Source organism: Phacochoerus africanus, chromosome 1, assembly GCF_016906955.1.
Source record: "Phacochoerus africanus isolate WHEZ1 chromosome 1, ROS_Pafr_v1, whole genome shotgun sequence".
In the NCBI taxonomy this organism is placed as follows: Eukaryota; Metazoa; Chordata; class Mammalia; order Artiodactyla; family Suidae; genus Phacochoerus; species Phacochoerus africanus.
Window position 1 is genome coordinate 234,062,760 of NC_062544.1, and position 288,237 is coordinate 234,350,996.

At 36.5% G+C, this 288,237-nt stretch overlaps 1 protein-coding gene and 1 pseudogene across 9 annotated transcripts; both read left to right on the forward strand.

The window, feature by feature from the left end:
- The first annotated feature begins 23,892 nt into the window (after window positions 1-23,892).
- On the forward strand, window positions 23,893-243,373 carry CBLB (Cbl proto-oncogene B). Of its 9 annotated transcripts, none has more exons than XM_047793123.1 (19): window positions 23,893-23,913; window positions 25,694-25,875; window positions 41,834-42,084; window positions 122,388-122,534; window positions 138,847-139,003; window positions 144,542-144,663; window positions 148,130-148,267; window positions 152,830-152,917; window positions 155,465-155,596; window positions 170,865-171,068; window positions 187,095-187,280; window positions 191,554-191,919; window positions 200,504-200,598; window positions 214,557-214,700; window positions 218,173-218,270; window positions 218,387-218,518; window positions 221,199-221,339; window positions 230,019-230,138; window positions 240,038-243,373. In XM_047793123.1, exons 2-19 carry the CDS (start codon window positions 25,708-25,710, stop codon window positions 240,286-240,288), a joined length of 2,940 nt encoding a protein of 979 aa, XP_047649079.1. In that variant the 5' UTR covers window positions 23,893-23,913; window positions 25,694-25,707; the 3' UTR covers window positions 240,289-243,373. The 9 variants fall into 9 exon arrangements, with proteins under 9 accessions (XP_047649079.1, XP_047649087.1, XP_047649053.1 ...); XM_047793131.1 differs by lacking the exon at window positions 23,893-23,913 and adding an exon at window positions 24,208-24,341; XM_047793097.1 differs by lacking the exon at window positions 23,893-23,913 and adding an exon at window positions 24,524-24,662.
- Window positions 243,374-259,518: 16,145 nt separating this feature from the next.
- On the forward strand, window positions 259,519-260,507 carry LOC125113231 (IST1 homolog; annotated as a pseudogene).
- Window positions 260,508-288,237: the final 27,730 nt, after the last annotated feature.

The window sequence follows — 288,237 nt, forward strand, 5'->3', positions numbered from 1 at the left end:
AATAAGCTCATTATAGGTACAGAACAGATTGTTAGTTGCCAGAGGCAGTGTGTAGGGGCTGGGGACAGTGGGAGAAATTGATGTTGGGAGTCCAAAAAATAAATCCTCATGAACATTAGCCAGCTTTTACGTGTTCACCAACCATACGTGGCTAGTGGCTGTCTTATTGGACAACCAAAGGAGACCATTTCCTTCCTTACTGAAAGTCCAGTTGCACTGGTATAGTGAAAACAGCATAGGTTCCAGATTTAGATCAACCTTGGTTTATATCTTCAGTTATGACACTTACTTGGAAGTTGATTTATTTATCTGAGACACAATTTCAATTTTTTTTTTTTTTTTTTGCTTTTTAGGGCCTATCTGCATCATATGGAAGTTCCTGGAGCTGCAGCTGCCAGCCTACACCACAGCCACAGCAATGGGGAAGGAGCAGTGTCTGCAACTGATACCACAGCTCACAGAAATGCCAGTTCCTTAACCTGCTGAGCAAGACCAGGGATTGAACCTGCATCCTCATGGATGCTAGTCAGGTTTGTTACCACTAAGCTATGATGGGAACTCCCCCTCAATTTTTAACATGGAAATAATACTTTCTGCTTCTTGCCACTGTTTTTAAGATTAAGTGTTGTGTCTTAGTCAAGAAAGCCCAGTTTAGGGAGGCAATATTTAAAAGAGACTTCAAAGCATGGGCTCTGGAATCAGAAGAGCCTGGGTATGAATTCAAATTCTGCTGCTTACTAGCTGTGTGATAATGACAAACTACTAAATTTTCTAAACATCACTTTCTTTAAATCAGGCTAATAGAGGTGTTGTAAGAATTAGAGGATTATCTGAGAAAGTACAAGTACCATACTTTGTGTAGTATATGGTAAATATTTAAAAATGCAAGCTAATAAGTATCAAAATGTTAGTTACCTATCATACCCAAAGCAAATTCATATGCTATAAAAATTCCATAAATTCCATAAACCAAAATATAAAAACTATAAAATGCTGCTGTGTGCATAAGTAACAATAAGAGTTGTCACCTCTGTTATTGAGTGAACTACTCTGTTAATTCAATTCAGCGTTACTAAAATAAGATCTTTTTCTCAATATTTTCCTCATCATCAGTGTTTTAAATACTGCTTTTCATTTCATAAATTGCTTTTACCTAAATGAGGAGAAATTGATAAGTAACCATTAAATTGATGTTAATAAAGTAGGATTTCTTTGCTGTAATTTCACTTTTAAGTAAATACGCTTTCCTTTTGCCATATATTAAGGCATCTTAACAGATAGTGGACAGTTTCCATACCACATCTACATTTTGAAAGAGGACTTGACTATAGGTTTCATGACCACAAGAGTCAAATTTTGAAATGATGTAAGAGTGGGATGATTTTATTTTTAGACACTTCCTCGCACTCACATTAAATTTACTCTACAGAAAGACCTTCAGTGGCCTTAAATTCTGTTTGGGGCTTGAAACTTTAAAAGAAAGATTTCCAGGCATTAGTTGGTTTGTGGTTTTACCACCAAGATTTATATGTAATGATTCTTTAAAGATAGAGATTAAACTTTATACTGTGTGCTTTGATATCTCCTTTTAATCTATAAACTTTTTATACCATATAAACTTTATTAACCATACGTTTGTGTGCACACATGCATGGGTGCATGCAAACACACCCATAGCTTGGAGAAATAAACTAAGAAATTTAAGGTAAAGAAATAAGTGAATATCTGTTTAGTAAAAATTATATGGTTTATGTAGAAAGAATATTTCAAATGGAAGACAAAAGCTACTTTAAATAGTGTTACTAGAAAATATGTGCAAAGCATTTGGTAATGTATAATTATTTAAAGTACTATTTTTAAAACTTTAGTGTTTTTTCAGAAAAGGAAAAAAATCTGTGGTGTTAGCAATTCACAATCATAGTTTCTAGCTTGACTGTGAGAGAAATAACTACGACCAATATAATAATAAGTTGTCTTAGCTTAAAATGTCTAGAACACCCATGTTAAACCTCCTCAAGAAAATGTTGAGATATTTCCTGAAATAAAAGATTACTGCTGCAGTAAAAACCAACTTAAAGGTTTCCAGGACTACTATTTTAGTACTGAAAGTATATATTATTAAGTTAGATAAACTTCATCTTTATCCAGTCTTTGGCCATTTTATGTATTGCATGTCATCTTTGAGTAGGGAAAAGCACACATTTTTAACAAGTGCTTGTGCTCATCGTTCCTAGATCATATTTTTAAAATCCTGTTCTTATCACTTTGTCAGGAAATGAAGCATTCTTAAAAGGCAAAGGAGGAAAACATCATAAAATTTCATTTGGGGGCTGCCTTTAAAAAAAAAAGACATAAAAAACTCCAAAAGAAAAACATGAAATACTTAAGAAAATATTTACACTTTATATACTAAAGCTACATAGAAAAAAGAGAAAGGAATGAAATAATTCATTAAATATATCTATTGAACATCATTTTTACCAAAGCCCTGATGTTAATCACTGTTGTCTGTACAATGATAAATAAGCGTCTCTGGTTGTAAAAAGGTAATCTGGGAAAGGAAAGCAGAATCTGTGCTTGAAGGACAAGAAGCAATAAGGGGAGAGTATTATGGATAATGTCCTGGAAGTGTTAACGTAGGCATGTACTGGGTACACAAACTATTTCAGCTTGATTGGAATAAAAGATGTTAAAAAGAGAATTTCAAGTTAATTGAAAAAAATGTTCATTGATTCAAGACCATAGAGAACCTACATGCTGAATACTACACTGAATAGAGAGTTAAGGAGTTCCTGTTGTGGCTCAGAGGTTAACGAACCTGACTAGTATCCATGAAGACGTGGGTTCGATCCCTGGCCTTGCTCAGCAGGTTAAGACGGGCGTTACTGTGGCTGTGCTGTAGGCCAGCAGATACATTTCCAATTTGACCTCTAGCCTGGGAACCTCCAGAGTCTGAGAGTGTGGCCCTAAAAATACAAATAAATAAATAAAAATTGTAAAAGAACAGTATTAAAAAAAAATGGGAATCCTAACATCATTTCAATCACAGGAGCAACAAGAACAAACAGTGATTTGGGAAGACTGGAAGAGAAATTGAGGAAAGAAGAGATTCGATGGGAACCCAGTTGGGTGATTTTGCAATAGCTCAGAGACAGGGTGGCATAAAACTTCATCAGGAAATGGCAGTAATGGCATCAAGGGGGGTTATGGGAAATGTGCTCTGGAGGAAGAATCAGTGTTACCTGGCAGACAATTTGATGTAGAGAGCAAAAGAGAGGGAAACCAACAAAGTCTGAACATCTGGGCCTGGAGAGGATATAGTGGTGATACCAATAAATTTAGAAATGTGTTTTGAGGTGAATTGAGGTGTTGAAATGATGAGTGTAATTTTTATTAATATTTTTAGCAAATATTTATTTATTGATATCCTCTAAAGTGCCAGAAACCAAGCTAAGTGCTGGGGATAAAATACTGAACACAAACAGATTATATTCTATTGAGGAAGACAGCAGGGCTGTTTGATAATACAAACAAATATAAACTTAAAAGCGTAACAAATGTGACAAGTACTGTGAAGGGGAGCTACCTAGTGACACTGAAGGCCATAGTTAAAGGAGTGCTTCTTGCTTCAAGGGAGAGGGTGCTTCTCTCACTAGAATGACTCTTAACCTGAAATCTATAGATAGATGATGGGAGCCAAATAGAAAAAGAAGGCAACAAAGGGCCTTCTACAGTTTAGCGTGTGTGTGTACGTGTACGTGTGTGTGTGTGTGTGCATGTGTGGGCACGCGCGCTTTAAAAACAACCACTATCATCTCATTGTTATAACACCTTTGGAGAGAAGGAGGATGGCATGTGTGAGAAATGGGAAGATGGCCATGCTGCTGAAGAAGAGACAGTAAGCAAGTGGGAGGCGTGATCTTGGACAAGACATGCAAGAAAAATCTCATCCACACAGATCCTTGGAGTTTGTGTTAAAGGGTCTCTTACCCTCAGAGCAGTAGGGTGACACTGAAAATGTTTAAGCATGGAAGTACCATAATCAAGGGATAAGGTGTAACATAGACTAGTGCGGGGGTAAGAGACAGAGAGAAGTGAAATGTCTAAGAAATATTTCTGAGGTAAAGGGGATAGAATTTTATGATGGATCTTCACTAGGGAGAAGGAAGGTTTGCAGTGAGTTCTCTGTATTTGTATTACCCAAAGGGAGAGATGAGACGGGCCTCAGTGGAAAAGGCCACATAAGAGGAAGAAAGTATGGGCTGAATTTTGTACATACACAATCTAAGGCACCAAGAGGATTTCCAAATAGATATATTTGCAGCTAATAAAATTGAAGAATAAATGTTCCTGAAATAGGTGAAAAATGCAGGTAGAGACTGGAAGATCACTATCAGGGAAGCAATAGTTTAAGCCATCAGAATAAACAAAATCCTAAAATAGGTTACAGAATGAGATGAGGGAGACCAAAGACAGAACTTTAACAAATATTCATATGAGGAAGAAAAACGAAGCTGTCTCTGAGAAGGTGTCAGGGAAGGAATAATCATAGGAGCAGAATCTAAATAATGAAACACCACAAAGTTTCATGAGGACATAATTACCCACACTGTTGATGTATAATCCCTGTTATTTATTTAATGATATGAACATCATCAAAATGTGTAAACATTGCCTTTGCTTGTCTTTCAGACACCCTTTCCTCACCACTCCAATACACACACCGCCCCCCCACACACACCCCCCCCACACACACACACACTCACACACACCCCCTACTCCCCTGATGTGTTAGGTAACTATGAATAAATGGTTGTGAAATATGGCTTATATTCCTCAATAACACATCTGTTTTCAGACCAACAGATTATTACCATACTGAGATCTAAAAAATATTAGAAGATAGGGAAAAATTATCTCTAGCCTTACATATCAAGAGACTATAGTAGCTATTGTTTGAGCTTAACTTAATGAGATATTGTGGCATGGGGCCAATTTCATTCAACAATGGACAGTATCAGCGTGTAACAACAAAGTCACAGGCTTACATGAAACCTATAAAAGGATATTTGCTGTATTGTTTGTGCCCTTGGAATGCTCCTTCCTTTCCTGTTTTGTTGCTGCCATAGGATGTAAGCTCAAATTTACTGTCATTGTTGTCATTTGGCCAATGAATATCATGAAATGTAGTAGGCACTTAACCTTGTGAGAGTCCATGAGAGCAGGCAGTCTGAAATCTGACTCCTCTAAGGAGGTCAGCAGGTTGGATGAATGTTCTTGGAATACAAATGGGACAGTGAGGTTTGTCTTTTTTCCCTCCCAGTGAAATGTACCCTTCAGAACTGCTTTCCATTTCATACCAAAATTATGGCTTTAAAGAAATCAAACCTGCCTTACCACAAATTTTTAAAATTTATCTACAGATTTAGGTAGCATCCCTAAATTCCATAAAAATTTCCCTAAAAACAAAATATCTGTTTTCATTGGAAATAAACCCGAGGCTGGTTTTCTAAACCTTAGCACTATTGCATTTTGAACCAGATCATTCTCTGCTGTGGGGCCTTGTCCTGTGCTTTGTAGGATATCTAGCAAAATCCCTGGTTTCTGTCACCTAGATGTTAATGATACCCCTTCCCTAAGTTGTGATAATTAAAAATAGCTGCAGACATTGCCATAGTTTCACTCCATCCCCAACCCCCAGCAGGTCACTTCAGGTTGAAAACCACTGGCCTAAGAGAAGTGCCTTAATGTAAAGTAAAAATAAATAGAACTTGAAATATATATGCTGCAGAAACAATTTAAATTTCCCTTTGTCTTTCTGTCATTACAAGGTATAATTGTCCCTAAAAGGATAATATAAACTTTTAAATAGTAAAATTGTCTATTGATAGTATTAATTTCCTAATCTTTCCTAGCCTAATGAAAAATTAGGTAAACACTCTGAGGCAATATTTTGGTTTTTCCATAGTGTTTTAAATGTTACATACAAGTTTCATTCATTCATTTAATATTTGCCAGGCTCGCTTTCTGCTCTAGCGGTTAGGTGTTACGAAAGAAACAATGAGATAAGAAAGTGTGCTGCTATTCTCAGAGTTTAAATTCAAGTGAGGGGAAACACAGTGCACAAACAAAAAGCAGGGAGTCCAAACAGTTTGATGTAATTGAACAGGCACTGGTAAACTATGTTAACCTGTTTTTTCAAATAAAGTTGTGTGGGAACCTAGCCTCACTTATTTATTTACATATTGTCTGTGGCTGCTTTCTTGCTGCAACACCAACCAGTCAATTAGTTGTAACAGAGAACATATGGCTGGCAAAGTCTAAAACATTTACTATCTGGTCCTTTACAGAAAAAAATTTGCAGACTCCTGTAATAGTGTGAGATAGTGTGGCCATTTTTGATGAAATACTTGGAGAACAGTCGTGATATTGAAATTAATAAGGAAAACATATTTGGTCTTTGCCCTATCTTGGCAAATAGCTCCCAAAGCTCTTGGAATTCCCTAAAAGATAAGAAAAATAAAGGTGTCGTTTATTATTCAGAACAAGCCCCTTTCAACCACACCATATTTATGTTTTTGGAAAGTCCCAGAAGATGGGGGCTGATTGCCAAGGGAACCAACCATGTGATTAGAGGTGATTAGGAGTGATTAGATCAGCTTCACCCCATACCCTCTCTCACCTCTTAAGTGGGGAGAGGAGATACAGAGTAACTTAATCACCAGTAGCCAATGGTTTAGTCAGCCATGCCTATATAAGGACACCTCCATTTAAAACCCCAAAAGGATGAAGTTCTGAGAGCTCTGGGTTGGTAAAAAAGTTTAGCGTCCCCTCCAACCCACCCCCAGACTCCACAAGACAGAAGCTTCTATGCTCTGAACCTAACCTTATATATTTCTTCGTCTGAATGTTCACTCATATCCTATAATATCCTCTGTAATAATAAATGGGTAATCTAATCAGGAAACAGTTTTCTCGAGTTGTATGAGCTGCTCAAGGAAATTAATTAAACCTGAGGAGGGGGGTCATGGGAACCACTGATATATATACAGTCAGAAACACAGATATCAACCTAGACTTGTGATTGGTGTCTGAGGTGGGGGCGGTCTAATGAGACTGGGCCTCTAACCTGTGGGATGTGATGCTAACTCCAGGTATATGGTATCCGAACTGAATGCAATTTTAGAACAACCAGTTGGTGTCCATCACAGTTGAAGAATTGCTTGATGTAGGGGAAGACTCCTACACACTTAGAGTACAGAAGTACTGAGTGAACAGTAGAGAAATAAGAGAAGAGTTTTTCCTAGACAACATTCTGCACAGGTGACATTTAAGCTGGTAGCTGACTAGATGGAATCTGTTCTGAGAAGATGAAGGGAAAGAAGAAGCAAAAGGAGAAAATGGAACAAAGTCCCTAAGGCAAGAATGAGTATGGGTGAGGGATGGGAATGGTCTAAGTTGAAATCTGAAATACTGAGAGCCCAATTAAGTAGACCTTGTAGGTGATACTAGAGAGAAAGCCTTTTACTCCAAGTGAGAAGGGAACTTGAATGAGATAAGAGAGTTTTGTGTGATATGAACTAAGTTATATTTTAACAGGATGTTCTGGCTGTTCTGCTGAAGACAGGACATAGGAAATAAGTGAGATCAATTATGATTCTCATACTCAAGCCAAGTGACGAGAGTTTCTTGGGCTGGGTTGGTAATAGCAGAGATTGAGAGAGAGGATAAATGTGGAATGAGTTTTGAAAGTAGAATTTACATGATTTGCCAATAATGTGGATTCTAAAGATAAAGAATGTCAAGAATAGGAAGTTTCCATTGTGGCTCAGCAATAAAGAATATGACTAGTATCCATGAGGATGTGGGTTCAATCCCTGGCCTTGCTCAGTGGGTTAAGGACCCGGCGTTGCCATGAGCTGTAGTGTAGGTGGCAGACGTAGCTCTGATCCGGGGTTGCTGTGGCTGTGGTATAGGCCGGCAGCTATAGCTCCAATTCCGAGCCTGAGAACTTCCAAATGCCACAAAGTGCAGCCCTAAAAAGCAAAAAAAAAAAAAAAAAAAAGAAGAATGTCAAGAATAATATCTAGATTTTTGTCCTAAGTATTTGCATGAATTGTAATTCTGTTTATTAATAGAGTAGGGGACTCAGGGGTGGAAGTGTAACCCAGGACCAGGAGGACACTATAGGGCCTTCCCTGGACAGACCACTCCCCCACATCCTATGCTCTAGCTCCTCTCTGAAGTACTTAGATAATAGTATCTGATGCATATTTCCTGGGTTTTTCAGAGCTAAACCCACTACCAAACGAAAGAAGCAAGTAGCCCCTTAGACCTTCTGGCATCTGAGGATTAATCACTATCAACCAATTAGAGAATTGTGCATGAGCTGATCACACACCCTATGATTACTAGAAGTTCATTTTGGAGTTTATTAAATATTCACGTGGAAATATCAAATACATATTTGGATATACAAGTCTGATGTTGCAGGGAGAGGTCAGAGTTGGAGGTAGATATTTAGGAAGGACTTATTGATGGTCCATGAAATTAGGCTAGGTCATTTAAAGAGGTGTTGTAGATAGAAAAGAGCAGGAGGTAAATATAGGGTAGGACCCTAGTCGGTCCACATTAGAACTCAACTGCAAGAGAATGATGCAGCAATAGACAAGGAGTAGCTGGTCAAGTAGAAGAAAAACTAAGAAAGTTGTTGTCTTGGAATTGTCACTCAGTGAACAAAATACTCCATCATCTTGTAAGACCAACTATTTAGGTTTCTACTTTATAAAAAATTGAAATGTTAATGTGACTGGGTGACTGACTAATAAAAAGGCAGAGTGAGGGCTAAACTCAGATCTTATTAATATTAACCTATAGTGTTCTTATAACCACAGCATATCTGAGGAAACGCTTGGTTTTTACCTATTTAACATCTAGACCACCCCATGCCATTCTCACTCCATGCAACTGAGAAGACTCCCATTCAGTTCTTCTATCTTCTGGCTCCAGGAACTGTTTTGGGATAGATTCTTGTTACAGGCCAAGCTAATCAGAGCCTTGTCTGGAAGCTTCCTCAAACTAATTGGGTAAGAGAAACTCTTTTCACAGCGATACTAAGCTGTGAGAATGAGGAAAGGTTAGAATTGCCAGTGGCTAACTTGGTCCCACACAGGGAGAACTTTCTTATAAATAGGGCCAACTCAGGGAGGCAACACAATAGATGTTTGAGCCACTGGAAACTAGTTGGGCCTGAGCCCAAAGTACCACCTGCATTACTCCCTTCCCTCCTAATTTTAAACTGGTTTGAATTTGTTTTTACTACTTGAAACCAAAGAACTTTTGAATACAGTACTTTTCCTTGTTTCCTTTGTGTACCAGCATACCTCCATTTGTACATAAAAGATGCTCAATAAATATTCATTAAATAAAATTAAAATGTCAATGTTATTATCATCTTGATTTAAAATTAAGCAATCAGTTTAGTTACTGAACATAGAGAAATTGAATTTAAAAGCTTTTGTTTCCATTATTACTCAAAATCATTCAATTATGTGAGAGAAATAGCTTCAATCAAAATTGCTGGTCTATTTAAAATATCACTTTGAGAAAGGAAGAATTTAGCTTTTTAAAAAAATGTAAGATTGAAGCATAGGTGTCTGGGTTTCTTTCTGGGTTCTCCATTCTGTTCCATTGGTCTGTCCGTTTTGGTACCCATACCACACTGTCTTGATGACTGTGGTTTTGTAATATTGCCTGAAGTCTGGGAGAGTTATGCCTCCTGCTTGGTTTTTGTTTCTCAGAATTGCTTTGGCAATTCTGGGTTTTTTATGGTTCCATATAAAGTTTTGGATGGTTTGTTCTAGTTCTGTGAAAAATGTCATGGGTAATTTGATAGGGATTACATTCAATCTGTAGATTGCTTTGGGTAGTATAGCCATTTTTACAATATTAATTTTTCCAATCCAGGAACATATATATTTTCATTTCTTTACATCTTCTTTAATTTTCTTGAATAATGTTTTATAGTTCTCAGCATAGAAGTCTTTTACATCCTTGGTCAGGTATATTCCCAGGTATATGATTTTTGGGGGGTAATTTTAAAAGGTATTGTATTTCTGACTCTCATACTGAGTGAAGTAAGTCAGAAAGAGCAAGACAAATACCATATGATATCACATATCTGGAGTCTAGTGTGTGGCACAGATGAACCTTTCCACAGAAAAGAAAAATCATGGACTTGGAGAATAGACTTGTGGTTGCCAGGGAGGAGGGGGAGGGAATGGGATGGATTGGGAGCTTGGCTTTGATAGATGCAGATTTTTGCCTTTGTAATGGATTGGCAATGAGATCCTGCTGTGTAGCACTGGGAGATATATCTAGTCACTTATGATGGAGCATGATAATGTGAGGGAAAGGAATGTATGCATGTATGTGTAACTGGGTCACCATGCTGTACCACAGAATTAAAAAATAATGTATTGGGGAAATAAAAAAATAAAAATTTAAAATTTAAAGTTAAAAAATTTAAGACCACTCACTTTTTTTTCTACTCCCCTTATATATTATAGTTCGATGGATAGACAAATATTTGGGAGCAATATTTTCTGATGATTTCATTTGCCTATCTACCTAGTCTTTAAACATGCACTATCAAATTAACCTTCTTTCTTATCCTTTTTGCCCCTTGATGTCCAACTTGATAAATTGGTCCTTACCATAAGTGTTTAGTATAGTGCCTTTTGTATCCCTAAATTGCAAATAAACATATAAACTTTTTAATTTCATGTTCTACGACTAATAATAACATTATTGACATAATCAGTGCTACCAATATTATTGTACCCAGTTGTTTACCTGAAAATTCTGCTTCTGTAAGCCTGTATTGATATATTTTGTAAATGAAAGTAGAACATAGTCCTCCATTGTTTGGAGAATGGAATAGGATTTTCAGCCATTCATTTCATTTAATCATAAAGAAAAATCTAACTTCTGTATCCAAGGGTAATTATGGTGTCCATTGTCTTGGTATTATATTTTTTCCCTTTTTTCCCTTCTGAAATTATAGACACTGCTTCTTTTTTTTATTAACAAAGGGAAAGAAATCGACTTTATGAGTAGGTGCCCATCTCCAGGGCCTATTAATATTCTGATTTTACCTACCACTGTCTCTATATTTGTAATGTGTTTATATCAGAAATTATAAATTAATCTGATTTCTGGCTATGAAGAGTGTGTGTTTTTTTGGGGAGGGAGTTCCATTGATGTCCAAGAACCTCTAACCGCTTCAGTTAACTGCAGTCATGTGTAGTGCAGTCCCTCCATAGCTATCTTTTTTGTTCCATCAAAAGTTATTCATTCAAGCTCTATTCACACTTTCTGGCCTAATCTGATCCAGCTTTGTTTTTAACATGTCAGGTTATTAATTAAAGTTACCCTCATATATCAACATTTCCTCCAACCTCAGCACCCCTCCCTAGGTTTTTCACTATTTGGAAAAGCTAGCATTTATTAAATACTTATTTTCATGCATTGTGCTTTAATGACTATGCTTAACTCTTTTTCTATTTTTAATGTGGATTTTATGATACAAACATCACTAAGTCTTCTTTGGAATTCATCCCACTCATTCCATTTCAGACTTCAAGTAAACATTTTTGCTTCCACAGTGATAGGCTTCCCTAACTAGTTAAGCATTGCATATTACCAGCTGCTATGTATGAAAAAACACAAACCTAAAGTACATATACAGAATAAGAATATGCTCCTCAAATCCTGATTCAGCACACATTTTTTTTGTGTTATGTATGGAGTTATTGTAAACTTTATTCTTCTCTTGAATTTCTATTCTTTATTAAAGCTTAAGCTTTGAAGAGACCTCAAAGAAAATGTTAAGGCATTCCTAATAGACTTACTCATTTCAGGCCTTAGCTAAATGTCATCTGATGTATTGTGTCACATAAATGTTAGATATCATCAGAAAAATTATCTATAGAGTGGATTTGAAGCCTTTTCCTTCAATCCTGGTAGAGAGATCCTTTAAGGTATACTTGAAAAACTTTCTGAAAGACAGTCTCTTCAGCAAATGGTACTGGGAAAGCTGGACAGCCAATGTAAATCAGTAAAGTTAGAATATTCCCTCATACTACACACAAAAATAAACTCAACATGGCTTAAAGACTTAAATATAAGACATGACACCATAAAACTCCTAGAAGAGAACATAGGCAAAACATTCTCTGAGATAATTTGTACCAGTGTTTTCTTAGGTCAGTCTCCCAAGGCAATAGAAATAAAAGCAAAATAAACAAATGGACTAATAAAACTTATAAGCTTTTGCAAAGAAAAGGAAACTATAAACAAAATGAAAAGACAACCTACATAGTGAGAAAAAATATTTGCAAATGATGTGACCAACAAGGGATTAATTTCCAAAATATACAGTTCATACAACTCAATGACAAAAAACCAAATAACTCAATCAAAAAACGAGGAGGAGAAGGCCTAAACAGACATTTCTCCAAAGAAGATATACAGATGCCCAATAGGCACATGAAAAATGCTCAACATCACTAATTATTAGAGAAATGCAAATTAAAACCACAATGAGGTAATACCTTCTACTGGTCAGAATGGCCATCATTAAAAGTCTACAAATTAAAAAGTCTAGAAATAGCAAATGCTGGAGAGGGTGTAGAGAAAAGGGAACCCTTCTACACTGTTTGTAAGAATGTAAATTGTTGCAGCCAGTATGGAAAACTGTATGGAGTTTCCTTAAAAACTAAAAATAGAGTTGCCATATAATCTAGCAAGTAAGAGATATTTTACCTGCTTACGTATATTTATTATCCTAAGAGATAATAAAATGAAGTATGGCAAGAGAATAAATACTGAAAACTGAAAGGATTAAAAAAAGAACTTGAAGACCAATTTAAGAAACTTGAGGATCAGTTTAAGGTCTTTTATCCTAAAGAACAGAAGGTTCCAGGGATTCTATATTATCAAATTAATATACTGTGAAGAACTTTCAACCAAAAGGAAACTTGCATTTTTCTCTATGGTCCCAAGTGGCAGAACTGAGGTCACTGAAGTATCACAGGGTACATCAATGTTGTCCCTGTGTAAGGACAAGCTTTGTTCTCTCATTTAGAAGTGTCTGTGGGAATGGAATCCCCCTTTAGTATGTTAAACCGAAGGCTATTCTATCACTAAATAGGGTTGTGGATTTGGAGTTGAAGCCCTGAATCTTCTTAATCCAGGTATTCTATCATAAGATGTTTCTCCATCTATCAAAACTTGTGATTACTTAGCCAGATATTGTTAGATATTGCAGAAGAAGACAGTGAACCTATATGAAAAGAGGTTCCTTATGACTTAATATAACCTCAAGCTCAGGTGTATAAAAGTGAACTCATTTTAATCCCAAGTCTGTTCCCCTTCCTGATTTCTCTATTTTTATCAAACACGTATATGAGCAGGTATTTTATTTTTACTTCTCCTTAAAATCATATTCAATTACAGCCAAAGGTCATGATCCTTCTAACCTTCTTTTAATTTCTTCCTTTTGCTAGAGCTACCACACTATACCAGACTCCATACTGGTCACATCCAAATCAGGTCAACAGCCTCCTAACAAGAGCCTTGCTAGGAGTCTCATTTCACAGTCATGTCAAATACTGGTTTTATTTTATCTTTACCCTCTTCAGTAACCTTTAAGATTCCCTTTGACTACAGAATTAGTTCAAACTTCCAATTATATCATTTAAAATTTCCATAATGTAGTTTTTGCTATCTGTTGAATTTTGTCACTTTCACTGTGAAATTTCTGGCACAGGAGTTGATGCTTTTCTTTCTCTTGAGCACAGAGATTTGATTATTTGTTTTGCCTCCTATGTGCACTCCATTCCCCAGCCTTTAATTCTCATTTTCCAACTTGTTATGTTCTTCCTTCAGTATCCTGGAAGTTCTGGCTTACTTTCCCTATAAGGCATTCCCTTACTTCTCTTGCCCAAGTTAAAATCCATTTTTTCTTATTTATTTATTTATTTTATTTATTTCTTTATTTTTTTGCCACACTGTGGTATGTGGAAATTCCTGGGCCAAACCTGTGCCAGAGCAGCAACCCGAGATACAGCAGTGACAAGACTGGATCCTTAACCCACTGTGCTACCAGGGAACTCTTTTTCTTTTATAGTAGCACTGTAAAAAATATATTTATATATATATTTATATAAAATACTTGTTGAATTACCTGGTTGCAACCAATTTACAGTGTGTATGAGAAAAACTCCATGATGTAGCCTTGTTCATTTTCTACCAATAAAATGGCTTATTTGTGCATACTGTAATCTGAATTCCATAACATTTATTTCCTGCAACACTAGACTCTAAAAATACATGTAACAATTCTCTGTCAATATCCACAGGTAGGAGAAAATGCTTCCATCAGGTGCATGATGGCTAAGAGGCACAGAATTTAGAAAAGAAACTTGCTTGAAAGTTGAATGAGACATCTCAATGTGTTATTTTTAGCTCTGCCAAGGAATAGCTAATTTCATGCAAGAATTACCTTATACCTGACCCAGAGCAAAGACTCACTGGGTACTTTTTATATACGTTGATGCAGCAGTAGAATTGTTTAATGTTTTAAAAACCAGTAAGTAAAGAAGAACATGAGAAAAAGAAAAGAGACTTAAAGACTGAAAAATTTTGCTTTCCTTCCTTTTCTCTCTTCCTTACTCCCTCCCTCCCTTCCTTCCTTCTAGACTTATTTGTATCTGGAAAAAAGACTGTTGAGATATAGCGAGAGAGAAGTGGTTATTTTTCCATAAGAATTTTAACGAACACTTTTTTCTGATGTTCTTTAGGAATTGATGAACTTTAGTGGGTAGTAGGTCTCTCTCTCTGCTGTTGACATTCAGTTCAAACAATTCTATCACTTACTCTTTTATGTACATTTAAAAAAATCAGTATTCACAGTTTTGGTTGCCCTCTCAGGAATCTTCTGGTAACCTGTGCAAGTCAGATGGAAAATTGGAAAGAGGTCATTTGGAGAGCAGAGATAGGGAGAAGAAGAGTAGGAAATCCATTGTAGTCATCATCTCAGTTCCCTTCCCAGAAGACACTTTCCGAAATGCCACCTTTTATTTTTGAATTCACTTATCTTCATATTTAGATGCAACTGTAACTGGTAAGAGAGCCTTTGATCTATATTTCATAGGTAAGTATTCTTGATGCTAATATTCCTTTTCACTGCTATAGAAAAAATAATCTGCCTATATCTCCTGGCTGAAGTTTCTGCCTCTCATCTTTGCTTGCTGGTAGTGAAATCATTGAAAAAAAAATACATCTTGTTTTTCATTAACACCAAAGATTAAAGAGCCACCTGAAGCTTTCTTGATCTTCCCTTTTAACACTGGAAATAGATGCTTTCTTTTAGACAACAGGCAAACAAAAATAAGATGTGACAGGAATGTTCGTAAGTGGTCTAGGTGATTTCCTGCTGGGGAGGTGTTTGATGTGGTAGTGGTAGTGGTGGTGATAGGTTGCATATAAATCATCAACCCAACTCAAGCCTGACACTTAATAAAATACCCCCCGCCCCTGGGGAAGACAGCTTATTATCCTGGAATAAATGTGACTATCTGGAAAAAGATAACACATTAAGGTCATACACCTTGCCATGTGAGATAACTTGTCATAATTTTTCAACCAGTCAATTTAGGGCATAGGGGAAGGGGGAAGAGAGACAACTTCTCTGAAAAACTGAACACAATCTAAACACAATGTGTTCAATGGAAGTAAACTCAGACATTTAAGAGAGAGCTGAGTGCTAGAAGCTTGAGATTGGATAAGTAAAGCAGGCTTGGAGAGATGGGCTACACAAAGGGGTGTGTGTGTGTGTGTGTGTGTGTGACAGAGAGAGAGAAGGAGAGAGAGAGGGAGAGAGAGAGAGGGAGATGCAGGCAAATGTGAAGGAGGCAACACTATGAAGTGAGGATGGACTTCTCAAACCATTGAAAATGATTGGGTTTTTTTAAAAAGAAAATGATCAGATGACTCTTATCGTACTGAACCCAAGTCTGATGGAAAAGACTGGAAATCTAGTTCCTAAGTAGTGTGGTCTGGTAAAATGTCTATTGAGAAATGCAGACAGCTGATGGAAACAAGTGTTTTGGTGATGGATTTAATACTGTTGATATTTTTAGATGAAGTTTTGAGAGACCTGGGGCTTGATTAGTACCCCTTCTGACTCTTCCATGTCCAGCATCCAGTCAAATGAATCCTAGAATGAACATATGCCCTTTACTCATAGGTAAGGAAATTAAAATGGCATGTAGTAGGGTATGCAGTAGTCTAAGTTGTCCTTCGTGTGTCCTCTATTTCTGTATGTCATCTTCTAAAGCCATATTACTTTTTAGATGATGACTGTTTCCGCACAGTGTGAAAGGGCACATTCTAAGTCAGTTAGTAGTTAGAGCAGACAAATAAATGGATAAAAAGTGAATGAAGCCCTTGGGTTTTTAAATTTTCTTTTGTAATCTGGGGCAACCCATACATTTACAAATAGTAAAGTGAATTTACTCCTTTTGTTTTTTAAATGTTTCATTATTTTGTGAAAATACCACAAATATTTTAAATCAATATTTTGTTAATATGAAAAATTATTTCCTATTTCATTCTGCTTACTGGAAAATAAAATTTTCCATAAAAGTGTAGTGTTTAAACACATCTAATATAAAATTATACTGAATGATATAAAATGCCATGCAGAACTATGGAAAATTTTATACAAGCGCATGCACACATGCATGACCAAGTGGAGTGATTTCTTCGGGGGTTGGATTATTACGGCAGGGCTTTCCTGGTAGGCTTAGGTATGCTAACATTCCATCTTAAAAAGACAACTCTCTTTTCTATGAACTGTTGCTTCCTTTCCAACCCACCTGTCCCATAGTTGATCATCTGAACTACTCTTTCACCAAAAGCCTTGATTTTTTTCATTCTTGTATTTCTGCAACACCAGCTCAGTCAAAACACAAACCTATCTGGAAGCTACACTCTTACTCCCCCAGTGCCCTGCTAGAGAAGCTTACAAATCCTGCCAGGTTGGAGCCACTGCCCCTCCCACATTTCCAAACCCCACTGTATCCTCAGAATAGATTCTCAGTCTTCCTCTTACCTGTCCTTTTTCTTTTTTTCAGCTCAAAATTTCCATCTGTCTCCTAAAGTTCCCTTGATTCAAGACACTTTTGTCTACACTTCATCCATTAGAGTTGGAAGCCATCAAACATGATTGACATCACCTTTTAAACTTCTCAGATGTCTCTTTCTATTCATTCTCATAGGTAAGTTATCCTTTAATCGCTGTCTTTCTGATTTCTCTCTCAACATATACACTCATGCTGAGAATTCTCTCATTCTCTTCTCCATCCTTATACAGTTTCTTTTTTCTTTTGGTCTTTTTAGGGCCATACCCGCAGCATATGGAGGTTCCCAGGTTAGGGGTCTAATCGGAGCTGTTGTTGCCAGCCTATGCCAGAGTCACAGCAATGCCAGATCTGAGCTGTATCTGCGACCTACACCGCAGCTCATGGCAATGCCGGATCCTTAACCCACTGAACTAGGCCAGGGATCTAACCTGCAACCTCATGGTTCCTAGTCGGATTTTTTCCACTGCGCTACGATGGGAATTCTCTTTATGCAGTTTTCTTAATAGACTAATCTCTCCTTTTCAGTTCCTCATCCTCCATTCTTGTCAATCCATTCTTCAACTGACATTGTCCACACTAAGATCACAAATGATCTCTCAACTGCCAACTCCAATAGATGTTCTGCAATCTTTTTTTTTTTTTTTTTTTTTTTAATTGGACCTCTCTCTTGCATTTGAAACTGTTCTTTGCTCCATGGAAATTCTGAACTCCCTGGGTTTCCAGCATACAACACTCAACTGGTTTCTTTTGCAATTCTCTATCTTTTTGTGATTTTTTTTTTCCTCTGCTTTTCTCTGAATGTTGACTTTCAGTGTTTAAGTCTCAACTCACTGCTCTTCTTATTCCGTATAATCTCTCTTTATGACTTCATAACTTTCAGGTATTACTTGTCAAATGTTGCCAAACCTATGATAATATATATCCAATCAGCTAACTAAAATATCCTTCTGTTTACTCAATAGATGTCTTCAGTTTTTGATTTTTAAAACCCAGATTAATTCTCCCTTTTCCTGAAATAGACTGCCCTTTGATATTCTCCATGCTAGTTGTTGAGGTTATATATTGCCAAGTCGTTAAAGTTAGAATATTGACCATCAGTTCTGACTCCTCCATTTTCTTCACTTTTTGTATTTCTGTAAGTGACAGTGACTCCAAAAATAACTTATCTGCCTCCATTGCTAATTAGGATCATCTGGGAAGCTTTAATGCTATCCTCATTCAATCAAAGCAGAATCTCTGAGAGTGAGGCCTAGGAATTTGTTTTTCTAATGGACAAAAGGAAATGAAAACCACTTTTCTCAATGTTGCTCAAATATGTCACTTGTTTTTTGGAGGGGTATGTTTGTTTTTTATTGCAGTACCACTGCCTCATTTTAGGTCCTCATTATTACTTATTGCATATGTCCTAACTGGGCCACCTACTTTTAGTCTCATCCCTTTCCAGTCTGTTTTCATTCTGACCATTGGTGTGAACATTTGGAAATATAAGTGTTTCAGGACACAACATCTATTAGGCTGTCTCATCTCCCTTGCTCTTCTAATCTAATACACTCTACCCTGGCTTAAAACACTTTAATGATTTCCCATCAAAAAAAAAGATCAAATCCAAGTTCTTCAACTGGGCACCTGAGGTCTAATTTTAATTGACTCATCAATTACCACTTTTTGCCTTTTATTTACCTTTCTCTGCTTCCAACAAAACAGGCCCACTCATTGCCTGAACACATGTATTTGCTTTCTTTTATGCCCTTGTTTGTGAGGTCTCCTCTGACTAGAAAGACCCATTCATGTTTAACTGTTAACCTTAGTTATCTTGTAAGTCTCGGCTTTTAATCACTTTTTCCAAGCTGGGTTAAGTGACTTTGCTCAGTTTCTCATAATGATCTCTGCCTAAAGAAATTATTGCTTTTACCCATGGAGTTTATAATGATCCTTTATATGCCTGCTTCATGTTTGGATACCGTGACTGATGCTTAGTCATTTTTGTATTCCCTGGTGTCTAGCACAATGTTTGGCATTTATTAGATAGTCAAAAAGTTTTGTTGAATAAATGAGTGAGCAGTTAGGAGTCATAGCTGACAATATAAAAATGAATGCCTAATAGATGTTGTGTCCTGAAACAATCAAGAGATTTAAAAGAGAAACAGATCATTATTGTACATTGAGTACTGGGAAAGTGTGAAATCAATAGAGAAAACTTGCTGTAGGCTTAGAATATGTTAGATCTTTATTAACATTATTAAAGGTACACCTGCAGGTAATTTGCTTCTGGTTTATACAATCATTTTGGAACTTTCTGGTATTAATTTGGCTTCTTGATAAGAAAAATGAATACATAACTGGTCTATATTAATACTGGTCTGATTAGCAGCTGTAGCTCTAGCACCATTATGTAGTTCTTATACTAGACGTTTATCTCCTGTGAATTTCAATTTGTTTATAATTTTGGGGGTCCAATCACTCTGATAAATTTGCTAATTTTCAGATCTGTCAAACTGAGTGATGTGATCAGTACTCAGACCCCCTTCAGCCTTGAAATTCTGAATTTATATTTTGTTTAATTGAAAAATAAAAATCCAATGTTGTATTAATGTGGTATAAATCAAAATATGTAAGAACTGTAGATAAATTATTGTGACAAATTCTGTTACATTTTACATTCTTCACAGAAACTCTTTAGGGAAAAGAAAATTACCCATATTTTTCTGCATGTTAGGAAATACGGCAAATGTATTGTGAAATAAAAAGAATTCAACTAGGGTACAAAGGAATATAGAACTGAGACAAAGGAGTAGGTTTATTCCAAGTTTTGAAGTAGCTATACTTAAGACTTTGGTATAAATCCTTTTTATTACAAAGAACAACTGCCAAATAAATCATTGTCTGGAAAATAATTGACCTGGGAATCAATTGCCTGGGAAAGAAAATCACAAAAAAGTGATTTTTGAAGAGGTTATTTTTTCCCCAGATATCTAACTATTTAATCTGATATAAACTTTAGTATGGAAATGTATTAAGGAAGCTGCTTGCTTAATTTTGCCCATTCTGTACCTGCGATATTGTTATTGGTCAGGATTTCTGAGCTCACATTCTATAATGAGAACCGAATATAATTTACAATATATATTCATAATAATAGCTTTAAAACTTTAATGATATTTGTATCCAGTAATAGCAAATGACAGATGCTGTTTTCTTCTAAGATATATATATCTTAATATACATGTATAAAAATAAGTATGTATAAAAGATAATAAATATGTATATGTGTATAAAATATATAATATATATACACATGTATAATATGTATCCAGAACATATCTATCTCCTATGTATAAATATATTTCACATGTAACTCATATATAAACATATCTCATATATACATGTTCATATATATATATAAAACATATGTATTATCTGGTATCTATTATTTCACATTTTTATTAGCTCATAGCATGTGCCATCTCTAGTTTTTGTTTCAAGAACTGTTTTATTAATCATAAGTTTAATTCTTGAACAAGGCCTTTCTTCCCAAATATATATGCATCCCTTTTTCTTTAGAAACAAAACTCAGATTTTTAGCTGGTTATATTGCTTCCAGATATTTTATCAGCTAAGTTTGGCCATGGGACTGAGTTCTGGCCTTGAGTTATTAAAGAGAAATATTTGTGGGACTTCTCTGAAAATTGCTTAAAGGAAATTGATTCAGGCAGAAGTTTGTCATACTCTTCTGCCTTTCCTCTTTCTTAGTTTTAACCTGAAAATAAGTGGTGATAACTGGAGCACCAATAGCCATCTTGGAACATGAGGTGACCTGAGGGTGAGAAACAAGGTGTTAGGACAAAACAGAGGAAAAAAGAGAAGCTTGGGTCCTTGAAAAAAATTGAGGAGCCACAATTCTTCTCTGTAATTTCTACTTTCAGACTTTTTCTACACCTGAGGGAATTAAGATTCTATCTTAAGTCATTGTTATTTGTTGTTGTTGTTGTTTTGTTAAGCAAGGATTCCAAGAGGGCCAAACCAGTACTCAGACTCTGATCAGCATCCCTCACTGCCAGCAATTGGTATGTATTGTTAAATAAAGATGGAACTCTATTACCTTTAACAAGGGATGACTTGTTAAACCCAAATATGACTAGGTAATAACCCTCTTATTTATTTCTAGCACGTAAATTTGCATCCACATGCTCCCTGGGAGATAACTGTTTTGCGTTGTGTCATTCTGATTTTGAGTTGGAGGGGCACTGTAAATCTATCTTGTAGGAAAAATAGCATCTTGTTTGAAATTGTGAATAAAGCGGACTCTCCATTGCACCGAAACAGGGACAACCTTATACTTCCTCTTCAATACCTAGCCAATCCATTCATTCAACAAATATTTTTGAATAGCTATTATAAATCAAATAAGTTATGGGAAGTCTTTGTTACTTAATCAACCTATCACTTGTGTCACCTGGGAATTTGGAGAAAGTGGAAAAAAGAGGAAAAATTGAACTGAATGGAAAAGAAATCTAAATATTTTCCCAAATATTTGTCTTCTTTTTAAAATTTTTTTTTTTCCCTGGAGTTCCCATAGTTGTTCAGTGGTAACAAACCCAACTAGTATCCGTGAGGATACAGGTTTGATCCCTGGCCTTTCTCAGTGGGTTAATGATCCAGTGTTGCCATGAGCTGTGGTGTAGGTGGCAGACACTGCTCTGATCTGGTGTTCAGGCAAATTCTGATTCCTATTTTGGGTTCAGATGGGAAACCTACTACAACAGAACTCAACTTGGACTCAAGATGGCTTTGATACAAAGCTAGTAGAGAATGAAGATATGATTTCTTGACATTATATCTATATAATGTGTGTATATACATATATATCATATCTCATAAAACTTATAATTTGTATCAATATATGCTTGATATCACAGCCAGTGCCATTTTCTCATCAAGTCATCTCAGTTGCAAAACTAACATCAAAGGAATGTCACATGCTATAACATGTATTTTGCTTATTCTACTTTTATCTAGATATGAATATGAGTAATGCACTTAGTTATAATGTTCCTTTAAAGCACTCTTTTCCTACGTGCTGAAAAACCTCCTACACATTTATTCTTTTTGGATTTATTTAAAAGGTGACCAGGAGTTCCCGTCATGGCTCAGCAGAAATGAATCTGACTAGTATTTATGAGGACACAGATTTGCAGGCTTTGCTCAGTGGGTTAAGGATCTGGCATTACATTGGTGTAGGTTGCAGACATGGCTCTGAACCAGCGTTGCTGTGGCTGTGCAGTAGGCCAGTGGCTCCTGCTCCAATTTAACCCCTAGCCTAGCAACCTCCATATGCCAAGGGTGCGGCCCTACACAAACAAAAGAATAACAAGAACAACAACAAACAAAAGGTGACCAAATAAATATTTCCTTTTGCCAGTCTCCCTTTAGTAAACTTAGCTACTGTTACATAAGTAAAGAAGATATGCATGGTTGGAAGAGATATGGAAAGACCAGTATTTTGTAGATAAACACAACGTGAAAACAAGGAACTACTCTTTAATTACTGGCATAGAAATAATGGCAAAGAAAGAAAATTACTTCCAGAACCACATTTTATCATCTGACTAGTTGCAAAGAGCACATTTTGTCTGTTTTAATCAAGTGAAAATCATAACCATCTGAATTTAGGGCTGTAAAGAATGTTTTTAACAACTCAGGATCCTTGACAGTAACTATCCCATTACTAAAATGGTTATTTAGCTAGACAGTGGTTAGAACCCTTGAGAAACATTTTATCAGGTTAACTGGTTAGAATAAAAATATGTATATATTAAAAGACATAAATTATCACAACATCTGAGAAGCCAAAGGTGTAAAGTGTATTCAACACTACCAACTGTAGTGTAAAGAAAATTCCAAAGCATGACAATTCAAAGCAATTGTTAGTAGTACTTGTGGTAGAACTGAAGTGAAATAGAAAGAAATATAAGGCATTCGTTTAATTTATGATCTTGTTGAAAAATGGTCCCAACACAGTAGATTTTTCCTCCTAGGACAAGCCAGATGTGGGCCTTCTAAAGGCATTGGTATGGAGCCACAGAGAGATTTCAAATGCTGGGAGAGAATGACAAACACAGAGTAAAGGTGACTCAGACAAAATACAAAAGCTATTTCCTCTTCAGTCATTTATACAGCAACTCGTACTAAATAAAAATGTGCAATATATATGTTAGAAAGTCTTATGGTCTGGTTCTTTTACTGCCCTGGCATGATTAATAGAGACAATTTAGCCAACGTTGTCAACTATTTACTTTTTCATCATCCTGATGTTTGATCAGCAATTCCTCCAGAACTAGCAGTAAAAGGGAAACAGCCAGAAGTTTTGGTCGGTAATCAGGTGTTAACCCTAGTCTATTTTATGAAAGGTTTATACCTCATCTTAGAAAGCTGACTGTTTCTCTTTTTTGATAGCCAACAAGAAGCAATGCCTTAGGCCTATTTGGTTGCTGTCCTGGGTAGAAGAGTTTGGCAGCCCTAGGGAGATGAATTCTTCAGCCTTGGACACGCCCAGAGTAAAGAAGCAACACCCTCTCAGCCACTACTCTGTTGCTATGAAACAAAAGACTAGGAAGGTGAGCGAAGCAGGAAGTCCCGCCTTTTAGCTGGAGTCGGCTTTGGCTCGGGTTCCCAAGGCTCACGCCCACCCGCCCACTCGTTATTGGTCAGTTCCCTAGTGCCTTGATTCCTTTCTTCCATTTCCTTTCCCTTTTCCACTTTCGTTCTCGGGTGAGTCCAGTCCCCCCATTTCCCACTGAATCCCTTTCTGTTTGGGAAGTGCGGCGAACGGGGCCATTCCTCTGGGCCCATTGTGTACTGTGGAAGACGTGGACCGGGTGGTAGTGCGAGGAGGACGGGTGCCTCCCGCCCATTGGCGCCGCCCGCTGTCCGGCAGGGCACAAATGCGCGTGATTGGCCCAACCCCGCGAGGCCCCACCCTGGCCCCGCCCCACCCCTGGCTCTTGCTGTGTGTATCCTACAGGGGTGGGGTGTCCAGCGAGTGGTCTCCTCCTCCAGCCAGGGCTGCTGCGGCGTCCCGCGGCCTCCCCGAGTCGGGCGGGAGGGGAGAGCGGGCGTGGATTGGTCTTGACGGTAATTGTTGCGTTTCTCCGTCTCGGTGGCTTTTGCTCTGAGTCGCTCCTTCCTCCGGAGCGGGCTTTTACGGCGATTACACACTCCTTGCCTGGGCTACCCAGGCGCCCTGTTCTCAGGGCGTGTAGAATCGGACCCGCGCACACGCGTGTCTCTGGGCAGCTGCAGCGCCGAGACGCCAGGAGGGAAAGGGGCGCTAGGGAGGCTCGACGCTGCTTTCCGCCCGGGGACCCGGGGGCAGCCAGGCGCGGGCCACGGAGGAAGAAGGGACAGCCCCGGCTTCCAGCTGCTGTCGCCGCCGCCGTCACAGTTTGAAGAGGGGTATTTAAAGCCTGGACCCGAGCAGGGGCAGGGGAGGAGGAAGAGCGAGTTAAGGGAGGCGGGCGGCTGGAATTGCAGACAACCCCCGGTGCGCGTCTACCTGGGAGCTAAACGCGGAGCGTCGGAGACGCCACTGGGCTGCGGGCGCTGGAGAGGCGAGGGGATACTTTGTCCTTTCTCTGTCCACCTTCCTCCCCCAGCTGTGGTCCGAGAGTGGCAGGGGAGGGGCCTGAGCAGCAAGAAGGCACAGATGTCCCGAAACAAAGCTTTGCACCCCCTACCCCCACCCTACTTGGATGAGACTGCAGGCAAGGAGCGAAAGAAGTGAACTCTCTCCTTTCTGTGCCCGCTCTTGTCAGTTTCTCTCGCTTTTAAAATGGGTTGTTTGTTGGATTATTTGGCTCTTAACTTTGGGGCAGCTCCTCAACCGCGTTGGTTTAAAGAACTGTGTGTTCGTGTGTCCATGTTCATGCGTCTGTACTGGTGGTTTTAGCGGGGAAAATCCAAGTCCTAAGCCTTTGTTGACAACAGACGTGCCCCTTAGGCTCCTGTAGAATAATCTTTACGTTTATATAATTTGGTGAGATCTAACAGAGTGAAAGTGCGGTTTTGGAGTGAGGCTCCCCAAATCTTTTCTAAGGGCTTGAGTTCTAGTCTTTTGAATTGCGATTAAGGCAGGGAGGGTGAAAACATCGTGCTCTTACCTAGTTGGCAGAAATCTCTGTAAGTTTTTTGTTATGAGTTGGGTATTAATCAAGCCTTCACTACTTGCAGTGTGAAAAGGGTGCATCTTTAACCCTTAGTGTTCCAAAAACAAATCTAAGGTCATTGCTCCTAAATCTCTTTGTGGTATGTAAAGATTGAGAGTACAGATTCAAATACTACTGAAAAGTTGAATCTGGGACCCTGGATTTTGTTCTCATTGATGGTGGAAGATTTAATGGGTACACATTAAGCTGTTTTTTTTTTTTTAAGTATTTTCATAACCAACTAACTGTTTTTTGTTTTTTTTTTTAATTTCCCTTTCCAAGAACTAAGATTCCAGATGGCAAATTCTATGAATGGCAGAAACCCTGGTGGTCGAGGAGGAAACCCCCGAAAAGGACGAATTTTGGGTATTATTGATGCTATTCAGGATGCTGTTGGACCCCCTAAGCAAGCAGCAGCAGATCGCAGGACAGTGGAGAAAACTTGGAAACTCATGGACAAAGTGGTAAGTTCTGACTGTGCCTGTACAGAGCTCAGTTCACCCTGGATATGGTTTCTCCAGTTTTACTTGTACTGTTAATTTATAATAATTACTGTTATGTCTTTTGATTTGGAGTGACCACTTATATCTGCTGTGAGTGTTTTGAAAAGTTGGATTCAGGGCAGAGATTTGTTTTCTTACCTTTTGTCCCACTCTTCAGGGTTCAAAGGTCCTCTATATAACTCAGATATGCAAAGTTTTTTACTGTTGGCTGCTCTTTGTTAATGCATGGCGTAGAATAGTTTGTAAGTGTTTGTTCCATCTTACGTAAGGTTGTGTTGCTCTTAGATAACAAAGGACTCCAAAAAAGACTGCAAACAAGTAATTTCAGAAATGTCTCAGCTGGACTACTCATGACAACCACAGCGTGTGATGCTGAGAATGTTTGCTGGGGAAAGAACCAGATTAGTCCTTAAGTGAGAGTTTCCATTTTCCTCTCTGAGAATTCATCTTCATTAAGAAACTTTTTTGTTGTTGTTAGTGGTAGAGTTACAGTGTCTTTCATCTATTCCATTTTGAAACAGGAAACCTTTCTGATTGCGCATTGTTTATTGTGAAAGGAAAATTTATGATGGAGGTGGTGGGACTGAGAGTTATCAGAAACCTCTGTGGTTTCTGCATGTTGCTTTCAGATGAACTACAGCTTTACAAGAAGAAAAGTCTAGGCAGAACCCAGAGAAGCCTAGGCAGCCTGCATACTTTACAGGGGTCTACAGAGGAAACTGGAACTATCAGTTGTCCTATCATACTAAGTAGGATTAGGAAGTAAATATGATTAAGATGTAGCTTGCTGCTATGAAAATTTAGTAGTTTACTTTTGAATCAGTAGTACTGCCCCCTATATATTGGTAAATGTTTATAGCACCTTATGGTTTTATTTCATTGATATTTGGGGCTAATTATAAATTTAGTTGATGCAGGGCTCTTGATATCTTTGTAACTGCAGAAATGGAGATTTAAAAAAAATATTTCTTTGTTGAGTTGTGTTAAAGCCTCCATGAAATCATATAGTAGCAGGCTCTTTTACTTTGGTTAGTAACCATGTGCAAATATTTGCCATCAAAGCCACTTTTGGTGGTATTAGCCATACAGGAAAGGGGTAAAGTTTACTTTATTTTCATTTATCCTTATGGAAAGTACAGATGGGTAGATGAACGATAGGCCTGGCATTCTATGGCTGGTGGTGCTGAATGCAGAGCCAGAATATTTTTGTTAGATAAATATCCTTAATTTGGGGCTTCAGTGTGACCTATTTAAGCTTCTGCCAATTTATTCAAATTGTGATATTAAAGTGCTCCAGACAGAATGATGTCATAGTGTCAGAACATTGCAACTTGCTGCTTGAGGTCAGGTTTTGATTTTAGCATTGGATACTTAAGAATGAGGAGCATGCAGTTGGAAACATTGTATGTATTTGGCAGGCACAATACTAGCTGTCTTTGCTTTTCTAAGGAGGATTCAATTTAAGGTCACTCTCATGCCTAAATCATTAGTTAGGTGTAAGAGTAGGAATTCAAGATTTTTTCTTTAACTTACCTGTTATATGAGTGGGCAAAAAATGGGTCAGATTCTACTAGGGAGCTGCTTCTCCCTCCCCACCTCCTTCTCTGAGTAGTCAGAATTTGCACAATTATGAGTGAATGTTAGAACATCAAATGAAAAAGATGGATGTAAAGAAATGGTAAACTACTGTTAATACAGAAGCATTCTTTTTGAAACATTAAAAAATGATTAATTTTTAAAAAGTGTGATTTTGGTCTGTAAGTGATTATTAATCTAAGTTTTATCCACTTTTAATTATTTCACCATGGGTTATGGTTAAATAGATGGTTATTTGATGGTTAAGCCTCTGCCATGATTTATTTTATTAACCCTTTTGCGGGTTTGGGTTTAGCCTCTCCAACTGAGAAACTTAACTCACAAGGAAATCTATGCTCTCAAGTCTCTACTTAGTGGAATGTGGGTGCGGGTGTTGGCAAAGGTGCATTGTGTGGCTTCCCCTATTTGTCTTCATTATTTGTCAAGGATGAAAATTGTTGTGTTCATTTATGAATGCATTCTTTGGCTTTGTGGAAAGAAGCCATATAAATCATTGTAGAAGAGTCCAGTATGCTTATTGCTACTCCATCTCACAGTAATAAAAAAAAAGCTCTGATAATTACAAATTGGAATTATATTTTATTTAATTGTGTAATGCAGAAGAATTCCCCGCGTGTGTTTATCTTTCCTTCCTTTGTCAGTGGTGAAGGAAGTGGTTCATAACATCAACACCATCCTGGTGATTACATCAGGAACTTTATTATTAGTCCACAAGTTAATCCCTTGACACATTACCTAACTGTTTTGTAAAATAACTGCAATAGTATGAGTTTAACTTGGGAATAACAGAAAATAGTAACTTTCAACTCTAACTAATGATTAGGTAAAAGGGACGGTTAAGTATTGAGCGTTTTATCTTTGTGAAGCCTCTTCACCAAGATCAGATGTTGGAAGTGTAAATTAGAAAACAAGCTCTAAGTACTACATGTCTCAGCTACCTACAAGGTAAAATCACTGATCTCACAGTCTTAGGTGATAGGGGAAATATCTAGTATGTAGTTACACCGTTCTCTGGCCTCTGGAATTTAAAACAGTCAACTGAGATTCCAGTTCCAACTAATTGTTATGTTTCAGAGAGTAGGTTTTCTATACAAGGTCACTGAGAGTAGGAGGGAGTAATTGCTCAGTCATGTTCCTTGTAAGATGTAAAATGTTTGGTAAGAAAACATCAGTGGCACAGACTTAGCATAGTACCTTTATTGAGAAAAAGAATAGCATATCTCAAAACATCTCATTTAGACATACCTTTCTGGTCTTAGCTCTGTGTGTCAGTGTTAGTCAGTAGCTGATCCCAGACTCTTCAGGTCACTGGATGCCTATTTGATACAGTAATAGAATTATTACTCATGAATACATAGCTAGTTTCAGATACACCTGAAATGTGGAGTCTGTCTCAAATATATTACAGAGATGGAGGTTCTTTAAACACTTAAATATTTGTTGAGGACCTACTGTGTTTCTATGACATGGCTATTATCTGGTGGTGCAAAAGCTAGATGAGATATAGCTGCCCTTGACTTGCCAAGGAACTTGGAGACCAGCATCAGAGCCAAGAATATAAGTGGGTAATTGACGTGTAATATGGAAAGTGCTGTATTATGACCTATACAGAGTACAGTGGGAGCAGTACAAGGGAACATCCACCTTGTTTTTCTGGCCACTGCTCAGACAGTTGTCTGTCTGGATTCTGCTGGCTACTGCCTTTAGGGGTAGCATTATTGTACTCTTGTTGGAAATGCTGAGGTGAGGGTAAGGAAATGATTGCTAATCAGCATGGTAGGAATGATAATTTATTAATGTGAGGTTCCTGAGCATGGTTTTCCAAGCATCTCAGCCAGGTGATGGAAGATAGAAGAAACAATTTTCCATCTAATAAATACTAAATGTACTGGGCATACATGGATGTTCAGGAAATTAAAAAATAATTAATTAATTTCAGAGAGCAAAGCAGTTGAGTACCTGCCTACGTTTTTGTCTTGTTGTCCTTGTCATTTATTTGAAATTACATTACTGAAAGGGCTTTAAAAGCATTTAAAAAGTGATGATGCCAGACAGCCTTTTCCTGCCTTTTACCCTCAGTACATTTAGTACATTTGTCAAGCTTGGAATGTAATTCATTCTCTGTCTTTATAATTTCACTTCAACCATAATATATTTTAAAAGTTCATCAATCAAAGGTGCTTAAGTCATATACAGCTATGAAAAAATTAAGTATTCTTTTCTAAGTTGAATTACTCATACCTCTGAAAAATATTGCATGTAGAGTAAATCTTAGGTTTTAGATACCTATTATTTGTGTTTATCGGGTTTGAGAATAACTGTCCTTGAGCCCTTGGAACAGGGAATATCATTTATTTGAATCATTCTTCACATATTTCCTTTTCCTTGGTGAGGCTGTTCTGTTTTAGCAGAATCATGGACCCTAGTAGACTTGGATAGATGATAACACATTAAATGTCTGGGAAATTTTGTTTAGTACTAAATTAGACTTTGAATTTGTGCTTAGGTAAATTAAGTGATCCCAAGGTTTGCTTCTTGTTACTTCTAGGTAAAGCTTTTGGATAAAGTATAAGATTTAAAGGAATCCTCCCAAGAGTTATCTGGGCTTTTTTTTTTTTTTTTTGCATGTTAAAATTTTAATGCTAAATATTAATAGAATAATATTTATAGTTCCCATCGTGGTTCAGAGGAAACAAATCCGACTAGCATCCATAAGGACGCAGGTTCAATCCCTGCCTTGCTCAGTGGGTTAAGGATCCTGTGTTGCTCTGAGCTGTGGTGCAGGCGACAGACGTAACTTGGATCTGGCATGGCTGTGGCTGTGGTGTAGGCCAGCAGTCTCAGCTCTGATTCGACCCCTAGGCTGGGAACCTCCATATTGCCATGGGCACGGCCCGTCCGGTGGTGCTGCTGCTGCTGCCGGTGGTGGCTGACGCCCAGAGTGGGGAAGCAGCCGGCAGTCACGCTCCGAAGCAGCTGGCTCCCCTGCTGCTGCCCCGGGGAGGAGAGGAGCAGCAGGAGCGATCTACCTGTGGCGGCCACCATCTCTCAACTTATATGGCTTTATCCTTGTGCTATAGAGCATACATTTAACAGAAGCCTTATCAGTTAGTAATCTTTTCAATCCTGTAAAATTTTAACCATTCACATTTTGAATCAACTTCTTTCCTTTCTTTCAAAGGTGCTTTATATGCTATCTCCTGATTTTTGTCATTTATCTCTCTTATCCCAAGTACGAAATGATAGAGTCATAAATATCATGCCATCCTGTAGAATGTAGTAAGTGCTCTAATATGGTATAAATACAGTGCTCTAACTAGAATGTGATGGATATGAATATTGCTTGTTAGGGTAAAAATTTGGTAGGAATAGAATGCAACATGATGGAGGTACTGTCTAGCTATTCTTTAGAGGTTGTTTTGGATTCCATTGAGGTGGAGGACACATCGGGCAGAAGTAATGATGAGTAAAGGGAGATTGTTGTTTGCGAGAAGGCAAGTTAGAGAAAGAGAGACTTTGACTGCTTTGTCAAGGAATTTGGACTTTATTTGGTAGGCAGAGAACCACTGCAATGTTTGAGTAGAGTGAGAGGAAGTCAAGGCTATTCTGTAAGAAATCATTCTCTGGACTCTAGAAGAATGGATTAAGAGAAAAAAAAAAAACTCTTAAAAGTAGAAATAATGATCAAGAGGAATTAGAACAGATTAAGAAATAATGAAGGGCCAAGCTAGATAGAGAATTGACAGTAGTGATAGCAAGTGTTGGTTAAAATGTGGGAGGTATTTTGGAGTAAAGCCTAAGGTCTTCAGAGATAGAGGATGAAAGAGAAGTTGAAGTGAAAGTGACTCTTGAGGTTTTCAGCTTAGTTGACCTAAAGGCAGTGATGCCCTTAATGAGATAAGGAACATAGGAAGAAAAAGAGGAAGCTTGGGAGTTGATGCATGATAAGTTTGTTTTTGGCCATGTTGAGTTTGACATGCCAGAGTGAAATACCATTTTGAAGTCAGAAACTTGTGTAGTTAAAGAGAGAAGTTGAAACTAGAGACATAAGTTTGGTAGATATAACCCCCTTCCATAGCATTAGAGGCAGCATTCCAAGCTACAGGACAGCAAGAGATTTGGAAGGCAGACTAGAAGGTGAGAGTTGGAGAAAAAGTTAGAGATTGGCATTTTTAGCTGTGCCTGGTGCATATCTATAATTAGATGGCAGTGAAGGAGAGAGAATTCTGCAAAGAACAGTGATGGGACAGATAGGAAAATAATTAAACGATACTGGTTTCCGGGATAGAGGTAGCTTTAAGGAGGTAGTTTCAAAATTTGAGGAAACCAAGTTCAAGTGGATGAAAATTTGAGGAGACTAAGTTCAAACAGGATGAAAATTTAAGAAGTCATCGAATTTTTCTTTTCTTTTCTTTCTTTCCTTCCCCCCCCCCCCCGGCTGCACTCATGGTATGTAGAAGTTTTTGGGTCAGGAATTGAACCCACAGCAGCAACCCAAGCCACTGCAGTGACAGCACTGGATCCTTAACCCACAGAATCACAAGAGAAATTCCATCTTAAGTAGAGGTCATTGTTGATCTTTCAGTGCAGTTTTGCTCATGTGATGGCATTAGATTAAAAAGAGTATGTGGATTATTTAAAAATTGTTCTAGAACTGGGACAACTGGTATAAAGAAAGTTCTGATAGCTTGAGGGTTTGAGCAAAGCAGAATTTTATGTGTGTGGGGGTGCTGTTGGAGAGATTCATGGATCGAAGGGAAGGAATATAGGTAAGGAGTGATTTAAGACATGAGGGAAGGGGAGTTCCCGTCGTGGCACAGTGGTTAACGAATCTGACTAGGAACCATGAGGTTGCGGGTTCGGTCCCTGCCCTTGCTCAGTGGGTTAACGATCCGGCGTTGCCGGGAGCTGTGGTGTAGGTTGCAGACGCGGCTCGGATCCCGCGTTGCTGTGGCTCTGGTGTAGGCCGGTGGCTACAGCTCCGATTCAACCCCTAGCCTGGGAACCTCCATATGCCGAGGGAGCGGCCCAAGAAATAGCAACAACAACAACAAAAAAGACAAAAGACAAAAAAAAAAAGACATAAGAGAAGAAGAAATAATTGGTAATGTGGCATCCTAGAATACAGTGTAGAAGGGAGAGACTGAACAAGTAGAACAGTAATCTTTGGTAAAAATTAGTCCTGAACCTTTATATTACTATCACTTTATTTATTTACTTTTTAAAATTGTTATTTCTCCAATACAGTTTTTTTCTACTGTACAGCAAGGTGACCCAGTTATACATACATATGTACATTTTTTTTCTCACATTATCATCCTCCATCATAAGTGACTAGAAATAATTCCCAGTACTGCACAGCAGGATCTCATTGCTAATCCATTCCAAAGGCAATAGTTTGCGTCTCTGAGTTTCTTTTCTGTGTAAAGGTTCATTTGTGCCGTATATTAGATTCCAGATATAAGTGATATCATATGGTATTTGTCTTGCTCTTTCTGACTCACTTTACTCAATACGAGAGTCTCTAGTTCCATCCATGTTGCTGCAAATGGCATTATTTTGTTCTTTTTTATGGCTGAGTAGTATTCTATTTGTATATATACACCACATCTCCCTAATCCAATCATCTGTCAATGAACATTTGGGGTGTTTCCATGTCTTGGCTATTGTGAATAGAGCTGCAGTGAACATGCGGGTGCATGTGTCTTTTTTAATCTACGTTTTGTCTGAATATATCCTCAAGAGTGGGATAAATGGGTCATATGGTACCTCCATACTGTTCTCTATAGTGGTTGTACCAGCTTACATTCCCACCAACAGTGCAGGAGGGTTCCCTTTTCTCCACACCCCCTCCAGCATTTGTTATTTGTGGACTTCTTAATGATGGCCATTCTAACTGGTATGATGTGGTATCTCATGGTAGTTTTGATTGGCATTTCTCTAGTAATCAGGGATGTTGAGCATTTTTTCATGTGCTTGTTGGCCCTCTGTATATCTTCCTTGGAGAAATGTCTGTTCAGGTGTTTTGCCCATTTTTCAATTGTGTTGTTGGCTTTTTTGCTGTTGAGTTGTATAAGCTGTTTGTATATTTTAGAGATTAAGCCCTTGTCAGTTGTATCATTTGAAACTATTTTCTCCCATTCTGTAAGTTGTCTTTTTGGTTTCCTTTGCTGTGCCAAAGCTTGTCAGTTTGATTAGGTCCCTTTGCTTTTTTTTTTTTTTTTTGCTCTTATTTCTGTTGCTTTGGGAGACTGACCTGAGAAAATATTTGTAAGGTTGATGTCAGAGAATGTTTTGCCTATGTTCTCTTCCAGAAGTTTGATGGTGTCTTGTCTTTTATTTAAGTTTTTCAGCTATTTTGAGTTTATTTTTGTGCATGGTGTGAGGGTGTGTTCTAGTTTCATTGATTTGCCTGCAAGCTGTCCAGGTTTCCCAGCAATGCTTGCTGAATAGACTTTCTTTTTCCCATTTTATGTTCTTGACTCCTTTGTCAAAGATTAATTGACCGTAGGTGACTGGGTTTACTTCTAGATTCTCTACTCGGTTCCATTGGTTTGTGTATACTATTACTTTAAAAACATACTGTGACTTGGGATTTCCTTGGTGGCTCATTGGGTCAAGTATCCCCGTGTGTTCACTGCTTGTGGTGCAGGTTTGAGGAACTTCTGCCTGGGTACTTCTGCCTGCTATGGGTGCAGCCAAAAAAACCCAGCATATATTTATTAAAAAAAATTCTGTGATGTGACTTTTATGATGCCACAATGCTATTTTTATCTATTCTGTTTGGGCATATATTTAAGATTTTTTAATACATTTGTAAGATGCTGATTTTTTTCTAGTAGTTAAAGAAGTATTTTGAAAATATCTGACTAAATTTTTAGCTCTTTAACATATTAATATTTAAATAATTGTTAAGCTCATGCTGTTCTCTAATACGAATTACAGAAGTAGTTCTTAAATATTCAACCTTTTAAATGATTTCAGATCAGCTGAGTTCCCATTTACTGGTTCCACATCAAGAGGCATGTCCTGGGCTTATTAGCCTTATTTTGTGCTTTTCTGCACAAAACAGGAGACTTTTTTTTTGCCTTTTTAGGGCTACACCTGCACCATAGGGAGGTTCCCAGGTTAGGGGTCCAGTCGGAACTTTAGCTGCCGGCCTACACCAGAGCCAAAGCAATGCAGAATTCAAGCCACATCTTTGACCTACACCACAGCTCACTGCAACACTGGATCCTTAACCCTCTCATTGAAGCCAGGGATTGAAGCCGCATCCTCATGTATGCCAGTTGGGTTTGTTAACCACTGAGCCACGATGGGAACTCCATAAAACAGGAGATGTGTTAAGGGTTTCAAGTACTATGATGAACTTTAGGAACTAAATAAAATAACTCTTAATGTTCCCCAACAAGGCAGTCATTGCCCTTGGTCTAATTGTGATACCTTTGCAAAACCTGCAGTGATTTTGCCATGTTGTGGTATAATACAGAAGAAGAAGAAATCCTAAAAAAATTGCCAGTGCACACTGTATACCAGGTATTGTGCAGAGCACTTTTACATTTCTGCTTCTGAGAGTTGTAACACCCTATGAGGTTTCTTGGTTTCCAGAAGAAGAAGAAGCTGGCCCAAGGTTGTAAAGGTAGAAATTGGTAGAGTAAATCCCAGGTTTGATTGATTCTAATGCCTATGTTCACTGCATGAAGATTCAAGCACACTGCCTTAGGGAATAATATGAGTCTTCCACTTTCCACAAGAAGTAAATCAGAAGGACCTTTATGCCCTATATTTGAAAGATCAAGTTCTTCTCCAAGCTTTGTACTCATTTGTAGACATGCTTATTCAATATAGATAAGAATATCCTATTGGTATTGTTACTTTACTTCTGAGAGGTTCCTCCTTACTTTGTTCCTTTGCTCTTTTCTTCCATCAGATATTCATTGCACATTTACTATATGCAAGAATCTACGTTAGGTGGTAGAAATAGACCAGTGAAATAGATATGCTCTCCACCCTTAGGGACATTCCATTCTCATGTACTAGAAAGATGGTGAACAGATAAATACACAATTGACATCTTAATTACAACTAGTCAATTATTTAATGGTGCTTTTTATATCAACATTCTAAAGAAACCTTTGAAAACTACAAAAGAATTGGTAGTTTTCCCCAAATCCTACTATGATTAATTTCTAGACCCATGACCAATTATGTACTCTCTTGTTTTGTCCAATTAATATTTACATAGAAAGAGTTCTGTCACGTTTTTATATGTTTTTATATTTTTTGTTGTATAAGTTTTTATACTCTTGTATACTTAGTGATGATTTGCTGAACTAAAATGAAAAAAACTCAAAGAATTCATAGATTTTTTTTTTGCTTTTTAGGGCCGCACCTGTGGCATTTGGAGGTTCCCAGGCTAGGGATCGAATTGGAGCTATAGTGGCTGGCCTGCACCACAGCCATAGTAATGCAGGGTCCGAGCTGCATCTGTGATCTACACCACAGTGCATGGCAATGCTGGATCCTTAAAGCACTGAGCAGGCCAGGGATCAAAGCCACAACCTCATGGTTCCTAGTAGGATTTGTTTCCACTGTGCCACAACGGGAACTCCCCCTTAGATTTTTTTTTTTATCATAATGATGTACTTTTAAGTAACTCCAATAAGGAATCTCTTACAACAGTTACCTGAGGAGAACAAACAAGAGTTTCTTTCAGGCTTCCCATGCTATCTTTAAAAAATAGGATGTTTTATCTTGTAGGTACAGTACTTGATTTAATATAACTGAATGTTTCATAAAGTGAGGAGACATGTTTTATAATGAAAGTCTGCTGTGGTATGCAAACAGTTCCTTACTGTTGAAGGAAGTTTCCATTTGCTCCAGTGGAGTTTCTTTCATAGGTTTCATCAGGGGCTGAACCTTGTTTTCAGGAAATGTGTTAGTTGACCTAATACCTCTTTGTTACCTTTTAGCTGGAAATTTTAATTAAAGCACAGTCAGGAAACTGTTTAAATGCTAGAGTGTTCCAAGTATAATTAATGGCTTTGAAAATTCTTATACCACAGGTAAATCCCATGCTTGTATGTGTGCCTTTGATATGATTGAATATATATTTTATGTATGTAAATACATATTCATGTATTTATTGAAATACATGTGTAGCCATGTATATTATATATAAAATATATATTTTTGTGTATATGAGATGATGCGTATATGGACATACAAAGAGAAGTCTACTTACAAATCTTTAAATACATTTTTCAAGAAATACTTCAGGCAGTTGTCTACTGTTACGGAGAGTGCCTGACTCCTAAGTCCAGACAACAGGGTTCTGAGCAGTAAACTCAGGCTCCATTTCTCTGTTTAATTATTGTCATGTCATGAGGAAAGAGTCATTCTTGGTGATCTCTTTAACTATAAAATCCTGTGAGTCAAAGATGATAATAGAATTTTTAGCCCAGTTCCAATACTAAATGTTTTACCTTTTAGTTCAAAAGCAAAGAGTAATATTGCTAAATGAACCAATCCTTTTATATATGAGTTGGTGCCCTAAGAAGTTCATCATTGTATAATGTGACTGTAGAGTGGTTCTTCATGGAAGCTCTTCTGTGTTGGGACCACCTTTATACCAGGGAGCAACTTAGATATTTCTTTTCTTTTTTTTTTGTCTTTTTCTAGGGCCACACCTGTGCCATTTGAAGGTTCCCAGGCTAGGGGTCTAATCAGAGCTATAGCCACCGGCCTACACCAGAGCCACAGCAATGCCAGATCCAAGCTGCATCTGTGGCCTACACCACAGCTCACGGCAACGCCTTAACCCACTGAGCAAGGCCAGGGATCGAACCTGCAACCTCATGGGTCCTAGTCAGATTCATTAACCACTGAGCCATGACGGGAACTCCAGCTTAGATATTTCTAGAAGAGGTATAAGTCATTTGAATCTGAACTTCAACCTTGTTGCAAGCTTGATTTTTCTCTTAAAATACTGTTTTTAGGAAAGCAATTTCTCTCTCCCTAGTTTTCTCAGTTCCTTGCACATAGCAGGCACTGAATATGTATTGAATTGAATTGAATTTGACCTGCTTAGAAGTCATAGTTCTGGCATAGGATTATTTATTTTTGGCAGGAGCTGTCATAAATTATAGTGTTTAATACTAATCCAACTGATGAACTGCACACTCAGCGGCCTATCATAGTAATTCAGCATCTCCTGTTGTACTTTCCCATATGCAAATTTAGAAAACTATGTGGTCTACAAGGGTCCTGATGAACTGGCTTTAGCCTAGTTCACATCTACCAGATTATTCACCTGTGGGCTTCCTGTGCCCCCACCTTTTAGAATGACCACACTGACTCACTTTCACAGACCCTATCCTCTGGGGGCCTCTGGAGCTTTGCACATCCCTTTGCCTGAGATACTCCTTTTGCAAATTTAGGTATGCCTTTCCTGGCACTCCCTCATAGACAGACTTGAGTGTCCACTTCATTCCTCCCCTAGCACTTCATACTCTCCTGCATTACAGCACTAAACCCCCCTGTAATTCTTTTGTAAGCCACCTGTCTTTTTCACTAGAAAACTCCTTGAGGACAGGTCTGTGATTTATTCTTTCCTGTATTCCCCAGGGCCAGAAACAATGCCTGACACATAAACATTTGTAGGATTAACAAATGGGTCCTGAAGTTCATGTAAATTTGCAAATGGAATAAAATTAAAATGTAAATGAGTTTAGCCAGGGATCATTAATTGTATGCCTAATTCTAATTAAGTTGTGATATAGTGAGATAAAAGATCGGCCTGGATTCCTAAGATGCAGACTCTTGTGTTGGATTAATGATTTTTTAATAGTCCCTTAATCTTTGTAGTTCTTAGTTTCTTTATCTGAAAATGAATGGATTGGACAGGCTCTTTACAAAGATCCCTTAGAGCAAGAATTACATTGCTCCTAAGTTAATTATAGAGAACTAGGTCTCTTCTGCCAGACTCCTTGAGGCAGGAAGTATGCTCCAATCATCTATAATTTTCTGGCACTAAGCTTAGTACCTGGTATATGGTAGTTATTCAAACCATTTTACTGAATAAAGCAATAAATTCTCAGATAGAATTACAATTTAAATAAAACAAATGAGAAAAAGGTCAGGTAGAGAATAGTAAATTAAAAATCTGTAACATACAGAAAAAAATCTAATAAAGAACAGTAATTTGGAATGTCTGAAAGAAATACCTGAGAGGAATTTTTTATTTATCAGTTAAAAAATTCATCAGTTGGAGGAAATGAATTTAAAACTGCCTGGTCCCCTAACTACAAGTTAATAATTTATCAGCCTGTGACATGTTGTACCAAGTTTTATGTTGCTGAAATGAAACTGCTTGCTCTAGGATGTTGGTGGCAATATTTTTGAAGTTTGTGTATGCATGTGTGAACTTTTAGTTTTAAGAATTGAAAAACTATGTCTTGTTTCAACCAGGATTTGTTAAATCATTGACATATTTGGGACTTTATCAGTCTTTAGGGGAGAATGAGCTTCTCTGATTATATCAAAATGTCACAAAAATAAAAAGAAGGTAAATAGCTTTTTCAACTTTTTAAACTACACTTTTATAAAGATTTGGCATTATTTAATAAATTAGATATCTTAAACTTTCCAAGAATTTCTTTTCTCCTTCCTTCCTTTCTTTTTTCTTTTTAGGGCCACACCCGCGGCATGTGGAAGTTCTCAGGCAATGGGTAGAATCGGTGCTGTAGCTGCTGGCCTATGCTGCCGCCACTGCCACAGTAACACGGGATCCGAGCTGCATGTGCGACCTACACTACAGCTCGTGGCAATGCTGGATCCTTAACCTACTGAATGGGGCCAGGGATTGAACCCATATCCTCATGGATACTAGTGGGGTTCTTAACTTGCTGAGCCACAAGGGGAACTCCATCAAGAATTTCTTTAAGAGATTGAGATAATATTCTTACACTTAACCTATACTGATGTCTTTGGGTTACTGGTTTGAATACTATTATGTGTAGTTCAATCATGAAAATAAGGAAGTAACATAAAAATATCTGTGTATAAAAATATGTATACAGAACTTCAGGATGGGGTCCTACTATATGGCAAAAGGAACTGTGTGACTGGGTTACTATGCTGTACAGCAGAAATTGAAGAAACATTTTCAATCAACTATACTTTAATAAAAAATAAAAAAGAATACTCAAAAAAAAAAAAGAACTTCAGGATCAATCAACCAACCATCTATACATACATTTATTAGTTCTGTACTGTGTGATAGACAGTTCCATTTTAGGCACTGTATGCAAAGAGCAGGGAGAGACAATGCCCTTAGTTAATGTGGGAAATGAGTGTCTTAAATTAGGGGCCCATGCTTGATAGTTTGAGTCAGATTTTTATCTCCACCAAAGATAACATGTTATTTCTCTAAAAAGGCAAGTGAGAAAGTAAGTGGAAATGCTTTTTTTTCCTTTTGTTGTTTCATTGATTTTATTGTATTTATGGTTCTTGAAATTATTATTGTTCGGCTCATTTTCATTTGGTTCAGGCTCTTTTATGGGCACCTAAAAGTAGATCTGTGTTTTATGGAACCTGAAATTTAGAGTGGTTCTTTTAAAGAAAAAAAAAGGACAAGTACAAAACTGGATATGAAAGTGAAGTTTTTTAGAACTATAAGAAATTCATAACAGGTATAAATTTTAAAAAACGGATAAGTTGTCAATATCAGAGAAGTAATCTAGACTCTGTACACTAATACTTCACTTCTCTTCCACTGCCCATGGATACCTTCAGTCCTGTGCACCACTGGACACATTGGGATTTGAACAGGACCTTCCTACTCCTATGCTGGGCTGGTCAGCATGGCGGGCACTTGAATTACTCCTGAAGCCATTCTTTTATCACTACTGCTGATGATAATGTAACTAGTTCTAGAAGTGACCACATTCCTCACATGTACCTTCCACTAAAACCAAGCTAAATGTGTCTTCCACCCAAATTCCTATGAGTCAGCTTCCCATGGCCCTGACTTCTTCAGTGCTACCCAACAGAAGGTTAAGTTTGACAGAAAGGAAGTCACACTGGAAAAAAGACAGAAGTCTTAATCAGTTGTATTTAAAATATCTTGCTCTTGAAAACTTTATAGAAAAATTTATGATGAAAGTTTTAGAAGAGGGACAGGTGAGGGACTCTCAAGCTCAGGCTTCACTAGCTTCTGAGTAAATCTGCCTTATGTGTACATTTTCTCTTTTGCAAGAGTGTGTACCTTTACACTGTTATGTACTTGTCAGTTCCCAGTGATTTCATTTTAATGATTGTTTCTGTTCTTGTTCGAGGGGTAAGAATGAGGTGGGTAACTTACTTTTGCTAAATGAACATGTAGAAGTGAGTATATTAGTAGAACTACTACCTTTTTTTTGCTAGCAGGAGGTATTTTCAGTTCTGCAGCCAGCCCTGAACGCCCCAGTGGTTGGGTGGCACCTGATGGAATGACTGAACTGTTATGAAACAGGTGCTTTTAGGCCTGGGATGTAAAGTGAAGAAGTGGAAAAGATTTGTTCTAGGCTGACACTCATTTACTACTAATTAGTTGAGTTATTAAAATGAATCTGTTACTCTCCTCTGGGTTCAGGAAAAACACTCCAAAATATAAATAAAAATCTATGAAATTGTTTGATTGTTTTTTTCTGTTTTATGCCTGTACCCGTGCCATATGGAAGTTCCCTGGGCTAGGGATTGAATCTGAGCCACAGCTACAACCTGCCGCAATGCAGGATCCTTTAACCTACTGTGCCAGTACAGGGATTGAACCCACACCTCTGAAGCTGACCCAAGCTGCTGCAGTCAGACTCCTAACCCACTGTGCCACAGTGGAAACGTCAAAAATCTATGAAAAAGTTTTAGCTGGGAAAATAATATCTGAATTATTATTCAGAAACATTAAGATGGGCCAGCATGTAAGGCCCATTACCTCCATTTTGTTTAGAAAAGAGACTAGTAGTGGTATACAATAATTAGCACATAGTAGTTCTATTAAGTCTCAAACAAGGGATGTTGTACAAGAGCGAATGAAAACTTTAGGGGTTGAAAGTAAAGGTATGACATAGAAAAACTGAAAGAGAGGAGAAACTAGAATTTAATTGTATTAAAACAATGTGAATGTAGATTCTTTGTAGATTGGTGATAGTAATTTTAAAGTCAAATTTTATATTATGGAAAACAAAGAAATAGTACGTAGTTTGATAATTCTCTCTTTTTGTGTGTGAAAGAAAGTGTTTCAGTTCATATGAAAATGTTTTATTTTTGTCTTTGTTCCTTTTAGGTCAGACTGTGCCAAAATCCCAAACTTCAGTTGAAAAATAGTCCTCCATATATACTTGATATTTTACCTGATACATATCAGCATTTGAGACTTATATTGAGTAAATATGATGACAACCAGAAACTTGCCCAACTCAGTGAGAATGAATATTTTAAAATCTACATTGATAGTCTAATGAAAAAGTCAAAAAGGGCTATAAGACTCTTTAAAGAAGGCAAGGAGAGGATGTATGAAGAGCAGTCGCAGGACAGGTAAGGATATTCCATATTTTATCTTTCTCGGTAGTGAAATCATTTATGGCGATTTCGTTTCACTGTTAGGGTAAATGTCACCGCGTTTGTTTGGGGGGGAATATTACATTTGTGTATTTGCTTTTCGTATTATTTAAACCTTGTAGTTTTACACAGGTCTACACAAATTTATGTCAGTAGCTAGTTGGTGAGACAGTATTTGTATTTTTTTTTTAATTAAGACTTTTTTTTACAGCAGTTTTAGGTTTGTAGAAAAATTACTCGGAAAGTAGAGTTCCTTTATACCCCCTCTCCTCAGGTACCTGTGTTTCTTCTATTATTAATATCTTGCAAAATGTGGTACTTTTGTTACATTGATGAACCAATATTGATACAGTATTATTAATAAAAGTTCCCAGTTTATATTAGGGGTCACTCTTTGCAGTTGCACAGCTCCATGAGTTTCCACAAAAGATAATATTGTCTACCATTATAATATCATACAGAATAGTTTCACTGCTCTAAAAATGCCATGTGTTCCAGCCATTCATTGCTTCCTTACACTCCTGCCCCAGCCACACTCCTCTTGATCCCCTGGCAACTATTCAGCTTTTTATTATCTCTATGGTTTTGCTTTCTTCAGAATGTCATATGGCGGAAATCATGTAACATTTTCAGACTGGCTTCTTTTACTTAACAATATACATATAAGTTTATCCCATGTCTTTCCATAGCTTGATAGTTGATTTATTTTTTATTGCTGAATAATACTCCATTACATGGATGTAGCACAGCTTGTTGATCCATTTGCCTGTTGAAAGATATCTTGATTGCTTCCAGTTTTTGGCAGTTATATGTAAAGCTGCTTTAAATATTTGTGTGTAGGATTCTGTGTGGACATAAGCTTTCAGCTAGTTTGAGCAAATACCTAGGAGCATGATGACTATATGATGTTATGTTAAGCCTGTGTTAAGCTTTGTAAGAAACTCCCAAACTTTTTTCCAAAGTGACTGTACCATCTTGCATTCCCACTGGCAGTGAATCAGAGTTCCTATTGCTCTACCAGCATTTGATATTGGACAGTGTTTTCAAGACACAGTCTTGATTGGATATGTGGGTGTGGTAGATATGGGTAGAAGATGAAATTTCAGTTCCTATACTTGACTATTAAGCAAGAAGCTAAACTGGGGTGTAATAATTGAAGTGACGACAACTGAATCCTCATTTTATAGACAAGATTCTTGACTTAGAGACTACTCACTAAAGTTTGTTGTATGGCTATTGCAGTGTTAAATTTCATGATCTATCTTAAACTAAGAAAATAATAGAATTTTCCATTTCTGGGATATTTTAATTATGTCTAGAAGAGTCACTGATAGTGAGGGTCTATTAAGATTTGCAGATTGGAAAAACAAATATTAATTAAAATATATAATATTTTAACATAGTTGAGTTGAATTTTAGTTTAAGACACTTAACCTCTCTGGATTTTAGTTTCCTTAGATATAGGAAAACCTCTAAGAAATTTCTCATGTTTCTTTCAGGTTAGAAACACTAGCTTTGTTTAGCCTAATAAAACATAGGATTGTATAACAAAATTTAGTTATCTAGATATGTAGACTCTGAAGTTGTCTGTAAATACCAGCCAAACAAATACCCAGAGTGAGCAACACCATCAAGTTCAAATGTAGGAAAACCCTCTGCCAAATGTAAAATAGCATAAATGTTTACTTATTTATACTTTGCTCTCTAAATTAGTGATGAATCCTAACATAATTACAGGAGTCTAACCAATTATGTAACTGTGGGCTTATCACTTCGTATTCCTGGACCACAGTTTACACATCTTGAGGGCAGTGAGTCCTGCAGTTAGTTGCCTTTTAGCTCCAAGTGCTAATACTCTCTCCAGGACTCTTAATGGGAATTTGAATTGCCACAAGTTTCCAGGAGTAAAAAGGAGAGATACAGTGACTGTTTCTTCTTATAGACTTTTCAAGAAGAACAGGATGTTTCTGTTTAAAACTGTAGTCTTGTAGTTTTACCATTGATCTAATAAAACTAAATTGTTTTAGAAATATCTTTACATTTCCTATTCAGAGTTAGTAGCCCTGAAATTCTTCTTGATCTAGCAACATCATCCATTAAATTTTGCTTTTTAGGTTATTGGGTAGGTGAGAAGGTATGTACCTTCTAGGACTAGGAATTTGAGTGGATAACAGTATTTTAATTGAATGTAGTCATATATGATGGGGTAAACTTATATTTCACTTTTACATCTTTTTTAAGAAACTTGAAACATTTTCTAACTCAAGATGCCTCATAACTACTATTTCATGTATACATTTTTATTTTTATTTTTTTGCTTTTCATGTGGGAGCATCTCATGGAGGAATCTTTATAAGTTTTGGTTGATTGTGTGTAGATTTCTATAGTTGATGAAAGATTGCATAATGTGAACTGATCGCATTGAGGCGACTCTGTAAATTTTGTGTTTTAAATGTCTCAATAAATTTTGTCATTGTCCTAAATTCAACCCAAGACTAAGTTTCTCAGTTTCTGTGCTGGTGCAGCATATTCCTCTTTGGATTTTTCTGTCATCCATGTTCCATTTTCTGATAATGTTCATTGGCTACTATGTTTAAGGAAAACTTAAATTTGATAAATATCTGACCGTAATTCATAATAATGTATCACTTTTGGTACATCATAACAAGGCATAGACCTTTGGTGTAATGTTTCTTTTAGTAGTAATATATCTTTAAACAGTCACTTCTATGTTCCCTTAGTATTCTGAATACAAACTGAGGCTAAAACATGCCATTGTACATTGAGCTTTGGGACATTTTGCTCTATAGAATATAAAAGAAATTTCTTAGGATGTTTTCCTGGTTGTTAGGCAATTGAGTATTCTTTTGAGTAGTATGACTCTTATCTAACATGTATGATATGCTGCTTATTAGGAATTATGTAAATTCCCTAAACAATCTTTTTTTTTTTTCATTCTGTGAATAATGTCACAAGGAGCATTATTATTTTTCAGCTAAAAATGAAGTACAGTAATAGTTGAAATAGTGATGTAGAGTTCATTGATTAAACCAGCATTTCCCCAGGAGATTCTGTACTTTACTGAGGAAACTTGTGTCAGATGAGTACATGAATCAAAATGTTTAATGTCCTGTTGTACTAAAAGTAAACTTTGTGGATTTGTTTTAAATGTAAGGGCAAATGGGGAAAAAAAATCAGGCATCGATTTTGAACTAGCTGTGTTTTACTTGATTGCTAAAATATGAGTGGCCCTTGGAGTTCCTGTCGTGGCTCAGTGGTTAACGAATCCGACTAGGAACCATGAAGTTGCGGGTTCGATCCCTGGCCTTGCCCAGTGAACTAAGGATCCGGCATTGCAGACTTGGTTCGGATCCTGAGTTGCTGTGGCTCTGGTATAGACCAGTGGCTACGGCTCCAATTCAACCCCTAGCCTGGGAACCTCCATATGCCACAGGAGCAGCCCAAGAAATCTCAAAAAGACCAAAAAAAAAAAAAAAAGAGTGGCTCAAACTTTAAAAGCAATTTCATAAATGTATGATAAATATAATAACAAATAGAAAAATAGATATAGCAAATGACATAATATATTATTTATGTAGAGAGTGAGAGGTAGAAATTACAGTTAGATAAATTTATCTGCTACTGTAATAGATATTAAGAACATGTAGTACAAGCCTCTTGCTTTGGGGATGGGTGGAATAATGACTTCTGCTAGAAGCAGACTGCGTGCCTTGCCTGACTCTTATTGTAAACCTCTTCTTCTCTAGTATCACTTTGTGCCAAGTTTTCCCCCTCCCCCCTCAAAAGAATTGAACCTCACACTGAATTAATTGATGCTTCTCCAGCAGTGTCTAAACCTTTCTGAGCTGCTATTTCTGGGCGGAGTAATTCAGTGATTTTTGGCACTCTTAATGCTTTCAAGTGTATGTATGGAGTAGGGAAGGAACAATCTATAGTTTCAAGCACAGAGAAGAAGAGAAACTTTATAATATATTGCTTAACATTTCAGTGGCAAAAGTCAAAGTGGTTGTGAAGGTATTTACAGCTGACAAATGTGAGACTCACAGGAGATGCTTTTCTTCAGTGATGTGACTGGCAGTTTCATCAGTTGACTATTTTAATTAAAAAACATTTACTCTTTCAGATTAAAAGTTGTGAGTTAATCATCTGTTCTCCAAGGCCTGGTGTTGGACACTGTGTTTTTAGAACACTCAGAAATGATGGCCTGACGATAATCAGATTTTCTGTATTTCAGAGCTGCTTCAGTGAACCAGAGTGCTACAACCCGTTTTTCCCTCCCACACTCTGGTTTGTAACCACTGTAACAAAACCAAAAGTCAACTGAGGTGGAAAAATAGCTCTGCATTATGATAATCTATCTGTGAAGGAAATAAAGGCTTTAAAAACTTCATGCCAAAAGAGTAATACATGGTTGTTGTCTTATTAATGTCATTCCAGAACCCTTGGACCGTTCTTCATGCACATGTGTTGTAGAAAACAAATCATAGTGTGCATAGCTCTTGTAATAATTCTCATTCCAGATAAGATTTTTTAAAAAGTATTTTGGCATTAAAAACTCCGTTCTAGAAAGTGCTAGCCTTTGTTCAAAATCCTCCAGAAGCATCAAAAATCTTTTTCTTTGTTGAACATTTGACCAAACAAAGAAAATGTATAACCTGCTACATTAATAAAGTGCCTTTCCCCCCTAAAGGACTGTACATTGGCTGCGCTTGCTGTTTCTGCCTGTGTTGTAATTCCTGAGACAGTGTACCAAGAGCATTTTAGAACTGATGTGCTAAAGATAAATTGGTTAAGTTAAAAGCTGAATCAAAACAACATCAGCTACAATAATAACAACAGTAAGGGAAACAACAAAACACAAAGCTACAAACAAACCTGCGTGCTTTCCTCTTACCATTGTATGAAAACATGGCTTTGGCCAGAGAATAATGTTGCCCTAATCAAAATGTTTAAATGGGAATAAAGATGAGTACATGTTGATTACATGGTTATCGAAACAGTTTTGAAATTCCTCATGGGTTTTCAGTGTAACCATACAAAGAGACTGATCTGTGTGCACAATTTGGGTTCTATGTAATAGTTTTTAATTATTCCTGGACCTCACAGGTTAACAGACTTGTTTATAATCCTACGTCAAGTTCCCCATGTTCTCCTAGGCAGCCCTGTTGTACATTGTGAGAAGGACATGAGAGAAGAGTGCAGAAATCTCATGGTCTGCTGCCATTTGTCCTCCACGTGTTCTTTGTTACCTTGCTTGGCTTCCCAACTCCAGTCTGTGTTTTTTGGTCTTTATTTTCTGCATATTCACAATATTTACCTACTCAGATATTTCAGCATCAAAATATGTAGATGTAGTTTGTTTCAGACTAGATGTTACTGTTGCTCCATCAGTCTAGTCAATCATTTTTCAAATCCACTAATAGTTTCTAGTAAAAATACTGTTTTTTGTTTTTACAATAATCATTTGTCGGCAAATTAATCTTAGGGAAATTACGTCTGTCTGTCTGTCCGTCCATCCGTCCTTCCTTCCTTCCTTCCTTCCCTCCTTCCTTTCTTTCTTTCTCTCTCTCTTTCTTTCTTTTTTTGGCCAACTGCAGCATATGAAGTTTCCTGGGCTTGAGCCGCAGTTGCAACCTGCTGCAGCTGTGGCAGCACTGGATCCTTTAACCCACTGTACTTGGCTGGGGATTGAACCTATGTCCTTTTGCTACAGATATGCCACTGATCCCATTAAGCCTCAACAGAAGATCCTCTTTCTTTTAAAAGTAATTTTTACAGTATTGAATGCATTCCATTTATTCTATGAAATATCTACTGTTTAATCATGAATAAGAGGGAGTAGTTTATGTTCCTTTAAAAAACATTCTTCATATTTTAAATATTAAACTAATCTTTCTGTTTCTCTCTTTATGGTGAAAATTGCAGTTCTTTTTGTATTTCATGAGGACATGACAAGTTGCAAATAGGAAAATGTGATTTCTAAATAAGTCAAAATAAGGGACTTCTCATTGTCGCGCAGCAAAAATGAATCCCACTAGTATCCATGAGGATGTGAGTTTGATCCCTGGCCTCTCTCAGTGGGTCAGAGCTGTGGTGTTGCCATGAGCTATGGTGAAGGTTGCAGATGCGGCTAGAATTCCGAGTTACTGTGGCTGCAGCATAGATCAGCAGCTATAGCTCCCATTGGACCACTAGCCTGGGAACTTCCATACACCATAGTTGTGGCCCTAAAAATAGAATAAATAAATAAATAAAATCCAAATAAGTTATTGGTAGGTTTTAAACACAAATATTTTCATGTAAACATACTTAGTTGCTACTTAATTTTTCCTATATCTGCATTCTAGGAATTTTTTTTTTCCCTTTTCAGTGGTAGAATAGAGAAAGTAAAAGACTAATTTTTGATATTTTAAAATGATAATATGTAATTTGGATTCTGAGGAGAAATAGTGATTAACCCTGAAGCAGGAATATGTCTGCCAAGTAGGAAATGGAATTGTCTCTAGAAAAAAGTGAACTTTGGGAGTTCCTGTCATGGTGCAGTGGAAATGAATCCGACTAGGAACCATGAGGTTGTGGGTTTGATCTTTGGCCTCTCTCAGTGGGTTAAGGATCCAGTGTTGCAGTGAGCTGTGGTGTGGGTCGCAGACTTGGCTAAGATCTGGTGTTGCTGTGGCTGTGGCATAGGCTGGCAGCTGTAGCTGCAATTAGACCCCTAGCCTGGGAACCTCCATATGCTGCAGGTGCAGCCCTAAAAAGAAAAGGAAAAAAAAAAAAAGAAAAAGTGGACATCTTCCTGAGATTAATTTATCACAAATGAATAGAAAGTTTATTTAGTTTTGGTAAGAATGCTTTCCTTCATGTTTCAAGCACCTGAGAGATATGACTATACTTTTCTAAAGTTTGGAAATCAAGGGATTTATTTCTTTAACACATTGTGAAAGTGGAGGCCATAGGAAAGTTATTTGGACAAATGTTTTCAAACTTAAACAAAGGTAGTCTGTTAGAGTGGGCAGGTGAGTGCTTGTAGACTCTTTGACTGTTAGAGACTTTATGGCTAACTACATCCATGCTGCTTTGATAACTGGACACAAAGTAATTTACTTGTTGATTTTTTTTTCATGTAGGTGAAAAATAAAAGGTGTTTCTCTAGCAGTTTTCTCCCTGGGACATATTTTCAAAATACAAAAGAAAACAAATTATTCTGATATTCAGATACTCAAAACTAAATCTACTGTCCACTGTTTTAAAATTTTCAATAAAATGTTTATATTTAATCAATTTATTTGCTATTTATTTACTTTTCCCCCAGCCCTGTGTTAGTACCATTCAGTCTCTAACACCTGATTTATTAGCTATTAAAATTTTATTGCAATTTATTTCAGTTCCTTCCAAGTCAGAATATGTATTATAGACACATGATATTTTGATTTTAAAATTGGAGATATTTTTCCCCTTCAGTTTAGATTTGATTAACGGTTCATAAATTCTGAGTGATAACCATTATATCATAAGACAGTAAGCCAGTTCACATGACTCAAGTGAACTTGGCTTTATGGTTGAATACCTTTTATGCTTTTCAGAAAGTCTTAAGGCAGCTTATTAAAATTGATGTTTTTCTTTGAGTAATATCTGGTGACATTCAAATTTGATAATTAAAATCCAGAAGCACTCAAGAAAGAATGCCTGTTTTTAGTTTCATAATAACAAAACTCCCACAAAGAAGGTTGATGAATGATGTCTTTCAAGTAGCAGATTTATCATTTAGTTAAAGAGAGCTCCTTTGGCAGTTTTTTACAAAACTAAATTGAAGTCTGTTTATAAAACAGACAAATTGAAGTGATAATTCTATAGCCTGAGGAATGCTTGGAAATCTAGCCCAAGAAGCATCTTTTTTTTTCAGTGACTTAACATAGAAATGGAGTTTCCGGGAATCCAAACAGATTAACACCCAGCCCTAATTGGGTAGGTCATAAAATAGTACTCATACCTCACTGTTTGGAAATAAAGTGCTCAGGAATATTCATTTTTCTAAGCCCATTTTATTTTATTTTATTACTATTAAAGTATAGTTGATTTACAATATGTCTTCAAGTTCTGTTGCACAGCGAAGTGACCCAGTCACACACATTTCCCTGTTCTGTACAGTAGGGCCCTGTTGTCCATCCATTCCACATATAACAGCTAAACCCATTTTTAATATTATTTTTTTGTCTCTTTAAGCTCATTATTGTTAGAGCATGAGTTCTTGTTGGAGTTTGCATTTATACATCTGTTGTTTATAGATGTGTTAAGTATTGATATAAGGTCATTACAGAAAGTACACATTTGTAGACCTAAATGTAAAGAGTGATCAAGGCTGTCTGTCTTATTTGGTAGAACCACTGAGGAACAGATTAAACTGAAAGATAATTTAGGCTTGTTGTTTAAATGTGTTACTTTGAACATCTGGTCATGTGATGTCATCACATATAATCACAGATGTGTAACTGTATTAGTTTCTTAGAACTGTTGTAACAAACTATCACAAACCGAATGGCTTAAACAACAATTTGTGTTGTCTTAAGTTGATTTTTTCACAGTTAGGGAGCCTAGAAATCTGAAATCAAGACATCAGCAGGGCCATGCTCCCTCCAAACCTCTTAGGGCAGGATGCTTTCATGGCTCTTGCAGTTTCTGCTGACCCCAGGCACTTCTTGGCTTGTGGCAGCATAAGTTCATTCTCTGCTTCTGTCATCATGTGATGTTCTCTGTGTGTCTAATTTAGCTCTTAGGAGAGCATTGGTCATATTGGATGAGGGCCTGGCCTAATGACCCTATTTTAACTTTATTACAAAAACCCTATTTGCAAATAAGATTACATTCATAGGTAGGGGTGAGGTTAGGATTACAACATACATTTTTAGGGGGGCACAGTCCACCCATAACAGTGACCAAATATGGCAGTGTAAAATTTATACTATGGAGGGGGAAGAAAATTGAAACATTAGAGTATATATCATGAAAGTGTGAAAAACTTGTCTCAGTAGAAGATAATGCCAAACAAATTATTTAAAACTATGGAGGGTCTGGAGCTCAAATAATTTTGTAGCTTTTTTCAGGTTTATAATAAAAAGCATGGTGAATTAATTTATTCATATATTGAAAAGCATGGTAATTTTGACTTTAATCGATAATAAAATTTTTATATAAATTGAAATAAGTGAACTTATAAGTACCTTGTTATAACATTCTTACTGATTTCAAGTGTATAAAATGCCGTCTCTCTTTAGAAATTATTAATACTATGAATATGTATATTTAATTAAGTTATTAATATTAATAACCCTGATTGCCCCTTGATTAAGAATCCCTATTTTATTCTTTTATTTTGTGATAAACTCTAGAGGATTAATTAAAATAATTATGAGTTACATCATCATCATTAAATCTGTTTACAAAGTTTTCTGCATTGCAAATTAAAAAAAAGGTGTAGGAGGTGCTTTCCATGTTGGTGGCATAGAGGTGGCTATACTTCACATTCATTTCATGTCTTTAATATTAAGATACAAAGTATTACAGGTATGATTTCAAACTAAGATTTTAGACAGTCAGTTCAAGGATTCTAGAAAAGTAAGAGTAAACCATTTCTAAAAATGGCATGTTGAATGCTGATCAAGGGTCAGCAAACTGACAGAGCTAGGTGGTAAATATTTTGTATACTTTGCCAGGTGGTCTCTGGCAACTAATCAGCCCTGCCTTTATAGTAAGATAGCAACATACACAACATGTAAATGAATCAGAATGACTGTATTCTAATAAAACTTTATTTAGAAAACCATTATGGTAGATACAGTGTGACCTGGGGGCTATGGTTTGCCAACTCTTAGATTTGAGTATTGATCTAAATTTTGGACAGTAAAATTTTAAAAGTGTTTTGTCAGCATGGACTGAGTATAATTTGCACAAATTAGGAATGTGTTTGGATAAAAGTAATAGTACCTGACCCACAGTAGTTTACATATATAGGGATACATGTTTCTCAGCAGTGCTGTCAGAGACCGGAGCTCTTTCTGCTTTTGTAATCTCCTTCTTTGGTGTGTTGCATTTGTCCTCATTCTAGTCACCTCAAATTCCTGCTGCAGCTCCATGATTTTTATGGCTACAAGACTAAGGAGAGAAGGGGAGCACTATATATGACTGTCTTTTTTATTACTGATTAAAAAGCTGTCCAGGAACCATTGTACCAACTTGCTCCCTCCTTCGGATTGCACTTGGGTCTTTTCAGGCCTGAAAAAATGTGATATCCTGAACAATACTAAAAATATTTGGATGTATATTTTTTCTATTTTTGTTGACTCTCTAGGGGAAAATATTTAAAATGAAAAGAAGGAACACATTTACTAAGAGTTTCATCTCAAACCCATTCATGTCCTTTAAAAAGATAAAAACAGTTTTTTTTGTTGTTGTTGAGTAATACCTCATTCTCTTTTAAGCTTTGACAACTGTAAACTTATGTTCAGAGCCAAGTAATTGAAAGCAAATGATTAGTTTCAATAGATAAGGAAGATTGAAATGTTGTTTTATGACTTATTATCTTTGTTATCAGGCATACGTCAGAGATGAGTGGCAAGTATTCCAATTCCATTTTTCTATCTGGAGAAGCTAAATTGATTGGAGGTTACATGACAGGATTGTATATATTCACATATGATATATTTCTAAATGATGTCTCATTACCAGTTAGCATGTGTGAGCCTGTAGCTATTGGCATCTGAAGGGTATCTACATTTTCAACCTTTTTCCAACTTGGTTTCAGGAAGACTCATTTGAATAATTAGCACATTTTATATCTGTGAAAAGTGAGGTGTTTCTCATCTTCATTAAACCAGTATTGATAGTATATGTCAAATGGTCATTAAAAGGAACTTTTTTTTTTTTGCAAGACAGCTTATATTAGTTTAATTCAACTTTAAATATTTAAAACTTTGTTTCTGAAACATGCCTTTTCATTGTATTTATCTATATGAATGTGTGTATATGAGAGAAAAGTTGCCTATGACTTTTAAAGCTTCTCTGGGTAAGCAAAATCTTTTCCTTTGAGGAAATAGGAAAGGTTACCTAAATATTTTTTTTGCTGAAACATATTAATGTAAGTAAAATGTTAACTCATCTTGGAGACGCTGCAAACATTTCAGTCTTTGTTCTAAAGGGTTTTTATGAGCTATATTGATTTTCTGTGATTGTAACAGTCTGCAGAACTGTCAAGTTTATTCTTTTCCAGAAAAAAATGAGAAAATATTAATTTGACTAAAGATCTCTGTTTTTGTCAGCCTGGTCTCACTTCCCTGATCAGAGTAGGTTTGAATGTGCTGAAGTCCTAAGAAACAGCAGATTCTCCTTACCAATTTTTTTTGTGATATTTCCCCCCCTGTCTAATTCTAATTTTTGTATTCTCCCCAAAGTTGGATTGTAACAATTTTGCTTTTATAAAGCAACTTGAGTCACGAAGTTGGTAATTTACTACAATCTTTTCCCTACTTTATCAATGTTTGGGTAACTATAGTCTGTAGGCCAGATCCAGCCTGTGCTTCTTTCTGTAAATAAAATTCCGTAGTACATGGCCAAGCTTGTTCTGTGGCCATAATGACAGAAATGAGTAGTTGCCACAGAGACTATATGACCCACAAAGTTGAAAGTATTTACTGTGTGAACCTTTATTGAAAAAGTTTACTGATCCCTGCACTATTGATATAATCTTCTAAGGCAATCTTAGAAACTTGCATTTTAATTTAAATATTTTCTTTCTTTTGATTTTCTCTTCTATTTCTGTTGATGATGCTTTATGAATTACTGACTGTTGTGCTTTTTTATGGACAAGAAAATGTTAATGGCCGTAGTCAATGATTGAGAACTAAAGCTTTTCTAGACCCCCATTTTCTATCTTGTATCAGTAGGATGTATATATAAATTTTTTTTTGGTCTTTTTGTATTTTCTAGGGCTGCACCCATGGTGTATGGAGGTTCCCAGGCTAGGGGTCTAATTGGAGCTGTAGCTGCCGGCCTTCGCCACAGCCACAGCAATACCAGATCCAAGCTGCGTCTGCGACCTACACCACAACTCATGGCAACACTAGATCCTTAACCCACTAATCAAAGGCCAGGGATTGAACCCACAACCTCATGGTTCTTAGTGGGATTCATTAACCATGGCGCAACGACGGGAACTCCTATAATTTGTATATATACTTTTAAAGTACGATAAATTTAAACTTTTGTAGGTTTTTTTAAAGAAACACAAGATATGTCATTAATGCCATGGCAAGCATCTAATCTAGTAGCTTCTGTATATAATCCCACGGACCAGATGATGCATTCTAGTCCTCTAGAATGATTAAGTACAGATTCCTGACATCCTGTAATACTTCCTTACCAGTGGGGATTTGAGTACCCATATTTTTAAAAAGTACCCTCACTCTTTCTGATGTCCTGCCTGCTCTTAATATCCTCAGGTCAAATCTTATTTTATGTATACATTGAGATGGCACAGATGAGACTAGAAATCTGGATCTGTTCAGAATTCTTTTCACTTTACTAAGCTGCCTTTATCACTACTGTAGGTAGGTGACCATCCTTGTTGTAAGTTATTTTAAAGGATCCCAAGACAGATTTGTTTCTGAGAGGTTTGGGGAAGAATTTTGTTGGGGAAAAAAAGAAATTATTTTTTATATTCTTTTCAGATTGGCCTAATCACTATCCTTAGAATTTACCTTTGCAGTAGCTTTTTAGCCTGCCATTTCCCCTTCTTCCTATATGCCCACCATTTATGTAGATCCTCTTATTCTACCCCTTCCTCATCCAAATTTCAGCATTTTCTGATCCAGCCAAAACATCTCTTTTACCTCTGGTATTTATCAAGACCTTTCGTGTAACGTTTAATTGTATGTTTAATTGTATGTTATGGTCTTTTAAAAATGGTGGTTAAGACAGGTCATTTTAAAGGTCTCAGCATAAGTTGTTTTAAAGGCAAAATTGCTTCTATGTATCTCCCACAGTATCAAGAACAGTGGTTCAGTGTTGGCCATAACTCATAAAAATAGATGATTGTTTCTCTAGAATTACCGTAGGATTTAAAACTGCTGATTTATTCCTTCTTTATGAACTACTAGGGCCTGGAAAAACAGGAGAAAGTGAAAGAAAGTGTCCAGTGAAGTATCCAAAGGCTTAGCTTTTAGAATTTGTAGGTCAACTTTGAATATCAAATACCTTTCAGATTAGGCAATGGAGTACCATTGATTCTTGAAGGGAAAAAAATGTCCATAAGTACAGTAATGCCATTATTATTTATTATAGAATGATTCTGTTTTACAGTAATTCTTAATTCTGTGTGTAAGCAAAATGTACTTAATGTAGTGACATTTTTGGATAAATTTAGTTAAGTGACCACAATTTGGGGGCACTTTAATGGAGTGTCCTTATGACCACCCTTGTACCTGTAAAATAAACCCCTGGAAAACCCATAGCATCACCATTCTGCCTGTTCCCACAAAATGCACATGGCAATGAGTGTATTTTACAGCTTTCCTATTGACATACTGGTTCGCCATCTGAGCTCTTATGAGCGTTTTCACTTCCTCTTACTCTTATTTTAACATTTCTTCAAAGACTGTTTTTGTTTTTATGCTATGTTGTATTTATGACCCTGAATACACAGAACTTTTCAGCAACTGGGGAATCGTCCAAAAAGTCTATGCTTTCAACATGAATGGTCCAGTTTCGTTTGGTATGTTTTATTGATAGCAGGGCCCCGTCGTCTTTACAGCTTTTTGCTCTGCAGCAGATGTCCTTATATCATTTCCTGACACTTCAGAGAGTGCACTAATACATACGCACAAATAAAAACAACCTTATCATGTTGTTCAACTTGTGGTCTTATTGGAGTTCCCTGCTACAGATAAGGATTTTCAAACTTGAAAATTAGTTTCAGTTTTTAGCTAAGATTTTTTTTTTTGGTGCTTAAGTATTTACTTAGCTGCCATCTCTTTCTTTCTTTTTAAAAGGCAAGTTTGGACAGTTAAGAGTTGATAATTCTTGCTATGTAACCTGCTTTTTCTCCTCTTTTCTCTTTCTTTCTTTTGGCAGGAGCATACCAGCTCTGAGGGCTATCTGAGACATTTTGAGTATGTAGACAGGGCTTTTAAAGAAGGGAACTGCTGTTCTCTTACATCAACCATGCAGACTTAGAAACAGACTTTAAAGGAAAACAGAGACGTGTGTTCTCACTGTGTATTATTGTTGCGCCCCCTCACATAGCTGTTAGGATTTGTCAGCAGTTTGTTTTGACTCACTATACCAAGGTGGGGGTGGTTTTGTGTGTTTTTGTAAGTTAACTAGTGTGGGTTGTCAGTAATCTCAACTTAATCATTTTGATTGGCCACGGTCCATCCATTTCTCAGGCCGTGTTTTAATACTGAAACTTACCAAATAATTTTACCCTTCCTATAGCTGTGGAGATGAGCCCCTGGTTCTTAAGATTATATCCTCTTCTCTGTTCCATGTTGCCTCGGTGATGTGTCCGTGATCTCCTCAGACTGATTTGGAAACCTCCTGGAGTTGTTCTTTGTGATTTATCTTCATAGTTCTTACATAATAAAATTTAATGGTATATATTTTGGCAAGACTGGGGACACTCCCAAATCCACAGTTCGTTTCCTGGGAGGTGGTTTTAGATGCAGATAACCATGGTAGATTGTTTTTTATTGGGAATGAGGAAGCCTTTGGTGGCATCTGAAAGAAAAGACAGGGCTCCTGGACTTGACTGAATGGTCTTCTGATTTCCGAGACCATTGACAGAGAAAAAGTGGCCTCGGCAGATCTGTCCTTATCCTTTTACTGTTTTCTGAAAAGAAATGGCACTCCAGGAAGCTGTGCACCTTGGTGGTCTTGGTACATCTTTGGCATGACTTCAAGGTTGGAAAATAAAGTTTTGTAGATGAGACACAAAGGGCAAACAATATTTTCCCCTAGTCACCCAAAGTACCCATTACACTTAAAGATCAGTGGAGATGTCTTTTGTCCCTGATGACTTTCCATTATGTAACTGCTCTTTATTTACTTCCTCTGCTATACGTTGGCATCATTCCCACAGCAAGTTAAAGTCTTCTTAGTGTGCATTTATTGTAAACTGTCACTTATGTGGGAGTAAAATAACTAGAATTCTTTCACCATTTTCGGTACTTGACATTTAAGAAAGAGACAGATGGAAAGTAAACAAGGTGAGAGTGGGACTTTATTTGCTGTATTACAATCTCAGGCTACTGTGAAGAAATTTAATTAGATGTTATTTTAGGAAGTTTCCTGGTCATTTTGCAGGTCACTGAAGCTTGGACAGAAGCTGAATATACACCCCGTATTTTAATATACTAACAATACTATAGGTAGTTGAGAGTTCATCTGAAACTAGTAGGTTATACTTTTGAGAGTGTGAAAAGTTTTCTGGGTCCTAGTGTGCCTTAGAAGGAAACTCTTTTTGTAGGTAATTTTAAATAATACCATTTTAAATTTCTAGTTGGAGTTCAGAATTAAGTTGGTTTAGTTTAAATATTTAAAAATTCCTTCTGATATCTTATCTCTCCCTTTTAGTAAGCTCATGTTCATTTTTCTTCATGGTGATTATTTTTATTTTCCCATAGCTCTACTGGGGATTTTCTTCACTGTGAGATAGTAGCTATTACAGATAATTCAAAATTCAGTTCTTCAGTTTTCACAAAGAATTTCTGCATACTATGACTTCAGTTTTTGGGTTTTTTTTTTGTTTGTTTGTTTGTTTGAAGCTAGTCTTTAGAACTATTTATGGTATAGGAAAATAAATTCATATATTATGCCTTCTTAGATTATTCTTTATAGAATTACATATTTTCATCTGTACAAAAAATATGAAGATCTTGTATAAACATTTGCATTTCACCATTAAAATAAAAATAAAGAGACTTGGGAAATGGCTGGTGCTGAGAGTTCATGGAGGTTAACAAGTGATACGCAGAAGAAAGACTGTCCTTCAGTTGCAGAGTATTACAGAGTTTGTGCAACTCACCAGTTCTGAGAAGAGCATGTATTCACAGTTTAATTGGTGAATAAGAACAGCTTCCAATGAAAGGTCCAGTAGATGACATTTTCCCCTCAAGATGACAGCATTTCTGAAGAACGTAAAGTCTCATGTTATGGTGTTAGTAAAGTTAAAGTTGAAAAGCTGGTTTCTTTAATTTGTATGCACTTAGAGTAGATAACCTAAGAATTTTAAAAAAGACTGCATACATTTTGCGTTTTGTTTTGTTTTTCAACACAGTGGAGTCCTTTTTGTTTCCTTCTCATTTGGGGTTTGTAATCAGCTTATATAGTGAATTTTGTACTGAAATTAGTTGGAAATACAATACGATATCAATATTGTGTAGCTCCCCATTTAGTTATTAATATAAAAAGAATAATAATATAATAAGAAAAATCCTTGTTTCTCTTCAGTACTTGGAATATGTTTATGCTTCCTTCTGCTCTTCTGTTAAGTAGCACTTAACGTTGCTCATCTGAATAATATCACCTATTGTGTACAACAGTATTATAAGTGGTTTCTTGGATTCTGAGTAAAAATTGGAAAGTTACCATCAGAAGGTCTGCTATACCATTGTATGTTACAGAGTTTTAAGAACTATTTCTCCAGATGAAATCAATATAGTAAAAGGATTGCAGAGTTCTGACATTTTTATTAAGTCTTGATTTCCCCTATGTAATCTGTTCTTTTATTATTAGAGGTTTAACTCCAGTCCTTAACATTTTGTTTTCAAATTCTTGAGCTCATTTTAATGTACAGTGGGGGTGTTTTGATTGATTCATTTATAAGTATATACAGTTAAAGATCTGTATGGTAAAAAAAAAATCAGTGGAGGCTATTTTAATGGGTAATTTGAGGAAGCCATTTTATTCTGGACCTGTTAAGATCTAGAAAAATAGTAACTTTTTTTTTTTTTTTAATTAAAGGTTTCACTTAATTATCAAGTTCTGATTCTTTTGGGATACTGGTCTTTAGTGATCATTTAATTGTTTCAGAGGAAATATATAAAGCTTAGGATTTTCATTTTAAACTTTATGCTGCTCCAAGATTGAAAAAAAAAACCTAATCTCTGAATTGTTCATTATTGATGTCAGTAGATTTAAAGGAGAAACATGTCAGACTTTTGAAATTTCAATGAATAATAAAATTATTTGAATTATAAGGAAAATGCCTAAGAATGTTGTCTTTTTTTTTTTTTTAAATCAGAATTTAAACTCAAACATTTATACTTGCAATACCTCCGGGTACAGAAAACAAATATAACAGCATTTTTTTTAAAATTCAGAAAATGGTACTGATTATAAGCAGAAAGAATATATCCTCCTGAGTGTTTGAAAGCCAAATGAGTTGTAAAAAGGGTAAAAATCAGTAATTTTTATCTTACATTAAAGTTTCTAATTTTACCCTTAGTTTTAACTGTTCATGGAAATGAATAAGCCTATTTGTCTCATAGAAAGGTATTTGGTCTGCTTTCATTATTCTTCTTGAAGCAAGAATCTGGAATGCTCTCCAGAACCATCATGCTGAATGACTTGTTGGTTTTATTTGCTAGCCTCAAAATCTATCCTCATTATCCAAGAGCATCTGGTGGAAATAAATGGAAACTGTGATGGCTATAACTTTGAGTAATAACATGACACAGGGCTCTGTTTATTCAGATGAGTAGCTTATCTTGTATATGTCTTCATTCTTTGCTTTTCTAGCCCCATCTTAAAAAAAACAGTCTGCCTCAGGTCTTTTTGCTCCAGCCACTGACCATTTTTCAGCATTTCAAGTCTGCAGAACCTCCACATCCACAGCTTTATCCTCCTGAAATGTTTTCCACTATCTAACTCTTGCTCATCCTTCAGATCGTAACTTAAATGTCAGTTCCTCAGAGAGGCTTTCCTTGACTGATCACTCTGAATTATTCTGCATATTATTTTCTGTCATGGTCCTCTCTTCTTTCCAGGTCCTATCCTAAACTCTGTCTAAGGTTCTTCCTTTTCTTCACCACCTTCTCTCTCTTGTGCCTATTCAGCTTCCTCCACATAGCAGGTACTCAGTAATTGTGTATTAAAAGAAAGAGGGGAGAACGTATAGTAATCTCAACCTACATGCTATTTAAGCAGCATCATAAAACTTGGCAGGCATTATTAAACCTATACAAGGACAGAAGCTGTTGTTGGTCTTTGTTGTTGTTCAGTTTTTTGTTTTCTTTCTGGGGTGGAGGCAGAAATTTAATAGTTATCAAGCCAGATAAATTTAATTAAATTGGGCTTATTAATCTTGTATGATCCAGAGATATTTCTTTTAATCATCTGAGGATTATAGTTTCATGTGACATTTTAGAAAGTGTGAAAAGAGCTCTGCAGCCACATGTATCACTCTTTTGCCTGCTGATCCATTAGTAGAACCAGGGTTGAAAATCTGGTTTTAGCATAGAAGCACAGCACAGAAACATTGGAATTACAAGTGAAACCACTTTCTACATATTTAATTGTTATACTTTACTGCTTAAAATTGACATATTTAAAAGTCTTACTGAGAAGCATGAAACTGGAACCCTATGCATCCATGGTATATTTCTTAATGCAAATTAAATAAAATTTCAAAAGCCCTATGGCAAACGTGCTATTGGGTAGTTTCTTGGTTATCACTCTAAAGTTAATGAACATAATATTACGAATTTATACAGAGGTCTTTGGTACACATTTCTCTTCATGGAACATGTGAATAGTATTCAGGTCTTTCTTTATACGTTTTTGAAATAATTGCCCTCTTTTCAAAAATAATTATATCATGCCAGATTATTTTTCCTAATGATTTTTTAGTAGTTCCTTGTTTCCAGTTGTATCAACCTGAAACTCCTTTGACTAATTTTTTGGCTTCATCTTACTTTTTCTGAACCTTATTCTCTACCTCCAACCATTAGTCAATATCCCATACTACAGTGTTCCCTCCTTATAGCTTTATTTGGTTCCCTTAATTTGAAACAGTTCATTTACTTATTTATTTATTTAGTCAGTCTTTTATCCTTTTAGGGCCGCACCAGTGGCATATGGAGGTTCCCAGGCTAGGGGTCTAATCGGAGCTGCTGCTGCCGGCCTACACTAGAGCCACAGCAACACCAGATCCAAGCTGTGTCCGTGACCTACACCACAGCTCATGGCAACTCCGGATCCTTAACCCACTGAGCAAGGCCAAGGATCGAACCCTCAACCTCATGGTTCCTAGTCCGATTCGTTTCCGTTGCGCCATGATGGGAATTCCTGAAATAGTTTAAAAAATATCTTGTTACTCTCTTGCTTACTCTTGAATAACATTTAAACTTCAGCCTCACTTGCACTTGTCTGATTTCCATTTCTGGATTGTGCCAACATCTTTTCTACCTTTTTGCTTCTTCAGGTTGTTTCCACTTAATGAAAAGCTCCTTCTCTGAGTCTTCACATTTTTAGTGTGTGGGTAAAGATCCAAGTGTTAAGTATCACTTCCTCACCACCTCTTCCTTGACCACAGTATCTACAATAGTTTGTCCAATTAGTATTTGGAATGTTTGCTGATGGTTTCTTTTCCCAAGTGCATTACCTGTCTTCCAACACATAATTGAAGTTCTACTTTTTGAAGCATTTCCTGAATAAGTGAGTGCTAGAATTTGAGTTTTTTTGCAAAAGCTTTTACTTTTTGTCAAAACATTGTAGTTGGTAGTGTAGAAGCAGAGTTCTGTCTTGGTTCTTCAGTGTACTGTATCTTGAGGGACATTTAGGGTCCTCAGGACTCACAGAGAGGGGCACCTGAGCTCACCTGGGGGTCAGGGAAGACTTTGATGGGGAGTTATATATGAGTGGCAATTAGATTTAGACAGGGCGAGGATGTCATAGAAGACATTTTATTTATTTATTTATTTTTATTTACCTTTTTTTTGTCTTTTTTTTTTTTTTTTTGCTATTTCTTTGGGCCACTCCCGCGGCATGTGGAGGTTCCCAGGCTAGGGGTTGAATCGGAGCTGTAGCCACTGGCCTACGCCAGAGCACCAGCAACACGGGATCCGATCCGTGTCTGCAACCTACATCACAGCTCACGGCAGCGCCGGATAGTTAACCCACTGAGCAAGGGCAGGGACCGAACCCGCAACCTCATGGTTCGTAGTCAGATTCATTAACCACTGCGCCACGACGGGAACTCCTTGTCTTTTGTGTTTTTAGGGCCACACCAATGGCATAGGGAGGTTCCCAGGCTAGGGGTCTAATCAGAGCTGTTGCTGGCCTATGCCAGAGCCACAGCAATGCCAGATCTGAGCCACGTTTGTAGCCTACACCATAGCTCACGGCAACGCTGGATCCTTAACCCACTGAGAGAGGCCAGGGATCGAACCTGGAACCTCATGGTTCCTAGTCAAATTTGTTTCTGCTGCGCCACAAAGGGAACTCCAGAAGACATTTTAAAGGAATGGGAAGTCCCACATTGCTCAGAGGTGTGCAAAAGCATATTATGTTGTGATCCAAGGTGTTGGCTATCTTCACAGGCTGAGAATCTGGGGATTTGGGTTACCTTTTTATACTTTTTCTCTTCTGACTTTTCAGCAGTGAGCATGATTGCATTTCTCTTGAGGAAAGCACACATCTAAGAAAAGAAAGAAAGGAAATTATTGTGATAGTGTACCGTACAATTTTTAAATGACAAAGTTTTGCATTTTGGATGTTCACTGTTAGCTCTTCATTTGAAGTTTGGTTTTACTGATGAGTATTTTGGTACTTGATTTGTTTTAGCTTTGTTGTAGACCACGCGCCATATGCACACTGGGCACTCAATTAACACCTGAAAGAATCGACCCCAATTTTGAGAACAGAGTTTGACTTTCAAGTTTGGCGAGTTTTCTTCACTGCCCTAATCAAAGTTGCAGTAGACATTGCATGTCTCATTAGGCTCCTTATGAGATAAACATTTGATTTTATGCAGGTGTATGTCTAACTTTGATGCCCTAAAAAGGTTTTATCTCTGAAAGTATATAATCAGACACTTTCCTGTCTTTTAATTTCAACTTTAAAATTTAATCTTAGATTACAGAGTTGTTTGTTTTGAAACAAACTTAGAGACGGAGATGCTTCTTTAAAAGAAAAAAAAAGTAGTTCTCATCTGTCTCTAGTCTCTCATAACAAGATCTGATTTATCTTTCCTGATATTATATGGTGCTACATTTGATTGATCCTGTATCAAGGTTACCAGCATGTCCCCTCTCAGAAGAAAATACTCAGATCCTTATATTGCTGACTCAGGGGCATAATTACATACAGAGGAAAAGCCTTTGATAGGAAATGTTACTTCCTTTAGGAAATGAAGTACAGGGGTCTTAATGGCTGTCATATAAACAAGGGACAGCCTTATTAGGCAGTTTTGGACACCTTTTCAGTGGCTTTATTGGAAGGCTTTTCCTATCATGCTTCTTGAGGATTTATACAGTGATTACATCACAGATGGTTTTACAAGTTGTTTTGACTTTGACAACACATTGTCGGGGAGGAGCAGAAAATACCAGTGTAACTGTACATTGCTGCTCTCTTATTGCTCTCTTAACATCTAAAGCAGTAGAATTCTCCAGTAAATGTTGCAGTAAAAATTGAGGCAAGTCAGCTGTATGTGATTGTTAGGGTTCTTGGGTTTACAGGTGTGCTTACTAATTACATAGGAAATGATATATCCCTCTTTAAGTTAAAACCATCAGAATTTGAAGATAGCATTTCACATACTGTTATTAGGGCTTTATTGAGTGAAATTTTCAGAAGTAATAAATAATTTCCACTTCTTGTAATGGCTTTCAATAGCAGGAATTTCTCCTACGGATAATCAATTAGAGTGAAAAAATGCTTTTGAAATTGTAATACTATATTTTTGTGCTATGCTAGACTAAATGATAAAATGTTTTAAGTGAAAGTAAATGCCAATTAACTTTGAAAGGATATTCTTTTTATTTATTTATTTTGCTTTTAGGGGCCGTATCTGCGGCATATGGAAGTTCCCAGGGTAGGGGTCAAAGTGGAGCTGTGGCCGCTGGCCTACTCCACAGCCACAGCAACACTGGATCTGAAATGCGTCTGTGACCTACACCATAGCTCATGGCAGTGCCAGATCCTTAACTCACTGAGCGGGGTCAGGGATCAAACCCATGTCCTCATGGATACTAGTTGAATTTGTAACCCGCTGAGACAAATGGAAACTCTAGGATATTCTTTTTAGAATTTAGGTATATCCTAGAGATAGTTGGGAGAATTATAAAGTGATACAGGGTTAGAAATTACTACTGATATTGGGTCCTATTCCCATAGATACAGAGAAGAGAGTTTGATTTTAGAAGGAGATCTTCCATACTGTGAAGGTAGCTAAAGTTTTGTGTGTAGGAGTAGGTCTTCACTGTGAGAAAACAACTGTATAGGCAAACAGTAGTCATTATATTTATTTCACCTGTGTATTTGACTCTAAGCTGTTTGTCATAAACTATAAGACCAGTTTAAAAGGTTACCTCTATTTGCTGAAGTAAGCATATTTCATGAGCTTTATAAAAACAGTATTTTAAAATATTATTTTATCATTACATCAGAGGACATAATTATATAAATATCTCTTTAGTAGCTATTCCATGTGGGAGCATAGAAAACGATTGTTACTTAAATTTTACTTTCTTTGAGGAACGCTGTAACATAAAAAGAATTGCATCAAGTTGTTCCTGTTAAAGTTTTTGATCTAGAAATTTGGCACTGAAGTCCCTAGAAGCTTCTGTTCCATTGTGGTTGAAATGTTTTCTCACCTTTTTGAACTACCTCATTACTGCTGATGTAGGTGATATCTTGAAATGTGCCTGGAGAAAGTGGTGTAAAACTTCCTTTGACCTTTTCTGGACTCAGGGCTGAGATAGCTTAGACCTTCTGCTTATTTTTTTTTTTAAATCAAGTAGGTTGTGTTCAAATGAGAAAGTTTAAGAAGCTTCAGAGTTCACGACGTGGTGCAGCGGAAATGAATCCGATGAGGAACCATGAGGTTGTGGGTTTGATCCCTGGCCTTGCTCAGTGGGTTCAGAATCTAGTGTTGCCCTGAGCTGTGGTGTAGGTTGCAGACTCGGCTCGGATCCTGTGTGGCTGTGGCATAGGCTGGCAGCTGTACCTCTGACTCGACCCCTAGCCTGGGAACCTCCAAATGCTGTGGGTATGGCCCTAAAAAAGCCAAAAAAAAAAAAAAAAAAAGAAGAAGAAGAAGAAGCAAGCTTCAATTATGTTTTATATATAATCATCTTTTACTTCTAAATTTATCAGTGAAAGAAAGGTAGGGAGTATTTTGCCCCAGGGTCAAGAGTAATATTATTTTAAACATATTGATGCATATTTGTTTATTTGCTATTCTGTGCTAAAAAAAATCTTGAGACTAACATGAGAAAATACTCATTTCACTGGTAGTTTTAAAAAATGTTTAGTATTTCACATAATCCTACCTTTAATGTAGCTTGGCATCTCAATATTTTTTTCCTTTAAGGAAAGATGATCTAATTTGGCTTAATTCATTCAGTGAAACTTCATTTAATATCTATGAAAACTATTTTGTAGTTTCCATTGTCATTCTATTAAAGACTGCTAGTTGTTCCCCAAATTCATTTTGCTTCTATCTTTCATTATATATCCCCCCACTTTTATCCACCCTTAGTAGAGTATTTCCTGGGCTCATGTGGTTCTGATGTGACCCTATGAGTAAATTCTGACTAACTGGACATGAACAGAAGTGAGATGTGTGGCTTCTAGCTCCTGCCCTCAAAAGGAGGCCACATGCCCACCTCTCCCTTTTCCAGCTCCCTGCTGGTTAGAAGGGCTATGGGACATCTTGGGCCACATGGAGGAGAGCTATGGCATAGAAATGGCCCAAGTCCAAGACAGAAGGGGCCATAGTCATTGACCACCTCATAGACTGGAGCCACTGTAGGTGTGAGGGAGATAAACCCCAGTGGAGCTGCTGCGACTCTGTCACACACAGCCAAGACTATATGCTGAAACGCGTCACAGTGCTAAAAGTTTCTGCTGCATCGCTTTGAGATGAAAGTTTCAAATTTGTACAACAGTAATAAGTAAATCATGGACATAAGAAACAAAGCTCTATTAAATATGTCTTGTGTAGCTAGAAGCAAGCACTGTATGTATGCTAGTGAGACTCTTTAATGTTACATTGTTGTGGTCTATATTATTCATTTACTCTGTATTAAATGAATTTGTAACCATCCCTCACTGGGTTGGGTTTTACAACAGCATTGAGGGTTGAACAGGATGTTGTCTGTTGATAGTCCAGACTTCCTGTGTTTTTATCTTAGTGTCTGCCCTGCTATACCTTCCTTATTTTATCTTTGTCCCCAAGTCTTTCTCTTCTCCTTCTGCATTTGGCTGGTGTCTGAGGAAGCTCTGGTACAGCTCTCTCTGGCCAGTTCCCCAGAGTTCCAGTGCCTTAATAGAGACCAGGTGCCTGGCCCTACTCCTGAACACACACACTGGTAAAATTCAGTTATTTGCTTGAGGAGTTTGTGGGCTTGTATTATAATGTATGGAAAAATGCCCCGTGCTTTGCAACATTTTAGGCTAAATAATACCACTTACAAGAAATTGTGAATGTTATAGGAACCACCTTCTGTGTGGGAGATGAATATAGGAAAAAAGAGAAGTTTCATAATGATGAGTGAGAAATTTTCAGAAAGCACTGTTTGGTTGTCATTTCAGTCCAAAAGCCATCTTACATCCTCACACTGGGGATGGGATATAACTTCACTGAATGATATGATTTGTTCTCAGGTAATTTAGGTAATTTAGTTATGCTTCATGATGCTAAAATACTCTGTCCTTGCAGGATCATCATAAATAATGTGTGAAGCTCTAGGTGGGGTAAGTTGAAAAATAGGCAGTGTTATAAGAACAATGCATGTTGGGAGTTCCCGTCATGGCTCAGTGGTTAACGAATCCAACTAGGAACCATGAGGTTGTGGGTACAATCCCTGGCCTTGCTCATTGGGTTAAGGATCTGGTGTTGCCGTGAGCTGTGGTGTAGGTTGCAGACGCGGCTTAGATCTGGTGTTGCTGTGGCTCTGGCTTAGGCTGGCAGCTAGAGCTCCGATTTGACTCCTAGCCTGGGAACCTCCATATACTACGGGAGCAGCCCAAGAAATCACAAAAAGACAAAAAAAAAAAAAAAGAGAGAGAGAACAATGCATGTTCCTCTGTTGCTGTTTTTTCCAGTCTCTGCATTTATGGCTGTGCCAATTTCCATCACATTCTGTCTGCATAGATATAACTGCATGCACATAGCAGGCATCTTGCATTAAAAAAAAAAAAACTAGGGAATGGCCACTTGTAATCTTCCTTGCCTATGATTCATTCACATTTTGAAATTAATTTCATATGTAGTGGAAAAGTAGAAGGAACATCTTCCATATGAATCTATAGAACCTTCAAGGAACATAGTCTGTATCCTGATCCTTGGAACAATATTGGAAATCTCTTGTTTTGCTGGAGCCACTTATATATTTATTTATTTATTTTTATTTTTCGGAGCCACCTACAGGCTACTGCTCTTCTCTTTACTGTCAAATAGTTGTTCTGTTACGACTTTCATAGTCTTCTGACTCCCATTGCAGTCCCATTCTTGGAGATGTCAAGATGAATCTTCATAGTGTACTCCAAGTGTTTGAGGGTAACTTTCCCCCACAGTCCTTTTTGCACTTCAGTTGTTACCTTCATTCTGGCAACTCTAATTTTCACCTCACTGACTTCAGGAACTCTTATCCTTATTCACCCCAGCCCTGTATATCCCAAGTCATGCCACCCTTGGGAATCCTTAATTCCAAAATCCCAAACTGCCAACACACCCCTACTCCTTCTACCTCTTTTATTTCCTTGCACCCATGAAATCTGCCCTTAAATTTCCTTCGTACTCTTCATTATTCCTATTCCATTCTCTGGTCTCTTGATGGTCTTCTGGCTTCCTTCATTTGCATAGCCATTTTGAATCCCATTCATCATTTGCCAGATAGATCCTGACTTCAAACTCTAGCTCTCCAAGTTTCTGTGTAACTTAGGTAATATACCTAACTTCTCTGAATCTCAGTATTCTTACTTGTAAGAAGAATATTATAGTATCCATCTTGTGGAGTGGTTGAAAGTATAGTATATAGAAAAATGTTGGTTAACTGCCTAATATAGTTCAAGGCAATTTGTCGTTACTAATGTGAGCTGCTTTCGTGTTTAATGTTATGTGAGAGAATAATAAAAGATGATGAAAGGGTAAATGCAGTTGGGGACAGAATAATAGAGAGTTAAGGAATATAGATTTGATTTTGTAAAAGCTGTGGCGAATCATTGTAGGTTCCTAAGCAGTGAAGTAGCACTATTTACAATTCATGTGAAAGGTTACTCAAAAACAGCTTATCACATGATAGTACTGAAGACGAAGACTAGGGAAAAGAGGAAGAAATTTGTTGAAATGTATATTGAAACTATGGTGTTCCCAGGTTAGTATATCTTGTTTGATATTTTGCCTTTTAAAAATTTAGATTGTATTTTACTGTATTGGTACATTTTGTACCACATGGTTTTATTTATTTATTTATTTGTTTTTCCAACTATAGTAAATTATTTTATTTTTTTAAATTTTTTTGCAGAATGATATTATTTATTATTCATGAATAATACACTGAAGTATGAACATGTATAGACAAAGATCTGGAAAAATATGCTAAAAAAAAGATGACCATATTTAAAACTGTGGAGTTTATGGAGTACTGGAACAGAGATGGAGGTTATGTATAAGGAAAATGTATTAAAACTTAGATGTGAAATTAATATTTTAAAAAAATCTATTCACTTCTTCTCTGGTATTGGCGGGACTTTAATTCTGCTGAGCTCTTTTTTTAAATTACTCAGTGAATTTTATTACATTTATAGTTGTACAATGATCATCACAACCCAATTTTATAACATTTCCATCCTAAATCCTCAGTGCATCCCCTCACCTCCCAACCTGTCTCTTTGGAAACCTTAAGTTTTTTAAAGTCTGCGAGTCAGTATCTGTTCTGCAAAGAAGTTTTTGTGTCCTTTTTTTAGATTCCACATGTAAGTGGTAGCATTTGATGTTGGTGTCTCATTGTCTGACTGACTTCACTTAGCATGATAATTTTTAGGTCCATGCATGTTGATGCAAATGCTGTTATTTCTTTCCTTTTAATGGCTCACTAATATTCCATTGTGTATATGTACCACTTCTTTTTTTTTTTTGTCTTTTGTCTTTTTGTTGTTGTTGTTGTTGCTATTTCTTGGGCCACTCCCGCGGCATGTGGAGGTTCCCAGGCTAGGGGTTGAATCGGAGCTGTAGCCACCGGCCTACGCCAGAGCCACAGCAACGCAGGATCCGAGCCGCGTCTGCAACCTACACCACAGCTCACGGCAACGCCGGATCATTAACCCACTGAGCAAGGGCAGGGACCGAACCCGCAACCTCATGGTTCCTAGTCGGATTCGTTAGCCACTGCGCCACGATGGGAACTCCTGTACCACTTCTTCTTGATCCACTCCTGTGTCAATGGACATTTAGGTTGTTTCCATGTCTTGGCTATTGTAAATAGTGCTGCAGTGAACTTTGGAGTACATGTGTCTTTTCCAGTCATGGTTTTCTTTGGATAGATGCCAGGAATGGGATTGCTGGATCAAATGGTAGTTCTTTTTTTAGTTTTCTGAGGAATCTCCATACTGCTTTACACAGTGGTTGTACCAGTTTACGTTCCCACTAACAGTGTAATAGGGTTCCTTTTTCTCCACACCCTCTCCAGCAGTTATTGTTTGTACACTTTTTGATGATGGCCATTCTGGCTGGTGTACCTCATAGTGGTTTTGATTTGCATTTCTCTAATAATTAATGATGTTCAACATCTTTTCATATGTTTTTTGTCCATCTGTATGTCTTTGGAGAATTGTCTGTTTAGATCTTCTGCCCATTTTTTGATGGAGATGTTGGTTTTTTTGGTATATAGCTGCAGAAGGTTTTTATGAATTTTGGAGATTAATCAGTTGTCACTCGCTTCATTTGCAAATATTTTCTCCCATTCTGTGGGTTGTCTTTTCATTTTGATTAGGATTTCTTTTGCTGTGCAGAAACTTTTTAAGTTTAATTAAGTTCCATTTGTTTATTTTTGTTTTTATTGTCATTACTCTGGGAGGTGGATCTGAGATGTTGCTGTTGCTTATGTCAGAGAGTGTTTGGCCTAGATTTTCCCCTAAGAGTTTATAGTATCTGGTCTTATATTTAGGTCTTTAATCCGTTTTGAGTTTATTTTTGTGTATGGTGTTAGGGACTGTTCTAATTTCATTCTTTTACATGTGGCTGTCCAGTTTTCCCAGCACCACTTATTAAAAGGGCTGTCTTTTCTCCATTGTACATTCTTGCCTCCTTTGTCATAGATTAGTTGACTGTAGGTGCGTGGGTTTAATTCTGGGCTTTCTATCCTGTCCCACTGATCTATATTTCTGTCTTTGTATCATACAGTTTTGATGACTGTAGCTTTGAGGTTTAGTCTGAAGTCAGGGAGCCTGATTCCTTAAGCTCCATTTTTCTTTTTCAGGATGTCTTTGACTATACAGGGTCTTTTGTTCTTCCAAACAAAATTTAAAATATTTTGTTCTAGTTCTGTGAAAAATGTCCTTGATAATTTGATAGGGATTGCATTGAATCTGTAGATTGCCTTGGATAGTATGTCATTTTGATAATATTGAGTCCTCCAATCCAAGAGCATGGTATGTCTTTCCATCTGTTTGTGTCATCTTTGATTTCTTTCATCAGTGTCTTATAGTTTTCAGAGTACAGGTCTTTTTTCTCTTTAGGTAGGTTTATTCCTAAGTATTTTATTCTTTTTGATGTGATGGTAAACGGAATTGCTTCCCTAATTTCTCTTTCTGATCTTTTGTTGTTAGTGTATAGAAATGCAGTCAGTTTCTGTGTATGAATTTTGTATCCTCAGGTGTACACATGATTTTATTACTTCTTTTGTTTGTTTGTTTGTTTTGTTTTTAGGGCTGCACCCTAGGCATATGGAATTTCCCAGGCTAGGGTTCTAATCAGCTACAGCTGTTGGCCACAGCCACAGCAACTCGGCATCTGAGCTGCATATGTGACCTACACTGCAGCTCATGGCAACACCAGATCCCTGACCCACTGAGCAAGGCTAGGGATCTAACTTGCATCGTCATGGATACTAGTTGGATTTGTTTCCACCGCACTACAATGGAAACTCCTTTATTACTTGTTTGTGAATGACTTAAGAGAGAACATTTTATGTATGTAGTAAATGTGAGTTTATTTCTCTAGTCAAGAAGATAATGGATTTCTTTGGAAGTATTTCTTGTTGCTTTGAGTTGTACAGTGAACTTGAGTCTCTATAAATAAGACTGAGGACAAGTTTTGAAGGGGCCATTTAAAAGCCTAAAGTGCTTGGCTTTAAATTTCCAAAGCATTTGGGTTTGTCATTTAGGTGCTAAATTGAAGCAGTCTCTTCAAGAATTTAAGTACTTTTATTAAATTGATATTGTCTAATTTCTGTGAATTTAAATTTTATTAAAATACTAACAAAGATGCTATTCAGATTTGAAGTGAAATATGAGTAGAAAGACTGGGGGTACAGTTGATGATATGGTACCTTGTTTACTATATTGGAAAGTGAGTTTTTAATACTAGCCTAGGATTGTGACATAATGTCTTCTTATACTGTTGTCTTCACACATTTTTGTCAGAAATAGTCAATGAGAAACAGAAGAATTTCAAATAAAGACAAGCACTTTGTACTTTTAAAAGTGTATTACGAGGTTTTTAATTTGAAACCTGAGATAAGAGATACATGGCAGTAAAATCTGCTGTTACTCATTTACTTTACTCTCAAACTTATATGCTTTCATTTATTTATTTACTAGTTTTTCAGTGTGACTTGTTGAGCACATACTCTTGTCCTGGCCCCATTTGAGTCACACAGAATAATTATGAACTGTTGAGCCTGATTCCTTTTCCATATGGATCAGAGCGGACAGAAAATATCAGGAAAACTAAACAATACATTTTGCTTTGGATTTTTTTTTTTTTTCCTTCTCCACATTGTCCTCTTCCCCTCCTCTTCCTTTCTATCCCAGCTCCTCCTTTCTCCTCCATCCCAGGGTTCAAGGAGATAAGGAAACTGGAACTTGGAGTGAAAGATGGGTTTAAGAAAACTGTTATCCTACACATAAGTGTGAATCTCAGCAGAGTGTCTGATAAGATGTGAGCTGCAGAACTGTGAAAGGAACAGACATCTGTGACTAGTTCAGTCCCTTCATTCTGCTCTTGTCTGTTTTGAGCTGTCAGTCACCAGTTATGCGCCAGGCACGAGGATTCGGGGGGAACAAACCAGGGGTGGCTTCCATCCTCATGGAGTACAGATTCAGGTGTGTGGCAGGTGGAGCAGACCAAGAAATCAGCACACACAAAATGCCATAAGCTCAGTTAGGAATCAGATCTGTGAAGAAAGTACATCTCTGGAATGAGAGGCTAGATGGTTATGCTTTCAGATTGGGGGCATGGCTTTGTTGTTTCTGAACACTTTTGCAAGGTATGGGGATCATCCCTCTTCTTATGAATCTAAGTCTGAAAGGGAGAAGGTGGAAGAGCTAAGGTTCCCTCTCTGTGGCTGGTATGCAGTGGAGCTCAGAGGGGGCTACCCTGCCCTAGTGTCCTGGCAACACCCTAAGGGTTACTTGCGGGCTGAGCTGCAGTGTCTCCAGCTTCATTCCCTGGATGCCTACAGTTGGTGTAAAAATCCTCTTTTAAGTTGTTATTACCTTAAACCAATTGTGAGTAGGATTGGGCCAGGCGATGGGCCCCAGGGAAGCTACAAGGGTGAAAGGGGCCCAAAGAGAGAGGAGAGCAGAATTCTAGAATTCGCTGAGGACAGCCTGAGTCTGCTTCAGAGTTGCCCTGAGCCAAGGTTGTGTTGTGCTATTCAACCCTCTTAAGGTGACAGAAAAATGGGGCATTTGATTTAGGTTCTAGGTACATGTTGGTCAACTAAAGTAGTGTGGCTTGGACAGCAGAAAACTAGCCTGTTGTCCATTTTACATTCATAAGCAGGAGAGATTTCTGACATTTGAATTCAAGGCTGTGATTCCAGTGTCCACAAAAGGTAACCTTCGAAGACCCTTTAGACGTCAAATTACCTTAAAAAAAAAAAAAAAAAAAAAGATTTCTGCTACCTCTCATTCATCCCTGAAGAGTCAGCAGGTATGCAGAGGGAGTTCTGGTGGATTTGACAACCTGTAAATCTGGAGTTTCGGGAATACAGGAAGAAGATATCAGTCAGCTTAAGTTTTAAGATTCCCAATTCACTGTCTGCACCTCTGAAGACTGCTGATGGGGGAAGAGTTGTGAAAGAGGGGGAGTTTCAGAGACCCTCTGAGTTCAGAAGATAAATTGTGAACAGAGACCATATGGGGAGAGATGGGGAGGAAGAAACTTTTTTTTTTTTTTTTTTTTAAAGAAGAAAGTGAAGCCTTAGTGGTGAGGTGGAGAGCCAGCTATTTAGAATTAGTAGTAGGGCCAGAGTTGGGGTGGAGGAGGCATTGAGGAAGGTGAATAATGGAGAAATGATAAGAGTGGATGCTCAGGGGCACCCTGTAGAGTGCCTTTTACCCTGAGCTGGGAGAATTTCTGGGCTCAGTGTTAAGGAGACCTTGGCTAATTAGAGCTCAGCGCAGGGTATTAGTTGTAACTTGAAACAAAGAAAGTAATTGTGACCAAGAAGAGCATCATCCTTTCAAAGGTTAGGGTTGCTGAGGTGCATGGCTCAGTCCATGTTGGGTGGTGAAAGAGTAACCCAGTAGGAAAGTCAGTAATAGCCTGTTTTATTGAAAGTGTGCAGGCAATTGAATGGGGGTGGGGTGGGATTTGGAAAAATTGATTGATTTGGGAATAAGATACAAGCCAATCAAGGAACATGAAACCTTCCATGTGTTTCTTAAACCACTTACTTTGAACTCAAGATTTTCTGGTAATGTAAAAATAATTTGTAAACCTGAAAATGTCTGTGTTGAACTTCTGTGGTCCGGAAGGGGGTCTGAGGTAGCAAGAGAAATGCAAATCCTAGTGGTTCTGTCTTGAGGGGAAACCATTCTTCTCAGAGCCCCTTCCCTTTTGTGGTGCGAATGGAAGGTCTCCAAGGGAAGCATAGATGAGATCAGGCCAGGGAGCCTTCTGTTCTATGTGGTTTTATTCATCGGTGACACTGATCATAGCCAGAAAACAGCTGTTTCAGTGAAGTTCAAACTTGCCATCTATTTTCGGCAGAAGCAGGAAGACTGTCAGAAGCGATGTTTGAATTTTAGGGCCTTTTATAAGTGCCTAAGATAAAGCTGTTTAAACCTTCTGTCCTCTGTCATTTCACTTATCAAATTCAAGCAGAGCCTTTTAATTTCAACACACTTAACTTCTGGGGATGAATAGGGCATTGAACAGGTTTTATAAACAAGTACATTGCTGAGCCATAAACAGGAACACAAGCAGCACAAATAGAGCATGTCAGCAAGACGGGATGTGATGAGAGGGACAAGGCTGGAGAGCTTTCTCTGCTCCAACCTGGGGAAGCAAGTCTCTCATCTTTGATTTAAGGAGCAGTGACATTGTAAATAAGAAAATGCCGATGGACCTAAGTGGCATTATTCAGGTCTCTAGGCAGTGCTACTAGATAACAGATGAATAATATTATAGGTTGATTAAACACATGTTGCTTTTTAAAGAAACCACAAGATGGAAAGGCAAAACAAAATGGATAGAATTGTTTGAGTACTAAGAATAGCACAGGAGACTTTGAAGAAACTTTTAAATCCTGTCACATGGAAGGTTTATTTTTCCATCCTGGTCTAAAAGGGTCCTACTGTTATCCCTTCACTCTATTTTAGATTTCATTTGTTTGTTTGCTTTGGCTCTGAATGTGCCTGAAGAAATACCACCCCCCAGCAAATGTTACTGAGTGAGAACATTATTTTAGTTCACTCTCAAGAGGAGGCGATCCCATCTATTTAGGAATACCTAAAATATAGAGTCCCTGTTCATTCCACAGTTGACCAGCCAGGGAAAGACTTAGCATCTTTGGTCACATGCTCATCCTAAGCGTAGGACCTGAGCCATTGGAGTTGCTAAAGAATTAGCAGGCCAGAGAACTGTTAGGACATTTTACTTTCACCAGCATTTTGTGAGCAGCTTTCCCATGCCTCTTGCCTTCAGATATAGTTAATGTTGTTATTCCATTAGGAAGTGTGAATAGTTGTTAACTAGGTTAAACACCAATGACTGTGTGTGTGTGTGCACACACACTGTATCTATTCATATGTCAATGATTATGAACAAAAATAATTAAATCGTAATTATATTAGCAAGTGAGAAAGAATCAGTTAAAGAAATTGTATGTCCACACAATGGAGACAAAGAATCAGTTAAAGAAATTTTATGTCCACACAATGGAAATTATGTTTGTAAAAGTAGAATTGTATCTCTATGTGCTTACATAGAACAATTTTCAAGATTTTATAGAAATAAAAAGCAAAATACAACAAGATGCCGACAAGTGTATTTAGTATGGTAACGTGATGTGAACAAGGAATATGTAGAGACAGACATGTTCATGTCTGTGCTTCTTTGTATTTGGACTAGGAGAAGAGGTGAGAAGGGTTGGAAATGAGAAGCTGTTTCTTCCTCTGAGGAGTGAAGAAGAAGTTGGGTAAAGATAGAGAAATCTTTAAATACTGAAAATTTTTTTGTGTGTGTGAATGCACATTTCAATACCTGGGAATCTTGAGGAAGTGGGGTCATTGGGTGGATGTTTGTTGTACCTTCTCATACATTCAGGGAGGAGAATACCAACACATACTTGGCACTAGTATGCTGAAGTACCACTGACCTTTGTAAATCAGGTTCTTTTTCTACCTACTCCACAGAAAATTTCTTTTCCCTTCTTTCTTTTTTTTTTTTTTCCAGTAAAATTTATATGAGTCTGTACTCTTACTGTGAAATTTTAACATCCTGTCTATAGATTATTATTTTTTTTTTTGTGATGGAATACTGCCTATTGGTAGCTCTAGAAAGGACTTACTGGTTAGTCATTTGCTCTTGCATTTGGCTTTTGGGAAGGTGAATGTGTAAACATTTGAACTGTTTGGCATTGAAATATTGATGAATCTACTAGGCAGATGTTCAGTATTTCAGTAGTAGTTTATATGTCTCTGATCTTTAAGGGATGAAAATTTTGAATAATGTTAGCTAGGTACTTATTTTGATTTTTGATGTAAGGGACAGAATAACTATCTCGATCGCTTTTCTGAATCTGATAAAACTGGGAAAATAGAAACAAGGGAATATTTATTTCTTATTTAGCATTTGTATAAAAATTTAAATGCTGGCTGTCATTTCATGTACTGCCTTTAAGGAATAGGTAAATTTTTTCTTTAACACAGATTGTATGAACCGCCATTAAAATCGTTGAATTATTGGTTTTCTGAAATTAAAATTTCTCTTCTCCTAATAAAGAACAAAATACAATGGTGAGTACCAAAGGTAGGAAACAAACTTTTTGGGCTTTTTAATCCACATGATTGTTCGTATTATCAATTCGGTTGTTTTCTTTTTCTTTTTCTTTATCTTCTTTTTTTGCATTACTCAATGAATTTATTACATTTATAGTTGTACAGTGATATAGCATTTCCATCCCAAACCCTTAGTATCCCCCACCCCGCCCCCAATCTCTCTCCTTTGGAAACCATAAGTTTTTCAAAGTCTGTGAGTCAGTATCTGTTCTGTAAAGAAGTTCATTCTGTCCTTTTTTCAGATTCCACATGTAGTGATAGCATTTGATGTTGGTGTCTCATTGTCTGTCTGACTTCACTTAACATGGTAATTTCTAGGTCCATCCATGTTGCTAAAAATGCTGTTATTTCGTTCCTTTTAATGGCTAAGTAATATTCCATAGTGTACATGTACTACATCTTCTTTATCAGCTCCTCTGTCGATGGACATTTAGGTTGTTTCCATGTCTTGGCTATTGCAAATAGTGCTGCAATGAACATCAGAGTACATGTGTCTTTTCGAGTCATGGTTTTCTCTGGATAAATGCCCAGGAGTGGGACTGCTGGATCAAATGGTAACAATTCTGTTGTTTTCCTTGCAGTGGGACAAAGTCTGTTTTTACCATATGTAATTTCTTGATTTTATGGTACAAAATTTTTTAAAATTATCCTGAAAAATTTCTTTTTGTACTCTTTCGGGTTTCACATTTAAAAATTTTGTGTGTATGTGAAATTCAGGCAACTTAGTTATGGGGACTGGTTTAAAATAAAGGGATTGGTCTCTATGAGCTGAAACAGGGTGTTTCCTGAGTCATCAAAGAACAAAGAAGGGGCTAAGTGGGAGTGGTGACGAGAGAACTGCAAACTGATGGGGATGAACTTTGGTGTCTTAACCTTTCATTTTTATATGACCAATTTTTCCTTAGAATCAAATTCAGTGTAATTTCCCCCACCCCCCTCACCAATCTTGCTTCTATGGCTTTAAACTTTTTCTGCTGGCTGCTTCTTTCCAAACCCTAATATAGTTAGCATCAGTGGATTTCATATATAAAGATAATATTTTCATCTTAGGAAGATTTTTTTTCAATGTAATAACAGGAAAATAGTGTATTAACAGAATTTTGGAATTGTTTGATATTCTATAGGTAGAGTAAAACTGAAAGGAAATGTGGCATCCACTTAAGAATTTTGCTGTATAGTGATTTAGTGAAGAATTCTAATGATATTATATTTCAAGAAATGAAAATTAAACTTTTTAGGAGCAAGGAAATGAAGAAACAAGAAACACAACAACAACAACAACAAACTGTACTACTCATTACTTTTGACCAGAAGTTGAGTTGTAAAGTCCCTTGGGAGTGTAGAAACTAAGTAGTATTATCTACTTTCACCTTATTATGTATTTTTTAATCTATTCATTTGACTTTCCGAGAAACTTCGTGTGTCCACTTTAAATGTTTATATTTATACTTTCAAGTGGTTTTCACAGTGGTTGACTGTATCTAGCTGATATAGGAGTGTAGACTTAGTCAAGTTATAGCCAACCTTATGCTGTGTATGTTGGAAGCATGTGCAGTTATTGACTACATGTAAGTAGAGGGATTTTGTTTTGTAGATTGACAGGTGCAGATATTTATTTATTTATTTTTTTAGGACTACACTGACAGCGTATAGAGGTTCCCAGACTAGGGTTCCAGTCGGAGATGTAGCTGCTGGTGTACACCACAGCCACACCAATGCCAGATCCAGGCTGCATCTGTGACCTATGCCACAGTGCATGGCACCCGCTGGATCCTTAACCCACTGAGCGAGACCAGGGATCGAACCTGTGTCCTCAAGGTTGCTAGTAAGATTTGTTTCCACTGAGTCATGATAGGAATTCCAACAGGTGCAGTTATGAAGTTGAGATGAACTTTTTCATTTACTTTTGCTCACAGTTTCTCTGATGATTTTTCTTTTTTTTACAAATCAGTAGCACAGGGCAGATCCTCCCTTTTCTTTTCTTTCTTTCTTTTCTTTTTTTTTTTTTTAACTTTTAGGGCCACACTCGTGGCATATGGAGGTTCCCAGGCTAGGGGTTGAATCGGAGCTGTAGCTCCTGGCCTGCACCACAGCCACAGCAGCGGCCAGATCTGAACCCTGTCTTCGACCTACACCACAGCTCTCAGCAACATCGGACCCTTAACTCAACTGAGCTAGGCCCAGGGATCGAACCCTCAACCTTGTGGTTACTAATCGGGTTTGTTAACCACTGAGCCTCGACAAACTCTACATCCTCCCTTTTCTAAACTGTATCTGTCTTTAATTCTTCTATACTCTACCTTATTCTTCATGAACTACTAAAGGTCTTAAAGTGATAGAGTGACTTAAAATAGCTGTACGTTCTATTGTTTATAATTGTCTAAAGAAAACTAGTCTTTATAGTTATCCATTTTTTTATAAACTTCTATAGACTTTTTATATTTTAATTTACTAAAGAATTCTTAGGTTCTTTTGTGCTTAGAATTATTTTAACAGTATTTGCATTAAATTCAATGGTGATGCACAGTTGAATTTACTGTATATTTATTATCAACAGTAATCAAAATCATGCTTTTTTTTGCTTTTAATTCTGACTTTTAAATTGTTGCTTTAATTTCTAAAGTGTCAGTACTGTTTCTCAACATTTTTATGATGTACAAAAATTATATAGTCATTATGTCTTATTTTTAAATTGGTTTCTAACTTTCAGTAAGGAATACTATTATCAGGAATCTATTCCATTACCTTTTTAATGTGTTTCCAATTTCCCTGACTACATTGTAAATACCTGGAGATTTTATATCTCAGCCACCCTTTGTCAGTATGGGAATATAGTCATAATAAATGTTGATTGTTGATGACGAACTGTTAAAATTAATGACTTATTTGCTATATTGAATTATCATGGAATGAAGAAGTCTAGGATACGATTTTACAAGATTATACCTGTAAATACAATTTATTATTACCAATTTATTCAATTCTGTTCTTTGGAATAATTATTGTCTAAAATTTTTCCGGGACAAGTTTTCACTAATTCTGATGAAGTTTATGGTGTTTTTTTTTTTTTTAAAGCCACTTTAGTAGTATTGTGATATATTTAAATGAAAACACATGGATTTCTGGAAACCAGAGATAATTTAATTAAACCTTTTGAAATAATAATTGTTTATTTTCACTAGTGTATTTTTATTCCTGGAAACAAGTTTTAGCATAATGATTTAAAAGATAAATTGATAGATGTAAAACTTAATAAGGCTAATCAGATTTTATTGGCTGTGACTGAATTCCTTGCTTTATATACCTGTATATAATACTTCATATATCCAAAATGCTTATTAAATACCAGCTTCTTTCTCACATCAGCCTGAAAACTTACTTGCATTTAGTCATTTTTCTGCCTGCCTTTATTTCCAACCTAGTGGTGTACATAACTCTTTAATTTTTCCTTAACAATGCCTTTTGTTATTTCTTGGATTGGGACTTCGCTATATTCTAGTTTTCCAAACTTGCTCTAAGACTTCTTTTGACCTTATGGTTCAACTCAGTGGCTTGGCCTCTGCTGAACCTCCCACTGATTTTTGAAATACTTCTCTGGTTTTCAATAATGGGTATCTCTCTCAATTCCTTTCTTACCTCTATGCTCTTCTATCTGCATTCCTTTTGTTTCTGAAATGCTGGTAATCCCCAAGGCTCAGCTTTGACTCAGATCTACCCTTTTCTTGGTGATTTCATTAACTCTCATTTAACTGGTCTCTGCTGCCCTTGTGCCTTACACAGTACAACCCTTTCATCTCCCATCCTCCCATGACTGTCTTTGTCATGCTTATGGTTCTCCTGTCTCTAATTCTTTCTGTTCAAATTAGCTCTAGTTCCATATTGCCTTTGAACATGTCTGTTTGGATATCTGTAACATGGTCTCAAATTAATGGGCCTGAACTCCTCCTCCTGCTTCCCAACATCCTCACTTTTTGTTAGTGACATCAAGCCTCACATCCGTCATCTATGACTACTAATCCTTTCCATCTATTTCTCCTCTTCATCTAGTCCTGAGGGGTTCTATTGAAATCTCTCTTAAAATAATCTTTGCTGCTGCTTCTTGTTCCCTATTCTTGCTGCTGCATCATTTCAGCCTTCCCTCACTTGTGGCCAGATTACTGTTGATAGTTGATGGCTGGCCTTTCAATATCTTGTCCCTCCATTGTGTTAAAACTAGGAAGCCTTTTTTAACACTTCAGTCCCCACTGGGGGCATTTGTCTTTGTTGCAAAAGATTAAATGTCTTCTGTCTTTTTTGTAAGCTGGTTTACTTTACATACCCATTCTCATTTCTCACTGCTCCAGTCTTGTCTTCCATCTCCTTTATTTGTTCATGATTCAAGAAATAGGTTATGCTATGATACTTTTCTCTATGCCTTTGGTCATGATTTCCCTTCCCACTGACCTGGAGTTTCTTTATCTAGCCCATCCAGTTCTTGTCCCAGATCTTCCATGTATCTTTAGATTTTTCTGATTTCTCCTTTTCCTGAACCAGTTTTAGCTCTTAAAATTTGGAAACTGATGTATGCCAAAGTATACTGTTTTACATAGCTTGCATTTGTAGTAGACTTGTTGCTTCATTGAAATTTGGATTCCTTTGAAGATCATTTATTTTTGGTATCCCCTTCAGTAGTACTGGTGCTCACTATACTTGATGGTTGACTGAATTAAGAGGTGATAATTCAATGTGAAAATACAGACTTTGTTTCCTAAAAGCCCTTAGCTTGACATTGAATGAACAGCCCATGTACACAAACACATAAAGTAGAATTCAGTTTATGCACAATTTACTCCTATAGTTACTTCTAAAGATACTTTTTTCTTTTCTTTTTTTGTAGACTTCTTTCTGGAGTGCTTTTTGCTTTTTTTTTTTTTTTTTAAATGTGCTTTTTTAGCATAGGGAATAATGAATAGCCATCTCTTAAGAATTCCAAGGTGTACTTGGAACCTTAGGTATACCTAAGAGCTTATTAACACAGCAAAATTAAACTTTTGAAGGAAGAAAAGCTTAAGTGCCAAATGTGAAGATTGGGCAAACCAGCTAGCAGTTGTCTAAATGGTTTAGTTGTAATTAATAGACAAGTTTGCTTCAAGTGCCTTTGGGGCAGACAGCTTGCCTTTATTAATTTCATAGTTGGCCTAAGTAGAAACCAAGACTAAGTCAGATGACACCATGCAATCTGTATATTTCAGTGGAACTGATAAAAATAATCATTGGTATTCCGTTGTAATATGAATCCATTAATAGCCTTTCTTCCTCTGGTTTCTGCTTCTCCTCCTGTGAATGAAATGGATGCTTTAATTTCTTCTTTCACTGCTACTTTCAAAGGGAGCAAGGGTATTTTTATCAGTCATTCAGTAAAGACATAGGTGCCTGGAGGTGTGAAAGGCACTCTCCCTAGATTTAAAGCTCAGTTTGCCCTGAAGGAATTATCAAATCAGGTGTGCATGAGACATTAGGATTTTGCATGCAGGGTGCTGGAAATTGATTTGAAAGAAATACAAAGAAAGAACTAAAGAGGGAGAGCTGTCTTATGCCAGGCTGTCCTTATCATGGAAAGTTTTGTGGAGAACATTTGATTTCATCTTCAGAAACAGATGGATATTAGCAGGCAGAGGATGGGATGGGGGGAACTGTACTGTGCAAGGCACAGGGGCAGCAGAAACAGGGTACGTGGTGGTCCTGTGGGAAGGGGAAGGAAGTTTGTCTCTGCAGGTGGCTGATACCAAATCTTGGAGGTACCTGAATCTTAGCATAAGGAATATATCTCTTCTTAAGAATGTGAGGAATAATTGAAAAACAGTGACATTGCTGGAGGTGTGTTTATGGAGATTTGACATCGCTGTGCAGAGTACATTGGAGTGTGGTGAAATTGGCAATCGAAACATTTATAGAGACTGTTGTGTTAGTACAAAGAAGAAATAATTGAAGCCTAAATTTATGATCATGGCAGTGAGAATGGGAAGGAAGAACTGGGCATAAGAATGATTTTTAGATGAATCAGAGAAACTTGGTGCCACATCCATTTATGCTTCCTTGAGTCTACTCAATTTTTTTTTTTTTAGCACGTATTATACACATAAACTCTCTCAGTGGTGGAAGATACTTCATTGATTAAAAGATTTTATTTAAAGCATAAAATTCTGTTTACTCACTACAGGTAACTTAAATCAGATGTTACAAAATTTAAATCAAGTTAAATCTACTTTGCATGAAACAAAACAAAGTGGAACCAACAGTTTACTTAACCTCCATGAAGCTTGTTAATTAATTGATGTAGGCATATCGACAAATCCTCATATCTTTATTCTATCTTATATGTTTTATTTTTCATGAAATTATATTTTTCTTACTGTCTTTGATGAATACATAAACATAAAACACATAAAAGCTTTGGTTGAGAGAATTTAATCCTGTCCAAAGTCCTATTCTGATTTTGAGTCTCACTTTTTGAGTTTTCACATTCTGAGGCATGAGTATTCCAGTGTAAGAGCCAGATGGTCTTTCTTTTCATTTTCATTAGGGAGAATTTAAAAAAAATCAGAAGCGAGTCATTGAACTTGATTTTAAGTCAAACTGCATTTAAGTTTCAATATATCATCAATCAACTTTTCCTTTCCTTGTATCTTTCTTCGTGGGGGAGTCAAACAGGTTTTGCATTTTCTTTACTGAAATGCTGCTATTGATGATAAAGAGGAAAAAAGCAGATTTCCCAGGAGCGGGGAGGGCAAGCAGACAGTCACAGTTTTCTAAAAGTAGCTGAGTAATACCCAAATTGGAGTTTTTGAATTTTTTTTGTTATAGGTTTACCAGTTATCTCCCAATATTGGTTCTATATGTATAGCTGCTTACTCATGCCTCAGATGTGAGTCTTCACAAAATTATGTATGCTCTAATATTTCTGTGGCAAACTATAAATGCAATATTATTTTTGACCCTGGGGACATAACCTTACAGCTCTTGAAAGATAAATTTGTAATTGTTATTTGGCATAATATTGTCTCAGTCAAAATGCTAATGTTTGGGAGGAGGAGAAATGAAGGCTTTTCCATAAAAAAGCCTCTGCATAAAAATTTATGTTGTAAATATAACAAAGTGGTTGAGGAGAACCTACCTTGTATTTAGTAAAAACTTAGAATAATCAATAGATATTGTCTGCAAAGTGGGTTTTGTTTTGTTCCTGTAACTGTCATTACCAGTGTTAAAATATTTTCCTCCATGAAACAAGCCAACGTAGAAAAGCCCCAAGATACATATGTAGGAGATTGTTTGATCTAATTAATTTGACTTCTTCCTGTTTTATGTTTGTATTTGTCACTCAGAAAGAATGTGTTATACAATACTGAAACGCACTCTAGAGTTTTTCGTGATCATTTTAATCATTCTTCTTCCTTCCATAGAAAATGACTTACCATTGTTTCCTTCTTGAATTTGCTTGCTAAGTTAGCTGAGTTTTACCCATGTAAAAATTTTGTTTCAATTGGTTAGTTTTAAAAGTAGTTGAAATTTTTGAATTCATATACTACTTTCTTCTTTGCTTCATCCTTTAAAATGCAAATTTTCATTAATTCTCTCAATACCTCTGAGATATAAATAGGCTTGGTGCATTTATTTACATTTATAGGTAAGAAAGTTGATAGACTGTCAATGTTAGGTAACTGTCCAGGATGACCAGGTTGAAATTAGAAATTAGGACTCAGAAATCAAGACACTGATTTTCTTTAAACCAGTAGTCAAGGAGAAGCTTAGCGGTCTCCTACATAAAATTTTTGCAGAATTAGGAAGGACAAAGATTAAGGAGGAAGACTCTCCAAGGTTTAATTGGTTTCAGTTTTTTTTTTTTTTGGTCTTTTTGTCCCTCTAGGGCCGCACCCACAGCATATAGAGGTTCCCAGGATGGGGGTCTAATCAGAGCTGTAGCTGCTGGCCTACGCCAGAGCCACAGCAACGCCAGATCCAAGCCGTGTTTACAACCTAAACCACAGCTCCTGGCAATGCTGGATCCTTAACCCACTGAGCGAGGCCAGGAATTGAACCGGCGTCGTCATGAATGCTAGTCAGACTCGTTTCCGCTGATCCACAACAGAAACTCCAGGTCTCAGATCTTAAACATAGCCTGGAAGGCCCTCCGAAGTCTGTCCTTTGTTACCCCTTAGCTTCATCTCACACCTGTTTCTCTTGTTTCTTTGCTGCATCCATATTGGCCCTTTTTTTCCAGTCCCTTGGAATTGCTCTGGACCCTTTTACAGCAGAGCTTTTGACAATGCTCATTTCTGCCTGCCTGGAGCTGCCCTTTCTTCCTTTCAGTATCAGTAACTCCAGTTTATTTATCAGATAAGATCTTCCTCAGGAAAGATGTTTCAGACTTCATTAGCCTTTGAATCCTCCTCGGTAGGGTGGTGGTGTTAGTTTCATTTGCCTAATAGTTTGACTCCTGCTACTGATCTGTTAGTTCTTTGAAGACTATGATCTGTGTAGGTCTGTTTTTATTCACTCTTGTACACTGCAGTGACTAGCATAGACACTGAGACCTCATGGGTGCTCTGTAAGTATTTGTTGGATGAGTGGATGGGTTTATGAAATTATCCACCATTTCCATTATGGTTGAAATTTCCACCATAGTCTTTTTCCACATCTGTCATCAGCCAGTCGTCTTTGTCAGTTTCTGAATTTACATATTATCCTCTTTCACTCTGTTTGCCACTAGCAGCAAAGCAGTAGTGTAGATATTACCGGTAGGTTTAGGTTTAAGTCATTGAAGGGTTAAATTAAAACAACAAACAAACAAGTTTAAGAAAATGGAATGGATGAGTTCCCTCTTGGCTCAGCAGGTTAAGGATCTGGCATTGTCACTGATGTGGCTATGGTTACAGCCGTGGTACAGGTTTGATCCTTGGCCCAGGAACCTCCACATGCCATGCCCCAGGTGCAGCAGGGGAAAAAAATAAAAGGTAAGGAGACTGGAAGAAAGAGACGGGGACCAAGTAGAAATAAAAAAGGAAGTAATTTTCTCATGGTTACAGAATTTCAGATGGAATACTGGAATTCATCCAGGCAAATCTTGTCTCTACAAATTTTTATTTTGAAACTTCATGCAGTCTGCCCCAATGCTAACATTTTACATAACCGTAGCACAATATCCAAAGTAAGAAATTGACATTGGCATCATCCACTGAGCTCCTTCAGATTTTTTCAGTTATACACACACTTATTTTTAACATGAGAAAACCTGCGCTTATATGCTTGTTTCAGTGAACTGCTCAAGGTCACCAAGCTAAGAAACAAAATAATTGATTCTTAAACTCCATGTTGCTACCCATCCACGAACTATGAGTTCTGTCTTAGAATTCTGCAAGTATTAGGATCGTTCATTAGAGTAGTGCCAGAATTGGACTAATCTTCCTACAGTGAAATACATTAACTATGCCTCTTAGCCAGCTATATTCATACAGTTTTATCAACTTGGATCTATGTCAAAAATTGGAATTAAAGCTCTACTTTTGTTTTTACCCAGCAGGAGTCCTCTGATATTCAGGGAAAGGCCTAATTAAGGTTTCCTGAAACTACTCTTTAATCACACTTGGATTAGAATTAGAAATGTTTTTAATCACATATCTGCTAATGCTTTTCTTCTGGAAACGAATTGCTTTGATACTATAAAGTGGTAATAAAAGTAGAAGCTTAATGGATTTTAAACATGTGGTTTCTGAACTATATATGTTATTGAAAAATATATGTGTGTATATATATACATATATATGTACTTAATGCATTAAGCAGTATTTTAAACTTACAGCTATAAAGTGCTTAAGATCTAAAATTGATCAGTGAGCAACTTCAGTATTTCCTGGAAGTGGCAGGCCTTTAATCCTCACAAGAAGTATAAAGAAATTAATATGAATTTGATTTGCTGTTAGAATCCAATATAAAAATCACATTTCTTCCTGTGTTGTAAGCAATTCTATTTAATCCTTTTTACATTTTATGATTATAGAAAAAAACGTTTATTTTTTAACTATGGATCATTTTCTCAAACAAATATCTTTCATTGGGGTGGTTAAGCTTTCCAGAATTTGACATGATGGACACAGTGTTTAGGCTTCCTCTGATTTTCAGTTTTGAGGCTTAGAAATAAAGTTTTACCAAGTTTGGTTGTTTTTCGCCAAGTTCAGGTTATACCTGTACAATGCCTTCTAATTTATTTTTGTAATTTCTTTAGGATAGGCTTCTTGGTAGAATACATCTTGTCTTTTTAAATATGTGATTCTTATAAAGTTAAAATAAAAATATTAAACTTCTTTAAATAAATTTGATTCACAAAAAATTCTGGGTGCTTTAATCGAATGTTTTGCTATTTTATAAGAAAAAATTTTTTAAGATTTTGGGCTAAGAAACTTTTATTTTGATAATCAAATAGAGAATACTAGTGAATATAATTAGAAATGCAAACTATATTATTAATTTTATTGAATAAAAATGAGGGAATAACATTTCCCAATAGAAAATGTCTTTGGTTTGGCACATTTCTGCACAGTCATTGATTTTACATGGTCATAAATCCATAGCAAAACCAGCTTTGCTTAATTTGTAGAGCTCCCAGCGAGACTTAAAGCGTGTTTCTTGGGGTTCGCTTTCTGTATTTGGCAGAGCATTTGCTCATGTTTCTTCTTGAAGTCAGTGCTAAGTTTTAAAAGTTTCTTTTTTTCTTCTAGAATCCACAAGCACATGTTTCTTTAGGAATTTTAGACTTGGTATTTTTTGAGATACTAGCTTATACTTTGTAATTAAGGACTACTGATTCTAAATGTCCCATCTCCATTTTTTACTGAGTCGCTTCATTTCGTGTGCATGAAAATGAGAGATTAAAATCACATGTGTAGTTTACCATTGCTTTGTTGTGCTACAAACTTTTAAACAGTGTATGTGACCTTTGCCCCATCTGAGCCCTCATCTGTTTGAGAAATCAGTTAACCAACCAGGATTTGCAAAGGAAAACAATAAGAACAGTGTTTGGCAGTTTGCTGGGTCTGGCTGCAAAATACACATTCCTATCTCCCAGTCCTTGATTTTATTATTCTAGTAACCATAAACAACAGTGAGCATAAAGCAGACCTTTTCATTAGATATGTTGGAATTAAAAAAATATACAAGACAGTGGTCAGGTTATTATTAGTATTTTTTATTGACTTTTTTTTTTTTAACTTTCATAGCAAAATTGAGAGGAAAGTACAGAAATTTCCCATATATCTCCTGCCCTCACACACGTGTAACCCTCCCCCTTCTCGGCATCTCCCACCAGAGTGGTACATTTGGTATAATTGATGAACCTACATTGATACATCAAAATCAGCTGAAGTTCATAGTTTGCATTATATAGTTCACTCTTGGTGTTGTAAGTTCTCTGGATTCAGACAAACGTATAATGACATGTATCCATTATTATGATACCATACTGAGTATTTTTGCTGCCCTACAAGTCTTCTCTGCTCTGCCTTTTCATCCCCCTCTTCCACCACCAGCCCCTGGCCACCAACCCCTAGATCCCTAGCCTCCACTGATCTTTTTACTGTTTCTGTAGTTTTGCCACAAGTTATTTTTTGGCTTGTTATTCGTGACAGTCTATGTGTATACTTAAAAATAAGTAAAAACCTAAAGACACTGTTCACACGCTTAGGAGTGGCTGTGTGACAGAAGCACGTCACTGAGCTGGTTTATGGTCTTCGGCTAATGCTCTGTAGGCTTTTAGGCTTCCACATAGTAGTCTAATAATTATTGACACAAGTAATATTTTTTCAAGTACTGGTACTCCATGTCATTCAGTTGGACTATATTAATAACCTTGTGTAACTGAACTCAAGTCTTGTATGTGTTTCCTGAGCTCTTTGTAGATGGAATATGTGTTGTACGTGTATATACACACACACACGCACACACAGATTTTTTAAACTACCTCTGATTTTGTTATAACAGAGTATAATAAAACCAAAGTTATTTTTTGTCTGTTTTCATCTGACTCTCCATTTGTTACTTTATCCAAGTATCTTTCTGTACATTCACTGCTGTATCACTGTTGCCCAAAAGTGTGTTTAGCAAAGTGGCTGAAACTCAGTAAATGTGTGAATGAATGAATGAATGAATGAATCTGCTTAAATTGTGGGTCATTTTTTCATTTAAGCCTCTGGGATTTTATTTAAGATTCTCATTTTATAATCTAAAAGCTACAATTACATTAGCTAAACATTACTTAGTTTTAGGACTTTTTCTTAATTTATTTTCAGTGATCCTAGTATTTGAATATAGTTTAGTCTTGGATTTGTCCTAAAATAATTTTTTAAATTGTCACACAAAAGCATTTGCATCAGTATCTACTAGCTTCTTTAAAGAAAATAGAAACATCCAAGTAAATGATAACAACAAAGGATAATTTAATTTTTGAAATTAGAGGGAATGAATAATATCTACTAATGCTATTCTTTAAAGTATTTTAAACCAAATAGGTGTTATTGTTGGTGGCTCAAAGAGTACAATCTGAGTCATGAATTCAGCTACTTTTAACTTGGAACAACTAGTGTGCATTTATTGTGTACAAAGCACATGGGCAAAACAAAAGAAATAGAAATTATGACTCCATTATGAAATTTAGGAGTATAGTTGGATAGAGTACAAAGACATAAGAAAGTTGATGATATTGCATGAAACTGATGTAAAGTTTACATAAAGAAAACACAGAGTTTGCCCTAATGGTATCTCTGGTGAATAAATGATTACTTGAACAGTTTAGCACTAAAATAAATTGCAAAACAAATGCACATGGAGATCCTTAGAGAAACAAGTGTTTTTAAAGTGTATGGGAGAGGGATTGGGTATGACATAAAGTTGAGGTGGGGAGAATAAAATTCGTAATTTAGCTTTTTAGTCTTTTATAGTTTTTATGTTAAGGTGGTTTAAAATAAATTTTCTTTTTTAGGGTTCTTCAGTGTTTAACAAAAACCATTTTAGATGAAAATTTTGGTAATTTTAATAGAAGGATGGGAAATTAATTTTTTTCTTTTAAAATTTATATGGAAAATCCTTTTCCTATTGGTTTTAGAAGACTCAGTAGAAGAAAGATGTTAGTACAGAAATCTAAATAAGCCAAGCTGGCCAGACAGGCAAAGGATCAATAATATCTTTGGGTAAAAGTTTTATAAACATAGATTCCTTCTTGGGGACTTGTTACATAAAGCAGTGATGTATGTATTATGTCCTCAGTGATAGTATACTGAATAAGTATTGACTTAGATGTTTTGACATTCCCATTCTAGTCCTGGTTCTGCTTCCAACTAGTTATGTGATGTCAGACAAGTTTCCTGGGCCTTTTTCTTATCTATACATTCATGGATTATACCATGAGATCTTATAAAGTCCTTTCCAGCTCAATATTGATGTATGAGTGTATTTCATAAGCAATATTAACAGCATAATCTTGAGAAAGATCTCAGCTTATTTTTTTTTTTAAAGCAATAGGATTTTTTTTTTTTTGGCTGTACATTTTATTATGCTTTGTTCTATCTTCCTATTATGCTTTGTTCTATCTTCCTATCTATCTGTCTAGCTAGCTAACTGTCTATGCATGCTATGTTTTTCATTCATTGTATATGTTTCCTCTGAACATTGCTGTGTTATTTCACAAATAAAATTATATATTGAACTATTAAAAATGCTTACTGGGTACATAGCAAATTACCAGGATTCTTTATAAGATTATGTTGCTATAGTTAGTACAATAATTGAATTGCTGTTAATGGAAAATGTTTCTACCCGTCATAATTTTTTAATGAAAAAGTAGAATCTTTGAAAGTTAAGTGATTAATGATTACTCTTTCTGTAAAATTTTATCTGGTAAAATTTATTTCATTGAGATTTAGATGTATCAATTGAAATTTACTTAGAAAAGTAAAATTTTCTCTTTGTATAATAAAATGTATATTAGACATACGTATGATGGACTTAAAATATTTAGTTCGGCATTTGCTTTAACCAAACTAATTCATTGTTGTAGTTAGACAGTGAGTAAGCTTAAAAAGAATCTAAATTTGTATCTCTGAGTAGCTCAACAAAAGTAGTAGTTTAGTAATTCATGTGACTCCGCTTTTAGGTTTGTAATGAAAATGTGTTGCTTCAAAAAAAGGTTTTTAAGAAAAAATTTTTTGGAAGTTAACAGTGAATGTTTTACACAAAATCCATATTTAGTTTCTTTGATTCTGGTAAATTAAGATTTAGTTTCTAAACATTTCTATATTATTGATCTACATTTTAACAGTTTTCAGTATTTTGCTGCGTCTCTCTTTTGGAAATTTCTACCCATTAATTTTTAACTTAGAAATAAAAATACCTTGATATATAACATGTGCTGTTTCCTATGGCATATCTTTTTTTTTTTTTTTTTGAGTTGCTTTTCAGCCAGCTATTTGGTAAAGCTTAGTGAGAGGTTTAAGGCTCATCATATCTTCGTGACCTTTAAAAAGAATATCTGCTTGCTGATAACAGATAGGGATCTCAGACTTTCTATCTCTTCCTTTTGTGAGATGTTTTAATGTGTCAGTTCATTAGACCCTATGAGTAAAGTAACAAGTTCTACTTTTGCTTTGAAGTGGAGTTAGTGAATATTTGAGAATAGAGATATCTTCCCTTGGAGGACTGTGTTCACTGTCTTCAAATTTCATTTGTGTGGTAAAGATGGTTATATTTGTTGAAACCTTTCCAGGCTTGAGGTGTCTGTCTACCTGAGTGTATAGAGAAGGCGATTTATTTATTCATTAACTCAACACGTTATATACAGAATGCCACAATAAGGTGAGAATTTAAAATCTCTTTAATTTTCTGAGTTTTTAAAACCTGAAATTTCATTCACACACTTCTGCATTTAGCAAATATTTATACTGTTGAGTACCTGCTGTGTGCAGATCACATGGGAATAGGTAGTGTAGGAACATAGTGGCTAATGGGATCTGCTTCCTAGCCTTATTACTCTTTTCTTCTATATATTTTTTCTCTCTTCCATCTTTTTCTTTTTTTCTTTTCTTTTCCTCCCTTCCTCCCTTTTGTCTGTCTGTCTGTCTGTCCGTCCATCCTTCCTTCCTTCCTTCCTTCTTTCTTTCTTTTGAATCACAGCAGAGGATACAGATACATGAATATAATTCAAAGGAAGGAAAAATGTAAATGCCACACTATATTGGCTAGGAGCTATGAGGCTTTAGAGCGCAGAGTGCCTAATTGCAGCTTCAGGGCCCGAAGGGGATAGCTTCACTAATGGATGAGTGGCATTTTCCAGCACCCCTGGGAAGGTGGGGTCTTGCAGTCTGAAGTAATAATATGTAAAGATAGGGGGTTCTGAATGTACCTGGTATTCCAGAGAATTCTAAGTAATAGCATAAAAAGTTCATCAGATATTTTAAGAAGAGATGTAATGAAAAAAATGTGCTTGGAATTGTCTGTTCAGGCTAGAGAGAATGAATGCCATGATGAGAAATATGGACGTTCTAAAAATTAGAAAATTGACTTTTATTCCAAGAGGTGAATGAAGTGATCTGACCTGTGCTTTAGAAAGATGATGATGATTTGTATGCAAATGTACCAGATGGGATAGATTGGAGGCAAGGGGGACCAGTAGGTACATGGCCGTCGCTTGGATGAGAGATGGTGAAGGACAACTGTTGTGATTCATCCCTTGTGGTGGTGGTGGGTATGGATGTGACTCTGTGGTGAGGAAGACCAGCTGATGCATATAGTGTTGGTTCTTTGTTTAGGTATTGGGAGTGAGGGTATTAGAGACAGGATGGTCTCTCTCTGGGGAGTGAGGAAACCACAGTTCTGTGGGAGAGAGGACAATCTAAGTGGGTTCAAGGATTTTAAAGAGATGAAAACTAAAGGAAAATGGGAGCAAAGCAATGGATATAACAAAAGGTAGGAGCAGATGAGCTCAAAGGACAGTGCTGTCCAATAGAAATAACAGTGCGAGGCATGTGTAATTCTCAATTACCTAGTAGCTATGTTTAAAAAAAGTAAAAGGTCCCAGAAAAAATTAATTTAAAAATATATTTGTTTAACCTAAAATATTATCATTTCAACATATAATCAATATAATACATTCTTAATATTTTACACTCTTTTTCATACTCCTAGACATCTAGTGTGTGCATAGTTGCACTTACAGCAGGTCTCAGTTTCGACTAACCGCACTTGAAGTGCTGATAGCGCATGTACCTAGTGACAGTCTCCATAAGCCAGTGAAGGCTTAGAAAGTCTTTTTTTTTTTTTTTTAAGTCATCTGCAATTTATATAAGTAATGTTGGAGGCAGGAACTTTACTGTGTGATCATAGTGCTGTATGAGAACTGCTAATTTCTAATTAATAATTAATTTAATGGAATAAAGTTTACCTTAAGAGAAAAAACACAGGTTCTTGGGTGAATGGAAGAAACTTCTAGCATTAATCTAAAAAGTACTCCTGTAATTGAATGTCTTGCTAGTCCCAGTAGCTGTTTCCAGGTTCGAATATCTCAAAGCCAGCAATACATTTTTGAGGGGCAGATGTAACTTTAATAAAGTGTCCATTTAGAGAAGTGTAACATCATAAATATAAGTTCATTGCATTATCTTTAAGAATATGTATCCAACATTATTAACATTGTTAAATGAATCAGCTTCCGGATTATTTTTATTTTCCACTAAGAATGCACTGTTCCCCCATCCCCAACCTGTTGGAATAATAGAACAAATAATAAAAATTAGTGCTTGAAAGAATTCTAGAACACAGCTGAGGAGGGCACAGTTGAGCCACAACTCCACTCTGTGCTACACACACAACATTCAAGGCATAAACAGAGTGCTTTGAGGTGGGCTCCTTTTTACTGAGCTTTGAGAATCATCAGGAGATGGTTCACTCCATTAAAATAAACTCTGAATGTCTTTATGGGACTCTGGAGCTGTAGTTAATAACACATTGCAGTTATGTTGGGGAGTCAGGGACATACAAACTACTATACAAAGGTAACTCAGTGGGGTCTTGAAAAATAGACCTCCAGTCTCATAAATTCAGTTTCCTCAATTACTGAGCCTAAAAGCATAAACAGAGGTTCCGTAATTATTCTACTAGTTGTGTATTCTAAGTCTCTTGGGTAATTATCACAACTAAAAATTACACATTACAATAATCACAACTAGCAAATTACCTGAAATTGCTTGCTCAGTGAGTATCTTGAACAACTAAAATTTGTACATAAAATGACTATGCATGAGAGCTATTTATAATGGATTGCTTGCTAGCATTGGCCTGTGTGAAGACTTTGCTGATTTCTCTCATTTAATTTTCATCGTTACAGGTTTAAATGTTAACCTGCCTCAGTATCTAAGCCAATGAGTTGTCCTATTTTTAGAATAAAGCAGTTAAATTAAATCAGTGCCATTAGATACTGTATTAAAATATATACATATATTTATAAATTCCAAGAAAATACTAACTTCTTCATATGTTAATCCTTTTGCTAACATCATTACATTTTTTCATTATTAAATGCAAATTTTAGTGTCTTCCAAATGTTTTAGGGAATGGATTTAATAGTAGAACCCACTGATACTCTGAAATGTCTGATGTTTCATTTGGGCTACTTCCATTCTGTAGTATGAGTGAAGGTATGTGATATGTCTAGGTGGAGCTAGCTAATCATCTCCCTCTTTTCTGACCTTCCCTCCCAAAACAGAGGAACAAATGAATGATTTTTATTGGTAGACTCTTGGGATTTGAACTTTTTTTTTTTTTTTTTTTTCCCCTCTTTCAGTCCTGGCTGTGAGTCCTTTGGAAACTATGGGACTTGCACTGGTGACAAATATTTGAGTCTGGGACTTTGGTTTTTGGCACCTGTGAATTCTCAAACTTTCACTTAAGTTTCTAGTTGGCTGCTCTGAAGATCACTGGCCCCTCACCTCTTTTGGCTCACAGACACTTCTAAGAATGTAGTAGAGACCTATGGCTCTCTTTTTTCAAAAAGAGGAATGCAAGCTCATGACCAATTTTGCATAAGGCCAAGGAGGAATTAGTGAGACTAAGAAGCAAACTGGGAACTGTTTCAGTTGGAGAGGACTGGGTATGAGAAGGAAACAAAATCATTTAGTTAACTACAAATCATGTGTGCAGATTGCAACGAGGAATGAGGCTAGAGGCAGGGGCCAAATAATGAAGAGCAGGAATCTGACTTCCAGTCTGATTTGGCTGTATGTAGGTGTGGGAGTTTCTTCTTGAGGTATTGTAGCTTTATATCACATTAGTGGCTTGCTTACAGGATTATCTTGAAAGTTATTAATATGATTCAGGTAATTATTTCTGGCAAATTGGTGTTTTTATCACCTCTATTCAGATAGGTGTGCTTCCGTTTATATATTTGGAGAAATCTGTTTCCAGTGCCTCTTACGCCCGGGCAACCTCCTCAACTTACCCCAAACATCCCTGACATCCTTCCAGATTCTTTCATTGTAGGTCACAGTGTCCTGCTGACAAAAGTGGAGGCCCGAGCCTGTTGCCATTCTGAGGCATGTTTTTGAATAAATGCAATCCTTAATTCTTAACCTTTAGTAGTTTTAACAAATTGTTGTTGTTAGCACTAGGTTAGCTGAGAGTTGTATCTTTCCCATGCCCAACAACCACAATAATACATTACAAAGGCGCCTTCCAGATGAGGGGAGGGCTCGGCCTAGCTGGTTTTAGGAAATCCCGAGCTGTCCCTACCACACGGAGTGAAGGAGGAAGACCATTTCATGTGGTTAAGCACAACAAAGTTCTCTATAAAATGAAAATTAAAATTGTTCAGACCTGTCTTAATGCTTAATGTGTACGTAAAAGGTTAAATGACTAATTTGGCCATTTGCAGAGGATTACTCATTTTAACTTTTGGGTTCGTTTTCCTTTAAGTAGCCAAACATATTTTAAAGAGTCTATAATATATGGAAATATTAAAAATATGATATATTTCTCATTAAAAATACTATCTTCACCCACTTTTATAAGTATGGTATTTAACACAGTCATTAAATATTATTTAGTCTCCTATACCTGGGCTTTGCAAGCTATTAAAGTTATAGACCATTTATGTGTTAGTAGTGGTTGTTTCTTTTTATGTTATTTTCCTGGGTTTTTATTAATAAGCCAGTTTTCAGTGCCAGAGAGAGGATAAATCCTTTCTAAAATTTGACTTTCTACCTGCTCAAGTCATGAGTGATTAAAAAAATTTTTTTGTGTGAAAACTCATTGGTCACACATTCAAGAAGTCTGTTTTAAATCTCTTGCCAGGATTTTTTTTTTTTTTAATGTGCTGAGGTAGCATTCACTCTCACATCAAGCCAAATGGGTCAAAATTAATTTTTCATAAAATTTGCAGTTGACTGTATTTCACAATTTGTTTTTGTGTTTATTTACTAAATCTGATTTGTGCAGTTTTCTAAAGCCTAAATTCTGTCTTTACACTTGCTCTCTTTGTTTCTGTGCCAATGTGCTATAATTGTAGTTTCCCCGTAAGTCAGGATTTATTTGAGAATTATCCATAGGTATCCAAGGGATATTACTTGATTCAAAGTTTTGGATTGGGGTTCGTGGCTTTATGTTTATTTTCTTTTCCTACAAATTTGTTTGTAATTTCAGGTTTTTATCAGCATACCTATTGTGATCAGATTAGAGGTTGCCATTTAAAGAATTCTAAAGTTAATTTTCCTCTAAATTAAATGTGTGAGTCTTGGCAGTGATTCCCAGCCATTGTAATCTGTCAGAATCATCTGGAGAGCTTTAAAAGCAGCACCAGTGCCTGATACTCTCTAGGGCTCTGATTGACTTGAGTTGCGGTAGATCTTTATGACAGGCTCTACAAGCTCCTCAGGTGATTCTGATGTGCAGCTCACCTTGGGAACCACTGAGTGTTTGAAGTACCCTGAGCTCATATTCAGTGGTTTTCAACTTGGTTGCACATTGATGTCACTTGGAGAGCCTTAAGCAGCTTTGATGTGCCAGTCCTTCTCCCAAAAGTTTTGATTTAATTGTTCTATGATATTGGCTGGGGCATAGGATTTTGTAAAAAGCCAGGTGACTCTAACACACAGGCAAGTTGAGAACCACTGGTCACCAATTCTTTTTTTTTTTTTATGAGGAATCTGAGGCTCAAACCAAAGAGATTAAGTGACATGTCCAAGATCCAAAGGACAAAGCCAAAATTCTAATCTTTAGGCTTGGAGTCAAATGGTTTTACCAGGACATTCCATATTTTTATGAAAGTGTGTACAGGTTTTGGTATGTTAGAAGTACCCAAAAATTATATTCATTTGCTGCCTAGTCCAGAATCTAACAGATAATTTTCTCTATGTTGACACTGGAAATGTGGAAGTTCATAGCCAAGATTCAATCATTACCTCAATTATGACATAGGAGAAATTAACAGCTAAGAATTAAACACATTCCTGAATTCTAGAACACGTGCATATTATCTGGAAGTGAATTAAGCAAAGAGATGATCCAAGTGAAATACATTAGGCTGAGTTAACCCCATGTCATTTCTATAGCCAGAGTTATAAATGCTTGTGCTTTATAACATGAGTCATTCTCTAGGAGAAGGTTGCATGGGCCAGTATGGTTGGAGTTATAGCTACAGTATACATTACAAAGTGTACTTTACCAATAACATCAATAACAAAGGTAGAGATTATAGCAGTGGTTAAGAAATACAATTTTCAGAGTGTCACGAAAGGGAAAAAGAAGTATTGATAAAATATAGGCTAGCTATATAGTCTCATATATTTGAGAAACATGTTTATTTGGTATTCTGAGGGCAGAGCGAGGGTGTAAGGTGGCTGTTACTCTTCATCCCACATCTAATTACCTCTCAAACACTCAAACTAGCCTTTTTCTGGATGCACCTCTAGCCCTCATAACACCTGTTTACTTTTACTTATTACACTTGTTTTGCTGTAGTCTGTAGCCTAGCATCTCCATGAACATAGGGTATGTTTAAAAGTATTTGTTGAACGAATGACTAAAACTATAAGGTCTTTAGGGCAGTGTTTTGCAAAATGTGATCTGCAGACCAGCAGAATTCAGAGCCACTTTCCAGATTTTCTGATGTTCACTGTTATGTAGTGAGGATTACCAAATCTTTTTGTATTCTTGGAAGGATGTAGAATAAAGAATAAGATGGTAGCATTTGTAAAGCAACCACTCATGCCGGTTCTATGCAAAAATGCTTTACAGATATTATCAGAGTGTTTCATACTTAGTATCTGTATCAGTTTACTTTTGCTGTGTAGATAACCTAGTGGCTTTTTTTTTTGCCTTTTTAGGGCTGTACCCATGGCATATGGCTAGGGGTCTGATCAGAGATGTAGCTGCTTGCCTGTGCCATAGCCACAGCAACGCAAGATCTGAGCCACATCTGTGACCTACATCACAGCTCACGGCAACGATGGGTCTTTAACCCACTAAGCAAGGCCAGGCACTGAACCTGCATCCTCATGGATACTAGTCAGATTCGTTTCTGCTGAGCCACGATGGGAACTCCAAGAATGATTCTTTATTATTTCTCCTGACTCTTAGGCTTGGCTGGGTGGTTCCTGTAGTTTGGGCTGCTCAGTTGAAGCTGGATGGCCTAGGATGGCCTCATTTTGTGTGTTTGGGGCCGTTCAGCTATATGGCTGAGGTTTCTCTGCATGTGTCTTTCATCCTCAAGGAGGAAAGCCTGGGAATGATCATGTGATTGCATAACGGTTCCCAGCTGCAAGAGAAGGGACCCTACCAATTCACAAGAGTTTATTGGCCTGTTGCATTTAATAATGGCTCATTGGCCAAAGCAAGTCACATGACCAAACCTTGATGACAGGGCTGGAGCAAGAGAATCCACCTCTTGATGGAAGGAGTGGCCAGTCACATTACAAAGGTACATGCATATAGGAATTTATAGCTTGCTTTGTAATTTATTCAATAAATATTTGTTGACAAGTTACAATTTGTTTATTCTTCATAGAATATTAATGGTTTAAAGGTGCAAGATAGATATTCTTTGAAAACAAAAAGGACATTTTTTAAAAGAACTACCATTGTGAGTGTTAATGTCTTGCTCTTTTTATAATGGAGAACTGTTTTATTCCTGTCTTCTGCAGAAATAAGGTCTTTGCAAACATCATTTTAAAAAAAATAGCGGATCTGTAACAAAAATGGGTGAAATAAGTGACAGGCTCACATTTTGAAATATTTTGACATAGCATACATTTCTTTTAAAAACATGATTATATGGATGTTTATGTTGGAATCTTGGTGAGGCGCTTCCTCTGAGTATTTTATCAGTCATAACAATAGCCTTCAGACTATACACACCTGTTTATCCCTAGTTGGTTGTGGAGAGGGGCGATTGGTGTAGATGCCAATTCAAGGTATGTAGTAAAATCTAAGTTGCTAGGAGAGCCTTTTTTTCATGTGGTGTCCTCCTCACGCCTCAAAACTGTTGTGGCTCAGTGGTGATGAATCTGACTAGTAGCCATGGGGGTACAGGTTTGACCTCTGGCCTCCTTAAGCGGGTTAAGGATCCGGTGTTGCCATGAGCTGCAGTGTAGGTCGCAGATGTGGCTTGGATCTGGTGTTGCTGTGGTTGTGGTGTAGGCCAGCAGCTACAGCTCCGATTCGACCCCTAGTCTGGGAGCCTCCGTATGCCATAGGTGAGGCCCTAAAAAGACCAAAAAAAAAAAGTGTGTGTATATATATATATATGTATATATATATATGTATATATATATATGTATATATATATATGTATACATATACACATATATATATATATATTTGATTCTTTGAATTACAGGAGGAATACATACTCATTATAGAAAATTTGGTAGTATGAGTATAAACAAAATAATAATATAAAATCACACATATATACTCTTACTACCCAGAGATAGATAACAGCATAAATGCTACTTTTGAGCAAGTGCTGAAGTGCCTTTCTTTGTTGTGTGTATTCATGTATTTTAATTGTGCATAGGACTAGTCTGTATATATAAGATACTAAACTATTGCCTCATCTGCTTAACAAATGTGTACTAATTATGCCTATTCTATGTAGTTAGTAAAAATCTAAAGACTGCCAAAACGTAGCTTTTCCATGCTTAAATGTTCTTTTATAACTTCTACATTAAATCCTTATTTCTTTCCCCCCAGCCTTTATTTTATTAATTCCCTCTTGACATTTTTCCTTTTTGTTTGATTTTCTCAGTTGTTGGGACTTTTTTCTTTCTTTGTTCTTCCTTGTTATTTATCATTTGCTTTCTTCTCCCACTGCTATTCTTCTTTCCTACATTTCCATCTTTGTAACTCTGCTCAGTTTTATACATATTTTTCCATCAAGACATGTTGTTTATTAAATTTTGACAGATTACCAACAAATTGTCACCCTGGAGATCCCATTTTATCTTTCACCATTTCTTCTATTTTTTTTTTCCCACTTTGTATGGACGCAACCTCAGCATATGGAAATTCCCAGGCTAGGGGTCAAATTAGAGCTACAGCTGCTGGCCTGCACCAATGCTCACAGCAACACCAGATGCTTAACCCACTAGGCAAGGCCAGGGATCGAACCTGCAATGTCATGGATACTAGTTGGGTTTGTGACCTCTGAGCCACAATGGGAACTCCCTCACCATTTCTTCTTTTTAGAAGTATTGATAATTTTATACCTAGTATAAAATCTCTCTTTCTCTCTTTTTTAAGGAACTGAGTACTTCTTTGCTGCCTAGCCCTACCACTATGTGGTACTCTTCTGAGGAGTCCAACTTAATCAACTTTTGGCTTTCTCAGTGCTGCCTACCATCCCCCAAACCAAACCATAAATGCCTACTTAAATTCCTGACCTCCCTGTGTGCACACATTTGCTAACTGGAGGTTTTGACATCTAGGCTGCAACTTTTCATTTGAAACCTTGTATGTTTGCATAAACTTATGTCACTCAAAATAAGCAGTAAGAGGGGAAGAAAGGGTAATTCTTGGGTTTTAAAAGAGGAAGTTTCCTTCACCACCCCTGATCTCAACCTCTAACATCTGGTTCTGACTACAGATGGGGAAAAAAAAAACAGACTTAAATCCCCATTCAGCCTCCTTTTACCCCCAAACAGTTTGATTTGTGTTAACATTTCTATTTTTATTGTGGTCTGTAGGGTCAGATGTTTTGGTTGATGGCTTGTAACAGGAGATCTGAAGGTTGTGCCTAACACCTTATTTCTCTGAGTGTTTATAATGTAAAATGCCAACATTTCAAGTCTCTGGATAGGGTTAAATTCAGTCATCCTTTAATGAGAACCTTTAAGTAAAGAAATTATTGTTGAACTCCATGTATTTCTGTCTTCTTTTACAGACAGCAAAAAACACATTTAGGAGTAATGAGCCTGACTAGTATCCATGAGCATTCGGGGTTCAATCCCTGGCCTTGCTCTTTGGGTCAGGGATCTGGCATTGCTGTGAGCTGTGTTGTAGGTTGCAGATGAGGCTCGGATTCCAGTAGCTGTGGCTGTGGTGTAGGCCAGCAGCCGTAGCTCTGATTTGACCCCTAGCCTGGGAACTTCCATATCTTGCAGGTGTGGCCCTTAAAAAAACAAACAAAACAAAAACAACAACAAAAAAATGCATTTACTTCATCTGATGGCATTTTATTTTAATTGTTTAACATGGGCAGACTTCGAATGGTGCTATGAAATACCTGTGTATTTTTAACACTCCACTTTGTAAGAAATTATAGCAAGTGTCTTACATCTCTTTGTTCAGTATAAAAAGTTTAAGGTAGCACTTTTGAGAAAGAAGTGTTTTGTAATTTCCTGAGATTATTCTGTAGGCTAGCTTGTCTCTTACAAAAACAAAATGTGGGCTTACTTCATTGTCACCTTAAAATTTGGGATGACGAAAATGAGGTGGCCTGGATCTGCTTTCCAGCTGGCATCTGAGCACAGCTCATAATTAGCTTTTGCTGTGCTTTTCCCATTGCAGTGGGTACATCCAGGGGGAGCTGCCGTGCTGGAGCTTGAATAGGTTAGTGAAAAGGAAAGGGCTTCCACTTTCCATTATTCTTTTTTCTGCTTCAGTGTGCAGAGTTAGACGATACCTGAGGAAGAAGAATTCAGGCCCAAGAAAATCAAGTTGTCCTCATATCTGGGGTTTATAAATTAGCAACTTAAATTGGCCTGATTTTATCTACATTGTTCTGCATATTTATATCAGAAATTCCAAAGTTAAGTTTCCACTTTGGTGAAGCATATCTGGAGCTCTGGGACGCAGGTTCGACCCCTAGCCTGGCATAATGGGATAAGGAGCTGGCATTGCTGCAGCTGCTGGATAGGTCACAACTGTGGCTTGGATCTGATCCCTGGCCCAAGAACTCCATATGCTTGAGGGTGGCCAAAAAAGAGAGAGAGAGAAAAAAAAGAAATTCAGAAGTATTTTATGGGAAAATTGAATTTCTATTGAAATCCTGAGTTTATTATGTGAAATTGGTTATTTGATTTTTTTTTCAATGGAAGGGAGATTTTTTTATAAACAGACAAATGAAAGTATTCTTATATCCACAATGACAGGTTGAAAAAATGATGAGACAGCTTTCTTTCTGATATTAGCCTCAATTCATGAACTCTGGCAGTTTCACATTTACCTTTAGGGGTGTTATAAGATAACCCAAGGCATACTAAAAATTTTAAGAGTTTATTTGAACAAAATCATTTTGAATCTGGCAGCATACAATCTAGCAGAAAGAAAGGAGCTCCAAGGAGCTGTACAAGGAAGGACTTCTACAGGCAGAACGGAGGTGGGGACAAGGAAGTTATATTAGACAAAAAAGCAAGTTGGTTATTTCAAGGATACTTTCCTTTAGGGGGTAGCAGGGGTCTCTTGGGCAGATGACGTAACTAGTGCTGATCAGGAGATTCCTTATTGACTGGTTTAAGATTCCATTTCTGGGAGAACTGAAGTTATAATTAAGTCTCAGTTTGGTGACATGGAATTTAGCATAAGTAACTCCACTCTGGGCTGCTTGTCTTGGTATTAACAGGGGGGTAATCTTGGATTGAAAAGTAGGCAGTGGGGAGGTTAGTCTCTTGAGGTTATAGACTTGTATGTCAAAGAGTAAATACGAAGAAAAGACCAGAGGTCTTTTTCTCCTTTACAGAGAATGGGGAGAAATATATAGATATACATTTTATATACACACTCAACACATATCTATTCAATATTTATTGATCTCTATACCACTTAATTGATAAGATAGCCATGTATAATCTAAATAAGTAAATGTTACGTAAAGGAGTAAAATCTTATGATATATATTTTTGAGTCTGGTTTCTTTAAGCATTATGATTGAGAATCATCCTTATTTCTATATCTTGTTGCATTAGTTCATTTTCATTACTGTTCAGTGCTCCGTGTCATGACTGTTTCACATTTGATCCATTCTTCTGTTGATGGGCATTTGAGTTTTGGCTTGAGAAACTTGTTTGTGAAAGTATAGACCTTGTCTTTTGGTGTACATATGCATGTATTTCTAATGAAAAAAAAAATAGATATATATGTGAAATTGCAAAGTCATAGGGTATTGTGTTTTAACAGAGTATATATATTTTTAACATGTTTTAACATATTTATATGGTATCTTTTATTAACTTTTTTGTTCATTTAAAAGAGTTATGGCTAATTAATCGGTTAGCTCCCAATAAAGAGTTGCCTATTTATATTGGGGACAAAATGTGTGGTTTCAGTGTAACTAAGAGTTGAGATAGTTCCTAATTGATCTGTGACATTAGGCCTGTCATAACCTTTTCAAGTCGCAGTTCCATTTCTGTAAATGAGAATGTAGAAAAAATTATATGATTTCCAAAAGTGCCTTCATCTCTACATATCTGTGGAAATTTTGAAATGTCCTTAAAGGATGTTACATGGGTGTGCTTTTCTGATAGTTGCTAATTCACAAGGGAAAAAAAAAAAAACTGCCTAGTAAGGTTAATGTCTGATTATATCATTTGCACAACAGTTATTGTGCAGATGGAATTGGGATATGTAGAATGTGTATTGGGATATGCAGAAATCTATTTGGGTTTTAGAATAAGCAGGGATGATTTTTACTAATAGTCTGATTCACATAAGATATGTAGAATGTGTATTGGGATATGCAGAAATCTATTTGGGTTTTAGAATAAGCAGGGATGATTTTTACTAATAGTCTGATTCACATAAGACCTGTGACAGGTCATTTCCAGAGTTGGAAAAAATGTGCTAGTGTTTCATAGGTGAATAATTACTAGTTATTAACAGGCCATATTTAATTCATTTTGGTGAGACACTTCTTTATCACTTTTTGTTTCATTTCTTTTTCAAAGCTTGTAGGGGATCCCTGCATCAGTTCTTCAGCTGTGGGGGTACCGCAGCGTGAAACTTCTACCTTCCGCCTGATTGATCTGCTTCTAATGGGGGTTCCTCAGACTTTCCTGTGGCCTAGAGCTGGAAGTCATAGCAGCCATTTTAGTGAGTCTTTCAGGAAGTTAAATGTATTCAGTTTAAAGGAATACCCTTTTTGTTCTGAAATTATGTTTCTCTTGATATGTTGTATGCAAACATTATTTAATGTCAAAAAAGGGATACGTTTGGTGTTAATGCTCTCTTGGCGAAATAAATAGGAATCCTGCGTTAGTTTCCTCTATTTGGGGTGTTAAGTGTTGTTAAACATTTCAAGTTCAATATTTCAAGAAAGTTTATTCATTTAAATAAAAAGCACCTGGAAACCAGTGGTTTTATAGATCACTTTCCTTCATCAACCGTTTTACATTGAAAAGGCTAGCTTCTCTGCATCAGTTTTTCATAGCCGCTTCGTTAGCTTGACCATGGATTTATTCCTCCAAGTTGGCCTCTGGGAGGGTGCTGGGCTGGGCACTCTTACATCCTCTGCTGAGCGTCTCTGTCTGCCTTTTACTTTTCCTTCTCTCAGATGCCAGGATGGAACAGCTTCACCCTGAGGCTTCTGCAGCTGCTCCTTTCAGACTCTGGCACTTCCTGGCCTTGTTCCAACTGTGGTGTTGCATTATCACTCCACCACAGGCAGTGCCAAGATCTTTCTCTCTGATTAGAGGTTCTCATGATAAAATTAGTTAGCCAGTCTTGATTGACATTTTCCAAGGATATTTATGTTGGTGGGTAGGCAGGCAGGCCCTGATTGCTCTTTAATTATTAAGTTACTAGAAGATATATAGCAATGAGACAGCTCAGTTCTAGGAGGAAAAAGCACCTTAGTGGCATTTGGAGAAGTTGTTTTTTATTTCTCAGCTGGCAGGTCTTAATACTTTTTTGTTCTCCCTTGCTGTTCTGAAGGAGACGGAACTGACTATAGCAGATGAATTGCTTGCATTTGGGGACCTCAAAGGTTAATGGTGAAAGAGGGAGATTATTGAAGGAAGAACTAATTTGCTACTCTCACCAGTTAGGCATAGGTGAGCCACGCTGACCTAGTGATGTATGTGGTTGTCTTCTATTTCCTGTAGTAGGAGGAAGCAAGTCCGCTCCCTCACCTCTGACAGTGTGTTAACCAATCAGAAGAATGTAGTTCTTCTCCCAGGGTGGAGATGGGGGGTGGGGGCGGGGTGGGGTGAACTGGGGTGTGATATGAGGTTATTATCAGTCTGATGTTGATATTTACAAATGTGAAAAGTACAGAATGTCCCAGGTTGGGGCCATCAAGGCCTAGGGGTGAGTTCTTTAGGGTTATTGAGCAAGAGGGATAAGAAAGGAAAGTTCCATCAGTAGTTAACCTTGAGGTCTGTACTGGAAGAGAAGCTCAATCATTCTAAAACAATGCTGTTCCAGCCCAGTAGTGATGACTGTGCCTCCCAGCACATTGGCAGTGTCAGGAGAGGGACTGATAGATAGTATGTGGTTTGGGACAGCAGAGTGGAATCTTTTTCGCAGATCTTTAAATAGGGATTTAGATCTTGAGACTGCTTTAGGCGCAGTTTTACCAAGGGGCAGAACAGTGAAAAGTAAAATATCTTTTGAGGTTCCTACTAACCCAGTGCTTTTCAGATAATAAACCTGCACATGAATCGCCTGGGAGCTTATCAAAGTGCAGATTCTGAGTCAGCAGGTCTGGGGTGGGGCCCGAGAGGCTGCGTTTTGACAAGCTGTGATGTTATTTTTAATCTCTTGGTCCAAGGACCTATTCGAGTATAAATGTTAGTAATTATGTTTGTTCTTCCCTTGGATCTGACTGCCAAACTGAAATCTAAGGCTCACTGTTGTCATTCATTCTTTCATTCTTCTTCATGTTGGGTCTTTCTTCTTACTTCCTTTCTTCTTTTTTTTTTTTTTTTTTTTTTTCTTTTAGGGCTTCACCTGTGGCATTTGAAAGTTCCCAGGCTAGGGGTTGAACTGGAGCTGCAGCTGCTATGACACAGCAACACGGGATCTGAGCCACATTTGTGACCTACACCACAGCTCACGGCAGTGGTGGACCCTTTAACCCACTGAGTGAGGCCGGGGATTGAACCTGCATCCTCGCGGATACCAGTTGGGTTTGTTACCACTGAGCCATGAGGGGAACTCTCGGTCTTTCTTTCCACTTGATCATGAAAGTGGTATTCACAATGAAGATAGACTTTATTATTCCCTGGATAAATGTATATTACAGGAATATTATGGGAAGAATGGTATTAATAATAGATATTAATAGGATCCAAATTAAATCCACCAGCCAATATTACTGGTAATTCTTTCTGATCAGAAGGCATGTTAGACTCTGCATCACTATTTGTAGACATCTCCATGTGGTACCAAATTCACATGTGTGTTGTACCAAGCAGATGTCTGAGAAACAGATTTTTGTGACAGATTTTGACACAGGAAATACATCAGGCTCCATAAAACTTAATGGGAAAATGTATTGCTTAACTACAGTCCATTTTTAAAGACCAGCTTGCAGTGCTTTCAGTGATATCAAAATGGGTCTTATTCTTGAGAGCTTTGGCAGAGTCTCCGTACCCAGAGAATTAGGTCCAAGAATGTCACCTGGTGGGGTGGTATTTGATGGGTTATTGGCAATGTTGTGTTTGGGGTTGGAATTGGTCAGCTCAGTGTTCTAGTTTAGATCATGGAAAAAGGATATATTTCTTTACTACACCAAATATTTATCTGGTGAATCATTTCTGGAAGTGAGGGAATTACTGTGGTATTTTGAAATGGGAACACACATCTTTTCAGATGTGCATTTGCAACGTGATCTCTGAGTCTGTTTCAAATGGTAATACACCAGGGGCTGAGAGTCTGCCAAAGTAGAACATCTGCTTCTAAGACATAGGCTTCTGGAGCATTCCTCTCTGAGAGCTATTGTTTTCTCCATTTGTTAAATCTAGATTATATTCCATCAAGGACACAGGGAGGAAACCCTTAAAATTCACTTATTACCTTACAACAAAAAAATCTTCAATGAAGCTTCTAAATTTGTATAAAAATCTAAGAATTCCTAATTAGGATACCTTTGCTTGAAAGGGGTTTTCTTTTTCAAACTCCCTCTGGATGTCACGCTCCCTGGTGGAATCATGGTTGGATATGGAGACTTCTGCATCCTTGAGCAGCCTGGGTAGATGCTGGGGCTGTGCTGATAAAATGGGCCTGAATAGCAAGGTGATTTAATAGCTACTTTGTGGGCTTCCTGGCCTAACAGTCTCTTCTCTGAATACAGATCACTTCTGACCCTGCAGTCTGTCATACTGCCACCCTGATCTATACCTGCGTGCTTTTTACTGGCCAGGCTTGCTGATTTTATCTGGCACATTCTTTTGCCTTTTCTTTACCTCGCTTAACCTTCTTTACGAAGCCGGGGGTTGAGCACATTCTCCTCTGGGCTCCTGTGTTGCCGGAGCACCTTGAATGTACTTTGTACAGTTACACTCTATTGTAGCTGTGTGTTTTTGTATCTGATTACCCACTTAGATTATAAACTCCTAGAGGACAGGTGTGTAGAGCTGGTTTTCATCCTGTTATTCCCATTGCCTAGTGCAGTAGCAGATCATAACAGGGCCTCAAAAAATATTTACTAAGTGAATAAACTGGAATTCCATGTAGGTAGGTCACAGTTTCTATGCATATAAAATTATTCTGAAAAACAGAACTGACTTTTGGGCAAATAAGCTGGACTTCTAGAGAAGCAGTGGGTGCATCATAAGTAAGATAAGTCAGAAAATGGAAAGATTAACTAGTGCTTCATTTACAGCCTGATCTTTGTGTATTATTTGTAGCTCTTCTTTCTTTCTTAGTATTTGTTTCCTTAAGAACTACTTGATTAAGCAGGAAATGAAAATTTCATAAGTTAATACATGATCCCCTCCCATCATTCTAATATTTAACTGAAATATTAAAAGTGGTATCTTTTGTTTATTTGAATTTTCTTATTTCTATTAAGTTTTAAATGGTTAGGTATCACCAAGAGAGTGATTCTCATACTTATTAATTTGTAAATTAAATCTTAAAAGTCTTATATAGCAGTACATCTGCCGAATAACCATTTAACTAAATTTATTTTCATGGGTAGACAGGTACAATAATCTGTTCAGCAGTATTTTTAAATGTCTTCTCAAGATTATTATAGTGATGGTTTAGATAGAGCTGGAAGCCAAAAGAATTGTGCTTAAAAATGTGTGTACATTTCCGTGTTGATAAGTAAGGAATTAATAGTGTTTGACTTTTAAACAGAGACCCTAGTGAATAGAACTAGACAAGACAAAATCCAGGATGATTTCTTATCTAGACACATGTCAAATCTAGTTATATTAAACTGTATTTAGAAAATGTGATTTTAAATGGCAGCTCAATTAAAAGACTGCTATACAATCTATAAACATTTCAGGTCTTTGCTTACATTTTATGTACAGATAACATTAGGGGGATTCTCTACCATTGACTGAGCATCTAAGACCTGTAGAAACTAAGTCTGTTGTCGGTAGAAATCAGTGGATTAGCCTCATGGTATTTTCACAGTTCAGTTCATTGTAGAGTTAATCTAAATAAATGTGTTGGAAATTAAATTCGTTCTGATCCACATCTGAGTACTACTATTAGAAAGTAGGCTACTTTCTAATTAGTATAGTCAATATTTCTTCTAAAAACCTCCTTTTGTTAGTTTGTTTGAATATCAGAGAAAATACAGAGGATATAAATTTTGTGACTTCCAATATAAATATACTTCTTTAGGTAGAAATATAACTTTTAAGTTGTGTGTTTGTTTGGTCCTTTAGCCATAAGTTATTTATTTATTTATATTGATGGAGAGAAAAGAGTATAGATCATATCAATGCAGAAGAGAGTTCTAGCCTTTCAGCTGCTACTACTGGTGATGGTACTGATTATAATATTAAGTTGGTATCACTAGTAATAATGATTAGAGTTTATCGAATGCTTGCTGTGTGTCAGTTTCCTATGCTAATTATTATTATTACTTTTTAATTTAAGTATAGTTGACTTAGAATGTTAATTTCTGCTGTAAAGTGATTCAGTTATACATATATATATATACACATTTAAAAAATATTCTTTTATATTATGGTTTATCATAAGAATTTGAATATAGTTCTCTTTGCTGTACAGTTGGACCTTTTTGCTTATCCCCTCCGTGTATAGTAGCTTACATCTCTAAGCTAATTATTTACCGCTGTCTATCAAATCACCATAATACTTTGTGGCTTAATTCAACAATAATTATTACTTGTTGTGATTTTGTGGATTGGCTTCTATTTTATGTGGTGTTGGCTGGGGTGTTGGGCCTCACTCACATACCTACATTTGTTGCTGCCTTGCAGCCAGGCCTCACAAGGCTCCTTCTGTATGACTGCTGGGGCTTCCTCACAGCATGACCATTAAATTCCAAGATCCTCTTCCAGGATACAAAGACAGAAACTGCAGATCTCTTAGCACCTAGCTTCAGAATTTACAGAGTGTAATTTCTACCACTTTCCATTGATCAGGCCAGGCGCAGCCTAGCCCAGGTACAAAGGGAGGAGAAATAGACCTCATTCCACAATGGGGAGAGTGACAAAGTTTTGGCCACCTGTAATCCTCCACAATCTTTATTAGTACTGTTTTAATTCATATTTTGGAAATGAGGGAACTAAGGCTTAGAGGGGCTAATTTAGAACCTAAAGTCATTTACTTCCTACGTGGTTTAAGCTCAAGTTTAGGTGAATTTGACTCTAGAGCTGGAGGTTTTTTAACTCTTGTAATGTTCGACCTCCAGGGTGTAGGCAGATTAGATATATCTGTCTTCCTATTCCAAAGCCAATATCTAAGGATGGTTTTATTGATGTGAGGGCTATTCTATTTGCAGTCAGACTAAAACAGTAAAGAGATTTGATTCATATTATTGATCAGCCGTCATGTGGTAAACATAACAGTCTCCCTAAATTAAGATACTTCTAAACTCTTGGTTGAGGTGAAAGTTAAAATTCTTAGATGTAATATTGTCCTAGGCTTACTGCATATATTAGCACATTTCCTTACTGAGAACAAATAAATAAAATCGACTTTAAACCATAAGTTTCCCATTGAGCATATACTGTTCTAGTATGCTCAATTCTAGCCTGCATTTTTCATATGGTTTCAATAGTCTAGTGTTTACTATCATTAACATGAAAAACAGAGCTTTTACATTGCCTTTTATTTTATTTTTAAAATTATTTCCGCTGCTTTGTGGTTTTGTTTTGAAAGACATTGTTTTTCAAGGCTCTTTCTTTGTTGAAAAGGAAAAAGAAAATCAAAGATGCCTATTATCATAACAAAATAACAATTAAGACTTCCAAATACACCCATGAATTCTTATACTTACTATAATTTCGATTTTCTCTGTTAGATTTTTCTATCCTGACTTTAGGATTTCTGCAATCTTAGACCGAGGTATATTGAGGAAAGTCTGTAAACTGAAAATGTTTTATAGCACCTTGTACTTCTGAATTAATTGTAGGTTGTGAAATTAATTCATCATTTTTGCCCAAAGCATATGGGCTTTTCAGTGACTGAGCTGTCCGGTCACCTCCTACTGGCCCGAATTAAAGTGATGACAGCCTCCTAGTATGTTATGGGACCTCAAATTATGTACTTACAATCTTCTCATTTTCTAGAGGAAAAAAGTTTGGATAAAAGAAGCTTTTGGTTCTTTTCTTATGGAGTAATGAGGCAGGCATTCTTTCCTTCTTTCTTTTCTTTTTTTTCTTTTTTCTTTTTTTTTTTTTTTGGCTTTTTAGGGCCGCATCCACGGCATATGGAGGTTCCCAGGCTAGGCGTCAAATTGGAGCTACAGCTGATGGCCTGTGCCAGAGCCATAGCAACACAGGATCCGAGCAACTTCTGTGATCAACGCCACAGCTCACTGCAGCGCCAGATCCCCAACCCCCTGAGCAAGGCCAGATATCTAACCTGCATCCTCAGGGATCCTAGTCAGGTTTGTTAACCACTGAGCCACGAAGGGAACCCTATCCCAGGATTTCTTTAATGAGCCTTGTTATTGGGAAACCTAGAAACCACTTGTCTACCAAGTCCTCCTACCACCAGTCAGCTACAGAATAAGCTACATCTAGTTTAATTTTTGCCAGTTTAAGAAAATCTTATACTTCCTCTGTGTGTGTGTGTGTGTGTGTGTGTGTGTGTGTGTGTCTGTCTGTCTGTCTGTCTGTCTTTTTGCCTTTTCTAGGGCTGCTCCCGCGGCATATGGACATTCCCAGGCTAGGGGTTGAATCGGAGCTGTAGCCGCCAGCTTATGCCACAGCCACAGCCACACCAGATCTGGGCCATGTCTTTGACCTACACAACAGCTCACGGCAACACTGGACCCTTAACTCACTGAGCAAGGCCAGGAATCGAACCCACAACCTCATGGTTCCCCGTCGGATTCGTTAACCACTGAGCCACGACGGGAACTCCAAGAAAATCTTACACCTTTTAAAAAATTAACAAAAAAAAAATCTGTTGTTGCTATGTTCAGAAAATTTAGGAAGTTTATAGAGGTGTAGGGAAATTGTACTGCTGGTAATGATTACAGCCATGTTTTTCTTTTTCTTTTTCATTTTGAAGGGGAAAAAAGTCTCATTATAGTCTGTCTCATTGCTTTTTTTTTTTTTTTTAAAGCAACATTTCTCTCTGGGGTGGTGGGCATCTACATTAGCCTCCTTCTCTTGAACTGTTATCATACATCATACCATGTATCTGGTATGCTAAAGAAAACATGTGGGTAATTGAATCCTCTGGTCGTACAAAACTATAGATTTCTTTTATGCTGTTGTATGTGATGTGCTGTTTTATCTATAATAACTACCAGAGACTTCCTTGCCCTTAAAAATAATTCAACTTGAGATTATTGTAATGGTGGAAGATAATGTCATCAACTAGATTTAAGGATAATGAGACTTAAACAAAATGGGATGACTCCTTGTCCTGTTTATCAGTTACTGGACTCTTGGACCTTTGTATTCCCTCCTTTGTATCCTAAAAATGTGAAATAATATTGGTGTGACATTGGCAAATGTTCTGTGGTGGAAGGGCCAGGACGTTTTAGAAAACTGGAAATCCGTAGTTAAGTAAGAGGTTTGGGATGACTGCACCACAGATGCCTTCTGGACATAAAGGCCAGGTGTGGCAGTGTGGATGGCAGTGGGACCCCTTGGAAGATGGGATGTTGCAGTGGGTGTGGAAATCTGGTCGCTTGCCTTCAGGCACACTGCATATTTGCCTAAGAAAGTCAGTTTAATGGCTTGTCAATGGTATTTTTGAAAATAGGAATATTTAGAGAAAAAAATAGCAAAATAATTTATAAACTATCCAGAGATTACTACTGTCTGTGACTTTTTGTGTATATCCTATATTTGTTTTCCATTTGATTGTAATATGATAGCTTTTAAATAGAACTGAGATTATACTGGGCATACTATTTATTATCCTGCCTTTTTTTGCACTTTGATTTTATCGAGTGCACACGCACAAACGTGCACACACACACATACACACACACAATATGTTCTAATGTGGTATCCATGTCAGATTATACCAAAAATAAATGAGAATTGCTTGACAAATTATGTTTATTTTTATATTTGCCTCAATCATTTGAATAAAGATAATTTTAACCCCAGAGAAGAGATGGAATAAATGTCATGAATAAATGTCATGATTAAAGTTTTCTTGTCAGTAATGCACAACATGAACATCAGAGAGCTGAGCTAGCTCTTTTTTTCTGAGGATCATTTATATTTCACTTGTTCCACTCCTGGGGACTAGGATTGAAGTGGGACAGAGGCATTAAGGAGGAAATTTCCAGAGCCAAAAGGAGGAAGTATCTGTCAGGGAACCAGTAATGTGATGGGAAACTCTGTTATGCTTCCTTAGAAAGTATGAGCAAATATGTTCAGTTTACTTAAGATTCTGGAAACTTCCATGGGACATATAGCATTAATTTCCTTTCATTTGTCATTATTATATTTTGTCACTAACAAAGAAAAAATAAGGAAGAGAAGATAATAGAACACACAGAGCAAAGTCTTTTTTTTTTTTTTTTCCCCTAATTTAGAGTCAAACACCAGATTTTTAATTCTCTCTTAAGGCAGCTTTTGATAAAATTCCTTTTCTTCAAGGTTTGGAAAGTTGATGCCTCACTGTGTAGTGTTTCTATACATTATGTTAATGTATTGCTCCTCTCTGTTTGTTCATCAGCACTGTTTGGGAGTCAGGAAATTCTTATTTATAGTTTTTTAAATATTTTCATGATCATTGACATGAAGGCTTTTTGGATATCTATTATGTGTAAGAAGCTGTTACAGGTATAATAAGACTTTTTCTTCTCCAACAAAGACTTTTGATCTGAGGTGAAATGTGTTATGTCTATAAAATAACTGTGATACTTTTCAAAGAAAACTTCCTGCTGTGGGCAGGTAACATGAAGTGGTGGAAGTGGTGTGGCATTTAATAGCCTGATAGCTGACATCCGGGAAGGGGGATGGAGACGATAGACCAAGGCAGTACTTTGACATAAAACTGGTGCAGATTAAACTTCAACTGCTGAGGTGTAGGAGCTTTGAATCCATGAGGAGGAAGACATGGATTAACCTAAGGAGTGGACCAGGAAGGACAGGAGACCTTTTAAATCCCTGAGAGTGCAGAGAAGTGGTGTGAGAAATGGCAAAAGGTAGCTTGGTCCCATGGACAGGAGAAAACCTTTGAAGAAAATCTTATTTTAGGAAAAATTTAAAATATATTCTAATATGTGAAGACAAAAGCTATCTCTGAAGTATAAATGTGAAAAAAAAAAAACAGTGGAGGAGGGAATGCAGCAAGTCAAAGTAATTAAGAAGCAATAAGTACTGACTTAATTGACATACTTCATATTTCTATTTCACTATATTTTTTTATGATGAGTGACTGGGAATTGCACAGAACAAAAGTGAATCTAGAGTAAAAAAAAAAATGTTTCAGGGTCAAGTTTCTTCTTTTATCAAATTACCCTAGGTCATAAAAGTATAGTTTAAACTTCTAATGTTTCTTTTTCTTTAGAAAAAGAATCTAACAAAGAAAATCAAACGAAGAAAACAAAGTTCTACTATGACTACTTCTGGTTGCTTCAATATGAATCTTATTGCAATGGCAACTTTCCACATAGTTCATAGAACTTTCATTATATCTTATCTTAAATAGGAATGCAGGAATAGATTTTTTTTTTCTTTTCCCTCTCAAATAATAGACTGGTCTGCTTTTTAAGATTTATTTTATAAAAGGATACTTGTTACAGATTAGGTTTAATCAAAAGAAGTCAAATACCAAACACAAAAGTGTTTTCTTTATTGAAGTAGATATTGTGAAGCTTTTCAACTAGATGAAAGTCCAAATCATCATATCATATTTTAGTAGCTTCTCTAATAAATTTTCCATATAAAACTATTTGTTGAAATCATCAAAAAATGTTGTTAATCCTACTTTGGCATTGCTGCAAAGTTAAAATAGCTGATATTTAAAAAGATTATTTGGAGAGCTTTATTGAATATATTGAAATAAGACTTACTATAGTTTCTTCATGCAAACAGGTCTCATAGTTGTTGGAAATGTCAAAATCCACATAAATGACTCCATTTATCCTTGGAGTTAGCTAATTCTTTGCCTCGTTCACCTTTACTGTTCCCTCCCATGGCAGGGCCACATTCTTGTCAGAACTGCATCCATCACCCTCCAAATTGTAAACTCCTTGGTCTCCTCACTGATTACCACCTTTGTTCTGGTTCTATCTCAGCTGGATTCCCACTGCATTGTTCTGTACCTTTGGCAACCCCTCAGCCCCTTCAATTCATTAAGAGTAGGATGGTGTCATCTTCATCTGTGTATCATCTTTCCCACCTACTCCCAGTCTAGAAGACACTCAGTCAGGGTTTGCAGAATAAATGATTGGATTAATCAAATACTTGCCCATTGTTTTCTGGTCTTACAAAAGGCCACTATGATAATCGATGATCTTAATGAGAATGATGATTTTAATCTAGTTAAGATGGCTGCCATAGTATTTTATGGGGAAAAGAAGACTACCAAGATATTTGTGTTTTTAAACAGAAGCTGTAGGTAGAATTAATAATAGTAAAACGATTATTTGAGAGTTTTTAAAAGTAGATGTATTAGGCTCTTACCTCCATACCTTATTTACTCTTCACAATAACACAATGAGGAGTAAATGAAGTTTTTATTTAAAAATGAGGAAACTGACGCAGAGAGAGGTTTAAGTAACTTCTTCAAGACTACCAACAGAGTAGAGATATGAACCTAGTATGTACTATCAAACTTCAAGGCCAGTCTCTGTAATGTGGGATAGTTGGAAAATTAAGCAGAGTATTTTTTTAATCTCTCCTAGGAACTTTTCAGAGGATATTACATTTGAACATGATAGGACTATTTCATGTTGCAGTTGTGTTTAGGTAAAGCATTTGTAAATTGTCCACTCAAAATTATTTACTTTAGAAAGCAAATTTATTTACTCTGAGAGCAGAATCCTTATTTGGTGAGATAGCCTCTTTCTCTTAATAGGCCTTTGCAGGCAACACTTTGGAGAGTATACTGCAGAGAGCAAAGGATGCCCAGGTTTCATCTTTCCCAGCTACAGTTTTGTGCATGGTCCCCTTAGCCATATTAGTGGTGGGTGATTTATCCTTTAAGAAAGGAAAAAGCCCTCCCTTGGTTAATCATTTCTTGCAGCTTTTGGACTGACATGGTTTGCTAAAATTCCTCTCAAGTGAGCAGTTCAGTGGAGTAACATGGGGCAGCTTGAAAAATTGTCCTACTGCTTGTGTCTTGTGTGACTTTTCTGCTCACACTTCTCTTCTGACTTTGGGTAGGCTGAGTCTTCATGGGATTTGGACTTTTAAGATATGCTTTGTATTCCCTATAAATTGGTGCAGGCATTATGGAAAATGGTATGGGATTTCATTGAAGAACTAAAAAGAGAGTTGCTATATAATCTAGCAATTTCACTGCTAGGCATATAGCTGGAGAAAAGTCTCTAATTCGAAAACACACATGCCCTCCAGTGTTTATAACAGCACTATTTATAGTATCTAAGACCTGGAAGCAACCTAGATGTCCATTGACAGATGAATGGATGAAGATGTGGTACACACACACACACGCACACACACAGTGGAATACTACTCAGCCATAAAATAATGAAATGTTATTTGCAGCAACATGGATGCAACTAGAAATTATCATACTAAGTGAAATTAAGTCAGAGAAAGACAAATGTATGATATTGTATATGTGGAATCTAAAATATGGTATAAATGAACTTATTTATGAAACAGAAATAGATTCATAGACATAGAAAACAAACTTATGGTTACCAAAGGGGAACAAGGGTAGGGAGGGATAAAGTAGGAGTTTGGGATTAGCAGATACAACTTACTTTATATAAAGTAGATACACAACAAGGTCCTAACATATAGCACAGGAACTAGATTAATAGCCTATTATAAACCATGATGGAAAAGAATATGAAAAAATATATTTATGTGTGTGTGTGTGTAACAGAATCATTTTGCTGTATACCAGAAACTATTACAATATTGTAAACCAACTACACTTCAATTAAAAAAAAAAAAGATCTTTGTATTCCCCTTATAAACACTGAAAATTTCAAAGCATTTGGGCAGGGGAATAGGTAAGATCCAGTTTTTATTTAAGACTCTCAGGATTCATCTTAATAGTCTCTACTCCCAAGAGGGAAAGGAAAGGAAAGGCTTACATCAGCCTAGTATCTTCACTTTCTTAGGAATCAGAATGTTCCCAAGGTCAAAAACAGTGCGAAGTAATGTTCTAAACCCATCTTGAGGACACTGCATCAGAAATAGAGTGAATAGAAATTGCCCTTTAACTGGATAGGAGTCCCATTTTAAGTGCCATTGTTTATATTCTTTATATCCTGCCTTTCTCTTTATGTAAAATTTGTTTCACCTTGTAAAGATTAAGAAGCACATGTGCTAGCGTTTAAATGGGAGAATTGAATTATTGATAGTTTTTGGATTAAAAAGTGGTCTCCTTTTTTTCTACCAAAAGCAGTACATTCTCACAAACTTTGGAACTCACTAATATGAAGTGTCATTTAAAGTTTTCCACTAATTCAGCATTTAAAGCTTTTCATTTCGTCTATGATTTATGACACAGCTGTTTCTTGAATTGATAAGAACTAACTGCGATCTAATTAGATTGCATCCTTTGTGTGTTGCCTACATTTAGTGGAGGCTACTAATCGAATCTTAATGTGTTTTTATTCATTTTTCAAATTCTTCACCTCAAGATGGCTACAATTGGTGCATTGCCCCCACATATTGTATCATAATAATATATTCATTTCTTTTTCACCCCTGTTATGTGATGAATTAATTAAGGGTGGGATTGTGTCATCCTACATCAAATCTTATGCGCCTCTAGCTTCCTTATGATGTTGGCTATAGCCACTTAAGCTACTAAGACTTATAAACAGTGAAGCCCCCTCATTCCAACCTCACTATCTGTGCAGTAATGTAACTTGAATTTTGGAGAAATTGATTTTTTGAAGAAAGAAAGTTTTATTTATTTATTTATTTATTCATTCATTTATTTATTTATTTATTTATTTTGGTCTTTTTGCTATTTCTTGGGCCGCTCCCGCGGCATATGGAGATTCCCAGGCTAGGGATCCAATCGGGAGCTGTAGCCACCAGTCTACACCAGAGCCACAGCAACGCGGGATCCGAGCCGCATCTGCAACCTACACCACAGCTCACGGCAACGCCGGATCGTTAACCCACTGAGCAAGGGCAGGGACCGAACCCGCAACCTCATGGTTCCTAGTCGGATTCGTTAACCACTGCGCCATGACGGGAACTCCAGAAAGACAGTTTTAGGTGCTTGAATCCAGGGTAAAAGAGGCACCTTGCTTCTTAGGTGATATTCTTGGCATTGCTGATGAATTTCTTATACTGAAAAAAAAAATGCAGATAGTTTTCCTTCTGGTCTTCCCCCTCTGTCTTTTCTCCTCTCTCCCTCACTCTTCTCCAAGGCTCCTCTAATATGTTAATATCTTTACTGGTTTACACAGTATTGACATCCAACAGCAACTCTGTTTGGTTACCTGATGTATGAAAGCACTTTTATTTCAAAATTCTTTCCTTTTTTAAAATTTGGTTTCATTTTCTATTGGGTTCATTCAGCAAACATTGGCCGAATGTCTTAGAGGGGGAGCCCCTACTGCCTCCAGTCTTCTAGAGCAATAATCAGCCATCCATTGACACCATTCAGGAAGCATCCATTGTCCGGACTGTTTCTTTTAAGACCTCACTTTCCAGGATAGTGACAAAATCTCACACAAGACAAATTTTAAAAATGGCTTCATGTGTAGTAGTTAATGGGAGATAGATGGTAGTCATTAGTCAGAATAAAGTATCTCTTCTATTGAAAGTGCTGGTGTTGCAAAATTTCTTGTAAATTAAGGTTATGTTTAAGATTACGGGAGTTCCTGCTGTGGCTCAGTGGTAAGGAACACGACTAGTGTCCATGAGGATGCTGGTTCCATCCATGGCTTTGCTCAGTGGGTTAAGGATCCGGCGTTGCCGTGAGATGTGGTGTAGGTTGCAGATGTGGCTTGAATCTGGCATTGCTGTGGCTGTGGCTGTGGCATAGGCTGGCAGCTACAGCTCTGATTTGACCCCTAGCCTGGGAACCTCCATATGCCATGGGTGTGGACCTAAAGAGACCCCCAAAAAGGTTATGGAGTCTTTGCTTTGTAAATTTTATCTCCTTAAATGTTTTGGGATAGGGGACATTTAGTGATATAAATATGTTCTTAATTTTGACACTTCAAAGCCTTTATTAAGCAGCCATCATTTTTGATCTTATGATGAGGGGCAGTCAAGTGGGCTTAGGGAAAATTGGTCAAGTATGGAAAAATATCATAATAGGAAAAACAATTCATCTACAAAGAAGATGTAATTGCTGCCTTTTCTCCCCCTATGTCAAGATGATTAGAGATTGATTGTGTTCTTGGGTTTTATTTTCAAAATTGGAGGTTGTTTTTAAAATGGGTATCTAAGAGTGGAATGGGGAATTAAAGCTTAAAATAATGTAAAGCAAAATGTAGCAAACAAAAAACTCCCACATAATCATATGAAAGACGAAAACTATTTGTTTTGACAATAAATTTAAAGGAGAGCAGTTAGGAGAGTTAACTATAAATTCTTTTCATATCTTTGTGTGGATTGCAACCTCTGTAAATCAATCTTTCCAATAACAGATTTCCAAGATAATCATTTGCATATGTATGGTGTATGTTTTTAAAAATTAGACAGAAAATAGACATATATTCTGGTAAATGTGAAAAATAAAATAACATAAAACCATTGCATTCACATATTTTTAAGAACTTGAATCGGTGTTTTCTTAAGGACTGAAGGCCAAATAAATCTTTTCATTGCCTTAGTTTATGCAAAAAGTCAAATAAAAATGTGGTGATCTCCTTGTAGGAATAATAAACTTGGACTATAAACACAATTTATAATTTAATAGCGATTAGTTATGTAGGTAGTAGAGATTACTAGGCTTTTAGACTGTAAATTATAAAGTGTTACTCTTTCCTTTTTAAAGTCTAGTGCCTACATAGCCAGTCAATCAAATATCCAAGATGGGTAATCACTGGTATTGTGCTTCAGGCTTTAAATCTAACAAATAAAAATGAAAAACATTTGGATATGATTAAAGAACAAAGAAACAAGGGGGTGGAGAGCAACCAGTTCAGAAAATAAGGAACAGTTGGTTTACCCTAATCACAGCCATCTTGATTTCTCTTTTTTCTTCTGTATGTATCATGAAGTTTGATGGAAAATTAACTCTTTTGCCCAATTACAGAAATAAATTTGTTGCAGATTTTCTGAAGTGACTTTATGTTTTTCCTTAAACTCAAATTTCAAAAGTCAGTTGCAGTTTGTATTGGCCACAATTCTTTCCTTTGATATAGTTCATCAGTTCACTTTTCATTTCCTAAGACTGAATTTCTTGTATCTACCGTCATCTGAATGAGGATGTGTTGACATAAATGAGAAGATCAAAGATTCAGCTAATGAAAGAAGGTTTACCTTTGAATTAGGCTGAGTTGTGAGGAAGTGTGGCTGAATGTAAGAAAATGATGAAACGTTTTGCATAACCATACTGATTTTGCAGATTGTTTGTTGTTGTCAGTCAAGCACTGAAATAAGGCCTAAGTTCTGTCCCCTCTTTTTCAGAAATCTTGTAGATGAAAAAAGATTAGGGAAATTGAGACTTTGGTTATCCAAGAGAGATGAATTTTTTGAGACGTAGATTACTTTATACTTTATTGCTTTCTCTTCATTTCTACTTTTTCCACTTTATATTACAAGTACCTTCATTTATTCTGTATTCATTTTATGTAGGAAGTTGCATGTTTCCTTTTCATTAACTTTACTGAGAGGTGCATAATACATGATCTCTTTGGTACCTAACTTTTTTTTTTTTTTTGCTTGTTATTTGAGCATCATTAAACATAGGTACATGAGTAAAAATGAGGCAAAACCCACAACTTTCAATGTCAGAGTCCTGCTGAAACTTTGTATGATGTTGTATTCATTGCAGAATCGATGGCTTTCCTTATGTTTCCTCTCTATTTACTTTGAGTGGTAGGGAAATTGCCTCCTCACCACCCCCATCCCTGACCCCTCAACACATACACGAAAGCACCTGAAGCTTCAAAATGAAAAGATATATATGTACCTGTTTTGTTCTGGTGCTTTTGAGTAAGCAGGAATATAAAGAGGCAAGATGAGCTCAAAATGGAAAAGTTCTGTGGAATTTTATCTTTTAATTGCTTCCTTACTATGTAGCACTAATAGTGTAGGGCTGTTTAACATAATGTTGTAAACTTATGAAAAGCTAAGAAGGAACACAGATGATAACTATTATTTTAAAATATCAGTTATGTTTTGAAGCATGTTTTAAGTCTTGTCAGAATCCCCAGAACTTAACATGGAAAATAGAATAGAGACAACACCTATATTTCCCTCCATTCCAAATCATTTTTTCATATTACCATCACTTTTTCTTTCTAAAACAGATTCGATCATTTCCTTAATGTTGTTTTAAATCCAATTTGGTTCTCCATTCCTTATTACAGAAGCTTTTTAGAATTAGCAGGGAGCTTCTAAAATAAGCACCTATCAGACCTATCATCTTATCTATCAAGTGACGTATCATACACTTGCCATTTCTATCTCGATTGTGATATAAATGGCAAGTGTATTTGACAAAAATTGCATTTATTTTTTCAGTTGCCTCTTTGTCATATCCCAGACTTTTTCTTCTTGTCTAATGCCATTTCCTCCACTCACCTTCTGCTCTTCTCTAGCCATTTTAACCTCAGATAATATCCAAATATTTCTCTTACATACCTCTTTGCTTCTCTACATGCTATACCTGCTGTCTGAAATCCCTTCTTCTCTCCCTTCCATCCCCTTCTCTCAATTAGTCTGTCAAACACCTGTTTTTATCTTCCTAGATTCTCCTCTGATGACACCTTTCCTTATTCTCTCGTGTAGAAATAGTTGCTCTGTTGTTTAGCATTTATATTTTGAGTTTTTAAAGTGTGTCCATCTCTCGCATTAAAACCCATGTAATTTATCTTGTTTATGTTTATTTTAAATGAATACATGGATGACTAATAGAAACCCTCTTAGGGATTTAATGTTTTTATGAACATTGTCTTTAAGGGATTTATTGAGTTGACCTAGGTTGATCCTGTACATAAGTTCATTTTTCACTATATATATATATATATATATATATATATATATATATATAATCTCCATTAAAACTTAAATGCCTATATATTTATTTTTTCCTTTTTCTCTCTCCCCTTGTGTCTACAGACGAAATCTCACAAAACTATCCCTTATCTTCAGCCACATGCTGGCAGAAATCAAAGCGATCTTTCCTAATGGGCAATTCCAGGGAGATAACTTTCGTATCACGAAAGCAGATGCTGCTGAATTCTGGAGAAAGTTTTTTGGAGACAAGTAAGTACAAATCATTTTACCATTTGGATCTTTGAAGAATGACTTAGACCTACCTTCAGTCCCATATGGTTAGATTTTACCTGAGTATTTTGAGAATTATACTTCAGCGTTGTTTATCTTTTTTCTCCCCCCCCACCCCTGCCGCTCCCATGGCATGGGGAAGTTCCTGGACCAGGATCTAACTGGTGCCACAGCTGTAACCCAAGCCATAGCAATTACAGCACGGATCCTTAACCTGCTGAGTCACCAGGGAACTCCCACACTTTAGGAGTTTTTAATAAGTGTTTTGCTTGCTACTTTTTCTGTTTAGCCACCAAAAGTAGACCGCAATAACTGCACAATTTTGTTATTACCAAGTAAACAAGTTATATGACATTTATTTATTTGATGAGCACTCAATGAGTTAGTTTGCTCAAAGAGGTATGTATGGTAGAGTATATATGAGAAGGTAGTAAGTTTTTCTAACTTAGTGCACACATAAAACACATATACAAAATAAAAGGCATAAATAAATTCATGGCATAAATTTAATTTAAATTTAACATAATATAAAAAAAGCCATAAATAGATTATTCTGACACTTCAGAGAAGGGAACAGTTGCTCAGGATTGCAGGCATTGGAGACTGCTTCTGAGAGGAGGTAAAATGTAAGTAAGCTTGACTAAGATCTGAAATTGAAGTGGGAAAAGGCCTTAGCATTGGGGTTCAGGTTTTCTTTGTGTCACTGCACAGAAGGTATACATGTGTGAACAAGACATAAAAATGAGGATAGTGGTATCACAAAGTTGAATGATCTCAGAAAATAGTTAAAGATGTTTTCCTTCAGGTACCTCCTCTTCTCCAGGTGAGCTTGGTAAATAATAGACATTAAATATCTGAAGTCTACATAACTTAAATAAGACTTGAAAAACTTTGATCAGGACTCTCTCAGTAAGATGACCAAGAATTGAACATCACGAGGCAAATGGTTTCTTCAGTAACCTTTTAAGGGTCCCCTTTTTTATATAAGAGCCCCCTCAGAATGTCCTTGACTGTAGGCAGAACCCTGGCTAAGTGTTAAGGAAAAAGAATGATCATATACACAGATCATTGTTGTCATCCTGTAGTTAAATTCTGTATTTATGCATTAGCTGATGAAATAAGACATGCAGTGTTGGCATACACTTTCGATGGTCTTTGTCTTCAGATGCTGATGAATTAATTGTAATGTTAGCTCCTCCCCCCCTTTTTTTTAATGAAGTGCTGTGTTTATCTATAGCTACTACATGGTTAGGATGCTGATGAATTAATTGTAATGTTAACTCCTCCCCCCCTTTTTTTTTAATGAAGTGCTGTGTTTATCTATAGCTACTTCATGGTTAGGATATACTTACATAGAACAGTGCACATTTATTGGATACATAATTTTTTATTTCAAAAATATTGAAACCTTTTCCTCCTTTTTAAAGAAAATGTATTCTGAATTATTTTAGGCACTAAAGGAGGAAATACTATTCTTGTCATTAACAGGGACCTTCTATGTTCCAGAGATCTAGCTATTTGTAATGCTCCTATATCCATTCACGAATGAGTACTTTAAAAAAAGAAAAGTTTCATCCTCATCTGAATTAGACTAAGCCAAGAGCATACTACTTAAATATATGTGAAGAGTAGAAAGCAGAAAGGGACTACAGAGCTCTGGGAGTAAGAACTGAGGATTTCCTGATATTTCATATATTAGTACTCTGAGCAATGCAAACAGTTGGTAACCTTCAAAATAAACTATCTTAAAATTTTAAGAAAACCTATCAGACAAATTGCTTGTGGTATTTGTTTTTGAAAACCGAAAATGCAGGTCAGTTATCAAATTGTTTGCTTGTTAAAAGGTCAGTAAAAATGGAAAGATTGCTCACACATTTTTTTTTTTTAAGAGAGAAGTTTGTTTTGCTGGCACCTCAAGCCACAGAGAATGATGTATTTAAGACATCTTTACTTCCCTCTATTTATAACCACAGACATCAAGGGGCTAAAGGTTCTGTCCAGTTGCTACATGCATGAAATCACTACTAAATCGAATGTGGGATTCTTGAAATGCCAATTAAATACTCTCCCTACCTCCCAAACCCTTGTACCTGTGTCTCCTGTCTTAGCTTACTTGAGAAAGCTTCTTAATTTGTCTTCTAAGATTTTTATTTTGGGAATGAGAGCCAAATTTAAAGCTCCTACTGGAACTTAGACATATTTCTGTAGTCATCAAAGTGAATGGTTCTTTTATTAGATCATTGGAGAAACCATGTTTATAGTCTCTGTGGGTTTTCACCTTATAGTTCCACAATATTTTATTGATTAAATGGGTGAATGAATGATGCATCCTCTTATAAGGTTGAATCCTTTCATTTTCCCTATACTCTAATACTAGTTTGCATTTTTGCACAACTTAGTTCTCATACAGAAGTATTCCTGTTATTTATCTCACTAGATATTGAGGCCATGGGAGAATGCTTTGGTTTGACCTAACCAGTGCCTTAAAACTTGAAAGCAGTGTTATTTCTAAATACCAAAGCATTGAGAGGTTAGTTCTGAAAACAGCCAAACAGATTATGATTTTTATAGAAGCTCTTTTAACTTAAGGACAATTATTGTGACTTTTTATCCAAAAGGAACTGTAAGCAAGAATAAAATATGAGGATTGAGTTACAATTTGGAAAAAGTTATTGTTCAAACTCCTAAAGGCAATTTTAGGATTAAGGCCTAAAAAAAACAGGCAGCAGACAAAAATCTTTAGGTGTAATGTGCCTAATGCCTCATTTCTGTGCCTCTCAACCTTTTTGAAGTCATTACACAGCCAAATCTCTACTCAAGAACCAAGCCCAACTGCCAAGAGGTTCTGCCTGGCTGGAGTCTCCAGGGGATCAATAATGTGTCACGTTATCAGGGTAAACTGGTTGGGAAGTGCTGCAGTTGTTAGGTTTTTATGCAGAGTTACTGAACGCTTTAATAGTCGATTTCTGCTTTTGCTTTCTTAGTCTGTTGACCAGGAGATAGTAGAAATGTGGAGGAAAAGAGGAGTGGCATTATTGAATAAATGTGTCTAAGTAAATTCTGCCAAATGAGACCAATACCAAACTGAACCTTCACCCTCTGGATTAGTAGTTTATAATCCGGAAACTCTAAGCATGAGGCTCAAAAAATGTTTTACTAGATGTTAAAACAAAAGTCCCATGAATGTGCTTAGACTCTGGGTGACAGTTGTTTTTTTGATAAGCAAGTCAGGTAGCTGTTTCTAGACTATTCATGCTAAGCACTTCTTGACATTGAGATTTAGATTTGTTTCTAACCAAATTATTATTCAGCAGAACCATGGATTCTAACTCCTGAATCCTAGTATGCCTCTTCTCCCCATCCTTCCTTTACTTTAAATTCCATTCTTTAATTTCACATTCAAGTTCAAATTCTTCCCTTGGACTATTGCAACAGCTTCCTGTGTGGTCTCCCTAACATCATTAACAACCTGTCCCATTGTTTTTCTTAGTGAGATGAGTGAGCTCCAAGAAGCAGAGCTATTGATTTTTTTTTTTTTTTTCCTGAGACACTTCGCTGAATCACTACTGATTCTGGGTTAAAGTCTAAAATCCCACTACATGACACACTTTAGGAATTGTTTTCTCTAGCCTCATCTCTATATTCAATTCATCCTCAAAGAAACAACCTACTCAACTCTGTACTTATTTCCTAGGATGCTTTGTTTCCCCCCGCCTCAGTGCGTCTGTTTCCCTAAACTGCACCCACCACTTGGGAAACCAGTTACCCACATTTTACCAGTGTTATCACTTTGGAAGCTTTCCTTGATGACCTTAGTCTAATGTGCACATGCTTGTTCTGTTCTTCCAGGTTCCTGAACTCACTAGACTGTAGCAAATTGCTAACATGTTTGCATTTCCCTATAGACCAGAAGCTTCCTTTATTTTTTACTTCTCTCAGCCTGGCACATTTCTTGGAATGTATAAGCACTAATAAGTATTAGCAGACTAGATGACTAGTTGGATGAATGGATGGATGGATGGGTGGGTGATAGCTGTATGGATATCTATTGTCTGCTCAAAATTTTCAGTAACTTTTTTATGTACAAATTTATTTTTTTTTCATCAGTTCCTACAATTTTCCCTGGAATGCTCCCCTTCCTTCTTCTTTCTTTTCTACAATTCCAGAATTTTCACACCTTCTTCAAGTCTGGTTCAGGAAGTCCCCTTTTCTGGGTTGTGCTTACTAATACACATGTTCAACTTTAATTATCCCTTGTTTTGTTTCTGTTGTATTTTGGATGTGTTTATATTATTATATTTATTATGTGGGTCTTTCCTGCTGAAATATGAAGCTCCTTATTGACTTTTTATCCAAAAATAGGTAAAAACAGGTACATTTATTAGTTATTATATGACAAACTCTGTGTCCTGGGCTTTCACATAGACTAGCTCCATTTTCAGTATAAACAGTATTCTTTAGATGTCTTTTGAATGAGTTCTTTGGGTACTGTATACATAAGAGACACTTAGTAATTATTGGTTGAGTTCCTGGTATATTTTCCCACCATTTTCATCCTCTCTTCCTTTCCTCATGTTCTGTTCTTCAGTCAGGTGGAATTATTTGACTCTTTCCTGACGCTTCAACCATTGCAAGCTTCTATCTCTTCACCACATTGTTCTTTCATTTGGAGATTTTTATCTCTGGCATGAAAGTTCTCACTAATTTCTCAAAGTTCATCTTGCTCATGATTCTGTCCCTTGTTATTATACTAGATCCTTTGGTTCTTAACCTCCCATAAACTCTAGGCCATCCTCTGTATTTATTATTTCTTCATTTGTTTGTTAAGTTGTTCGTCTAGTTACCTTTCCTATTATGGTAGGCCCCAGGAAATCAGGCTTATGGAGTCAGTCTGTGTTTCCCAAGGCAGATCAGCCCAATGTCTGATTTGGAGATTTTCAGGCACTGTTGTTTATTTCTTGCAAATGGCTCTAAGGATAGGGGCCTGTGTGAACAAGTGCATGTGGGAGGTGGGTAGGAGGACAGAATTTGCTTGCTCACCTGGGGAGGCAGCATGCCTAGTGCAGACCCTCAGGCAGCTCATCTATGTTCAAGTTCAGCATTTATTAGCTTGGTGCCTTCAGGCAAGCTCCTTAGTTTTTCCATGCATCTATAAAATGTAGATGATATTGACAATAATACCTACTATGTAGGGTTGCTATGAAAGTTAAAAGAGCTAAATCTACCTGTAAGGCAGGTGGGACAGTCAGTGTCTGGCACATAGTAAGTGCTCTATGTTGTGGAATAATTAACCAATTTGAACCATTAATCTTGCACAAAGCCCCATGAATATGTTTATTTTTAATTCTACAAATGATATAATTAATATTCAACTTCACATGATAGAGGTTCCATGGTCCCTAGAAATCTGAAAGCAAATCCAGAAAAAGTTTTCTAAAATTGAGTATATGTCTATGTAAAAGTGGGGTAGAATATAAGAAATAATCCTTCTGACCATGGAAAAAAAGAGATCTATTTAGAATTCAGTTCATTATATCTATCTTTGATTTCCTGGGGAAGTGGTAGGGACCTTTATTGGTTTCCTGTGTTTTCTTTTCACTTTTAATAAAAAACAAAGGACAGTGGTTTCTTTACTTTTTCAGTGAGTAAGAAACATTTTTTTTAGCATATTAACTAAATTAGTTTTCTCTTTAATCAAAGGCAATTTAGTCATATTTAATTAAAAGAGGGGACGCATGATAGAAATGAAGAACTTTTATAAGGAAAATGTACAGCTGGAGCTCTAGAGAGGAAGAAAGAAAAAAAAAAAGACCTGAACTAGAACTCAAAAAAATTGCTATTTAATGTTTTTGTCATTTAGTCAATTCCTATTATTGGCTGTTAGAGAAAAGCAAAGTATCTTTATTATTAAAAAGGAAAATAAAATGACGGGACTGTTTTGTTCAATACATTGTAGCAAGGTTCTGGGTAGAAAAAGCAAATAAGATGTAGAATTATAATTTTATACTTTTAAGCATTATGTATTCAGTTTCAGGAAGACAATATATACAAAGATGATAAATATTTAAAATCAGGTCTGTCCCATTACAGATGTGCTTAAGGAGTGTCACAAATAGTAAGTGAATTATTTACTAGAACTGTGAGAAGAGCGCTCGGTCCCCATGGAGGAGCTGGTGTTTTGCGTGGGTTACACGTGTGTTAATAAGAACAACAGGCTGGACAGGGGAGAGTGCTGTGTGTGGGACAGTGTTCTTGTGCTGTCTACTCTCTTTCCAAAGAAGGATTTTTGTTGTTCTTGTTTTCTTTTTCCTTCCTTTCGTCACTGTGAACTCCTCAGCAAGTGATATTTACCTCAGTGAAATCACCATGGATTAGGTTCTGGTTCTCAACCTTGAAACCTGATTTTTTTAGAATCATGGTGTATTTAAAAAATGGGCACAATTCTACTAAGTTTTCAAACTGATCTCTAATCTAGAATAGTGGTTTTATTAACTTACAACATTTTTGTAGTATTCCTTTTATTTTTTTCAAAATTTAATGATTTTTATTTTTTTCATTGTAGTTGGTTTACTAATTTACAAAAATTAATGCTACTGACAGGCAGATGAGGATGTAGATAAATTATATGTGGAGCCATATTGTATCCAGAACATTCTTTGGTGAACATGGAATCCAAGTGTGGGGTGGTGGGTTATGATCCACTACAGGAATTCACCTGCCTCAAGGACAAAAATACTTAAAGTTGTTATTCTCTCTCTTGGACTATGCTTTGAAAGCTCTGCCCATTTATGCCCATTTGGACTTTGCTTTTCCACGTGCAGAGCTGCACTTTTAAAACTCTGTTCTTTGGAGCCCCGAGAACAGTGGGAGCCCATAGATGGCTTTTAAGTAGAAAGTGGCCACACCTGGATTTTAGGTGGGCCGCTCTTGCTAAAGTATGGATAATGAATTTGAGTGGTGGTTTACACACCCATTCGATTGTATTCCTTATTACTACCTTATTACTAGCTACTTTTTGAGCATATAATTATCAATTTATTTATATCATCTACGTACATACATATGTATAAAAATATGTATTACTATATAAATATTGTATATTCTCATAAGATAAAGGGTACATAATACAAATTTTTAAAATTACATGAAAATGCAAGTAGAATTTCAGTATTTCCTTCTCATCTTAATCATTTTGTATACCCTCTGGGGTCTATGACTGCCCTCCCCTCTCATGCCTGCATTCCATTTCACACTTGAGAAACTGATGAAATAGGAGAGAGATAGATAGGAAGCTGTTGTGGAAAACTAGGTGATGATGATGTTATTGATCATGATAATAATTGTTTTGATTATCAGTTTTGATAATGATAATAATAATAAAAAGTGCATGAATTTGAGAATGATATGAAAATAAAATTAACTGTACTTGATTATTAAGATATATGAGGTACAAGAAATGAGTCAAATGTGATGTCTCAATTTCTCATTTGAAAACTAGATACTATTTACTGAGACAGGTAAAATAGGAAGAAGAGATTGGGAAACCACATAAATTCAGTTTGGCATATGTTCAGTTTTGTGAGTCTAGTTAAATCCATGTGGTGATATCTATTAGTAGGCGAGATATACAACCTTGAGGGAAAGAATATAGAATTAGAGACAGATTTTAGGATAGAGAGAACATTTATGAGTTTGCAGATTGACAGCCTGTAGAATGTTTTCCTTGGCCTCAGGCAGTGTTTACATTTAAAATTTAATTGGTTACTTTAAAAAATTATTGCCCTTATGAAAAATGTTGTATTGAATTTCATTGAGAAATTGGGAGTGATGACAAAATAGGATCTGAACTCTGACAGGGAAGCAATCGGCTGGACCTGGATGACAGCTGCCCAGTGTAGAGGGGCCCTCCTCCTCCCAGTTCCTTGCAGTCCTTACCTGGACGTCTTCATTCATATGTATTATCTTCTTGGTGTTCAGATATCTGAATTTGTGAAACTGCCAGACTACTGATGAGGGAGATCATGCAGAATGTGCAGGGAGAATGAAGAGGACAGATTCTTAAAGAATTCTTATGAATGATGGATGCACAGAGGATGTTTAAGGAAATGGAGGCATTACCAGGGAAGTAGACATAAACCTGGGGAGTGTCTTATTATAGATGCCAAAGGAAGGTAGGATTTAAACAAAGAGGGAGATGAAGCAGATGATGGTACTGAAAGATCAAGTAGATACAGATGGAAAAGTTTTCATCAGATGTGGTAACAACAAGGCATTTATAACTTCACTTATTCTCTCTCTCTCTCTTTTTTTTTTTTTTTTTTTTAACATTCTGCAAGTCTCCTTTATAGCTAGGGTAGGCTCCCCTGTGTTGCACTGAGTAGATGTGTTGCGTTTTTGGTGTGCACTGAATAGTAGGTACATGGGGTTTTTCTGTGCACTGAGTAGGTAGATTAATGTGTCTTACTTTCTGCCAAGACTGCTGGTGGGTTACCACCAGCCACCCTAGGACGTAGAGTCTGAAAATACCTCTTTCTATTTTGAAGTTTCTAAACTCCTTAATGATAAGATAAAATTCTACCCTTGTCTTCTAAAGTTTAACCTGTTTGTATCAAGATTTTGGCTTCTTATTTTTACTTGTCCCATCTTCACAAGTAATTTGTTTTTGGTTTCGTTTTATTGTTTTTGTCTGCTCTGCCAATTAAGGAAAATTCACTCATGCCATTTGCTAAGACCATTGTTTTTTGAATAATTTGGAATATTAAACCAATCACTAAAATTTGCAGCAATTGTGTTTCTAAACCATCATTTTAAAAGTTCTCTTATGCAGGGCCCTGTTTTGTTTTGTTTTGAAGTAGATTTCGCATTTTCTCCATTTCTTAGTTCTGGTCAAACTGATCAGTTTGATTTAATTAAAAGTTTTGAAGCCCTTTATTCCCGTTCTCAGAAATTCTTATTTTGTATTCATAAAAAACATTGTTTTCATAAAGTATTTAATAAGGTGCCCCTGGAATCAAAAAGGTCCTGGTTCTTCATCCCTCTACCCATTTGTTCCCTTCTCTGTGGGGCGTTTCTATCTTGGTTGGTGGAGAGGCAGTTTCTCCTTCTGGAGCAGAGAGCGTGCTTGCCTACAACTTTGTAATGTAAAGATTGGTATTTCTCTGCAGATCCAGGGACAGGTATACTTACTAACCATTTTACGATATTTGGGCTCCCTGAGTCCTAGGTTCTTCTCCAGTTGCAGAAGTCACTGTGTGTATACGTGTCACTTGGTTCTCTTTGCATTTTCCTATGGGAATCAGAGCTCAGGGTGCAAGAAAATGTTGATACTCTGACCACTGCTTCCTGTGAGTAACAAAGTCCTTTGGCTCTGACTCTTTGACCTACAGATCCTGTATCTTCCGCCAACATCCCTACAACTGAGATAGGCTAACTTGTTAGCTTGCAAATAGGGTAGAATCTCAGACTCTTACAGTTTTATAGAATCAGGTTCTTCTGGTGGAGAAACTGTGACTTAAAGGCAAAGTAAATGAAGTTTTATAAAATTAATATTTAGTATTTATTTTTCATTAATAGACTGCTGGTGATTCATCTCCCTATTTTCCTTATTCTGAATGTTGATAATTGGTAGGAAACAATAATTGTTTTTCTCTGTAGCTTTGTTTTTCACTCGTTAACCTGTAGTCATCAGTAGTTTCTCTTGATAGTAGAAATTTGAGGGGTATCTATTTATGAACTACAATATGTATATAGTTTTTCTTATGAGGATTAAAAGTGTTATTAGAAATTCTATATTTTTGGCCTTGATTTATTCACTCATTGCTTGTTAATGTAACTGACCTATGTAGAGAGATTTATGAGGAATTTTGTTTTATTATAGGCTTTATTTATAGGACCAGACTGGGCTCATAATGCTAAACAGAAGGTCTGTGGCAGGACTCTCTAATTTTAGGGTATATAATTTCCTAATTTTGTTGCATCTGAGCTTGGTAGATCAGAGACATCTTGCTATCTTGTGTGTTTTATGAACCTACCAAGTATCATTGAACTTTCACAGCAAATCTCCTAAAGAACAGTTGTGCATTAAAAAGAGCCAATATTGTTTCAAACCAGAACCTATTTTTCTATGTTCGATGGCTATTAAATGGGAAATTTTTAAATAGAATGACGTATTTTTATGGATTATATTTGCAGTTTCTCTTCCCATTCCTTTCCTCCAATAAAGTTTCTTTTCAGGAGTTCCTGTCGTGGCTCAGTGGTTAATGAATCTGATTAGGAACCATGAGGTTGCAGGTTCGATCCCTGGCCTCTCTCAGTGGGTTAAGGATCTGGCATTGCCGTGAGCCATGGTGTAGGTTGCAGACGCAGCTCAGATCCCGCGTTGCTGTGGTTCTGGCGTAGGCCAGTGGGTGTAGCTCTGATTAGACCCCTAGCCTGGGAACCTGCATATGCCGCAGGTGTGGCCCTAGAAAAGACGAAAAAAAAAGTTCTTTTCAAGGCTGGAAAGTAAATGAAATTATAAATTAGTAAATTAATTATAAAGTATAAGGTAATTTCCTGGTTACAGTAAATTTATTGTTTATTATGTTTGAAAGTTAGGTTGAGACCAGATGTTAGAAAGCATCAAATCTATCACATGAATGAGTTTATTGAGAAAATCAAGAATTATGCTAAAGAATCCATTTCCTCATTTCTGCAATCATAAAAAAATATTTGATTCTAAATCTGTTTCAGAATGTAAAAATGAGAATGATACTTTTCCTTGTACAGAGAATACTCGTTTATGCTATAGACAAAACAAATCATTATGAACTTTTTTGACAAAAACCTATCACAAATACTTGGCATCTTGCATCTTTCTGTATGGAAGTCAAGAATTTTACACTTAGGAGGAAGAGTGATTTGATCTAATCGTGAATAGCTTTGGTAGCCTGGGTTACCATCCCATCTATGATGAGTTGCAAGGGACTATTTGACCAGAGTGGTTTTGATATGTTCTTTCTGTAGGTTGCTGGAAAAAGGTTGTTTTTCTTTTAGTGATGGAAGAGCAAGAGCTGTAATAGCTTATTAGGCATCTATTTTCTTTTTCTTTTTGTCTTTTTGCCATTTCTTGGGCCGCTCCCACAGCATGTGGAGTTTCCCAGGCTAGGGGTCTAATCGGAGCTGTAGCTGCCGGCCTACGCAAGAGCCACAGCAACGCAGGATCTGAGCTGTGTCTGCGATCTACACCACAGCTCACGGCAATGCCAGATCCTCAACCCACTGAGCAAAGCCAGGGATAGAACCTGCAACCTCATGGTTCCTAGTCAGATTTGTTAACCACTGAGCCAGGACGGGAACTCCAGGCATCTATTTTCATATCCACTAAATAGTTGTTACAAAAAAAGATTGGATATAAGGAATAACTAGATACAAAATATCAACAGACTTAGGAATGTTGGGTTAATGAATATTTTGCATCCATAATAAAAATCAAAACATGTCAATTATCTTGGGAGTTCCCGTTGTGGTACGGCGGAAATGAATCTGACTAGGAACCATGAGGTTTTGTGTTTGATCCCTGGCCTTGCTCAGTGGGTTAAGGCTCTGGCATTGCCATGAGCTGTGGTGTAGGTTGCAGACGCAGCTTGGATCGTGCATTGCTATGGCTGTGGTTGGCAGCTATAGCTCCAACTTGACCGTTAGCCTGGGAACTTCCATATGTAACAATTGAGACCCTAAAGAGCAAAAAAAAAAAAAAAAAACCATATCAAATATCTTATGAATGTTTTATTATCTTCTGAACAAAAGCAACTTAAAGGTACTGCCACTGAACATATCTTTGATAATCATGGTGAATTTTCTGACCAAAATTCAGATGAAATTAAAATTGGACTGGGTTAGTATAGATAGAACACATTTTCGTTGTATTTGAAGTCAAGATGACATTTTTATATCCCTGAGCTAGAGTGGATTTAAACAACTACCATCACTACCAAACCAGCACCATAGCAACAGAACCCCAGACCAGCAAACAATTTTCTTGTTTATACAATGGCGGGTGCTTTGTCCATTTCCAGATTTATTCTCCTAATCTTAGAATTCTAATGTAAAGTTTTAAAGTTTAATATGCATATAGAAAAGTACATACACATCATAAGTGGAAGATGGGGAATTTTAATAAAGTAAACACCACCCAGATAAGGTAATTATGTATTATTGTGGTTCAGAATTCCTCTTCCCGTAACTCTTCAGCCAGTCCCATGCTGACATTGCCTGCCCAGAGTATGCTAACTTCTATACCATAAAATCATACATTGTTGAAATCATACAATTGTACTCTTTAAAATATCTGGGATTTTTTCACTCTTTATTATGTTTAGAAAGTTCATCCATGTTCTTGTTCATTCCTCTGCTCCATTGGAGCAAGTTTACATCTTCGTTCTGTTGGTACTGGGCATTGGATTCTTCTTCCTTTGGATTATTATCAGTAGTGCTGCTATGAACATTTTTGTACATTTTTTTTACATATGTGTACATTTCTGTTGGATGTGTATCTCAGAGTGGGGTTTCTTTCTTCTAGTTTATACCTGGTTCTAGCCTTGGTAGCTTTTTGTAGATCACCAAAGAGTTTTTTCCAAAACAGTTGGCCAATTTAATCAGTTTTACTGTGCCTAAAGTTTCCTGTTGTTCTGTATCCTTCCCAACATTTTATGACATCATTTGTCTTTTTAACTTTAATAAGCCACTCTGGTAGGGGATTTTAAGGTATATAAAGTTATTATCTCTCCTAACACTGTGTGAATAGACTATCGTGTTTTTTTTAAGTCATCAAACCATTTCTATCTAGTAGGTTAGTGGTAGTACACTCAGATTTCTAGGTTCCTCTTCTATGAAACATTCTCTTGCCTTCCCTAGACATAGTTTAATTATAGCAGTTTTAGTTGCATACTATTCTGTCTTGGGCAAAGATGAGTAAGATGCAGTCCCTAATTGCAAGGATCTCCATCCCATTGGGATCCCATAGCACATAAATCTTCTTCTGTGATAACCTTAGCACACAGCACAATATAAGTTATTTACAAATCTTTCCACTTACTAGATTGTGGCTTTGTTTATATTTTTGTTCTGAATCTGGTACAATACCTGGCATACATAAGGTCTTTCTTGGGCAAATCACTTAACCTCTCTAAGCCCCAATTTTCCTGTTTCTTTTATGAGGAGAAATATATCACCAGCCTCATGCTATTGCTGTGACAAACTCAGTACTTTTGTGATTGGCAGATGGTAAGTTATCAATAACTGGCAGCTCTCATTTTTACTCCTTTTGGAAGTTTAGAGATCCAGAAATAACGTGATTATTGGTTTTTTATTAATTTCTTTGTGGATTGATGGATACTTGTGCTTTCATTGGATTTTAAAGTTAATTCAACTTGTAATAAAGTGATATATAATAGTAAGTGGCAAGGACAGATTAAAATACTTCTGGATTTGTGAGAGCTTGAAGCTTAATTGCCCCTTTTATGTTTTATTCCTTTTCTTTCTTTGCCTCTTTCCTTTTTTCCAGGTCTCTGCCAGCACACTGATGTTTCTACATGTGTGTAAAACAGTTTGCCATTAATGTGTTCTCTTACTAGCTTCATCTCTAGGGGAAGAGGTGGTAGAAACCACCACTTTGAGGTGTTGCTACAGTTTCAGTAAAGGTGTGAACAGTCATCCTCTGCCTTTTCCCCTCCTCCCACCACAAACCTCAGGAAAGAATGTGGTGGCAACTTGAAATCCACTCGAAAAAAAATTTAGATCCCTAGTAGTTTAGAACATTTTTTTAAAAAAAGAAATCATTGTACTCTATTTCTGTTTTTCACTTGTGAAACCCCCCCTCCTCCTTATCATCCCCCTCACCTTCTTCCCATGGTGGGTATTTGGCTCATCTGATGAAAGGAAGGGTATCTGTTGTATAAACTTTTATATATAGTAAGTTAACTCAATAATGCTCTTTGTTTTTAATCCTTGTTACTACCCTTAATTAAGGTTCTGGTGGATGTTTGTTTGGATATTAGATTTATCGCAAGTGAACCAGGGGAAGGTCTGATTTACCCAGTACTGTGCTAACATAGCTTGCCCCTTTGTAAATTATCATTCCAAAGTGGTAAGTTAGACTACCACTTTAGAAGTTTGTACATTTTTTAAAAATACTTTGGGAAATCACTGAGTATTCAAAAGAGTTATGATCAGCATGCACCTTAAATATTGGGATGAGGATAATTTTTTTTTTATGGTAACAGATATTGAGAGGTGGCCAATCTAGTTGCTTTTTATACTGTGTACATAAGACAAAATTCTCCTAACATTTTCATACTAAGGAGAAAAGACATACCATTCTTAAATCAGTAGTTCTTTGTTTAATGTTTTTACTTTGAATCTTACATCCCTTTTATATGTTGAATATTTAAACCCTAATTTGGAAAAGAAAACTGCTTCTTAGGCACTACTTCCAAGGTAGCTAATGAATCTGTACATAATTATATATTTACATGTCACCATAAATCAATAGCCTTCTAATATTATCAAGTTTTTATTGTTATTTTAAAACAGCATCTTGTTAACCTTAATCAGAGTCTGACGTGTGTTTCTTCTAAATGGCTTCTGATGTGGTGTCTCTCTTCGGTTCTCTGTGGTTTCCTGTTTTTTTCAGACATAGAGAAAAGTCTTTTGATGTATTCAGCCTCATAATTTTTTTCTTTTAATGGTGTATCAAACATAAACTTTCTTATATATAAAACATAGTATTGTAAGCCTGTCTCACCATTCATTTATTCATCTTGCCACAGGCCACTCCTTCTCTGGAATTTCTCCAGTGCTTCCTTAGATACCCCTGCTGGATTCTTTAGCATTACAGATCTTATCTCTGCCCTGAAAGTGAGTGTTCATCAAGGACAGATAGTATCTTATATTTCCAGAATTATATTTTTCTGCAGTTCCTGGCCTTAGCAATTAATAGTTACAGTAGATCCGTGACTCTCCAAGGGATGTCACCAGCCCAGCAGCATCTGCATCACTTGGGGACTTGTTAGAACTGTGGGTTCCAAGGCCCCACCCCAGTCACACTGAATAAAAAGGTCTTGGGTTGAGGATCAGCAATTTCTGGGCTAACGAGCCCTTCAGTAATTCTGATGCACACTCAAGTTTGACAGCCGCTGCAATCGATAATTATGGAATGAATGTGAAAGTTTTACATTTATGGTGATACTTCCCTGGAAGGATTGGTGTAGGGTGGGGCCAGTTTAGTCCATTCTGCCTGAGTCTTATTTCTCAAGAGATATTAGTAAAGAAAAACCTAAGCTTTCAATATTTGCATTCTTATTAGAGGGTATATATAGCTTTTATGCTGTCCTGTTATGAAAAGTGCAGCTTGAAAAATTTTAAATGTGACTAATTGCTTTCTTCCACCTATCAGGAATAGGTATTTAACATTCCAAAAGGAGGAAAAGTAAGGGACAAATAATGAGTGTTATTCATTTTCATGGTGGGGAGGAGGTGGGTGAATGCTGGAAGCTAGTCAGATAGGGGATGGGTTGGGAGACCATCCCCTGGATACCATCCTATGCTTTTCTAAATGTTTGAACCATGTAGGTGCTTTACCTAGTAAAATGTTGATATGGGATATTTAATAATATTAATGAGTCAGTACTGACTGAATAAATAAATTTCCATATGATAGCCAGTAGACTTCGTTAAAAATCATTAAAATTTTCTTTGCATTAATTTGAAAGGTTAGATAAAAACGATTTTTCATCTCTGTAGAACATCTCAGGGTAATGGTAGTAGAAATGTCTTGATAACTTTCCACCTAAAATTTCTTGAAATAGTGGATACAAACTATTCTTTTATCCAGTGAACACAGAACTCTTACTGTTCTATGAACCCATCATCTTTTGATTATTTTCAGAAAATAAGTAGGGGGGAAGAATTTAACTTGGTTCATATGTACACACATTTGTACACACAGATGAAGAGGTCAGACACATAGGATTTGCCTTAATACCTTCTTCTGAAGTACTTTTAAAAATATCTTGATTGCCAAAGACTGTTTGAGAGAAACACTGGTTTACATTTTTGTCACATTCTTAGCAAATGGAAAATAATCCAGTTAGCAAAACCCATTACATGTGTTCTGAATTATGAACAGTATTCTCAACTGTTTGTCTTGAGTACAAATGCAATTAATGTTACGATTGGATTGTGCTGTTTCAGTAGAAGGTATGTCTTCAATGGCACTTGATTCAATTACTTTTTTTTTTTCTTCCTTGCACAGAACTATCGTACCATGGAAAGTATTCAGACAGTGCCTTCATGAGGTCCATCAAATTAGCTCTGGCCTGGAAGCAATGGCTCTAAAATCAACAATTGATTTAACTTGTAATGATTACATTTCGGTTTTTGAATTTGATATTTTTACCAGGCTGTTTCAGGTAAGCCTCCTGTTTGCTTAGTCATCCCGGGCTCTCGCCTCCCTCACCTGTGTGTGTGTTTTTCTTTCACACACATGCATATGCACAAATATATGAAAAATACTCTCATTTTTGGTAGTCTGCAATTTTAATTATTTTTTTGTCATTAATATAAATTTAGAATTTAAGTTTGGAGTATCAGGTGCTCTGAGTATCAGGTGCTCTGAGTATCAGGTGCTTTTCCTTGGTGGTTGCTTGTTAGCTTTGAGAAAACTGATGTAAAGGAATTTTGCTTTGAAGTTTAGCCCAGTAACTGATAGAATGCACCTTTAACAAGTAGGTATTTACTAGGGTTGTATCCCAACTTCTCCCCTTTGCCGCCTGTGTTCCTAAGGTGAGAAGGGAAATAGAAATTTGAAAATAGCAAATTTATCCTCTTCAGTGTAGGAGAATACTGTGATGTGTACTGTTTTACAGCTTGCTTTGCTCTTTCAATCATTTTTCCTTGTCAGTTAATACTTTCATCAATATAATTTTCAATTTTCAGTTGTTCCAGAATATCCCATCAAAATAGTACATTATTAACTTAAGTCTCTCATTTGGGTTATTTAGATTTTTTGCCGTTTTTTTTTTTTTTCCCTAATCTCAAAGGTGTTTGAGATTAACTTCTTGTCTTGTTTATTGTTTTTGTTTTTTAATCATTCTTTTATAATTGTCTTCACATAGCTATTCAGAAGCAGGTATCATTACGTGATGGAAGCCGGGTGCTATCATTCTGTACTTTTGTATGTCTCAAGTCTAAACATGAAGACTTGAAATTTGCCTCTGCCGCTAAATTGCATATCATCTATGAGATTCAGGTATTCACAAAATGAGAATCCCACCTAAAATCTTTATGATTCTCATAATGATATAAATTATTTAGCAAGTGAGGTTCATTGATCAGAAATCAGGGTTGTTTATATTCTGACACATTTTTAAAATTATTTTAGTCTGCAATAAGATTTATTCTTTTGAAACATGTTTTCAACAAATGTTAGAGTATAGTAGTGGTTTTCATGTTTCTTGTGTTGTAAAAATTTTGATTCTGTGATTGGTACCAGCCTGCAGGGATCGGGTGATTGATTTATGTAAGGAACAAGATTACATGGGATTAACTTTTAATTTATGAAAGAATCCATTAACAGAAGGAAAATTAACTCTTGTCAACAGTACTTATAGAATACGTTTTACTTTATTACAACTTTATAATCACAATTCTGGCTGGGCATATGGAATAAGAAATTAGATAATCAACTGCAGAATGTGTGCTTTTGGTTATTTTCAATACTATTGTTTACAGTAGTTTCATTATTATTCCCTTGCTATATGTACATTGTCAGTGGATTTTTTTCTTTTTTAATGATTTTAAGATGCATTTTAGAAGAAGGTTGTGTTACCTGGTATCAATTATTTTATAAGGGAGCCTCTTCTTTCTTTAAACGTTTCTAATACTTTTACAAATGCTTCATTTATTTAACATGATACAAACACATTCTAATAGTAGGTGTTTGGCTTCTTCCTCTTGGGAAGGAAGAAAACAAAGGTTATTTTCATACATTTTCAAAGGCTTAATGCCTAGCTGTTTATTCTAGGAAGAATGTATTTTTTTGTGGGGAGCCTGGATGACTTTTTAGTGAGGATGTTAAATAGTAGAGTGCCTCAGAATTATATATCATAGGTATGAGGGTAACTTAATGTTGGTTAAATGCTTACCAGAACAGCCACTTAATATGTGCACCTATTTTCTTAGGCTATTTCACCTTAAAACAGCCCAAGTAATCTTAACACTCTAAGGCACATATATCTTATTTATGCTCATGAGGATGAGAGAGGAAAAGAATCTTTTAAGTAGAGCTACTGTGAAAAGTGTTAGATCATAAAACCAAAATCTCACCAGTGGACCAAAGAATGCCTAGTGCCTTTTATAACACATAGTTACAGAAGTTGCTAAAGAATTCTCACTAGCCCCTCTATTTCTGGGAGTCTTCACCTCTCTTCATTTTATTATTCAAATGCTTAGTCTGTAATCATATATGTGCTTTAAAATACAATAAAATTGGTTCTGTACACAGAAAGTAGGTGTATTAACATTTATTTTTTTATTGTTATTTCCCCAACACAATTTTTTTCTACTGTACAGCATGGTGACTCAGTTACACTTTGTGGATCTTTTATTTTTACCCAACTAAAAATTGAGTAACATTTATTTTCTTATTTTCATTGTGTAGTCTATATGAAAAATATAAGCTTTATGGATACGGTAACTGCACAAACAAAAATTTTGTTGCAGTTGTCATATCAGTGGTTAATTGGCAGCAGTTCCTACTAGCTTTAAATTGTTGGGACTAGGGTATTTAGCAGAGTAGAATATGAAAGCAGGCAAGGTACCAAAACCCTTAGGATTGGGGTTTGATATAGAGAACTAGCATAAGGGTTTGAAAAGGTATTAGTGGAGGTAAGGAGGTGAAGTTGAGAAATGCACACACATACACACTGGTTGTGTGTATCTGTGTCTCTGTGTGTGTGTGTGAAGTTGAGAATTGCTTAGGAAAGGAAAGAAGTCAGCTGGTGGAGGATTCTCTTGTGGTGGAAGGGTTCACTTCCTGGCCAGGGAACTTCCATATGTTGTGGGCTCGGCCCGAAAAGAAAAAAAAAAAAAAAGAATGCTAGTGGACACTGGTTTTCCTTTATTCCTCACTTCCTTCATCTTGGTATTTTGTCAGAACTTGAACAAGCGCAAGGAATCACTGGAAAGATCTTGCAATGGCTACCTTCCTCTTCTTGCTCTGCCTTTAATCTTATCTTTCTCCTCTCCAGATAGTTCAGAGGTACTAGAATTAGCAAGTGCTCAAGTCCTCCAGTGATTTTGCTTTCCTCTTCCCTCTCTCTGGGGCTGCTGCTCCCTTCTCCATCCATTTCCCTACTACTAGGGAAGAATTGGTTGTGGAGAAACGGGGCAATAAATGGGATGTGTAGGTGGCAGGCTAAGGAATGAATGATTTGGAGCAATATACGAGTGACTATAGAAGATGTAGCATTGATGGAATAGGGAGAAAAAAAGTCATATGTTGTAGTGAGGATTAGGAGAGCTTCTAGGCAGACCAGCTGAGGCCCCACTCCTAATGTAAGTTGTAAGTTGATAAGCGGCTATTCTTGAACATGGTGGCATTGAAAGAATGGAGGGAACTGATCTTCTTCATTCACTTCATTAATGTCTTTAGTCATTTGAGAATTTCCAAATAATTTTGTGCTGTGGTGTCAGAATAGATTTCCTATAATCTCAAAAATCGTGGAGTTTGCTGGTGGCTCAGTGGGTTAAGAATCTGGTGTTGTCACTGCTGTGGCTCTGGTCACTGCTGTGGAGCAGGTTCAGTCCTTGGCCTGGGAACTTCTCTATGCCCTGGGCATAGCCAAAAAAACACACCAAAAAACAGATTGCAAAATTCATCCTTCTCCAAAGCACTTTGTTTTGTGTTCTTTAAGCCATTAGTTGGCAAAATACTTTAAACACCCACACGCATATGTGCACGCGCGCACACACACAAAATACAAAACTACCATGTGTTTCTGTCTGTGGGTTACATTCTCAAGAAAAACGCAAACTCTTTCTATTACATAAATATTTTTGTAGTTAGAGGCTGGTCCTCTGGATTATGTACTAAGAAACTTTTGCTAAATACTGCAGCATTTGGCTCAAAACTCCAGTTTCATTTTTTCCACTTGTATTTGATCTGTGTGTTGGCTCTCTATAAAGTTTAGCATTTTTTAAAACAATTCTTTCATTAATTTCTGTGGATTTTTAATGAAGATGACTCAAATATTATATTATTTTCATCCTTGTCCTTTGTAGATGAGGAAGCAAAACGAAATAAAACAAAACTCGTTTTACTATAATAGTTGTTTCTCAGTTTTTTTTAAAGATATCTTATATTCTTCCAAGTATTGTTTATGCAATTTTTAGTCATGCCTTAAGAAGAAAATTAAAAACATGTTTTTTTTAAGAACATAGACAGACTTCTCCTAAGAGTGTTCTCCAGAGCTCATTTTTACTCAGTTAGATATTTTAGTGTGATGGGGAAATACCCTGAAGATTTGTCTTGTTATGTCAGAAAAGGTTAAACTCTTCATCACTAAATCATTCTTTCTCTTATTATCCTCATCTCAAGGGATATAATGCTTAAAGAATTCTGCTTCGTAAATTTGCAAGTTGCTTAACAATACAAGGAACAAGCCTCAAAACAAACAAAAGCAGGAGCCTTCCACCAATAACCATGTCTAGAATGACTCTTTGAGCCACTTCCACTTGGCAACATAAAATACCTTTTTTTTTTTTTTCTTTTATACAGAAGATTTGAGTTAATATTCTGGCACATCAGATGGAGTATGCTGCCAGTTCCTTGGGGTAAATGTAGCTCAGCCTTTAAGATGTGGAGAGATGATTCATTCACACCCTCAAGCAAAGTTGTCTATCACTGGCTGCCTTTTTTTCTCTTGCCATGGTAACTGGAGGGACAGCTAATCCTATTAAAGAGAGAATGATACAAACTGTGTGTGTGTGTGTGCGCACGCGTGTGTGCACACACATTTCCATAAAAGATTTTTTTACAGAACTCACCTCTAAGCTATAAACCTTTTCTGATTTTATCCTTGTATAAGGATAAGCCAAGTGTGGAGGCCTTGTAGGCAAATCGCTCATTTGAAGAGCTCTTCACCAGCAGTAATCGCTGACACTGTGCTTCAGTGCTGGTATGACCTTGGGAAGCAAGACAGGCACGTTCCTTGTTCTCATGGTTAATGGGTAGACTTGGCCAAGTCACTTACGCTCTGTGATAGAGTTTTTTCTGTAAAGTGAGATGTCTAAATGTAGAGTAATGTGCAAAACAGACATACAGGGTGATAAGGAATATGGTGAGAGGTAACAATTTTAAATAGGTTTCCGAGAAGGCTACTTGAGGAAGTAGAAAGAGGAACCCATCACATGGATATTTGGAGAAAGAGTTTAGGAAGAGGGATCAGTGAATGAAAAGGTTCTGAGGGACAGAGTATAATTAAGTTCAAGCCAGCAGCAAGGAGACGTGAGTGTCTAGAGGAAGGGCAGAAAGAGGGAGAGTCTTAGCAGACACGGACAAAAAGGGAACTGGAGATCAATCCTGTAAGGTTCCTTCTAGGCCATATACAAGGACTTTGGTTTTCATTCAAAGTTACAGGGTTTTGAACAGAAGAGTGATGTGGTTAATGTTTCAAAATGATCACAATTGCTGTACTTAGAATTTTTAGAGAAGAGATTATGCCCTCTGCATTTTATTCTTAAGAAATCTGTTTTCTGCATAATCCTATTTCTCCAAAGGAAAATAACTAATTGCATGTTAGCTGTTAGACAGTGGAAGTTGACCTAAGACCCATAAACTCATATTCACTTTAAAACTATCCAGGAGAATTTCAGTATGGGTATTAAATGATGGGTTGATGAGTAGCTGCTATTCTCTACATAATTTTTTAATTTATTTATATTTTTAGCCTTGGGGCTCTATTTTACGGAATTGGAATTTCTTAGCAGTAACTCATCCGGGTTACATGGCATTTCTCACTTATGATGAAGTTAAAGCACGGCTACAGAAATACAGCACCAAACCCGGAAGGTAAGATTTTTTTGCAGTAATATTTTGAGATGTATGTAAAAACGAAAGGTTCTCAGAGTTCCCATCATAGCACAGTAGAAACGAATCTGACTAGGAACCATGAGGTTGTGGGTTCCATCCCTGGCCTTGCTTAGTGAGTTAAGGATCCAGCATTGCCGTGAGCTGTGGTGTAGGTTGTAGACGCAGCTCTGATCTGGCGTTGCTGTGGCTGTGGCAAAGGCCGGCAGTTACAGCGCCAATTACACCCCCAGCCTGAGAACCTCCATATGCCTTGGGTGCAGCCCTAAAAAGACAAAAAAAAAAAGATGAAAAGTTCTCTGTGGTTTCATTCCTAGGTAAATCAGTTACACCCATGGGGATAAGGGGACAGAAATGGTAACAGACCAAAACAGTGCTTCTTAATTGAATTCTTTAAATGGATACATTATACTTGCTCTGAAATTTAGTGTTCATAAAGTGAAAGAGGATAGGGTAATATGTAATTTGGTGAATTTAGAGAGTAAGTCTCAGTTTGAAATTAGAGTAAGATATGAGCATATTAACTTTTTTCATGACACCTGTATTTGTGTATAAAATTGTGTATTTGAATAGTCGAGTATTGTGCTGATGACAATAAATCAGTCTCATGTTCATTATTTTTGGGTATTTTTCAAGACATTCAGTTTGGTTCTATGATAAACATCTAATTTCATATAAATACATATTAACACATAAGTACATATAAGTGTACTTATACATATGCGATGCACACATACAAGTACATAAAACATCTAGGCCCATTTTTAACAATCCAAACCAATTTCACATTCTTGAAAACTTCTTCCATAATACCTCTTGCTTGATGCTGAGATCATGTGAAACTCAGAGCGTGGCTGTTTGAGCATCCTCTCTGGCTTAGATTGAGAAATTACACCTTACCTAATGGCAAATCTGAGTCACAAAGTCTCTCTTTTCTGCTGCAGACATTTCCCCCACATGCAATATAGAAGGGTATTAGGCACATGGTTGGCACTTGTGCCACAGCAAGAAGTGCGCTGGGTACGGCTCCACAGCAGTGGCACCTGCCCTCCCTCACACTCAAGCTGCAATAGGAGACACCATCCCAGTGTCCATGAGTGCACAAGTGCACTGATTTTCATATAGGGGCCATTTCATTTTAGGAATGCATTTGGTTGGTTTTGTTTAAAGCCTACCTCTTTCATCTAATATTCTTATTTGATTAGTAGTGCAAGTGTCCTTTGTCAAACGTGAACAAAGTCCCTTGTAAGTACAGTGTTATTGTTGTATTGTATTTTTTTGTTTTATTGATTTACAAGGTTCTGATAATTTCTGCTATACAACAAAGTGATTCAGTTATGCATATATACACATCCATTCTCTTTCAGATTCTTTGATTCCTTTCTTCTTTGCCATAATTAAAATTTCTCCCTTTTAAATTAAAGTTTATTTTGTCTTAGATTTATTCATAAAAACTTAATTTACATAGGAAAATCAAAGACTCAATTAAAATATTTACCTGAACAAAACTTATTTTTTCTTACATATGAATAGCTATCTGTATAAAGGTTCCACCTTTTTTAAATTAAATTTTATTTTTTTAATGATTTTTTATTTTTTTCCTGTCATAGCTGGTTTATAGTGTTCTATCAATTTTCTACCTTTTTTTTATTTTTAAGAATTTATGTGGTATCTTGGAAGAAGGTAGTGGGTACAGAAAACAGTGTGGCCCCTGTGGAGTCTTTGGTTTAGTCTGAGAGCTGGTTCTCATTGCATTGTAACTGCGAGGGCAGGTCAGGTATTGTGCACACTGACAGTGGTATAAGTGAGTCATTTTATTTCAGTTCAAGGATTTCCCACAACCAGATTTGTCCATAATTTTACTCTCTTGATTGGCATCAAAGTAACTTGCTCATGGAGTATGATTTGAAAGAGGTAATATGGTTGAAATTGTGGAATCGTACATATTTAACACAGAAGCTATTTGGGAGATTATCTTGTCCAATGCTAAAAAATAATAAAGAAACTGAACCATTTTTGTATTTTCTTGTTCAAATCATGGAGAGAATTAATGACAATATTGGAAGCAAAAGCCAGGTCTCATCCCTATGCTGTCTGAAAGGGGATGTCCTCCTTTCTTTTCCATTTTGCCCTGTAACAGTTTTTTTCTTTCTTCTAAGTTTTTAGGTAATTAAAGATGAAATGGTTAGTCTGTGGTAAATTGTTATATGCAAGGTGCAAAGGGGTATTTAAAATGTGTTTAGGAAAAAGTAAGCAGGTCAAATGAGATAAACATTTGCTGGTCCTTCTCTTGGAAACTGTTTCATCTCTTTGGCTTCATGGTAAAGAAACTAGTTGGGTCTATTCCAAGGTCATTTGGGTTCCTTAGGTTATACTTTCTTTGGGATCCAACTGATAGTCATAAGTCTGTGTAGAATTACTCTGTGTGATTACAATGAAGGATGCTAATAAGTGACAGGTTGATATTTATTTCCAGGCTTCCTAGGAGAGTATGATTTTAGACTATGTTGAAAAATTCTTTATCAAAAATTCTAAAACCAATATGAAGTTCTTAATACTTAAAAATTACAGTGTCTTCCTTTTTGCCACATACATATAGTAGTCAGGGTATTCAAATATAACAGATTGTTACCCTACTTTTTGATCTGTTTAAGGGATTATAAAATCTGGATATGGATATTATCGCAAGATTGCGTGTGATACATTTAAATAAAGGGAAGTGACCTAAAATATAATAAGTAGATGGGTAATTAGCTAAATTAGTAAGTAAATAACAATGAATTTAAAACCAAGTCAGTGTCTTCTAGCACTGTCATTAATTTGTTTTATATTTTAGAACTATTTTGACTTCTTTTCACAAGGTATTGAACTTGACAGGGTTAGGTTGGAGGAAAGCCATGAACTTATCTAGTTTGCCTTCTCATTAATATAGTTCAGCTCTTTGATCTTTTATTTAAAGATGAGTGGCTGGAATACCTAAAAGAAAAAAGTATTATTTCAAGTAAGTTATTAACAAGTAAAAATTCATAAATTTTAAATAGCAAGATAATATACTGAATTCCATAGTAGAAACTGGCTCAGTTTCTGTCTGTAATGGACAGATTAATTTTTACTTATTTTTTTTTTTTTACCTTCCAAAAATGATGTCACAGCTGTTTCACACCACCAGCACTATCATACAGAGCACCCCCTGATGGTAAATTATTTGATGGTTTACAACTTCTATTATTTTCATAAGTGACTCTGGAGATACTTAAATGGAATGATTATCATTGATTCTTTTATAGATCAATAAATGGAGTTGGAGAACGGTATAAAATAAGTTGGAAGATAGAAATTCTAAGTGCTTCTTTTTATTCTTTCACTTACGAAATATCTAACACAGTGTTTAGTAGTAGTTTGCTCACATTTTGAATGAAAGTAAACGTAATTTTCTTATATTTTACAGCTACATTTTCCGGTTAAGCTGCACTAGGTTGGGACAGTGGGCCATCGGCTATGTGACAGGGGACGGCAATATCTTACAGACCATCCCACACAACAAACCCTTATTTCAAGCCCTGATTGATGGCAGCAGAGAAGGATTGTGAGTATGAGAAATGGGAGTCAGGGTGCTTATTATTCACAGATTTGAGAAACTGCATTAAGGTGAAGGGAATGGATGGTATGGGTGATGGTCTGACTGGTTTTTATTTCAAGACTAAAAAATGAATATTCATTAGTTTTAGTTATTTATCTCTTAAAATAGTCATTTTAAGGTAATGTAATCATTTGATTTTTTTAGCACAGTCTCCACAATCTTCAGGTCTAACTATTGCCTTACAAATATTAGAAAATACTGTACAGTTGGGGAATGGACCTAGTGGAACAATTGTTCCCTACCTAGCCGTGCTCCTGAGCTCCCACTGCACCCCAGTCAGTGTGGGCCCTTTTTAATCCTGCTTTTGGAATCATGAGCAGATTCTGCCAGGCTCCTTCTTGGGCTATTAGTGAAAGTGCAAAGGGTTCCTCTTCTGTGGGTTTGCAGCAGACAGCTCACAAAAGTGACCCCCAAAGATCCATACATTACCTCTTCTCTCGCAGAAAAATACAACTATTTATTAAATGGGCTGAGCTTTATTTCCATGGGGAGCACAATGTGGATATGTATCTGAAACTAGTGTCTTCTTTTTCTCCTCCCTCCTGCCTCTGTCACTTCCTCTCTTTCGTCCTCTTTGTTTTTTTTTTTTTTAATTGAAGTATAGTTTATGTATGTTATATAAGTTACAGGTATACAATATAGTGATTCAAAAATTTTAAAGTTTATACTCCATTTACATTTATTAGAAAATCTCGGCTACATTCCCTGCCTTGTACACTATATCCTTGTAGCACCTTTACACCTAATAGTTTGTACCTTTTTCCCCTACCCTGAGGTTGCCCCTTTTCCCGCCAGTATCCATTAATTTGTTCTCTATATCTGTGAGTCTGTTTTTTTTTTTTTGTTATCTTCACTAGTTTGTTGTATTTTTAATATTATTCACATAAGTGATATCAGTGAAATTAACTGTATATTGTAACAAATAAATTCCATCATCAAATTTCAGTGAGTTTGTGTCTTTCACAGGAAGAGAACTTAATACTTAAAGGTATTTAAAATTAGATGGAAAACTCTATGTATTAAGAAATAACTATTGTAACTAATTGACTTCTCTTATTTCATGTAACCGTTAAATTGCTAGTTTTTCATGTTTTTTTGACTAGTAATGTCAGATTTTCTTTTTCTTCTTATCCTTTTCTCATCCCTTCCTTCCTTTTCTCTTCATGTCTCCCTTCCTTTACTTGCATTAATAATAAAGCCATATTCCAGAGTTATATGTTAATAGCTAGGTTCAGTTTTTCTTAAGCTGTACTTTTTGAAAATTTAGAAATAACTTCCCTTTGCATTTTAGATTAGAGTGCTATTCTTCTCCACACATAAAGTTTAGACAGTCTGATCGATCCCTCCATGGTAAATGTCTCTCATGTCAGTCATATGCCGTTCCGCTCACCCGTTATTGTACTTTCAGTGTCACTGTCATGCTGATCTCTCCTGCTTTTGCCTCACCAAGTAACTTTAGAGACACATGTGCTCCAACTTGCTATAGCAAGAATTGTGATAAAAACCTAGCAGGAGAATGTCCACCAGAAAGAGCAAATAGTTTTAAGTTTTACCTTTCCCAAATTAATTGCAAAAACAGAAGTGATGGAATCTATGTGAAGAGATAAAAGTTGTGAATTTTCAAGAAATAGTTGCGTAAGAATTGAATGGCACACCAATGTCTCTTTCCCTTTTTTTTCCTTTTAGTCATTATAAACTTGTTATTATGCTATTTATACCTTTAGTGCATCAAAGATGCATTTCTGTAGCTTTCTAGTCACCATGATAGCAGGATTTTTGTTTTGAAGAAAATGTGCTTTAGAGTTTAGTTTATAAAAAGTTATTAGTAGGCAAATCTATAAGTGGACTAATTTTGATACAGCTTATTCATATTGTTAGAGTGCCTTATTTCTATTTTTCAAAAGTCAATCTAAAAATAACAAATTAATATTGTAATCAGCAGTCTTACCTCAACTCCTATGCACCTTAGCCGTTAATATTTACAAGCACACACACAACACACACACACACACACACACACACACACATACATCTTCAGAGGGGTTTAGCTAGTTGAAACTGAACTTTAGTGATAGATTGCATCAATATCTGATCACATCTGGATTTTTAGATTACATTAAGATATTATCATTTTAAGATTTCCCGTCATGGCGCAGCAGAAACAAATCCGACTAGGAAGCATGAGGTTGTGGGTTCAATCCCTGGCCTAGCTCAGTGGGTTGAGGATCTGGCATTGCTGTGAGTTGTGGTGTAGGTCACAGACACGGCTCGGATCCTTCGTTGCTATGGCTGTGGCCTAGGCTGGCAGCTACAGCTCTGATTTGACTCCTAACCTGGGAACCTCCATATGCTGCAGTGTGGCCCTTAAAAAAAAAAAAAAAAGGCCGAAACAATGAGTGTTTAATTAAATAGGTTTTGTTTGTTTCCCTTAAGATCATCATCTGGATATCGTCTGGCCTAGCTATCACGGTCAGCTGTCCTTTCCTTATAGTTAACCTGATATTGTGTGACATTAAGTGATAACCAGCCAAGATCCCTTACTCCTTCACTGCCATTGAAAGGGGCTCCTCGGCAGCACCCTGGTGTCCTAAGGACAATAATCACTGAACTGCCCCTTATTCATTAGATAGAATCTTTTAATCTTTCCTCTAGCAGCCTTATTGTCATCTTGTAATCTTTCATTTCTGGATTCGTTCTAGAATATCTACATTTTTGAAGTGTGATGAATAAAATATTAAAAACTGGACATTTCAGGGTAAAAAGAAAGTTTCCAACTTTTGCTTATTATTCATTTAATATTTGTAGAATGTTATCCCACTCCTCTAATGACACTCTACATTTGTGTCATACTCAGATGTAGGCAACTCCTTTTTCCTAAATCTTAAAAAATAACTAACTGATTTGTTCCTTACCATTTGAGAATTGTCTGTCTTCTTAAGTTCATTTTTTTTTCTGGGTAATTTTTAACACCAACGTATTTATAGACTCTTTAAGGATAAATATTTCTTGTTATTTCACAGGATTTTTTTTTTGTCTTTTGTTTTTTTAGGGCCACACCCACAACATATGGGGGTTCCCAGGCTAGGGGTTTAATCGGAGCTGTAGCTGCTGGCCTACATCACAGCCACAGCAACACAGGATCCAAGACATGTCTGCTACCTACACCACAGCTCAAGGCAATGCGGGATCTTTAACCCATTGAGCAAGGCCAGGGATGGAACCTGCGTCCCTATGGATACTAGTTGGGTTTATTAACCACTGAGCCATGACGGCAGCTCTATACAGGATAGTTTTAGTATAGTTTTTCCCCTTTAAAATATTCGCTGCTGTTGTATTATGTTCTTAATTTTTCATTCAAAATCTAGAACAGAAAGATACTAATGATATTAACTATGACAATGAATTGATGAAATCCTGCAGTAATATTTTTGTCAATCTAAAATAGGTGTTTACTGATACAATGGATTTCCTTTTTTTTTTTTTTTTTGGCTTTTTCCAATTTCTTGGGCCGCTCCTGTGGTATATGGAGGTTCCCAGGATAGGGGTTAAATCGGAGCTGTAGCCGCCAGCCTACACCAGAGCCACAGCAACGCAGGATCCGAGCCACATCTGCAACCTACACCACAGCTCACAGCAACGCTGGATCCTTAACCCACGGAGCAAGGCCAGGGATTGAACCCGCAACCCCATGGTTCCTAGTCGGATTCGTTAACCGCTGAGCCACAATGGGAACTCCTAAACTTCCTTTTTAAATGAATTTCTGAGTAGAAACTGGTTTAGAAAAGTGAGATGGCATTATAAGTTTTAGTTCTTATTTTAATTTTCTCTGATAATGGAACCTTAGGGTTATAAACCATTCTGTGTTTGTAGCTTGATTTGAAGTAAATAAAACATAGAACTGTAACGTTTTTAAATTTCTTTCAAAGTGTATGTGTATGTGCACATGTATCTATGTGTCTGGGTAAATAGAGGATAGATGGACAGATAGAAGATGGGGATGGGGAACTAGAGAAAGAGAACACCATGGAAGTGTTTGAACAACTTCTGTGGGAACATCGTGGCCCTTAATTCCATTTTTCTCTCCTTGTGGTAGGCATGGTGTAAAATGATACAGTTAACATTAAGTGTGCTTCAGGTGAAAGGTGTAATAATTGCAAATAGGTATACACCTATTAAAAGTATTTTGGAATAGAACATGAGTGACCCAAAAAATAAATTTTTAACTTACCAAAAAGGACATATAGTAAAGGTATTTAATCGAAAACGACTGCCTAATGGCTGAGTCCATATTCATTATATGTTTCTTTTATGAAAAAAATTCCTAGATATTTTAATGTCCTAAAAATAACTTGTAGTATTAATGGAAACAGTGATAGAATAGATTTCTGATATGTTACATGAAAAAGAAACATCCAGATGTGTGTCTGAATATAGAAGAATCTAATCAAAGAACCTCGTATGTTAAAACTTGCATATTGATGTTAATAACATTTCTGTTTATAATCCAGCTATCTTTATCCGGATGGGAGGAGTTATAATCCTGATTTAACTGGATTATGTGAACCTACACCCCATGATCATATAAAAGTTACACAGGTAAGAATAATTTTTGGAAACATATTTGTAATTAATAAGCATCTATGGTATCTTTGAAATAAATAAGATTCTTATAGGTAAAATCATGTACTGGTATTTAATACTAAAGATGTTTAAGGAATTCCGAGAGTGTTTAAAAAGAAATTACATTACTTTCTCCATTTTTTGGATAAAAATTTCTGGGGTTAATATTCTTATCCCAAGATAATTTTGATATTTATGTGGGGAGATAGATAAATCCATAGATAGGTAGATAGATATGAGGGGAGATATATTGTTATAGAAAGCTGCAAAGATTAGAATATTTTATGCGTTAGGTTTTTAGAGTTGAATGAGTAATTGAAGCCTATTGAAGACAATAATTGTATTCTTATAAATCCATTGTGGGCAGCCTCATAGGTTATGAGTGGGAGTGTCACTCGGTAAAACCTTTCTTGAGAGTGACATTCAGTAGTTTATCAGAATCTAAACATGTTTGACTCTAGATGACATATACGTACTACTTGATAATCACGTGAGGATCTGTACACCAGGATGTTCATTTTAGCATTTTTCATAAAAACAAAATATTACAAAATGCCAAATACTCAATCATAGGTTAAATACCATATACACTCATACTGTATCATACTGTTAAGTTTTTAATGAGAGGAAGGTAGCACTATGTACTCACATGGGAACTTCTGCATCTTATGTAAAAAGGGTTAGGTAAAATACAATTAGGAAAGATTGTATTTTGTAAAGGTGAGTTATGTAAGTTTAACCTCTGTAAATACATTACACATTACCATATATGAATAAATGTGCTTTTAAAAATTAAAAATCAAAAAATACCATTCTGACTAGAGTGTTTATCTGAAAAAGAACTTGAATGTTTTGTAGTAATCCAGTCTAGTTTAAAAATATTTTATAATTTAAATATTTTGTGCTTAGTGTAATAATAAAAAAATCTAGTAAAAATGAATTATAGGCTTTGGGGAAGACAAAAAGTAATTTTTGTTTTGTTTCTAACTCTCCAGATTTCAGTCTCAGCAGTCTTGATACTATTATGTAAAACGTTTGTTGAAATATATACTGTATAAGGGGAGTTTTGAAATTTAATATATGAAAGCCATTTTAAAATTTATATAGTGCTTATGTATTTTCTAATATATTCAAAAAGACACGAGACACTTCCTCATGATACATCCATTGTTTAAAAATTGTTTAAAAATTCATATTCAGGAGTAGTGTCATTCCCTTAAATCAGTCATAAATATTTGAATAGTTTACTCCTTAAGTTGCATTGAATTCTGCAGCTGTGATTTTAGCTTATTTTAATTATTTTGTAATTTAAATTGGTCCTTTGGATTTTACAACCAATGTAGATACTTATATTTTAAGGATTTCAGTGATACATAATTTATTTTGGATTACTTTAGACCTCCATCTTGATCCATTCTTGTATTTTTCCTTAATTTACTTGAAAATGATTTATATAGTCACATATATCATGGTAGACACAATTTATATATGAACGTGTGGGTGTATGTATGTATGTATCTATATATGTGTGTGCATAGATTTTTTTTCTCACTGAGATTGGAGGATTAGGGGTTAAATATTGTCGTTTATTCATCCTACCCAAGGCCATGTATGTAGTCGGCCCTTGCTAGACTAAAACATTGGCTTTTTTAAAAAAACAATTTTTTATTTCTATAATTTCTTTTCTTGTATCCCTATTAAATAATAGTTTTTAATATTTTCTTTATATTTACCAATATATTTCTATCTTCTTTATGACATAGATCTTTTCAATATTTGAATACTAAGAATTTTCCTATGCCAAAAGCTTCTAAACTAATAAATCAGGAAGATGTTTAATAAAAACAATTTTTGGTTGCTGAAGTGATTAGTTTTCTTGCCTGTTAGACTGGGGAAAGAGTGTGCAAATCAGAGTTAGAGATTTAAGTATAGAGTTTGAGGAAAACAGTTTAAACGTATTGAGCCTCAGGTATGTTATTTTGTTGTCTATCTTATACTTTGGAGATTACATGACATAATAAATGATGACAGTACCTAGCACTCAGAAAGGCCTTGGCAACTGCTGCCTTACTTCCATTCTGAAATTTCTGTAGATAGCTAAGAAATAAAATTAATGGTCAGCCGGAATCATGTGTGTGTGTTTATATGTGTGTGTATTACAATTTGACAGTAAAATTAGATGAGTATGTGGCATTTACATAGAAAATAAAGATATTTCTTATTGCCTTTTAAACCTGTAACTTTTATCTTTTAAATCAATTGATGCAGATACCTTCCTAGAGGATCAGTACAAGACCTTAAATAATTTAAAGCATTAAAATAAACTTATGCAATTGCTGATAAAAATCTCTTGAATTTTGTAGATCAAATTGTGATTACCCATTTTTTAAAACATGTCCTAAATGACAACATAATCTGACAGGATCAAGTATGAGGAATTTGTTATTATATTTAAGAAAATTCAGTATTAACCATTCATGCTAGAAATACATTAACTTTGCCTTTTTTCCCCCCAAATTCTAGGAGCAATATGAATTGTATTGTGAAATGGGTTCCACTTTTCAGCTCTGCAAAATTTGTGCTGAAAACGACAAAGATGTTAAGATTGAGCCTTGTGGGCATTTGATGTGCACCTCTTGCCTTACAGCCTGGCAGGTATAATTAAGGTTTAATTAGCAACACTTAGGTCTTCCTTATATTCTCTGTGACTATTTCTCTCTTCAGTTTTCTTCATGTTAATGATTCAGGAAGTAATACTGCTAAGTGTTTTATTTGAATGGTCGTTAAACAAAATCTCATATGTTTGAATCTTTCATTAATACAACTTCACTTTTTGCTGTGTTTTTTGTTTCCTTTGCAAGTATAACTTAATTTTATGATGTTAATCATAAGTAGTTCTACTTTATAACACTATTCGTTTTATAATGTCACTTATCAGTGTTGCCAACTAACTATATTTGTATTATTTATTGTAAGTCAGATTCTATTTATAATAGGTCGTATTCTTAACCAAAGTATACTCTAGTTGATAAATCATCTGTTGTTTCAACACCTTTCTTCTCCTGAGGAAGCATGTCTCCTGTCTCACATGTCTACAGTTGCTCTGTAAGGCTGAAATAGGAGAATCAGACAGAAAAGACTCCCAAATACCTGTAGTTCCTAAAGAAACAGGCACTATATTTCACAGTTTATAGAAGCAGACTAAGAAAAGGTGTAGGCATTCAATAAATATAGATTGATGTGATGTTTTAGAATAAAATGCAGAGAATAATTGGTTTCCCCCAAGGGCTTTTTAAAAAATATTTCTTTATCAATATTACATCTTTGGACAGTTGTGCAGTTTTGAGTATTTGGAGGATTCACAGAATATTTTGCTCAGCTATTTTCTAACTGCTGTTTAACACAGTTGGTATTGAAGTCAGTATTGTTGATTGAGTTTAGAAAACAAATAATGCAAATTTCAAGCCTTTGAAAAAAACTTGCACCTGAGTGCTGTCATCGGTATCCCTACCCTACTCTGGAGCCTTCTCTCCAACCCAGGACCTGTGCCACGCCTGAGGAAGGATGGCCTCCGAGCACCAGGAGGGACAGCACAGGTGAACCAGGAGGGGTAGTGCAGGTGCACAGAAGCATTGATATTTGTTGAGCTCATTACTTGATAATAAAGTATTAATGATTTTCACATTTTCAAAATCTTATAAAAAGGGCCTCCTTCTTCCTTTGGGGAGATTCAAAAAATGGATGAAAAACAAGGGGAAGATCTGGGAAATGAATTACATTTACATTTTCAAAGCCGTTTCTGAACTCCTAGACAGCTTTGCTATATTGATAAAAATTGTTAGCATCCCAACACTTCTCTCTCAAAATGCATTTGGGGATTTCGCATTGTGGCACAGTGGAAATGAATCCTACTATTATCCCTGAGGGTGCAGGTTCTATCCCTGTCCTTGCTCAGTGGGTCGGGGATCCCGCGTTGCCACAAGCTGTGGTGTAGGTCGCAGACATGGCTTGGATGCCACATTGCTTGGCTGTGATCTAGGCTGACAGCTATAGCTCCAATTTGACCCCTAGCCTGAGAACTACTGTGTGCCACAGGTGCGGTCCTAAAAAGTAAAAGAAAAAATGCATTTGGTTTATACTTTAATTGAGGTTTTCCTTGTTATCCTTGCTCTAGTCCCCCTTTATCCCTTCAGGATGCTTGTGAGTTGTGTAGTATAGGGAGAAATAGGTGGAAGAGGGATTCTCAGGATGACATCAGCAAATTCTCGTGTAGTCACTTGATCACTATTTAAGTCATGTTAACAATAATAGTTCTGCAGACCTAGCAATGTCTTTTTATAAATGAGTTTCAATAAATGTAGTTACACTGGTAGAAGACAAAACTGTCAGTTTGCAAGAGGGTTTCAAATGTATCAGGGTATTATAGAGATGTTATTGATTCAGTGCTTGGCTGAATGGGATGGGACTACTATAAGATGATTTGCCTTAACCCGAAACCCATTAAAAATAGAGGCCAGGAGTTCCCGTCGTGGCGCAGTGGTTAACGAATCCGACTAGGAACCATGAGGTTGCGGGTTCAGTCCCTGCCCTTGCTCAGTGGGTTAACGATGCGGCGTTGCCATGAGCTGTGGTGTAGGTTGCAGACGCGGCTCGGATCCCGTGTTGCTGTGGCTCTGGCGTAGGCCGGTGGCTACAGCTCCGATTCGACCCCTAGCCTGGGAATCTCCATATGCCTCGGAAGCGGCCCAAGAAATAGCAAAAAGACAAAAAAAAAAAAAAAAACAGAGGCCAAATGTGTTTGTCACCCCTTTGGACTGACTTATGTCTTCAGTATGATAGTTAGGTTCCTCACAGGTATGAAGAAAACTAAGAGCTTTGCTTTTCTCCCTAAATAGAACCAGAATTTTAGGCTGGTACAAACTCCCAATTCTCTACCTCCATGCATGGCCTATGTGTTTCAGCCCCTTCTCTTGGTGGGGCTCTAATCTTGGAGCATACAAATACATACATATTGTAAGATTTAGCATTTTTAACTTGAAAATACCCTGATATTTGGAAGTGAAACATACTGAGTATTAATAATTAAGTCAAAAGCTCTCATTAGCTTGGCAGAAACCTTTGCTTAGTAAAGGTCATTGTTTAAAGTTTCAAACAAGATAGTAGTTTACCTTGTGCCTCAGAGTGGGTAAACGAGTAGAGCTAGATATAAAGCAAAAATAGTTTACTTATTTTACTTTGTGTGTGTGTGTGTGTGTGTGTGTGTGTGTGTGTGTGTGTGTGTAAGAGCCGCACCCGCAGCATATGGAAGTTCCCAGGCTAGTGGTTGAAGCAGAATTGCAGCTACTGACCCACTCCACAGCCATAACAACACTAGACCCAAGCCACGTCTGTGACCTACATCACAACTCAGGGCAATGCCATATCCTTAACCAACTAAGCAGGGCCAGGAATCAAATCTGCATCCTCATAGATACTAATTGGATTTGTTTCCGCTGAGCCACAATGGGAACTCCTACTTTCTGTATACTTGTTAAATGAAATTCACCCTTTAAAACTTCAGGGCCAGTGCTGTATATTTTATTTAGTAAGTTTGTGAACTATTTGCGGTAGGAATGTTACATGGAAAAAACACAGGAATATTCATGACTATGTTATTAGTCCTTTGCTCTTTACACCACCACAGCTTTTCTATATATTTTTTGCTTTAAAAAAAAATTAAATGATTTCAATTTTTCCACTATAGCTGGTTTACAGTGTTCTGTCAATTTTCTACTGTACAGTAAGATGACCCATTCAAACATCCTCCATCATGCTCCATCATAAGTGACTAGATATAGTTCCCAGTGCTCTATAGCAGGATTTCATTGCTTATCCATTTCAAAGGAACCCCAGATTCCCAGTTCATCCCACTCCCTCCCCTTTGGCAACCACAAGTCTGTTCTCCAAGTCCATGATTTTCTTTTCTGTGGAAAGGTTCCTTTGTGCCCTATATTAGATTCCAGATATAAGTGATATCTTATGGTATTTGTCTTTCTCACCTATTTCACTTAGTATGAGGAGTCTCTAGTTCCATTCATGTTGTTGCATATGGCATTATTTTGTTTTTTTTATGGCTGAGTAGTATTTCATTGTGTATATATACCACATCTTCTTAATCCAGTCATCTGTCGATGAACATTTAGGTTGTTTCCATGTCTTGGATATTGCGAATAGTGCTGCGATGAACATGTGGGTGCATGTGTCTATTTCAAGGAAAGTTTTGTCTGGATATATGCCCAAGAGTAGGATTGCTGGGTCATATGGTAGTTCTATATATAGTTTTCTGAGGAAGCTCCATACTCTTTTCCAGAGTAGTTGTACAAATTTACATTCATACCAATAGTGTAGAAGGGTTTCCTTTTCTCAAAACCTTCTCCAGCATTTGTTATTTGTGGACGTAGTAATGATGGCCATCTGACTGGTGTGAGGTGGTAGCTCAGAGTAGTTTTGATTTGCATTTCTCCAATAATCAGTGATGTTGAGCATTTTTTCATGTGCCTGTTGGCCATTTATATATCTTCTTTGGAGAAATGTCTATTCAGATCTTTTGCCCATTTTTCCATTGTTTGTTGGCTTTTTTGCTGTTGAGTTGTATAAGTTGTTTTTGTTTGAGAGATTAAGCCCTTGTCTGTTGCATCATTTGAAACTATTTTCTCCCATTCTGTAGGTTGTCTTTTTGGTTTCCTTTGCTGGGCAAAAACTTGTCAGTTTGTTTAGGTCCCATTGGTTTATTTTGGTTTTTATTTCTGTTGCTTTGAGAGACTGACCTGAGAAAATATTCATGAGGTTGATGTCAGAGAATGTTTTGCCTGTGTCTCTTCCAGGAGTTTGATGGTATCTTGTCTTACATTTAAGTCTTTAAGCCATTTTGAGTTTATTTTTGTGCATGGTGTGAGGGTGTGTTCTAGTTTCATTGCTTTGCATGCAGCTGTCCACATTTCCCAGCAATATTTGCTGAAAAGACTATTTTTCCCATTTTATATTCTTGCCTCCTTTGTCAAAGATTAATTTACCGAAGGTGTCTGGGTTTATTTCTGGGTTCTCTATTCTGTTTCATTGGTCCATCTGTCTGTTTTGATGCCAGTACCCCACTGTCTTGATGGCTGTGTCTCTGTAATATTGCTTGAAGTCTGGGACTGTGATGCCTCCTGCTTGGTTTTTGTTCCTTAGGATTGCTTTGGCAATTCTGGGTCTTTTGTGGTTCCACATAAAGTTTTGGATGGTTTGTTCTAGTTCTGTGAAAAATGTCATGGGTAATTTGATGGGGATTGCATTAAATCTGCAGATTGCTTTGGGTAGTATGGCCATTTTTACAATATTAATTTTTCCAACCCAGGAGCATTTCTTTGCATCCTTTTTAATTTCCTTGATTAATGTTTTATAATTCTCAGCAATATAAGTCTTTCATCTCCTTGGTTAGGTTTATTCTTGGGTATTTGATTTTTTGGGCTGCAGTTTTGAAAGGTATTTTACTTTTGTATTCCCTTTCTAATATTTCATTGTCAGTATACAGAAATCCAACCGGTTTTTGAATGTTCATCGTGTATCCTGCTACTTTGCTGAATTTGTTGATCAGTTTAGTTAGTTTTTGGGTTGAGTCCTTAAGGTTTTCATGTCATCTGCATACAGTGACAATTTTACCTCTTCTCTTCCTATTTGGATGCCTTTTATTTCTTTTGTTTGTCTGACTGCTGTGGCTAGGACTTCCAGTACTATTTTGAATAACAGTGGTGAGAGTGGGCATCCTTGTCTTGTTTCAGATTATAGTGAGAAGACTTTCAGATTTTCTCCATTGAGTATTATATTTGCTGTGGGTTTGTCACAAATGGCTTTTATTATGTTAAGGTATGGTCCCTCTATACCCATTTTGGTAAGAATTTTTATCATGAATGCATGTTGTACTTTGTCAACTCATTTTTCGCATCTATTGAGATGATCTTATGGTTTTGTTAATGTGGTGTATGATGCTGATTGATTGGTATGTTGAACCATCCTTATGAACATGGGATGAACTCCACGTGGTTGTGCATGATCTTTTGCATCATGCAGTGCATGATGTGGTGCATATTGTTGGATTAGGTTGGCTAAAATTTTGAGAACTTTTCTATATATTACTCAGTATCCTCCAAATGGTGCAGTTCCTCTTGCTTGTAGCTAATCATTTCCTTGATTTTCTTCATGATTTTTCATACTGTTCTAATGACCTTACATGAAAGTATGTCCATTGTAAATGGTTAACTTTTGCAATTTCCTCTTTTTTTTAATCTGAAGTACTTCTTAGTTTTACACTTAGAGATTGAGGAAGTGTAAAATTGTGAAGTGCTAAAAATGTCTCTGAGTAAAATTTTAGGAGACAGTGTATGAAAAAGTAGTAATAAAGTGGTAGTTTTCTAAGTAAAGTAGTAAAAAACTGACAAATTCAAATGCGCTTACAAAGTTGAAATAATGATCAAATTAAATCATAGTCATGTCATAGTGAATGTTATTAACCTAATATAAACATAGAATTTTGGATATAAGTTAACAAAAAATACTCAAAGGCATTATTTTAGCATCTTTAAAATTCTTCCCACACAACACAGTTCATAATTAATATTTTTCTGGTACATTTTGTATACTCTCTGTAAGCTCTTACCTCTCTGTATTTGTATTATGCATATTATGTACCTTTCTCCTCTAGAATGTGGATTGCTGTTTTAGAATTCCTTCCCCCCAGCATGCTACCTCCACACTGATAGTTACTTGATAAATACGTATAGATTGTATAGTAGGTAATGTAAAGGAAAGAGAATTACAGGACTAAGATTACAATAGGTAAAAAGACATTGGTATTATAGATCAGTTGTGAAAAGCCCTTGTAATGTATTCTGTACATCTGTCCTCTGAAAAGTATCTGTGATCTTTTCAAAGACCTTTCATCGTGCTCAAGATCTGAGAATGAATCCTAAGATTTTTAAACCTCAGATCCATTTGTTCCATTCATTAGCTTCTGGGAGATTCCTTTCAACTTTTCACATTTTTGGGGGTTTTTTGGTACTTTTTTTTCATTGCTTGCAGTATTACTGGCATTAACCTACAGGGGAGAAGACCAAGTTTCTCTTTATTGCTTTTTTACACCTAGAAGCATGCCTAGCAATCTCTGGTTCAAATTTTCTTTACCCTGAAGAAAATTGTTGTTAGGTCAAGGTGTGAAAATGTCTAAGTGATGTTCCATAGACTCTATTTCTCAATGGGATCTTAGTGGTTAAAGAAGCATCAACTTTTGAACAATTCCACTTTTAGATAAGCAGAATGTTTCTACATTTACATAACAGATTTCACACAGTGCTGCTTCCTACCAATCAATAGACCTATTTTGACAGGTGTTTTTTTTGTTTGTTTGTTTGGTTTTTTTTTTGGCATTTCTTGGGTCGCTCCCACGGCATATGGAGGTTCCCAGGCTAGGGGTCTAATTGGAGCTGTAGCCACCAGCCTATGCCAGAGGCACAGCAACACAGGATCTGAGCTGTGTCTGCAACCTACACCACAGCTCACGGCAACGCCGCATCGTTAACCCACTGAGCAAGGGCAAGGACCGAACCCGCAACCTCATGGTTCCTAGTCGGATTCGTTAACCACTGCGCCACGACGGGAACTCCTGACAGTTTTCATATTGTAGTATGAACAGCAGCATTCTTCAATCATTTAAACATGTTATTTTTCACATGTCCTTGTTATTTAATAAAAATGAAAGTCTAATAAAGTTAATCCAGTTAAAACACAATTAACATTAGCTATGCTAAAAACCTCACATCATAGCCATAATGAGCTGCTCATTGGACTTAACCTGATTGATGGTCAGTATGAGAACAACATGAACAAAATTATGGAACATTTCCATAGTTCAGCAATATATTGTCAAAAACATTATATCTAAACTTGTAGATGTAATGGGAAATGTATGAGTATTAAGTCTCTGAATATAAGTGCATATAATATATCTTTTCAACTTGTTCCTTATTCAAAATAGTGAAGAGCTGGAATCTGTTTTCTGACTTTAAAGCCAATGTTTTTGTTTTACATAATTTTTTTTTAATCAGAGAAAGTTAAGTTTTCAGGCTTAATTGTGCACAGGATAATTTGGTTTCCCCTAACTGGCTTGATAGAAGCTGACATAGAATGTTTTACCCATCTTTCTCCAAGATCTCAAATCTATGACCTTTTTCGTTTATTTGGGAAACTTTCTTTGAGCAGCTTCTGTATTCCAAGTTTGTATTAAAGACATAGTCCTTACCCTCAAGAAGATAAAATTAAATTTGAAAATTTTATAGGGGATTATGGAATTTAATAATCAAAATGAATATCCTGTTATCCTTCAAATTTAATTATGGATGAGAGACATTTTTGTTGCTTTCTACTACTTTGGTTGAGCATGCTGATATGAAAAGGATTTTAAAGTCTGCATGCCTGCCAAAAAGCTCTGATAAATCAGTCGCGATAGGAAATATTAAACCCTGACCATAAAACATTAGATATTCAACCATTGTGCATTTTTAGCAAGTCATTCTTCACCAACTTTTCCTTCCATTTGATGCCCTACTTTGGTTTAATTGAAATTCATTGGAGACTTAAATTTTATGTAATTAACAGAAACCTTAAGAAATGCACAGTAGAGGTGTCAGTTAGTTGTTACAGGCTGCAAGTGGTTACTCTTTAATTGCTGTCATAATGGCCCATTAGTCATGCCTCCAAAGAGGTGTCAGATACTTTTTTCTCCTTCTGAAACATCTGTGTTATTTAATAAATTGGATAAGCAAGGCTGAATTTGCACAGAATACTAAGTAAGCTGACTAATCACCTCTCTAGAGGCATTCTTTGAAGCATTACCACTCTGGGTGCGGCGTTTCCATTCTGTCTTTGGCAATGAAACTTGGAGAGTTCTCTTTCCCTTCCACACTGTTCCACAAATATTAATTTTCTTTACCCTGAACTCCTCCATGTCTTCTTTTTTGTAGTAGCGTATTATGCCATGGTCATGTTGCAGGGTTACCACATAAAGTGTAAAGAAAGGACCTGTTTTCATCTTATTTTTCTTTCCAGGAATCTAGAAAATGTTTTCTGAGCTCATGAATGGCACAGACTAAACTGTACTCTTCAAATCTTTTTTTTCTTTTTGTCTTTTCTAGGGCCGCACCTGCGGCATATGGAGGTTCCCAGACTTGGGGTCCAATCGGAGCTGTAGCTGCTGGCCGACACCACAGCCATGGCAATGCTGGATCCTTAACCCACTGAGCGAGGCCAGGGATCGAACCTGCAACCTCATCGTTCCTAGTTGGATTTGTTAACCACTGAGCCACAATGGGAACTCCTCAAATCTTCCTTCTAGCATAAAAATGGATACACATGTGGCAATTGGATATGCAGCCTTGTTTTGAATTACTGCCAAGGACTTTAGTTCAATTAAAAGTAAAATTAATTTTTCCTCTGATTATTTCTCCTGCATATTTTTTTCAGAAGAATTTAAAAGAAAGATATTGGAGTATTCAAAATAGTAATTAACAAAAAAGCCCATAGATGAAAATTAATACACTGATTTTAATATGACATGTTAAAAGGGATTACTGATGGTCTATATTTAGATAGTACTGCTGTGGAAAAATGTGTAACTATCTAAGAGAGGTGAGAAGCCAGCTCTAAGGATCACATTCAAGGCACTAAGAAATAATCTTTTTTTTTTTTTTTTTTGTCTTTTTAGGGCCGCACCAGTGGCACATAGGGATTCCCAGGCTAGGGGTCTAATCGGAGCTATAGCTACCGGCCTATGCCAGAGCCACAGCAATGCAAGGTCCAAGCCACATCTGTAACCTACACCACAGCTCACAGCAATGCCGGATCCTTAACCCACTAAGTGAGACCAGAGATCAAACCCTCAACCTCATGGTTCCTAGTTGGATTTGTTTCTGCTGCACCACAACGGGAACTCCAGAAATAATCTTTTAATAGATCTTCCTTCAATAGCAGTCAACCTTCACATTTCTAATATTGGTAAAACTTTGTAACCTTAGTACTACAAATAAGAAAATGTTTGCCTTCAAGAGTGTCATAAGTTAGCATTTGTCCTTGATTACATACTGCATTTTTCTGTACAAATGTGGTTAACTGTTGGAGTGCCTCTTTTGCTTTGAGAGTCATGTTATGGCTACAATTTGTTTCCTCAGCTATCTTATGACTTTTCTTTGTTCTTGAGACCATTTTTGTAGTAATTATACCAACTGGAATCTGCATAGCACTTTGGAACGCTTTGAATTAAATTATCTCACTTTAAGATGTCTCCTAAAATGTGTATTCTTTCTTTATACCCTACCTATACCTAAGATGAAATGGCTTACCCAGTGTCTTATAGCTGGAATTGGTGGGTATAAGTTTTCAATCCAGGCTTCCTGATTCAGAATGCCTATGTTCCTTTCCTAATTTACTGTTTTTGTGGCTTCTCAAATTAAAACTAGAAGATATTCATCAGTGTCATCTTCTCTTGCCCATCATAAAAGCACACCAAAACCAAAAATCTCTCTCACTGTTGCTTATTCAAAATCACCATTAACTATTCTCATTCATTCTTTATAACAAGAAGCTACTGAGTTTCTGTGGGATATAATATGCTGTGAAAAGGCTTTGTATGGACCCAAGCTGCTCTCAGTATATGTATATATGTATTTATCTATTTATTTATAATTGTTGCATGTTTTAAAAAAATTATGGAAACTTCAAATCTGTGTGAAGTAAAGCACAGTAATGTACATTAGAAGTTGCTGAGATGGGAACCATACACATAGTAAAAATATAAAGTGTACTCCAAAATGAGACTCATATATTCTCTAGGGCCCTCCATTTATATTGTATATGTGGGAAGGCCTGAAGTGATTGACCTTAAAGGATGCCCTCAAATAATCAGACTGAGAGCAAATAAATTATACTATGTACGATGCTTATCTTTAAAAATTAAAAGATTTATTTAAGAGATAATATCTATTTAAAGAACATTTAAATAAAGAATATGGAAGATGGCTGATACATACCAATGGTGATATGTGGGAATCTGGGGGAGAAGTTAAAATTTTTCTATTTTTCTGTGAATGTTAATTTGTTCTTCGATTACCTATACTTAATATCATTGACTTAGAGTATTTATGGTTGATAAATTAGTCTGAGTAACTTTATCAGTACGTAGTTAATTTTCATATGATGTGGTATTCACTGATAACTTCTGTATCCTTTGGTTTGGGAGGATTTCTTTGAGGAAGTGAAATCTCCTGAGTGAATTAGAATAGACAGAGTCCAAGTAATTCCTCTCAGTTTTCTCAGGATTTGAATATGTTGGGGACTGTCTTTCTTCGTTAACGTATGCTCTGTGATCTTGAATTAAGTATACGTTGACAGAAATGTTATTTTAATTATTGAGGCATAATCTTGATTAGTTATATATGTCTATTGAAGACATCCTTCATATGTGGTTAATCACCTCTCTGAGAGGAGTTCTCTTGAGGCTCAGTGTATTAAGGATCTGGCTTTGTCACTGCTGTGGCTCTGGTTAAAGCTATGGCGCAGGTTCAGCCCCTGGCTTGGGAACTTGCATGTGCCACAGGAATGGCCAAACAAACAAACAAATCAACCATCTGAAAGGAATGAAGGTGGAGTACCAAAATAGCCCCAAAGTTCGAGAATCTGAGTACCAAATTTTAGAATATGGTCAAGCTTAATTTGCATATGAAATTAGTTTACAGAGAAAGTGGTGGGTGAAATTGTTTTAGAGGAGGCACATTGTGTGCTGTATGTTTGCAAGTCAAAATGCATTACAGTGCAGTTAGGTTTTTTTTTTGGTCTTTTTGTCTTTTTGCCTTTTCTGGGACCACTCCTGTGGCATATGGAGTTTCCCAGGCCAGGGGTCAAATCAGAGCTCTAGCCACCGGCCTGCACAAGAGCCACCGCAATGCGGGATCCAGCTGAGTCTGTGACCTACACCACAGCTCATGGCAACGCCAGATCCTTAACCCACTGAGCAAGGCCAGGGATCGAACCCGCAAGCTCATGGTTCCCAGTCGGATTCGTTAACGCCACGACGGGAACTCCTGCAGTTAGATTTTGATCCTAGTAATGTAAACTCTCAAAGATAAAGCTGAACAGAAAATGACTTTTGTGATGTATACTCATAAATCAGCTGCTCTCACATAGTAATTTGTATAGCATTAAGCTTTAAGGTAGGAGAGATGTGGAAAAACCTAAATTTCATTTTAGAGGAACCGTTCCCAGTCCTTTTTTATACTCTCAGCATGCTATTGCCTTTTACCTCCTCCACTTTTCAAGCTCACTCTTCAATTGCGCTTAATCAGGAAACAGATCACACAAACTAGGAAATAGCATAAACTAGAAGTCATCCCTAACTAAACAACATGCAGATTGACTTTGGACGTTCTAAGGAAGCCTTTGTAGATGAATACAGTTGCTTACACATTCTAAGCACTGTATTAAAACATAATAAGACTTTATGGAGCTCTCGTTGGAACAGTGGAAGCGAATCAGACTAGTATCCACCAGGATACGCTTCAATCCCTGGCCTCGCTCAGTAGTCGGTGATCCGACATTGTCATGAGCTGTGGTGTAGGTCACAGACATTGCTCAGATCCCACATTGCTGTGGCTGTGGTGCAGGCCAGCAGCTGTAGCTCTAATTCAACCCTAGCCTGGGAACTTCCATATGCCTCAGGTGCGGCCCTAAAAAGCGAAAAAATAAAAAAGTGATGAGATCCTGCTGCATGGCACTGGGAATTATATCTACTCACTTACGATGGAGCATGATGGAGGATAATGTGAGAAAAAGTGTAGATATATACGTATGTGTGACTGGGTTACTTTGCTGTATAGTAGAAAATTAACAACACTGTAAACCAACTATAATGGAAAAAATAAAAATCATTTAAAAAATAAAAGATAGGAGTTCCCGTTGTGGCTCAATGGTTAACAAATCCAACTAGGAACCATGGGGTTGCGGGTTTGATCCCTGGCCTCGCTTGGTGGGTTAAGGATCCGGCATTGCTGAGAGCTGTGGTGTAGGTTGCAGATGCGGTCCCATGTTGCTGTGGCTGTGGTGTAGGCTGGTGGCTACAGCTCTGATTAGACCCCTAGCCTGGGAACCTCCATATGCTGTGGGTGCAGCCCTAGAAAAGACAGAAAAATAAAAAGTAAAAAATAAATTAAAAACATATGACTTTAATGATTTAGATTGAGTGGATCGATGTTTGTTATGATAACTGTATTGTAGTTAGGCCTTAAGAGGATTTTCTGTTTTGAGGTACACATACTAAGACATTTTTCAGATGAATTTGTATAATGTTAGGATGTGCTTCAGAATAATTCAGGGGTAGAGGGAACAAGTCAAGGTATAGGTGAAACAAGATTGGGCATGAATTGATAATTGTTGCAGTTGGGAGATAGCTACATACAGGTTTATTACACTTTTCTCTGCTTTTGTTTGAAATTTTCTGTAAATTCAAAAAATGTGTAAATGAATGAAGTGTTTACTTAGGGCCCAGAGTACTGCTTTCCATCCTTCATCCATTAAAGACACAGGGATTATTAGCTCTGTTATATTTTAATTTTTTACTTAGTGACATTCAACTTATTTAAACTAAAAAAAAAAAAAAAACAGTTTACCCATTTCTCCCACCATCTACCCTCTGCCTCTGGCAGCCACTAATCTGTTCTCTGTGAGCTTATCTTTGTTTTGAATTAATTAATTTTTAGATGCCACATATAAGAAAGATCATATGATATTTGTCCTCTTCTAATTTATTTCACTCATTATAATGCCCTTGAGGTCCATTTATGTTGTGGCAAGATGTCAAGATTTCAATCTTTTTTTTTTTGTCCTTTTTTTACCTTTTCTTGGGCCGATCCCGCGGCATATGGAGGTTCCCAGGCTAGGGGTTGAATCGGAGCTGTAGCCACCAGCCTACGCCACAGCCACAGCAACACGGGATCCAAGCCGCGTCTTCGACCCACACCACGGCTCACGGCAACACCGGATCCTTAATCCACTGAGCAAGGGCAGGGATCGAACCCACAACCCCATGGTTCCCAGTCAGATTCGTTAACCACTGCACCACGACGGGAACTCCAAGATTTCAAAATTTTTTATGGCTGAATTATATTCCATTGTGTATATATACATACACCCCCTCCCAATTTTTTCTTTTTTTTTATCCATTCATCCATTGATAGACACTTAGGTTAGGTTGTTTCCATATCTTGGCTATTGCAAGTAATGCTGCAGTGAACATGAATGGGAGTGCATTTTTTTTTTTTTTTCTAATTAGTGTTCTGATTTTCTTCAGGTAAATAGCAAGTAGTGGAATTTCTGGAGTGTATGGTAGTTCTATTTTTAATTTTTTGAGGAACTTCCATATTATTTTCCGTAGTGGCTGCACTAATTTACATTCCAACAAACAGTACACAAGGGTTTTCTTTGCCTCGATCCTTGCTAGCATTTGTTGTTTCTAATCTTTTTGATAATAGCCATTCTGAGAGGTGTGAGGTGGTTTTGATTTCCATTTCCCTGATGATTATGATGTTCAGCATCTTTGTATGTATTTGTTTGCCATCTGTATGTATTCTTTGGAAAAATGTCTATTCAGGTCCTTTGCCTATTTTTTTTAATTAGATTGTTAGTTTTTGGTTTTGTTTTTTTTTCTATTGAGTGGTATGAGTTCTTTATATATTTTGGATGTTAGCCCCTTATCAGATCCATACTTTGCACATATTTTCTCCCATTCAGTAAGTTTCTTTTTCATTTGGTTGATGGTTTCCTTTGCTATGCATAAACTTTCTGGTTTGAAGTAATCCCACTTGTTTGTTTTTGCTTTTGGTGTCAGGTTCAAAAAAATCATTGCTAAGACCTATGTCATTAAGCTTACTGACTATATTTTCTTCTAGAAGTTAAATAACATACTACTAAAGTTAGGGTATGATGCAGAAAGAAAAAGATGGTGGTGAATATCATGCACCATCTAACTTTAGAAGGCAACATTATTTGCAGGGTGAGAAGATAGTCTTGTCCTATTTCCCTATCAACTGAATTCTTAATGTAGTTTTTGTGAAATGGAATTGGAAGGTTTTAAACAAAAACTTCATTACCAATAAATGAATTTCTGGACCTAAAGCATCTGTACAGATCTTTTTGCAATATGTAGTTTGAAAGCAAAACGAAGGGCAGAACTTGATATCTCACATATTACTACATTCCGTGTGAGTTGTGTCAGGATGACAGGCTCTCAGGACAGATGATGATTTCTGAATAGAAATTTTTTTCCCTCTGATTGCTTGAAAGTCAAGACTTTAAAGACTTAGAGAATTAAAATGGTACTATTTAACCACAGTTATATGCACAGGTACTTTACCAGAATTAATTTTGAAATGGATTGTTCTAATTGATACTATTACTTTATTTATATGAATTTTTTTCAAAATGTCCTTTCAATAGAATGCTTAATTAGAACCAGTAACTTTTGTTAAAGAGGGACATGATACCATTTCCAGTTTTCTGCAGGACTCTAGTTTTGATACATTAAATTATAAGTGAACACTCAGTAACATAAAGTTAAGCTCCCTTTCTTTGGCAAATCAAAGGGTTTTTTAAAGGAAATTTTCTTTGAAAATCTGAAATACTGAACATAGATTTTGTTGCCTCCCTGTTCCACTCTACTACTTTGTAGATAGATCTTCCTCTACCCCCACCTCCTACACTAAAACCTCTTTTTTTGCAACTTTTTTTTATAGTTGTAGAATATTGGCCTTTCTCAGTATTATTTTATTTGAACAAAGACCAATGAGCACTTTTTTGTGTGTCTGTTCAGGAGTCAGATGGCCAAGGCTGCCCCTTCTGTCGCTGTGAAATAAAAGGAACAGAGCCCATAATTGTGGACCCGTTTGATCCGAGAGATGAAGGGTCCAGGTGCTGTAGCATCATTGACCCCTTTGGAATGCCGATGCTGGACTTGGATGATGATGACGACCGAGAGGAGTCCTTGATGATGAATCGCCTGGCAAATGTTCGAAAGGTAAGACTAGAAAACATAGGTTTTTTTGGATGCTATGCGTACATGAAAAAGAAACAATGTTGTCACAAGTGGGGTAAGACTGAGGGTATTTGGGTTTGGGCAAGGGAGATTCAGGAATCAAAAGAAAGGTGAAGATGTATCACTGAAAGACTGATGGGATTGTAGGCTGAGGAAAAACTAGAGTGCTCGGAGTTCCCTCACTGGTTTTAAACTCCAAAACGAGAGACAGTGAGAGCTTTTGTATAGAATTAAATACCATCGAAGACTGGCAATAGCACATCTGTGAAGAAAAATTTAAAAAAGGAAATTATTAAAATTAGAAGTGGTGAAACTAATTAAAAATCATCTTTGTTGAAGTCTAGAAGAAGGGTCTGATGGTTACTTTCTTACCAGGAAAGCTGGCCTTCTGTTTCGCTATTAAGAAGTCACCTAAGATTTACCTTTGTGAATTTACTGTAATCTGGAGTTTGCTTATCAATATTGCCGACTCAGAAAATTAACTTTGTCATTTCACTAGGAATGGATGCTACTGCCCAGTTGGAGTTTATATAACCAAACCCACAAGAGACTAGTCATTGAACCAGGATAACAACTCAGTAATTAACCAACCAGCAATGTACTGATGATGAGAGCTGGACTCTTAGCTATCAGGCTATTCTTTGTACAGGAAGATACATGAAATTCAGATTATACTCAAGTTTTTTGCTCTTAAAATCAGAGCGATGGAAGTGAGTGGTATGCAAAGTGTCTGCAAACACAATATGAAGGTGCCCTCCTTCATCCTGACCTACAGCAGACATGGCTCATCAGTCATGGTGCTTGGCCTGAACAGCCTTATGGAACCTCCAGTGCAATTCATTAGGATTTGGCAGGTAACATGCAACCTATTTGCCATCTCTATGGAAACATGAGAATGTGTAATGGCATCAGGTTGTATTTGCCAAAAGCATCTACCTCTATGGTAGGGGAACACTTGGTGCAGAGAACAGATGAGGCGTTTGGGAGATTACCTCTTTAGGGTTGTGTCAAAATATACTTCTTGGTCTCCTGAATTTTCTGTGTTCCAGTGTTCCATGCTCACCAAGTACTTATCCTTAGGAGTTTTTACATACAAATTTCACTGACATGGCTACTCTCAGATTTTACTTTGGTCTGGGGTGATTTTTATTCTTTACTTCACTGGTTTTTCTTAAATGTCATAATTTTAACTCTCAGAGAAACTGCTCTTGATTCTACCCTTTAATGCTGACAGTTTCATTCAGTTTTTAGTTATTTGTGATCCCTTTGGCCCAAGAGATGGAAGAAAGGAAGTAATTATTCCTTAGTCACTCTAAAAGACGAACAAGAAAGAAAAATCTCAAATGGAAACAGGGAATCGAGATTTGATTTTAATATGAACTTTCTTAGTCAAAACTTTTTCACATATTGTATTCTCTCAACTTGAAGAAGTAAATTCCCTTCTCATTTTTCAGATAAGGAAATGAGGCTCAGACTAGTCATGTGACATGGCTGCATTAGGAGGTTCTAGAGCCAGAATTCATTGCTGGATAAAAAATACAGTGATATGGGAGTTCCCGCTGTGGTACAGTAGGTTAAGAACCCCACTACAGCAGCTCAGGTCACTGCAGAGGTGCAAGTTCATTCCCCAGCCCCACAGAGTGGGTTAAAGGAACCATTGTTGCTACAGCTGCAGTTCGGATTCAATCCCTGGCCTGGGAACTTTCACATGCTGTGGGTGTGGCCATAAAAAAAAAAAATACAGTGATCTATCCAATACTCCATATGTAGCTCACTCATGTGCAGAATGATGAAATGGTTTCTACCAAGTCAGATTGTGAACTATATCCTAAAGTATGTGTTGTATAGTATTATTTTAATTAATATTGGCAATAAAACAGTAACATTTATGATTTTGATGAACTTGCACTGTTCCAGGTTCTTAAATACTTGATCTCATTTGATCATGACACCAACCCTGTGGAGAAGCTATTATTTGTAGAAATTTGTAGAAGCTACTATTACTTGCAAGAAATTTAAGAAGAAAGAGGTGAAATAACTTGCCTAAGATTCCAGTACTACTCTAAAGGAGAACTGGTGTTTTATTCTAGGTGTTCCTAACTTCAAAATTCTAGTTGTGAGCCAGGCAAGACCTCTTTGTCTTCTTTGGAACATGTCACACACATGTACTTGATAGAGCATAACCACCTGTCCTCTGAAGGTTTTTTCAGTTCTGTAATATAATGTACATCACGAATAGTTACTAGCTCCCAATGAAATTTTAACCAGAAACTAAGAGTAATTTTAATTACGATCTGTTAGTATTAACCTTTATGCCCTATACCTACCTAACTGTCAGGTCATGAAAAACCCAAGCAAATTCAGTTAGGTTCTACTAATTGATATACAAGTAACTATTACATCTGTTTTCCAATATCCTAGTCTTATGTGGTGATTTAAGTGTAAATTTTTAATAATTAATATTTAATAAAATTTAAAAAATTTGTTCATCAGTTACATTCAACATATTTTAAATACTCAATAGCCCCTGGAATCTAGTGGTTACAATGTTGACTTTTGTAGATATCAGTGGACATTTTCTATAGGTATTGAAATATCTATTATAGATAGATATAATGGAAATATATAATATGCAATAGGTAATTCCATTGGACAGAGCTTTATTAGATCATTCCTGAAGGTTCTTATTAGAAGTTAGATCTTGTTGCAAAATACTATTCTAATTTAGTAACCTAACAGTTTTAGCTTGGTCTGAATATGATCTAGCACTAAAATCAGCAACCTATGGCCTGTTTTTGTTTGTCTGTGAGCTAGTAATGCTTTTACATTTTAAATGGCTATATATTTAATTTTTTAAAGTACCTCCATAATTTCCTTGATTTTGCATCTTTTCTTGCAAAGCTTAAAATATTTACTATCTGATCCTCTAAGAAAAAGATTGCAGTCCCCAGTTCTAGGGTACCATAAGGCATTTAAAAAGTGTTTACTGAATGCATGGATAACAGGGAATGACGGAAAAGTGTTTGAGAAACATACACAAACTCAGGTAGTTTAGTGAACTAGGTGGTAATATTTTCTAGCAAGGAAAAAGGCAATTCAATTTTCTTTATTAAATGGGCTTCCTTCTTTCAGTGATTCGTATCAGGGGATGGAGAGCAAGGCCTTAAAAGTAATTCTTTTAAGAACTTTGTATACTTCACTGCTTAGGGGAAAATGGTATTTACCCTGTATAAGTTTGGGAAAGGTTGCAGTTTCAGCCTGATTTCCACTGGATTACATTGAAACTTGAGCTCTGTTTTAGCAGCGACACTGACAATTGAAGGGAATTACTGGTAAAACGAGCCCAGAAGGTAACTCTCGTGGTTTTCCCTGATCTTTTCACTCTCTCTCAAACCATGCACATTGTGTTTTCTCTGGCACACTGGTGAGCTTTCTATCAAGGAGATGAGAGATTTTGACAGCAATTTTTTTAGTTTGCCCAAAAAAGAGAACGGTTCTCTCAGACATTATTGTCCCAGAAGTCAAGTGTCATTTAACAAAGCTTTTACTCCAGGCAGTATCATTTCTATATGTCCCTATAGCAGTTAGAGATTGGAAAACTTTAAAGAATTTGTCATTATTTGTTTTTAAATTGAGAAATTATATTTCAATTAAATGTCTTTATGTGCACTGATATGCCTCTAGGCAATTAAAAAGACTGAATTTTATATTTCATAAATCATTGCCACATAACTTTCAATTAAACCTAAATACTACTGTGGCTACAAGTATCAATTTTTTTCTGAATAATTGGAAGAATATTGTTATGACAATATAGTCCCATAGCACTTTATAAAAGGCACTTATATTTCAGGAGTTAACGTAAATTGTTATGTTTTATTTAAAGGATTATCTTCTCCATTAGATTATTAGTTCAGAAGGCCAGTGCCAGAATCTTATTTATCTTTGTGTTTCTTGGAACCTGGACACACTCAGTAAAATTTAAGTGAAATAATAAAAGCACATGCATGTTCGTGTGGTCTTTGAGGGCAGTGGTCTGGTCTTAGGCATCTTTTTCGTTCTAGTCTGAAGACTGAGTATATCTGTGAAATTTACCAAATTAGATTCTATTCAGTTCTGAGGTTATGAAAAAAATCACAGATCTTTTTTTTTTTTTTTTTTTTTGGCCACACCCACAGCATTTAAGTTCCCCAGCCAGGAATTGAACCCCCGCCACAGCAGTGACTCAAGCCACTGCAGGGACAACACTGGATCCTTAACCTGCTGCACCAGAGGGGAAATCCTACCACAGATCATTTTGACACAATAGCTCTTCTTCCTGGTTTTCTTCCTGTTTCTTCAGTCATTCTGTTACCTCATTCACTCATTCATTTTAAAAACATTTCATTCTATCAACTTTGAGAATGAGTTATCTATCAGTCATTGTCCAGAAGAAGGAATCAATTTTCTTTTATCTGCCATTTCAAATACTCATCTCCATCTTTCTCCTCTTTTATGAGCAGGTTGATGACTATATTGGGAAATCATTTCTCTCTTAAGCATACTGCATTCTTTAAATAAGTAATGCTTCCATCATAGCATAGAGAACTGAGCTATTTGTATATTCCTGTTAACATGGTGATATCCTACAACTGGAGTTTATAAATAATAGCACACTGAACCTATAGGATATATTTTTATTGCTTGCTTAATAAGTTTATTTAGTAATTATCATCTTACAGAAGCAAATAGAACCTATAAACTTACAATTCATGTATTGATTGCCTTTCTAGATATAGGCTATTATTATATGAGTTTCACTAGAGGATGTTTTGATTTCACTTGAAATTGTACCATTGCCTGAGTTTTCAAGCTGTCAAAATTTCTAGGATAATTGGATCTGAGATAGCACTTAGAGGAACTCCAGGGTGTGATTGGTGAGATCACATCCTTAGACTTGAGTCAGATCAAAGCTAAGAAAAGATGTCTATTGCTAGTCAGAATTTTGTTTCATTTTGCTAAAGGTGTAAAGAAATTTCAAGAGCTCCTTAGCAGTTGTGTTGATAGAACATATTGTCCACCAAATACATAAAATTATAAACAAATGAAGATTTGGATAGAAAATAAATATGTTGACAGACTGACCTAGTGTATGAACCAAGATTAATTCCTTTGATCTGCAACATATTTTCTTAAAGCATTAGTGAATGACCATATATGAAGAAAAACAGGTGTGACTAGAGGTCAAAGGAATTATGCTTTTTTCTTTGTACATTCTCCTCATGCTGCCATCACCAATTAAAATGCATACTGCTAATTGAAAACTTAGTACTTCATCTAATTCTTGCTTTTCCTAATTCTGTGTGAAGGATACCTAGTACTCTTGATCCTGAGAAAAGAATTTACGTGTATAGATCACAGTGCTTTTGCAGTGTTCTTAGGAAAGTATTAGCTTTTAATGTGATTTAGGGCTCGGTTCCCTGCAGGAGCAATAAAGACAAAATTTACAACAAAAGTGAAATTCAGAAATAACAATAGACGTTCAAAATGTAGAACATGGTTCTCAACTATGCACAATTCTGCCTCCTGAGGGTACTTAGAAATATGTGGGGACATTTTTGGTTTTCACAATGACTGAGAAGTGAGGAGAACCACTGACATTTAGTGGATGAGGTCAGAAAAGCAAAACATCCTGCAACCCATGGGACAGTCCCACCTAAGAAGAATTATTCTGACCACATGCTGGGGCGCTCACCTCTCTCTCTGTGCAACACAGGCAGTCACAGATGACATTAAGCAATCCAAAGTCACAGGGTCATTGTTTGCCATTTCTTGGCATTCTGTTTGCTGATTTTCTTGAAGCCCTCAATGCAAAATGTAACATTTTCTTTATGAGTATGTGAAGATCAAAGGAACAAACTACCTTGTCCAAGTGCAATCGATGATTTAGGGGACCTTGAAGACACTGTCACATATTCCTCAAAAATAATTTAAATATGTAGTAGTTTAGGAAAAGCAAGCACTTGAACACTTGTGCTTAGTTTGGGGTTGGCCTTCTGTAGTAGTCTGTGAGCTTCTGGAGGGCGGAAGCTGTGCCTTGCTCTTCCTTTCAACCTCAGAGACTTGAATATTGCCTGACACACAGTATATCCTATCGATTGAAAAAGTTTTTTGTTTTTTTCTATGGCCACATCTGCAACATATGAAAGTTCCCAGGCTGGGGGTTGAATTGGAGCTGCAGCTGAAGCCACAGCAGCAGCAACATCAGCTCTGGCTCTGAGACACATCTGAGACCTACCTCACAGTTTACAACAATGCCATTTCCTTAACCCACTGAGTGAGGCCAGGGATCAAACCCACATCCTCACAGAGACTACAGTGAGTTTTTAACCCCCTGAGTCACAATGGGAACTCCAGTGACGCTGTTATTAACTGTACTATACTTTTTTCTTTTTTTTCTTTTTAGGGCGGCACCCGCAGCACATGGAGGTTCCTAGGCTAGGTGTCGATTCAGAGCTACAGCTGCCGGCCTTTGCCACAGCCACAGCAACGCAGGATCCGAGCTGTGTCTTTGACCTACACCACAGCTCGTGGCAACTCCAGATTCTTAACCCACTGAGCGAGGCCAGGGATTGAACCCCTAACCTCATGGTTCCTAGTTGGATTCGTTTCCACTGTGCCACTATGGGAACTCCAACTTAAAGAGGCTGTAGTTCTTGCAGCCCAGCAACCTGGGTTCACATTCTGGTGGTTTTGCTACTTCGTATCTGTGTGTCTTGCATTGGGTATTTAATTCCCCGTCTTGGTAACATTGTCTGTGAAACCCTACATCTTGGGGCTGAGATTAAATGAGTTAATAAATGTAAAGCCATTGGAACAGTGCTGGTATATAGTAAATGTTCATTATCAGTTGTTATTAGCATTATTTTTTATGTAGTGTTAAGACCCCTAAAATATTACTGTACTTCTGAGAACTAAATATCAGTATTTTTGAGATGTCTATTGAAGTATTTTTTCTTTTAGATCTTATTACCTGTCATTCTTTTAGGAAGAAACAGGAATCAAACTGGCTTGGGAAGAGGTTGGTTAAATTTCTTTAATACGTCAATGTATGATTTCATTACATGGCCACATTAAAGTAATTTTCAACTATCTTTTAGGTTTAAAACTCAGAGAAAATGCAAAGTTACCAACATATCAGCTGAAATACTATTTTAAAAACTAAATAATTTAGGTAAGCTTACGATAGTATTATTTTCTACATAAGTAAATTGAAATAATTACATACATATTCTTTAAAGTAGGGTGAAGAACTTTAGGCACTAAATAGGAATTGCTTATTGTTCAAAGCAGCTGTAACTGGTATTTTGCGAATATCAGAGGTTTCACACGAGGGTATTTTTCAGTGATTAAAGTTAATTCTCTTAATTCCTAGAATGTTCTTTCTCAGCCATTTTTATGGAAATATATGTCACCCTTCCCTGACTTCTCAAAATTGGTTATGCAGCTGAATGAACCAAAAAGCATAAGAAGCCACTGCTATCAATGTGACATACTTCTTAAGGCTTACATTTTGCTACAAGATATAAGGGGAGGGTTGCACGAAGAGAGAGGAATCATAAATTTAAATTAAAATCACATGTATATTTGGTTCTGAATGCAAAATTCATATAAATGTTTAAAGTAATATATAAAACTTCAAAGAAATTTCAGGGTTATAGAAGCTGGTCACAGGCTAGGAGATTAGGTCCTTCTTATAAAAGGTACTTCAAGGAGAAGAAGTATAGCTCTGTGTAGTTAATAATGTTTAACATTTTAATGGAGAGGGCCCTTGGGGTTATTCCAGTTTCGAGGCTGTTTGCACTTCTTTAAAGTAGCCCCTATTGGCAGTTTATTGACCATCTCACTGTCAAACCCCAAAGAGAGGTCTGCTCTTACTCCCGTCAATATTTCTCCACATATAACTTTCTAATCATTTTCCTTCTCTTTGTCGCTTCTAATTTGTAGTATCTGAAAGGTTACCGAAGTTATTGGTGGAGTGTAAACAATAATAATAATTTACATTGAGAACTATGTCTAGATACTCATGTTGCAACAGAACAAAGGGTGGGGAAAAAAGGTAAATGTAATGTATACATGTAAGGATAACTTGATCCCCTTGCTGTACAGTGGGAAAATAAAATTTAAAAAAATAAAATAATAATTTAAAATAGTGAACCTTAGTTTACACACAAATTTAATATCCGTATTCTCAGTAAGCTAGCAAGGTGCTCATTCCTTATCCCTGTTCCTGGAGGGAGAAATAGAGCAGAACTTTTCCATTGAGATGACTTTTCTTTTTTTTTGGTCAGTTGTTTTTTAAGACTTTTATTTTTTTTTAATTAATTAATTTATTTATTTATTTTGGTCTTTTTGGCATTTCTTGGGCCACTCCCGCGGCATATGGAGGTTCCCAGGCTAGGGGTCTAATCGGAGCTGTAGCCACCAGCCTATGCCAAAGGCACAGCAACGCAGGATCCGAGCCGCGTCTGCAACCTACACCACAGCTCACGGCAACGCCGGATCGTTAACCCACTGAGCAAGGGCAGGGACCAAACCCGCAACCTCATGGTTCCTAGTTGGATTCGTTAACCACTGCGCCACGATGGGAACTCCTGTTTTTTTTTTTTTTTTTTTTTTTTGGAAGACTTTTAGAGCAGTTTATGTTCATGGAAAAAGTGTGGGGAATGTGTAGAGATTTCTCACGTACCCCTTGCCTCTACACATGTGTAGCCCCCTCCCCCATTAACATGCCCAGACAAAATATTTGTCGTAACTTTCGAACTTATATTGACACATCATGATTGTTTCAAGTCCACAGTTTATAGTAGGGTTCACTTTTGGTGTAGTAAATTCTGTGAGTTTGTACAAATGTATAGTGACATACAAAGAATCATGAAGAGTATTCTAACTTACCTAAGCATCCTCTATGCTCTGCTTATTCATCCCTCCACCAAAACCCCAGCAACCATGGATCTTTCTAGTCTCTCCAAAGTTTTGCCTTTTCCAGATGTAATATAGCTGGAATCATACAGTATGTAGTCTTTTTAGGTTGGCTTCTTTTACTCAGTCATATGCTTTAAATTTCCTCCAGGTTTTTTCATGGGTCAACATGGCTCATTTCTTTTTAACACTGAATAACATTCCATTGCCTCAATATACCACAGCTTATTTATTACCCATTAACCTACTGAAGGACATACTGGTTGCTTCCGGTTGTGGCAATTATAAAGAAAGCAGTTATAAGCATCTGTGTACAGGATTTTGTGTGAACATAAGTTTTCAGCTCCTCTGGGTAAATACCAAGGAGTGTGATTGCTATACTCTATGTTAAGAATGTGTTTACTTTTGTAAACTACTCAAGTGTTTTAAGAAACCGCTAAACTGTCTCCTAAAGTGGCTGTAACATTTTGCATTCTCACCAACAACTAAGAGTTCCCCTTGTTCCACATCCTTGTCAGCATTTGGTGTTGTCAGTGCTCTGAATTTTGGCCATTCAAAAAGGTATGTGGTGGGATCTCATCTGTTTGTTTTTTTTTTTTTTTTTTGTAATTCACATTTCCCTGCTAACATAGGATGTGCAGCATCTTTTCATATACTGATTTGCCATCTGCGTATCTTTGGTGAGGTATCTGTTAAGGGTTTTTGCTCACTTAAAAAATCAGATTGTTAGTTTTTCTTATTGGTGAGTTTTAAGAGATCTTTGTGTATTTTAGGTAACAGTCCTTTATCAGATGTGTACTTTCCAAAGACTTATTCCTTTGATAGTTTCTTTCACAGGACAGAAATTTTTAATTTTAATGACTTTCACCTTATCTCCATTATTTCTTTCATGGCTGGCAGCTTTGGTACCATACATAAAAAAGTGACCACCAAATCCAGATTTCTCCTATGTTATTTTCTAGGAGTTTTGTAGCACATTTTGCATTTAGGTTTGTGGTCCATTTTGAGTTAATTTTGTGAAGGGTACAAGGTCTTATGTCTAGATTCTTTTTTTTTTTTGGCATGTGGCTATCCAGTTGTTCAGCACCATTTGTTGAGAAAACTACATTTGCTCCTTTGTCATATATCAATCGACTATATTGGTGGATTCTATTTCTGTTCCACTGATGTATTTGTCTTTTCTTCTGCCAGTACCACACAGTCTTGGTTAGTGTAACTTTATAGTAGATCATGAAATCAAGTAGGGTCGGTCTTCTGACTTTGTTCTTCTCCTTGACTATCATGTTGGCTATTCTGGGTCTTTTGTCTCCATCTAAACCTTAGAATCAGTTTGACCATATCTAAAAAATAAATTGCTGGGATTTTGATTGGGATTGCATTCAATCTGTAGATCAAGTTGAGAGGACTTTTCTTTTTCACTCTTGAGTTTCTCTCTAAATTCCTACAGATTAAGCTTTCTTAAAATTTGACTGTGGATAAGCACTAAATGATTGTGTTGCTTTTATACCACATTCTTCATATAAGCTTTTGATTATTATCTAAAGGGGAACAATGGCACAGAACTCCAAAATAGACAACATAAGTCATTTATACTTACATTATAAATTACATATGGATATATGTGTGTGTAAATATTTCTGTAATGGATACCTTCTGAATACTATTCTGTATAGACTATTTTAAAATCTTTTGATTTTTTTATGTTAACAAATTAATATAAGAAGAGAACTACTAAGATAATAGTTTAGTAGTAAGGAAAATATTAGAATACTTCATTTTTATTCTATTTTATTAGAATATTTTACTTTGAATATATTTTATGTGATAAAAGTTTTATCAGTGTCCTTCATTAACTTTTATGCATTTAGAGAAAAATGTTGTCCTTTTCTTCATCCTTATAATAATACATGTATCTACCTTGTTCAGATATGAAAATTCATTAAGTAAAAATCTTCTTAGAAATATTATAAAATTGACTTTGATTATCTCTGGGATTGTCAGAACTCTCATTTTATTAGTAATTGGAGAGGATTCTCTTGTCCTGTTTTTAATAATAGCCTGGCAGGGTTTGAGGTTTCTTAACCCAATGTTTTTTCCATTTCCATAATAATGGATCTTATTTAAGGCTTTTTAAAAAAATCACTCTTTAAAAGGTGTGAATAAAATGAAGAGTGACTAAAATAGAATGAGTCCCCAGTTATTATTGGTAATTGCTGAGCATACTGAGATGGGCTTTTGACTACTTTACTTCTTGGGCCTTTTTCCTCAGGATTTTCTGTTAAAATTGCAAATTTGGATTTCTGTATTCTTTATGGTGGTCATTAGCATCCTATTCTAAGTGCTAAAGAATTCTGTAAATTTTGTCAGAAAAATAAAGAATAGCATTTATTCATTTCACAAAGCAAAAGGTTGGTGAAATTGGACATAAAAGAATCAAACATGGTCTTTAAACTTCTAGAGGACCAGGATTCCAATTTGTTAAAAACATAATCATCAACTACCAGTATTAAAGAACTTAAGAGAAATTGTTAGTAAGACAGATATGCTGGCGTGATGATAATACAGGCAGGAATCAAGATGTCCAGCTTTTGTATTTTGAAAGGAGCTGAAATGAAAAAAAAAAAAAGATAATTTATTCCGAAGTTCTGAAAGCAAGTATAATACCAGAAAAAAAGCAAGAATGCCTTAAAATCAAGATAAAGGAATGGAATTATTTAAATCAGCTATCCTGATACTTGAAAATTGATTCTATTTTTTCCCAGTTCTTGCAGTTAGGTCTACATAAATGATTTTCTTTCTATTGTGCAATAAATTCTGTAAAGTTAACTCTGTCCTCATCCTACTTTCTATTCTTTACTAGTAATTTTGTCTTAGCTTTCCATTTTCTTGTTCTAACCTAATAGAGGGGACAGATGGAGAAAAAGGAATGACAAAGAAGTGATTTCATTTAAGTTAATGGCAAAGAGTTGATCCTTTTAAGAATCCCTTGATTAATATGCCATTCATTATGCTAATTAGATTTAGTCATTAGATAATTAAAATAAGAGCAGTGGTAAAATCACTAAGATAAAAAAAGTTAGAAAACAAACTGGGAAAAATTATTTACCATAATTTAAATGGATAGAGGCTCACTATCCTTATATATAAAGAGCTCTTTCAGATCAATGAGGGTCAGTAAAAGAATATGATGGATAATGGGACAAAGAACATAGCATGAGCAGGCATGTGAAGCAACGTGTAGACCTCTTTTCTCCTTAGACTTTCGGATAGGAAGGAAAGAAAAATATAATTAGTAAGTTACTCAAGTAAATTAAAAGTGACCTTTAATGTGACCATCCACTAAAAATGTTTACAAATGCTCATAGTTAGCATTTGAATTTTACCAACAATAAAAATTAATGCAAAGTTTCAGTACCCTAGTAGCAGAATTGTTCATAGAGACAACAAAAAAACGCTTCAGCAAAGAAAAATGTGTTATTATCTAAAGGGCACTGTTAAATTAGCTACTCTTGGGAGTTCCCCTTATGGCTCAGCAGTAACAAATCTGACTAGCATCCACCAGGACACGGGTTTGGCCTCACTCAATGGGTTAAAGGATCCGACATTGCTGTGAGCTCTGGTGTAGATCACAGACACAGCTCAGATCAAGTGATGCTGTGGCTGTGGTGTAGGCTGGCACTTGCAGCTCCAATTCGACCCCTAGCCTGGGAACTTCCATATGCCGTGGGTACGGTCCAAAAAAGTAAAAAAAAAAAAAATTACCTTCTCTTACATGGGAATTCTATTCCAATTTAGGAGAACTCTGGAAAATGAATAAGTTATGGTGAATTTAGTCCACATAATCAATAAAGAAAGCATTTTTTGTTTATGTACTTAATATGTTCTCCATAAAATCCTTCTGACTAAGCCAAATTACAGATACTATAATGCTTCAAAATGAATTAGTCTTTCAAGGGGACAATATAAAATCACTTTGAGAATATAGTATGAATTGTTCTAAGCAAGGTCTGCTTCAGATTACATTCACAAAGCTGTGGAGAGGGCTTATCTGGAGGTATTTACATGTTCAGTTACTGTTGCACCACCCATAGTGGTTTGGGTCTCTGTCCAGAGGATTTTCGGTATATCCTTTTAATATCTTAACAATGTGCCCATTTCAAATCAAGTCCATTTCATTATTTAAACATACTAGGAATTTGGTAACTGCTTAAATATTAGTAATTAAGGCAGAGGTCAAGTTCTAATGATGATGGTGATTGATCTAATTGGCTCTGTCAGAATTCTTCTTCCTGTTCCAAGTAATTAGGGAAGCAGAAAGATAGTTGTGGAAGCAAAGTGCTTGGAGGAGCATAAATTTTGCTCAGCAGTCTTTGCAGTGAATGCACCTAGCACTGAAAAATTTCTCTGCAAGTAGCTGAAAGAAATCTGTGTATTCTCTGGTATCTATATGTAAAAATTACTTAGGATAGGAACGGTGTGGATAGCTTTACTTCTTGAGTCTTGTTTTATAAATGATAATAACCAGATTAACAAAGCATTTTTACCAGGTTAACAGTTTTGCTAGTTCTCAGAGAATGTAATTTATCCTTAATGGGAACTGTGGAGAATTAGATGAGATACTCTGTGACTTTCCTGATGTGAATTGCTATAATACTGTGATGCATTGACATCAGCACTTTTTTTCTGTAATGTCTGTGATCATTTTGGATTGCTGTTATTCCACGAGGTTCAGATTCATGTGAGGCGCCATAACTTTTGGGATAAAACTGTTATTTTATTAAGAACAACAGGATAAACAATGAGATTCTGCTGTACAGCACAAGGACTATATCTGATCACTGTGATGCAACACTATGATGCAATATGTATAACTGGGTCACTTTACAGCAGAAATTGACAGGACATTGTAAATCAACTATAATAAAAATAAATACATTTTTAAAAATTATATTATTATCATCCCCAAAAAAGAATGGCTGCATTAAAATCAACATGACTAAAAAGTTTCTTTTTCTCCTTCATTTAAGAAACAATTGACTTTTTTTTGCCTTATCACAAGGTAAGAGATATAAAAAAGAATCATGACATTAATTAAAAGAAGTTTCTTAAAACATACATGCGAGTGTATCTAAATATATTGACCTATTTTAAGGTATTTGTCATCTACTGACACAAAGAAGTGACACTTTGGCAGTGTGGCAATATTCAGGTTTATCTGAGGTATGGTTTAGAGGCTTCTGCTTAGTGGCTCAAATTTATTATTAAAGTCTTTACCAGCGGGACCATAAGTCCCGACTCCTTTAATGTGGGCTGCACTTAGTAATGTCCTCGCAAAGAGTACAGTAAGAAAAAGGGGTACAAAAGAAAGTAACTTTGTAGTGTGGAAACCTACAGACAACACATTTGCCAGGTAATCAAGGTTAACATCAACAGTGATGGATCATATTGATAGTATGAACCCTTAATGTGATGTGGTTCAGGTGTTAACTTCGCAACACGGCCTTCCTTTCAAAAACCCGTAATACTAGGCTAATCATGAGGAAAACATCAAACAAACCCTAATTTTATTAGTAAGCTAGGAAAAAAAAACAAAAAAACAACTTTACCTGTTGTAACTAAGTGTGGATATGAGTGCAAATTTATTATTAAGTCTCAGTTAAGAACGGTGTGGCTAAATATTTCTCACTATTGCCTGAGTTGAAATCAAATTGTTAGTTAAGATTGACTACTCTTATAAAGGTGAATAATGTTAGGGAGAAAATGGCTTAAAAATAAGCTCAAAACTCTTTATAAATACTAGCATTAGGAAACATGACTATCAAAGAATGCTAGATTAATATAGTAGGAATAAAAATTAAGCCCAGATTTCCAAAGAGCTAGTAATTTAGCCTTGAAAGGGAAAGTGCCTGATATTTCAGAACAGAATATTGTTTATCCTAGTGAGGCTAATCTGGTTCATTAGGATAGCTTTTATATCAAATAGGAACCTAATCTGGTTCATTAGGATAGCTTTTATATCAAACACACACGCATACACATTTTCAAAATAGGGTTACATATATATATGTACAAATCAAAGTACTTGTTAATGGTTTTTTGGTGCTATTTTATCTACTAGACAATATAGAAACCCTGTAGTAGGTTAGAAATACATCAGTTTTTTTTAGAAGTACAGATTTTCCTAGATATAATTGCTTTTAAAGAACGATTAACTAGAAGATTTGTTTTTTTATCTTTTTTTTTTTGTCTTTTTAGGGCCACACGCAGGGCCTATGGAGATTCCCAGGCTACAGGTTAAATCTGAGCTGTAGCTGCCAGCCTGTACCACAGCCATAGCAACGCAGATCCAAGCCTCATCTGCGACCTACACCAAAGCTCATGGCAACGCTGGATCCTTAACCCACTAAGCGAGGTCAGGGATCGAACCTGCATCCTCACAGATGCTAGTCAGCTTCTTTCCGCTGAGCCACGACAGGAACTCTGAAGATTTATTTTCCATATGAAGGCTTGGTGGAAAATATTTGGGCTTAAAACTGTTTATTTTAAATTCACAATTTTTTAAAAACTCTGGTTTAAACAGTTCATAGGAGAGTAGATTATGTGCTGGAGGCACAGTTTATGTGGAACAAAATGATTTTTAATTTCTAGAATGTACTATAAACCAAAGACCTTAAAAAATTCTCTAGTATAGATAATGAAGAGCAATGTGCATTACTGCATTGGGTGTTTCTGGTTTCCTCATAAAATGTAGGCAGGTTTCTAGAAGAATTGCCTGCATTTGATGTTTTTAAAATACACTGTTGCTGCTCCTTTGTCCCAGGCCCTTTCTGCAATATGTAGCAGAAACTAATCCATTTATTCTTTACATAATATTGCCCTTGAGGGACCATATGAGTTCTTTCAATCTATTAATCAGAGCAAACTAAGTGAGTTTATTTTAACAGATGGTCAATGGCAGATACGTTCTCAAAACCAAATGTCTGAAGAACTGAAAGGTATATACTCTGCACATGAAATAAACAGCGTCATTCTCTTTCTATCTCCTAGTGCACTGACAGGCAGAATTCCCCGGTCACATCCCCAGGATCCTCTCCCCTTGCGCAGAGAAGAAAGCCACATCCAGACCCCCTCCAGATCCCACATCTAAGCCTGCCACCCGTGCCTCCTCGCCTGGATCTGATTCAGAAAGGCATAGTTCGGTCTCCCTGTGGCAGCCCAACTGGTTCACCAAAGGTAAATTAATTTTATTAGAAACACAGATAATAGTGATGATGATGGGTTGCTCAGGTTTTTAAAATTTCATTACTCATATTTCTCATGCACTTGTTTCTGAACCACTTTGATGGATCTCTCATTTTGTTTATCATGAGTCTGCTATTCTCTTCCTTGCTTTATTAGTATAAAAGTTACATAATTATTCAGAGGGAGCACATGTCTGCAACAGCCCCCTGATTTTGCTAAAATAAACAGCATAGTAAGTATAGTTATTCTGTAAGATGGATTTAAAAGGTCATTATATGTATTAAAATAAATTGCATGCTCTTATTAAATGATATTTTATACTTATTTTCATAGTGTCTTGACGAGAAAAATATTATGGGAGTATATTTGCATAAGGGCTTAAGATGTGATAAATTATCACCCATGTTTCAAGGTGACTCAGAAGAGGGAATTATATGTACATTTTATACCTGAAGGAATTAATTACAAAGAATTATAGTATTTGCAAAGTAATTATATTACTGTTTAATATTAAAGACATAATTCTATCTGTAAATCTAAGCCCACAGTTTATTTTACTTCTGTGCAGATTTTTTTTTCAAATCTGATAAGGGAATATTTTGCTTTATTAGCTGTAAGATTTTAAACATTAACCCGATTTGGTAATATGCTTTATAGACTAAAACTAGTTGGAAGCACAGTATTTTAGTAGTATTGGACTTTTCTACATTACGGTTAACTTGATTTTAAGGTCATGTTAAAACAATTAAGGATGTCACTTAGAATTACACAAACACCAAGATTCCTTTTTTCTCTAATATTTTCTAACAACAAAAGCACAAACGTTCATCAGATAAACTATATAAATGAAAATAAGACCTGTCAAAGTCACATAGTTTCAGTTTAGGTGTGTAGCCTTCATATTTCAACGTGAGAATCAGACTAATTTTTTTTTTTTAAGGATCTATAGTATTCAAGTGAGGTCTCTTAATAATGCTGCTCTATTATTTCTGATTTTTTCACTATTCTGGTAGTAACTGGTAAAGAGCCAGAGCACATTCACCCCTCAGCAGTTGTCCTCTATTGCAGTGGTGAACCGGAAAATAATAAAACCAACACTTTGTCTTCCCAAGATGTTGCACAACAAGTTGCTCTTTGCAAAAGTAAAGCAACATTGACAATTTCTGCTGTCTCTCCTAAATCATAGAACATGTGAATAAAATAATGACTGATTATTTTAATGTCAGCCAGTCAGAATCACCATCTAATTGTGATATTCTGCTACTCTTTCCTATAGTCTTTATAGTCCTAACATTTGAGTTTTAAGCATTCATTTTCTACAAAGAAATCCTAATGAGATATACATGAGTTTTTATTAATTTTTTATTTTTAAATTTTTATTAGTAAGAACAGTTGACTTCACACCTACAGTTACCATTGAAAAGTTGTATAAATTTTTGAGTCTTTGAAAATGAACAACAGAAATACTTACACAATTCTTATAAATATACATAATACAATGGAATAATATATAGTAATCATTTAATATATAGCTTATTATATACCAATTACATTGGTTATTTAGATGTTAAAAGTAAACAGTAAGCTGCTTTCAGATTTTGATGTAATTATTATTAATCCTATAATTAAAATTACTTTTTCAAAATTTACAAATGTATACTGAAGTAACAGTACATGTTATTGCATTATCCCTCAGATGTGCAAAATCATATTAAAATTACATGGTCATCAAGTTAATTTTGCCATATTACTATCATTAGTGTATATCTAATATATCGAATTCTAACTGAATACTCTTTCTATTATTTAGTATTTCTTAAATTTATCTCTCACCGTTTTTTTTTTTTTTTTTTAACCGAATATTCTCGTAAGGTTCTAGTCAGCTCACAGGTGAACAATGTGGATGACATTTTTACTTGGTTGATCCTTAAATTAATCTGTATATATTCCCGATAATATCACTTTCAATAAATTATTTTTTATTATTATTTTTTTACAGTTATTTCCCCAATACAATTTTTTTCCTACTGTACAGCATGGCGATCCAGTTACACATACATGTACACATTATATTTTCATACATTATCATGCTACATCTAAGTAACTAGACATAGTTCCCAGTGCTACACAGCAGGATCTCATTGCTAATCCATTCCAAAGGCAATAGTTTGTATCTATTAACCCCAAGCTCCCCAACCACCCCACTCCCTCCCCCTCCCCCTTGGCAACCGCAAGTCTATTCTCCAAATCCATGAGATTCTTTTCTGTGGAAAGGTTCATTTGTGCCTTAATATTAGATTCCAGATATAAGCGATATCATATGGTATTTGTCTTTCTTTTTCTGACTGACTTCACTCAGTATGAGAGTCTCTAGTTCCATCCTTGTTGCTGCAAATGGCATTATTTTGTTCTGTTTTATGGCTGAGTGGTATTCCATTGTGTATATATACCACATCTTCCTAATCCTTTCATCTGTCGATGGACATTTGGGTTGTTTCCATGTCTTAGCTATTGTGAATAGAGCTGCAATGAACATGTGGGTGCATGTCTTTTTCAAGGCAAGTTTTGTCCAGATGTATGCCCAAGAGTGGGGTTGCTGGGTCATATGGTAGTTCTATGTATAGATTTCTAAGGTATCTCCGTACTGTTCTCCATAATGGTTGTACCAGCGTACATTGCCACCAACAGTGTAGGAGGGTTCCCTTTTCTCCACACCCCCTCCAGCATTTGTTATTTGTGGACTTCTTAATTAAGGCCATTCTGACTGGTGTGAGGTGGTATCTCGTGGTAGTTTTGATTTGCATTTCTCTCATAATCAGGGATGTTGAGCATTTTTTCATGTGCCTGTTGGCCATTTATGTATCTTCTTTGGAGAAACATCTATTCAGGTCTTTTGCCCATTTTTCAATTGGGTTGTTGGCTTTTTTGCTGTTGAGTTGTATAAGTTGCTTGTATATTCGAGAGATTAAGTCCTTGTCAGTTGCATTGTTTGAAACTGTTTTTTTCCCATTTTGTACATTGTCTTTTTGTCTTCTTTTTGGTTTCCTTTGCTGTGCCAAAGCTTGTCAGTTTGATTAGGTCCCACTGGTTTATTTTTGCTCTTATATCTGCTGCTTTGAGAGACTGACCTGAGAAAATATTCCTAAGGTTGATGTCAGAGAATGTTTTGCCTATGTTCTCTTCCAGGAGTTTGGTGGTGTCTTGTCTTACATTTAAGTCTTTAAGCCATTTTGAGTTTACTTTGGTGCATGGTGTGATGGTGTGTTCTAGTTACGTTGATTTGCATGTAGCTGTCCACATTTCCCAGCAATGCTTGCTCCTTTGCTGAATTTGTTGTTCAGTTCAAGAAGTTTTTGGGTTGAGTCCTTAGGGTTTTCTCTACATAGCATCATGTCATCTGCATATAGTGACAGTTTTTTTCTCTTTTCTTCCTATTTGGATGCCTTTTATTTCTTTTGTTTGTCTAACTGCTGTGGCTAGGACTTCCAGTACTATGTTGAATAGCAGTGGTGAGAGTGGGCATCCTTGTCTTGTTCCAGATTTTAGCAGGAAGGCTTTCAGCTTTTCTCCATTGAGTATTATATTTGCTGTGGGTTTGTCATAAATGGCTTGGATTATGTTAAGGAATGTTCCCTCTATACCCACTTTGGTAAGAGTTTTGATCATGAATGGATGTTGGACTTTGTCAAATGGTTTTTCTGCATCTATTGAGATGATCATGTGGTTTTTGACTTTTCATGATGTTGATTGATTTGTGTATGTTGAACCATCCTTGTGCACCTGGGATGAATCCCACCTGGTTGTGGTGTATGATCTTTTTTATATGTTGTTGGATTCAGTTGGCTAAGATTTTGTTGAGACATTTTGCATCAATATTCATTAAAAATATTGGCCTGTAGTTTTCTTTTTTGGTGTTACTTTGTCTCGTTTTGGATTTAGGGTGGAGGTGGCATCATAGAATATCTTTGGAAGTGTTCCTTCTTCTTGAACCTTTTGAAAAAATTTGAGGAGGATGGGTATAGGTTCCTCTTTGTATGTTTGTTAGAATTCATCTGTGAAGCCATCTGGTCCTGGACTTTTATTCGTAGGGATTGTTAAAACTTTCATTAATTAGTGATAAAAGAAACTCATTAAAATTTGGCATGGGAATCTAATAAAACTCATTATCATGGCTTGGAAAACAAAAGTAATACTGTACTAGTCTGGAAGTCATTTCAGCACATGTAACATCTTAATTTTTTTTTTTCCTCTTGTGTCTCTTTAGTCTTCTCCTTGCATGGTGAGGAAGCAAGATAAACCACTCCCGGCACCACCACCTCCCTTAAGAGACCCTCCTCCCCCTCCTCCTGAGAGACCTCCCCCAATCCCACCTGACAACAGACTGAGTCGTCACTTTCATCCAGTGGAAAGCGTGCCTTCCAGAGACCAGCCCATGCCTCTTGAAGCCTGGTGCCCTAGGGATGTGTTTGGGACTAATCAGTCAGTGAGCTGTCGCCTCCTAGGGGATGGCTCTCCAAAGCCTGGAATCACGGCGAGTTCCAGTGTCAATGGAAGGCACAGTAGGATGGGCTCTGACCCAGTGCTCATGCGGAAGCACAGACGCCACGATTTGCCTTTAGAAGGAGCCAAGGTAAGAAGTATGCAAAGCAGAAACTAAGCAGTCTTCTCATAGTCTTCTGGTTTTTTTTTTAGGGCTGCACCTGCAGTATGTTGACGTTCCCAGGCTAGGGGCTGAATCAGAGCTGTAGGTACCGGCCTACACCACAGCCATAGCAATGCAGGATCTGAGCCATGTCTGTGATGTATACCACAGCTCACAGCAACGCCAGATCCCTAACTCACTGAGCGAGGCCAGGGATCAAACCCATATCCTCATGGTACTAGTTGGATTTGTTACTGCTGAGCCACAATAGGAACTCCTCTTTTCATAGTCTCCTGATAGTAGGTCGTATAAATGTTTGAGCAGTGCTTTCTTACCTAGTGTGGCACTTCTCTGCAGGTCTTCACTTATCTGCAAGTTTTAATCAGAAGCTCATTAAAACTTGAACTTAAAAGAAGTCAAGGAGTTCCCGTCGTGGCGCAGTGGTTAACAAATCCGACTAGGAACCATGAGGTTGCGGGTTCGGTCCCTGCCCTTGCTCAGTGGGTTAACGATCCGGCATTGCTGTGAGCTGTGGTGTAGGTTGCAGACACAGCTCGGATCCCGCATTGCTGTGGCTCTGGTGTAGGCCGGTGGCTATAGCTCCAATTTGATCCCTAGCCTGGGAACCTCCACGGGAAGCAGCCCTAGAAAAGGCCAAAAAGAAAAAAAAAAAAGAGTCAGGAAGAAGGTTCTAAGGGATGATTTAATTTTAATATGAAGACACTAGACAGTTTGCTGGAGATTGAGTTCATGTTCCCTCATTTCGTCTGCCAAAATTTTTCATATTACTAAGTTGTCGGTGGGAGAATCAGCACTGTTTTTTTTTTTCTTTTTCTTTTAAACTCTTCTAGTTGTATCTAATTTGAAAAGAAGTTGTATAGTTGTGTAATTAGAGCATATTACCTATCAGACATTGGAATCATTGTTGCCTGGGACAAGACATCCTAGGCAGCCAGGTAAAATGAACTTCTCACATAAAAACACCAAGTGCAGTTCATTGTTAACTAAGCAAGCTCTTTCTGCATAAATCTGGAAGAGACTCTCACACATGTTGCGTTCTAACCTAAAGGATACCACCACTGTCATTTACATGTACAGGAAAGAATTTAAGCATACAGGGAGCCAGAGGGGCAGCAGCAGAAACCACTGAGTTTAAAGCTTTAGATAGGCCCTTGGCAGAGCTGTCCTCTGATGTTTCCTGGTATTTGCTTCCATGATATTTTGACTCTGAGATCAGATTGTCACCATCTTCCCTCAGCTGAGGGAATCTTTGCCTCTTTTGAAGACTGTAATATTAAAGCATTCCCATCTCTTTTGATCTTAAGTTGTTATTTTAGGGGAGTAGTCTGTTCTTTCAAAAGAATGGTTTGCAATTGGTGAGTTAATCAGGGAACAAAGAATCATGACATGTACTAAATTCCTGTGTGTGTGCATGCACAATTGTGAAGGAAAACTTTGTATGATATTTAATTATTAGTGCTATTCTAGGGTAGCCAGGAGAACAGGAGTCAAAACTGTCTACTCTGGCATTCAAAACAAAAGGGAAGAGTAGCAGTGGTTTGCCGTAACTCTGTTAGTGACTCATCTTGGTACCTGGTATGAAGATCTGTAAAGGTTTTCTCCAAGGTCATGTACATGTGATGTAGATGGAAGAGAAAGCACTTATAAAAGCATTTTTATAATATTCTCTGAAAATGGAGAGCTTATCATCCTCAAAAGCATATCTCTATAACCTAGAATCTTGATTGGAAGGACCTGCCTTTTTTTAAAAGTGATTTATTTTTCTCTTTAAACCTCTATTACTTTTCATTCATATGTGATCACACTTATCTTGAGAGGAGTGTTGGAATGAGTTCTGACATGAAAGATTATATCTTAGCAATATATTACAATTTATTTCCTGAATGGACTTCAGAAATACTTAAAATAATTACCTTGGCCAATTCATTGAAGACCTCTTGTTTTAGGGTTCTTTTAGATAATGTTATGCAGTCTTGGCACTAATGTAAACCTGCCATTCTAAGCCCTGGAACACAGGCTATTAATATTTATATGGATGGTTACTGTTTTTTAAATTGGTGTTATAATTTCTTAGGTTATAGGTATGAAATATTAGTAGTGACTTCAGTTATGAAGATTCCTTTATTTATTTTTTATTTATCTATTTTTTTGGCTTTTTGCCTTTTCTAGGGCTGCTCCCACAGCATATGGAGGCTCCCAGGCTAGGGGTCAAATCGGAGCTGTAGCCACCGGCCTACGCCAGAACCACAGCAACACGGGATCCAAGCCGCGTCTGCAACCTACACCACAGCTCACAGCAACACCGGATCCTTAACCCACTGAGCAAGGCCAGGGATCGAACCCGCAACCTCATGGTTCGTAGTCGGATTCGTTAACCACTGCGCCACGATGGGAATTCCTGAAGATTCCTTTAAATGTTTTCTGTGTGAACTTTCATGTCCTGATCATTGATATATATATTAGTATACCAGAGACCACTGAATAAAGTGTAAAATTTACCTCTTATTGAAAGCTGAATTTTAATCTTCTTTAGTTCTAGCTGAATAATCCTCATTAAAATTCTTTAAGGTTTAATCTCACATGTTGCATGTATTAACATTACAGTGCCTACATTCCCAAAGCCAATTTTATGTTACAACTAGACAATGTTTTAACCAAAATTAGACTTCTGAGATTTCTCATTTCGGTCTATTTGTTCGACTTCTAAGGAGTATTATAAAGGACTTACATGTGGTTAAAGAATTAAATACTAAAAAAACAGACCCTGTCTTCTTCTTTTCTCCTCTTTTATTATCTTCATGAAGGAAAAATAGTCCCACTTCAGTAGAGCATAGCGTATATCACAACTCACATAAAGTAGAAAAAGCCTGAATCCGCTTCTCGTTTTAGTGTTGGGAGACTTTGGCTTCACCTGATGGAAGACTGAGTCCATCTAGGACCCTGTAGTTCTCAGCTTCTGAGTGATCCAGAGTTGGAGTGTGTTTCTCACTCTACATCTTTGTAGTTCCTCAGTCCAGACTGATTTAACTACATATCTGCAAGTACTCTCTACATGCAAGGATCTCCTGATGCCAGGATAACCAGAATCCCAGTGTTTTCTTTCCTATCATATTTAACAAAATGTTTTTGTAGAAGAAGAACTGTTGTTCAGTTCCTTTAGGCAGGAGTGAAGATGATGAGGGACAACCTGATAGCTGCATTTTAACACAACTGAAGATCCAAACTCTGGAATCAGACCTGAATTTTTCTTCCTGCTCTAGAATTTGCTGGCTTTGTGGGTGCAAGCTGCTTATGACATCTTTGCCTCCAAAGCCATGTATTTCTTTTACCTTATGAAATGAAATAACAGTAGTACCCAGTTTCTAGGAGAATAGTTACCCTCCAAATATCTAAATTGCCATATCCCTGGGTTCTGGAATAAAATCAGACTAGATACGGAGTCTCAGTATATGTTGTAGAGTTGACATTTTCATTCAGAATTGTTGTCCTTTTTGAAAAACTTAAAACCAAAATAATTATCTCTTTCTCCCGCCACCTCCTTTTATTTAGCATAGGTCCTCATGAATACTTAGCAAGAACCCATTAGCTGGGTTGCTGAGTTATTACAATGCTTAAGTTGATGACAGAGGCAAAAGAGTATACGTATGGTGGGGGTGGAGGTAGGCTTCCACTTCATCTTCTACAAAAACATTTTGTTAAATATGATAGGAGAGAAAACACTGGGATTCTGGTTATCCTGGCCATCAGGAGATTCTTGCATGTAGAGAGTACTTGCCGATGTGTAGCTAAATCAGTCTGGGGCAGGGCTAGAAAGGGCCTGAAGGGACGTCCATGATTCACAAGGAGTAGTATCAGTGTTTGTATGTATTTTTCCAGCATTCATCTTCAGCCAAAGGTGGAATGTAATTTTCTTGTTTAAAATAGGATTTTTTACCATTTTTAGTGAGATAGTTATTTCCTAAAGGTAGATCATATATTCACAATAAGAGGGTATAACAACAGAGAGAGGATGAGAGGAAGGAGAAATGATTTTGACTATAAAAAGACTCACATGTTAATGAAAATGGTAAATGTTACAGTGTTTTCTCACCCTCCACACCTAGTGTTCAGCCTTAAAAATTTTATAGGGATTCAGGAGTTCCTATCATGGCTCAGCAGAAATGAATATGACTAGTATCCATGAGGACACAGGTTCGATCCCTGGCCTTGCTCAGTGGGTTAAGGATCTGGCATTGCTGTGAGCTGTGGTGTAGGTCACAGATGTGGCTCTGTTCCCTGTGTTGCTGTGGCTGTGGCGTAGGCTGGCAGCTCGAGCTCTGGTTCAACCCCTAGCCTAGAACTTACACATGCTGTGGGTGTGGTCCCCCCCCCCAAAAAAAAAAATTATTGGGATTTAGATATTTGAGGGCTTCATTCACATAACCTATCAGTCTCTCCAAATGTAAGCAAATATATTTTCTATGTCAAATAGTAACAACTATGACTTAGACTGGTTTTCATTAAGGAAATGTTTCAAATTAAACATTGTCTTCCCATTTTATTCCCATTTTAAAGATCAGAAAACTCAGGTGAGTGTTCAAAGTTTAAAATAAAATTAAGTGTACAAATGGAAGTCCTAAAACCAAGCACTCTGTGCATGGAGTGAGGATGTCCCTGCCCGCATCCAGTGTCCTCTGTCAGTGTGCCAGTTCCCAGCATCCATTAGAACCATTGGCTCTGTTTGCTTCATCACTAAGTAAATGGTAAAGGAGGCAAGGATAAATTAAATTCTAATTATTCTGTTTGCTAATTGTAGAGAGCTCTAAGGAGAAAGGCCCACTGATTCATAGTTAAAATAAAGTGTAAGAATTTTCTGTGACTTTCATTTTTTTCCTTTCTTTTCTTCCTCCCTCCTGGCATAATTATTAGCTAAGATAATACTTTGCTTTAAACATGAACCTGCAAGCTAAGACTTACTAGGTTTATTTATCTTGTTTTATTTTATTGGTAAGAGATTTCTTTGCTATAGGACTGTTTTTATTCCCTGAAATCCCAGCCACATTATAAACCTGTTGCTTAATAAATATTTTGTTGGCTAGATATTTATTGTTGTTGGTTGGTTTTAATTATCTGAGATGAAATTATCTGTGCTAAAATGTTGGAAACTTGAGATAGATCTCATTAGATACTAACACCGGGTCCAACTATATTTGTTCCTCTTGAAAGATTAAGAATGCTGCTGTTCCTTAGATGATAAAAACTATCTTTGACTTATCATGTTACTTCAAGTGACATTTTTCCAAAATGACCCTGTGTACAATAATCTCTTGAAGATGTTGCTAAATAAATATATGAAATGATTCCTCTTTTTGAGATTGTAGCTTTTGCTATTTTGGTGGAGAGGCACATGTTTATATGAATGACCTTAAACTTATCTATGAACCTCAAGGGCTGTCATTCAAAAAACAAGTCCTCCATGGACGTTGGTTTCATTTCTAATCTAATGTTGTAAAGGATAAATTATAGTGATATTTCTGTTATAGTATATGTGTGGCTTTACATGTATGGGATAAGGAAAAGGGGTTGTATTTGAGGTTCTATACCTTAAAAAGGTTTTCCTTAATTGTGCTAAGATTACCACCATAGTATTTGCTTTTCCTGCATATCAAGGGTCCCTTAATCTTTAGACAATATCTGAATCATAAGAAAACATTCCAAACTTCAAAATTAAGATGGAATGCTATCTTGAGGCATGTAGAAAAAAATATTAATCCAGGAAAACCTAGAGTTTGTAATAAATTATGTGATAACTCAGATTATACTTCTCTGCAAATCTAAATTCCCCTTCATATATTCTTATTCCTTCAACCTCTTTAAGTTAAATGAGGAGGATGTTCAAGATAGTGTAGTGAATACCAAATGAATCAAGCACAGTCTTCTGAGAAGGAGACACGTATACAATTAACTAAGGGGTGAGGCATAGGAGAAGCATCTAGAAAATATAATGTGGGATCCCCAAGGGGGAAAAACATTCTAATTGTGATACGGGATAAAAGGAGGAATACAGAAAGCTTCACTCAGGAGGGCCACTCAGAAAGATAAGTAGGTGGTGGTGTTGTAGACATGACAAGAAAGAATAGCTTGGAGGTAGAAAGGTAAGCACAGTGAAGAAAGTCAATTCTGGACAGACTAAGGCATACAGAGAGAGTAAGCACAGTAGGCAAAACTATGGCAGTGTAAACCAAAAGCAATTATGGGGTGTCTTATACTCTGTACTATTGCCTTTAATTTGGTAATCAAAAAATGAACTTGTAAAGCTTCTTTTGGCAGAGGAGTCATAGTATCAGAATGTTTAAATTTGTAGCATTTCCAGTGGAATTGTGGCAAATTGGGACAGTGAGCTAGTGAGACAGAAGAAAAAGATGTTCCTTAGTCGAGAGTTCAAGGCTTGAGTCAGTGAGATTTCAGTGTGAACTGCCACAGTTCATACTGTCAACCTGTACATTTGAGGAATTCTGTTTTCTTTGCAAGTAGTCTTTTCAGATTTGCAGAGAACTAAACTTGTTTATTTTTAGCTCAAAAAAGTTGTGACTTATTGCACGCCCTCAGGTAGTGGCAGGTAAAATGATTTTAAGTAATGAAACTGCTGGTGAGAACATCGAGTTCAAAATGAAGTAATACCAAATCTCATCATCCAGTCACTTTAGATAAACAGAAATATGAATGTCACTTTAGTACCTATGTATTTAGGTCCTTATTTAGGTCCTTTACTGTTTGCACATGTATATAGTCTAAGCCAATCAGCAGTCAGTATCCATTGGAGCTTAACTGTGTGTTAAGCATTGAAGGAATGTCCTATAAAATGAGGAAATCAGTCTTTGTCCTAAAAGAAACTCATATAGAACTAATACAACAGAAACTATCATTCCCATATCTTCTGTTTATTTTATAATTGCTAAAATTTTCCTAGGTATCAATAGTACAATAGTTACTTGTCCCTAATAAAACAAATAATTGTATATAAACCCATCTTACATTCTCCAGAATGAATTTTAAATGTATTTATTGCTAAAACATCAAGGAGATTTTGTTGCAGAAATCTTACATTGTTCCATTCTGACCATTGCGCAGGACTCCAAGTAAGGATAACTTGATATGCCCATTATCACAGTGAGCATTTGGTTTGATATATGTATTTTTTGGCTAAAAGGGATTTTTTCATGTTGAAGATTTTCACTGAACTTTACAATAATTAATATCTATTTAGAAATTTCTCTTCAATAAAATTCAAAAAAATCTGCCTTATTCTATTGCTTGGTCCATAGTCAGAAACCTATGATAAAAATTAAAGTTATATTTTTGTCTTAGTGTATTTCTAGTGTTTTGAAACCTAATGAGAAATTAGAACTATAGCACAGGACTTATTTTTAGAGTGAAACTTCAATGCTATAATATTTATATTGTGTAACTTTGAATTGAAAACATTGATCTCTCTCCAGTGGATTCTTTAAACCGGTTCTTTTTCTTAAGGTGATAGAGAAGAATTTAGCCATTTCACTTGTCTACCCTTAAGCTTCCACACCTTTTAAGAACAATGAGGGGTTGGGTTGGCGGGAGACATTGTAGGTCAATGACTACATTGGGTTATCTAGGAGTATTAAGGTTACATCACATCCTTTTTACCCCACATCAGCCCACATCTTTAAAATATGAACTAATAAGATTTTGGGAAGGAGCTTCATGATGAAACTCTAGTGATTCCTTAAAAGATCTTAAAATATGTTTAAATTTTTCTTGTGAATCTTTTCTTTGTGTCTTTGCAAAGTTCTTTTTGTCTTTTAAGTTGCTTTAATTTCAGGTTGTTGGCTTAATAAAGTGCAGTTGTTCAGACAGTTCCTGTAATGAAACTGAGCAACCTGGAAATCAGAATTTCTGAATTCTAGATAATTAAATGCTGCCTCTCTGTGGTACCTTATGAGCAAGGCAACAGTTTTGGTTTGTGTTGGTCCCAAACTGAAAATTACTTTTGAGATTTCCTGCTCTTTGAAAGTCAGACCAGGTTTCTAGTTTCCAGCAGTGCTGAAGCTTTGGCCTTGAAACAAAGGCATTCCTCAGTCTACTCTTGTACTGTTTTATCGAGAAGTTTAGAAATGTTCTGTTAACTCCAGAGAGATATAATTTAGAAAACTTTTATTTTGGAGAAATTGAAATAAGAAATGTACCATTCTCCTTACAGAGAATGCTAACTTTTCCATAAAAACTGCTCATGTTTGGGAACTTTTACTATTTATCTAGCTATCTCTATCTGATTTATAGAAATTACACTGTTTCCTCCCAGTATGGTTAAGAATCATGTTGTATTTTATTTTTATTTTTTCATGTAACTTGGTGCTACTTTGGTGAATAATCACTGAGGTGCCCCTGACTCTTAAGTAGGTTCTATGATGTTTCACTTGTTGAGATAAACTGAACTTTTATATTCTTTTCAAAATCCCAGATTGCCTAGGAGCTGTTACTGTTTTAAGAGCCTCCAGAAGTTAAATCCTAAACTAACCTTTACGTTGCCTTTCAGGTGTTTTCCAATGGTCACCTGGGAAGTGAAGAATATGATGTTCCTCCCCGGCTCTCTCCTCCCCCTCCAGCTGCTGCCCTTCTCCCCAGCATCAAGTGAGTTGCACTGAATTTGGAGATCATTTGCCCATGTGTAAAGATGTCATAAATAGTCATTTGATGTTCTCAATAGAAAGGACAGGGTGAATAGAAATGCATCCATAAAAATAATCCAGCTGGATTTATAAATTAATGTACCAGAAATCAAGGTCCTTTCTGATTCTTCACTGATAACTGTAGCATTTATGAGACTCAGCTACACTCTGACATTAGGTACAAAGCAACAGAGAGGAAGCAAAACCTCCCCTGTAGCCATGCAGAGGCTCGAGCAGCACAGTGAGTTCTCCTTCCCAATGCACCTCTCTTCCTCGGAGGTACCACATTTATCCCACCTACCCACTTGGACATTATAAAATGATCTTTGGTTCTTCCAGTTTTCTCAAATCCATTCAGCCACTGAGTCCCATTGATTGTTCTTTTAAAGATTTTTTTATTTTCAGCTAATCTTCCTCATTGCCCTGGTTTTGCCTCATATCCAGAGAACAGAAAGAGCCTTATACCTGATCATGTGATATGGATCTCAGAATACTAGTGAATTTTAAAGCTAGAAAAATGAGTTAACCAAGGTGTCTCTTGATTCCTATTTCTTTATATTAAATCAGGCTGCTTGTTGTTCCTCCAATATATTTTGTTGAGGTAGGTAATTTAATTTAAATACTTCTTTCCCCGGATCACTCCCCAGCATTGTTCTTTCTTTTCTTCTAAATTAATTCTGTACTCTTAAGCTGTTAGTGAGATCCACAAAATTTTACCCAGCTAAAATGCTCTTCAGTAATTGCTAATGCTTGCGCTCTAATCTTGATTTTTTCCCCTCTGGATTTGTAAATCTTCCCATGCTCTTCTCTCCTATTCACCAGCTTTTCAGTCTTTATTCTAAAGATCTATGTCTCAGGCTCTGTTTATGAAAATTTCTGTGACTTTTAGTCATAATAATGGTATTACGACTTATTTTTCCTCCTGGAGTCTGTTTTTAACACATTTAATTGTGTACTTTGCTCTGCTGTTTGCTAGGATTAAAGTGCCTCTCCACATTAAAAAGATTATAAAGTTTTGATGGCTGAAACATTTGCTCATAATTTCTGATTCTCCTTTACACTTTATTATGTTTGCTATTTAGTGATTACAACTGAGAATACCTGGTGGCTTGGTAGATTTTATTATCCGCTAAGATCCTTGCTTCTAACTAAAAATCTTAGAGCATCTTCACTCCTTCCTCTGCTGGTCACTGAACACAAAAGAACACGAAGCTAGATACCAGCTCCCAAGAAATTTATAATCTAGTTTTAAAATAGTTAATATATGTGAAGTCACAAGAGAACATTATGCACTAAATTGTATAAATATAACTTGTTAGGTTTTTTTGCTTTTTATTTTTGGTTTTTTTTTAGGGCTGCACCTGTGGCATAAGGAACTTCCCAGGTTAGGGGTCTAATGGGACCTGCCGCTACAGGCCTACCACATAACCATAACAACCCAGGATCCGAGTTGCGTCTGTGACCTACCCCACAGCTCACAGCAACACAGGATCCTTAACCTACTGAGTGGGGCCAGGAATCAAACCTCTGTCCTCATGGATACTAATTGGGTTCGTTGCCACTGAGCCACAACGGGAACTTCTAACTTGTTAGTTTTTATATAAGCTTAGAGGAGAGGCTGTTATAGACTTTGTAAGTCAAGGATGTTTTATAGAGAGGATGGAAATTTCCTGAGTCACGGAGGATGGGCACAACTGGGAAAGGGTATGCATGAGAAAAAGCAAGAGTGTGAAATTTGACATAACTTAAAGGACAGTGGGAAACTGAGCTAAATGGACCATTCTCCAGTGGTCACTTTTCTTGGAGCTGCCAGATTTGTAGCAGACATTGAAGTTAAAAGCAAATGCACATATTTCTGTAACAAGTTCTACCTCAGTAATAACATGTGATATTGTAGCCCCAAATGAACTCTGGATGTACGTATATGTAATTAAAACATCCAAGCTCAATTACCTCTAATTCAGAGAACATCAGAAAATGAAGTAAATGAAATCTTGGTAATTAGAGATGAAAATTTTTACATTCGGTTTATTAAATTCATATTGGCTAGTGGAATAAGAGGCAGAGGTTACAATTTGCTTCATTTATATTTAATATTAAGTGCTTGTTTTTCCTATAAAAATAAGAGATTCATAGTAAAATGCATATTTTCTAATACTGCAGTTTGTATATGCACATGGATATACTTTCTCACCATTTACTCTTGATTTTTTTCCTGAGAAACAATGCAGTTGCTTTACTTAACCAGAGAAATATTTTGACAATGCATCCTTAACAGAAAATTAGTTTTTGGTTTTGCATGCTGCAAATTAACCATCGGTAACAATACAAGTGTTGGCATTTAATGGCATGTATATCTCTCCATTTTATTTTTTTATTATGACATTTAGCTAGCAGTTGTTCACTGAAGAAAACATAGAAAATATCTAAAAGAAAGGAAAAAAATTAAATAAATACGAGCAAATACATACCCCAAATATCACTGCCCAGAGTTTTAACATTTTGACGTTTTCTTTTTAGACTTTTTTAAAATATGATTTCGATTATATTGTAGAGAGAATTTCACACCCTCCTTTGTCACTTAATATTCAAATAGGTATTTTTCTTAATCATTTATGCTAAACTGTATTTATTATGAAACCAGCATGGAATTATGATGTGAACATTAAATTCAGACTTGGTCTCAGATGTGACTCCAGTATTGAATATTCAGAAATAGAACAAGGTAACTTCTCTAGACCTCACCTCATCCATCTGATAAATGAAGGGATCTGTTTATCTTAAATGATTTCTAAAATCCTTTGAGCTTCAGTTTTTTAGGTTCCATGCAGTGTGTTATTTCAAGAGATACTTATCTATAGTGTTAATTACACAGGAAAATACTTAGCAGCTTGAATGTTCATTCATAGTTGGTTGCATCCCATTTCTGAAGCTAGTACAAGTGGGATTACTGCTCTGGGTTTTTTGTTTTGTTTTTTGTTTTGTCTCCTTTAGCTTCATTAGAATGTATAAGCAGAGTACATTAAGAATGAAGATCCTCAGCTCTGGAGGGGCATAGAAGAGAGGTATTAGCCAAATGCCACTCATTGAAATAGGGAAGTTGGATGTTCAGTACATGTTTCCATGTTAGAGTCTTCGTGCAGGTTTCAAACTTAGGCCAAACCCAAATAACAAATTGCTACCCAACATAAACGTAGACAGTTCTCACAAATGTTGAAAGCCCCAAATGTTGAATTCAGTAATGTCAAGCTAATATTTACCTTGAAATCTCTACTATGTTATTATAAATATTTACTGAAGTGTAATTGTTAAGTTATTTGATGTTATTCTGCTTCCCATTAAATTGATGGAAGAGGCTACTCTGATCTTTGATAATGTTTATTTTCATATAAAACAGTGTTTGCAATTATGTTTTTTGTTTTTTTGTTTTTTAATTTTCTTTGCTTTTTAGGGCAGCACCTGTGGCATATGGGAGCCCCAGGCTAGGGGTCGAATCAGAGCTATAGCTGCCAGCCTATGCCACATAGCAACACCAGATCCGAGCTGTGTCTGCAACCTACATCACAGCTCACAGCAACGCCAGATCCTTAACCCCCACTGAGCAGGGCCAGGGATTGAACCCATATCCTCACAGATACTAGTCGGGTTCTTTTCCACTGAGCCACAATGGGAATTCCAGCAATTATGTCACTTTTATTGTATAATTTACCTGGAGACCTGGGAGAATACAGAATTTACTTATTTATTTTTGGCCATGCCCACAGCATGCAGAAGTTCCTAGCTCCCAGGGATCAAACCTGAGCCACAACAGTGACAGTGATGAATCCTTAACTGCTAGGCCACCAGACAACTCCTAGAATTTATTTTTAAAAAATAGTTTGTCATAAAAGTAAGCTGAAACTGTACTAGTGTGTATAGATTTACTTATTTTTTCTTAAATGGTTTCTATTTAAGATGATTAACACTCAGCTATAAATATAAGTTCTTAAAAGCTTGAAACATGCTTTCAATTTTAGGGGAATAATGGAAGAAATCTATTGATGATTTTCACATTGTAGTGTCAATATTTACTAAATTATATTTATCTTGGAATAATTTGATTTCTCAAAATTAAACTAAATGAAACCTGACACAGTTAAAAATCATTATTTCACACAAAATGTTGGCAAATAAGCAAAGGAATTATTGTGATTAATAATGGAATAATTACTTCCAGGTAAGATAATGTTCTAGAATGCTGAGAAATAATCATTTTTTAGAATATTTTTCTTGTTCCATGTCTTTTAGAAATTGGTCTTCTGTACTTTTGATATATTAATCTTAAGCTTTCTGATACAGATGAATCAAAAGGCCATTTTTTATAAAAAGTTTTTTGTTGTTGAGAGTGGTGATGATCATTGTTATATTTTTTTTTAAAAAAGCTGATATTTTAAGCTCGAGAACTCGAGAATCCAAATTTTGCCTGGCTATCCTATTTTCATTCAGTTGTGTTTACTGACTGGAGATTCAGAATGAACAAGATCAAATCTCATCACTGAAATCTGTGCTCTAGTTAGGGAGAACAGAAAGTAAACAAGTAACTATAGTAAATTACCAGGTAATGGTAAGCGCTAGGAGGAAAAATAAAGCAGGGGAAGGGATCAAGAGTGATAGCAAGGTTTATACTTTACATGAGGCCATTGGAAAGGGTCATATTGAACAGAAACCTGAAAGAAGGGAGGAAACCTTTAGTTGTCTGGGTGAAGAGCATAAAAGCTAGGCAGAACTCAAGTGCAAAACAGGCAAGTGAATCCTTTTAGCAATCTGGAGAAGAGCAAGAAGGGCTTGCTGGAGCTGAATAAGGTATACAGGAGCTAAACTGTATACTTCTTTTAAGGCCAGCATAAGAATTTTGGTTTGGTTAGTTTTAGGAGCCAATGAAAGGTTTTGATCAATGTTGTAACATGATGGTTTGCATTTTTAAAGAGTTTCACTGGTGGCTACATGGAGAATTGTCTTTAGGAGAACAGAAGGGGAAGCTGGGAGACCAGGGGTGAGAATAGTCATCTGATTTGATGGACCAGTAAGATGGACAGGGCTTTGACTGGAGTGATGTAGATGGAATTATAGGGTCTGTTTTGGGTTGTATTTTGATCCAGCAGTTCCTGTTAATAAACTGGATGTCTACAAGGTATGATAAGTCAAGGATGATACTTATGTAGGTTTTTAGCTAAAGAAACTAGGTGAATGGGTTGGTGCCATTTACCAAAGGGGGAGGGAGGTTGGAGAGGGAGCAGGTGTGGGAAAGGGGCAGAGGTAGTAAGATTAAGACTTTAAGATCTCTTGAGTTCGAGATGCCTATTACACCATGCATCCAATTAGTGATGTTAAGAGGCCTGTTGGGCATACTATCTAAGCCTTAACTTGATATTCGGGTAAATATTTCAGTAGGTTCTAAAGCTGATGAAGTCATTTCTACACGGCCAGTGCCCAAATTTAGTAGATTGGTTAGTCTCTTAGATATATTAATATAATCCTATAAGATTTAAAAAAATAATATAGGAACTCATATATTAAAATATCACCTTACAAAAACTATACCACTTACCCCTGAAATGTTGATATTGTAGAAAACTTATTTAGAACATTTCTGTGTAGTAAATTTTAATAAACATTATCTATCATTGGTTATCAAAATCTCCCTTTATATAACAAATTGCTGGGGAAAATAAACTTAGAAATGTGGATTTGCAAATGTAGCCTCAACTACTGCCTCCTTCCAGTGAGGTATCTAAGAGGTCCACACTCCAGATCCCATTGACATCCATGCTGTGTGGGTGCTTGTGAGTGTGGCTGTCTTCAAGTATTGGCCAAAATGGTCTATAGACAGGTGCAAAAGGAGAAAGCTAGACCAATTTGACTGAAACAGAAATCAAATTCATGAGAGTGGGGAAGTTTGTGTTTTGTTTTGCTGTTTTTGACTGGAGAGTAAAAGAAAGAGAAAAAAGGACTAAGCCATAGGAGCTAGTAAAACAAGCTATTAAACATTGTTGCTTAAAGGTAATAAGCTTGATGAAAATTTTTCATCTTAGACATGGTGCATACTGGGCTTCATGACTCTGTTTAATGGCAAAAGAGCAGGAAAGCATGTTCTGTTGTTGCCACCTGAGGATGCAATAGGCACTTCAGTTTTATATTAATCCTATTAATGTCCAATAATAATATCATTGATTTAAAGATAAGGAAATGGAAGATCAAAGTGTATGTAAGAGCTACTCTTTTCTTAACCATGGTGACTAAAAACTGATGTTCTTCTGTGAATTTTTGAACCAGCTTTCATTCTAGTATCTTAAAATATTTTTGGGATTTGCCAAGATGACACACTCTTTTTGCTTTTTGTTTACCTTGGGTAGATGGACAGGCACACTGTTATGGAAGATGGCTGTCCTTTGTCAATTGACAGGATATATATGGGATGGTGTGGGATGAGTCCTTTTCAGTTTGTTCACTCTGATCGCTGTGGTGGTCTTCTCTCATTAATGTAGCATGTAGAAATGGTACAAACGTTTGGTTTTGACCTACTAATATGACTCAGTATTTGAAACTTAGACTTTATTTTTTCTGTATATTCTTGGTTTATAAGTGAAGTTTTGTTGAAATCTCCTGCAAAGCAGCTTAACCATCCTAATATAGGTTTTCTAATGTTTTGTGATGAGTCCCTAAGAACCTACTTGTTGACAGATTGATGAAAAGAATTGAGGGCTGCAAGTATATCATTTCAAATTAGTCTCAACAGAAAGAGAAATAGTGTGTGGAATGGGTTCAAAGTAAATACTATGGGCATTATTTTTCTTCTTATTTTAGTATTATAATTTCTAAATTCAGATAGAATTATAACTTCTGTCTCATCCTTTGTGGGCAAATGACATTTGGAGGATGGCTAAAATCCGGGTGGGGGAATGCCACTAATTCCACTAATCTTTCATTTTCTCTGACTAAAAGCTAGATGAAAACTGATATTAATGTCAATCCAAGTTGTCTGACAAATCTGTTACTTGTAATTGACCATAAAACTGATTTATGATCATAAATAATGAGGTGGCCTTAGAAACATGAGCCATTGGATTCTATTTAAATATGCAGTCTGAACTACATTGCTTACACTCTCTTTTTTGTCCCATGGAGGCATAATCTACCATATAGCCTCTATTTCTCCATGAACATATTGATCCATTCATAGAAAATGTATAGGGTTAAAATAAGATTTTATTTTCACATTAAGTGAGGGCATCTCGGCATATCTTCCACATTCAAGAATTTTGTTTTTTTTAATAATGATTTTTATTTTTTCCATTATAGCTGATTTACAGTGTGATGGCAATTTTCAGCTGCACAGCGAGGTGACCTCGTCACACATACATGTATACCTTCTTTTTTCTCACATTATCATGCTCCATCACAAGTGACCAGACATAGTTCCCAGTGCTGTACAGCAGGATCCCATTGCTTATCCATTCCAAAGGCAATAGTTTCCATCTATTAACCCCAAATTCTCAATCCCTCACCCTCCCTCTTGACAACCACAAGTCTGTGCTCCATGTCCATGATTTTTTCTGTAGAAAGGTTCATTTGTGCCATATATTAGATTACAGATATAAGTGAAATCATACTGTATTTCTCTTTTTCTTTCTGACTTACTTCACTTAGTATGAGAGACTCTAGCTCCATCCATGTTGCTGCAAATGGCATTACATTCAAGAATTTCTTACATTTCTGCTGACATTTCTCTGTAGACTCAAATGGAATTAGATAAGTGATTTGAATGTCACTAGGGATATTAAGCATATTTATTTGTGAAAGATGCTTATCTGCAATATCTTAAATGAGTTAAAATGAATTTTTAACCTTAAAATGAAATTTTTCCAATTGGTAAATTAAAATTCACCCCATTTTATTAATGTTCAGTTTCCTGAGTTTTGGCAAATACAGTCATGTATCACAATTAAGATACAGAACAGTTCCATCACCTCAAAAAATCCCCTGGGTTTCGTGGCAGTTTCAGCCCTTTTCCTAAAACTCTGGAAATTACCAATTTGATTCATGTTTATATAGTTTTGCCTTTTCTAGAAGGTCATATAAATAGAATCATAGAGTATATATAGCCTTTTGAGTTTGGCTTCTTTCTACTTAACACAATGCATTAGAGATTCATTTAGGTTATCAAACATTAATCAATAGTTTGTTCCTTTTTTTTTGTTCAGATTAAGTATTCCATTGTAAAACACTCTACAGTTTGTTTATCCATCCCTCCAAAAGGACATTTGGCTTGTGTAAAGTTATTGGCAATTATAAATACTCCCGCATTAAATATCATCCTGAAGTCATTTTTTTTTTTTTGGTCTTTTTAGGGCCCCACCCACGACATATGGAGATTTCCAGGCTAGGGGTCTCATTGGAGCTACAGCTGCTGGCCTATACCACAGCCACAGCAATGCCAGATCCTTAACCCGCTGAGCAAGTCCAGGGATCGAACCCGCAACCTCATGGTTCCTAGTTGGATTAGTTTCCACTGCACCACAACGGGAACTCCATGAAGTCTTTAATGTTCAACACGTGTTAGAAAACTAGAGTCTCAAAAAAAAAAAAAAAAAAAAAGAGTTCCTTCAATATCTATTTTCTTGATTTCTAAAGCAGTCCCCTAAAAGTGTTAGAAATGAATACTGGTCCTGAATAAGTTAAAAATTAACTTCAAATGTGTTTCTTCAACTTTATGAACAAGTCAGTGAGAATGCTTATCATTAAAGCTTAAGGCTTATATTCAGTCTAATAATATACCACTCTGATTCTTCTTGACATCATCAAAGAATCTTCAAAATTAGTACATATATTTATAAAACTCACTCTGAGATACTGGGGAAATGACTTACATGTGGCAGTCATGCAATACTCAATTCAAATAGAGCTAGATTTTTGTAACCACTTTTCTCCATATGGTCTCTGATTTCTCTGAGTTGGTGTTTTCTCTGTCAGGATTAGGATAGTTAATAGAAGAAATATGGGCAGGCTCTGAAGATTCAGGGGTTTTTTGTTTGTTTGTTTGTTTTGTCTTTCTTTCTTTTCTAGGGCCATGCTTGCCCCACGTGGAGGTTCCCAGGCTAGGGGTCTAATTGGAGCTGTGGCCGCCAGCCTACACCAGAGCCACAACAATGCCAGATTCAAGCTGCGTCTGTGACCTATACCACAGATCAGGGCAATGCCGGATCCTCAACCCACTGAGCAAGGCCAGGGATCGAACCCACAACCTTGTGGTTCCTAGTCGGACTTGTTAACCACTGAGCCACGGCGGGAACTCCGGATTCAGTTTTAATAAAAGATATTTTTTAAAACTTCGCCTTCAGAGATTATTAAAGATGATTGTTACATGTAGAAAACAAGCAAAATGACATATCTTGAATGCTTTTCTACATTATGAAAGGATCCTAAAAATGATAGCTTTCTTTCCTGTAACAGCTTGGTCATGTTTTTGTCTGATAGCCTTTCATTCTTTTTTTTTTGTCTTTTTGCTATTTCTTTGGGCCGCTCCCGCGGCATATGGAGGTTCCCAGGCTAGGGGTCGAATCGGAGCTGTAGCTGCCAGCCTACGCCAGAGCCACAGCAACGCGGGATCCGAGCCGCATCTGCAACCTACACCACAGCTCATGGCAACGCCGGATCGTTAGTTAACCCACTGAGTAAGGCCAGGGATAGAACCCACAATCTCATGGTTCCTAGTCGGATTCGTTAACCACTGAGCCACGGCGGGAACTCCCTTTCATTCTTTTTGTCTAAAAGTTTATGGTGCTTCATGGAACACATACCATACCAGGCCTCAGTTGACTCAGGATGTGCTCTTCAGTGTTTTGCAATTAAGACAGAAATAGAAGAAAGATGTAAATTACTTTACAGAAAACACAATGTCAGTGGATGAACATTTACTAAATACACATAAAAGACTGAAGTTCAAAGAAAATTACCATTTTATGGGACAATGTCACAGGAAGTTCATTTATAGACAGTAAAAATGTGTGTTTCTACTTTTTTTTTTTTCTGGAAAAGGTGATGGATTAATGAAAGTATCAGGAATTGTTCAAGTGAAGGAAAAGCAAAGCACTTGGGCAGGGTGATGTTTGAGGTATAAGTTATTTAGGTAAAGCCAAAGGGATGTGCAGAAGGTTACCCTTTGATTCCATGCCTCTCACACCAGGAATATAGCAGGCTGTAGAGGACAGCACCTGTGAGCCTTCAGTTCCAAAATGCAAAAATCACTAATTAAGGACAGCATTAGAAATTATATTCTTGGTTTGTTTCAAGTATGCCCATGAAGAAAGTGGATATATTTCTTACTAAATATTTAAATAACACTGAATTTAACAAGAGGTGCAGAATGTGGAGAAGATGGCTGTATATCTTGAAGAGAGTGTGTCCTTGTACATTACCAGTGAATTAACTCAGGAATGACAGCCACAGTGCACAACAGTCTCTGAATGTGTGATGATAATATAAATGGAATGAAGTACTTGGTGTAAATGATAGTAGGATGGATTACTTGGCAGCTCTGACTTGGAACCAGTCAAATAAAATTGATCTATTCTTCTGGTATCCTAAAAATTTCTCATGTGCTAAATCAATGACTGAATATTTTCCCATGTCCTGTAAGTTAGATATTTTCTCCACTACCCAAAGTAAACATACATGATAGCTAATGAAATTCTTAAACTTATTATTTTTACTGCTTATCTCCTTGCAAGGAGAACTGAACCTTTTTTTTTTTTTCCTTTTTAAGGCTGCATCTGTAGCATATGAAAGTTCCCAGGTTGGGATTTGAATCGGAGCTGACTCCACAACCTACACCACAGCTCATGGCATCGCCAGATTCTTAACCCACTGAGCAAAGCTAGGGATCGAACCCACATCCTCATGGATACTAGTCAGATTCATAACCTGCTGAGTGAGCCACAACAGGAACTCCCTGAATCTACTTTTTGAATGAGTTTATGAAGGGGAAAAAAATCCGTGTACAGTTACAAGGAATGTAATGATTTAAATGAATTGAGATTTCTTTTTTGGTATTTTATGTACAACTTCATCTGTTTGTACTTTCCTTGTCTGTTATTTTTTTTTAATTAAGACTTTATATTTTTAGAGCCCTTTTAAATTCACAGCAGAATTAAGGAGAAAGTACAGATATTTCCCATAGACCTCCAGTCCCCACAAATGCCTAGTCTTCCTCATTATCAACATCCACAATCATAGGAATACATTTGTTAAAAATAATGAACACATAATTTACCCAAAGTTCATAGTTTATGATTCTATTTTTTAATCATAGAATTGCTTTTATTTTTCTCCAGAATGAAAATCAATTCTGTATAAAAATTTACATAATATTAGTAAAATGCACTGGTATGATATTCTCATAAATTGGCTTATTTTAACTAGACTATTATACTGATTTTAAAAGTTTATACTAAAAATATAATAAGAAAAATAAAATCTGACTCTTTAGAACTTTATTAAAATAGTGACAAATGAGATATCTAAGCATTTTTTTCTTTTCAGACTTAGATATGCAGCTAACATCACTTGAAGCCTATTTTCACTTCTAGATATAATTCACTAAACTCCATTTAAGCTAATTATCTATGACCAGTAAGTTTTAGCAGCAAGCCCTTATAATTCCATAAAATATTAGATGGGCTTTGTTTTTCATTTTCTTCAGAAATACTCCATCTGTTGATTTGCCGCAGAGCTAAAGAGTAGGGGGAAATTACTCAAATTATTTATTATTTTGGGTGAAGTATGGAATCAGCCAGAACAAATGAGATTTCAAAAGTCGTCCCCCCCCCCTTTTTTTTTTTTTTGCATCACAGTGCATTGCTTCTTTGAAAACTCTTAACTTTTTGGAACTAAGCTGCAACAGGCAGATGGAACATTCCTGACATTAATGTGGTTGTTGAATATTTGGTCAACAAGTCTTTTTCTTTTATACAGTATATGCTTGATTGCATTGGGAAAAAAATTCATTAACATGAAAGTATATTAGGACATAGAAAGGATATGTATTTTTCTTATTTCTTTTGCTAATAGAACCCATTCTAGTCCTTGAGTTAGCTAAATTTATAACCATGTTTATAAGAACTTGTAAAAAGGGAATGTTTGAAATTCCTGCTCTCATTCGCATCAGGTCATCATTTTGCAGTTCACATACTGCATTCATTTGAAATGTACGTCTTCCAAGGTTAAACTACAGTAGGTGTAACCCTTAGGTTATTAATGAGATTATTAGCTTGTGCTCTGGGCAGTGACAGTTGACTTTCTGTCACTGTATCACTGTGCCTTCATCTCACCATAAACCATCATTTGAATTCTAAGTTCGCTCAAATAAACAAGAATTCAAAAATTGGTATTGAAAAAGTCTTCAAAGATGGTTAAAAATACACTTTTGAAAAATCTTAGGAGAGATTTTTCTTTCATCTCTGAACTTCCTAGACTCTCAGATATTTAGTTGAAATTTGAAAATCTTTAAGTTTTTCAGAATGTCTTCTTATAGTAGGCATAGAGAAAAGCCCTTAAAATTGCTTTCATATTAACTAGCAAGGAGAAATAAAAATGAAAACAATATTTCCGTCTTGATGGCTCATATACCAAAGGCCTCTTGCTCCCTCTACAGAAGGTGCTTTAAAATTGCAGTCACAAAGATTAAAAAAAAATTTTGGTTAATGAAACATTAACCTTGAGGTTCATGATTCACAAAAAGCTTTGGATTTATATATACCTCCAGTGTCTGACAGACTTGTTGGTTGTCCTGAAGCTGGTCAGGGTAGATTTGTCTTTCCACTTCGATATTTTTCACTGGTGTCAGCAAGGGTTAGGATAAACTGCATTAGCAACAACTGTTAAAACTGGAAAAAGTATGTTTTTGTTGGCTTGCTTATTGGCCTTGTTTGTTTACCCACATGGATGAGTAAAATCCCTGAAGATTTCTTTTGATATCAGGTGATTATTTTACACATTTTCATTCTCTTTTACTTAACCAAGGAATTTAAGTCGTAAAAATAATGTTACATATTAAATAAAAAATTCTCTTATTATCTCCTTCTAATTGTTCCAGTCTTTTTTAGATCTTAGTTGTTTGGGGGAAAAAAATTAACAATCTGAATTGTAACTAACAGAGAAAAGAACTGTTTCATTTAGTTAAACTGGATTTTTTTTTTCAATGATAAGCAGTATTCATGAGACAAAGTTGACCTGTTTTGTTTTGTTTTTTTATGGCCGAACCTGTGGCATATGGAGGTTCTCAGGCTAGGGGTCAAATCAGAGCTACAGCTGCTGGCCTACACCACAGCCACAGCAATGCCGGATCCGAACTGGGTCTGTGACCTGCACCACAGCTCATGGCAATGCCGGATCCTTAGCCCACTGAGTGAGGCCAGCAATCTAACCCACAGCCTCATGGTTCCTAGTTGGATTCACTTCTGCTGTGCCATGACAGAACTCCTGACCTTGCTATAAATACTTCATTATGTATAAAATCATCCATATGTATGTGTGTACCTGTATCATCTTAATTTACCAATTTAAATTAATTTGAAACAAAATGTTAGTATTTTAATAGTTTTGATAAATAACTTTATGGATTCTCTTACAACTCCAGGACCTTTTTATTTCATTTGACAAGTTAATAGTTTCTCTTATTGTGACATTTTATAAAATCTTTTATTCTACCAATAGAGTCTTAACAAGAGTTTGAAAATCTTTCATTTATATACAGTATAAGAACAGCTTTTCTGATGGTACCTTAATGACTGAAAAATATAAGTGAATTTGAATATGTCACATTAGACTTGTCTGTTTCAAATTATGCTAAAACTAGACTGGATTTTTTTTTTCCCCCTCTGGTAGGTGTACTGGTCCATTAGCAAATTCCCTTTCAGAGAAAAGAGATCCAGTAGAGGAAGATGATGATGAATACAAGATTCCTTCATCCCATCCTGTTTCCCTGAATTCACAACCATCTCATTGTCATAATGTAAAACCTCCTCCTAGGTAAGAATATGGGCCACTTTTTATCACCTCACATCTGCATAAGCATTATCATTTGTGATATTTGTTTTGAAGCAGCTGAATCACAACTGTTTAGTTAAAAATCCTTGATTTCTTGCTTAAAGCCTCTTCTACCTATAATACTATTTTCTTCATTGTTTTTAGAGACAATAAAAAAGATGCAATTTCCATTCATTAGGAAGTCCTTTGACTAAATTAGTTGACTAGTAAGTCTGGTGGAATAAGTTGCTGCCTCCTTACCCCCCCAAAAAAGTTATACTCTAATGAAACTTTGTGGTAAGTTACATGTAGTAGTGATTAATTCATGAATTTTAAATAAGCTATTTTCAGTGCATTTTTATCAGTTCTAAGCACGTATTTCATAAAGAAAATTTAGTGTTTAGACACTAGGGTATTATGCCAACCTTCCTTAGAATTTTTCTCCATGATGTAAAGACTAGTATAATTTATATTCATTTTCTTTCTTGGTGTGCTACTTTTAGTCAGATCTTAAAGAATTTTTAAAAATTGTTTCCCTTGGAGTTCCCATTGTGGCACAGCGGAAATCAATCCAACTAGGAACCATGAAGTTGCAGGATCAATCCCTGGCCTTATACAGTAGGTTAAGGATCCAGCATTGCTATGAGCTGTGGTGTAGGTTGCAGATGTGGCTTGGATCCTCCCTTGCTGTGACTGTGGTGAAGGCCAGCAGCCGCAGCTTCGATTTGACTCCTAGCCTGGGGACCTCCATATGCCACGAGTGTGGCCTTAAAAAAAAAAAAAATTGTTTACCTGAACAATTTTTTGTCAGATACTGTTTTACTTTTCCTTGGATCAAACAAGAATGTGAGAAATAGTGTGTTGTTTTCTTCTTGACAGTTGTTTATTCTCAGTATTTGGAAACAACCTTGGTCTTTGAAGTGGCATCGCCATTGAGGTATATAAGACAATAAAAATAGGCAATCCATATTGAAATACTAGCTTGCCTTTAAGTAGAAGGCTGATTCTGCATTTACATAATTGAATTAGTAAATCATGATCTAATATTTTTATCTAATTGACATATGAAGTAGGTCAAATCTCAGTTTCAAACTTGTTTTCTGAGCTCCAGTTTTCTTTGTATAATCAAATCCCTGGAGCTATGTCTGGCACGTAGAAGAGGGCTCAGCTACTTCTGGTGGCCCCAGCCTTCTTGCTTTCCAGTGTCTCTTTATTGACTCAGGGATAGGAGAGCTGTTGAACACTTTAATCATCTATGTCATCTTTACTCAGCGTGCCATCTTCTTTTGAGGTCAAGTCAATCAACAGAAAGCAATTTATGAGTCGAGCATTTCTTTTTTTTCAGATGAAAAATCTAAAAAAAATGCTGTCATGCCTTTCTTTGAGTATAGCAATGCATACTTGGAAAAGAGAAGCAAATCTTCATTTTAACCAGAGGTCTGCTTTAATGAGTTACATAGTTAGAATTATCAACACTCTGCAGAACTATTAACACTTTGCCATCCAGAGCTATTTCTTAGTGATTGCTGGTCTTGTAAGATATTTGCTGGTAAAACATTATCATTGAGAGGACAGAGAAATAACTGAGTGATATGAATTTATCATGTAAGATAAACCAAATGTCTATTACTCTTATTAGAGAAAAGTTATTCCTTTACATCAAATATAAATTATTAAAATGTCCAGTTCCCTTGGCCCTTACAAATGTATAGCAATTTTTAAAAATTGAAACAAGATGAGCTTCTTTGATCTCCTTGGGATCTCATTTTTTTTCATCGCTGGAGAAGTAAGGGGTATAATTTTAACACTTTAAATTTTAATTGTCACATCATATTGGATGAGACTTTAGTGGCAGGCCTCCCAAATCCTGAAAATAAATTTGATTTATGACCACCATTACCATCTTTCCACTGTTATAGAGAAGTAATAAATGTTGATAATCCCTAAACTTAATTGGAGTGAATTTTTTTATCTGGTTAGTTCTTGAAAGCTGGTGGATGAAATATCTTCCTAGCTCCTCTACAAAGCACTTTAAACTTAGACACATCTTTTCCCTCTCTGTCTCCCCCCAACCCCAGAACATCAGGAAAAGTAAATTGTCAGTATATGGAAAAAGTTAAACTGCGGATGAATAATTCAGTTTCAGTAAAAATCCATCATTATTATGAAAATTCAATACATGATAACTATTTTTAAATGAACCATCTCTGGCCCCTTAAAGAGACATGGCCACCAGGGAGAATGAAAATGAATTTCAGATGAAGCACTTTGCAGTAACTATTCAAATATCCACTATCTCTTCTATTATGTATGTATTTTTACTTTGTCCCAAAAACTCAGAGTAAATCAGAGAAAAGTAAAATATAAACTCTGCTTTCTCTAGCTCATTGTGAGCTGAATAGCTTGGTGAGCAGATGGTCCGTTGCTGCACAGCTGTCTTCTGAAGGCAAAATCTGTATCCGTGTATTCATTTTCTTCCTTTCCTGTAGCTGTCTTCCTGTGCCCCAGTTTTATCCATTGTGCTCATAGTATGATTCCAAAACATTAATACCAATAGCAAAAACACTTGTTTGGTAAATATTACCCTTTAACAGGCATGCAGATTAAAATATTTGTTGTGTACCCAAGGCCTTTGCTACAGTCGTTTTCTTTTTTTTTTTTTTTTAACTTTATGGCCACACGTGAGGAATATGGAAGGTCCTGGGCCAGAGATTGAATCTGAGCACATATGTGACCTATGCTGCAGCCCTGTCCTTTAACCCACTACATCAGGCAAGGGTTTGAACTAGGCCTCCACAGTGACCTGAACCACTACAGTTGGATTCTTAACCTCCTGCACCACAGTGGGAACGCCTACAGTCATTGCTCCATAGCTAGACGTCTGAAGTGCCAGAGTTTTGTTCATGGCAGTGGTGAAATAATACACCAGACTCCAGGATTTTGGGATATGCCTATCTGAATTTTAATGGGCTTTGTGAATGTTTAATAATTCTCTTTCTTTAATGGGCTCTAGTTTATTATAAGGAAAACTTAAATTACGGAAATAAAAATATGCTGTTAAATACCATTGGCCATAAGGAAGTCATTGGGACTTTTTTTTTTTTTTTTTGTCTACTAACTTTTTTCTTCAAAAACTTGGTAAGGTGGTATTGAAATTTTCCAAAATGATCTGTTAATTCCATAGGTGTGTTGAGGGTATCAACAATGTTGTGGCCCTTGTAATTCTTGGTTTCACTTAAAAAAAAAAAAAAAAAAAGACTGTCCTCCATGGGATATTTACTTCTGCCTTGTTAAGGTATTTGAGTAAGAGTATATAAATAATATTATTTATACTTTTGCCAGAAAAGTAAATTTATATTTATTTTCCAATTTTATTATAGGAGCAGGGTGGCTATTTACCATTATTCCCCCCCAAATGACTTTTAAATGGAAAGTAATTGTCCTCATGATGTTTGTCCTTTGATTTCTGCTCTAGGTCTTGTGATAATGGTCATTGTCTATTGAATGGAACACATGGTACATCTTCAGAGATGAAGAAATCAAACCTCCCTGAGTTAGGCATATATTTAAAGGGTAGGTACATAAAACATATTGTCTTTATATTCTCTATCAAAATGGTCAGAATTTAAAGGCAAAATTCCTGCCACTGTTTTACCAAAAATACATTAAGATTTTGTGTTATCCTCTAGGAGATGTTTTTGATTCAGCCTCTGATCCTGTGCCATCACCACCTGCCAGGCCTCCAACTCGGGACAATCCCAAGCATGGTGCTTCACTCAACAGGACGCCCTCTGATTATGACCTTCTCATCCCTCCATTAGGTTGAAACCTTTAAAACAATTCAAAAAAGCCACCCTGCCACCTCTTTCAATTAATATCTGAATTACCAGGATTCATAGTTCAGTGTTACGCAGACTCTCCAGGTTATGAATTTGTCTTAATCAGGTTGGATTCTCCAGGTGATAGTGGCTCTTAGGTTCACGTGACCATTATCCCATTAAATGACTGAAGGAGTAGTGTACATAGTGGGCATCAATCAGGCTTTTATCAAGTTGTCTTTTCCTGTACTATGAGGTTATGGTTCATTCTCCTAGGGCTTGTATTCTAGTAGATATGGAATATTCGCCCAAGATTTCAAGTACAGTTCTTTAAAAAAAAAAAAAAATCTATTGGAGTATAAATGCTTTACAGTGTTGTCTTAGCTTCAGGTGTACAGCAAAGTTATTCAGTTATGTATATACATATATCCACTCTTTTTCAGATTTTTTTTCCCATATAGGTTACTACAGAATATTGGGTAGAGTTCCCTGTGCTGTAGTACAATTCTTAATGAATGTGTATTTACTTTTTCTTTTAGTATAAAATGACCCAGTTCCACTTAGCTAATTACATTTTGGAAACTTACGTATTTTACTCTAGAGAGCTGAGAATAAATTGTGTCCTGTACTCATTATAACTAGAACACATTCAAAGCAGCTCAGTTTCTCTGTTTCAGATTTTACTATGAAGTACACTAATGTGTGTGTATGTACACAGGTGAAGGTACACATAGGTGTGTATGTAAAAGTTGGATGGTGCAGAAGTCTATTAATTCTAGGTAGGAGGCTACTCATCCTATTTTTAGAGGAAGACAGTTGAAACCCTTACACAAGTTACGGTTTCATAACGAGTCACCATAATGTATGATGAAGGTTCACTTGTAATCTTATCTGAATTGATTATCAGGCTACTAGAAATGAACTTTTCCATTTTTTCCCCCAAAACACCATCAATAGTGTTTCCAGTTATAATTGAATGTCTTTTGCTCCTGTTCTTTCTGTTGTTCAGTGATTTATTCCTACCTACATTGATTACTAGAGCTCCCCCAACTTCCTTCTTTACCTACTGTCTTTTTCTCCCTTTCACTTCTTCCTGTATGTTGACCTATCAACTTTGTCTTCATGACCTACATCAGCATTATCCAAAAGAACTTTATGTGGTGACATAAAGGATTTATACCTGCAACTGTAGAACTGAATTTGAGTTTATTTATATTTAAATGGCTGTATGTGGATAGTGACTACCATATTGAACAATGCAGATAAATGTTCCAACCCCTCTTTTTAACTCAACCTTCCTTTGGCTTTTCTTGTACATCTCATGTTTTATTTATACTATTCACTCTGCCTGGAAGACACCATCCTTGCATTTGATGAGCAAATGTTTTTAAGCCCCTGATATCCCAGGCCTTCCTGTTCTTGGTAACACCTTGCTGAATGCCACTCTCTGCATTTCTCTTCCCTCTTAGAAGGCATCTCTCTCTCTCTCTGTCGGACCTATAGGATTTTCGCCTATGAATATTTGTGAACTTTCCTTAGATCTCCTTGTGGAATCCAAGCCCCATGGGTTAAGACCTTATGACTTTGATCTTCACATTACCCATGTGCCTAGCACGGTGCCTGACATTTTAGAAGTTGATAAAGGATTTGACTGAATAAGATAATGTAGCAGATAACCGAAGGTTGGAATGATAGCAAAGCGCTCTCTCTCCTCTCCCTTCATATATTTTACGTTAGAAAAATATTTATGATCGTTAGAGAAAATATTTTGAATATTTTTTGCAAGACAAGCTGGATGAGTGGTAAAACCATTTTTATTTAAATATACCTTTATATTTCAGCCAATATATTTTAATCCACGTGAATTTTTATTACTGGAATATATGTAGGTACTTACACCTTTTTTCATTCACAGAGTATTTGAAATCACTTACAAAAATACAGGCACAGCAATTTTATTTTTCAAAGAATCAAGATAAGGGAAAATAGGAGTTGAACAGTAAGATGTGGCAGGGGAAAAATAAGTAGACATTAAAGCATGCTGCATTATTCCACAGTTACTAAAGCTGGGAACTATGCAAATGTAAGTAACTCGCTTAGGGACCCCCTATTTAACTGTTTCTCTTTAAATGTGTCTGATAAGTAGAAAAATCATATTCCTCTACTGCAGGTGCATTTTCTGTATATTTTGACAATGAAATATATGGAGCATTAGTTTGAGTGAATTAAAGTCCAGCAGAGCAAACCTTAAAGGATAATCTATTTTGTGACATTAAATTTTTGTGCATAGTGTAACTTTCTAATTAGAGGCCATGAATTCTTATTGTTACACAAAAATTCTCTTTTGATGATGTGACTTGTAATATTTAGTTCACACTTGCAATGTCTTAATATTATAAAGGTCACAAGTGAATAATAAACTGTTTCAAAACCTGAAATGCTGCTTTTTAATAGAGAGGCCTGAGAGAAGGTCTGCGTGCACACGTGTGTGTGTGTGTCTGTGTTTCTCTCTAAACACCCGCCACAAAATAATCAGCTCCCATTGTTAGAGTCAGTGAACGGCTAGATAAACCCTGCAGGTGAAGTTCTTTATAAGTAGCAAGAGAAAATCATTACTTTTGCCTGATACTGTGTTTTGATTAATGAAGTTCCACTGTTGATATTGACCTTTCTTTAAATGCAGGTGAAGATGCTTTTGATGCCCTCCCCCCATCCCTCCCACCTCCCCCACCTCCCGCAAGGCATAGCCTCATCGAACATTCAAAACCTCCTGGCTCCAGTAGTCGACCATCCTCAGGACAAGATCTTTTCCTCCTTCCATCAGGTAGGAAGGAAAAGCCAAGCAAAACTTTGCACTTGAAGTAAAAATATTTCTAAGATCAGACAGTCAAATAAGCATTAGTAATTCATTGGTTTCTAGCTCCCAAGCAGAAAAATCTCCGGGTGGGGAAAATAGCAGTTGGGTGGGTTTATCTGACAACTGTTGGTTTAATTCCAAAAAGACTACAAAAACAGCAAAATCAAAGAGAAAAACCATATGATATCACTTATATCAGGAATCTAATAGGTGGCACAAATGAACCTTATTACCACAGAAAAGAAAGTCATGGACTTGGAGAATAGACTTGTGGTTGCCAAGGGGGAGGGAGAGGGATGGATTGGGACCTTGGGGTTAATAGATACAGACTATTGCCTTTGGAATGGATTAGCAATGAGATGCTGCTGTGTAGCACTGGGAACTATGTCTAGTCAATTATAATGGAGCATGACAATGAGAAAAAAGAATGTATACAAGAATGTATACCTGTATGTGTAACTGGGTCACCATACTGTACAGTAGAAAAAAAAATGTATTGGGAAAATTAAAAAAAAAAAAAAAAAAAACAGCAAAAGCAAGAAGGAATTGTAGAATTTAAAAATGGTGCTGTAGAGATGATCCGGTCCAGAGAATCCCTGTATATGCTACAGAAGGTGTCCCTGAGGACCAAAAGGGCCCCTGTGTCTGGGTTAAAAGTCAAGGGACAAATGTAGACTCTTTCTCCTGATTCTGACTGCAATAATTTTTTTCTAATGATATATTTAAAATTTTTCATGTAATATGCTTTAGGGTCATAATTTTATTCAAAAACATAATATTTGGGTAAATTATAACATTAATAGATATGTTTGAAATACCTGCATTTTTTTGCTTTGTTACTGTTTTTAATGTCTCAGTGTATCTACTAAAATTATTGGTCTTCAAGGAAAAATTCAATACATGGCTTTTTTTTTTAACTTGAGTAGAAATAAAAATAGATTTAATAAACCATCCATTCCACTCATCAGAATTGTCAGGAAAAAAAATTCAATTATGTTGAATCTGCTAATATTAATCTCTTCCATCCAGTTAGTCCTATTGGTGATACTGTGATCTATATTCTGAAACATTTGCCTCCTCAGTTTGGTTTAGTTAAACATAAAGATTTTCTTTTTTAACAGCTGCTTTACATTTGTGTGTTAAGTCATTGAAACCCTTTTAATAGTGCTCAGTTTGTCCTTTGGCCACCTACATACTTCATGGAGAACTTGGGAATCTTAACCAGTATCATTCATCTTTAATGTTCATTTTTCTCAGGTTTCCCCCATCCCCATTGGCTCGATAATTTAGAAGTTAGAGACAATTTGTGGATATAACACACAAATTATTAGATATATAACTTGGAATATATAGCTTTAGTTTCTGAAAGTAGTTTGTTTTCATGGAATAATTTTAAATTAATTTTTTATCTATAAATTTGGATTGAATTTTCCTCTATGTCACCCACTCTGTGAGATGCCTCCCTGCCCTCATGGAGCACATTGTTTCACTGAATACTGCCAGTCAAAGAGCAAGGTTGATAACCCTGCTAATCCATGCAGAAAGCATGGGTTACTCTTAGGCTCTTATTCATATTAACTATTGCTATATTTTTCATTTGCACTTACTCAAATATTTGTTTTACACATGGGCTTTAATTAACATGTTAAAAAAAAAATGAATACAGCTAAATCTTGATTAACTTAACCTTTCCCCAGGCAAACTTCTGGATAGTTTCTGGTCTGATTTTTAAGTACCTATCAGCATTTATATATGTAATTTAAACTCCATTAAATGAAAGCTCAATGTAGTGCCTTCTTTTAAAATTAAGTCAATCTTTCCAGGAGCTAGAACATTTTATACAAATATACACAATTATCTGTTTTTATCAAAAGAATTGTTCTTTATCATAATTTTATTGTTTATTGTACTTTATGTAAAAAATCTTCAAAAAATTTTTTTCTCAAGATTAAGTGCAAAAAAATTACCTCCAAATGAAAAGGCCCCCTTTTGATTAGATAGAATGAAAGTTTTATAAACTATTTTATTTCATATATTGCTTTGTGTGGCTACCAGCGAGGCTCAGTAGCAGTTATCCTTAACTTAGGCTGTGAGGCTAACTTTGGACCAGAGCACAGCTATTTGAACCTATTGACTTGACCTCCTTTAATAAACACATAGAAGTATTTTAATTCCATTGCAAATAATCCCCTTGATAACAAATACTTCTAAGAAAAAAAAAAAAAAGGCAACATTTTCCTCCTTTCCAGTCTCATACCATTAACAGGCTAAATTTCTAATCTTTTGCTAGATCCTTTATGAGATCCATTGAGACAGCTATTTTTATTCAATTTTAAACCATGTATATAAGACCTTTTCTTTTTCAAAAGAAATACTTAAATTATTCTTAACATAATACCATAGAACATGAAGGTTTCTTTCAGCCTATATGTAAGCTTGACTATATCATTTTGCAAAGTATTTAATACATTACATTGTCTAAAGAAGTATCACAGAAAATCCACAAAAGCAGTTCTTCACCCTGAATTGAACTTCATAAAAGGATATTCTATAAATGCTAAACAAAAGTTTAACTCAATAGTTGTAGAGCTATGCAAGTTAAACAAAGGGGATTGCTAAATTTAAATGGAGCATTTTACTGCTGTCATTTTCACTATAGTTTACTCTTAAAATTGTAGTAGTATAATGAAGGATAAGCCTTTTCTGGCATTATTGAGATTTGGTTTCCTTGAGGAAATTATCCCTAATTAAAGACAAAGGTTGGATATCTTCATGATGTTATATTAAATATCTACTCAGACCTACCTCTTAATTCCAGCCTTCAGTGTCCTGCACACTAAATCAGGTCTATCCTTCTGGCCTCACAGTTCAGTGTCTGCTCTATAGTAGTGATTTTCAAACTACAGGGTCCTGTGTTTCTGCAAAGGAGCCTTATGACTCTCATAAGATCAAAAGTGTTGTGGGGAGTAAAGCAAGGGCACAGCTCTGAAGCTGCTTTTATCTGTTTTCTATTTTAGGCCTTCATGCAAGATTTCTTTTGGCAAAATAGTAATGCCCACTGCTGTTCATGAGCCATCTACTCTGGACAGACCATCTTATCTTAACAAAACCTGAGGAGCCCTCCAAAAAGGCTTTACATTTTCCTGTCTTCAAACCCAGGGCTACTGCTTGCATATATGTGCTTTTGCCTGAATTACAAAAAGGCATTTCTTTTGTGCCCTTGGGCTGAAATAGGGTCGTCCCCCCACCCCGCCTCCACTTTGTGCCAGGGCCAGAGCTCCAGGAACAAAGGCAAGGCTGTATTTAAGCCTCCTCATCTCCCTTACTGCATTTCTCTGTGCAGTGTACAAAATACATGACATATTTGGCAGCACTTCCTGAACCTTTCCTTCACTATATTTCTAACCCAGAATCTCTTCTGAAGTCTCCTCCAATCTAAAAGTCACAATTCAACTCTGACAGCTAGCCAAATTGACTTTATTAGAGACAAAGGAAAGTTCTCCACTGGGATCCACACATGCAATTGCATAAGTAAAATACAAAGAACACCCGGATAGTTAGCAACAATTACTGTAAAGGATTTAGGAGTTTGACTGTAACCTTTATGAAGCACACTCATGCCATTTGAGGTTTGCATTCAGAGTTCAAATCAGAGACAGAATGAGGTCCTCCCCAGTGCTCAGCCAGCGTGGATAACACTGTGTCCAGGTGCTGAAGGATTGATGAGGTAGAGCTTTGCTTCTCAAATTGTGGTCCTTAACAGCATTAGCATCTCTTAGAAATATGTTAAAAATGCCAGTTCTTAAGACCCACCTGGGACTGACTAAATCAGAAACTCTGGGGGTAGGACCCAGCAATCTGTGTTTTCACAAGCCTGTAGGGTGATGCTGATGCATGCAAAGTTGGAGAAACCAGGGGCTAGGCTATTTCTGGAAGAGTGCAACCAGGATGGTAAAGAGAAGTAAAACCACACCATGTAAACTATGGTAGATTAAAGGAACTGTGCATGTTTAACCAAGAGAAGAGATTATCTTAAGTATGAGAGTTGCCTTCATCCACAGTATTTGTGAAAGAATGGCTGGATTTCTTCCTTGTGCTCCCAGACAATAGAAGACCGACCAATGAGAAGAATTAGTGAGAGTTAAAATTTCATTCCTCGTAAGAAGCTTCCTAAATTATTAATAATTCTTGTATCTCAGAAGGGTAGTGAGTTCTCCAAAGCTGGAGGACTTAATCAGTGGCCGGATCCCTACATATGGGGGTTTTATGAATGTCAGTTAGAAGAATGAGGGCAGCCAGAAAAGGAGAAATTTTGTTTCCCCTAAATAGCTCTTCAAATCCTTTTTGAGCAATTAGATCTAGCATTGATATTCTTTTTAATTTTCAGAATAACTGATAAATCTTTCAGATGGCTTTTGGACAGGCCCAGAGGAAATATGTCATTGTTCTAACTATTCAATTATTTTGCCTGTTTTCCTACACTTCAGTAAAATATTGGAAGTGTTTCAGATAGTGGAGGGTCGGGGTGGGGGAGGAGTATTCCCTAATGCTTCCTCTAAGAGATAATCACTTGACAGGTTTCCTTCTTACATGGAATAATTTTGATTGATATGTATTTCTCCACCTCCTTTATAGTTAGCAAACCCTTTCCTCCCAACCTTTCCTTAGTTTTTAATAATCTCTTAAAATAAGAATTAAAATTTTTTCAATTTAGCATTACCATACTGTAAATCACAGTCAGTGGTACTTTGCTTTTTATTTTTATTTTTTTATTTTTTGCTTTTCAGAGCTGCACCATGGCATATAGAGGTTTCTAGGCTAGGGGTCGAATCGGAGCTGGAGCTGTCAGCCTACACCACAGCCACAGCAATTCCAGATCCAAGCCGTGTCTGTGACCTTCACCACAGCTCATGGCAATGTCAGATCCTTAACCCACTGAGCAAGGCCAGGGATCAAACCTGCGTTCTCATGGATGCTAGTCGGATTTGTTTCCACTGAGCCATGATGGGAACTCCAGTACTTTGCTTTTTAGAGTAGACTAATCCCATAATGTTCATTCATTTTTTAGAACATGTATTACTATATAAATAGCACACTGGCTGTGATATATATTTTCAGTGTGTATGTTTTAATCCTAAGTGGATATAAAATTTTACTTTCATTTTTTAAGAATTTGTTTTTAAAAAACTTTATTGCTTTTCAAATTTGGTAATTATTATACTCTTTGTAGTAACTATTATATGTAGTATCTTTTCCCATCTAAGCAGGAATACTTCCAACTTTACAACTTGCTACAGAAGCCCAGCTTAGCCTATACCTGACCATATTTTTTATTATCAAAGTCAAATGGAAATTAAAACAAGGAAATATTATCAGGTCTTCTTTAATAGTTACAAATTTTAGCCTTGAGTTCGCAATACAAATTTCACAGAATTTGAATCTATGAAAAATCTGAATCTGACTTAATTTTTGGTAGTTAAATGTAGATCTTTATGAGGTGCAGGCTATTTACCAAACAGTGTGCTTGGTATTATGTTTCTGTTAGGAGCTATAATTCAAACACGGACCAGTAGCAAACTTAGCATGAAGCCAGATAAAACACCAGAGTGATTCAGAACAGAACTAAGTAGTTCATGCTATTTATGGTAACACTTTTAGTGCACCTAGTGACTTTTCAAGTGCAATAGATTAATGGAGTAGTATCATACAACTATATATTTTGTAGTCTATTCATGACTCAGTAATGTGTCAATCTAATGTTTAGCCTTAAATAAACATATGATTAGAAACAGCATATCTGCAAGCCTATAAATTACCCCTAAAGAAATCATGATTGTAAAAGACAGTCTTTTCTCTGAATTAATACTATGTCAGTGATGTTTTAGAATGCACAAGAACTGAAAGTAAATTTAATTGAATATTGAATATTTAAATGTAAATCTTTGGGAAATCTCTAAATTTATGCAGAAATCACCATATTTGGTTCCTCTGATTAGCCTTCCAAATCAAAAGATTAACATTTGTTGCATGGAATTTGATTTATCTTTGATTCCTTCCTAAAATGTTTTAGCAAAATTAATGAGGCTGAACCATTGACTTTTCAATTATTGAGAACTCAGAATGTAAGACTCATTTTAATCTCAAAATTAATGAAAGCAAATTAAGTAGCCTTGCGCAGGTTAAAAAAAAAGTCTCCAGCAAAGCTGGAGATAATTATGATACTTAAAAAGAGGAAGGAAATAATGACTTCAACTCCTGCCTTACATTATCTAGTCAAAATTTAGTATAAATAAGCATGCATTTCCTTCTTTTTTTTTTTGTCTTTTTGTCTTTTTGCCATTTCTTGGGCCGCTCCGTCGGCATATGGAGGTTCCCAGGCAGGGGTCTAATCGGAGCTGTAGCTGCCAGACTGTGCCAGGGCCACAGCAACACAGGATCCGAGCCGCATCTGCAACCTACACCACAGCTCAAGGCAACGCCGGATCATTAACCCGCTGAGCAAGGGCAGGGATCGAACCGCAACCTCATGGTTCCTAGTCAGATTTGTTAACCACTGCGCCATGACGGGAACTCCTGAATTTCCTTCTTAACCAGATTCTTATGTATTTTTTAATATCAAACTCAAATGGAAGTTAAAACAATGAAATACTATCAGGTTGTCATCTTCCTTTTTTTTTTTTTTTTTTGCTTTTTAGGGCTGCACCTGTGGCATATGGTTCTAAGCTATGGTTTGAATCGGGGCTACAGCTGCTGGCCTACACCATAGCCACAGCCATGCAGGATCTGAGCCTCATCTGTGACCTCCACCATAGCTCAGTGCCAGATTCTTAACTCAGTGAGCGAGGCCAGGGATAGAATCCACATCCTCATGGATTCTAGTTGGGTTTGTTAACCACTGAGCCACGAAGGGAACCCCCCTGGTCTTCTTAATAGTTACAATTTCAGCCTTAAGTTAGCAATACAAATTTCATGGGATTTGAATATATGAAAAATCTGAATCTGTCTGTCCTAATTTTTGTTGGTTAAAAGTAAATCTTTTTGGAGTTCCCATTGTGGCTCAGTGGGTTAAGAACCCAACAGTGTCCATGAGCATGTGGGTTTGATCCCTAGCCCCAGTGGGTTAAGGATCTGGTATCGCTGTAAGCTGTGGTGTAGGGCACAGATGTGGCTGGGATCCTTCTTTGCTGTGGTTGTATGTAGCTCCAATTTGACACCTAGTCTGAGAACTTCCATGTGTCACAAGTGCATCCCTAAAAAGAAAAAGTAAAAAAGTACACCTTTATGAAGTGCAGGCTATTTACCATGCAGTTTACTTGGTACTGTGTTCCTGTTAGGAGATATAATTCAAACATAATTAAATAAGATCCCTGTCCTCAAAAGAACTTACAGTAAGTACCTTTGGAGATACTGGCAGACATAAAAGAAAGTAACATGACAGAGAAAAACAGAAGCCTGGAATGGAAGTGGTGGCAGATAATACATTCTCAGTGAACCAAAGACTGCATAGGTAATTTTCATCTATTCAAAAAAGGAATCAGGTCTATGGATTTAAACACATATACTGCTAATTTTAAGCCAGTCAGGTTTATGGTCCTAATGATTTAATATAGTTGCATTGATAAAATCTTCTACCATTAGCTCCGGTTCATAAATATCACTGAGAAATTGTACAATAATTTTTTTTTTTAAGGCCTCACCCACAGTGCATGGAAGTTCCCAGGCTAGGGGTCTAATCAGAGCTGTAGTTACTGGCCAACAGCCATAGCAACACAGGATCTGAGCCAAGTCTGTAACACAGCTCATGGAAACACCAGATTCCCGACCCACGGAGTGAGGCCAGGGATCAAACCAAATCTTCATGGATACACCAGATCCCCGACCCACTGAATGAGGCCAGGGATCAAACCAAATCCTCATGGATACTGGTCAAATTTTTTTATGCTGCTCCATGACGGGAACTCCCACAATGATTTTTAATTTGTCTAAAATTCATATTTTTCACTATTTCACATCCGCCCCTCTGACTCAAGGTGGTAAATACAAACATGTTTCACTATTTATACAAACTTTAATGGTAATAATATAATTTTTAACAACTGAATTTATTTTTGGTGAGCCAAGTAACAATTTTTGCATAGAATGACCAATGTAATGTTAAAAGGCACATTATTTGTGCAGAGCTCACATACATGAATTGATTTAATCCTTACAAATCCCAAATGTCAGGTCCATTTTACAGATTATGTCTGCTTAATGCTTAGAGAGATTAATATGCTAATCCACTTTTACAGGCAAAATTCAAAACCCATTTTTTTCTTTGACTTTACAAGAGTTTCTTCTATTCCTTGTACAGGACAGATTGGGAAAGAAAATTAAAATTAGAAGCAGTTTTTATCAACAATTTTACAATCAAAATAAGAGGTCTGAAAAATACATTAGTAGTAGTATGTAGGAATACAAGGGAAAAGCATATTTGAACAAGTGAGGAATAAATTAGAAAATATGCAGGCAAATAAAATGGTTACTATCAGTCATGACATGTTTTCTTGTTTTCAAAAGTTGATCTGTGTAGAGAATTTCTAATTTTTCTTTTTAGCCAGTGGCAGAGATAGTGGTTTTAATATGAAAATCATCTTTATTTTTAAGATCCCTTTTTTGATCCAGCAAGTGGCCAAGTTCCTTTGCCTCCTGCTAGGAGATTACCAGGTGAAAATGTCAAATCCAACAGAACATCACAGGACTATGATCAGCTTCCTTCATCTTCAGGTGAGTTGGCTAATAATAGTAATAATAATACCCTACATTTGTATAGTGCTTTTTGGAGCACCTTTTTATTCATTATATAATTTAATGAGCATTGCCAGCCTAAGAAAGTATTTTTATCGCCTTTGCATTTGCTCATAAAACTTGTATTATGAGAAGAATGCCTATAAAATTTCCTCATGGAAAAGAAAATATTAAGCCTTAATATCTTTGATCTGTCAGTAAAGCAGGTTCTGTGATTCAAAATCTGTTAATTCTCTTTCGTTTTGCCTTTTCAGCCATGGAAAATGGGAGAGATGTTTTTTGTACATGAAAACACTGCATCCTCTTATTTCTCCACTAAAGGAAGAAATCTCTTTAGAATTGATATTAGCCCCAAGCTATTAATTTTCATAGCTTATTTAGGGCTACTGTATAATGTTGTATTGCCAGCCATTACATAGAAGGATATACCATTTTAGTAAATACAGGTCATACTTACAACCATTATTAATGGAAAGTTGCTGATTTGCTTTTTCCAGGGGTCCTACTTGATCACCGTATCTAAAATATCTCCCCCTTTTGCTTTGTTTCTCCCTAGGCACCTTTCATTTGTTTGTTCAATATCGTTTGCTTGATTGTCTGTCTCCTCTGTTTGGGTTTTAATGCTTTGAAGAGAGGTGCATGGTTTTGTTCACTGCTTTATCCCCACATGTCAAAAGAGTGCCTAGCATGTTTCCTGGATGACTTGATGGATAGAAGGGAGAAAAGAAGAGTTGCTGATATCTGTGTTATGTTGAACATATTCATATATTTTTGAGTAATAAAAGCCATATATTTGTCTTATAATTATGACCATCAGAAGTTTTTCCTATGTAGATTTTTGTCCTATATCAAGATGTTTTTTCAATAATGTTTTAATTTTATTGAAATACAGTTTTTTACAGTGATAGTTTTTAGGTGTATAGCTAAGTGATTCACATACTCTTTTCCAGATTCTTTTCCATTTTAGGCTATTACAAGATACTGAGTATAGTTCCCTGTGCTATAGAGTAGGTTCTTGTTGTTTATCTATTTTATATATAGTGTGTATCTGTTAAATCCAAACTCCTAATTTATCCTTCCCTCTTCCCCCATTGGTAAACATTGTTTTCTGTACGTAAGTTTTCTGTTTTGTAAGTAAGTTCATTTGTATAAATTTTTAAGATCCCATATATTTGACATCATATAGTGTTTGTCTTTCTTCATCTGATTTACATATTATGATAATTTCTAGGTCCATCCATGTTACTGCAAGTGGCTTTATTTCATTTTTATGGCTGAGTAATATTCCACTATGCTTACACCACATCTTTATCCATTCATCTCTCAGTGGACATTTATGTTGCTTCCATGTCTTGGCTATTTTAAATAATGCTGCCAGGAACATAGGGGTGCATATATCTTTTCAAATTAGTATTTTTCAGATATATGCCTAGAAGTGGGATTGCTGGTGGTTCTATTTTTATTTTTTAAGAAACCTCCATACTGTGCTCCATAGTGGCTTCAGCAATTGACATTTCCACCTATAGTGTAGAAGGGTCTCCCTTTCTCCACACCCTCTCCAGCATTTATTGTTCGTAAACTTTTTGATGATGGCCATTCTGACTAGTGTGAGCTGGTACCTCATTATTGTTTTGATTTGCCTTTCTCTAATAATTAGCAGTTTTGAGTATCTTTCCATGTGCCGGTTGGCCATCTAGATGCCTTCTTTCAAGAAATGTTTATTTAGGTTTTCTGCCCTTGTTTTTTGATTGGGCTATTTTTTAATATTGATCTGTATGAGCTACTTGTATATTTTGGAAATTAATCACCTGTCAGTTGCATCATTAGCAAATTTTTTCCCCCATTTCATAGGTTATTTTTTTATTTTGCTCATGGTTTCTTTTGCTATGCAAAAGCTTGTTTAATTAGTTACAATTTGTTTATTTCTATTACTCTAGGAGACATAGCCAAAAATTATTGCTGCAGTTTATGTCATTGAGTGTTTTATGTTTTCCTCTAGGAGTTTTATAGTATCTGGCCTTAGATTTAGGTCTTTAATTCATTTTGAATTTACTTTTCTTTATTTTTTTCTTCTCTGATTGCTGTGGTGAGAGTGGTATCCTTGTCTTGTTCCTGATCTTAGAATGCTTTTAGCTTTCCATTGTGGAGTATGATATTAGTTGTGTGTTTGCCATATATGGCCTTTATTATGTTGAAGTGTGTTCCCTCTGTGCCCACTTTCTAGAGAGTTTGTAACATAAATTGATGTTAAATATTGATGTTAAAATTTATCAGAACCTTTTTCTGCATCTATTAAAGTCATCAAATGGCTTTTATTTTTCAATTTGTTAATGTGGTAGGTACGTCACATTTATTATTTGTGGATACTGAAAAATCTTTGCATCCTTGGGATAAATCCCACTTGATCATAGTATACGATCCTTTTAAATTATTGTTGGAATCAGTAGCTTAGGTTAAGTTCAAACCTTAGTTCACAGAAATTAGTGACAGTTTCCTTTCTGAAGATAATTAATGAGCTGCTTTGAGAATTAGTAATATAGTAGTTCTTAGATACTTGAGGACATGCATGGGAGATGCAGAAATAACCTCTATATTTTAAGTTTTAACACTTGACTATACTCAGGAAAGCACAGAAACCTTTCCAAATTTTGGTCCATGATGTCTTACCATTTTACTTCTGGTCATTCCAGTATTTCAGATATATCCATGGGTAGCCACTCAAACACTGCAGTTCCAGCTGAAAGAGTAGATTTCCAGAATGATGAAAAAATGTGAGTCAATGAGAGACAGTATCTGACAATTATATATAAGGGAACGAAGCAAATGGCTTAAGGAATAATGCTAAAATACAACTTTGAGTGCCATGACTAATATAAAATAACATATTCAGGCCCACCAACTTTGGATTAACAGAAACATACTCAAGTTATGAGTTGTGGCCCAATGCTTTATTTTTACAGTTTCTATAGTTTGCAACATAACATAACAGGTCATGAGTGCGGAGAAACATTCACATGATTTCAACTGGTAGGAATTCCAGTTAGCATTACACTAAAAATTTAAAGGAAGAAATGCATGACAAAACCTATTGGAACATCCCCAAAACAGGCATTTACCAGGAGCCTGAACTAGCTTTTACCTGAGTGATACAATAGTCCTGATTATTACTCTCAGGGCCTCAGCTAGCTGTAACATCAAATATTTCAACCTCCTCCCTTAACTTTCTTTACAAACACATCCAGACCACAGCAAATAAGATGCTTCCTTCCCACAAGATATTTGCTCACATGCTGCTTCCCATGACTATCATGCTGCCCGCTAGTTTTATTTCACACCAGGAGAGGGACTGAGCTTGCCTTCTGGATTAGGTCTCCCTATTAGAAACTTGAGCCTTGGTGGGATGTACCTTTCGGATGCTAAGAGCACTTATTTTGCAGTAATGTTTTTATTAAGGTCTTTTTAAGATGATTGTTGATGATTCTGATATAATTGCTGTATTTTATAAATCCACTTCTCCCATTTTGATGGTAATCTAAATAATTGATGGTGACTTATTTATGTATAAGAATCTTTCCAATTCAAAAAAGTATAAGGAAAATATTTTTAAAATCAAGTAAATTTTTTTATCTAAAAAGGATGTCAGCCTGTAAATGTATGTCTGTATATGCAAAGAGCCTTCCAAAGGTTGTTTATTCTTCCCCCCAAAAAACTTTGTAATTTTCTTAAAGTTTTTAGATGTAACATTTAATGATATGCACATGTCATAATGACAATCAGAATAAGTGGATTTTACCAGCTTGTGTTAAATTCACATATACCTGTATATGGGGCAAACATTTTTGCTAATAGCTTATTTCTTCATATGGGGTTCATGGCTATACTAGCTATGCATGAGTTTCTACACATTTTTCAGTTTGCTTTTTTTATGTTGTAAGATATAATGTGCTACAATTTGAACACCATTCTTTAAAAACCCAGGGAATCCACCTTACAGTAGAATGAAGTCATAATGACGATGAGTTGGTGGTCATGCTGAGCTCTTGAGATTTTTTTAATATTCTCAGTTTAAAATGACGTTTAAGGTAATACTTGAAAACAATGCTATAATTTTAGCACCTGGATTGTATTAAATGTGTTGATAACCTGCTAACAGATCTTATTGCCAAGTATACCTACAAAATAAAGATGGTCTCATAAAAGGAATTTACTCCAATATTTCTTTTACAAGGTAGCTTAAAGGAGAAGTGATCAGATGTTAAATGAATTTTATACTGTTGATCTCAATTGGAAATCATGCCTTCATTTTATGCAAGAGCTGGAATTGTATATTGTTACTAGTGATGTTTTAAGAAAACTGCATTTTCAGGTTTGGTTTTGTTTTTCAACAAAGGAAACTGCAAGTGTTATAAGAGTTAAACCATAGTTCAGCTGCCTGAATTTTTTTTTTTTCTTAAATAGAGCTTCAGTTTTAAAACCATAGAATATATGCGGTCATTTTTGTACAAACTACTAAATATAGTTATTTTATAACCATTTTGTAGATGTATTTAAAAGTTATATGAATATATTTTATTTGTAATTTAATGAAAATGGAAGGAATATTAAAACATGTCCATTTAAAAATTAGATAGTATATCCACAGTGGCAGCAATTCAAGTTCACATAAATGAGTTCCAAAAATAATTGCTCTAGCTTATAGTAGAAAAGCTAGAGTAAGTACCAAAGTCATAATGATGATGTGTTAGGGATTTCTTTTCTGCCTTGATAAGTTAATTTTGCTTTGGTTGAGAAAAATCTGTCCTCTGGGTCCTGATGTCCACCCCAAGTGTCTTCAGTGAATTACCAAATAGTAATAGAGATTATGTCTCAGATTGTTTGTAATAATCATTTTTAAATTTGTTAAAGCACTTACCATGGGCCAAATGTTATGCAAAGTATTTTAAATATAGTTAACATAGATTATACATACAATTGTATTTATATTAGTTGCACAGAAAAAAATACAATACAGATATAGTCATAATTTTTTTCCTCACAACCAGTCTGAAATAGGTATTATTAATGTCAATGTACAGAAGAGAATAAGACATAACAAAATTTAGTTATTTACCCAAGGTCTCACAGCGAGTAAATGATAGGATTTGAATTATTTCTGTCTTTCATCAATATCAATAAGACATGCACCCATTAGCAAAGCTTATGTTATCCCTCCAGTAGCTAAGCCAAAAATTAAAAACTTAAAACTCCAATTTATATAACAATGATTGTTCACAGCTGAGTTTGGAGATACCCAATGATAAAATCAAATAAAGACAGTATAGCAAAGGAATAATAGTGATATAAGAGGGTACTAGGAATTGTAAAATTGTAGCAGAGATTTCAAAACCTGGATTGTGATCATTTTTCACATGACTTTAGGAAGCCATTCCCTACGAGCTTTCTGTACTTTTTGTATTAGCAAAATCAGTCTCCATTTCTCTTAGATTGTTGAGCAGGTCAGACCTGTAACCAGCAGAGGGGAGCTAATGCTTTAAAAAAAAAAAAAAAAATACATGGAAGTAGTACATGCTCATTAGAGAACAACGTAGAAGAAGAAAAAATAAGGAAAGTCACCTAGAATCCTGTCATCAGTAAGGAACATTACTGCAATTTTGGAGCCCTTCTTTCTAATGTTTTGTCCAAGTACCTGCTCACACAGTGGAGATCATACTCCATTTATAACACAGTATTGTAAATTTACCACATCATTAAATTTTTTAAGTAAATGTCACTTTAAATTGTTGTATGATAGTCTATATTTATATGCTGTCAAGGCAGTGCTTTCAAATCTTTCTCCCCACCAAAAAACTGACTCTGAATGACAGGGGGGGGTGGGGATGTAACTAAAACTGGACAGTAACGTGCAGGAAATTGCTTCAAAGTCTATTTTCTCAAAAATGTATGCAAATTTTGCATTTTACTTGGTATATCTGTATTTATTCCCATATTTTAAAATATTAACTTTCCTCCCCTTGAATAAGTTTATTTAGTCTTCCAGGAAGATGTACCATTTATATCCTATGGCTCCATATATTCTGGCATTTTTTTTGATATTGTTGCCCTTGCAAAATAACCTGGAGCATGGAAACAGCACCAGAATAAACACATGTCCTTCCAATCATGTTTTAAAGGATGACATGTATTCAGGTACAGAAGTCCCCATAGAACTGGTAAAATTGATAGTCATTACAGTATACTCCAAAACTACAACATAACAGCTCCGGGAAAACTATGAGCTAGGTCCATCTCCTATTTATGAAAAAGAACAAGTAGAGACAGTAAAAGCTATCCATCCATTGTAAGAAAGTATCTTGAAAGAAGTTTTGGCATTAAGTAGTTTTCTGTAATGATCAGCATGAAAACTTTTTTTTTTTTAAACATCTTTTACTTTTAGTTCAGGCTGTAACAGATCTTGCTTGCTTGTTAATATCTTGCTTAAAAGCTTTATGTAGAACTAGGTGCTCACTAGAAGTTCCAGGTTTCTTCCTCTTCCACACTTGACATTACTGTTATCTTATAGTAATTGCTGTTCCATAGCATTTGAGTATTGCGGTTATCATTATAAAAGTGAATTCACTGTCCTTTCTTTTTAAAGGTCTCCTCAGCATATATGCCATGCATTACATTAATTACTCCATGTACTATCTGAAAATAGATTAATTAAAAAAAACCTCTAAAAATGGAGATACAAAAGTAGATCCGAAGAGTGAGAATTATAAAAGTAAACTGCTTAGCTTTAAAGTCGCTCAGAATCTGAGATGCATGTAACCTCATCAAGTCTCCAAGGGCTGTTCCTCATTGAGACCCTCATCTAAAAAGATACAGCTGTCAGTTACCTGGTACAGATGTACACCATCCAGTTAAAACAGCCAAACAAAAAATTAAAATATTCCAAATTGAATAAATATTCAGCAATAAATAGAAATTTCTATATAACAGGTGGCAAAAAGTTGCAACATACCTTCCACATTATTCCAGTTGCAGGCTCTAATACATGACACAGTTCAATTCTGGGCACTTCTAAGATTCCAAAGAGATGTCAGCACTGTTGGGGAAAACAGATTTTAAGTTAGGGCCACGAGGACTAGGATTAAATGAGTTGGGATGTATGAGTTTTGTGTTTAAAGGGAATCTTTTAGAAAAATTAATCTTTGCTTCAAAGTTTTTTAAATTAACATATCTTTAAAATATGTTGTGATTCATGCCAGAGGTGGTTTGAATCATTTTTCCTGGTTGATATTTCAATAGACTTTGTGGACAAAAAAAAATACCAGGTCCAGGATCAGAGATATACCTCACTACTCTAGCTAGTTTTGTTTGGTGTGTATATTTTTTTCCCTGCTAACTTAGGTTTCCTAAATTATGTTGAGTACTTACTTTTTACAAGCAAAGAATAGCTTTCTCAAATAAACTTTACCATTTGCAAATTGCATTGCATTTGGCCAGTATTAATTACAGCAGCCTCACAGAATGGAAAGGTTTCTCAGGGGCTGTTTTCCTGGTGATAGACAGGCAACATCTTTTTTAGTGTCATTTACCAAGGTCAAAGTTACATGTTTTTTAAATCTAAAAGTTCTACATCTTAAGATTTCATTGCCAGTTATACTGTTAGATGTGTCTCTGGCTGCTATAAGATCCTTCCCACTTTAGTGGTATACATAGCTGTACTTTTCAGGGATGTTTGACACTCATGAACCCTCTCAGTATTTTGGACAGGGAAAAAAAAAAAAGCAATATTAGAAAAATTCTTTGAAAATTACGTAGAATACAAAGAATTGAAATTTGTATTTAATTCTAGGTACTTTTTTCACCTAAAAGTAAGTCAGAACAGACAAGACTTCAGTGTATAAATTCTGTGGTAACTTATTAAAGGAAAGCTTGCTAGAATCTCTTAAAAAAAATTTCGGAGGTGATTAGAAGGAAAACGTAATTTACTATCCATCTCTGCATGACATAATGGAAATACTTAATAGAAAACTACGTGAAACCTTAAAACAGTAAGAAATGCAATTTTTCTCCAGGCATATGCCCAAGAGTGGGATTGCTGGGTCATATGGTAGTTCTGTATATAGTTTCTAAGGTACATCCATACTGTTCTCCGTAGTGGTTGTACCAGATTACATTCCCACCAGCAGTGCAGGAGGGTTCCTTTTTCTCCACACCCCCTCTGGCATTTGATATTTCTGGGCTTATTAATGATGGCCTTTCTGACTGGTGTGAGGTGGTTATCTCGTGGTAGTTTTGATAATGGAAAAAAATAAAATTATATTTAAAAAATTAAAAATAAAAAAATACATTACTGAAAAAAAATGCAATTTAGTAGACCAAAAGCATTTGAGATGTTTAGTTACAGATGTACAGAACAGTGCAGACTTTAGCAAGAAGTCTTGAAATACTGAAAATTAATGTATGTTCTTATAGATGAACATAAGCTTTATCTATAGCTACACTATTTTTTTCAAGCTAGGTATTATTCTACAAGAAATGAACAAACAAAATAAGACTATCATTCAACTCAATATTTTCATCCCGAAGGCTTTTTATTCTGTGTGCTATATCGATATTGCTAGAATTGCAGATAGTATGATGTTTTTCACAAGTTATCTTCTCAGAGAAAAATGTTATGAGAAAAATATGAAATGATGTATTAGATAATTATGATTTACATTTGATTATTATTGAAAATATCAGCTTACATATTTCCTGACGCCATTAGGAAAGTGGGCAAGGCAGCAGAGACCAGGAAGGACAGGGTGGAGACTAGAGTGACAAGGCATTTGGCTTCTAGCCTCACTTCATCATTGATTTAAAGTGTGTCCTTGAATTTGGCCCTTGTCAATGGTCTAAGAAGAAAGACATTAAGTGTTGATATCTACCTTGTCTTAAACCCCTAAATGTTTCATGGTATAAATTTGACAATCTTTTTTAAAAAATATAAGCTTTCAATATTAAGTACAGGATGTAGATTATGGAAATCCATGATAAAAGTGTTCCCTCAAGCTACTAGTCCATGCCCTGGTGATCTATATGGAGTGTTGGCCTGTAATATATTTTCTTTCCTCTTAATAAAATAACTTTCCATTCATGGACACCAATGTCATTTGCTTTAACTTTGACAGATCTCTAACCAAGTTCTCTAATAACGTTTTTTTTTTTTTGCTGGTTTTGCTTTTTCTCAAGCTAAGCTTCCTACACTGAAATCTAGATGAAGTATTGCAAAGCACTCAGTTTATTTCTGTTCAACCTACTAACAGCAGACTTGAAGCATTTACTACTTCATTGTTTTCTCCCTAGCATCAGTAAGGCATCACTTTACAGCATTATTAACTTGCAAAATCAGAGATGCTACAAAGCATATTTCTCAGTTCTGCTATGGCAAGGGTGGGCTGCAGAACCTGGTGGGGATGTTCTGCAAGGAACATCTACAAGCTTATTAAAACAATTTCTTCTAGTTGAAACTTCCCAAGAAATTACCACCACGATAGTAGAGAAGGGTGAGCTGAACTGCTGAAGAGAAACCTTTTGTTTTTTACATAGTTTTTATTTTTTCTCTTTTGTATCTTTTATTGCATATAATGTGAAGAAAAATATGTGGAAGTGGGAATAAATCTGTGTTAATTTCTCCGTCGAATTTCCAACACACCCTACCTTAGTTGTCTGACATCAAAGTGAGGCCAACATGACCTATCCAACAATAGTATATAAAAATGGGAAAAAAAGGTTGTGTGGAAACAATGAAAAGTTGTGTTTTCACATAAGATAATGAGATCATACGAATATTATAAAGTCTTTATTTTTATCACATAATTTAAAAGATCTCTGTCTTTAAAAATCTACAGATGGTTCACAAGCACCAGCCAGACCTCCTAAACCACGACCCCGCAGGACTGCACCGGAAATTCACCACAGAAAACCCGAGGCAGCACTGGAAAATGTTGATGCAAAAATTGCAAAACTCATGGGAGAGGGTTATGCCTTTGAAGAAGTAAAGCGAGCCTTAGAGATAGCCCAGAATAATGTCGAAGTGGCCCGGAGCATCCTCCGAGAATTTGCCTTCCCCCCTCCAGTCTCCCCACGTCTAAATCTATAGCAGCCAGGACTGCTAATGCCAGAATGCAGAGCAATCACTGAATATTCCAGGCATGTGGAAAGGAGAAGCGTGAGACGGAATTCAAGGGGAGAAGGTGTCTCTTCCTCACATGGCATCTTGAGACGAGATAGGCTCAGAAGTGCTGCTTCTCAGAAGACGGCTTCTTGCCAAGGATGCCAGTGGGTGCGGCATCCTCGTTTTTGCTAGCCATACTTTTCAATCAGGGTTGAACTGACAAAAATAATTTAAAGACGTTTACTTCCCATGAACTTTGAATCTGTGAAATGCTTTTCCTTGTTTACAAGTTGACGAAGTTAGAGTTTGTTTTTTTAGTTTTCTTTGGGGATTTTTTTGATAACTGTACTGTGTTCTTGATGGACCCTTTGTACAGTGGTCAAGTCTGCTGTAACATCTCCTACCCACTCCATTGCTGTCCACATCCACAGCTGCGTCACCTGTTCATTGTGATCTGTCCCATCCCACCCCGCCAACCCAGGTCCAGTTCCATCTCTCCCATTTATAAGATGCTTTAAAAGTTCTGATTTCAACGTATCAAATTAATGCAAAAAAAAAAAAAGTGTGTGGCCTTCACTACTGAGTCTTCTTTGGAAACCACCCTGTTGAGAGATGGGGAAAATCTGAATGTATAAAGCATTTTTTGTCAATTAAACTGCCTTTTATAAGGGATTTTCATATATAACATAGAAGAGCTTCCCTTTTAGTGTCAGTTTCGTGATCTTCAATCTTCCATACTCTCACCTTTGTCATCCCAGGGGTGTAACAACTCTGTAAGAACCTAAAACATTAGAAACAACTACTGCCGAAGTGGGAGAAATAGATTTGCACATGACAATGCCATATTGAAGTTATATAATGAGGTCCCCTGATACTTAATGCCTGCATTACTTTGAGGCATGCTGAATAGGAGGGCTGTCTCCCAAAAATGTATTAATACTTTTCACATCAAATTATGACCATACTTTGCCCAAAGTGGAATAGAGTTCATTTCCTATTTGAGTGGTTACCCTCTGGTACCTAAGAAGTTTAGGAACCAGTTCATATTGCAGAGGAAAACAAATCTTTGATGCACTGTTAAGTGCTAATGCTACTGTGGCAATGTTTTGGGGGTTTTTTTGTTTTGTTTTGTTTTGTTTTTGCAAAATTCTAATTTTCTCTCTGGCATCAATTAGAGTTAGTATTTAACTGTTAGATTCTCTCATTAATTGCTCCATGATGCTCCATCCAGTAAGGTGAAAGAAATTTATATAGTTTTGCCTTTTTTTGCAAAATAGGGGTTGGTTCTTCAGAAACCGTGTTATTACTTTTATTAATACAAATATTTATTGAGTATCTATGATGTGCTCCACACTGTTAGGCACTGTTTTTAAAGCACAAACCATCATGAGCTGACTCCATTATGATATTCTCTTGTCCTTTATCTGCACTTTTGATGGTGAAAGTCTCTCCAATAGACAAAACCTATAAGGTTTCCACCAACGCTTCAGAATTTTCAGGCAGTTGGCTTTCTTTTTTAATAAGTTAGTGAGGAAATGAGACAAAACTAGGTCTGTGTAAAATGCTGGAACCCACAAAAAGCTTTCTAAACACAATAATTGCAGGTTTGTGCACATTTCTGTCACTCCTTTAACTTCATACAGTGTGATATAAAAAGATGCATCTGACAGTGAGCCTATCTTCAGGATCAAGATTTGTTTGAAAGGACATGACCAAAGATGTGGCAGATCCAAAGGAAATTAATGTTCAAGACTCACGGTTACTACATTGACCTGGGGAGGGAAGGAATGCTCCCCATTGTGAGCTGACCCCTGCCCTTAACAGCTTGGCTCTCATGACATGAGGTGCTTGAGGAGTCACAGGCCTTGGACAGTTTGTGTTCATGTTTTAATTTCTGCAGGTGATTCTGAGCTGGTTAATGTCCCTGGAAGAGAATTTTTAATTTGCCTTAGATGTTCTTCCCTTGAGTAGGTATATGAGGGCAGTTTTTCACATTCTTAAAAATTGCATTGGCCAATTCTCCATTGCTTTATGATCTCCATGATATGTCATCATGATGTTTCTCATTTGCGTTACTAGTTTCTTAAGTTGCACTGGAATAGCACTGTCTTTTTTTGGCTTTTTTATGACTTGCTGATCTTGCTGGTACAAAGAGCCAAAAGTTGCCACTTCATTGTGATAACATTGTTACAACATTCTTAATAGATTAGAGAATGATGTAAAATACGAATGTTAGGTATAGTGTATTCTCAGTTTCCAAAAATGTGTGAAAATGTCCAGTGAGAAGTAGAAAAAGACTCAATTTAGACCTGAATTTAAAAAAAAAAAAATCTATTTTGCGAAGAAAATTTACTAGCCTTCACCAAAATCTCTCTGTAGCTAGTACTTAACACCAACCATTAGTTTTATCATTAAAAAGAACAAGTCAAAAGCTTGTATGGAATGGAAAGAGGGAAACTTTCTATCAAACACTGCCATAAAAAACCTATTGCTACCCATTACCTGTGGCATACCACACTAAAAAAAATTTTTGAGGAAATAATTAAACCAAAATACATTTTCAATTATAAAGGTGATTAGCCATTAGTAGTTGGAAATGTTCCAGAATTGATTTCACTGTGATCCAGAAAGTTTGACATTCCTCCCATTTCTCAAGACTTGGTAATATTATTTTTACAGCCAGTATGCCATATAATTCAGATAATTAAAACAGATTGTGGCCAATATTAACCTGCTCTCCCCTGCCTCCCAACATATTCTAGAAGTACTTATCTTCAAAAATAGTCCAGTAAATTAATCTCCATAATCTCTTTTTCCCCCTTGATGTGTGTAATATCCTGGACTAATTTTCTAGAATTGAATCAGCAGTGCTTATGGTTAACTTGAACTTCCTTCCATAAAGATGACCTTGAGCTCCTCCCTATCCATATCCCCTTGCCCATAGCACAAATAATCTTAATAATAGAGCTCTAGTTGCAACTTCAAAGGGCCCATTTGTTAACTCAATATTTCACACACAAGAACACTTGCAAAGATTTCTTCATAATGTGAATGTTTTCTTTTTTAGTTCCAGAAGGACGCCCTATGATATTTCCTGGATATTATTTTTCCTCTTGGATCTTCAACTTGAAGCTTTAATTTTGCACTGAATTATCTAATCTGGTTAAAATTTTAATTTTTTCTCTTATGCTGACAGATTTGGAAGCAAATGACAGTATATTTTCAACAATACAGGTACTGCCTGTTGACCTGGGATTTTAGTGCTAGGAAAGGTTTCCAGAAAATGACGGCAATTGAGTGAAGGGTTTTCTTCCCAATTTCTATTTTATTTTTTTAATGCCTTTTTAAAATTTGTCTAATGTGGCAAAATACTTATGTGTTCAATTAATTTATGTTTTATCCATCTCTTTTCAATTCTGGTTGTTTTGTAAACTCCAGTACTTTATCTGTTCTCTTAAAGTATTTTATAAAATGAATGTTAACAAAAACAGAGTTGGCATTTTATTTTTCAAATGAATGCAAACATTTCTTCCAGAGCATTCTATGTTGTATTTTTTTCTTGTGTTAACAAAAGACATTTGATTTAAGAGCTGTCAAAGTAGTACAAAGTACCCATCACAAATGATTCAGTTATTAAATACCAACATATCATTCAAAGATATTTCACATAGATAAGCTACTCCCACGTCTTTGAACTTAAAGTCAAAGTCATATCAAGGTTCTGAGTAAGAAACATCATATCTGGGAAAGGCTGAAGATCTTCTGATGACATAAAATATAATTGATAATTCTTTTACTTGTTTTTTTAATGAAGGCTGAATGAGGTGTGAGTTTATTTTATTTTATTTTGTTTTTCAGGGCCCAACTGTGGCATATGGAAATTCCCAGGTTAGGGGGTCAAATCAGAGCTGCAGCTGCCAGCCTCACCATAGCCACAGCAACACGGGGTCCGAGCCGCGTCTGCAACCTACACCACAGCTCACAGCAAAGCCGGATCCTTAACCCACTGAGCAAGGCCATGGATCTAACCCACGTGCTCATGGATACTAGTTGGGTTTGTTACCACTGAGCCACAATGGGAACTCCTATAATTAATAATTCTTAATCAACAGTAACATCTATTCTCTAAATTCTTGGTTTTTCTAATCATTTGTCATTGTCCAGTACATATCAGAGAACAGTGGAGATTAAAACCATGTTAATAACTTTTTATATCAGGAACCATAGCAGAATATTATGAAAGTCATTAGTGCATGCAGAAGCCCATGCATATTAATAACTGTATCTTCAAGGCACATACGATTAAATGAGAGATACACATAAGCATGTAATTCCAATACAGTAAATGCTATACATGAGTTATCACATTTTCCTAGAATTATATGCTGAAGACCTATAATGGGCCCATAACACATTTGAGACATTTAATCCCTTTAACACCATCATGACTTTTCTAGGACTGTGATCGTAAGTACATAGGGTGTCATAGTTCCTTCTGGAAAGTTAGACAAATGATAAGGCTGAGTAGCATTTTTTCAGTCTAAAAGAAGAGGACAGTTTTTGTTGTTAAGAAAGAACTCCAGAGGTAAAGCTTTTTGAATAGCAACAGCATACATGATAAAACACTTTTAGGTAAAGACAAGAAGTAGTAGGGCCAGTGGAACACAAAAGAGACTATGGAGGATATAATGGTACCTGAAAGTGAAGAAACCACTCTCAGATCCTAGGAACCACAGGGTTAGGAATAACTTGCTGAATCACTTATCAGAGATGACAATACTCATGAAAATGCCCAGAGGAATGAAGGTATATCTTAACAGGAATTGCTGCATCAAATGACAGGCAATAAGCTAAGGAAATTTTAATTTGCATGCCTTCCCTCATGTTCTTTTATCTGATTTTCAAGGGAAATTGGGCAGTATTTTAAATTACCTTATTTTTGCTTTTTTATTCCTACTGCCATCACCTTTTGGGTCTGAATGATGCCTCCCCTAGAATCTTAAATGGTCTGTTACCGACCTCTGTGGCTCCAGCGCAAAACAGAATGAAGTTTCTGAAATTCAAATCCAGATATTACACCTCAATGTAAAAACCCTTGATGGCTTTCTATGGCAGGATTCCTTGTCTGTGTTCCCCTTTCTGCTCATCTCCCACCCCAGACCCTCTTCATTTCTGCTGAGCAGGCAAAATGCCCAAATGTGCTCCATGTCTACTGAACACTCATTTCCCTTTTTCCAGCCTGGACAACTCATTCTTTAAAATCCAGCTCAAGCATTTCCTATCTTATCCCACAAATTGAGTTGAGCATGCCATCTTTTGCATCTCAGCACCAATATTCTAATGCTTACAATAATGTAGTTCTTGCAATTATTTAATTCCACAGACAGCCCCACCTAGACTGAATTTAGAAGAGGAAGCAGGTCTAAGACACGTCTGTGTCCTAAGGTCCTAGTTACATAGTAACTAGTACATAGTAAACATAGAGCATAGTACATAATAAACAACAAAATGTTTCAAATAAATAAAAATGCACCCTTAAGTAACCAATAGTGGAAACGTTCCTGAATTCTGGTTTTACTCTGGCACTAGCTACCTGCATGGAATGCCATCTCTTTGATCGGCTTTCTTCATCTATGGCCCAGCAGATAGATATGCCTACTCAGTAATGTGATTACAGCAGATGCGTTAGTTTTTGTTCACTGGTTGGATGGTGAGCAAAAAAATTTTAATAACGGAAAATCTGACTCACAAAGTAAAAGGAGACTTAAATTTTTTTAAGTTTATTCTTTTTTTTTTTTTTGGAAACATAAGAGGCTAAGAAAATACTTAATTCTTCCTAAGAGGTTATGATAGACATGTCTGTTCAAGAGATGACTACTCATGTATTCTCATGGCAATGTAATGACCATGGCCATGTCCTGTCCACTCTGTGTCTGTGCATCAATCAGTTGCCTCATCTGTAAAATGAGAATAGCAACCAAACCTACAGGAAAAGACTGATAGTGGACTCAGTGAGTGAATACAGATAAGTAACTTAGGACATGTCTAGTACCACTGAATGCTCAATAAATGGCAGCTCTCATTACCATGTACCCTATTTAGGGGGCTCAAGTCACATTTCATATCCCAGTATTTCCAGAGTAGATGGCAAAGAGAAGCATGTTGGATTTATCTTACTGACTCACACAGCAAAAGGCAGACAACAGTAAAACAAGGTCATTCTGCCTCAACAGAGGAAGTTTAAAATTTTAAAGGGTAATGAGCTACACAATCTGCTGACAAATTGCAGAGTTGGGTTTTTAACAATTTTACTGCCACCATGCACTCTTCCTGTACTTGCTACTCAAAACCAATGCAATAAGGGTAGAGATTAGAGATGGTGAGGTGACTGGACCACCAAAGTTAGTCTCAGATCTTCTAGAGCTGCTTTCTTCCCCACTGACCACCACCTAGACCAAATGCATAGAAGCTATGTTATTAATAGGTAAAGAAACCTTTTTCTTTTTTTAAGTTTCAAATCTAGTTCAGAAACAAAAAATAATTTTGTCCTTGGGATGTAGAGAAAACTGGCATAATTAGTGGGTTCCTTTAATCTTGCCATACTAAATGTAACCAAAGGTTGAAGAAGACGTTCCCTAGGATGAGGCTAAGGCTCCAAAGCTGAAAATGACAGATACTAATTAAGTGCTTCTATATTCTAAAAGCCCACCTAGCAAACTTCTACAGGACTCATTAAGAGGCTTGTAGCAGAACTCTGATCCACAGTCCCCAGAATATATAAGCAGATGATTTGGATTCAAGGGTTGATGTGGGAGAAGTGAGTAATTGGTAAGAATGTTATGGACTGAATCCACCTCTCTAAATCCACGTAATGGTATCTCCAAAAAGAGAGTCAGTTACAGAGATTAAGAAACTGTAATTTTATTCTAGCGAAAGTCTACTTACACCATGTACTTACTTATCTTCCATCTGTGAGTCTTTGAGTAAAGTGAAAACAAAATGTTCAAGAGGGATCAGCAGTGAATTACCTGACAAGTGGCTCCACCAATGGGAGGACAGGGATACACACTCTTATGAGATAAGCAGACCCCTGTTGAGGCAGCTGACCTCAAGCCATCTTGACAGAAAAAGAAGGCTTCCTATCAGGCACAGTTAACTCAAGGAGCAAACAACTTTGGGTTGTATGTCACCAGACCAGGCATAAGGGAGCCCTGCCATTGAATATCTTTTCTGTCCAATAATAACCCAGTAAAAAGGGAAAAGTTTAAAGGCATCAAGAGAAAAAGAATGAGTCATATACAAGGGAACCTCCATAAGGCTAATTTTTCAGCAGAAACTTTGCAGATCATGAGTGCCATGATATATTTCAATTGCTACAGAGAAGAAAAAAAAAAAACACGAAACTACAACCAAGAATTCTCTACCTGGCAAGGTTATCACTTAGAATTGAAGGAAAGGCAGAATTCCTCAGGCAAATAAAAACTAAGTGTCCATCACAACTAAATCAGCCTCACAAGAAATGTTAAAAGATCTTAAGTGAAAGAAAACCAGATATAACTAGAAATAAGAAAATATATAAAAGATAAATATATATCACTGATACAGGCAAATACATAGTAAGGGCAATGGATCAACCACTTGAACAGCTAGTATGAAGTTTAAAAGACAAAGTCAAAAAATCAACTATCAGTATAATAAGTAGTTGAGAGATATACAAAATTAAAATATGATGTCAAAAATATATGGGGGAGCAGGAATAAAAAAACTAAAGCTTTTAAAATGTGTTCAAACTTAAGTGATTATGAGCTCAAAACAAATAGACGTATAGATAGATATGAACCTCATGGTAACTACAAACAAAAAACCTACCACAGATACAAAACAAAATAAAGGAATCCAAATATAACACTAAAGAGTCATTAAACCACAAAGGAAGAGACTAAAGGAAGAAAAAAGGACAAGGAAGAATTACAAAAGCAACCAGAAAACATTTAACAAAATGACAATAAGGACACACCTATTGATAATCGCTTTAAATATCAATGAACTAAATGCACTAATCAAAATACACAGGCTTGCTGAATGGACAAAGAAATAAGACCCATCTATATGCTACCTTCATGAGACTTATCTTACTTAAGATTCACTTAGGAACACACAGAGACTGAAAGTGGAAAGATGGAAAAGATATTCAAAGTAAAAGAAAACAAAAAGCTGAGGTAGCACTAGTTACATTAGACAATAGATTTCAAAACAAAGACTGTAATAAAAGACAAGGAAGAGTATTACATAGTGATAAAGGGGTCAATTCAAGAAAAGGATATAACATTTGGAAACATTTATGCACCCAATATAGGAGAATCTAAGTATATAAAACAAATGTTAATAGGCATAAAGGGAGAAATGGACAGTAATGTAATAACAGTAGGGAATGTTACATACAGCAATTGATAGGTCATCCAGTTTATCAATAAGGAAACACTAACCTTAAATGATACATTAGACCACATAAAATAAATTTTATGTTTATATATTTGTGTCCATATATATGTAATATATATGGAATCTTTCACTTAAAAACTGAAGAATATATTCTTTACATATATACATGGAATTATATATGTAATATACATGGAACATTCTTCATGATAGATCACATGCTAGTCAAAAAACAAGTTTTCTTTTTGGCCACACCCACAGCATGTAGAAGTTCCTGGGTCAGAAATCAAACCTGGGCCAGGGCAATGACCCAAGCCACAGCAGTGACAACACCAGATCCTTAATCTGCTACAACAGAAGGGAATTCCAAAACATGTCATAATTAATTTAAGAAGACAAATCACATCAAGCATCTTTTGAAATGACAATGGTATGAAACTAGAAATCAGTTACAAGAAGAAAACTGGAAAAGACAAAAATACATGGAGATTAAATAAATGGTATTAGCAAACCATTTACTAATGGTTTACTAATGGTCACTGGAGAAATAAAAAAAAAATGAATACCCTAAAAAACATAACCATATAAAATTTATGGGATACAGCAAAAATAGTCCTTAGAGGGAAGGTCATAATAATCAGGCCTTCCTTAAAAAAAAAAAAAAAAAAAAAGACTATTGACTTTGGAATGGATTAGCAGTGAGATCCTGAACAGGGAACTACGTCTAGTCACTTATGATGGAGCATGATAATGTGAGAAAAAAGAATGTATACATGTATGTATAACTGGGTCACCATGCTGTACAGTAGAAAATTGACAGATCACTGTAAACCAGCTATAATGAAAAAAATAAAAACCATTTTATAAAAGAAAAGAAAAATCTCAAATTTACAACCAAGCCTACCACCTAAAGAATTATAGAAAAAGAAGAATAGGAAGTTCCCATTGTGCTTCAGTGGTAATGAACCCAACTAGAATCCATGAGGATGTGGGTAAGATCCCTGGCCTCACCCAGTGGGTTAAGGATCCAGTGTTGCTGTTGATCTGTGCTATAGGTGACAGACACACCTCAGGTCTGGTGTTGCTGTAGTTGTGGTGTGGGGCCAGCAGCTAGAGCTCCAATTCAACTCCTAACCAGGGAACTTCCATATGTCACAAGTGTGGCCCTAAAAAGCAAATAAAGAAAAAGAAGAACAAATAAAACCTAAAATCAGCAGAAGGAAGGAAACAATAAAAAAATAGGAAATAAATAAAATAGACTTAAAAACAGTTTTAAAAAAATCAATAAAACCTAAATCTGGTTCTTTGAAAATGTAGACATAATCAGTAAAGCTCTGGCCAGGTTTACCAAAGAGAAAAGAGGACCAAAATAATCAAACTAAGTGAAAAGAGAGAAATAACAACCAATATTACAGAATTTTTTTAAATGTAAGAAAAATACTAAGCACAATTATACACCAAAACATTGGACAATTTAGAAGAAATGGACAAGTTTCTAAAATAAATATAGCCCACCAAACTGAATCAAGAACAAATAGGTAATCTGAATAGACCAATCACTAGAAGTGAAATAGAAAATGTAATTTAAAAAACTCCCTGCAAACAAAAGTCCAGGACTGGATGGTTTCACTGGGGAACTTTACCAAATATACAAAGAAAAAATTCTACCAATTCTTCACAAATTCTTACTAGATACTGAGTATCAGGAAACACTCCCATAGTAATTATATGAAGCCACCATCACACTGATTCCAAAACCAGAAAAAGACATTACCAAAAAAGAAAATTAAAGGGCCAATATCTCTACACTTTGGGGGACAGGTTGGGGATGGGGAGGAATGGACTGGGGTATTGCGATTGGCATACATACACTGAAGTATATGGGTTGATTGGTCAACGGGAACCTGCTGTGTAGCACAGAGAACTCTACCCAGTATCTGTGATAATCTATGTGGGGAAAGAATCTGAAAGAGAATGAATATGTGTGTATATATATATGACTGAATCACTTTGTTTACAGCAGAAATTATCACAACCTTGTAAATCAACTATACTGTGATAAAACTTTTTAAAAAATTAAATAAACTACAATAAGACACCACCTAACATCAGTCAGAATGACAGTCATTAATAAGTCTACAAATAACAAATGCTGGAAACGTTGTGGAGGATCCAAGGATTACTCAATATTCACAAATCAATCAATGTGATACATCATTAACAAAATGAAATGACAAACTCATAGCTAACATTATAATCAATTGTGAAAAACTGAAAGCTTTTTCTCTAAGATCAGGAATAAAACAGAGTTGCCCGTTCCCACTTCTTTCATTCTACATGGTATTGAAAGTTCTGGCCATAGCAATAAAATAAGAAAAAGAAATAAAAGGCATTCATATTGGAAGGGAAGCAGTAAAACAGCTACTAGTGGCACATGACATGATACTACATATAGAAAACTCTAATGACTCCACCAAAAAACTGTTTGGCATAGTGATTTGATATTTTTATACATTACAAACTAATTACCACATTGCAACACTGCAGTATACAAAAGTAAAATATTTAAATCTGTTGCATTTTAAAACCACCAAAGAGAGAAGTCACAGGGAAAATTCCATTTACGCTGCATCAAAAAGAATAAAATACCTAGAAATAAGTTTAACTAAAGATGTGAATGACATATACCCTAAAAACTATAAGACTTAATGAAAGAGACTAAAGGCAACATAAATAAATGGAAAGATATACCAAGCTCATGAATAATTTTTTTTAAATAGTCATAGAAGAATTAATATATTAAACTATTTACCCAAAGCAATATACAGATTCAATGCAATTCATATCAAAATACCCAAAGCATTTTTAAGTAGAACAACAACAAATAATCCTAAAATTTTAGTAGAACTGCAAAAGACCCCAAATAGCCAAAGCAATCTTCAGAATGAAGAACAAAGCTGAAGGTATCACACTCTCATATATCAAGCTGTAATACAAAGCTATATTAATCAAAGCAGTATGGCATCAAAACAGATGGATGGATCAACAGAACATAACAGGTGCCCAGAATTAAACCCACACACTTACATGGGCAATTAATCTATGACAAAGGAGGCAAGAGTACACAACAGGAAAGGGCAACAAAAGCAGAATAAATAAATAGGACCAAGTCAAACTAAAAAACTTTTTCACAGCAAACCAAAAATATCAACAAAATTAAATCTACTGAATAGGAAAAGACCTCATATCCCATAAGAGGTAATAACCAAAATATAAAAATAATTTATATGGCTCAATATCTAAAAACAAAAACAAATTAAAAGTTTTTAAAACCTGATTAAAAGTAGGCAGAGGACCCGAATAGACATTTTTCCAAAGACATACAAATGGCCAACAGGTACAGGAAAAGATGTTCAACATCACTACTCATCACGGGAATGCAAACCAAAACCATAATGAGATATCACCTCACATACCGTGTAAGAAACAAGTATTGCTGAGGATGTGGGAAAAAGGGAATCCTCATGCACTGCTGGTGAGACTGTGAATTGGCACAGCCACTACGGAAAACAGTATGAAGGCTCCTCAAAAATTAAAAATAGAACTAATCCAGCAATTCCACTTTTAGGTCTTTTTCCAAAGAAAACAAAAACACAAATTCAAAAAGATATATGCATCACCCTATGTTCACTGTAGCGTTATTCACAATACCAAGGTATGGAAGCAACTTAAGTGCCTACTGATAATATTGTCAACTATACTTCCATTAAAAAAGACAATAACCCAGAGAATGACCTCTTGAAGAACTCATACATTAACTCAATGACAGAATTTACCTTTAGTGACTTCTTTACCACACAGGTAAAATAAAAAATAAAAAATGCACAATAGCACTTGTGAAACAAAAAAAGTTTTGCTCCCATTCTTTACCTCTTCCTCCCCATCCCAGTCCTGAAGAATCAGAAACATAAGCATGAAGAGGAATAGTACAAAAGAGTAGATATTGTACTCACTTGCTCTGAGGTTGACCTGGCCAGGGCTGGAAGACAGTGGATAGTCTAGATCAAATCCAAATATTGGTGACCAGACAAGGAAGGAGGGTATCAATAATCAAAACTTGTGATTAGTGAAAAATATCATACATTATTTTCCTGGAAGCCTGTCAGTTTCAAAGCATTCCATTAATGAGTTACTAAAAAGAAAACAAAAATCATTTCTTCAAATAAATGGACTCCAGTGGTTTCCAATGTCAGGTGGCCATCACTAGAGGGTCCTTGTCTGGGAAGATGCTGTGAGCTGGGTAGATCCATTTTGTTTCCTTGGAAAAAGCTTCCTGCCTGGCAAGTTTGGTCTGCCCAGCCCCCAAGCTGAAAACTCTGGCTACATATCACTCCTGCAATAGCATCTTCATCAGAGATCGTCTTTTCTTTGTTATCCAACAGGGCAGGGCCCAATCTCCCTTCACTGCAGACACTCTTACATCTACCCTCTCCCACCTAGTAACTACTCAAACCTCACTTGTTAGCTTATTTATAAAATAAATACGTGGGTCATGAGATAAAACATCTGGCAGCAACTTACCCAGAATATCAGTGACTGTGATGAAATTATTCTCCAAAGGAATGGTATGCTTCCCTGAAGAAATGCTCAAATGTAAAATGCAAAGTATCTTTGCTTAAAATTAAAAATAATCACAAATACCAAGGCCCTAAGGCTATTCAGATGTGAATTAAAAAAACAGTAGCACCAAGGTACTTACCTGTGTAAGTGTTTAATCAAGAGTGGTTGGCAATGTTATTTATCTGGAATATCTTGCAAAATAAGGGAGACTAGATGATCAAAAGCAAGACTAATATACCTATTGGGCTTTTTAATCGATGCTAACATAACTAAACATTTATATAGCATTTTAGGTTTGGAAAGTTTTATTTCATTTTAAAAGTTATGTTTCTCAAAACTCTTTTGAAATGGTTTAATATACTTGGTATCCTCTTTGCACATAAAGAGAATTCATAAGCCAGAGAGCAGAAATAATTTTCCTTGAATCACTCAACAATTCACAAGAAGAAGTAGAACCATAATCCATCAATTAGTCACACGCTACACATTAGATATTAAAAATAGACATAAAAAAAATCAGGCAATATCTAAGCAATCCCTTTGTGGACCAGAAAGGGAATTGAAAATGAGCAAGTTCATCTTTCGTCTCATACTTGCAGCAGGTGTGGGCTCAATCATAAGCATATTTGCTTCTTGACCAGTTGTTTTTTATTAAGAATGGTTTGATTTGTTGGTAAAAGCTATCAACACACTAAACAGTAGGTGAATCTGAAATATGCACTGGAAATTCTGCAAAGTGATTAGCAACTTGAAAAGGTGAAGTTAATCAACCTGCATTTCTAAGTGTCTTAGCATGACAGGTCATTCCAGCTCGCCACATTCAATGTATATTTTGTTGGTAATATACTGTGTATGTTAAAAAGAGAAAAGAAAAAAAGTATGTTACGGCACGCCATTTCTCAGCCAAAGTGGTTAATTGCTTGATTCAGTGAAGAGCCAAAAATAGGGAAAGGAAACAAATTAATATTCTCACAGGTTAAATCAAAAAGCATCTGTTTCATTTGTGAAGCTCTAGTGTGTAATACAGAAGCACTTTTGGCCGCCAGGCTGTTAATCTCTGAGAGGCTATAAACTTGTCATGTTAAGGACACTGCAAATTCAGCTTGAATATCCTTTGCTTTTCACATTAATAGCATGTAAGGACACTTATGCCTCTCATCATCACTTCAGTGCCTTAAGAAGACCACTGTTCTTGTTCTTCTCTCAAAGGACCACTACCACTTCAGCGTGTGACTTCTCAATCCTTTGTGATATTAACCCCTTAAATTAAACTTACTCAGAGCTGAGGATTGGCACAAGAGCACTTGCCTTCCTTAGAGATCACACACTATCATTCTACCGGGAAAATTCAGAAGTATCCAAACCCTCCACTGTTGATTAAAACTTGTTCTGATATCAATAAAGAGATTCAGGCTTTCCTTTCTCAGGAGAATGGCTGAGATTTGATAAAACATCACAGATAAAAAGCTAAATCATAGCACAGTTTAGTAGTGCTCAAGCTCTAATTTCATGCTCCTCAGCTAAGTTAAACTCTAGCATCTTCAGATTTTACTTCATGCCCACATTTTTTCACCTAGAAAGAAGGGTTAATATATGCCATGAGATACCATAAAACTCCACAGGCAAGTTTAAAAGACTTTAAATGGGTTTGGTTGTGATGCTCCCTACATTTTTTAAAAAAATACTCTTTAGGAATTACTGTTATGGCTCAGCCTCACTAAGTTAAGGATCTGGGGTTGTGGCAAGCTGCAGCATAGGTCTCAGATGCAGCTCGGATCCAGTGTTGCTATGGCTGTGGCAAAGACCACAGCTGTAGCTCCAACTGAATGCGCAGTGTGGGAACTTCTATATGCAGTAGATGTGGCCGTAAAAAGAAAAAAAATATTCTTTAATTATTTACATTCTTTACAAATATCAGAACCCAGAACTCTCTTTCATTGGTTGCTTATAGACTAACTTTTCCCAACTGCCCTAATACACTGCCTCCACACATCATTCCATCTCATCCAAATTCTTAGGGGGAATTCTAGAAACTTCATCATCTTAGTGGGAAAAGCCCCCAGAAAGAATTGTGACTTCCAACACTGTTCATCCACAACTTCAGAAGTCATTAGTCCATGATCTCATTCTACTAGTAACTTTCTTGTCATATAAAGACATAGGACCAATGCTCTACCCTCACTGAAGTTAGGTCAATGACTGCCAAATTTTTGTTTTTTAACCACATAAGCCAAGTCATGTCATCTCTCCAGGTCCATTTCCTCATCTACAACATATCAAGTTTGAACTAAATATTTTCTATAGATTCTTTCAAATCTAAACCTATTTGGGGGGAGGACATCACCAAAATGGCAACATGAAAGGCTCCTGACTTTCCCACCACCTACTGATGTATTGAATACATGGCAACACATGGATCAAATCTGAGAGAAATCCAGAAACTAGTTAAGTAGCTCCAACACATTGGGCAACTGAGAAAACCTAAACACACCTAAGAGGTGATAAAAGCTAATACACACTCTTCATAAACCCCACAGTGGCACAGCACCATTCAACTCCACTGGAAACCCCCAACTCCTAGCTTCTCTCTGAGGAGTGAAGGGGTTGATAAAAGGGTACAAACCTCTGGTTAGAAGCTAAATAAGGCAGAGGCCTAATGTGTAACAGTATAACTATAGCTGATAATATTGTTTTGTATAACTGAAATCTGCTAACAGAGTAATACTTATGTTTTCATAAAAAATAAAAGTAAACATATGAGGTATGGATATGTTAACTCAATTGTGGGAACCCTTTCACAATGTCTGTGTATAGCAAATCATCATGTTGTATGCTTTAAATATATTATAATTTATTTAGAAATTGTTCTTCAATAAAGCTGAAAAAAAGACATAAAAAATAATCTAGGTGGCAAAAAATATTCAATATAAACTGCTTAACCCCTGATCAGGCCTGTGAAGACAATCAAACCTTACATTTCTTGAGTTTGAAAAACGCCTATTTTCTTGACATCAGAGAACTGTTGGAGCTAGCTTAATACACCAGAAGAATGATCCAGAAGCAAACTGTGTGATGTGTTTTAGACAATGGTATACTCTCAACTGAACTTCAGCAATGCAGTTATTTGAAAACCAACATAATTTAAGGCAGAATTGCTGGGAGACTTCTGCACCAGCTTTCGGCTCACTACACCGCTGTCTCCATATGTTATTAGGGAGATTAACTTTAAGAACATACTGGTTTAGTTCTGAGCAAGATGAGTGACCTTTCATTTCCACCAGGGCAGTGGGTTTGCTATAAATCCCTAAGTGTTAAATTCTGGGAGCCTAGAGATAAGCAGCTGCTGAGGGCTTTGCGTTCTTTCCTGTTATCTTAAGACACCCACAGCACATACTGCAAAACCTACCCACTTGAAGAAACCTTTAAAGCCCATGTGCTAAATGTGAACTTATTCAAGGCATTACTGGCAAGCTATTTTCATAAATGGATAGACCTGGAAGGGCCCTCAAGAGCTCACTCTATTCGACTTCTGGACCTCATTGCTTTGTCCTTGTTATCTTAAGAAATATGCACACCATGTGCCATCCAGACCCAAGCTTGCCTGGATTTCCAAGAGCTGTTTGCTGTTCTTGGTCATTTCACAACACTCCTTCCAATTCTAAGAGGGAATTCATAGCCTTCATAATATTTTCTAGTTAATGTAAATTGAAAGCAAAGACATATTCTTGACATATTGCAAGACTACCCAAACTTCTGGTCATATGCAAATTTTAAAGTATATTTAGACACAATTAAGTTTCCCTTAGGTTACACCTTATATTCTGGCTACCTATAAATCAAATATTACCACTACTTCACTCAAAAATATCCACTTTAGGGACCCACCGCCTAATGGAATGAAATGTGTGCATTAGCCTTCAATATTCCACACTAAATATCTTTATTGACAAACTTTAATATAATTGTAAGCGCTCTATATTAAATTTTACATCAATTAACTATGCACATGTGTTTGTATGTTGAGAAGATGTATAGCATGAAATTGGTTTAATGGCAAAACACCTTGAAATTCTAGCTGTGCCATCACTAATAATTCTTTACATTATGATGAGAAAAGTAATTGAAATATTTGTGACCTAGTTTCTTTATCTGTAAGGAAAAATGGTTCTACAGCCTCCATGTATTGAAAATAACTTGGGAAAAATTAAATGTGTTACCTTGAAGAGTTCGAAAAAGATTATTTAAAACCAATTAATAATATCATGAAAGCTACATTACTCTGACCACTGTGAATGAGTGTGCACATGTATGGTTAGTGATTCAACCTTTAAAGTGAGTGAAGGAGGCATTTTTTGAGAGATAGGCACATCCTTACTTGAGGCACCCCTCCCCCCCCATATTAGTTGGCACACAACAAATTAGTCAGTATTAAAATCATGACAGCCTGCTGTGCCTGCCATCTTGACGCAGAAAGTACAGTGCAAGAACAAAATGTTTTATCAATCTCTGGCTGCTGAACCAGTGACAGTCTCCCCCCTCAAAGAGAGTAAATCAGAAGAAATGGAAGAAAAAGACAAGGAAACAACTGCATAGAGAGGAAGGGAGCAAGGGAATATGAGACTAGGAGATAAAACAAAGCTCCAGAGAAGGATAGAGATATTAAAAGGATAAAGAAAATAGGGCACCAAATATTCACTACTGAATCACATTTTATTTTCAACAGGCACATTGGGTAGACTGAGCATATTTGATGAGCATTAATAAATTAAACTTATCAGAACTGGGGAAGTAGGATGTGAGCCTGCAATTCATTTTCCATCATTAGAGATTCCAGAGGAGAATAGGGCTAGTTTCAAGGAAAAAGCATACATTAGAGCAAGGTTATTTAGGAAGATCTATCAGTACCTTCCATTTAATTCGACACATTTCACTGAGTGTCTACCCAGTGTCCCATATCATAGAAGATAATGGAAATGAGACAGTACTTACTTCAAAGAGTTGGGAGTACTGGGGATATTGTGGGAAACATTCATAACACGATAGAATGGAATGAACCAAGGATCTACTTGCAAGTATGAACAGCCTCTTTGCTATTGCTGGCACTTAACACAGAGGATGGGTGCTTTCAGGGTATGTAACCTCACCCACAGTCTCAATGTTAGGGGTTCTTTTGACTCTACTCTTTTTTGGCAATCCCTCATACTCTGGAATTTTCTCTTTCTTAGTACCCAGGTCCAAGAACATTCCTGGATATGTCTGCAGAAGCACTGCTTGTCTACTATCTACCTTAAAAGAAACTTCATATTATAATCTAGGAGTACAATCTAGAAATTAAACATATAATCTAGGAATTAAAGATTTTGGAGTCAGGTAGCACAGTCAAATCACTGGGCTGCATCCTACTACCTTCAAGATTTTTGATAAATTACTCATTTTTTCTAAATATTATCTGTAAAGTAAATATGTAAGTGATCATATAGTAAACACAAAACATTAGCTAATTTTTTTTTTTATTTTGGAGGTTGTATAGTTTTCCAGGTTGCTATAACAAAATACCACACACTGCAGTGGTTTGAACAACAAAAATTCTGTTTCTCACAATTCTGGAGGGTGGAACTCCAACACCAAGGTACAATCTAGGTTGGTTTCTCCTAAGGCCTCTCTCCTGGGTTTGTAAATGACCACCTCTTGCTGCTTCTTCACAGGGTCTTCCCTCTGTGTACACATTACCCTGGTATCTCTTTATGTGTCCAAACTTCCTCTTCTAATAAAAATATTGGTTAGAATGGATTAAGGCGCATTCACATGACCTCATACAACTATAATCACCTCCTTAAAGATCCTATCCCCAATTTCAGTCACATTATGATGTACTGGGGGTTAAGATCGCAATATATGAATATCTGAAGGGACACAATTCAGACTATAACAGAAGGTATATGTTTATACAAATGCTTACACTCAAATTTACACACATACTCACATCTGTGTGACCCCCTCCTAGAAGACAATGTAAAATTTTTTCCTTGGGAGTTCCCGTTGTGGCTAAGGAGGTGAAGAACTCGACTAGTGGCCAAGGCAGTGGCCATTCTGGATGCTAAGCCTGGATTCTGAAGTTGCATCTAGGCCATTTTCACATCTGGATTTGGGGAGGAATAGTGCAGCATGCCGGACTCTGGATTTAAAGCTGAGCATTTTCTATTCAATTTGAGATTAGTCATAAACCATCTTAAACTACTGGAGAAAAAAAATGGAACTGGCACAGAGATCAAGGAAAGATATTGCTGACTATCTGGCTCTTGGGAAAGATGAACAAACTTGAATTCGAATGGAGCACCTTATTCGAGAAGACTATCTTGTGGAAGCCATGGAGATCCTGGAGCTGTACTGTGAGCTGCTGCTGCTGGCTCAGTTTGTCCTCATCCAGTCTATGAAGGAGATAGATTCTAGTTTGGCTGAATCTGTGTCTATGGTGATTTGGGCTGCTCCTCACCTCCAGTCAGAGGTGGCTGAGTTGAAAATAGTTGCTGATCAACTTTGTGCTAAGTACAGCAAGGAATACGGCAAGTTATATAGGACCAACCAGATTGGAACTGTGAATGACAGGCTAATGCACAAACTGAATGTGGAAGCCCCACCCAAAATGCAGGTGGAGAGATACCTGATTGAAATTGCCAAGAACTACAATGTACCCTATGAGACTGACTCTATGGTCATGGCAGAAGCTCCCCCTAGGGTACAGACATCTTATTGATGTTAGATTCACTGATGATGTGAAAAAGGGGGCTCTGCAGTAGGAGGTAGAGTTGGGTTCACAGCACCAGTTAGTGGACCTGATTTAACAGTGCCAATGCCTATGCCATCTCCAAGTACTCCTTTGTCATACCCACTTCCAAAGCAACTAGTTGATGACATTAAAGCTGATAAGAATGTATCTTCACAAATCATTGGTCCTGTACCCAAGCCAGAAGCTTCTGAAAAGCTCCCTTCCAGACCCACGGATACCTATGACAACTCTGCCAAAACTATCATCTGTGCCAGACATACTACCAACTACATCTGCTGGTGCCAACACCTCAGCATCTGAGGACATTGACTATGATGATCTTTTCTGGAGATTTGAAGAGTTGAAAAAGAAAACATAGGACTCCTAAACCAGATGATGTCCAAGTTCTGGGAGTTGAGACTAAGCAGTTTCTCCTTATAATATACATTCTCCATGAAATTGTTTCATCTGTTAACCATCACTGAGCACTCTCTTCCTCCGGGCTCTCTTTCTACTCTACCAAACAAACTCTGCTGCTTTCCAGTTTTCTATCACTCCTGAGAGACTGACATTTGGAAACACTGAGGTTAGAGCAGCTGGCTCCTGGCAGCTGTGCTTGTCCATTTCCCGTAAAATTCTCTTTGCCCATGCCACTGTTCCTGCACAGTAGAGTGAGAAGGTGAAAGCATAATGGGGAGAGCTGTCAAAGATTGTTGGACAGTGGATGAGAGTACTTCAGAAAGTATCTCAGTCCTACGCTGAGGTTCAAGACTTAGAAACAAATGCTTCTGTACAGAGGGATTTGTGGTGAGTGAGATTCAAGGCCAACGTGTGTACTTTCTCACTCAGGAAGTCACTGTGACAGTTCTTGGAAGCTGGATCTTTTCATTGACATACATACTACTCCTTGCTGCAGGGCACTGTTTGTTCCACCTGGATCCAGTTGAAAAGTTTATTTGGAAAGTTAAAGGCCTCTTAGTCTACTATAGTCTCAGGAAGCCCTCTGTGGCCTTTTGCTTTATTGCTTTGAGTGCTGTGTTTCCCAGTTTCATAGATAGCAATACTGTATAAATTCCTGTTTTCCCCCATCGCATGTTCTGTTGGACTGCATTACTGGCCAGGGAAGGACAGGTCATATAATGGGCAAAAGTCACCATTCAAAGCTAAGATGGGCTTCCAGTAGCCTTAAAGAAATATTCAAGTTTCTTGATTAGTGAGGTGGAAAGCCTAGAGGGGAAGTAGAGTTACTGTTTTCATTTGAAAATGTTATGATTAAGAGAAACTTTCAAAATTCATCTCAGATAAATGTTGGTGCCCGTGCAGCTGTAGGTGTCTGCTGCTTACTTCGATGGATGGCCACCAGGTAAAGCCATCTTTCCCCACTGGGATGGCTTTGGGATTGGAAAATATGACTTTGGCTTCTGTGTGGTATATCTGTACATACTTGTTTCAGGCAACTTTTCTTTAATGTTTTTGATTGATTTGTATCTCACATCACAATAGTGCTAATAAAGTTAAAAATTCTGGAAAAAAGAAAAAAATGCAACTAGTGTCCATGAGGATGTGGGTTCAATTCCTAGTCTTATTCAGTGGTTGCTCATCCTGCCTTGCTCCAAGCTGTGGTGAAGTTAGCAGCTGCAGCTCAGATCTGGCATTTCTGTGGCTGCGGTGCAGGCTGGCAGCTGCAGCTCCAATTCAACCCCTAGCCTAGCACAACTTCTATATTCCACAGGTACAGCCCTAAAAAGAAAGAAAAAATTTTTTCCTTCACTGCAAATGCTCTGTCATGTGCCATCCCAATTGCTACTATATTTTCTTCCAGAAATGACCAGTACTTCTGACTTCTATCCTGATTGATAACTTTTACCTGTCCTTCAACTTTACATAAAAAAATCATACAATATGATTCATTTGTGTCTGGCTTAGTCAATAACATATCTATGAAATCCATCCATGTGGTTCCATGTTGCAGTAGTTTGTTCTAATTGCTATTTATGGATATATCATATTTTGCTCATTTGCCCAGTGAAGGGCATTTGAGTTATTTTCTGTTTGGGGGTATTATGAAGAAAGCTTCTATGAACACTCTTTTACATTATTTTGGTGAACATATGGATTCATTTGTCTTGCGTGGAATTGGTTCTTTAGAGGTGTATTGCTTAATTTTTGAAAAATGGTATTTTGTAGTTGTCTTCTCATTTACTTCTAGTTTAATTCTAGCGTAGTTAGACAACATACTGTGAATTATTTCAATCATTTGAAACTTGTTGATATTTGCTTTGATTGACAGTGTATGGCCAATTTTTATAAATATTCCATGCAGTTGAAAATTATCTATTCTGTAATTGCATAATACAATATTCTATGAATATTGGTGCCAATTAAATCAAGTTGGTTACTCTTTTTTCAATATCTTCTATTTATGCATTTTTATTGTTAAAATCTCTGGATAATTACAGGGTGTTGTTTTAATATCTTATTTCCATATTTTGAAACTATAGTACTAGATGCATATAAATTTGGGCTGTTTCACATTCCTATTGAAATGACTTAACATCATGAAATTATCTCCATCTCTGGTAATATTTTCTCTTAAAATCTATTTTTCGTATACAGTAAAGCCACACCTATATTATTTTCATTAATGTGTTTATGATACATTTTTCAATACTTGTACTTTCAATATTTCTTTCTCCACATATTTAAAGTTTATTTCCTATAAGTTATTATAGGAAATTAAATTATTAGCTAGAAAGATCACCTTTGTTTTTAATTATATTATTTAGTCTAGAACTTCAATTATTCACATATTTGAGTTTAAGTCTATGGTCTTGATACTTGTTTTCATATGTTTTTGTTTATATGTTTCTTGTTTTCTTGCCTTCCTTTGCATAAATCAAGCTTTTAAAAATTATTTCAATTTTTTTTCCGTAATCAGTTTTTTAATAATATAGTCATTATTGTCTTGGTAATTATAAAAATTAGGTTTTTCTGTTTTAAAACTGAATTTCTCTGACTTTTTATAAATCGTATTTTTTAAATTACAAATACATGTCTTTATTTTCTTGAACATTTTAATTGCATTCATTTTAAAATTCATTTCTGAAACTATAAGGATCTGAATCATCTTTGTTACTCCTTCTATAAAGGTAGGATTTTGGTTTCTTGTTTTGTTTCGTTTTTGTTTTTTGCTTATCTTATAATTCTGATTGGAAGCCACACTCTGTGGATAGGGAATCGTAGAGGCTCTTGATGTTTTTTTCTCCAAAAAGCTTTAAAAGTGTTTTTTAAAAGTATTTAAAGTTCAGGTGGATCACTTACCCTTTGAAGGTTAGTTTCAGTCTTTGATAGGTCTGGCCTATTTGGGTTTTGCTCTTAATCCTAGGATATGATCTTTCAGAGCCTCAAGAGGATGCCTAAGTGTTTACTGTCCCTTCTAATTTGACAGGATTTGAATATTTATCTGTGTGTCCCCCTCATAGCATGGAAATCTGTATTCAAATCTTCAAGCCACTGTATTTTCTTGATTTTTTTTTTGTGTGTGTGTGTGTGTTTTTGCTATTTCTTTGGGCTGCTCCTGCGGCATATGGAGGTTCCCAGGCTAGGGGTCGAATCGGAGCTGTAGCCCCTGGCCTACTCCAGAGCCACAGCAACGCGGGATCTGAGGTGCGTCTGCAACCTACACCACAGCTCACGGCAACGCCGGATCGTTAACCCACTGAGCAAGGGCAGGGACCGAACCCGCAACCTCATGGTTCCTAGTCGGATTCGTTAACCACTGCACCACGACAGGAACTCCTGTATTTTCTTGATTTTGTAAAGTCTTTCTTTATATATGCAGATTAACAGTCAATAGTTTAAAGTAAAATAATACATGAATTTTTTATCCTCTCTTCCTTACAGCTCCATTTTCTCTGGGAATGTACCCTTTTGGCAGCCCTCATGTCAGTATCCTCAGCTCATTTCAATCAATGTTTTGGTTTCTGCTCTATTCTCCTGCTTTGGTTTGTGCTGATATTCTACAGTATCATTAAATACACACACACACACACACACACACACATTCTCTCTCTCTCTCTTACTTGTTTATTGACCAATGTGTTAATCCAATACCAACTACTCATTCATGCATGTAACACACACTTACTTCTGGGCTACTATTTTTAATGTATTAGTGTTGTTTTCCCCAGATTTGACATTTGTCTAGAGTTCTGAGAAAGTGTACAGTGAGAAACAGTAAATAAATGAGAGGAAAGTAAGGAATTGGAAATTATGGGGAAAACATACCAAATAAAGACAGCAAAATCAAACGTGTATGAAGTACTCATGTATTGGTGCTCCACTAGACACAGTGGCAAAACTGAAGGATATTTATTTGGAGTGTGAGGCTCCAAGAAGTTAATATTTGGGGGGGGGGGGGAAGATAAAATGTAAAGTTGTGAGTAAAATTCAAGCACTATAAAGCAGTTTAGAAACCAATAATAAGATTTATGAAAGAATTACAAAGTATAACTCAGTATGTTTATATTGAACTTAAATCTATCTCCACTTAAAATAAGCTGAAGTGAATAAAACAAACAAGCAGGACATTTAGTTCTAGTTATCAGGAGGATAATCATTTTAAATTTCTGTACCTTCCAGAAATGAAATGATGCCAACTTGTACTTTACCACATAGGATGGCAGGATGGAACATATTAGTTTGCATGTCCTAAATTAAAATGTTACAGTTCAAATGAGAATTTTATGTTTTTCTTTTTTTGCTATCAACAAATTCTAGGGCTAGCTGGATGCTGGTTAGTACATTTTAGACACAGTGGGGCACAAGATTTTTGAGGCTATGGGAGTTTCAGGACATATTGTTTGAAGTAGGATTAAGACTTAATTCCATTTATACATGGCTGAACCCCAGATTTACTGAATCACTATCTCAAATTATTGTTACTAAGCTCTAAAAATTTTTCAGACATGGAGCCAGGTTTACAAACCACTGCTTCAAACTAGGAATTACATTTTATTACTCTTCAATTTGCACAGTGGCATTCAAAAACACAGAACACTCTCACATGTTCAATTTAAATCAAATATTTTATTAGTTAAAAAAGGCAGTGAATATATTCCTCCCAAAATAAAATAGATAATTCCAAAGATAAAGAGTTAGAAAACCTTCCTTGAACATTACAACTCTCATTTTTTAATATGTGATTCATAAAGAAGCAATTTTCATTGCTGATGATTTATAAAATGATACAGAATTTTTGATCACACAATATGATTGTGGAACTGAAATATTTCCTCCTAAAAGTAAGAAGAAATGCAGAGCACAATAAAGTAAAAATAATCTAGAATTCATAACAGGGTTTGCAAGGATGAGAAGAAAATCTCAAGGTACAGCAAACAAATAGTGAACTGAAAGCTAAGGTAAACATGCATATGATCTTATGTCATTGCTGCCCAAGGGGCTGTTATTGTTCTGAATCATGGAGGGATGAATTTTATAAAGCTCATGTAAAGACAGTGGGTAGGACTGTAGGCCCTTGCAAAGTAGGAGCTAAAACAGACTCCTACATAAAACTGGATCTCAATAGGCTAAAAACTCAGCAAAGTGTAGATTCTTAGGAAGTTTGAACCTAAACACAGGGAATTGAAAGGAAAGCTTACCTGTCTCAGTCTAGACTCTAGATAGAAAGTATCTTTTGGAAATTCGAAGCGCTAAGTTTTGAAAAATCCTGCATATTTAGATCTTGAAACTATAATATCCTTAAGCTGATAAGATATAATGTGGAAAACAGCACAAAGTAAATATGGGTAATATTTATAGTGATAAAGAAAAAATTAAATAAAAGTGAAAAAGGAACAATAGAAATTTGAAAAAGGACTAATCAGAACATCTAGCAATAAAGACTGAATAACTAGAAGATGGATCTAATGCATTATAGTGAAATTTCTTTAGAAGAAAATTTAGACAAGAAATCCCTATAGAAGAAAATTTTTGATTTCTTACCACTGATGAAGACATAAGAAGTCTTAACCTCTGAAAACAAATAACCAGAAAACTGTTTGAAAAACAACTGTTTTTGGACATTGGGCGACAGGCAGTTTCTAGACCAGGGACATAATGAGGTAGAATCTCAACCGTATGTGACATCTTAAAGAGTTGAGAAGGTCAGTGTAAGGGAGACCAATGTAGAATAAATTTGTGGGCAGAGTTCCAGTAAAGGAGAGAGTTATGCAGAAAAAGTCTACATTGGCTTATCCTTGAGCATTTGCTAAGGGCTATGCCTCATACGTATAGTGCAAAACTCCATAAAATAGAATGAAGAATGACCAGGGAGTTGTAAGGAGAGTGATTCCCAGAACTCACAGTGTGTAGGAAGTTACCTGAGTTCCAACCACAGTGGAGAGTCCTCAGTGATCATCGGGTCATTCAGTGTAGACCCAGATGAATAACACTTTAGCAGTAAGGCTGTATTACCCCTGCAGTGTAAACAACTCCAAATCTACCTTAACAAAGTTTAAAAGAAGGACCTCAAAAAGGGTCAAACTGATTGGTAAATAATTACTTGCTGAAAGCGGTCTTTCTAGTTAGGCAGTCTTTCTAGTTAGGCAACAAAATCCAGACCTTCAACAGTAATTTTCACAATGTCCAGCATCCTTTCAAAATTACTAGATATACCAAGAAGCAAAAACATGCAACTCAGAACCAGGAGACAATCCAATCAATGGAATCAGATACAGAAACACCAGAAATGACAGAACAAACTTAAAAGCATATTACAATAGCCATCACAACTTTATATATGATAATATTTGTATAAAGAAAAATATGCTTCCTAACACCATAAACAAAAATAAACTAAAAATGGATTAAAGACCTAGATATAAAACCAGATACTATAAATATGAGAGGAAAACATAGGCCAAACACTCTCTGACATGAATGACAGCAATATCTTCTACTCACCTCTTAGAGTTATGACAATTAAAAAAATAAACAAATGGGACTTCATTAAACTTAAAAGTTTCTGCACAGCAAAGGAAACCCTAAACAAAATGAAAAGACAACCCATAGAAGAGGAGAAAATATCTGCAAATGAATCAATGGACAAGGGATTAATCTCCAAAATTAAGCTCAATATCAAAAACAAACAAACAAACAACCACATCAAAAAATGGGCAGATCCAAAACAGACAATTCTCCAAAGAAGACATACACATGGCCAAAAAACATATGAAAAGATCTTCACCACTCATTATTAGAGAAGTGCAAATCAAAACCACTATGAGGTACCACCTTACACCAGCCAGAATGGCCATCATCAAAAACAATACAAACAATAAGGGCTAGAGAAGGTGTGGAGAAAAAGGAACTCTCTTACACTGTTGGTGGGAATGTAAATTGGCGCAACCACTGTGGAAAGCAGTATGGAGATGCCTCGGAAAACTAAAAATAGAACTACCATTTGATCCAGCCATCCCACTCCTGGGCATCTATCCAAAGAAAACCATGACTCAAAAAGATACATGTACTCCAGTGTTCATTGCAGCACTATTTGTGATAGCCGAGACATGGAAACAACCTAAATGTCCAGCGACAGAGGAGTGGATCAAGAAGATGTGGTACATATACACAATGGAATATTACTAAGCCATTAAAAGGAAAGAAATAACGGCATTTGCGGCAACATGGATGGACTCAGAAATTATCATACTAAGTGAAGTCAGTCAGACAGTGAGATGCCAACATCAAATGCTATCACTTACATGTGGAATCTAAAAAAAAAGACACAATGAACTTCTTTACAGAACAGATACACTGACTCACAGACTTTGAAAAAGTTATGGTTCCCAAATGAGACAGGTTGGGGGGTGGAGGGATGCAAATGCTGTAAAATTTGGTTGTGATGGTTGCTGTACGCCTATTAATGTGATAAAATTCATTAAGTAATTTTAAAAAATTAAGAAAAATATGGATACAACTAAAGAAATGTTAGATATTAAAAATAAAATAAAAAGAATTTCTTAAGATGAGAACTACAATGTGTGAAGTGAAAATTTCACTGAACAGGCCTACAAGCAAATTAGATATAGTTTTGAAGATATATCAGCAACATATATTGAATGAAGCATAAAGAAACAGACTGAAAAAGAAGCAGTAGCAGCTGATCTGTGATCTGATTGCAAATGATTTAATACATACATAATTAAAGAACCAATTAAAAAAAAAACAGCAGAACCAAGAGGTGAGGAGAGAGGGGCATAGAAAAATATGTGAAGAAATATTATTTGAAAATTTTGAAATATGGTTAAAAACTATAGACTGATACAAGGGGCTCAACATATCCTAAGATTAAGCACTAGGAATACCATACCAAATCACATAATTTTCAATTCTGAAAAACAAATATATAGAGAACAATCTTAGCAGTAGTTCCTTTCCTGACCAAAAAGAAAGATTACATACAGAAAAATAACATTTTTTTATCCAGAGAAAACCATAATTTGAAAAGATAATGCAGCCCAATGTTCACTGCATGATTACTTACAATAGCCAAGACATGGAAGCAACCATGTAACTAGGGACATTATTTCCAAATTCCCACAACATATTTGCTCTAATTGGCTTCAGAATATAATTTTTGTGCCTGAGCCAAGAAAATGGATGAACTTTCCTAGAGGTCTCATGTTTAAGCCTTTGAAGCAGAGAGTAGCCTAGAATTTCTTGTCAATTCCTCTTCCATCTCATTGTTCCACAAATGTTTTCCTCAGATTATTAGTGATGCCTTGATTTCTCCAGTGAGATAAAGAGGACAGCAGACACACAGGTCTTTTTTGTGACCGACTCTACCACTCTTTCCATTCAATATGGATAAGTATCTTTAAGACAAACACGTTCTAAAATACCATCATCTCTGGGTGGAAGGATAAAGAATGATTTTTAATTTTTCCCCAGATCTCCTTATTTTCACCAAAAGAGGTCAAGAAGTACCTTTAGATCTTACAAGCTCCACATCTTATGGAATTATATTAAATTGATGGCATTCCCTTATTGTTGCAAGTTCTCTACCAAATCCTGGGTCATTGCCCTTCATTTCTTACTCTAAGTCCTAGATGAATAAAATTCTTTCTCATGCTATTATTGACATAAATATTAGTGATTTTAATACATAAGTCAATCCTTCCAACACAATAGCATCCTAGCACAGTAACCTCCAATTATCCTGTCTTCTATTTCATCTCAGCCACTCTCTCCAAGGGGCTAAATCTCATCACTCCTAAAATTGCTCCCTCCATAATCTCAGTTTGATGTCACAAGTTGTCCAACCATTTCCTCCCTGTAGAATCCTGACTCCTTATCCCTCCACCCTACCAGTGCTTCCGATCCATTGATCCTGCCCCCTTGTCATTCTTCTTCATAACACGTGGTGTCCTCTTCTCCCTCCTGTCAGAGCTTAAATTCAAGGCCAATTATTCATAATACCTTCACTGCACACACCCTCCATTTCCTTACCCCTCTCTTGTATTTTCTTGGCCATACAAAACCCTGATTAAATTAAATTTTCCCCAGTTAAATCAAGTTCTCTGCCTATGCCACACTCACAGCCATGCAGCTGAACATGGTGAAAGAAAAGTAACAGCATGTTGACTGGTCTCAATTTGAAATCATGACCACAACCTTCAAAAGGGCTGTAATGCTGGTTAGAAACTGCTATTTCTACCCTGGTCATTTCTTCTCACTGTTGTCTAGGTGATGAATTTACATTCTTCTATTGCACCTCAAACATCTAAAAACTTCTTCCCTACCTTCACTCTCAGACGACTTTGCTTCCACTTCACTGAAAAAAAAAAAAAAACAGCAGAAGCAATCAGTAAAACTCTCTAAGACTCCCACTCCCACATCTACCCACCTCTGAGTGTCTACACACAGCCTCCTCACTGACAAGGTAGGAGAGTACCCCTCACTCCTAGATTGAGTCACCCCCTCTACATGTGTGCTGGATTTCCTTCTCTTTCCAAGCCTTTCTCTTACAATGGTCAGGTGCAGGGCAATAGTACAAGTGAGAGCCCCCTCGATATATATATGTACACATAATATTTATGTATGTATATGAAATCATACATAGTAAACATAAGAGTATCTTGATATACATATATTGTACATCATATGGTATAGGTGTGTATCTAAAATGGTGATGAGGAAGACACCAGCATGAATAAGCAAATTCAGATACATGTTACTGTCTAAAAAGATAGTTTTTCTAATCAGCAAGCATCAGAATAAAACAAAGATACCTTGAATATCCCAAGCACTGAGTTGAGGGTGTTATAGCAGCTCAGTTACTATAAAAAGCAATGTCTGAAAGGAAATTGAGATCTTGAGAAGCTAGATAACTAGTTCAAAATCACAAACAGGGTTTTGCCCCCAGTGATGGTCCGACCCCAAAGCCCATGCTTTATTCACTATGCTGTGGAGAGAAAAACACCATAATTTACCACATGGCTGGTGCTAATGTAATTTCCTAGACATTCTCATTTCAAGACCAGGCTTTGTAGTACCAGCTCCATGGCACTGAATCAGGAGCCAGGGTTGCGGCGGGGTGGGGTGTGGGGTAGATAGGCTGGGACCTCCTTGCCCTGTCCCAGTGAATCACAGCTGTCTTTTGCTAAAGAGCTACTGCTAGACTGACCCCACAGGCAGTGGTATTTCAGCTGTAGGGATGCTGATTCCTAGATGTGTGCTTTCTAATCAAGTTATAAAGTGCTCCAGGATTCCACCAGATGAAGCGTATCCTATAAATGCAATTTGTAGTTTCATTTGCCCTCTAGTTGGCCTGGTGATTTAATTCTCAGAGCACTGTACTTTTTAAAGTGTATTTAAAAAGCATCTTTTAACTAGCGGTGGACTTTCTAAACTGCTCTCAGAAGTTTTCAAAACAATGGCGAAATTCCCCAGCAATTTTCACAAACAACTGCTTCTTACCTGTGGACTCATCTGTGCTTGATACTTTAGACTCTCTTGCTGGCCCTATGCTCCAATTTGCTGTGCAGTAAAACCCCCTTTCAGCATAATACAAGATACTTTAAGGTTCAGTATTAGATGAGTGTGTGTGTGCCTTATTCAAAATTCCTAACTCTACAATTTAAACACGCAAAATATTTTCTGCAATAACAGGAGTGGCAAACATATTTTAAGTGTATTTATTTTCTGAAAGCATAGAAAGTTAAATACCCATGGTCTCTTTTCCTTAAGAGGCTATAACTTATACACTGTAGAGCAGTAGAAAAATTGTACTTCTTATGTTAGAGGCAGGAAATCTGCTTGGTATCTGCATATGATCCTACAGCTGTGACCAAGGCACACTGGCACTCTGAAAAACCATCAATGCGATGATGGAAAGCAGGGGTAAGCACAGTTTCCTCACCTGTTAAATAGAGAATTGAACATTCGATGATTTTCTGAAAGTTATCAAATGTCAGCAAGCTATGTAGACAGTCAGGTAACTTATTATTTTTGTTTTGTTTTGTTTTGTCTGTTTTAGGGCTACACCTAAGGCATATGGAGGTTCTCAGGCTAGGGGTCGAATCGGAGCTGTTGCTGCTGGCCTACACCAGAGCCACAGCAACGCCAGATCCAAGTCACGTCTACGAACTACACCGTACATAGCTCACAGCAACACTGGATCCTTAACCTACTGAGCAAGGCCAGGGATTGAACCGCAACCTCATGGTTCCTAGTCTGATTCGTTTCTGCTGCACCACGACGGGAACTCCATAGTTAGGTAACTTTATGGTATACTTGGGTGGATACTATGATATGGTCCAATATTGAAATAGCCATCATTTCTTTTTTTGTGTGTGGAGATAGAATTTTAGGGTCAAAAGTTCTTTGTAATTCATTTAGATAAACTCTTCATCTAATATGTAAATATTTCCCCATATATTCCTATCCAGTGGAAATCCAGCCTTACTTTAACTTGGCTACTATTTTAGGTCAACCCTTATGGTTAAGATTTTTTTTACCTGTGTTGGCAGTTTTTCTACAACTGGAAAATTTACTAATCAATTACTGTTGTCTTTGTTAGGGAATATAGGTCAAGAAAGAGACTATTGAGTCCACAAACTGAGTTGCTTGGGTTTAGTTTGTAAGGCTAATTTTTTTTCCACAGATGTTTTGAATTTTTCTTAGAATTTTAAATTGTAATGAATTGATGAGATTGACAATATAGAAGGCATTGTCATTCACTATTCCAGAGGTTACTATTTTCAGCTCTTTGCGCCAAATGTTTTTGAAGTTAATTTTCACTTATCTTTTGATTGGATTTCTTTGCTATCTCCCTTGAGGAAATTCGTAGCCCTCCGTGCCTCACAGCAATTTAAAGGTGGGCAAAGAGGGCTTCAGAGACTCCAGTTATATAATATGTTGTTTTTTGGCTACGCCCACAGTATATGGGAGTTTCTGAGCCAAGGATTGAACCCATGCCACAGCAGTTATCCAAGCCACTACAGTTATAATGCTGAGTCCTTAACCCACTGCACCACAAGAGAACTCATGTATAAGACATTTTTGAACGAATGATCTCAGTTGTAGATATGAAATTGGAAGGTTGACTTATTAATGAGGGCAGAAAGTCACTGAAGTAGATTTCATTTTCTCAAGTTCAGTGTATCACTAGGAGGCATCTCCGAATCGTTACACAACTGAAGAATTACTCAAAATACTTCTCATTTATCTTCATAATAGTAAACTCTGTATGATTCACCTGTTCCATTCTTTTGAGATTCTACTGTATTCTTAGACTTGAATAATATGAAGGTCTTTATCATAACTAAAGGAAAGAAATATTACTTTCTTGAGACCCAGCACAGGTTTCTTTGCATTCATGATGTGGTTGCACAATATCTGAAGAAGAGGGATATAAAGGCACCCGACTTATAAGCCAGATTTAAAAGGCATACATTTATCCATTTAGCAAAGCACATGGAAAGTATATCTGTATTTGAACATTGCTCACAAGGAATCAGAGAGGATAATTCAGTTGTTTAATTATAATCCAGGACCATCTGTGCACACAGGTCAATCAGGGAATTGGTAGATCATCTTTAGAAACAAGTGAACTTCTCTGGGCATGCTATACTTTCAAAGAGACCAAATATTTTATTCATATTCAAAATATGTAGTTTTAATTTTCATTCATTAAATCAATAAATATTTATTTAGAAATTCCCACTCTGTGCCTGTCTAGGTACTATTACTAGATACTGGGAATACAATAATGAGCAAAAGCATTCAGGGGTTCAAATTGCCATGGAGCTTCTTTGGAAAGGCATACAGGTGGAAATGCTAATGAGTAGAACAAATAGATACAAGTTCTGAGAAGGAAAGAAACAGTTGTCAGGATTTAAGCTGTGTCCTCAGCAGCTTTCCCAAAATGACCCAATTAGTCTGTTTGGGAATCCCAGTCTGACACACCCTTTATCCCTCTTCAGACCAAAGTCATGAGGACTGGATCAAACACCTTGAGTCAAACACCACTGTTAGCCTTCTAACCCTCTCCCTTCACTTCAGAACTACACAGTAGTGGTAAGAGCTTCGGAGGCACATTGAGCAGGTGTACTAGCATGCCTCAGTCAAACATCAACAAAAAAAAGCTTCTGCACAACAATGGAAACCATCAACAGAATGAAAAGGCAACCTACCAAATGGGAGAAAATATTTGCAAACCACATATCCAATAGGACTTAATATCCAAGAAAATAAGAAGATCATACAATAGGAAAAAAAAAAAAAAGATTACCTGATTTAAAAATGGACGAAAGACCTTAATCGAAATTTCAACAAAGAAGATACACAAAGATATGCAACAACAGTAAACATCAGGGAAATGCGTATCAAAACCAAGATGAAATAGTGCTTCACATTTGTTAGGATAGCTATTATCAAAAAGAGAAGAGATTATAAACGTTGATCCTTTCTTTTGCTTGATCTAGTCTGCTACTGAATTTATCAGTTCAGTTATTGTGTTCTTCAGTTCTATGGTTTCAATTTGGTACTTTTTAATATTTTTCCCTGTTTAAATTCTCACTTTGCTCATGCACTGGTCTCCTTACCTCAGTGAGCATCTTTATGACAATTATGTGAACTGTTATCTAAATCCTTATTTATCGGGGAAGTCACTTATCTTGTTTCATTAAGGTTGGTTTGGGGAGATTTATCTTATTTTTTTAATTATAGTTGATTCACCATGTTGTGCTAATTTCTGCTGTACAGCAAAGTGACCCTGTCATATAAATATACACATTCCCTTTCTTGTATTATCTTCCATCATGATCTATCCCAAGAGACTGGATATAGTTCCCTGTGTTATTCAGTAGGACCTTGTTTACCCATTCTAAATGTAATTAGTTTTGCATCTACTAACCCCAAACTCCGAGTCCCTCCCACTCGCTGCCCCATTCCCCTTGGCAGTCACAAGTCTGTTCTCTATGTCTGTGACTCTATTTCTTTTGTTTTGAACATATACCCCATCTCTTCACTATCCTTAACTCTCTGTGTTGGTTTCTGCCCATTAGATATAATAGGCACCTCTCTGTATCTTGACAAACTGGCCTTGTATAGATAAACCTGTCAATCAGCCAGACCCAAGTTCCTGGTTTCCTCTCAAACCTTTGTGATTGTCCAAGCCACTGTCTTTATAATTACTGGCTCCCAGAATTCGAGGATCTGCCAAGACCTGTCAGTTTCCCAAAAGCATGAGAAATGTCCTTATGCTGTTCAGGCTCCACGATGACTACTAATTGCCCACCCCTTCCACTCCCCAATGCAGGCTAATTGGAAACTCAACTTTCAGGCAGCAGCTGAGAAAGTCAGGATGTTAGATATATAGTCTAGCCCCTACCAAGGAGATAGGCTGTGTGTTTTGGCCTATTCACTCCATGTTGAATTGGAGGAAATAGTCTCTGGAATTGTTTATGCACCCAAAGAGAACTGCCTTTTTGTTTTGTGTAGTTCCTGGGGACTTATGAATGCCAATCCAGGTCAGCTCCTGTTGCTGGGTAATTTCGCAGTCAGTAACATGCAGGTGACAGCCATAAGAGCTGAAGTGCTAGATATAATGATAAGCTCCTTCCAAGAAGAAACTAGACACTTGGTTTTGTTGTTGGACCAACCTGGAACAAAATGGCAAGAGATGTGCCCACCAGCTCGCTCAGACTTCTGGGAGGATCCCAGTCAGCACTCATAGTAATCAGAAGCCAGAACCTCAAGCAGCCGCTGGGGAGGTATGTAGTCAAATCCCTTGTGAAGACAAAGCAGGAGATGAACATTTGTGTCCACTCCATCTTTGCTTAGCCCTGGGGAGAGAGCTGCAGGACGTGCTTGTGCATTTGAAAATTACTTTTGTTTACTATGCCCATTAGCATCTGTGGAGGCCAAGCCCTGTGGGTCATCAGAGCTGGTGATCTGAAGACCTTGCTCCAGTGGCTGCCTCACAAGTTGGAGGACTAGATGCATGGACAAGCTCCTTCTAGGAAGAAGGCAGAGTCTTAGTTTTATTGTTGGAGTGAGCCAGAAGGGGGAGAGATGGGAAGTGCATGCTGGCCCCTCTGGGCTCCTGGGAGGATCACAGTAGGCAGCCAGATTAAGTCTGATTAGAAGCTGGTACCCTCATCTAATCTTGTAAAGTATGTAGTCAAAATTCCTTCTACGAAAAGACTGAGAAGTGGATATTTTTGCTGCTCCCTCTGCACTGAGTGCTGGAAGGATAGCCACAGCCAGTTTTAAGTGCCTGGTAACAACTACTTCTCTGTTTGCTATGGTCCTGGGGGCTCATGTTGGCTTTCAGGACTAAGTGATTTTGGGACTCATCTTTCCGGTGGCAGCCTTAAAAGTTGAGGCTCTAGGAGTTCCCATCATAGCTCAGTGTTTAACGAATCCAACTAGGAACCATGAGGTTGCAGGTTCAATCCCTGGCCTTACTCAGTGGGTTAAGGATCCAGCGTTGCTGTGAGCTGTGGTGTAGGTTGCAGACGTGGCTTGGATCCCGAGTTGCTGTGGCTCTGGTGTAGGCCGGCGGCTACAGCTCCATTTTGACCCATAGCCTGGGAACCTCCATATGCCACGGGAGCGGCCCAAGAAATGGCACCAAAAAAAAAAAAAAAAAAATTGAGGCTCTAGATGTGTTGAAATTCTCACTTTGCTCCTCAAGGAAATTCAAAACCTAGCTAAGTTTCATCAGGCAGCTGAGAACAACCCACATCAAAACAGGAAAATCTGAGACACTCTTGACAAGAACCCCATCCCTGCCACAGAGCCAGAAAATCAGGAGAACCCCCAACTCCCAGCTTTTCCTTGAGGGGTGAAGGATTTGGATGGGCAAGGGATGTGCCCACCAGCTTGCTCCTCAAGGAAAAACTGGGAGTTGGGGGTTTTGCTCCTAATTTTATGGCACTGCGGCAGGGATGAGATTTTTGTCAAGAGTGTCCCAGACTTCCCTGTTCTGATATGGGTTTTTCTCAGTTGCTGAGAAAACTTGGCTAGTTTGTGGATTTCTTTCAGAGGAAAGGTCTCTGTGTAGCTTTTCAATGTGTCTATGGGAGGACGAAATTCAGGAGCCTCCCATGTCACTATCTTTGTGGTATTCAGATTCCTCTTCTGATAAAAAATGAGTAAGGGCTCACTCATCCTCTGATCACATATCCTTTTAGTTAGGTTGAAAAGATGAAAACTATTTTCCAGACTCCCTTACAATTTAGATTCCTTACCTGATTTAGATGCTGATTTAATATTTGGAAGGCTTAAGAGAGGTCACATTAAGAAGCAATGTTTAAATGTCTATGCCCTTTCTTCCTTCATATTAGAGGGTTTCCACAACAGTTTATTTGCAGTTTTACAAGCCTGAATCAGAACCCCACGAGTATTCTTGAACTTTTAGCTCTAGTATTGTCTCCCGTGAAACAATGCTCTTGTGAGTCAGTCCTTTGTATATCTGGAAATCATCCTAAAGACTAAATCTATCACAGTCTCCTTAAGCCCTTCAAGTGATATTCTAGCCACCTAATATTCTGTATTAAAGTTTTTCTTTGAATGTAAATGGCTTCTGTTTTCAACAGCAATAAAATATTTGGTGCAAGACATTAACACTTAAGGAAGATCATCTGGGATTATCCTACCTAGTTTGGATTAAGGGCAGAAATGGTGTAATACCACTGGAAGATGGAATACACAGAATAGAGCACATGATATGACCCCCAAAGTTACTTAAGTTATCATCCAGTCACCTGGAATAAAGGCAAGACTTTGTAAAACCAAGAGATTTCTAAAATGGGCCTTGACAGAGTCAAAGCTGAATATAGAGACTATTAAACTGGACTGGCATCTTATAACTACATCAGGTATACATTAAGGAGGAGGACAAAAGGAAGGAAGGACAGGAGGAAGGGAGGGAAAGAGGAGGATGAAGAGGAGATGGGGGAGAGATAGGACAAGGGATAGGGGAAAAAGGGGTGCTTTAAAGAAAAATGACAAAAAATTGAGATTATATATACTTTGCCTGAGGTATTATCTAGGAACAGAAGCCTGTGACTGCTTTAAAATTATCTCTTATTAGATGATACGCCTAAAAAATTCAAAGGCACAGTCTGATCATGTAGGCTACCAAATGAAAATATAGATTGAAGTACAGTGTCATCAAGTCTCATATAATTTTATGCAATTATTCAGAAAAAAATTTCCCTATTGGTACAAATAAACTTAGATGGATTAAAAGGGATCTGAATCTCTGGCCCTCCAAACATACTTATCCTTCTAGGGCAGCAGAAGCAGTCCCTTGTCCCTGTCTTATTAGGCTGATTCTACTTTGAAGATCCTGTCAGTCTTCACATGAGGTAACTTTGTAAGCAAAAACTGGCTCTCCTCATGACAGGGCAATCAAAGCATTGCCTGCAGACTTAGAACAGGCAGACCTCACATACCCAGGGGCCAAAAACAAAATCCAAACATTTTCAGGATTTTGCTCCTTGGCATCAATCTAAAGAATTTGTGCAACAACAGCCTCCTGGGGTCCCCAACAGGAAAAGAGTTTCAAATTTTTCAATTAGATCAAATTCATCCATGTGTGCACATTTTCCAGAGATTTGTAATTCAATGTTCTAGCTCAAGTATCCAGGGGTGCTTTGGACTCAAGACTGGCTTACATGGAATGACAGATACATTCCAGGAAATTCTCAGCATGTTATAGAAAGAGGAATATAAAAATTTGGGAAGATAAGAATAACAGAGTAGATTTATTATCTACAGCTTACTTATCCAAACTGAAATCATATCTGTAAGAGAACCCAGAGAGCACACCTGCATTTACCAAAGCACTGAGAAATGTCCAAGTGAGAGAAGCACCAGATTACTATAAAGCTCTATAGAGGTTCCCCTTATAGGCCAGCAGTAATTGTGGGAAATGCTGCCATTTAAATGGTTTGACTAATTTCACTGAGTTGGATCCCTAAAAGAGAACTGTGGTGGTGAATTTTATGTCTCAGTTTCAACAGGATATTCAGTTATATAATTAAACACTAATCCTGAATTCTTTGTGAAGGTATTTTGTAGATAAAGTTAACATCTATAATCAGTTGCCTTTCTGTGAAGGAGACTAACCTAGATAATCTGGGTGAACCTCACCCAATCAATCAAAAGCCTTAAGAACGAAACTGGAGGAGAGTGACATCCCCAAGATGGCAGTACAGGTTGTTCCCGACTTCTCTCTCCCTCACAACAACTAACAACTATTCAAGAACAAGACACCACTGAAACAATCTTACAACAAAAGGGTAAAGCTGAAACAGTCCCCTGAACCAGAGTTCAAAACACATTGTATTATAATTAGTAAGAGAAGTGGCTACAAGTTAACTACATGTCCCCTTTCCAAGCCTAGCTCAGCATCATGAAGAGAGGTCTCCCCTGAACCTCTGGTTCCTCCTGAGGGAAAAGAGACCAGGCCCTTCCAGCACTGCAGATTACTTTGTGGGAGTCCTTGCTTTGATCTCGCACCACTTGGATTGCAGGGGCATCTGTGGAGCCCAGCCTCTAGGAATCTCACTGGAATGGATAGAGGAAAGGTGCTTGCAACAAGCAGCACATGGAACTTGGCAGACAGGGCTCATACTTGCAGTGCCCAAGTAGATCCCAATCAGAGGCTTTTCTCATCCATAAAACCAAGCTGATGGCACACTATGACCAGGAAACTCAGCAGGGTGCAGATCTGCCTGATTTGGATTCTCAAACAAGGAGTTTTATTGGCCCTAGAGGCTGGTTTGCCCACACCCAGCAAAGGAGCTGAGTCATAGCTCCACCTGCTGTAAAGTGTCTTCAAGCCACATCTGACTAGAGGGGCTGGCAGAAACATCTTGAAGCTGTGCAGCCCAGCAACCCTCACACCAAGAGGTGGGCAGGCAGAGCTGATTGCTCCCAGAGCAAAGCCAATACTGGGTATGGAGAGTTCCCCTGCTGTGCATAGGTAGGGTAATTAATTCAAAGCCAAGGCTGAGGGTAGCAACTAGCCCCTCCCACTTGGAGAACCTGTTTAGGAAACTGAGAATTGCCTGGGATGGATCCTCCCCTATACACCCAAGCAACAAAGCTGAGACATAGCCCCACTCACTGCGGCTCACAGTCCCATGTGACCAGCAGGGCTGGAAAGAACCCAGGGGTGCTCAAGCCAAGAGAAGAGAGGATGGAGCCAATGGATTATAGGGCAAGGCCAGTGGTACTCTTTGGCCAGGGAGCCTGGGGCATAGGTCAGCTTGAGTTAAGATAACAAAGAGCTTTATCAGCTTTAGAGCTGCTTTTCTCTCTGCACCCATGCAGGCAAACTAATTCATAGCCCTACTCATTGCTGCATACACCATCAGCCTGCATGACCAGGGAACGGAACTAGAGTGCAGGGAAGCTCTGTAGCCCATCCAACAATGCTGCTTACAGTAGCACTTGAACATGTGGCACAGCCCATGGCTTTCCCCATCCACAGAGCAAAACCAAAGGTTTCCTCTGACCAGGGAGTTCAGTGCACATTGTTGCCTGATTCAGATCTCCAAACAATGAGCCATACAGATCCTGGGGCCCATCCTGCAATGAGCCATACAGGTCCTGGGGCCCATCCTGCACATCTACTATTGAATACAGTACTCAGTCTCAATCATCTTGTAAACCTGATCAGAGAATCCAGGCAACCATGAAGCCTATCTTATGGCCTCACTTGGGTAGCAGACCAAACTAGCAGCCTATCCAATTGTTCTCAGCCAGTGGCAACCTCCTCCTAATGCCCAACCTCAGAGCTCAAATATTTGCCTTCCCCCACAAATAGACCATAATAGCAGGTCTCTCCTGCCAAAAGACATTACCAGCAGATATTCCCAGAAACCCAAACTGAGCTGAATGGTAAAGATCTGCCTCTGCCAAAGCAAATCTATAAAAGTCAGGAAGAGGAGCCCAATTACTAAAATATATAGATACTAACATATGGCAACAAGGATCATGAAAAACCAGGTAAATATGACACCACCAAAGGACACTAATAAAGCCCTAATAACTGATCTCAAAGAAATGAAGCTCTGTAAACTGTCAAAGATTTCAGAACAATTCTCTTTAAAAACAGTGCAGTGAGGGAGTTCCCATCATGACTCAGTGGTAAGGAACCCAACAAGGATCCATGAGGATACAGATTCGATCCCTGGCCTCATAAGTGGGTTAGGATATGGCATTGCCATGAGCTGTGGCATAGGTCACAGACTTAGCTTGGATCCCACAGCATTGCTGTAGCTGTGATGTAGGTCAGCAGCTGTAGCTCCGATTGGACCCCTAACCTAGGAACTTCCATATGTTGCACATGCGGCCCTAAAAAAAAAAAAAAAGTGTAGTGAACTATAAGAACAAAGACAACTAAACAAAATTAGGAGAACAATGTATAAACAAAAAGAGTAGTTTGACACATAGAAACTATCCCAATAAACCCCAACAGAAACCCTAGAGTTCAGTAATACAATACAATAAGGGAACAAAAGAATTCAACAGAGAGTTTCAAAAGTAGACCCAACCATGCAGAAAAAAGAATCAGCAATCTAGAAAATAGTGCATTAGAAATTATCCAGTCAGAGAAGCAACAAGAAAAAAAGAATGAATAATAATGCAGAAAGTCTGAGACATGTGAAAGACAATGGGGAAAAAAACAAACAATATTCACATTATGGGAATTCCAAGAGAAAATAAAGGGACAGAAGATATATACGAAGCAATAAGGGGTAATAATTTCCCCAACCTGGGGAGAAAAATAGACATCTAGATCCATGAGGTCCAAAAAGTCCCTAAACAAGTTAAAAGTCAAAGACATAAGAAGAATTTTAAATGAAGCAAGAAAAGAGAGAGAAATTATGCACATGTGAATTCCTGTAAGACTAGAGGCAGCTTTTTCAACAGAAACATTTCAGGCCAGGGGAGAATGGGATCACATACTCAAAATATTGACAGAAAAAACTGTCAACCAAGAACATTATACCTGGTGAAGGTATCATTTGAAATGAAGGAAAGATACTTCCCAGAATAAACAAAAGCTGAGGGAGTTCATTACCACTAGACCTGACTTTGAAGAAATGCTAACAGGAGTTCTTTGAGTGGAAGTAAAAGGACACTAATTAACATAATAAAAACCAGAAAAAGCTAGCATAAAACTCACTGGTAAAAAATAGTAAAATGGTAAATATACACAGTAAAAGTCAAATTCTGTAATGTGGTAATGGTGGAGCATAATTCACATACAGTTCTAGTTTAAACGTTAAGAAAATACATGTATAATCATATCTGTAATATGTTATGAATATTGTAACAGCAATAATCTAACATATAAGAAGAGTATAGAGTTTAGAAATTTTATTGAAGTTTTTATCAGCTTAAAATAGGATGTTAGGATTTTTAAGATATTTTATGCAAGCTTAATGGTTACAAGGGAAAAACCTACAACAATTACCTAAGAAAGCAAGATAAAGAAGTCGAAGCTCACTGTACCAAAATACACCAAAATACCAAAAAAAGATAGCAGGATAAGAAATAAGGAAAAATGAATCTATAAAATAACCAGAAAACAATTCACAAAATGGCTGTAATAAGTCCTTCCTTAAAAATAATTACTTTAAACATACTTTGATAAAATTCTCCAATCAAAAGACAATAGCTGAACGGATCCAATAACATGTTGCCCACAAGAGAACTGTGTTAGCCTTAAAGGTGATGCCAGAAAGATGTTACCGGAATCCAGGTTCTTGTTCACAGAGCCAAAGATTAAACTTCACAAACACATAGGCAGCAAGCAAGCAAAGTCTTTATTACAGGAAAGCAAACAGCTCCCAGGACAGCTGGGAGGAGGGAAAAGAGCCCCCCTTCTCTATTGTCCTATAGGGGTTTTTGTCCCTTAAAGATGGGTGTTACCTACGTGGGGTCCAAAAAGATGTGGTTTGCTTGCATTGGCCCTGCCCAATTACCTATATCAATCATTGTCCAATAGGGGTTTTAGGGGTGGAAATGTTCTGTAAGTCTCATGGTTTCTTTGCCTTTCTCTTCCCATAGACTAAGTCACAGGCGGTTGGAGATTAATGTCCCTCTGGGCATAGGTACACTCCCTATAGTAAGCAAGGCCTGTGGGGATGTTAATCCATGAAGTCATTAAACCACAAATGTTAATCAATAGTGATATCAAAGAATGCATCAAAGCCCATGCTCCTACACTGACTATCTGGGTTATTATTCTGCCTCAATCACATTAAGAGACTAAGAGGGAAGGGACAGAAAAGATCATGTCAAGCAAATGAGAACTACAAAAATGCAGGAATAGCTATACTTTAATAGAAAAAATAGATTTTAAACTAAAAATAGTAAAAAGAGACAAAGATGTCTCACATAATGATAAACAGCTCAATCCGTCAAGAAGATATAACAATGTCAATATTATATGTCTAACATTGAAGCACCCAAATACATAAAGCAAAAACTAACAGAGCTAAAAGCAGAAATAAACAGTAACAAAATAAATAGTAACAATAACAGTAAAAGTAACAAAATAAACAGTTCAGTTATGGACTGAACATCTATTCTCAACAATGGACAGATCTTCCAGATAGAAAATCAATATGGAAACAGTAGATTTGAATAACACTATAGACCAAATGGGCCTAACAGGCCATATATAGTCAGAACACTCCACCCACCAACAGCAAAATATACATCCTTCTCAAATACATGTGGAACACTTTCTAGCATAAATCATATTTGAGGCCATAAAATAAGTTTTAGAAAATTCAAGAAGATTTCAATCATGCCAAATATCTTTTCTGACCACAATGGCATGAAACTAGAAAAGAGCAAAACTGGAAAAATAAGAAAAAAAATAAGCAAAAAATAAAAAAATTAAGCAAAAAATAAATAAATAAACAACAACAAAAAAAAGCAAAACTGGAAAAATCACAAACATATGGAAATGAAGCAACATTCTCCTGAACAGTCAATGGATCAAAGGAGAAATGAAAAAAATTTAAAACTTTCTTGAAATAAATAAAAAGGAAACAAAACATATAAGAATGTATAGGATATAGCAAAAGCAATTCTAAGAGAGACCTTCACAGCAATGAACACCTACAGTAAGAAGCAAGGAAGATTCCAAATAAACAACCTAACTCTATGCCTTAAGGAATCAGAAAAAGAACAACAAACTAAGCCCAAAGTTAGTGGAAGAAAGGAGATTTTACAAATTAGAGCAGAAATAAATGAAATAAAGGACAGGAGAACAATAGATAAGATTAATTAATAGCTGGTTATTTGAAAAGATAAACTGACAAACCCTTAGCTAGACTAAATGAGGAAAAGAAAGAACTAAAGTCAAAAGAATTATGAATAAAGATGAGACATTACAATGGTTACCAAAAAAATGCAAAGAATCACAGTAGGCTACTATCAATTAAACTGCAAAAAAAAAAAAACAAAACAAAACTGGACAATCTAAAAGAAATAAAAAATTCTTACACATTTTTTAAATGTCAGTGAGTCACTTTTATTTATTATTCTCCTGTGTTTATCATAAGCAGGGTAGGGATTGTTTCTTCAAAATGCTTTTCCTGAGCCAAAAGAACTCCAGGCTCTGTGCCCATGAGTGGGCAGCTGGCACATGTCACCCTTGCAATACCTCTAGAAAGGATAGAGTGGGCAGGCAGGACCCTGCCCATAGATCTCCCTAGGCTAGATCTGCCAGCCTAGGTCTTTCTGAAAAACAAACCAAAACCCCAAAGAGCAAAGCACCCATCTCCCAGGATCATGAGGCTAAGTTTGCACCTCTGCTCTCCCACAGACTACCTTCTCTCCCTGTCTAGAAACTTTTCCTTCCTTCTTGCCCCCTCCTTTCCTCAGACTTCTCTATGTTCCTCTCGTGAGAATTTCAGTCCCAACCTGTCTGGCTTCCTGTGCTGCCCTAGCAGATGATTTCGTGTTTACTGCTCTTATACTTGTATGTAGAAATATACAACTCAGCAATACTGAATGAGGAAAAAATAGAAAATCTGAATAGACCAGTTATTAGTAAGGAGATTGAAGCAGAAATCAAAAATCTAATAAAGAAAAGCCCAGGACTGGTTGGCTTGACTGGAGAATTTTATCAAACATTTAAGGAAGAATTAATGCCAATTCTTCTAACATTCTTTCAGAAAAATCTAAGAGCAGGGAACATTTACAAACTAATTTTACAAGGCCAGCATTATCCTGATACCAAACATTACTAATAAAGAAAACTATAGGCCAATATCTCTGATAAATACAGAAGTAAAAATCCTCAACAAAACACTAGCAAATCAAATTCAACAACACACTAAAAGGATCATTGACCATGATCAAGTGGGATTTTCCCTGCAATGCAAAGATGGTTCAATATATGCAAAATTAGAGTGTTACATCACATTAGTAGAATAAAAGAAAATAATCATATGATCATCTCAAAAAATGTAGAAAAAGGCTTTGACAAAATTGAATATTCATTCATGATGAATACTCTTAACAAATTAGGCACAGAAGGAAAATATCTCAATAAAGACCATATATGGAGTTCTCCCATGAGGATGCATGTGGGTTTGATCCCTGGCCTCCCTCTGAGAGTTAACAATCCCAATGTTGCTTCAAGCTGCATAAGCATAGGTAACAGATGCAGCTCTGATCTGGTATTGCTGTGGCTGTGGTATAGGCCAACAATTGCAGCTCCAATTTGACCCCAAGCCTGGGAACGTCCATATGCCACAGGTGTGATCCTTAAAAAATAAATAGATAAATAGATAGATAAATAAATAAATAAATAAATAAATAAAGGCTATATATGACAGGCTCACAGCTAACATCATACTCAATGATAAAAGGCTGAAAGCATTTCCTCTGAGATCAGGAGCAAGGCAAAGTGTTCATTCTCACCACTCCTATTCATAGTACTGGAAATCCTATCTGGATGTATTAGGTAAAAAAAAGAAATAAAAGGTATCAGAATTGGAAAGGCAGAGGTAAAACTGTGTCATCAGCAGATAGAATAACCTTGTATATAGAAAATCCTAAAAACTCAACCAAAGAACTATTATATCTAATCAATGAATTGACTAAATTTGCATGATAAAATTAACATACACATATCAGTAGTATTTCTATACACTAACAACAAATTTCATGAAAAATATAGAAGTTGATACAATTTACAACAGCATCAAAACAAATAAAATACGCAGGAATAAATTTAACCACAGAGGTGAAAGATCTCTCCTATGAAAACTATAAAACACTGATGAGAAAAACTCAAGATGACACAAATAAATGAAAAGGTACCACCTGTGCATTGACTGAAAAATTACTGTTGTTAATATGACAATACTATAAAAAGCTATCTATAGATTCAATGTAATATCTATCAAGATTCCAATAACATATTTTTAATAGTTATTTCCCCAATATAATTTCTTTTCTACCTTACAGTATGGTGACTCAGTTACACATACATGTACACATTCTTCTTTCTCACATTATCATGCTCCATCATAAGTGACTAGATGTAGTTCCCCGTGCTACACAGCAGAATCTCATTGCTAATCCATTCCAAAGGCAATAGTCTGTACCTATTAACCCCAAGCACCCCATCCATCCCTCTCCTTCCCCCTCCCCCTTGGCAACCACAAGTCTATTCTGCAAGTCCATGATTTTCTTTTATGTAGAAAGGTTCATTTGTGCCTTAATTTTAGATTCCAGATATAAGTGATATCATATGGTATTTTTGTCTTTCTCTTTCTGACTTACTTCACTTAGTATGGGAGCCTCTAGTTCCATCCATGTTGGTGCAAATGGCATTATGTTGTTCTTTTCTATGGCTGAGTATATATACCACATCCTCCTAATCCAATCATCTGTCGGTGGACATTGGGTTGTTTCCATGTCTTGGCTGTTGTGAATAGTGCTGCAATGAACATGTGGGTACATGTGTCTTTTTTAAGGAAAGTTTTGTCTGGATATATGCCCAAGAGTGGGTCATGTGGTAGGTATACATACTTTTCTAAGGTACCTCTATATTGTTCTCCATAGTGGTTGTAGCAGCTTACATTCCCACCAACAGTGCAGGAGGGTTCCCTTTTCTCCACACCCCCCCAGCCACTTGTTACTTGTGGACTTCTTAATGATGGCCATTCCGACTGGTGTGAGGTGGTATCTCGTGGTAGTTTTGATTTGCATTTCTCTAATAATCAGGGATGTTGAGCATTTCTTCGTGTGCTTGTTGGCCATCTGTGCATCTTCCTTGGAGAAATGTCTATTCCGGTCTTTTGCCCATCTTTCCATTGGGTTGTTGGTTTTTTTGCTGTTGAGTTGTATGAGTTGCTTGTATATTCTAGAGGTTAAGCCCTTGTCAGTTGCATCATTCAGAACTATTTTCTCCCATTCTCTAAGTTGTCTTTTTGTTTTCTTTTTGGTTTCCTTTGCTGTGCCAAAGCTTGTCAGTTTGATTAGGTCCCACTGGTTTATTTTTGCTCTTATTTCTGTTGCTTTGGGAGACTGACCTGAGAACACATTTGTAAGGGTGATGTCCGAGAATGTTTTGCCTATGTTCTCTTCCAGGAGTTTTATGGTGTCTCGTCTTATATTTCAGTCTTTAAGCCATTTTGAGTTTATTTTCATGCATGGTGTGAGGGTGTGTCAGTCTAAGAGACCTCTGGGACATTAAATACATGAACATTCACATTATAGGGATCCCAGAAGGAGAAGAGAGAGAGAAAGAGACAGAGAAAATATTGAAGATATTATAGCTGAAAACCTCCCTAATATGGGAAAGGAAACACTCACTTAAGTTGAGAAAGCACAGAGAATCCCATATAAGTTGAACCCAAGGAGGAACTCACTGAGACACATACTAATCAAACTCACAAAAATTAAATACAAATAAAAAAGATTAAAAGCAGCAATGGAGGGGAGTTCCTGTTGTGACACAATGGGATCACCAGCATCTTCGGAGGTTCTATCACCAGCCAGTACAGTGGGTTTAGGATCTGGTGTTGTTTTAGCTGAGGCATAGGTTGCAACTGCAGCTCAGATCCTGATCCCTGGGCCTGTCAACTCCATATGATGCAAGAGTGGAAAAAAAGAGTAAGTAAATAAATAAACAAATAAATAAAAGCACCAAGGGAGAAGCAACAAATAACATGCAAGGGAACCTAGATAAGGTTATAAGGTGATTTTTCAGCAGAAACTGCAAGCCAGAAGGGAGTGGTAAGATATATTTAAGGTGATGACAACAAGGAACCTAGAACCAAGAATACTCTACCTTTCAAGGCTCTCATTCAGATTTGGTGGAGAGATCAAAGCCTTTTGGCAAGCAAAAGCTAAGAGAATTCAGCACCACAAAACAAGCTTTACAACAACGAATAAAGGAACTTCTCTAGGAGTAAGAAAAAAAAGGCAACAATTAGAAACAAGACAATTACAAATGAGAATGTTCACTGGTAAAGGCAAACAAAATAAAATTAGAAAATCACCCAATGATAAATATGATATCAAAAGTAGCAAGCATGAGGAGA

Coding starts and splice junctions, on each gene's coding strand:
- CBLB (XM_047793087.1), top strand. CDS start 24,913: ATGTCCCGAAACAAAGCTTTGCACCCCCTACCCCCACCCTACTTGGAT. Junction 152,918..155,464: donor ATCATATAAAAGTTACACAG/GTAAGAATAATT, acceptor CCCAAATTCTAG/GAGCAATATGAATTGTATTG. Junction 200,599..214,556: donor GCCCTTCTCCCCAGCATCAA/GTGAGTTGCACT, acceptor CCCCTCTGGTAG/GTGTACTGGTCCATTAGCAA.